Raw genomic sequence first — 206737 nt, 5'->3', positions numbered from 1 at the left:
ACCATGTATACGCTGTGCAGCTCGGAAGATCCTTGTTTAATTTGCAAATTGCATTTGTCTTGTTTTGTGTGCATAACGTTAATGCATCTAGATGTCGGTGTGCCGTATGTACCAGCCATATTTTATCCAAATGCACTGGGGAATATGAAAACAAAATGATGAAATAATCGTTGTTTGGTTGCCCTGATGGATTAGCATTCATTACCACACGGTGAATTCAACACGGACAATTACAACACTTATTAGCCTACGTGCATGGTTATTTATATCCAAAAATATATATATTATTTTGCTCCCGGTTGACAAGCAGTAGCAACTTCAATTCCTTTTTAAAATTGTGTCACTTCATCTAGCCTTGGCAACGTAAACAAAAAACAAGCCCCTTCCACTTCAGACACTTGTTCACTTTATTTGACCACTTTCTATGAGGCTTACTGAAAACAACTTGTATTCGTGAAACGGTCCACAACAATCACCCGCTCCCAGGTAGCATGGGAACTTCACAACTTTTTTTTACAGGCGTACATGCTACATGACTCTTCGAATACCATAAACAAGAGTTGATTCACAAACACCACCTGGGGGGTTTCCTACTACCTGCTTCCCTTTGTGTACAAATATTTTGTACACAATTACAAACTCGCTGCGTGTCACTGCTGACATTACTCAATTTGTATTGTTGGCCCTAGTCATCTTCTTTAAAAAGAAAAAAAGAAAGAAAAAAAAGTCCAAGTCTATTGGTATTATTGTTTGGCATTTGAAGCCAGTCGCCATAGTTGATGTAGAGCATCAATGACGCGGGTGGATATGTATAGGCCAAGTTTACCAACCCTACATGTGATTGAAGTTGTCCCTGCAACCGTCTGGCATATGCATCGTGTGAGGAAACACGTCACGCAAGCTTTGACACAATTATTCCTATAAATACGAGGAGAGGCAGTTTTTCAGTGTTGCTTCAATGAACTGAAATTTTACATTGCCTTCTTTCTGACGCCTACCCTGACGGAATCAAACTCCGCAAATTCCATCAATTATAATGCCAACATCTTATTCGATCATCTTTGGCAACTTCTGGGGGGTGTTATGTGTTGAACACGTGACAACATACTGACCATTTATTTTAAGCAGATCCGAAGGCATCGGATTGTAACTGCTGGATTTATATCAAATTAGACTCGGAGCCAGGGATCACGTTGGGGGAAATTTCTGGTTTATACATCATCACCAGGCCTCCCAATCACCTCTCTGTCAATCCCTCATTCCCTCGCGTCACAAAGACGTCTTTTGCTTTTCCAAATTTAAAAAAGTCGTGATTTCCCTGAAGGCCATACCAGAAGCCATGCATTACAATCTACTAAATGCGCGCAAGTCAATCCACGGGTCAGGTGTGTAGTTGACAGACTCCAAATGATCCTGGAGTATCTCTTCATCATCGAATTGCCTCTAGTTGTGTACTTTTGCTTGAAGTATGTTCCAAGACGACAATGGTTCAGTCTTATATGCCTTCGTTGAACAATATTATGAAAAAAATGAACATTATTTAGAGTCAGCAAACCATTATAATAAATTATCTTTCTTGTAAAAAAATACTTTTGGGCTTCGTGTCTCAACTCATCTTCTGTAGTCAATGTTGTATCAGATCATTGAATCAAGGGTGAATTCTTGTGTGATTTGACATGGCAGACATTTGCCAAATGAAGCCTGGAATTCTGCTAAGGCAATTATAATATTAGTTTTATTTTTTGTCACCAAAGGTTTTCTATTTCCAATAAAAGAAAAGTGTGAAACGTTATTGCCATAAAATGCAACCTATTTTTTTTACATGCAATTGATTGTGGTACTTCTTTAGTATGGATCAAGTTCTCACAAGGCGGTCAAATATGCCGTCTTTGCACTGTAGTTTTTGATGACAATGATATTGATACAGCATTTCCGATCTTTGTATTATAATGTCCATATATACACTGAACTGGACGTTACATGATGATCTAAACGGGTATGCGTCTCTGCGCATCAATTGTTAAGCGTAGTTAATTCTGAATATTTGTCCTCGGTCCACTTGTACATGTATTTGTGGCCATTTTGAACGGACACGTTATTTGCTGCTTCTCTTATTTTGTTTTGCCTGACTTAACATGTTTATCTAGATTGTTATTACCTGGACTTGAAGTAGTTGGGCGCGACGAAAGCGCGAGTCTGTCATGCAGAAATGTCTATGCATGACGTACTGTTGTTTTACCCATATGATTGAACAAAAAAGGTAAAATAATATAGTAAACAAGGAAGACATTGTTATCAGTTGAAGCAGAGGGTGAATAAAGCATTGTATAGCAAAATTGTGTAATTTTTGGATGTTTTTGTCATTTGGAAATCGTTGTGTGGTTTGATGACTATTTTGACCCTGGAGTTACCCTGGAGTCAACAGTTCTTGCTCAACTTCCTTCTGTGGCAATGATCTCTTCCTCTGCGGAGGTTTTGATTTCAATCTTATCAGAGCTGCTTTTATTCCAACTCTGGATAAACTAATCCTATTCTGGTCTTTATTTCAGTTTATAAATGAAACCAAATTTATTGTTTAACAGGACAAGATTTGATCCGTCAAACGAAGGCATTATAATTTAATAATAAAATAAAGGAATTCCCCTCTGCTCTTTCCAGAAACAAACATGCAAAAACAAATTATTATTAGTATTGTTTTCTAGCGTATATGCTCAACTTCACTTGATGTGGTCACATACTCCTCGCAGACAGGTTTTGTCTAACGAACAGTAGTTGAACCGACATGCATGTTGAAACCAGTTGTTGTGTTTTGATGCGTCCACAAACTGACTAGCATGTGTTCCAGTTGCATTAGAGATCGGTCTTCGATCGAATTCCGTCATTTTGATTTTTTGGGGCAGGCACAGTGTTTCATATTATTCCGTTTCCGATATTCATATTGAGTTGGTCGTTGATTATTCGAGCGCTATAATGGACACCCATTGTTGTGCTACACTGGACGTTGCAAATACTTTTTATTAAGAAAATCCACGGGGGAGGGTGCAACAGTCCTCGCTACTTGTTTGTATACTTTCAACGCAAATACGCAATACCATTTGTGATAAGCGGGTTCTTGATTAATCAGTCCAGTTATGATCTAGGTAACAAGGAGTGGCGGTCAGTTGCTGTTGTCCTTCACCAAAGAAAATATTTATCATGACGACATGTATAATTGAACCGAACGCGGCAATAGTAACACAATTCGCTTTATTTATCTGCGTCAGGTTGCCGCCCAAAATGGTCATGATTGAAATGGAAAGTAATAACGAGTGTGGGTGGGATTTTGTGAGTTTTGTCTAAACTATTGTTGAATGTTTATTTATTTATTGACTTTTTTTTTATTTATCAACCACATCCTGCAGCGGAAGATTCGCCAGTTATATCTGTAGTATACATCTGCATGTCAGATAATGTTTCACACACTGTCATCTTCCAACCTGTGCTGTAATTCCATACTAAATTATTTTGTGTTTAGTTTATTGAATACGTATTTGAATTGCTGTTTGTACTGTACATTACCCATGTCGGGTCGTGTTCTGCCCATTATTCGCCATAATGTAATAGTAAACAACTGATTGTGGCCAACTTGTTTGCCTTTGAAGCGGGAATGTTTTGATAAGGAAATTGCGTGGAAATACACAGGTACTTCCAACCAGTGTGTAAACTATCGGCATGATGCATCGGTCGCGTAGATTTCCAGAAAATTACTATTGAATTTGAAGTTTTCTCTGCGCCACCAAAAAAACGCAGACATGTTACTCGTGCAAATGCATGGCTGATTCCTTGCTCTATGGCTGATTCAACCGGACATGTGAGCAACACAATGCTCATGTGTTCCGACACCCCTATGTTCCGACTGCACATATTCCTATTCCTAACCCTAACCCTAACCGGGAGTAACACAATCGTATGTGCGGGTTGTTGGAACATAGGGGTGTCGGAACAAGAGCAGTAACCATCAGGAAATACGTGTAAATACATATATACATAGAACACTCGGAGGGTCCATGGTTATTCCGATGCAGCTCCCGTGTATAATGGCTGCAAAGATATTGGCATATAGCAATCACGATATGACATGTGCCCTTGGGCAAGTGTTCTGTGCAGCATGCATGGACATGACTTGATTTGCATGTCTTACGGCGTAAGTTACGATTGCCTCCTTTGCTTTGCGCGGCCTTGCTACTCGCGTTCTCATGTTTATGCGAAATTCTGCTTGCCCCGTCCTGTTTCCCAAACACAGCTATAGTGAATCCCTGTTGTCTTCCGTGATCATCGTGGCATATGTCAACTTCAAACGTACCGAATATTCCTACTACGCTGATATAGATTGGTTGCTAGGTTACCGTGGTCAGAGGTGCGTTTGTTGCGGATACAAAGCAAACACGGATAATGTTCTTTTCTCAAGTAGATTTTTGAGGTGAATAATATTGTATTTCTTTTTCTTCGGATGTATGTCCATAAGTTGTTTCTGCGATGTGCTAACTTTTCAAACGCTGCTTCTGCATAATTGAATAACATGCGTTACCGTCAACGCAAGAACCTATGCTAAACTCATTATTCCGGTTCACCGACTGTACTGCACTCTATATTCGACTCTTATTTCTAGCAAATCGACCGCGTTTTCCGTTCTGGCCCACCTGGGATTACTCCTAGAAAATGAACTTGTATTTGAACTCGTGCATTGTACGTCAGTGAGACCTGGGTGCTGTCCGATTTGATAAACGATGAATCTCTGTTGACAATTATTCGAGTTCGCAAATCGAAAACATGGACAAGTAAGAGTTTGTATGTTCTGTGGTGCCTAGAATGCCTTACACTGAATGTATATTTCATGGACAAGACAATAATTCAACACAATTTCATCCCATTGGGCATCCTCCATGTTTTAAAGCATCAAATATCACATCACGTAATTAAGTTCCTATAGCGACAATACATTCACGGTTTTATTGATTCTATTCATAGAATGAGTTGAATATTGTCTCAAGCCAAGAGTGGAGGATGACATATTACTCGTTAACTTCTGCAAAAAAATGTGTTTTGATTAATGAAGAGGCGAGGCATGGTTGAAAAGACATATACTTCTCTTGTAATGAGAACAGATTTCAAGTCCTCGAATAATATTTACAATGGACACAATTATAATGTATAGAGTGCATTTTATTGCCTTTTAATAATAACTGACTTGAATTACGTCTAGTGTCTGGTCGTCGCGTCTCCATCTTGAATACGAAGTAGCCGTCGTTATTTTGTTAGGCAAATTCCTTTCAAAGCCCAAAATCCCTGCGGTTTATACGGTGAATATTTTGCGGTAATTTAAATAGGCCTATAACTGTCCTCGGAATCGAAGCATTTCTTAGTGAAATGATGAAAAGCGTTTCACTTGATGGCTGATGAACAATTTCAATTATCTGGCATTAAGGGTTTAGTCGGCATGTGAAGTAATCATTTACGGCAGAGCTACGTATTTACGGTTTATTTAGACAAGGCTCATCCATACTTATCATAACAAAAATAGATAGACTGGAATGTGTATGTTAAGTTATGAAACTTGTGTTATTGATAGAACAGTCAAGCCAGGACGATACCCTTGTTTACACTCTGTGGATTCGGCGGTCATCTTTGTGGTGATGTTGTTACTTTAATTCAGTAATAATGGATGTACAAACATTCAACTCGGTGCGTATCCCTATGGAACAGAAGCACGAACCTCACTGTATACATGTACATGTACCTTCGATAGACTTTCGCAGCTTTCACAAATAAAACGACGCTTGCTATAAAGCCATAAACCTACCTTAGTCTATGCCATGCGTTATAGTGAGAGCAAAATGACAATGCTAACGGATTTGCATGTAGAATTGATGTTCGCCATTTACAGCTAGACACGCATTATAATAATACCAAGAACGGAGCCATGCGTATTCTGAACACAATTGGACGAGTGCATTCATAGCCAATCATGCGAACGCGGAATCGTTTCGTATAGCTCACGGACCCTAAAGTGGGCCTATCGATTGTGGAATTGTGTTCCACTTGTAAATTGTGTAATTGTGTGGTGGTGGAAGAGATATCCAAATTAATTGCTTGTTATGGAGACCAGTTATGTTTTCAGGATTATTCGGTGTTGCAAAGAAATTCACTAGGCTGGATCAATTTTCGTAACGGCATTTGAATGAAACTGATCCGCAAATTGTAACGTGCAGCGATATAGTTTATAAAATGTTTGAAACTTTCTGTTATTGTCAAGTTGCCACAGCTTGTTCCGTGTGATATACTGGTTTATGTGCCTGCATGCAAACAGGCTGTGTACGTAATGGTGTTCGGATATCTCACTTTAAACTAATTACATTGCAAGAACTAGTCCATATCACAGACTGAAACTCTGTCATGATGTTCTACCATTGACCCATACTACATCAATGATGAGTGACCCCATGTGAAAAACATATACAGGTTTGGGCTTGTAAGCAAAACACAACGATCAAATCAACGATCTTACAGATGGTACTTCTGACAGAAAATGCAAAAATCAGATTTGACATGCATGTAATACGAGAAGATGGATTTAAATGATTTATTACAGTCATCCTGCTTTGACATTATCACCCCTTAATCTCTTCCAGAAAGTACAGCTTGAATGAATATACAGGCTTTATAACTAATGTCGAAAGGTGTAATATAGTTGACCGATGAGCTCCATTGGTTTTTGCCAAAAAAAGAAGATATTTTGCAAGGTTGCTTGTATTTTGTGGGAATAAGTTGTTTTTTTACATATCAAATATGAACAAACGTATAGGGATATACGGAATATGGGTATACGGAAGAAATTAAAGAAATTCGCCAGTCAAATCAAGATACATGTGCGTGCTTAAAGTCAACACTTTCCAATCGGTGTTCGCGCTTTGGTTTCAATTTCCTGTCATCGCCTCTATATTAAAAGGAGTGTTATGATGGAAGGAGTTGTACACAAACACACGTATAGGCCTATACGTGATATCCGGTGAGCGGTATCTTTGGTTGTATTGCGCTACAATCAAAGACCGGGCCAGGATGTTGATGAGTGTCGCAGATGATAATGCTCTGGTCAGTTTCGACCTTGTATATTTAAACTTCGCGGTTCAGAGATTCCTGTTACATCATGCAATACCTTGCATTGGTAGGAAAGACATTAGATTTCTTTAACAAATGAAACGACAGTATTTTTTGTTAGACCATTGTCCAGTGCATCGTAGCATAACCTCGTCGAAATATCAAGCTTTGGAAAAAAGCTGCGTGTTTAGTTAATCGGGCAAAATAGAGGTACAAGCCGTGGTGACGCGTCTCTGGTGGTCAGGAAATGCGGTCCATCAGTCCTATCATGTTTGCAAATATCGTAATGTATGATGTTATATCAAATCTTGTGCTGTGTAGACGTGTGTCTTGAAGACTCAGACATATCTACAGAACCTTTTTTTCTGTCATATTGAACGACATGGCTCCATTTGTCAGTGCACTTCAACGGCTTGTTGAGTTACTGAATACATTATCCACTTCGTCTTTGGTACTCTTCGCACGATGCAAATATTGATATTGTTTTGGGATGAGGAGGTTCCATCATACTGGTGGTTGCAACTCGTGCTCTAGGCGCTACTTCTCGGCGACGTGTAGGTCAAGGCACTCCATGCATATTATATCCAGTGCTCGCCCTCGCCTTCCCGTAAATCGTGCAATATCTTGCGAGGTACTTCAACCACACAGTTGATGCCTAGTGGTTAAAAGCCCATGGGCTCAAAGGACAGCTCTCTTGCTTCCTGTCGACTCGGCAAACTCGTGTAGAACAAGTAGAAATAGAGATTAAGTGAAGCAGTAGCTGCCACGTTCGCGCTGAGTAAATTGCTTTAGTGCCTTTCAGGTTCGGCTCCGTAAGGACATGTGATGTTTGCACTGCATGACAAAACATGTACTTCAGTCCATAACAATACGAAATTCTTGTGTTTGTCTGTATGTTCAAAGGCTTAACAGGAAGATCGTCCGTGCATTTTTATACAAACTCCAAATAATTTCCCAGGAAGAGTGGGGTTGACATGTCAATCACTTTTGCACAGTAATTCATTTAACCTGTCACATGTTCACCTTCAGAATAATATAATTTGAAGGCAAGTTGTTGTTTAACTTTTAATGATGCCCTTACTGAAAGTGAAAGTGACATAGAAATACAAATGTATTCATCTGAAAGCATATGGGGCAATGATACGTGCATCATCGCCATTCATTAACAACAACCTACTGACTTAAAAGTTGATGGGTCCTGTTGTTTTTTCTCCTTGTTGACGATTTGCTTTCCAATCTACTGTCCTTTGGGACTTACAGCGATATATGTTTTTAAAGAATGAACTTGATACTGGTTCAAAGACTACCCTGAGGAGAACAAGATGGCAATATTTGTGTCTGACGCCTGCGCTAATCACCAGCTGTACCAATGTGAAACTGAAACCGTGGTTCTTAATTCATAGTAGGGTTTAATCGATGTACCATCCAAGAATATCACTTTCCTCGCCGACGATTCTGTTATCTTTCTACGCACGTCGCGCTCAAACGTCTGCAGTGGTCGCCTGCAGTGGTTCCATAGTCCAGGCGAGAAGCTCGAGTAGAACTGAACTTTTCATCCTTTTTTTATCGTCCCCCCCAAATCCACGGTCATGTAGTCCGTTGTGACAGAAGTAAACACGATTTTAATCAGTGTCATTGAAGGCATGCACTTTAAACGACGGGGGAGGCGGGGACACATGTTAACAAATCCAGGAAAGGATGAGATGTTGTAGACATTAAGAAACGCGCTGACTACTTCATTTTAAAGTGTAAAAAGACTTTAGTTGTCCACTTGTTTTACTCGCTCTATGATCATGTCCTGCATATTGTGTTACTTTTTTGTCACATCAGAAAAGAACAAGGTTCATGTCAAGTTACAGTGATATATCTCATACGTGATAAGTGGAGTCATGCTAGTCCAAACTCCAAGACATAACATAGCAAATTAAAGTTGATTGATTGCAACTCTCCTCCAACACTAAATAAAGAATTTCTCCGCCTGTATCTCATAGCTTAGATTTCACACTCGCTAAAACATACTTGCCGTCTATTAAGCACGTTCTTTATGGCTCATTCGATGGCTATTATCACCCCAAATGTATCCATGCATGTGTATTATCTCTAATTTTGACGTGTTAATGGAGCACTGTAGCCGTCTAGCTTGCATTCATTCCTGGTGTAGCACCATGTGGGTACACTGTTGCTCGTTAAAAGACATATTAAATGCTTCTGCTTTTTACACCTGGTCACTAAACACTTGACAACAAAAAGTGATCCAACTAGTTTTATTTGAAGCATGTTCATAATCCAACTGATTTTCGTAGCCATGCAATAACACTGCGAATGAAATATTACTCGTAAGCATTATAGAGTTTAAAACGTCTCCCATAAATTGTCCAGTATTTTGTAGTTACATGACTGTTGGGAAGAATGCTGACAGCAATACGCTATCTATATAAGGAAATGTTACGTTGTATTATTCATTTTATTTGCAAATGGTATAGACCTAATGGTTTTAATACAGAAAATAAAGTTAATGGTCATTATGTGATAACGCGCGGTGGGTTTCATAAATACGAGACATCATCATGATGGATTTTTTTGTCCTTTGTTTACATTACTGATGGGAAAATGCTAATGAAGGGTTGTGTCCCTTGTTTACACTACTGATGGGCAAAATGCTAATTAAGACCGCAATTATAGTCTGACGCAAACTATCCATCGCGACAAGCTAAGCCAGATGTTTTCGCTTGAAAATTGGGTCGCTGCAGATTTCAGCTGAACTATCCCTACACGGTTGTACTCTATTCTCGTCACCAGGCATTATACCTGACAGAGCTCTTTCCATTACCGCACTTACACATGTCATTCCGAGGCTCCAGACCCATTTATTTTGTGTAGTTGTGATTTCAGACGTGGTGCCCAAGCGTCCGGCCCGCTAGTCGCAAGGAGTGAGTGAGCAACATTTGTTTACGACATAAGTGTCAGAAGAATATCATTTCTCACTTTGGCAAGTCGACTGCTCTCAAAAGCGTTGAACTGATAAAAAAAAAACCTCAAAATATTCTATGAGATTTGACTTGGATATCAGAATGTATCTGATTAATTGTGTCCTGATCGTAGTTCATGTTTTTCCGAGGAGAGAACATGTTTAGCTACTCTAAGTCTTTTTTCCCATTTTCAGTCATGATGTATGTATACGCTAGTTGAATGTAGTCAATTTTATAGTAAAACCGGATAAGTTGAATTTTTCGTGAATATCTTCTGGATTTTAATTTTAAACATCTGCAAGAAGTTGGAGCTAACCATCAAAAGAGTTTTGCCAAGTAGGATTTTTTCCTAAGTTTGAATGATTTTTGTTAGAAATAATTTGTTAACGTTCTCGTGTAATCTATGCAGCCACAAAACAGGCTATTTTGAATTAAGCCCCTTTACGGTTTTTGAAATCGATGAGTGGTATTCGTCTAGTGGATTCGAATACAGGTCGTCGAATTTCTGAATCTATTTCCTTGGGGGCTTGAATGAAAACTAATCCCCAGTGACAAGGGTGGCGTGGAACGAGTCGGATCCCATTAGGGCGGGCACTGAAATGTCATTGGCGCCTTTTTATATACATAAAAGGAAGCCTTTCTAAAGCGATTTTTTCCGGAAGGCAGACGCATTAGTTCGTTCGGGGATTCGCCAAAGAAAATTAAACGTTTTAATTTGAAGGGCGTTCGGAGGGGACGTGTGTGTCGAAAAGGGTGCTGCATTTGATTCGCTGACGATTTTATCTGTGTATGTAAAAACTTGCTCCTTGAATGACTTGCCCTATTTCTTGGCCATGTTGTGAATATTAAACACCACTTTAGACGCTGGTCTTTACATAATACATCAATCTGGACGGGTTATGTGTTTGTAATTACAATATGATCAAGCGATGGTTCATTATTTACAACACAAGAATGTCTTTACACTTTAGACAAGGAGAACTCATTTCAACTGAATTTGGAAACGTTATTAATTACCAAACCATATATGAGTATGCGTTGCACTGAAAATGGGCCAAATATCTAAGGTGTATATTTGAATTGTTGGAGGTTGGGCGAAAAAGAGGGCATTTTTAAATAAAATGATACTTTATACATAAGCGATATTTTCCTGGGCGACGTTAGGCTTATTTCTTCAATATGGTAATGCTATAACTTTGATATTCCACATTTCGTCCGTCATGTATAGTGAAGACGAGAGAGAGAGCTAATCTGTGTTGGCCCAAGGCGACATATTCAATTTGGTATGGGTGATAACGGAATTAGACAACATGGAAGCCGGACACCGTACCTGTAAGCTCTTAATTTGCTGAAAATTATAGCTGGTACATGAGTAGGACTGTATTGACCAATGAGCGTCAACTGGCATGTGCGTATTGGAGAATTGATGAGTAAGAATTCAACGCATAGTGCCTCCCAAAACCTGAGGTATTATCCCAGAAAAATAATTTTGGATTTCCGATCAGTGGAAGAATAACTTGTGTTCGTCCTTTTTGACAGAGACTTCAATGCCTTCTTCAGAACTGCATTACGTATTACTTTCGGAAGTTTTTTTTCCTCTAAAACTTGAAATTTGTTTATGCTTTTGGAAAGTTGTTAATGCGTCACGCGTTGGGTACAGACAGTAATGTTGGTATCTCGTGGGCAGTATAACATTTGGACTAAACAGGACGGAACGGAAGACACATCGAAAAGTATTTCGAGATGTTAGACACTTCATCAGTCATTTATTCTCAAGGCTTCTTTTTCATTATCAGCGGCTCACTAGGCAAAATCCATCAGGCCGTGATGTTTTCTCACCTACCGTAAGTAACCGTACGCCATTAGTTGCACTATGTCGCCTCCTTCCATTTTACATTTCACGAGCCGACGCGTTTTGAAGTAAAAGTTGAGGCTGCGACTTCCGCGCTCCTTAGCACTCCAACTTAGCATGCTGATTAAGCTGTCGTTCTCGGGTAACTGAAAACCTCATTGCTGCTGCATGGTCAAGCTTGAAGTCTGCACTCGACTGTTACATTAATTAAAGTTAAAAAGCAACTCCCTATAGACAAATGTGCGTTCTTGTTTGTCTAAAGACTGTAGCCTGCTGTGTTTTTTCGAAAGGAATGGGGTTATTACTCATCTATTATATAATAGTTGTCAGGTAGTTAATTAAGAGATATCACTTACAATGGTAATTGTGGATTTAATATGGTTGGAAGTTCTTAACATAAAAAGGGACTGAGTTAAATGAGTGAACTTTCCTAATTATCGTATGGATCGAGAAAAAACCTATATGATGGAGTCACCTAATACCAAAAACGTATAGGCCTAGCTAAGTTACAATACGACTTGTGACTTTTTTTACCAAATTTATGTTTGAAAATTGGTGCGCCGAAAAAGTCACAAGTCACAAATACTCTCTTGAAAATTCTGTGAAGCGAAAAGGTCAGTTTGGCATGATTGAAGACCTGGTGGCCAGTCAAGCTTGCGATGGCTTGGATGAACATAGTCCATTGTGCAATTACAAGGTTAATTTGTCATGCCGTACTTCAGTGCTTGTTCTATGTATTCTGTTGAAACACTGCAGTCTATAGTTTCAGTAGATTTTGTGTAGGTAACCGATATTCATGGCATAGCCCAACACAAGAGCAAAGAAAGAGTGCCAGACTATAAATTGGTATTTCATTCCTCTATGAAGAGTGCCCGATGTTTACCACAATACAATTTTTAGCTGCATAATGTGTTTAGCTGCGGACAGCAGCTCAAGAAATCGTCGTGTCTCTCCGTAAGTTAGTAACAAACGTTCAGTGACAGCCATGCATGGGTATAAATCAATTCGTCCCTCAGGCCCTGGCAATGGGTATATATCAGCTCCTGCCTCAGGCCTTGGTCCTCTTTTGTGTCACTTTCATGAGCCTCCAGTGAAGGAGGACAGAGTTGCATTATCAAAGTCACTAAGTTCACATTGGGGCGGGCACTGTACTACTACATACGAATTGGGTGTTCCACCAACCATGGAGGTATAACTATAAAAAGCTCCATGCACCAACTGACGTTCAACAAATGGGAAATCCTTTATTTCAAGTGACAGTCACAACCAAGTGATTAATTGTGCATTACAAGAACAGACTTTTACATTTACATGTAGAATACCTATACGCTATATATAGCAGGTCTACAGTTGGTCCGCAGCTTCCGAGATAATTTCGAGCTTGTTCCCTTTGAAACAAGATACGCAGAACGTGTTTGAAGGAATCCTAGGAGGACAAAATGCAAGAATGAACAGTTCCTGATGTGGGTGATTGTGCCTCCTATGCACTTTAAAGGAATATACTCATTTGCTTTGCTGTAATTTTCAGAAATGGATGGAATTGGGGGTTGGAAATATAAACAAATATAGTTACACTGACTTTTTGGAGGTTTTGGGTTCGAAAATGCTATAAAACCAGAAAACGATCATTTTCCTGTAGTCTGGTTCCCGACTCCATATAAAAGAAACAGAGCAGTTTACATACATTGGGATTATAAGGTCAGGGAACCAGTCTAGCTGGCTCGTACCCTTCATAGGTTGTAATCGATTGCAAACAAGTGCAAGGTCAATTGGGGCTAGTATTTGGAAAAAAAGCCAGTTGTTTCCAACGCTGATCGGCCGATCAGCGTTGGAAATTGATACAAAAATCCACTTTTCTTGAAAATGACAGTATACCAGGTGCCATAATTTTACAGGATGCTTTAGACTGTCATTTACCAACATCCTGTTAAGGATTTCGCAAAACTTGGTAGTTTTATTTTTCGATGTTTGCAAATGTTGTATATCCCTTTAAACATGATCCTAGTTTAGGTCCACGCCTAGAAAACACAAATTCTACTTTCGGATGTTCTAGCCCTGTTCCATTGAGTGGGCGTAAGCACGCCTGGGGGTTTTGGTTACCCGAACGCCCCGGTAGCCACGCGCCTGTCTTTTACGGTTCAATTTAGATGTCACTTATTTTGGTTTTATTACCCGGTGATGTAGGGAAATACAGCGGAAGGAGGGGACACTGTCCCTCTTCATGACTGATAAAATCTTAAGCCTCCCTACGCTTGTTTGGTTTTTGTTCGCAGGGGGAGATGATGTCCATTTGACAGGACTCTCTTAAAATGCTCGTGAACCTGCGACGGAGCTTTGATAAATAGCCCCATGCCGTACCTGAGGGTTGTAGGGATGGTAATCAGGGTTACCGCAATACGTGCAGCAATGTATTGCTTGCTTGGGTGTCGTAATTGTAGGCTGCGATGTTACGACATGTCAAAACAAGCGGGGCAAATATGCATTTTTATCATTGGAGATATTTCCACAGGGTTTATTCATAAATGAATGGTTTAAGCGTACACAAAAGCTGCGGTCCTATAGGACCAACCGCCTTTTCTATCAATTCATTTTGGGTTGTGTTCCGTCTCGGTGTTGTTCACGGATACGTTCCCGGCAAGTGTGGGGTTAAATTATAGCTCCGTATCCAACCTTTGCTGAGGATTATTTCACTATTATGATTACCGTCTAGCAGTAGTTTACTGTCAATGCTATCGGCTTCAACGTCAAGAGTCACGCCTGAGCTAGTGATTGCGCCTCCCTGGCTCCAGTCTAAAAATTTCCTCATACAGACAAACAAATAAACCGTGGAGATACCCCCTTGTGTAAACGCCCCAGTGCCAGGCGCCGCCTCAAGTCTGCAGATCCGGCAAAGTTAATTTTTGTAATTGAAAAAATGCGACTTCTCGTGTGGGTTTAAGGCTCAGAGCGGATTAACTGTTGGGCTCGACCGCTGATGTAGTAATGTCCTTAACTGTTGCGACACAATTAGCAGTGGGGCTGACTTCATTCATAGCTACAAAGAATGTACTTGTCTCAGATATCATAGTACATCATAAGTAACATTTTTCCACCTTATTTTTCCCTGGTCTTGATTTCAGGCTAACTTTTTATTAGTCTTTGTGCTTTTAAAATCCTTTTGCGTGTTTTCGGTTCTAAATAAGATTGATCTGATATTGGTTTGAAGTCGTGTTTGTGTTTTGTTTCATGGTATGAGTTGTGATTGTAGATGATTGGAAGCAGTCAAACCATCGTTCAATATCCCGGTTGTCTCGTTTTATCTGTATCAATTTTCCGTATTTACCTACCTCGGGCTCGGTTGTTATTATACAAACTCGATATAAACTGCACGAGCCATCTATAACGAGGAAGTTTGTCAGAGTTCGTGCAGTCAATCCATCAGAACACGAAGAAAGATGAGATCGTTAGTGGGATGAGTTGTTTGCATATTGCGGGCGTGGTGTGTGTTGAGCAGTTTTATACAGCGAAACCTAAAACCGTTTTCCATTTGATACCTGATGCAACTGCCGATTGGCATCATACTAGTGTATTTTGGTGTTGAATCAACGAGGTTTCGATTGGTTTTAAAAGCTCTCGTAAAAACCGAGGTCTTTGATGTGAAGTTTCGGTATCGGTTCCTTAATGACATGTAAGGGCGGCAATACATGGTCAATTATTAAAAAAATAATTTAAAAAAATGAAAAATAGAATCGAATCTTTGTTTTGATGCGAAGTTTGCGTAAAAAAAGGAGAAAGTTCTGAAAACTGTCGTTTAATGACATAACTGAGTCTCTCTGAGTGGGAACCTCTTTGCAACACTCACTCGAACCGTTACAAGACTTAATCGATCACTAAAACGCCGTCACTTCGATTCCGACGGAAGCACTTTTGTTCAAATGTATGGGTGTACATGCAGAAAGATCCGACCAAACCTCCTAATGTCTGTCTGTGTCTGTGGTTCGACCGCAAAGCTGGGGCGCAGTGTCAAAGGGAAGACCTTTGCTCCAATCGCATTATTACTGCAATATGAAATCATAATCTGGTTTTAGAGTATTTAAGAAGCAGTTCGAGCTGACTTTACATCTGTAGTCATCTTCAGCAAGCGTGAGTGGGTGGATGGAGTACAAGGACCAAATCCTTCGATAGTGATTTGTCTTCTTGAGAAAGATCGTTATCACCTTATTTGGACACTGTGTCGATCTCCCTATCTCGCTCCTCTATCCCCTGCGCTGATAGACTATTTCGATGACAGGAGTCTCCCGGCATTAAGGCGCTGTCATGACTCAATCCCCCCCCCCCTTCCCTCCATTATATTGCTTCCATGACGGCGAGATTGTCACACAGTGCAATTCCATCTGATTGCATTGCCAAGGCGAACGCGGACCTTATTTAGATTGCCAGTTCCTCTGTGTTATCTTGATAGGTTGTGCCTTCAGGGTTATCTGTCGTTATTACATGTACTAAAAACAAACTTACATCTCCCTTTTCATGATTTACTACGTAAATGAGCCCCCAAGTCGTGTGTTTAGCTTGAGAAGATTTAATCCAATATATACATTTTAATTTGTATTTAATTTGAATACTAATGCATACGATTTTTCTGGTTCTGTTTGAGATTGTTAAGCGAAATGGTTGTAGACACCTTGAATGCATATCACTCAAACCTCCAACTTAGCGATAAGGAATATTGACCACACACTCTTACGGCTGTCATTTATGTCAATAACACAAATGGGACCCCTGCAAATAGAAAGAATGGGGTCAGGCAGGAAAAGACTACTCTTGACGGAGCCCACGAGGACAGTACATGAAAAGAGTCGGTCAAACTACGCATCCCTTGGCACCTGTTTGCTTGCTATCTACCTACGATAGCAGACTAGTATTACCCGGATATGCCTATGATAAATCACATAAGAGTTGTATAGGTCCATAGAAAGCACAGTGCAATATCCTGTCGACGATTGGCGTAACCCGAGCACATAAGGTTCAGAATACCCAGACTGCTCCGTGGACGCAATTGTATCCAGAAATCGTTTTAATTACTAAGACGTGAGTTGCACAATGTCAACTGTGTCAACACATGCCGGCAAGAAATGTGTTTGCTTATGCGTATCAGCATAGATTTTGGTCCTCCACTCGAGTTGTTGGCTGGGTAATTTTGGTTTGGCATTTTTTTATTCCCTCTTGATAACCTTCTCCATCCCGGTGTTGGCATCCCATCGTGGAGAGAGCCAAGCACTTCCAACTTACAGGTCTGACAAAGATTTGCGCAAATACAACTTGATTAAAGATCGACGAACGGCTCAGTATTCGGGTTTAGCTGAACTTTTACGGCTCGAGATTGTGAATTTCGCACTTGATTGGAGATAGTTCGCTCACACTGGAGTACTTTACTGGATTTATTGGCCGTGTAAAAATAGCTCGAAATAATCCACTCTACACATTGATTTTGCGAGAAGATTGTTCCAGTTGTGTCAGTGGTCCATCATCAAATGATCGAGAGCTTTAGTTTCGCTGCAGAAAAAAATCTCTGAAATCGACAGTATAATTACGAAATTGTAATAGTATCCAATCTAATTATTCTTCTCTATATTCCGATATGCGCGAAATGTAGATAACGTTCGTTTCATTTTAAGAAGTTAAGCTTGCAGTTGAGCCTTGATGTATTTTTTTTAATTTCAAATTTCTTAAGGCAGTAACATAAATAATAACTTGTGATTTTCGAAGTACTTTATGCATTTGCAACTAAGTCATACCAAACCGGACTGCGTGTGTTCAAACGAACCCCTATTTGTAGATAGGAGACTTACCAGTATGGTGCGCCTGTACAAATCACTGGCACCCCGTCGTAAATAATACCTTCAGTAGGTATACCGTCACCATGAGAATCTTCTGACTGATTCACCCCAATTAGGCTAATCACACGGGCTGAGAAAACCACATTATAGATCACTCCACTAACGGGCTTTTCGTGCCGACCTGATATTGCAACCGGCTTATAACTATAATCTTGAGACTGGCCAAATTAACCCAGGTCTAATCTCAACTTGTATGAGATAAAGCAACTTGAAGAGTATACACCTGTCAAGAAGTCCAGTCGCAAACAAGAGTACTCTTTCGACTGAGGCTGCAAATTGCGCAGTGATTTATGAGTATCGCTGGGTGCGCGGGATGTTTTCCCACTGGAGATGATTAGTGCATTCCTGGCCAAATACAGAGGCAACAAAATGCGTTAAATTTCGGGTTGAAAAGAGGCAAAGGTCGGCCATTTGTAACCGAGACAGCTATTGCACGTGCTCGATAGAGCAAATACTAGTAGCTCTCATTCATGTGTATGCACAGATCCTACCATCACTAAGGAAACACATTTGAAATTAACAGCTACATTTTATCCGGCAAAAGAGTCTGATTTCCACTATCGTGTATTACCAAAGAGAAAATAAAGGGACGTGTCACGTGGTGTTTGTCTTAACACACATTAATATAATAGTGCCAGTCAGTCGTGGTATATGTCCTTGACTCTATACTGTTGCAATATTTGGCACAAAACAAAAAAGAGACTGTAAACTTATTAGACAAAGTCGGTTTATACAGAACATATCGAAAACAAACTTGTAAAAAGTGAAGCTCAATAGACAGCTATGAGGAAGGATGCCTCCATGTAGACACCAATCGATCTTCGTTCATCGGGAAGCCAGAGATCTACCTGTTGTACTTAAGTGTTGTTTTGACAGGACTGTTTTCTTTTCCTTTCTTTCCGTTCTGCAGTTGTGGTCATGTGTGCATCGGGAGACTCCATCCGCAAAATCATGCTAGCTGCCCACGAGCTGGGCATGACCAACGGGGAGTACGCCTTCTTCAACATCTTCCTCTTCGACAGCAAGTACTTCGGGGACGTCAGCTGGGAGCGTGGTGACAAGAATGACGCTGCTGCCAAGGAGGCTTACCGATCCCTGATGACCTTCACCTTGCGTAAGCCAGAGACGCCTCAGTTTAAAGCCTTCGCCACCCAGGTCAAGGAGCGGGCTTTGAAGCAGTACAACTTCAGCTTTGATGCACTTGGAGAAGAGGTAAAGATAATTCCCTTGAGAAAGCAATACCTTTCTGCCATTCCACACATACTCATCTCAAGCTTTCGATTCATAAATGGCCAAATTTCATGGATCTGGCTAAGCGAAGAATCTCCCAATTACTGCAGAAAGTGCTGCGCTTAACGGTCAGCGTGTGTGCATTCCCCGCGAGGTTCACGCAGACTTAAAAGCGTTAAGCACAAACATAATCATATTTTGGTAAGCTGTACCATGAACCTAGCGTTAGCCGAGCCTTTAATAAAGAATTTGAAAGGCATGGTTCTACATCATTAGTGGGTAGTATTCCAGCAACGCCTAAAGCGCAAGGAATAAGTGTTAAACCTGCGTCAAAAAGAGTAAAAATATATATCCAGTTTCCGCTGCCGAAACAAAATCCATCTTGAATCATATATGTGTTTATCAGCCGAGATGAAAAAATAGGTTTTTTTCCCCTGATTTAAGTGGGTTGTCACTGTACCTGGCAATTCAGTTACTGTTGTGTTATCTGTTTCAGTGGGTGGTTGTTTGCGGAAAAAAGTCAAAAATATGTTCCATTCTTTCATTACATGAACAACGAGAGACCGCTTTTCATTATGATCTTGTAAAAGCTGTAAATTAAAAGAAATAAATTTTTTTTTAACATACTCGGTGTTGCTTTAACAATAGTACGATATACAAAGAATACATTGTGTTGTTGGTATTTCTTGCACGGGGATAGCTACTGAAGTGTCCTTCCTTCGAACAAAATTTAATCGCCTGTGAAGAGCAACATGTTGCTGGTAGATTAGCTGTTCATTTTTCACCAAAAGCAAATTTCAACTTGCACAGGCAGTCACTCGAGCAGAAAGGCCTTGTAACGAACAGAACTAGTGGTATGAAAGTACATTCCAAGTTAATGACATTTCTAAAAACAAACTCTGAAATTGAATGCTTTACCATAATTGGTCACACGTCTGTAGTTTGCTGCAGGAAGACCTGATGGTTTTTCATTCAATAAGCGGGGATTACTTTCTCTCCTATTGAGTTCGTATATTTTTGCTATTCTACAGTCTACACCCATGTCGCTGATAATTTATTAGCTTTTATTCATCAGCCACTTTTGTTGTGCTAATCCATGCCATTATTTTGTTTGGTGTATTTCCAGTAAAAATAAATATTAATACCAATATGCACTTGCTTCTACGAGAACAGGAATACCTTTTCAAGGTTTAACTTATAAATTGTAACTGTTTTTATGTATTTTTAGTTATGGTTATGCATAATACAATTTTTATACTTTCACTTGATTTTAAAAGGTTAGCTTACCCTGGTTTTTTCTTTATTAGTATTTCGTGTCTATTAAAAAGTAACTTATTTAACAGCATGGTTTGGGGCATACTCTAGTGCGAAGCAGAGCAGCTTATGTCCTTGGGCATTATGGGTAATACGCTTCAAACAAACGTGGATGAAGCAGATCACCCATTGGCTAAGTATGGGGTTTTTTTATGATGGAACGCACATAATTAATGCATTGCCATATTAAAATTTTAGCCGACAAGCGGCTTAACCGAGGGACAAGACAAGCCCGTGACAGGCGTCGGATTCCTCGCAAAGCTAAAGAAGAACGAGGATTTCGATTCCCATTGACGCTTAAGGCCGAAAGAATCTTCTTTGGTATGGTGAATGGCTTAAGGTGAAACTGGGTCGCATGTGGCATCGACAAGCTGATGTTGACCTACCCGTTGCTCAGCAGCTTCTTCAGTTATGTAAAGCGGCATGCCTTATTAGAGGCCCTGAATCTCCGTGACAAACCAAGAAGATGCCTTGCCCCAAGGGTGGGTAAATCTAGAAGGGATGTAGTGAAAGGTGGTACAGGTGGTGCGGCGCAACCGATTCCCAATCTGGATGTAGGGCCCACTTTCAGTCAGCGGTATTTGGGCTGGATTGGGACGGACAATGGTCCTGGCCTGGACGTGGATTCGATTTCCTCTTTCATATCGGCTCAAATATTCAGTTACAGGTCAAATAGTTTGGCATTTTTGAACCATCATATCAATCATGATGCAAAAGAACGATCGAAGCTGTCTCATGTAGGTCGACATTCTGTTGATCAAAAAAAAACTGAGAGCCGGGAACAGGTCATTCGGTTTCACTTAGACATCCGGGGCTTTATTTATATAGATATTCCACGGCCTGACGTTGGTCTAAATATCTTCATGTTCCTTCTAATTTGATTCTGTATACCCAGGCTTTTATTGCCATGCTGATATTTAATAATCTTTTCAAAACTCTGTGGAATAATTTGTTTCTATAAATTTTAATATATGTGAGCGCAGCAATGAATGTTTCATTCTTAAGAAGTCAAAACTCCATCATAGCTCAGGTTTAAATGACAGGTGCAATGTAATATTTTCAAAGCAGTTCTCGAAAATGCACCTTTGTGTCCCATTCAACCTTATATCAGTTTTTGTTTTGCCATTTTTGAAGGGTATTTTGGTGCCTTTTTGTTTATTTGCTGCTGCAAATTTACATATTCAACAGCAAATCGTGATGTCATTCCGGGCAGAATGTTACAGCTTTTTCAGCACAGAAAGTTGCTAGAATGTTGGGTACTTGCTGTCATAAATTTTCTTTTCTTTGGTGATTCGTTGATGTGTAAGTACATGGCAGTTAGCCAATGAGCAACCCTTTCTCACAAATGTTTTCAATTAGCAAATGTTGGGTTAACAATGAGAACAGAAAAACCCCTCAACCGAACAGTGTCTTCCTGAAATGACATCACAGCAACAGCGACATCAGTTGTCCGAAAAAGCATTGACATTTTGAAATGTTTGAAGAAGTGCATTTCTCAATGAAATTAACCAAAAAGGGATGTCAGATAGTTTCCAAACTAGATAATTCCACAAAATGTGATCCTAAGAAAATAGGCACCATATGGGCCATTTAGTTACAAAGATACTGTAATTTGTGGTTTAGACTTGGTTGGGTTAGGGAAATGACTGTGTACTTATAATTTGTTTCAAATTCCTACATTTAATAAGTATCAAAATAATGTCAAAATAATGATGAATCAAACATTGAATTCCTTTTTATATATTGATTGCATCAAACACGCCAGTTCCTAAATTTGCTCTTATATTTCTGAGATATTTATACGTGTATATGAAATGTATAACAATGATGTTTATGTCACAGATTGAGAGGTTTCTTAATGTAATTACCTCAAAATCAATGCAAAGTGACTCTTCAAAATTGATACTACTCCTTGGTACTACTCTTACAGTGGTCGTATTTAAATGAAGTTAAATGGAAGCGCACGACAAATATAGCAGCTCATTGAAGGAGGGACACTAAATTAAACGCATAATTGGGTTGAATTTATTTAAAGGGCTCATGCGATGTAATTGTTTTAATGATATCCTTGAAATGCACCTTTGTGTCCCATTTAACCTAATTTTCAATTTCTGTTTTGCCGCTTTGAAGGGTATTTTGGTGCCTTTTTGGTTTTTATGCTAATGCCAATTTCCATATTCATCACCAAACTGTGATGTCATTCCAGGCCAAACCTCAATGTAACTGCTATTTCAGCACACAAAAAAGTTGCTAGAATGTTGGATATTTTGCTGTCGTATTTTTTTCTTAGGTGATTCGTTGTTGTGTAAGTACATGGCAGTAAGCCAATGAACAACCCTTTCTCACAAATGTTTTCAATGAGCAAATTTTTGGTTCACAGAAAACCCCTAAACTGAACAGTGTCTTTCTGAAATGACATTGTACGAACAGCGTCCTCAATTGTCCGGAAAAGCATGGACAATTTTAAATGTTCGAAGAAGACTTTTCAATGAAATTAACCAAAAAGAGAAGTCAAAAAGTTTTCATACATTTAAGAGAAGTAGAAAGTTGCACAAAATGTGTTCCTAAGAACAATATCGCGTGCACCCTTTATTGGTAAAAAAAAAAAAAAAAAAAGTTGAAGAGATGAAACACACCTGAAGTTGTATGCATTTAATATTTTTCCCTGTAAAAAGTTAAAGTACATTAGACATTTAAATGCCAAGAAACCCATCCATGGTGTGTTTATGATCACAGACAGTCTATGGCTTCATCATGAGAATCAGACATTGCAAAATTTGCAGAATGCGTTCCCCCGAGCACACGTACATAGTTCGATTAGCTTTTACTGCCTCCGAGTTGCGGAAGTCTCGATGTTGATGTCAAAATCAATCGGTTTTAAAGCTGTGGCCTTTTTCAGTAAATTTACAAAGTTAACCATTGCCAAAATACGTGTCGACTTTTGCTGTCCTTTTGCTTAACATTCCGTATATAATGCCTCTTATTTAATCTCTAAAGTGTTTCGTCATTTCTGCACATGGAATGATTTCAGATGCCCATTTATTATCAAAGGTTGCGTTGTTTTGCCAGATTATTCTCCAGCCGTGTCCTTGCAAAACATCCAAAGCTGGTCATATATAGGACGTGACCTAATGGTTTATGCAGTGTTCAGTTGAGGGAGAAGTTGACAAGCTTCTTCCCAATGTTAGGACTTCACATTTCCAGGACACAAACTTCCGAGGAAAGGCGATGACGGCTCCAGCTGCTGGCTTATCAGTTCCAAGTGGCCAGTTGACCATGGCAAACTCGGAGATCGAATGGTAAGACGTCTGGACTGGAAAGCGGAAGGTCGTTGGTTCGAGACCCATCCGAATTAGCGATGGTCTTTATTTATGTCCACTTTTTAATAACATTTGTTTTGTCGCTTCATTAAAGAAACGATCGAGCGGGCTCTTTTATAACACCTATTAAGCAAGCGATATTTGTTTTGCATGCGCGGCTTCGTTTTTGTTTCAAACAGTGGACGTTTTAACATTATGCCTAATGGCGCCATTGGTACAATGAACACTGATGTTGTTTGCGCTCAACACAGTCTTGCCTCCAGTAAGGATTCTTCATGGTTGGTTGCCATGGTGACGGTAACCAGGCGCTTTCATGATTTCCCGCCGTTTGCCTTGTCGGCGCTCTCAGCTGGGGATACGTCTCTTCTCCCCTTGGCTATTTCTTTCTTGTCTGCTTGCCCGCACGCCAAGCATGCGGCATAGATGCATGCAGCATTACGGAACCTCCTTGGGGATAGTTGAGATGGTTAATTAATTCTGAACGTCGGGTTGATCTTCCAGAGATAATGCGATTCAGCCGAGTGGAAGATGTTACTGTTGGCAATATTGAAGATGGAGTTTTCTCTATCACACACAACTTTTGGTGGGTTTTTCAATGATGGTCGCTCAACACAGTGGAATGCCCTGGCTGAACTTTCAGCAGTCTCGATGTCAGAAGTGGGCCTATACAGTTGATTTATCATAGCTACAGAGCGACCTCGAACCAATAATAAAGAAAACTCATGAACCTATGAAGGCATTATAGTTGCAATTCATCATTATCGATAGTAGCTTTAACTTTGGTCCGAGGATGCGGTCACTGATGGACTGCAATGGCCTCATTTTGTTAAGGGTTTCAAAACAACAGAAAACGTATTTTTGCCTTTCCAAAATTCTGAACGATGGGAAGCAGGCCGTGGTTGGGGGCGTGCCCCCTCCCCCTGTCCGTTTTCCTTCACTGAAATGTTGAGATACACCAGCTGCTCCAACGATAATTCCTCTGATAATTAGGTTTTTACTACAAAACAAATTTCTTCTAATACGTTTAACAAAAGGGATACAATCCATTGTGTGTGACTTACTTTTTATATACATTTGTAAATCAATTTTTATCGATTTTTAACGACGGTTTTAGTTATTCCCTTTTCATTTGACAATTTTACATCTATTGTGTAGATAATACGCTCTTTTAACGCTCATTTATATAAAAGAAACTTTTATCGGCTCATTCTTGTTCACAAGTGTTTGATGAAAGGAAAACCTGCAGCAGTTAACAGTTGTAATGCACTTCAAACACGCAAATCAATTTTGACAAATGGTCAGTAAACAAATGAATCGGTGAGAGGACGGCAACAGCTGGACAAACAAAATGAAGGGTTTTGCATTATTCATCAAAGGTATCTCTGCACCGAGTTTGACATATTATAATGCAGTCAATATTAGGTCTGGTTTGATATAATTATGGAAGTACTGCGCGTTCTGATGTTGAAAGTGGGTAGGCCTTCATGGACCCGGATAATACGTCGTCCGGAAACCGGAATGTGTAGGTCCTATCTAGTTAATAATTCGGTACCTTTGGGAACGAATCATGCGTAAAAAGAGCGTGAAAGTGTACCAGTCAAGTTGAAGGTGGGTTTTATTCTCCCGCGAGATTCGCTTCGCATTCACGTGAAATGTTAACTGGTTTACAGCTGGTATAGCATAATAGTTCTGTGTACCTGCGTCTGACGTGCGATAAGAGTGATTGACGATTTCCTCTAACGTTATCATCGTCCATTGTCCGCTTTTCCTGATATCGTCAAGCTGCAGAGTCCCCTTTTGTGGGCGGTGTTGTTATGCAAATGACGTTATATTTCTGTTGTGGCGGTTTGAACAGAAGTCGGTTTGATTAAAAAAAAAAGGGGAGATTATCGGAAAACATTCATTTTATGAAAAGCGGGTGTTTTTTTTAATCTTAGGCCTACATGTAGCGGAGCAAACGGTAATGCCCAGTGCTGTAATGCATACGTTTCGTTGTAAAGATCGTTTTTGGAGAAAAAAAAATGCTTTGAAAAAATATTTTAAAATGGTTTAAACAAGTTGTGTTATCTGGCATGCTCTGGGGTTAATGATTATGAATATACGTAAGTTACATTGGGGCTTGCTGGAATTAAAGATGTACTGTGCATCCAATTGCCAGCAACAACTAATGAACTAAACAGGCTAAAAAAACGTAAATTTCAACCTTGTGTTCATGTATATATAATATTTCTACTTTTTACCTTCTTTCAACTATTTTCATTTCGTGGTAAACGCTTGTTAAAGCCCAAAACCGACGCATAATGCAAAAAATTGTCACTTTCGACCAAAGAAATTGGCCCATGTTAAGTTGAATTATTACTTTACAATTTCGAATTATTGGCTGCAAGACAATGATACCCGTTCTCGCGGGGTACGCTGGTTCCCGCCTCACAATTAGTATGTATAATATACGGACCGGGAGCCAGTCTGCTCGCAAAGCGGATCTGTTTGTGCCCAAAACAAACAAACGAAACGGTGGGTGGCCGCAAAAAATTTACACTTTTTTCAGACGCAGATTTCTCAAAATTGGGGAGACATAGCCTATTGTAATTTGTTGAACATATTCCTAATCTACAAGATTACTGTGTCATATGGTGAAAATGGCATTGAAAGTAAAGCCTAAATTAAGAAATGACGGCCATTTACAGAGAAACGGTCAAAAACCATTTTGTCCGATCCACAATTACTCCACATGCAAGTCTATGAAACTTGGTCAAAACAATAGCACTCAGTGCACAAAGAACTGCCATAACGATGACCACACATGTATCTCATACACGCTTGTGGACAAACTGGTTTTTGACCATCTTTATGTAAATGGCCGTCATTTCTTAATTAAGGCTTTATTTTCAATGCCATTTTCACATATGCCACCATATGTGCCACCTTGTGGTTTAGGAATATCTTAAAGCAATTTCAATGTGTCTCCCAATTTTGAGAAATCTGCTTCTGAAAAAGTGAAGACTTTTTGGGGCCACTCTGTAGTGGGAGATTGGACGTACTGCTCGGGTCATTTGTCATGATTTGTGGCCAATTAATCGTAATACGGTGGCGTCAGCTGTGCCGGTTATAATAGATGATTAGCCCGCAGTTTGCAGGTATTTTTCATATCTGGAAATCCTGCCATGCATAGCGGTTGCGGTGTCTGATAGCAGTCATGTCCATCGTATGTACGTGTTTTGGACTTTTGTTTCAGATTAGAGCTTCCATCAAGACAGTCTATACTTCCTTGTTTCCGAACGATTTGTTGATCAGAATTCAGAAGTAAATTAATTTGTCATTTAGAGAATCAAAATTAGACTTAAAATAACATTCTGTCCCTTTGCGTTGTAATATGACAGAGAAATCTGGTTAAATTGTAATTGTTATACGGTGTGTTTAAAAATGATAGAGTACTCCAGTTTGCCAACCTGTTGAATTCTGTTATGTGTTGTGTTATAATCATCATGGTATTCATATGCAAGCATGTTTACACTGTACAGCGTTTATATATGCACCATTTTTGTTCTTCGGTAAAGTAGACCAGCCATAACGTGTTTAATGAAGTGACGAGCGATCTTGAAGCAATAAGCATTCATGATTGAATAACCAAATTTTATTTGGCACGCGCAGATGGTTGATCAGCGCCTGGCCTTGTTTCCATATGTTCACGCACATACACTTGCACTTTATTTCTTACACGGCGTTTAAAAAGTGATCATCTTAATTGAAACATCGAACTAAATAGTCTACAAGACTGTCTTCTACTTTAATGACGTCCACTTCGTCCATTAGGATGTTGCAAACCTTATTGTACTTGCACCAGCTGTAGCGTTCGTTGCGCTTGATAAGCATCCGTCTGTCTGCTGTATTTTTATTTTTCAAGTTATTGATGAATATCTTATGGCGCACTTGGATTTTATACGCCCGAATTAGTAACACGTGTCTCAGCGTACGTCTTATCATAGAAAGCGTTCAGCATTCATGAGTCCTCACAGATTAGAATGTTTCATGTAAGGAGGATCGATACATTTTGACATGTCCGAATGATATGGTTTGGTCGTAGTCGTATCTGTCCTCGCGGTGTTGACAAATTAAGAAATTGCTTCGCCCAACCGAAACTAACCCTTATCTTATGACGCCAGTACAGCCGTATCCACTTTGTCGAGATTTGCTTTCCTTCCTTGATAACAGATGTCCCAGATATGGTCCAGGAATAAATTCTAATAATAAAATAGAAGAACCCTTGCAATTCGCAGCGGAAGCTTCTAATATAGACTTCATTTGAGTGACGAATAACACGAGAACAACATGCACATGTGGCACCTGCTTCTTAATGTCAGTAGATCGTATTGGCGAGGACGCCATTTTAGATTGTGCTCCCAGAATCTCTCTTATAAATTGTAAACTGTTGATTGGGATGGTGCCAGACTGTTTTATGATTGGAGTGCTTACCAAGCCTTGCTGTCTTTTTTTTTTAATGTGGCTTAAAACATTAGGGTATGTTTAATCACAAACTTTAAATTATTCATCAGAGCAGACTGGTATTAATTTCTTAACGAAAATGTATTTCATTGCTTTCATTTCTACTCCCAAGTTCCAAAAAAATAAGAGTTTACCTCACTTTCAATTTAATATGGCCGACTCGTGAATATAGTCTATTGGTTTGAGCTGCCGATAGGGTTACTTGCTGTAAGTCATATACCAAAGCACATCATAGAAATATACACCAAATTATCTGATTTGCTTAGAATTTATAGAAGTAAAGCTTTTTATTCGTTAAAAAAAAATTTCTTTTTGGGGAGGGACCTCTGTAGGCCGGATGTAATTTAAAACTAGGGCTATTAAAATTTAACAGCAGGAAAATATACATCCAACAGACGTGCATATAGTTTTGTCATAGCAAGGTATTTCAAGGGAACTCGTTTGAGAAAAATTGTTCTTTTGGGGAGGGACCTCTGTAGGCCGGATGTAATTTAAAACTAGGGCTATTAAAATTTAACAGCAGGAAAACATTACATCCAACAGACGTGCATATAGTTTTGTCATAGCAAGGTATTTCAAGGGAACTCGTTTGAGAAAAATCCCTGAACACAGCAACACCTGAGTGTCGTATTATATACACTGCTTAGAATGTATTTTTCTCAATTTCTGGTGTAAGTTTGGGGTTGCAATTCTTGAACTGTTTGGCTGTGCGGACTTGGCCTATTTGTGTGGGGTTTTTTTTCTTTCTATTACTTTCTTGATTTATGAGCTTCTTTGAGTATTCTGTTTACCCAGACTCTAATGCCTAACTAATCCGGTTTATCATTTGAAAAAGAAGCATGTTGTGTCAGGAAGCGCCAGCCGCAACTTAAACCAGATCCTCAAGGGAAGAAGCGTGAATAGACGTTATCTGGGGCAACGTGTTTTGAAAGTGATTATGCATTGTGCATCATTTTCGTGGCTAACATCATAGTAGACTGTTTCCCGCCCCCTTAAAATATGGGGACTGGTAATTGGATCACCTCTGCGCGCGCATCATAATTGTTTATTTTTGTTAAAATCATTGTTTAGCTATGTGCATGGACGGTGATTGAACACACGATTATCAAAAAACTCACTCTTACCGCAAAAAGTACGCAAATCATCATTGTCTCCATGAAGTTATCTTTCAAGCATTTCAATTGCTAAAGTTTTAAATACTGATTAGTAATTTCTCTCTCTTTATTGATGCTTGTCGGAGACACTTTCGAATTCAGCAAATCGAAGCTCATCACCTCCGAAATTGTACGTCATGTGATGTGCACGTCATGCATACATTTGCATACATTAGGAGGGATGCCTCCTGATGTATGGAAGATTCACCGCTAGCTACTGTCCAATTTTTGAAGTCTGCGTCAGGAAGACTTACATCAAGGTGACAGGGAAACGGAAAAGATTGGAGGGCAAGCATTGGGGGATGGAAAAAATTACATATTGTCCCATCGGGATCTACCCGATGTTCCCCCAATACCTATGTGTCCCAATACCTATGTTTCCCAAATCCGTAGGGTTTATAGGGTTAGGGTAGGATTGGGGTGAGGGTTAGGGTTAGGGCCTAGATGGTTAGGGTTAAGGTTAGGGTTGGGGAACATAGGTATTGGGGAACATATAGGTATGCACCCGTGCCACGTGTAAGGCTTTCAGATACATGTTTCAGATTGAGACGTATACAACACTTCCCCCTTATTTTTCTGCATGCTCTGCAATAAATTAACAACGATTTTCTAAAGGGCTTATCGAATCGAAACTTCATTTCACGAATGAACGCCGACTGGTTGTTAAATTAGAATATAGATTAGATTATGGCATGACAGTGCTTTAATTGGAGAGCTTCTTTTGTGATATGCGTGACTGTGATTGTAGCCTATTCATAATGTATAACGACCAATTTCAAAGTACCGAAGCTATCACTATTCACTAAATGCCCGGGTGACGTCGCACTGTCTGCCATTAACCTAATATACATATGTTCTTCTAACTTCAAAATCCCGCAATTTTAAAACCATTATTTAATGAACAACGGAAATATTTATTAATTTGTAACATTTATGAAAATAATCCATATATTTACCAAACGCTAATATAGGGACGATATTAAACTGTTCTGAGCAATTACTAAGGCCATCAGCCTGGGGGTTTGGTCAGTATCAAATCAGGGCATAAATGATTATAGTGCGGATGCACTATGCTTGAGTGGTAACAAGCATTTTGATGGACATTTTGAAAGAATAGGTGATAACACCCAAAAAGCTGCCACCGCTGCAATGCTGTCACCTATTTTCCAACTCTGGAGGTGTATACCTTCCCAAAAATGGCTGTGACGATTATTCAACTCATTTGATACCGGTGGCCAAGCTTTTGGACCGAGGCTGATGGCCTTACTGCCGTCTGGCGTGGTAACTTGGATATTGTTTCGATTTATTTTTTTAAGTGACTCCGGTGAATATGATACACTCGTCCTATCTAATATTTGTTTTGAATTTTAACTTTAAACAGTCAAAGCATCATGTTTCCAGTCGATATTTCTGTAAACCAATTTGAAAATAACTATACTTTTCTTGCTTCGGGGACATATCCCCTCCCCAATCCCCCCCCCCCCCCCCCGGATCGCTGACCTTGGTAACAAAGAATGCGGGAATAACCTGTCGATATTCGCAGTGCTTCGTGGATATGGATGATGAGCAAGCAATGCAGTTTCTATATAATTGTTTTCCAAAATTAAATGAGGCATCAATTCACGTATTATTGCACAACATATAAGAAATGTAATGCGCCTTTCAAATGTCCCCCCCCCCCCCCACTGCCAGGTCCGATGCCGGGATTTGGTCACGTTCTTCATGCCCAAGGGTCTGGATTTTGGTCACTCAAATTACATTGGTAACATTGTCGTACTACATGGAAAGGCAATCACTAGTGCGCCCCACGTATGTATGTCGGGGCATGGTCGGGGACTGTCACTTAGATTTTGCCCGAGGGTGGGGATTTTGTCACCTCAATAGTGACAATCCCCACGTATTAGTTGGGGCAGCCCGGGGGAGGGGTGGGGGAAACAATTGATAGGCGCATAATAGTTGTAAATAAAATTCAAATTTTAACTTTAGAAGGAAAAAAGACATTAGCTTGATATTTCTTTAAAGGTATCAGTCATCAAGCACAAGGGAACGATTGTGATTGGTCAGTGTTGGAGGCGTGAGCTTGAAATCTAGATTCTGATTGGCCAGTATTGGCAGGGACATAGTCTAGGATTCATAAAACTTATATCCAAAAAGGGATTCCTCAAAACGTTTTTTTTTTCAATCTGATAAGCTTTAAAATTGTTTAAAGTAATTATATTTTAAAACCAGTGCAACAGTGTGTGAAAAGAGGATCAACAAACCAATACCAATCAAAGCAACCATTACCAGCGGCCAAGCAATTTGTCCCTTCCGAACAGGCACATATTAACGGGCACTGCACAAGTGTACTTAACTCCCTCGGTTGCAATATTGCTTAGTTCTCAATGACATTTTATATCTCCCTTAGGCCTAGTCTTTTTTAGTGACTAATATAAACATTTGTATAAATGGTATTAAACTGATTATGACGCTGTACATTGAAGTACTTGCCCAAACGAATGCGAAATCGGCTTAATGCCCTAATCCCTCAAAAGGTTAAATCAGTTTAAGGAGAACATGAACATTGAAAGTATCCAAATGTCAGTGAACTGAGACGCTGGAAATAGCTGAAATTCAAAGTGATACACCGTTGGGATTACCGATGATGGTAATGATACAGTTTGGGGTTCGGCCTGCTGTTCTGGGGCGATCGAAGGCCGAACATGTTCATGGATGCAAATCTTATCAGTCTTAGCAAGGACATGCATGGGACTTTTTACTTAATCTAGATTGAGAGCTAAAGTGATTTTAAGGATAAATGTATCCGCTGGAGTTCTATGTCGTCTGTGTAAAAAAGTATCCCTACGATAATTCCTATTTTAAAAAAAGTAATTGTGGTCTCTGTCTAAGCCGGAAAGTTTTCATGACTCAGATGACCGTTAGCCTTTCCGATGTCTAATATACAGAAGAGAGTCAGAGTACGACCGTCGATGTTTGTCTTCAGGCTTGTTTACTTGCTGGAGAGTTGAGTGTCCTTCTGTGTGGCTTACATAAGCTGCTCATTGAAAGATATTCGGGATTGTAGTTTGATTGGGGACCTCACTGTTTTGCATGCTTCGTCATTTCCTTCGATGTTCTGAGAAAAACATTCGAACTAAGGAACTACTGAAATCGGCATTCGAAACCCGAGTAAAGCTTTCTCAGTTGATCCGCTGGTGAAACGTCTGAGCCTCCGCTGTGCGCCTCCTACAGAGGGAGAAAGTCCCTTTGATTGCAAAGTGGAGAAGCGTTTGTTGCTAACAACTGTCTCTAAGGCACTTTCATATTGTAAGGACTGTTTTTAATCTTTACTGGAATTGTGTAGGATTTGAATTGACAGGTCATAGAAACCTGCCCCCATTTTTTCTCTTATGTGCCATGCTCCACTTTTTATGCCATGTCACTCTCGGAATGACCTCTATAATTTGTGAACTTCTGAATAATTATGTTACATAGATCTCCCGGCTATTTTAAAACTTTTCCATTCCAATTCACCACTTCCAATATTCAAATTCGTCCGAGAACATTTTTACATGCTTTTAGTCAAATCAATTTAGTCATTTATCATTCAATTTCAAAGTTTGGTCAACTTATTTAAGTGTTTGGTCAAGAGAATTCGTCGATTCAGATTGAATTCGTCTCAGCATTTCAGAAATCGAATTCGTCTGGTATCAATCAATTTAAAACGTATGCTCAGTAAATTAGTCTGCATTAGTCTTTGTAAATTAGTCATTGCTAAAGCATTTCCCTTGTCCTCGAGCAAAATTAATTCAGCACATTCGTCCGTATGATGTTTTCAGAACAAGTAGGTGTGCTTAACCCTAAAAGGGCCGGGGGCGGATTGCGCCCCCTCCCCGCACTTTTTTTCGCAATATTTTCGCCAATTGCGCGTTTCTCGCTGTGAGCTTTCATAACTTTCTAGCTTCAAGTTTGGCGCACGTTTTGATACCAACTGTATGAAAAAAAAGTCACCGAGCTAGTGCGCGACATTATTTGAGGCTGCGCGCCACCGAAATTGCACTTTCTCATATACGATACTTTATAGATAGTACAGCTTGCTGAACGAATGAAACAAGTGTTAAATTAAAATGAAAGAAGGAAACGTCAAAAACTACGATGACCATTAGCTCCCAGTCTAACATTTGTGTGTGCCCAAAACTGAGTCTAACGTATTTTTAAAACGATAATCAAAAGAAACAAACAACAAAGTTATGAAAAAATAAGGAGCTAAAAAAAAGTGGATAAATACTGTTATCAGCGGCCTGTATGTCTCCTACTGAAGATGTCATATAGTGAAGTATGACGAAATTGAAAAAAATTGTTATAAAATTGTGTGGCATATTAAGACGAATTTGTTTTCTGAATGACACGGTTCGGCGTAGAAGAGACGAAATCGAATACTCCTGGACGAATGTCTGTGCTCATTGAGCAGTTTTAATTTTCTTGAACTAAAATTGAAACTGTATCAAAAAGGACAAAATTAAACATTGAAAGTGCACTTTCGATTTTGCTGGACGAATTTGAATAGGCCTATTAGAATTGGACAGAAAATAGCCGGGAAAACCTAAATAGTACAATTCGAGACAGTATAGGTTGTGACTTAACGTTTGTCGGCTGATTGACTGCCAAGTAAGTACAAGCGAAATTAAACAATAAAAAAAAACAGATAGAAGTGGCCTCAGAAAACGTTTTGGCAACTTCCGTAATCAAATAGTCGTGACAATAAAGTTTCTGTAAAGATTGTATCCCTTTTAGACCATGCACATTGGAATTTAAAAATATGTAGTTTTAAGGGGAAATTTCACTAATGAGTGATGTTTAAAGACATTATATTCACCATCCGTGTAAATACCAGTAACTCTGATTGCTGTCTGGAATTGAGCACAATATCGTTGCAAAATTTACGGGTAGGCAACCGGACACCAGAAGAGACGAGTCCATATAACGGTGACGATCTTTGCATTAAGGGAGCGTAAGACACCAGACTAAGATCTTAAGTACAGGCGCTACAAGGTTGAGTCTGATTCTGAGGTCAATGACTTCTTGTGTATTATGCTCGTGCAAAACTGCCGTCGTGCGCGCTACAGTTATTCACAATGTTTGTTTCCCTGGTCACGTCCGTTGCTAATAACGCTTGCTGCGTAGAGGTGACAATTCTTGCACCGAGACCTTTCCCCCTAATTTGTTTTCCAAATATACATGTGAAAGAACCCTTTCAGAGCCATAGGTGTTATTGTGGTGAAATACGAGGACTTCAATCGCTATAAGAGATTACTCGCTTCCTGCATTTTGATATGGATTCCGTGCGGACGATACTGTGATTTTGTTTCGTAATTCGTTTCTAAATCGGGAAGTAAAAAAAAAAATGCTTCTAAAAAATAATGTTTTAACCGTTTGGGATATTTATTTCGTTTGGTAAACCACAATGTTTTTTGGCGATAATCAAAATGGCCTAATGTAAAAGGTAGAAAAAACAACAGAGCAGTAACTGATATTATCGTCAGTTGCGACTTGCAGGCAAGCGCAAGCCCCCATCGGTACTATTTTCGTCCTCAGTTTTGTCACTGCGAATGGAAAAAAAGTCTTCCGATATATTATTGAGAACACTGTCGTATTGGGCTTCATAACAATGCATGACGCGATTGCTGCCTTCCAGTCGCATTGTTCCAAGGCTATCGCCCAACGAAACAATCAAAAAATAAATCAGGATCCTCGAGCCTCTTGTATGATAAAAAGCAGAGTAAGACGTATAATAGAACAACCATAAAGGGAAGATAACAGGGTTTTTTTCTCCTCCATGGAAAAACCTTAATCATCAAATTTAGTTATAAATATATAAAATGTACCAAAGTATGTGTACTACAAGAGGAATAGCTGGGTGCCGCCTTTTTGTTAAGATAACCAGGTTTTGGAAAGGTTATCCTAAAAAATGATTGGAAAATCACTTTTTCTGGGATGAAAATGCCTGCTATATATACACGTCATGTGGAAATCAGAATACTGTACATAAGACCAAAGAAATATGGCCCGAAAACCCATCCAAGAACCCCGCCGATGACTGGTTTATCTTTGTTTTTTATCCCCAGGTCAACACCTTTGTTGGGGCCTTTCACGATGCCGTCATCCTATACGCCTTGGCACTGAACGAGACCCTGGAAGCTGGTGAGAACCCTCGCGACGGACAGGCGCTTACTCACCGGATGTGGAACAGGACTTTCGAAGGTAAAAACTGCTCCCTTGTAAACCTGCCCCGCCCTGTGTCATACATTATTTTACCCTGGAAACCAGGGAAAACATTGAAAACGAGTTACCAATTTTTTTTTCGATAGGGAAAAGTCAGAGAAATTGGAAAAAACACCAACAATTCAGGGAATTTGAAAGTGACCCAGAAGGGAAAGGTTTTTGCCGGTTTGGCGTTTGTGCCATGTGTCCAAGCTTTGGCCTTTGACTGGCTTTGTAGTGTTTATGCAGTGTGAATATTAAACGACTCTCCAGACAATAACAAGTGGCTATGTACCTCGTGACTATACCTAGCAACCTCGTTGAAGTACATATAATTCTCATGGAATTTTGGGAGTTTCTCAGGGAAATATAAGGGGAAACTCTGGAAATGGACTCATAATGTGCTGGGAACCCTGCTTAGACCCAAGCACATAATTTATATTGAAGCCCTTTTTCTTTTTAACAATTGTTGACTGGTGTGATGTGGGATAAGACGTTTTGAACACCCGAGGGGCGCATAGCACTCGAGGCGATGGGCCCCGAGGGTGTTCAAAACGTCATATCCCACATCACAGCATTGTTTTGTTATACCTCTGTTTTGGATTATTTGGATTTTGACGTGAAAATCACGATAACAAAACGGCAGTAAGCACAACAATCATGACAATCTAACGGCAACTCACATGCATGTCGCGTGCTCGAAACAGCAGATCGTCTGGTAGTTCGCTGCTCCCACTCATGTGTGAAAACATGGTGAAAATAGTGTGGGTACCAACGATACAAGCGTTTGACACCGTACGTGCCGTATACGTATACAAAGTCATAGCACACAGCCTGTGGGATATCACGTACTTGATATCCCACAGGGAGTCCGCCATGACTTTTTATAAACTTAACACGTGATCGTTCTAGGCCAATGAAAATACAGTATTCAAGACAGAGGTATAACAATATTCATTATTCACTGAAAAGTTACGTGTTTTTTTTCGTCTTAAACAATGGCATACAAATGTTAAATCGCCGTGCTGTTTTTCAGGAAATGGGGGTGTGTGATATGAAAGGGGTTGAGTGAAGACACGAAGGCGTGCCTTCGGGGGCCCTGAAAGCTACGATGCTTTCTCCTGCATTCATAGCATTTATTTAGGAACTTTAGCATTTCATTTATTAATTTTGCTAGATCAGCGGTTGAAGTATTTCCAAAGTCCTTGACATCTCGTTTCAAGTCATCTGAAGTATCATTTTGAAGTATCTTTTGTTGACTTCGGTAAAGGATTACCATATTCGTCCCACGAACGTGCGATTTCTTACAATAACAAGAACTGTAGAGAGTGACAAAATGTATTTTTTTACAACAGAAAACACGTGTAGAAAAAATATATGTTGGCAATGATGTGGAAAACGATGCATTTTGGTATTAAAACTAGTTTTGTTCCCGTTTTGAATACGCAGTAACTGCCCAAACTGTTTTATTTATGTTCACACGAAGAATGAGTTGCTAGCGAACCTGTCTTCTACTTCCGGGGGTGTTTGGGGTTATTTTCCCCATTTTTGTAAGTTTCAGTTTTGAATGAGTTAGGTTTTCCAACGCTTATGAACTTTTTCCCATCACTTCCTGTGTTTTTGTTTTCACGAAATGCATTCCATATTTTTATTTTATTATAACATAGCACGTATCTCCAAAACAGTCGTGCAATTGGCAAAAACTTTCCAAGTTGGTTTAATGTTAGTAATAAAGTTTATGGGGTGGTAAACGACTGTTTTCGAGAAGGCCATGGATATAAAATTGATGGTAAAACTTTACCTTGACCGTCGTATCGTATTTTATTGTTAGAACTTCGAATTACTGGTATATACATGTAAATCCTGTACCGTATTTTTTTTGTAATTAAGAGAAAAAGATCACTACACGAGAAGTACAGTGTGATCGCAGTGAATATCCTACATGGGATCTATTTTACGCTTTGTTTTCTTTGATATTTGTTAATTTATCTTTTTCTGGCTTCATCTATGTTCTTGCATTAGGGTATTATAGTGTTCGCAGCGTGTGCAAGAAACCTTGCAGTACAGTAAACCAAATAACGGACCATAGCTTGGGCTTTTTTGAATTTGGGAATAGGTCCAACTTTCCCTTGCAGGTTTTCAGTGGGATTAATATGTGCAATAAATGTTTATGATATACCTGCATCTACGAATTTTATCGTCCACATGGTGCCATGCGATACTCGAAACGACGAACCAATAATATTAAAGGGCCCACGCAAAGTATTTTTTAATGGAATCCTTGAAAATGCACGTTTGTGTCCCATTTAACTCTCTTTCCAATTTTCGTTTTGCCATTTCAAGGGTATTTTGGTGCTCAAGTTTTCGGTTTTTATGTTAATGCCAATTTCCATATTTATGAGCAAACGTCTGATGCTATTTTAAGCAGAAACCTCAATGTTACAGGTATTTCAGCACCAACAGTTGCCAGAAGTTTGGACATTATAGGCTGTCATAAATTTTCTTTTCTCTGGTAATCAGTTGTTGTGTCAGAACATGGCAGTAAGCCAAGGAGCAAACATTTCTCACAAATGTTTTCAATGGAAAAAGTTTGGTTTCACGATTTGAACAGCCTCCTAAACTGAACAGTGTCTTCCTGAAATGACATCACAAAAACAGCGCCCTCAGTTGTACAGAAAAGCATGGACAATTTTAAATATGAAAAAAATGCACTTTTCAAATTAACCCAAAAGGGATGTCAAATAGTTTTCATACATTTAAGATAAGTAGAAAGTTGCACAAATATATACCAAAGAAAGATTCACTTCATGTACCCTTTAAAATAGCAGCGTGCGAAGGCTATTGGCGACGTTGAAATGCAAACCGAATAGTTTTGTTGCAATGGGGGTCTAAAATACGTCTGCTACACTGCCAAAACTGTGTTTAGCAATTAAACACTTTTCTAAACATTTTCTTGCTATCAGTTTGTAAACATGTTTAAATACTAAACATGTTTAGGGTCAGGATGGCTAGTGTTTAGCCATTGAACATTGATGTTTAGGAATTGGACACGTGATGTTTAGTCCTAAACATGTTTACAAAGTGATAGCAAGACTGTGTTTAATTGCTAAACACAGTTTTTAGAGTGTAGACGTGAGATAAACCCTCGTTTTTTATGCACTTTTGGGACTCCGAAACTGCGTGTCCTTATGGGAGCATGGTCCGAACACAGACTCAAAATGGCGGCGCGGATTATTGTGGACAGCCATTTAAGGTCTGATACCGGCCAGCATGAAATCAATGTCAGACTGACCTACGAACTTTCAGTTTGACCACAATTCGTCAAAGTGCATAGCAACCATTAAGATATCAGAAGCACAAGGCCGTTGCCTGTCCTCATATACACGTGTGTTATGAGGTATGGTATAATGCAAGAACAGTAATCTTCAAGACCACATTTTAACCATTGATTCACAACTACAAATTGCAAACAATTGCAAACAAAGAAGTTTTAAAACACGATATAAGTGTTATCACAATGTACAATGATATAAGTGTTATCACAATGTACGGACATACCTAAAACAAGAAGATGATTCCGGTATCTTGAATACTAAGGGCGAATGTGTGCCATTTGTCAAATATGTCAGTTGCCAACCATGCACGGTTAAATGTCCCTTTTGGCCGCGCATTCAAAATAGCGCAAAATGTTTCTAAACATAAGAATGGTCAATGCCAAACGTGCTTTGTCTCCTTCAAAAGAAGCTGAAGTAGGCCAGAAGCTTGAGGAACTAGGCTGTACTTCCCACTTACTACTGTATTTTGTGAAGAAAGGGACTTGTTTTTTAAGTTTGTCATTTGTAAGCAAAGAAACAGTCAAACTATCTTCTTTTTCCAGGCCTCTTATGATTCTTACATTTTTGGGGTTATTGTTTCTTTTGTCTTTCTTTTTAGGAATCATGGGCAATGTTACAATTGACGCCAATGGGGATAGAGAAGCCGATTACTCACTCCTTGAAATGACCGACATCGAAAACGGCGTATTCACGGTAAGACACGAATCTGGTCACGTGATCACTGAACACTAACTTGACATTTATGTTAGCGTATCTTCAAGAAATGTCGCCAATTGTTTCATCGTAAACAAACTAACGTTTCCCCTGCCGGTTGTACTCGAGCATTGTACTGAAGCAAGAGAACATATTCGTGTATACAGACCTGCAAAAATGGCGCGCTGTGGTTGAGATGCACAGCGCCACCATGTGTCTGCCCAACACCTCAAAATAATTCTCTTGCTTTACAACACTGGAGTTGTTTGTTTGTGTGTGTAGGTTGGATCGAGTGACAGTGCTCGTCAGATTTAGATGCACTGCATTGTACGATCGAAATCCTGTCGGATTTCTTTCCGCAGGACTTTTCCTCGTTATGTTTTGGGAACGGAATATGTTACCCGATCGATCTTGGTATTGTCTACATGTTGGTATTGGATTAAATCGTATTATGTATTCCATAACTGATATTTCAATTAATCACGTTCTACTTTTACTGACACACGTTGCTTTTGCGTACAGAAGTACGTGTTCTTTTGCAAATTTGCACCGAGAATGGTTAGTCCTGAAGTAGCTTTTATGCCGTGGTGGACTTTGTGCGATGTAATCAGTTCCTTCTCCATTGGGGATTATAACCAATTTCGTGCTCCTGTATTTTTATAGTGCTTTGTTGTTTTAGGTGACTTCCTATAAATTAGATCACGAGCCGATGGTCGGTTGGATGTCACGTTTCAAATTAACTTTACTTGTATTTTGTCTACTTGCAATGTAACGCATTACGATATCCGTGTACCATTGCTAATTGTTGGATGACGTTTGTTGAAAGAGTATCTCGTTTTTAAAACTGTCATTGTGGAGTCGAAAACTGTTTGGAAATCTTCAGTTTTCTTCACTCCACGCTTCCATCCGCGCCTCGGCGAGTGCGTCAAAGGGTAAATGGACGCACTCTTGTCTTTTAATATTCCAACCGCATTCTATATAACGTGTTCCGGTGCAAGATGTGCTCTTGCGCGCACATTGGCAAATTGGAGTGACCTTTCTGTAGTGTGGTGTGGCCTTTTTGTTCAGGCTGACCAAAAATAAGTGCATCCATCGATCCATGGAGGTAGGAATAGACTGCAAGGGCCCGCGCCATTGTTGGTTGATGCACATGACGTAGGTTCCCATGGGATCCCTGTTCCATTCAAAATGACCGGGGTATCGACTATACAATTAGACGAACTTAGTTGCCATGGTTACGCGTTATTTTCTATAATTCTTTGTCTTTGCCGCGAAAGGCCTTTATTATATTTTAAACAAATCTCAGTGGGTTTCATACCAAAATGAAGCATTTAACGGTTAATCTATATTGCGTTAATTTTCCGAATGCAATGCTGGTTTACCACAGTCAATTCGATATAAAATGGGAAAAGAAATAAACAAATTTGCAACAGTCAGACTGAACCTGTTTGTAACTTTTTATGTGATAATCTTATCAAGACAATTTAATCCAATATGAATATAATCCGATATGAATAAAAGCAAGACGTATTATTGTTGGATTTCCAACTTCGGGCAGATCAGTCGATTACAAAGTTGTATAATCATTGTTTTTGTGACTGACCAAATCAAGTCGTCAAGAACAAGTCAGCTCAGAAGCGTTGGACTGTAACCCCTCTGTGTTTGTGTTTGATTATTGAAATCAGGGCATTGCTGATTGACCTTCCCTATGGGAACCCTGACGCGTGTCTCTAGCGCAGTTTGCTATCAGCAGCTGAAGGCGCTTCAAAGCAAACACGAGGGGGGGGGGGGGACTGGGTGAGCCAGCACAGGCGGAATTTGCTTAGGCGGTTGAAGCACGCCGCCTGTAATGACCTCAGGTGGTCGCTTGTGCATTGTCAGGATGTCGTGTATGGCTGAAATTCGATTGGTAATGGCGCTACCACGCAAACATAGAATCGTTCTCGGTCCCACCTGGGAATAATCCGCTGTGTTATCTCGTTTTTAGGGAGATTTCCTGTTACTCAAACCCGATGGAACGCCGGCTTAGGTTTCCTTCTGCCGAGAAAATGATCTCCGCTAGGAAATGCGGTGTCGTGTATCGCAACAAGTCAAGTAGAAGACAAACACTGCTCCGCAGTTTCTCAAACCCCTTTCCCCCCGTACGGAAGTTGAAGATTATCGCCGTTGTCCGAGTAATTGTGTTGGGAAACTTGTTTACGGCAACAATTTTCCAATTACTTGTCCCTACTGCATATCCACTCATTACTACCAACCCAAAGCAATGTAATAAGGCGGAAGGCACTATCGGGTAAATAACTCCCTCCTGTTACCCGATAGCAAAAGTTATCTCGGACCACTGCGGCATCCAAGTCTGAAGTTAATAATATATCCATCGCAGATTTCCCCATAGAGTGGCTTCTTAACCGGATCACACTCTTCCTTGTCTGTCGAAGAAATTGCATTGCAGTATGCAATGAGCGAAAGGTGTGAATCGGCACCTTGAACTGTGGACAGTTGCTGGTATTAGAGCGCCATAAGTTACCGTACGTCACTCATCGAATTGCTGGCACTGGCCGAACTTGAAAGCACTGTGTATTTTCTTTTAACATCCATAGTAGAGATCAAAATTCCAAGGCTCACACAGCATGCAATTTAGTCCTCTTTTTCTTGATTTCTCAAGAATGCAAAGGAAAATTTACCGTTCTCAACGTCTTTGGCATGGGGCGGGTATGTTTCTGACATTATCATCCACATGATGAATATTACGTGGTTATTATCAAATATGCATTTGGTACTGTTTGGTTACCTAGCATCGAACTAGTTCATCGTTGATGCTGAGTTTCATTGAATTGCTTGTTCCAACCATAATGAATATGTAGGCCCCGTGCATGGTTCGTTGGAAACAATCGCATGTCATTATGATTGGTTCCACTCTTTAATGTCGCCATTTACTTTTCATTACATCGTATAAGTACAAACAGTAATCTAGAATCTCGCGTAAATAGACCTCATGTATTTTTTTCTTGATATAATTTATCAGGTACATATAATTGGCTTGTGTGGATGAACGAACTAATCCATTTTTAAGCCCTTGAAGGTGTTAGACATGGCACCTCAGATGCCCTGAAGCGCGTTTTGTTTAGAAAGAGTAGATTGGCCCGAAATGTATGAAGTGACATTGCAAGGTGTTGGCCTACCAGTTAAATTCACAGCTACGAGCAAGTTATACGTGCGACACAGTTTGTATTCGTGTTTTATGAACATGGTTACGGCGCTGTCGTGGATTTTTAATAGTCAGTGATCTGGAACCGGGAATTACATTAAAAGATTCGAACAATAAGTTTGAAAGTATTAACGGTTCCAACGTTTCAGAACCATCATGCACACCGGATGACGAATTTTCATTTTTTTTAGGGGGACGAATCATCAACCAGAAAGCTTTGGAATTTACAGTAAATTCAAGTAGGGCATATAATTTGCTGAAAACGATTTACAAAAGAATGATATCCATGGGAGGAAAATGCATTTTCTTCCAACATAGTACGTAGAATTAAAGCTTTGAACTAAATCTCTGTTAATAGAGCCTCCCTAATGATATTACAATTCGGCTTTCCATGATGTTTTCCCTAAGACCAGTCACAAAACGGTTATTGCAGGAATAGCAACTAATTATGTTCTTCGAATTCTTTGTCGATTTATAGAAATTTACGGAATGTAAAAAGCCCCGTACAAAAAATATGTCGTTCGTTATATTTCTCTTCTTGGGCAGGTGCACATTGGTTCGAATCGCACCTGGTCACTTATTCGGGTTGATTTCCTCTGCGTTCATGCAACATCGATTAAGCACTCGAGCCTTACCGGTATACCGCAAGATCTATCTTGGATTTTTATACCCGTACACCATTCAGGCGTTAATTTCGTCCTCCAGGGTCGTCGTGAAGTGGCCAGACCCATTGTTCTCAAATGGCCTCTTACCATTTTTCGCTCACGACCTTCTTCAAGATGCGGCTTGATGGAGAGCTGGAGCTATCCAAACAATTCAAAAGCGGAGCGGTAATGGGTATTGTGAGATGGCGGGGATGTCGACGCTAGCCGGTGGCCTTGATGATCCTGCAGATAAAGCAGTCTGCTTCGTGCCTTCCAAGATAGTAGTTTCTTTAAACAAAAAACCGTATACTCAAAAGCAAGCTATGTTTTTCATCCATCCCCTGTCAAAGAAACAAGGTCTTTTACCATCATCGACTCAACCGCCATGAAGTCAGTTTTAAAGCGACCATGAAATAAATTTTACCTTGAAAATATTTTTAGTACAATTGTTTCCACTTACTGTCCATCCTGTTTTCTGACGTCAGGGGACACTATTAACTGTATACACAACTCAACATCATAGGTATCCTATCCGTATGGGGGAAATGAAAAAATTGCCAACAAAAGAGGGCGCGTTTTTCCACTTGTGAGAGCCCCGTGGACGGGGCACACAGCATGTGTGTAGGCCTACTGTATTGGTTCGCGCGCGAATTACGCACGACTTTCTGAATGTGCCAAAGCTATTAGCCACAGCGTCTTCACGTGAGCGTCAGGCGTCGTCGCGCGCGAATACGTTCGAATTTAACTTGCGAATGGTTTCCCAGACTAATCCCCGCCCCCAATAACTTTTGATCATTCGAAATATGTAATGGATGGACTGGAAACCAGTCTAGGTCTCCCCTAACTCTCCTTTTCTGGCCGTTGAAGGGGTATTTATGCACGGGGTCTACCCGATGTTCCCCGAAATCCTAGGGTTAAGGTTAGGGTTACAGTTAGGGTTAGGGTATAGGATTTCGGGGAACATCGGTATTGGTGAACATATGTATTGGCGCACGGAGCCCGTAGACCGTATTGTTATAATTTAGATTGAACAACATGGGCGTCGACCGGGGGGTGCAAGGGAGGGGGAAATGCCCCACTCCACCCCACCGTTTCTGGTGAGTTTTTGCCCTGTCGAGAAAAAAATCCAGACGATTCCCAGCTCGTTCGTAGACATCAACTATCGATCAAACCAATTCATGTGTCAGGTTTTCGTGTGATATATTAGGCACATTCCGAAGTAACAATCTGTCGATTCCTCACACCGTACGGTATAGAGTTCAACATGGAGGGAAAGTACGCTATATCTTTTGCGAACTTGTTCCAATGGTGCGGGAAAAGTACAATGGCCCACGCCCTCCTCCCATATAACTCATATTTACCTTCCACCTTGTGTCAACTTGTCAAAAAATGAAAGCGATGACAGCTTACTGTTTGTGTTTGCGTAATCACCGCGTGCTGTTACCTGATTTTGTTTGCTGAACTGCGTCATTTACGCACACATCGACTTTGTTTATCTAACGTTGGCACCATGTATACATGATACGGAGTGGGCCAGTTGCTATCAATTACCAGTTTTACTCCGTGGGCCCCTAGACTGAAGAAAAATATCCAAAGACCTGGGTTGAGCGATGAAAGGTTTTGCTGGAATAGATTCCTGAAGGTGGAATTCGCGGTGGTCTATCTGCTGATTAGTGCGTGATATGTGTTTGATTTTAAAGCGGGAGGTTGTTTTGCACGCCGGGAATGAAATGGTTGCTATTCTCATAGGTTACATTTCTCTTTCAAAACATTTGAAACACTAACGTGTGAAGAAACACTAATGTGTAAAGATCCCCTTTTGAAAAGTACATAGAAATTCCAACAGATAATCGAAAGATTAAAGTGAATTGTTCTCTGGTGACAAATATCTGCAAATACTTCTGAAAACCTGAATTCAGTTAAAGGGGCATTACGGCCTGAAATCACCGAAAATTTCATGTTTTGGATTGTTAACTAATCCTATTCCAAAGGTCTGGTTGAAAGGAAACTAAGCTAACGTCTTACCGTTCCCGAGAAAAGATGAAACACCCCGCGGTTGTTTACATCGGACACAGTGGTAAACGTTGTGTGTGTGTGTGTGTGTGTGTCACATAATACACGCCACCAATACATACATGCTGTTTCTTTCACGTCCGCAGTATGCGAAGCACTAGTGCGACAGGATTCACAACTAGCGTTCATGCTGCTCGATTTTTCTGCGACAAAATAATATTGTGACCCCTGAACTTCGTTCTCGCATGAATAACACCAAAACTCCCAGTTTTTAAAGGATGGTTGTGTGGACGTTTATATTCTACTTTTAAATGCTCTTTCCAATTAATATAATTTCGTTCCAAACGCGTTTTATAGCCCAAATGGGCGCATTCCAGGCCGTAATGTCCCTTTGAAGATCCAAACTGCGTGGGACATGCACAAACACCACTTGGGGGCGCAATTGCGTCAAGTTCCACAGGGTCTAAGATGCCCATTTTAACAACGTGCACCTCGCAGCTCGGGCCTGATCGCCGATAATAGCCCTCGCCTTCGGCAACCAGACCCCTAATTTCTCCATAACACTAATATCCGAATATTCCATAAAAAATCGCATATTTTCATTCAGAATTTGGGGTTAAAGTTAACACACAATTATAGAAACAATTTGATCTGTCATTGACTGGCATTTGGTGTGTATTAAAAGACAAAAACAACATTTTTCGTTTAGAATTCCAAGTTTCAGAACAACATATGGTATAGTAAAAGTAGCCCTGCATCTGATGTGTCATGCACTGACCTGTTGTTCGTATTCGTTCTATCCCTACAGGTCGCTGGCTATTACGATGGGGTAGCTAAAAAGTACACACCTGTCCCGGGCGTGGTTATCGATTGGCCCGGGCCGACCCCGCCCAAAGATGTACCAGACTGTGGCTTCAAGGGAGAATTCTGCATCGAAGAGGAGGACAATAACCGTAAGTTACCGTTTCATTATATGCTCCTTAGAACTTGTGTTTGAGGAGAAATGCATTAAGAAAGAAGTATGAACATGCTTTCAACTGACAGTAATTCCCAGAAATAATTTTTTTTAAATACTTTGAATTCTATTTTCCGTTTCGAAGGAGAAAAAAAGTCGTGTTTTCTTTTTCTACCCATAGAGGGTATTTTTTTAATGCTGTGGACATTTTAGCTTTCATAAACAAATATTTTATTCAAATTTATGTCGTTAGAAACTCTTATAAACAGAAGCGATTTTATATTTGGGATCGAGTGTCTTTTTATGATAGTTGCCCATTACACAGCCCTACTTAAGGGCCGCTCTAGGTAAGGGCTACACAAAGAAGGGATAGAAAAGGAAAACTTTCCACAAAAATGACGTCAAGTAGACACATGAGTATTTTGCAAACTCGCATATTAAATACCCATATACTCACTTTGTATTGTTTTATTGAACAGCTACAGTCATGATCATGATGATAACAATGGCAGTAGTAGTCGTCTTGGCTGTGATAATCATTATCTATGTTGTCAGGTGAGTTGCAGTGTTATTATTTTTTTTCACTAACATAACTATAGCTGTAAAGCAGCAGAAGTAGCCATATTATCGGTTATAGTGAATGGAATGGGGAGTTTTGGCACAGAGGTGGAAGAAGCGCCCTCATGTGGGAATAGAATCGTTGAAAATAATACGCATCGCGGATTAATCTACATCATCATACGGCCCTTTGATCTTTTTTAGTGGACCGAATACAGTTGTTATATATATATTATTATAGACCTATGAGAAACCCCCAGCCACAAACAGTGTTGGTGCATTCCTGTTTGACACGACCTACCTATTGATGGAAAAAATATATCTGAAATGTTTTACTTTTAATAACGCAGCCATGTTCGAAAATTGCCTCGTTTTCAATTTAAAAGAACCTGATTTTCGTAAAACATTGTTAGGATCCGAATTCAGTTTTCACACCATCTCTAGAGGGCGCCATATAGGGATGTTTTTGTTATTATCTTGTCCAGAGTGTAATAGGCATGAACGCTTTATATGAGGAGATCAGTAGTAAGTGCAGAGCGCTGATCAGCCTACAAACCTAACCCAGAGGTGACCGTTAGGTAGGACGTGGGTGGCGTGAGTCGATTGCAAAGTGGCATGTGAGGTTAGCCTCGTGGCTTATTCGTTCTTGAAAGCGTGCCAGAAAATGCGAGTGGTTCCCGGGTTGCCAAGTTTGCTTCTACAGCCAAGTATAGTCACTTACCGTATTACATCCCTTGACTGAAATAATTTCCACGTGATTTAAAATGACTTGTTCGGTTTTCTCAAAAAAAATGTATATTTTTTTCTTTCTTTTATCCAGTTTTTTTATCGAGTCCTTCTTTTTAATGAAATAATTTTCACCTATATCTTATCCGATTCTTGGTTCTGAAGGGTTTTTTTCAAGGGAAGTCAAGTCTGAGAACCATTCTGTTAACAACTTGCGCAAGCGTATTACGGTTTGTGACTATACCTGGTTGCAGAAAAAAAAGTAATTGCACACGGGTCGGTCTCTGCTGCCCGGTAAGGTCTGGTGATAGAACTTGCTGTCACGGTTTTCTCACGGCTTCAATTGCAAATAAATGTCCCTGGTCATGTTTGCTATGTTTGACGGTCGTGCCATATTGGTTATCCTACCAAGCCCATACTGACTGTCCATTAGGTCCGATGGCAAACATGGGTTCACCAGAGCTAAGAGGTGCTAATTTCCTCCCTGTGTGGAGTGGTCCACTCTTGATGTTTGCCCGCAAGAAGGAACAAAATCACGGTCTTGTCATTTTCATGCCCTCTCACGAATTGGGGATTTATGCTATGTCGTGACTTGCCTTTTTGATTGATTTACTTGTCCTTTTATCACATTCTCACATTCGCCATCTGAGAAATGAGTTTCTTAGAGAACCCGTTTTCTCTCATTTGGAATCTTCGACTGGATTTTAAGTCTTCTGACATTCCTATCCTAGGTTATCATGCATGCATTATACGGAGAGGCCAGCAGAGACCAAACTTCTTGCAACTTTTTGTTTATTTTTCTACGTGACCATCTTCCCGCCTTGCTTAATCCTCACCGTGATGGGGAAACTCAGTTTTCGTGTCATTATGCATCACTAACACATGCATACTTCTTGACGCTTGCTCCGCTGCAATGATGAAGGTATCACTATTACAAATTTCCATTACACAATCAATCAGCGTGGTGTTACAACTGCACCTGTGTAGACCTGCAAACGAGATAGAAATGTTGTAGCACGTGAAAATATGCACAGGTGTGCAGTTGTTGTGACCAGTTAAAGGTGGTATAGGCGAGCTCTGAGGGAGGGGTATTTACCATAAGGCGAAATTGACAGTGTTGTACACTTGTACTCGTACTCGCACTCAAGTAAATTATTTCGTACTTGTACTCGTACTTGCAGTAGCGTAAATCCGTGTCGGCGAGTGGAGGGAGGGGTGTTACCAAAAATCAAAATATTGACCGGCCGTGGAAATTCGAACACCGGAGGGGGTTGCGGGATGTTGGAAACCACATGACACTAGGTGGCGCTGTTCAAGATTCAAATGTACTTCTTATGCAAAGTTGTGTGCTTACCCTTAACCTTATATCAAAACGGTGCATTAAGGCCCAAAGCTTCTGTAATATAGGCCTATGTTCTCCGTTTTTCATAACTATTTAATACATTTGGACTGTTGGAAAGTTAAAATAAAACCCCAAAACCGACATTTCGTGGTTTATCGGGGGAGGGGGGATGATCCAATGGCCAATAGAATCCCCCTATCAAAAAATATGGGAAACATCCTCCTCATCAACCCCCCCCCCCCCCCCCCCCGGATTTACGCCCTTGCGTACTTTTGCTTATAAGACCACACGTACTCGTACTCGCTTACTCGCGTACTCGTACTCATGGTAGAGTACTCGTACTCATGGTAGAGTACTCGTACTCATGGTAATAGTTAAGCTACTCGTATTCGTACACAGGGAAAGTACCCGTAGTATACATGTTGACATAGTCGTACTCTTACTTAGTGTTAAAATTGCCATGTACTCGTACTCGTATATACATGTACTTGCACTCATAAAAACGTACTCGACTAATTAACGGGTCTTGCTAATCGCTTCTCAAGGTTTGAATTAGGAAACCATTTACAAACGATTCTATGGTGGCTGAACACTATGCTTAGATGCAAGGACCGGGAAACATCTTCGTCATTGTATTGTTTTGTGTGAGGGAAAACATGAAAAGCTATTCTGTTTGCCCAAAATATATTTTTAAGTTTTGAGCGATGCTTTTTCCATGTGTCGTCTTGGCCCGCTTGTTTCATTGGTCTAAAAGGGGGGGCAGAAAATAAATGACATAATGGGAGGGGTTATAGTTCAGCTCTTTTGGCTTGAGTGTTCACTGCTTCGTGTAATCGCTTGTTGAATGTTTCCAAATTTAATCCGAAGGAACCGACAATTGATAGTTTCATTTTTGCGGGCGCCGAACGAGAAAGTTTTCTAGATCATTGTTATTTACATATTTTGTAAGCGCACATTGCAAAACTGGGATTGCATCATATATTAGCCTATTTCTTTAAGCTATATATTTCATAGAAATATCATTCGGCAATTAACAACCCCTTTTTAAAACAACACAAACATTTTGTCCGTGAAAACTCCCTCCACAAATGATTAAAGAGTACCTGTGTTGCAGTGAATTTTGTTTTTAATTCCAAACATGCATGAAATGGTCCACAAAAAAGCGCTCTCTCGTGACGGAGACCGGCAACATTGACACCTATCTCCCTGTGGAATGAAAAAGGTCCCAAAGACTCGTGAAGTAGAGATTAAGGGTGTCATGTTAGTGTGACTTTCTCTATTATTTTTATATACGCCGTAAAAGACACGACCAGTAATTTTTTTGTCAACAAAGTGGTTGAACTAATGATCTTTGGTTCATACCACGACGCCTCCAAAATCCGTACAAACAACGCCGGACTTTGTCTGGATCTCACTGCCGAGTCTCAAGTCAATTACAACCAAATTGAGTGGATATCCGGTCTATGAAACACGCAGCTTGGTAGATTAATTCAAAAAGTAAAGGCAAATCAAAGTAAAATCTAATTTTGAAGTTTACAAAAATCAAACATCTTATCCATCAGAATTATCTTTCACTGGTAAAAAAAATTATGGCATATTGTAGCAAATCGGTAAAAGAAATTTACTTGCATCTTTACTGAATTATTCATGAAAAGCTGAAATGATACTGCGTATCTAATAGTTTTAGTGAAGTACTTGCACTTCTCTGTATTTAGAGAACGCCTCGCGATCCATGGGCGAATCGGAAGTAAAGGAGAGGCCGATAAACGCATAACACTTGACGGAGACCAGACTCGCACTCGAGCCGGTAACCGTGTAGCTATCGAAAACACTCATTCGACACATGGTTGCGTTGATTTGTTTTTCTAATTGATAAGCACAGCCTCGATTAAACCCTAGAGTGGCGAGTTGTCAAACGGAGATGAAGCCAATATGAATATCAAAATTGAATTTCTGCACAATTTTAGAGAGACATGTTTGACATTTGCGCAGAATATTAAACGGAGTATAAATTCAAGACCATTGAAACAATTTGCTTGGCATATGGCGCTCCTATTAGTATTCCCACCGCTCTTGGTATCACTCTTGGTATCACTGAAAGAAAAGAAATAGGATCCGCTCGCAGTAAAAAGGATATGGCACACATATTTAACTAATGTATATAATTTTTGGCTCCGGTTCGAAATATGTTTACGAATTTTGTAGCTTTTTGAGTTGATTTCAGATAATGACAAATGATGAAATTTAATAATTGATGTTTTAGCAAGTGGCGGTGGCAGTTGAATTCTCACAGTTGACGGACTTCTATATTCATTCGACCAAAAGATTTATTAGACTACTCCAGTTTTCTTTATTTATGTGTTGTGTTTCCAATGTTGTCAACATTGATAGTGGACAGTATTTTTTTCAGAAAAATCTAAACCAGATCATAGTTGCATGTGAAGCGTAAAATGTTACGCTCAGCGTCATAGTTGTGATGAGCTAGCGATATTTAATAACCTACACGTATTTCATCAGCTTGATATCAAGTCGAGATACCTACTTTAAACGTGCCGCGATCCATTAAAAAAGAAGGATTATGTTGCACTTGGTCGGCATGTGGGGAAATAACCGGGATAACCAATGTTCTGAGTACTGAGACCCCTCACTGAAATAGCTCGTTTGATGTAAAAGCCCTCGTCGGTGTAACACTATCATGAATATTATAAACCTGTTTTATTACATACATCTCCAATGAATTATTGCCTGATGCACGACTATGTATATCTGCAGATCTTCTCAGGTTCTACTCCATATCAGCCTCGTTCTTATAGAGAGAGCATCGTGGTGTAGCGCAATGGCTGACGCCATGGGGACGAGGTTGCAATAGACTATTTCGGGGATACCGCCATCTTAGCTTTATCTCAATGGGTACGTTCGAATAGCTTACGCGTGTAAGTAAAACTTACACGAGAGCGTTCGGTTAGCATCACGTGATAGGCCTACTCATGGCTGCCCCGATGTCAACCACCAGTGCCCCAGCTCGCAAGCGGGTCTTCTGTGGATGCCTGTGTGTATTGGCGTAGCTGGACGAGTTCGTGCACGAACTCGTCGTGGCTAGATTGAAAATGGCGGGAACTTGAATTTATTACGAAGAAAATACAAATGTAAAGAGATTTGTGACTCAAACGTGATACAACTTACGTTCACGTGATGGACAGATATATGGACGTTTTTTTAATAATTCAGAGCATACCTTCCGATTCTAGCAATTTTTGATCTGGTTGCAATGATAAAACTAATTGCGTTTTACCAGCGGAGCAGACGACAATATGCGGGGCGTGTTAACATTTTAAAGTCCCGCAACCTAGTAACCTTTGACCTTAATTTTCCCAGAATCCCAGGCGAATACACTGCAACGTTCGATTAGCCTCATTTCGTGGCTTCCCCGAGTGCAAACCCCGTGTATACAAGTGGTGTATTATCTACTCGAATGCACCCATTGTGTTTTGTTGTCACGTGGTGTCTCACGTGGTATCTCTTTGGGCGCAAGCATTGATCATTGCTGTGGCGTGTCAGCTACGTTGAAAGCACGAGTTAACAAAATACTTGCCCCTGAAAGCTTGGATCACCTGCAACATAATCCAAGATGGCAGTAGGCTAGGCTATATCCATGAAACGGTCTATGTACTTTAATAAGTCTATTTTACTAGTAAACAGTTACATACCGCTTACTTAACTAGTTTATTTACAGACCTTTTCACACTTGAAAAAATATACATCTGGTGGGTGACTCCAGGGCGACACAGGGATGAAAATAAGCCACAATTCTTATTTGAAATTCTCACTCCCGTGCCACCCCGAGCCGCCCCCGAGATTGCTCTTTCCCCAGTGCGAGTTCACCCCTGCTCGAGACCAGGTTCGAAAAGTTTATCCGGTGACACACTTTCCCTGGGGCGAGAAATGTAGTGTGAAATGAGTAGGGGTGAGTTCGCCCAGGGGCAAGCATCTGAGGGTTAAAATAGACTCTGAAGTTTAATGTAATTGCAACAATTCATCTGAAAATAAGCATACATTGTGTACAATGAACGCTTTATTTGCGACTTTTTTACTGACGCAAATCCAACCAACAGCTCGTAATACTGGACGGCAAGGTGTAACAAATCAAATAAAAACGTCGGTTAAATTTGACTTAATTGTTTTGACATGAAAACGTACACAGGGTTTTACTCCTTTCGCTTCTAATTTGGATAAGTAATATTGAAATGTATTCAGCCTCATTCCCATTTTCTCTGCATCGGAGACCACAAACATCTCGCGAGATTCATGTTTACGATAAACAAAAAATGCACGCGTAGTGATATGCTTCCCGGTACTGGAACTAGGTAGTTTATGCTTAAATGGTGAGGAAATGTATCAGTTTAAACGATACAATTCAATAAAATAAAACATTTTAAAAGCGAAATGTCTCAAATTTAAATTGCTAAAATAAAATTTGGATATTTTTAAAAAAGACTACGTGCTTATTCGATATATTATCGGTTTTATGACGTCATTTTAACGGTCCGTAGCACGCACGATGAAGCACGTGTGGAAATAGGCTCAACGTGCATGTGAGTCCACCATTTAAACATTTGAGGATTTGATGAGGCAATTTTTGTGGATTTTTTTTTTGTGTGTGTTTTCAAAAATATCGGAATTTGGCAATGAAGAGCGTAGCATTTGTCATGTACGTTTCGGTATAGGCTGCCCCGGGTTGAAGACTTCGAGTGTGAATCCTTCTTGCAAATCCCCGGGGCGAACTCGCCTCAGGGCGAGACAAAAAACACGGTTTGCGCAAAACAAGTCTGAAACAAGGCGGGGTTGAAACCGAGGATGAAAAATCGAGAGTCACCCGGGGTAGTACCGGGGCGGCCCTTGGGCGAGTTCGCCCCGGGCGCCCCGGGCATGGATGCTCTAGTGTGAAGAGGCCTTGTACAAATTCAACACGCATCGCTCCGCTCATGCTAGAATTGATCTTCCCCTGCGGTGATCGTTGGCTTTATATGTGTTCTACACTCTCTCATTTCCTTCAGACACTTATATTCAAGCCTTCCTCTCCTCTGCAGGATGTACGAGGTTAAATTTCTTCCAAATTGTTTTATGTGCCGCCCATCGAAATGTGCCATACCGTCATAAAACCTGATACTGAACCTCTGCCGGCGTTTGGTAATAACCCAAACTAAAATCATGACTGCGCGCCATAGTAAATCAAAGGGAACCTTGAAGCTTGTAGAGATACCAAAAGTCGCTAGAATTACTCAATTCCCTCCGGGGATTCAACTTGCAGAAGCCATAACATGCAATCTAGTACCTTGACTTCTGCTATAAATGAAGTTATTGGGGACACATGCGGGATGACAACTCAAGAGCCTTTTTTTCGCCGTAAAGGCGTCTCTTGGGAAATCAGTTCTGCACTCTTCATCCCGAGTGGTTTATCGAATAAATTCAGGACAATTTAGTGTCCGTTCCATGGACAAGCAGACTAAATTGTGTACGCCCCTCTGGAAAATCAACCTTCACAAACATGCTTAGTGATCCCAGAAAACGACTTTCATATTTCGGTCCGCAGGCTTGAAAAAAATCCTGTGGTATACCTCTACCTAAGAGTTCCCAACCTAAAAAAATTGTCATCTTCCTCCATCCCAGTACTGATTCACTAACTTTATATTTAAAAAAAAAATAGTGCATTATCCACTACATGCTATTCCGTATCACGCATATTATACTTGGCGTGCTTTAAAAAAGACTTTTGTATCAAAATTTGAAATTGATTTTGCCCAACATCGTAATGAAGGTTTGGGTATAATAAAGATAAATCACCACAAATCTTTTCTTTTTCTCTCTCTCGTTTCCAGAAAGTACAGACTAGAAATGGAGTTGGCCAACATGGTTTGGAAGATCAAGTGGGAAGACATCACCTTTAACAACAAGATGGACAAACAGCGGAAACTTACGGGCAGCCGGCTGAGCCTTGGTTCGGTAGGTTACCAGGGAAATGGTTGTGTGAAATCGATAACAGCAGCCTAGGTCAGTTGGCTGGTAGTACTGTCAAATTATTCAAAAATACCCAGGCAAAGGTTTTAAATCACATCTGTCAACTGTCTACCAAAAAGAGGCATTTTATCATTCGGGGCCAAGGTAATACGGAAACTAACCATTTCTATTTTAATATTCAGCTATTTCCCATTTACATTGGCCTGTAATCAATTACATACTTTTCTGTTAATCAGTTATGCTTTTCATTTAAGTTTCTGTCGGTCGTAAATCAAGCATAAATTAATTTTCCTGGTACCCATCGGCATCTAAGGGCGCTGGTAACCGTTGATCCATTCACAATATTGTGTAAAGGAAACACATGCGATACAAAGCATTGTGGGTACCCACAACCATTGGCGTCGGCTCGACATGAAATATGTCCCCTTGGGTAATGATTTAAAAAATCATTCACTGAAGGTCAAATAATTCAGAGATATTTAGCACCCATGTTTAGGATATATAGTTCGAGGTAAACGAAGTTAAACGCGCAAACGTGTGAGTTGACCAATTAGAGCATCGAACGAGGCGTCCCTGTACTATAATTCCGAGATCCGTGTGAACTCGTAGTTCCACGGCTAATACAATTCTCACTTAACACGTATATCAACTGCAGAGGGCGCTTTTAATTTCTCACAGCCAGCGCGGGCGAGACCGAACGTTAGACATTAACTCAGTGATATTGGATTGCTCGGGCTAAACAGCTTCTCCATCAATGTCATTGGAAACAACTACCTGCTCTGCGATATTGGTCGTTAGAGAATTGGAGTCATCAATCGAGAATGTTGCCAGGTCCATTAATTTTCACAAATTGGGATTCTTGTAAGTGGGCCTACTCATCTTCTTGTCTGGAAGCCAACGTTTTTTTGGGGTGATATTGATAAATTCAATTGAGGTCTACTTTACGCATTAATTGCATAGTGAAATACACACTTGAAACCATGCATCCGTGAAGAACAAGCGTAAGTTAAGTTATATCACAAAATATCACGTTGTAATAGTGTATATATAATTGGAATATACAAACGACCGTAGATCATAACATCAGGACACTTAATATAAACAAAACACATTCGCACAAAACAGACACAAGATTTATGTCACTTTATGTTCTCATCGCATCGATAATAGTCACAGTGATCGTTAATAACATCAAGACAAGACAAGGCGACTATGTCTCTCCTTGAACCGTGATTTTCAATTAGGCGAGCTGTAATATCATCCACTAGCCCGCAACTGCCGTGCCTCGCATAATATCCTAAATCTTACCGCTATACGCGGATGGCAAGAATTTTGCGTATGAAGGTCGCGTTCCGTTCATTGCTAATTCCTACCGGCCGTGGTCGCACATTGTTCACCTGAAATAACACTCGTGATTCCGGGCGGTCGCGAGCTGTTAACTGAATTTGTGAGCCCTTTGCTGTTATTATATACGGAGCATGTTAAAGAATGCACTTAATACATACGTCGGTAAACTGTGTCTCTCTACCTTTAGGCGAAGTTGTTCTCATTAATTCATGACTGAAGGTATAGCAGTACTTGATCTCACAGGACCATCAAAATGTACGATTTGTTTCTTGATAGAAAATCATGGTAGGCCTATAGGGTTTCTCCCTTTTGACGTCACCGACAGCCATCTTGGGTTGCAAGGTTCTATGAAAATGCATGACAAAGCTTTGAATTCTTCTATGCAAGTGGGCCAAGTCATCATACCAAATAGGTTGAAAGAAAAGTCCCAACAAATTAGCTTCTACGGAGAAATCTCTCCATTGCTAAATATCTGTCCTCTCATTGAACGCGGTTAACGGCGGTTTTAACCGAAACAAGGAACAGAGAAAAGGCTCATTAGGAACGAAGCAAACGATGTATATTTAACTGTGTTTTGTGAGTGCTAACTTGAAACTGTGAAATTGAAACTCTTAGTGGTCCATTTCTCCGGTGATACTTCCTTACATAGTTGAGTTTAATTTCATTTGACGGTGATATTTTTTAGAATAGTTTCGGTTCGAAAATAGCAATATGAATAAGCAAACAACGGTTCCAAATATGGACTTGATGACGTAGCATTCAAAACTAAACGGGAAGCTCTGACGAAAATAGATAACTGCCATTATGGAAATGGCAAAAACGGTTTGTTTGATTTTTTGATGTTTTCGTTAATGCAATGGATTTTTGGGTTGCCACAATTTCAAGTAAACACCACTTTTTGAAATTGGCGTCACTGATCAAGGTATGAATAACAAAGGCGTGCAGGGAGTAGAGGCATGTGCTAGATTCTCCAATTACCACTAATCATTGTATATTTAAACCCTTTTCTCTACACTTGTCTCGAAGATTCCTGAGTTCGTGAGCATGGTATTACGCAGAGAGATAAAAGTTAGCAACGGTTCTGTAATCGAGCCATTAAGCTTTCACGCCATTGCTTGTCCATACCACCATCTTTGGTGTGATTCATAACTCCAATGTCGGCCCGCAGCTGTCTGTCTGTCTGTAATTTCAGACCCACCTAAAAAAAAAAAATGCCCGATCAGTGGTAAATCAATATCCGTACATGAAACAGCCGTTGGGGAGGCAGCGCTGAAACACCGCTGCATCCAGGGCTACTTCTGTTGATGATACTGAATGATGGTGAGCTACAGCACATTGGGAGACATGTTCTGTGGCCACCAGGCGGAAATGAGCACTGACATGCGGTAACAAGCAGCGCTACATCTCGTATTTGTTAAGGATAATGCATTTCCCGTATAGCCTTTCTAATATCTCTTTACGTTTACCCCTGAAATCGTCAATTTTAAAGAGACTTGTACCCAGGGGGGGAGTAAAACATGTGTAGATGCCCTCTGAAGAAAGACCTTCATGCTCGTTCTCGTTGTGAAAACTCATATTTTTTGTTTGGTTATGTGGTGATCCATGACTATCTCAATTGAAGTGATGCCTATTCCTAAATATAGGTTCTCAACTCTGGCTTTTTGCTCATTAAGATTACAAGTACATTGAATATGCCGCAGCCTTTTGTATATGAGTTCAATGCGCAGTACAATGCCGCAGTGACTAGTTTAAAATAAAACACTGCAGCACACTGTAGAGTTGCCTTCGAGTTTTACCTTTGTCTTAGAATCGAAAGACCAGGTCCTTCCGGTAAATGCTTGGCTTTTATGCATCCAGGAGAATCTTCAAAGGAAAGACATGCACAATCACTGCCTACCCTTAGTTGCCTGAAACAAGATATTTTATCACGAAGCGAATTCGTGAATTAAACAATTATTCTTATTTAAGATTATAATGTATTATGCTGACGAAAATATCCGCGAAATGAATATTATTTATGCATTCACCTCTAAAAGCCCGCAGGGAATGTAACCATCTTGCCCTGTGTCTTGGCGGGAATTTATCCCGTGCACATTAGTGGGACAAGAATGGTTCCCATGCAAAATTCAAAGCCTTGGGATTTCGTTGAGTTCGGTCGTCGATCGATACGCACGTGTAAGGCATTTGATACGGCGTTTTACCTTAAAGGGCACCGGTATCGCTGTATCGTGAAATTGCCGCCCATTCAGGATTTGTGTAACATCATCCCAGCCTCAACAGAGTTGTGCTTTTGTTCACAACACTTCGATAGCAGCTGTTTGTGACATATAATGACGGTTTTGCAGCCCTGAAATGAATCTGGCCTTATTGTAAAGTAGGCTAAATAGCGTAACGGCTGAGTTGTGTAAATTAACATCATTTAAATCACATTTTTTTGCACTAAACACGTATTTCTTATCATTTTATAGTGAATCTGACAAGGTAATAGAAAGTTCGGATTAAAAGTAACTGATCTTTTTTTAATGTCCTTTTTCAGGGTGAGTCTGGACAAAGCGTATGGGGAGGAAATCAACAAATCTTTACAGTTACTGGTTACTACAAGGTGAGCTCGAGGTTGTAGTTAGCTGTACATCTTGAAATCGTACATCGAATCGCAATATTGAACATTGCCCCTACACTAATTCAATTTTTTAGTATCTCTCAGTTGCACGTACTTGTTTGCATTTCAACGTGATCTGATGGCGTCGCACAAAGTGCGAATGGGCTACAGTACTGATAAGGTTATCTAACTGGACAAATCAGTGAACTCAATTTAAACTCCACAAAAGCAGCGGTCATGCACATCTACACTCTACGCCAATATATATTTTTTTCAGAAAATGGAATATCACAACATTATTGTGATGGCAGTCGTGTATGTTGCCAACCTCTGGGATTACAGTATATCAGAATGTTAGGCCTATACTTTTTTGAGGTCGCAAGACACCGACGCCATTTTGGACATCCGTGTGCAATTGTGCGTGTCCCATTCACTTAACCGTGGCTTCTCAATGGTTGCCACTACCTAATGGTGATCCCATAGGAGACACAGTACTTATCTATTGGGGAGTAAAACCGTGAAGTGTTTCGTGCGTCATAGTTAAGTAAAGCAGCAGAGCTCCCGACCCGATTCTGTCTGATTTAATATTTAACCGCACGACCTGATTTTCGCACCATTGTGACAGAATACTTGGCTTTTCCCAAAGTTAAAAAAACTGGGTCTTGCTAATTGAATTCTCAAGGCAATTAAAGAGCAAAATTAAAAAGTGGAGTACCATAAATTATACCGTAATTGTTACCGCAGCGTGTAATGGCCCTTAGCCTATGAATTAATAACACCTAACCCCAAGGGTTGACCTGGAATGAGGGGAGAAAACTCACTGTCCTAAATAAAACCAGAATTATTTGCATTGCCGCGTTTTGTTGTTGGTTTAATCGATTCAGTAGTAAGTGGTCGCCTTTCGTTCTCTATCTGAACTCATTTGGGAACAGGCTGTCAATGTTACCAAAACCGCAGAAACGACTGGGAATTTGTCCTCTTCCTTTGAATAAGGAACGCATATTGGAAAATAGTGTCCTCACTATACGACGCAAAACTTTAAATGAATTTTTCTTCGAACAACTTTCAGGAAACTGTCGTCAGTATAATATAGTTATATAAAATGGTCTATAAAAAGAATGGGATTAAATCGCCCAAGATTAGGTATCGGATATGAGATCGCGTCCACAAATGCATTACCAGACGTGGAACCTTCGTCGCAATATATAGAGGGCAAAGGGTCCTTTTACATAATCCCAAATGTCAGAGATAATATCTCTGCGAAGATATGCATTAAATCATTCTCCATCTTCCTTTTGTGCTTCTGTAAAATTACAAGGGGGAATTTAGGCTCTTGCAAATCGAGGGAGTGGGTATGGGGAAACGGGAAGTCGAACAACTTCTATCTCTTGACCCAGTTTTTGCGTCCTACCCGCAGGGAAACATCATAGCAATCAAGAAGGTCAACAGAATCCGAGTGGAGCTGACACGAAACGTTCTGATTGACTTCAAGCATGTAAGTCGGCCCCAACAGTCAAGGGGGGGGGAGGTCCTCTGAAAACTCGCCTAAGGAGATGTCCTGATGAGGGGCAATTCGCTTCTTGTAAGGAGCTGAGAAGGGCTCCGTATGCAAACAGTGACTGAATCCCCGGGTCAAGATATTCGGGATTTACATGGACAGACATTCTGGCTTTGGTTACTGAATCAATGTTGGGGGGGGGGGGAGTTCATATTATCTGTGTTTCGTTAATGGCTCTCAGTAGGTCAGCGCCATCGTGGTGTGCTTCCTCACCCCATCCTGATGTTGGGTACACAAATTCACGTATTCTCACTGGTAATCATAATGTTATTCTTCACAATACAATTGAGACCGCATATATATGCTATTTTGGGAAAGAATTGGAGAGGGGTCCTATGTGTTTACAACGAAGCAGTGGATGTTTCCCTCATGATCTGAAGCTTAGAACAAACAGCAAGATAATTTATTAAAGGGGTGTATGAAAGAAGTAGGAACCATACTGTACGCGAGCAGCTTTAATAAACCATAATTGTTTGTAGTATTTCATTTTTTAAAGTAGTATATTTCCGAGACTGTATCATTTTTTACCATTAATAACAATTAATTGTTTTTGATTTTTTCCTCTCTTCTTTGCCATTATTTGCAATTGTCATTTCAATCCCATTATCAACCAATTGGTTTCAGATGCGGGACATTTCTCACGATCACGTGACGAAGTTTATCGGTGCCTGCATCGACCCACCAAACATCAGCGTGATGACTGAGTACTGCCCCAAGGGCAGTTTGCAGGTGAGTCTGGCCCCCGTCTTCACATACGTGACCAGACTGATTTATGTGGCGTTGTTTTTAACAATTAAAGTAGACTCAGCAAGAAAATCTGGTCATAGGTCATTGTAAAAACTTATCCCAGCTCGGCCTCCGTATGATACCACGTCCATCGCCTGAAGGCGCAAAATTCAAACCTATCATTCTGAAATTAAAAAATAAATAGCAATTAAACCAAATACAACCAATACTGTTTGTTAAAAAATACACATTTTGTTTGTTTATAATTTTTTTTAAATAAGTGCACTCAGTAAAAAAAAAAAAAAACTTCGGTGTGTATTGTTATGGAAATGTAGCACGGGGGTGCAGACTTTAACTTATACAGTCAATAAGCTATCCATGAAGCCCTTTCATATTAACAGAAAACAAATGCCTTGATGCTTTGTGTGATTTTACTTCCAAACATTAGCGCCAACTGCCCCACAATTAAATTAGTAACCTCAACGTATAGGAGGCCAGTGGGGGGCTGGATGTTAGAGTGGGGGGACGCCTAATTTCTGTTAAACCCGTTGGCTACTTATAGACTAACAAATTTCCAGTGGCGCCCCTCTCCACCCCCACCTTCCTTCCCCCCTCCCCACCCTCTGCCCCAGCTACGCTGCTTACTTCATGACCATCTGTAAAGTTGTCTGGTCATGGAAAATAGACCTAAGACCTAATGACGTGTGGCTTTGTTTACATATGCACTTTCCTATGGGAGCGAAGTTGGGACGCCAGACGAGGTAGGGACTGTCTACTACATAGAAAAGCGATCATGTAAACAAAGCGTGACGTCATTAGGTTTCAGGCCTTTTGAGGGTGAAAACAAAGTGAACGATGAATACGTGAAACCATGCATGCAAGTATTAAAATGCAAGGTCTGTTATTTCTGAGTAAAATGGGGCGGTACTGGATGCCGCTTAATACGCGCTGCAAAAGTTTTGGACCTTAAAAGCGGAACATCCATTGAGCTCTGGACAGTGGTGTACATGTACATTGTCAAGGACTAAAGGATGTTATTGCCTTATATACCAGAACTATGATTTATACTCCATGTTGAGATTGAATCAGTATCATAACTCTTTTTGGTGTGAACTCGTACCACATTATATATCATCCAACAAGGAATTCAAACGTTGTTCAGTGCGCCACCTAGAGGTCGCCAAGGACAGTCATTTTCGCAGTGCATTGTGGGCGACGGTCGACAAATTTGCTGCGCGGGACACTTAAAATTGTTAGTTTGTCCCGTCAGTAGGTTCGTAGGCGTATGATTCAAGTATCTACTCTCCTTTTCTTTTCTGTTTATCAAGATATGGTGTTTTGTGAGGCGGTAGAATGCTTTGTCTCGATCTATCAAACATTTTCAAGTTGTCTACTGAGTTTCGTTCAAATCGCAGCAAGTCGGCCATTTTTTTGTCGACCGAAAACTTGAAAAATGGACTCTCTGTTGAAATTCTTGGTGGCGCACTGTATTGGGAATCGCCCGTATTTAAACCTCTGGTTCCCTCATTTTTCCAATCCAAGACGTATCAGTAATCTTCCCTCTTCATCATTATGTTTAGTTTTTAATTTCCTGATTTTTTTCTATGCACTTCCCTTTCTTTCGGAATTGTCATTGTTAATTTTAAAAAAAAATTACCTTGTGTTCTTGGAATGCAAAGAAGACACGTCCAAATACTGGGGCAATTAAAATCGAATCTCACATGACGTGTCCATTTGCCTTTGGGTTTGATTTCATGCACTGTTTGTCAGCAGAGTGGGATTTGAATATTTATATCGACGGGGAGCGAATTCCAACACGTCTTTGTTGCAGTCTCGATGCAAATCTCAATGGACAGGTGGTCTTTGATAAGCCGCCATTGATGTTGCAGCCGGCTTGACATTCGTATCAGACAAACATTTTTCGATCAATAGATATGCAATTTTTCAGCAGGCGTTGCACCGGCATTGTACTAGCATAAGCTCAACTAAAACTTCGACCAGTGTCTTTTTCTTCCCCTTTTTACTTTGATATTGAATGATTTACTCTCTGATCAGGGGAATCCAATTGGAATGTGTCGGCATAAATAAAAGTGAAATATATCAAGCATATTGGAAGAAGGAAGGCCTCGGAGTTAGAGTTTTCCTCGGAGTCAATGCAAAATAATTCACTGAAGTATTAAAATAATTCAACCTTTTACTTGAAAAACAAAATCAGCATCTTTCACGTTGGCCGTTTCTCAAATCCCGGCTTTCTTCCCGTCTCTGGCTTGCACTTGAGGCAATACACAGGTTGGAAATGGAGCTGGAGCCGCAGACAGAAACGAAGTCGGAGTTTGAAAAAAAATTGAGTTTGCATCTGACAGTCTGGGTACCAGACTAGAGCTAATGTGTGCTTGAATGTATCCCAATAGCATTATGTCCATGTAAACATGTATACGTGCAATCAAAAGAACACTATACGTATGTCATGAGCGTTGGAACTTACGTGTTGGGCAACCCATGTCTTATTCTCGGTGGGCGATAGTCTGGTTAATTCCTTGACATTTTTTTCTTCATCATGTAGAAATGAAAAAATACAAAGGTTTATGGGGAATCTAAACTGAACCGAAACTGACTGATTCCTGTTGAGGATTGAAGATTGTTTCTTTGTGGTAATTTAATATATTAGAAATATATTTGGTTGCACATATTGTGAAAGTTATAATGTAAGACATTCGTAGACATTGGGTTGTATGTTTTAAATGAATTTCTGACAATTCAAAGCATGTGACAGTCCATTTCCTATTGTCCATTTTTCCTTGCCTCCTTTGTTTGTGCTACATGCTCGCTATTCCATAAGATAATTACATTCCCTACGCGCGTGAACACGAACGACGGATACTGAGCTCAATATTAAATGGGCGCTGGATGCAGGCCTTTGGGGAAACGCTTTACCCTTGGCCTGGAAAGAAATCTTGAAAGGATCTGCCGGGCATTCCAATTAATTTGTCTGAATTGAAGACTTGCAATCGGTGGAGATCAAGGCATGATTATGTTTATGCTTTTACGCTTATGTTTTATAGCTTTTATCGACAATACTGCCCCTTCAGTGGTGTTTCGTGCAATACCTAAATGACCTTGCAAGGGTTTTTTTTCCTCTGTGGATGGGGGAAGTTATATTTGATTAAGGGCCGGTGGAAATGGTTTCTAGTACCGATTAATGATTTTTTTTTGGTTTGTTGGGAGAGTCATTTCTGCCCGTTTGGGCACGGTGACGGAAAGCCTCCCGAACAACATGACATTTAAGGCGGTTTTTAACGACTGGTTAATCAAGTTACGGAGTCTTGATTTACGCAGAGTGATTCTAGGCACGCGGTAGTTCTACTCATGGCTAGCTTACATGTCGAGATTCCTACTGCAAGTTTTCATGTGCCAAATCGACTTCCTGTGGCTGTACACGAGGCAAACATTCATAATGTCTAGACGGAATGCTTCACAAAATCGTTTTACTTAAAAGGATTAACAATGTAAATTGGAAGTCCTTATTCACAGGCAAATGCCGTTCACAAAGATAGCACTCAGTGACACCAAAAGCCAATGTCATCTGTACTGAGGCTGGTTCATATTTAATGTCACGAAATATTCGCTGCGTAAACTTTCATAAATTCACTAACGTCACAAATTCGCGTCCGCGTTCGCTTTCGCGCTTAGAATGAACCATCCTTAACGTCATGCCGACTTGCAACTACCTAAGCATCTTTCTCATGTTATTCTGCCTACAGTGGAAGGCAAACACCAGCGCTTTTAAACCATCCATATTTCAAAATGTGTAGTACTTGGAAGGGTAGCATAGAGATAGCCGAAAGTTCACATCACGTGACCACAACACAAATATCGTGGTCGGATGTGATATCATATGGTCATATATTATACTACCGATTGGAGAAAAGACACTTTGATTGAATTCCTTGGAGAAGCCGCTGATGTTATCACTGTATCTGATAGGGCGTATGAATGTTATTTGCTTTAATGCAAACAACTTGATCATGGTTGACTCCGACTGCTAAGTGAGATATCAGCAGAAACACCAACACTCGTTTTAGAAATACCGTTACCATATTCATCTTTTTACCAAAATGTTCTGCTCGATCATAGTTTCATAAAACACTGTTTTGCTTAACTATATTGTTTACATTGCCACCTTCGGGCACCGTTACGATGGTTTGGTTCTGTATCAATGAAAATCGATTTACTTGAAATGTTTGGGGTGATTTGAGATGTTTGTTAAAAAAAAAAAAACACCAACGTTTTTGTGCGAATTCCATTTATAAGGAAAAGAAAGGATTGCCACAAATGGTAGCAGACAAACACATGCCCTGTATATAATGTATGCAGGATTTGATTAAAACGTTAATGTATGAGATATGAGACCGTGTATAGGTCATATACATGTAATATAAAGGTTTAGTTTACTTTACTATAAGTCATGTAAGTAGTTGAGTTCCTAAAGCAGCTGTGTATACTACATGTACAGACATAAACGTCATCTGAATGGAATCTATGAAATACGCCCTCTCGGGACCGGATTGTCACTAAACGGCTTTTAATAATTCAACACGCGCTCTCCTATCGATTGAACACACGTTCGAAGTGGTCTTGACCATTATCAATATTTACTCATTTCGGATCAATACTTTTGGGAACTCAAATCATTAATAAATCAAAAAGCAAGGTCACTTATTCGATCTATGGCCAAACCGGCAGATGAAATTTGAGGTTTTAACCTTTTAATAATTTAATATCACTGACGTCTTTATGTGATCTGATAGAAAACCAAATTATGGATCGTTTTACGAACACCGTTTCAGACTTGTAATACCGTATGTTACATTCAACAGATCCTTCTGTTTATATTTCTAACTATATTACTACAGTATTACCTTTAAAACTAACTAGTTTATAAAGAGTTCGCGTTTTTGTTCTAGTTTTGCTTCAGTTAAAATTGATTTCGAAGTTGTTGCTAATTGTTGCGTTATTTTCTTTCCTTTTTCCTTCCAGGATATTTTGGAAAATGACTCCATCGAGTTGGATGACATGTTCAAGTATTCCCTATTGTATGACATAGTCAAGGTGAGGAAACAACAACTTGTGTTGAATGGACTCTGTACTTTAAATCCTGCCCTTAACCTTTGAATATTTCTTGTTAATCCCTTCTTGCCGAAATGACCAAATGTTTCGAAATTCTGTCTTAAGAAGAGCAAGCACTCAAGGGTTCGAAAAAAATCTAGCTGCTTCCAAAACGGACAACAACTTGATTAAAATTTACTCGCGCCTCCAGGTCATTTCGACTCTTGTAATTTTTTTACGACACAAAAATAGAACAAGTAAATTTAAGGCCGGCAGCAAAAGGAAACTTGAGAAATATGAATAATTCATTGTATGGCCGATTTGATCACCTAACTAAGCATTGGAGTGGCTCTAGGCATCAGTAGGGTACTTTGAATGTCTCCAGCGAGACAAGCTGTTAGGGTGGAGGTGTTACCAGAGTACGGAAGTTAACAGATCGAGTATTTAATCAAGTCACTGTACATAACGCGGCTTTCTCAGGTGCAGCGGTTTCCATTCCGCTCTGTTTATTGCCGTTGAGGGCGCCATTAAGTAAAACTAATAATCGCCGGAGGAGATTCCCATGCTGTATTAGCGTGTGCTGATTACTGCATCCAGTGCATTGCTTCGAATCATGTAGTTAATGCAGCCACGAAGATTATATTTTCATATGAGAAGAATTACAGTTTCCCGAATCGTTTTCGAAACATGTGTTTTTACTTTTCTCCCCAATTGGTTTTTGTCAATCAGGTAGACTTATTGTGCTATTATCCTTTGTGCACCCCCTCTTGTAAAATCACTACGTCACGTACTCCTGGAGTACGTGACGTAGTGATCCTGACGAACTGGAGATTTAACTATTTAATTTCCTTGAAAAAAATTGAGCCGTTGGAGGGGTTTGCAGAGACATGCCAATCCCAGTTCTGTAATTGTTACTTAGCCTTTTTTTAGCTGCGGGATAGCAGCTCAACAAATCATCCTGTGTCTCTCTGTTTGTCCGTTAGTTAGTTAGGGTTATTTTTACTGAGAACACTACTACTTACATGGCACAATCACGTGACTCATGCATGAACACGAATTCGTTGGCCCGCAGCTTCCGAGCTTTTTTTAGGGGGGGGGGGGTCATCCGCGGGTGAATAGCTGAATGCCTAGGGTAATTTTTCCTCTGCAACCAGTTATCGTCATAAACCATGATGCGCTTGCCTGAATCATTATCATGTGATTGAAATCTGTGTCACGTGAATTGGGATGACTTTATAGGGTTTAGATTTTGAGCGGAGATCGAAGCAATATCGTGGCCTAGTGGGTTGGGCTTTATTTTGATCATACTGGATGCTGTGGGTACGAGAAATTAGAAACCTAATTTCTGTTTTCTATTTAATCGTGTTTTAATTATAATTCAAGCCCTATTTTCGTCAGTGAAATAAACTTCACCTTTAGTTTCCGATGTATGGCTCTGGGGGCTTTCTTTAAAGGAAGTATAAGTCCGAGACCACATTCCACCAACAACTGACGCATTCGCATTCAGGTCAATGACTTTTATTGGTTGCAGGAAAAAAAACATAATTGCTACTGGGGTACAAATCGAGCCACGTTGGTCGGGCACTTTTGAGTACCCGGCCCATGACTTGATAAAAAAAAGTGTTGGATGCGCATGAAGTCGTGTTTTTCTTTCATATTAATCTTGAGTGCATGGGTAAACCTGTCACATCGCCTCGGCATGCATAGCTCAGGTGAGCCTCAACTTATGCATTTCATCAACACGGGCGATGATTTCTCTGGTCGGGCCTTTTTTTCGACCACTGAAACATTTCGGCTCGGGTCGGTAGTCTTTACTGATCCACATGATACAAGGTGCATGTACTTTTGCAGGTACATGTACTTCCAAAACGCGTTTATTTAGAATTCTTTGGAAGTACACTGTACAATTTTTGTGAAATAGTGAAGTTGATCGTCTTCGTCAGTTGTTATGCATGCGAACCAAATCTTGTTTGTTCGTGTGCCACATATCTATATTCCACTCAAGGAACAATAAACTGAATTTTGCACTAAGTCTTTTTGGGAGGAGAAGTTCATGCCTGTGCATTCCATACATGTATACATGTATACATAATTTGTATATAATATGGCGCATTTTTCCTTCTTATTAATGTGTACTGTATTCCATTATTGTACCTGCTGCCAACATTACATCCAAGGGCCCAAACCTAGGTGTAGAGTGGACCCCCCAAAAAACACAGAAATAAGCGATCTCAGCAAAACAGTTTAGTGCAACAGTTTAAAATCAAAACCCTTTAGTACTGAAACACTGATGGACTGAGGCTTCTGTTTAATGTGAATCACTGATTGCTTAAGATTGTGAAAATGCCATTTTTATGTTTATGGTGAAACATTGAAGGTCAATCGCATACCCAAGTTAATTTAAAGAATCCAGTCCAAGAGAATTCCATCTCGCATACCTTTAAGCTTTAAACGTAAAACTACTTTTAGTAAACCTTCAGCAAGGAGTTAAGTACTTGCATGCATTTTCACTGTCTTGTTTTATTTGGATGTGGTCGGGTCACAAATTTACGAGACATTTCTCTTCGCCCTGGGAAAGCACATGCCTCTTTCGATTTCAGTGTAAAAACGTCAACACTCCAGTAAATTCTGTAGGTTGGTGGAAGAAATGTCTTATTGCCTAAAATATGTGTGATATATCGCACAATGTCCGCTGTTAGGACAGATCCGATCCTAGAGAAATATTTCAGATGATTAAGTGTAAGAGTGTTTGTTAAAGAAATGAACACACGGTGTAAATTGTGAGTGATGTTGGAATAAAGGCCAAATTAATCGCAGCCATGAATAAGCCAAATAATTGTCAATAACAGTCATTTCTTGTTCAAACTTCCTGCTTTTGCCCCTATGTAGTATTCATTTGTCTTACCTTCCCCGCATTATTGTTCCCGTTCTGTAGTAAGTCATAATTAATTTGGGGAACTGAAGATTATATACATTTTTATGCCATTCCAGGGCGCACATCTCCCGTGAAGGCACCAATTGCACCTAACGAAGGTTTCACCGAAATATTTTGGGTTTTTTTCTTTTAGGGCATGTATTATCTCCACAACAGCGTGATACAAACACATGGGAACCTCAAGTCCTCGAATTGTGTGGTCGACAATCGCTTTGTGGTCAAGATCACCGATTTTGGGCTGCACTCCTTCCGTGAACCGGACCACCCGTTTGAGCCTGACGAGGACGATTCTTTCCAGTATTATCAGAGTGAGTACAAAAATCAAACATTCTTGTTGTAAATAATGAAAAGTATCGAATCTTGTCAGTCTAAAACAGACACCGCCCATGATGTGTATCCAATATGTTACAGTCAGGTTGTTTGGGTCGTGTTAGCGACTTGCTCAGCTGATCTGTTGATTTGTAGCAGAAAAGGGATACAAATGTACTTAAGTTTCGAATTTATCCAGGTGTAAGAAGTACCCTGAAGCGCCCTCCAGAGTCGATAATGACTTTTACTTTCTAAGCGTACGACAGTGGTTCACTGTATACGTTCTGAATTATGTATTCCACATCGGATGCACATTCGGGGGTTTATATTACCAGTATCGGTATAACATATCTATCAAGAGCAATTTTCGTTGATATGGATCAGATTAGCTACGGTACCTTTAATATATCAATATATATAGGTCCCAACATGAGTCATTGTAATTTTTTGACGATATAGATCTTGTCAAATCTAACTGTTTGTCCGACTCTGCGCAATTTGGACCCACAGTCACGTACCCCATTTTGCAACATGATGGATAACATGATTATGTCTGACAAGAACCTTGGAAACTGCACCATACCGCCTATTTAGTCCCTAGAGATTTTCTTTATATTAATAAAAGCGAACTGCCTCAGGTTTTTACACGATTCTGCGGTGTCCGTGGGTGGAAAGTTCCAGATATCTTGGGACAAACAACATGAGTTGATTTGGGCCAATTCAATCATCTCTTCTCATGAATAATAGTGTTGTGCACGAGTGTTACTTCACTGCAGATGCTAGGAGGGGGATAAATTTCTTTATAAATAGGTGATCCAGACTTTTTTTGTCAAGGTGCCAAGAAAAAGTAAACACTGGGATAATGCATGTATCTTCACCTCCGTCCCTGCTTATAAATTAACAGCTTATAAAATGTAAGCTTACGCCCGCGAGGGGCTCTGAATACAAACATAACAAGGCTAAATCATAACACAAGGTGGTCAATTTGGGTGTCCTTAATTATTCATATGGGAGTCAGATGTGCCCAGGAGACCTCCCGAGTAACACCCGGGTAACTCCGAATGCGGCATTAATAGGTCATTGGAGAGTTGTTATCCAATATGGCCGTGGTTATTGCAGCTGATGCCAAAGGATACAAGGTGATGCATGGACTTTTGACGCGTTAATGAAAGTCGGTTGGCGCGCTTTTTCCCCCTCAATCCCAGTGGCCTTCTCCGGTGAAAGCTAATACTCTGGAATGCAATTAAAACAGGAATGCTTCACTGTACCGGAGCTCATGAGATGATCAGGTGATGGAATCATCACATGCACACAGCTAGGCCATGAACCTCATTATACGCTGTGGGGCGGTAATTATTGAAAAATTGAAAGAGAAAAAGTTTGTTACTGTTTGATGTTCTAGAAAGCAGTTGGAACTATGTACGTGCGTGTTGAAACATGTTACAAATTTTCTCGAGCAGATACGGCGTACCTGTATTCATTTGTTGCGTCTTAATTTCTCACCATGGCTTCTCAACATGAGAATCTGTATAAGGCCCCTGTTGCGACTTTAATATTTCAATAGCGCCACCATGCGGACTAATGCAGCAAACCGACATAGCAACCGCGGGAATCGGAGGGCATTGGGCTGGTTACGGATGGTGAGCAAGATTATTTCCAGATTAAACCCCGTTTCATGTTTATTGTTAACTGTAAAGCCTGTGATTTTCCCAGTTATTGATCCCTAGTTATTGATTGCACTGTTTGAATCCACATATGTAAAGATTTTAATTGTTTGGGATGGGCGAAAATAGGCCACGCCACACGAGGTGTCGGAAATAGGCTCCTATTCTTCCAGTTTATTACCATGACGATTTTGATGTTGAATAGTTTGCCCTCAATTTATGATTACCCTTATTGTATCTTCCAGAACGATCTCCACCATGATCAGTCTCTCCACCGGCCTAATTTTCCCCACTTGTCTTCCACTGAGGATGATGGGACATTTGAATTTGAAATAAAACAGGATTAATCCCGCCTGCCCAGCCAGTGCTCACAGAACACACAATCTAAGGACTCCCCTTGTGTCCTTATTTTTCCTTTACAAATGGTGACCCTGACGTGATAGGAATCAAGCTTGAGCACAAAAGGGCATACAAATAAAAACCAGTAACAAAATGGACGGCAACGTAGAAAAACGAGTCCTCAGACCTAGAGGAACAGCTCCAAAACCACCCACTGAGGGTCCTTCAGAATCAACGGACAAACTACCCGCAATAGCTGAGTCTACAATACTTCAGTCAGAGCACTCTACATGCAGCTCAATTGCATCAGAGCGAAGCCGCAGTAGTAGCCACTCGTCTGTTCGCATGCGTGCTGTGGAAAAGCAGCAGGAGTATGAAGCCGCCAAGCGACGACTCGAGCTGGAAAGAGCCACGATGGCCCAGAGCAAAGAGTTGGACGAGCGACTACTGGCAGCACAGCGAACAAGAGAGGAGCTGGCACTGCGTGAAAGACAAATGGAGTTGGCCCAGGCACGGCTGGTCGCCGAACATGAAGAAAGCCGCATCCTGAAGGAAAAGGAACAGTTTGCTCGACAGATTGAGCTCGAGAGACAATTACAAACTGCTGAACTCAATTTTAATCTGGCTAGGGTAGAATCCGAATTTGTACAAACTAGCATGAGTGACACACCTTTGTATTCACAATCACATGATTTGCCAAATATTACTAGTGTTGTAAGCCATTCTGTAATTTCACCCTCCACCAGTGTTCCGAGCTTGCCGGTAGCGGAAAACCCGGCGGCGCTCCAGGCCATAAATCCAATAGGCCTACCTGCTGCACACTCATCAGCTGCGAGTCTGGTACAGTTAAGCCCAAAATGCGTGCACCAAGCCGCGAACTACTCGCAACCTGTTGCGAACTTCGCGCAACCAGACGCGAGCTTCGCGCAACCAGTCGAAAGTCTCCCCCCACCAGCCGCGAGCTTCGCGCAACCAGTCGCGAGTCTCGCGCAACAAGCCGCGAGCTACGCGCAACCCGTCGCGAGCTTCGCGCAAATCACGCAACAAGCCGCGAGCTACGCGCAACCCGTCGCGAGCTTCGCGCAAATCACGCAACCAGCCACGAGCTTCGCGCAACCAGGCACAAGTCTCGTGCAACCCGTCGCGAGCTTCGCGCAACCAGTCGCAAGTCTCGTGCAACCCGTTGCGAGCTTCGCGCAACCAGTCGCAAGTCTCGTGCAACCCGTCGCGACCTTCGCTCAATCCGTCACGAGCTTCGCGCAACCAACCGCAAGCTTCGCGCAATTCGCGCAACCGGCCGCGAGTTTCGCGCATCCCGTCGCGAGGCAAACGCACCTTTCCGCGAGCCATGCACGCCCTCTCGCGAGCCCCCTCGCGAAAGCAGGTCACACGCAAACTGCCGCGAGTTCCGCGCTCGCGTGGTCTGAGCCCTCTGCTCAGTGCCGCATGATTCCAGGCAGCTTGGTACCTGATCACAACTTCACTGCCTTTCAGCCAAGTATGGCACCGTACCACGCTGGTATTCCTAATCTTTACCATGAAACTTCTCCCACTTTGGGGACAAACCCCACTCCTACTCAGGTTTCTGCCTCTACTGCTAGGGTTTCTGATTTTCCCGAACCGCCTACTTTCAATTCCTCAAGCCAAATGATGTTAAGCTCCATGCTGGCAGCCTCAGCCGGAGGTATAAACATGGAGGTTCCCAACTTCGGGGGAGGCGACCCAGCAGAGTTTCGTTGTTTTGAGGCAATGATAGATGGCTGCATCAAGCCCTTAGTCCACCTCAGCGAGCTACAAAAATACTTCATCGTCAGGTCGAAGTTAAGTGGTCAACCCAAGAAGGATGTCCTCGGGCTTGAGCATGATGGTAGCCCCTTCACTAAGGCCATGTCCACCCTCAAGAAGCTTTATGGTGATATTGGTGTCCTAATACGTGCCAAGATTGACCAGATTACGTCATGGCCGAGACTGACAGCCAGTGACTCTAAGGGGATGGTAGAGTTTGCAGCAGCGGTGTCAGCGTTGGTCACGCAACTCAAGAGTGCACCGGAAGGCCAGGCGGAACTGAATGCCAACTCTACAGCTTGCATCCTGTACAGTCGCCTGTCACATACCCATCAGACGGCCTTTTTGAAGGCTATGAAGGCCAGAAATGTCAACAACTTTTCTCTGCTTGACATCAACATGTGGCTGCAAGACACGGCGGCCATAGCCAGAAAGAAGGTGCAGCTCAGCGAGAGTATTAAGGTTGAACTCCCCCCAACCAACCGGGACCGCCGCAGAAAAGGTGCAGCTGCCTACCACATGGAACTGGCTGGAAAGACTACCAGCAATCCGCCAAAGGGCGCATCTGCCTATAAGGCTACCCGAAGTGATGGCAAGAAACCCTTCCGGAAGAGTTGTCCCCACTGCCGGGAAGAACACTGGCTCTCTCGATGCGACAAATTCAGCGATCTCACGATGGAACAGCGCATGAAGTGGATTAAGGCTGACAAACGCTGCTGGCAGTGTGCACGCCTGCACAAAAACGGAAAGGAGTGCGACCTACGCAAGCCTTGTCGCCGATGCGACAAGATGCACCTGACCGTTCTCCATGATCTGATGGAGCAACCAGGGTATGGAGTGTACTATTCCTCCTTCGACCCAAACCTGTCTGTCTTTTACGGGGATGGAAACCCTTGGCTACCTGACGTCAGCATGAAGATTTTGCCAGTCATGCTCTATGCCAACGGTCGACAGCTGGAGACGTACTGCTTGTTGGACGATGCTGCCAACTTCTCCTTGATGCTTAGCGAAGCTACCGAGGCACTTGGCCTCAAGGGTGAGAGCACCAAGATGCCAATTGCAACCGCCAGGGAGGAATGTACCCCCTGCAAGGGCGTGATAGTCTCGGTCGATCTTGCACCAATCCACGACCAAGATTCACGCATCACCATTTCCAATGTCTTTTCGTCTTCCATGTTGAGGCTTTCAGAGCACGCTGTTCCTGCACGAGATTTGCAAAGGAGGTGGCCGCATCTGCGGGGTCTTCCACTGCAGGAAGTCAAGGAGGCACGGCCATTATTGCTGATCGGCAGTGATCGCCCAGATCTGATTGTTCCCATTGAGAGTCATTTTGGTCCCGAAGGTGCACCAGTGGCTGTGCGCACCAAACTTGGGTGGGCTGTCCAGGGCCCCATTCTGAAGTCCAGGCGCAAGAATGAAGTAAACTTCTTGTCTGTACTACCACCCATGGAAGCCGACAGAGTTCTCCACGAGAATGTTTGTAAGATGTGGCAGCACGACGCGCAGATGTATCTTGATCGAAAACAAGCCACTCGATCCAAGCAGGACCAGCGAGCGGTTGATCTCCTTGAGGCAAAATCTACCTATGTAAATGTAGATGGAATTGACCGTGTCGCAACCCCCCTCCTGTGGAGACGTGACAACGAGGTACTTACCTGTCCGGCAAGTGCAGTGTCACCTGCTCTGAAACGGAATGAGCAACGTCTCCAGAGAGATCCAGCACTCGCTGTTGAGCACTCCAAGAAAATCCGGGAACTGAAGGAGGCAGGACTCGTCCGCATGCTCACTGCTGAGGAGAAAGAGAGAAACCACGAGCGGCATTGGTATATACCCCACCATGTTGTTCGGCAGAATGGGAAGACAAGACTGGTGTTCAACTGTGCGTTCCCGTACCGGGGAGAGTCTCTAAACGACCACTTGCTTCCTGGGCCTACCCTGGGTTCACCGCTGGTTGGAGTGCTAGTACGATTCAGACAGCATCAAGTAGCTGTGTCCGGTGACATCAAAGCGATGTTTCACTGTGTGCGCACTTTAGAGTGTGACCGATGCATGCTTCGGTTCCTGTGGAGGGATTTGGACCCTGATGCCGAAATGGAGGAACTGGAGTGGAACGTACTCCCCTTTGGCACCACATGCAGTCCATGCTGTGCCACTTTCGCCCTGCAGAAGCATGTGCAGGACCGGTTTCCAGATCCAGACATTGTCAGAAGTGTTATGAATTCATTCTACGTTGACAACTGCCTAGATGGCAAGTCCAGTGTCCTAGAAGCGAAAGACCTAGTTGGAAAACTATGTCAAGCGCTCGGCGCTGGAGGATTTCCCATTGTGAAATGGGCCAGCAACTTTGCAGAAGTGGTCAAAGACCTTCCACAGGAAGCCCGCTCCTGCAGTACTGAGAGATGGCTGAGTTCAAGTTGTGATTCACCTGAGGAAGCAGCCTTAGGACCCCACTGGAATTTCCAGCACGACACACTCCGATACAAACTCGAACTTCGTGAGTGGCCGGTCCTCACTCGAAGAGCTGTTCTAAGTGATGTGATGAGATGTGCCGGGAAGGACCCCCTTGGTTACCTCATGCCATATATGGTGAGGGGAAAGATGCTCGTTCAGGAGCTTTGGAAGAGACCATGGGGCTGGGATGAGGAGATTCCCGACGAGGGCAAGGATGGCTTACGTGCCCAACACATGAGATGGCGCAAAGAAATCAAAGATCTCCCTCTTGTATACCTGCCTCGGTGCTACCTTCCCCCACACTTTGATCCAGCAAATGTGTCCTATCAACTGCACGTGTTCACCGACGCTTCCGAAAGGGCCTATGGGTCCGTTGCTTATCTTCGAGCCATTGCTAAGTCAGGAGAGGTGTGTGTCAGGTTTGTCATGGCACGTTCCCGTTTGGCACCAAAGCGTGTGCAAACTATTCCCCGATTGGAACTTCAGGCTGCTCTTTCTGGTGCTGAACTGACCGAGCTTCTCGAGGATGAGTTGAGGTTGAGCCTTTCCGTCACTTGTTGGAGTGACAGCACGACAGTTTTGAGCTGGATTACCTCAGAATCTTGTCGGTACAACCGTTTTGTCGGTGCCCGCATCGCTGAGATTCAAAGACTCACAGACCACACTATCTGGCGGTATGTAGACACCGCCAAGAACCCTGCAGATGACCTGACCCGTGGATTGATGCTCAGCGAGTTGACCACCGAGAGTCGGTGGTCTGCTCCACCCTTCCTCTCTGGTCCTGAAGAGGATTGGCCAAGCTTGCCATCGCACATGCAGCAGGATGATGGCGAAGTTGAGCTGAAGGGCAGTCTTTTTACTGCTTTTACCCTCGGCAATCGAGGAGAGGTTCCAGAGATTGAAGCGTCTCAGTTTGCTTCCTGGGATGACCTGGTTGAGGCATATGGACGCATTCTGTGCGAGGCTGAGGATGAAACTAAGCCAGATTTCCTCAGCGCTGACCAACGGATGGAGACTGAACAAGCCCTCTACGGAAAGGTACAAGCTGAAAGCTTTCCAGATGATCTTGCAGCTCTTACAGCTGGCAAGCCTGTTCCAAGAAATAGTCGCCTGGCAAAACTTGCTCCTGAAATCGACAAGGATACCCAGTTGATCCGGGTTGGAGGGAGACTCCGTCGAGCGGAGTTGGACATTGATGTGAAACACCCTGTCGTCCTTGACTGCAAGCACCCGATAGTACAACTGCTGATCAAAAATGCTGACGAACGTCTTGGGCATCCTGGAACTGGTACTGTGCTTGCAGATATGCGTCGACGCTTCTGGTTGTTGCGAGGACGCCAGTCCATCAGAGGTCTACAAAGCAGATGCACCGGATGCCTTAGACAGCGTGGTCAACCTTCAGTGCCCAAGATGGCGGATATGCCACATGCTCGTCTGCGAATTGGCAAGCCAGCATTCTACTCCACGGGGGTAGACTGCTTTGGCCCCTACACCGTTACCATGGGGAGACGAAGTGAACGGAGATGGGGTATAATATGGAAGTGCATGACCACAAGAGCCGTCTACTTAGATTTGCTTGAGTCTCTTGATGCCGACGCCTTTCTTTTGGCGTTCAATCGGTTCCGTTCACGACGTGGCGCACCTCATGAATTGTTGTGCGACAATGGGACTAACTTCAAAGGAGGTCTGTCTGAACTGAGGAAGGCATTCAGCGATATGGCACCTGACCTTCAGGAGAGACTTGCCAAATACAAAGTCAATTTCAGGTTCAATCCTCCCTCTGCACCACACTTCGGTGGGACCTGGGAGAGAGAGATTCGGTCAGTGAAAACTGCCTTGTACGCCACCCTGGGTGATCGGTCAGTTAGCGCTCCCGTTCTCTATACTTGCCTGGTTGAGGTAGAAGCCTTGCTGAATTCTAAGCCATTGACTTATGTGTCATCAGACATTGCTGATCCAGATCCCATCACGCCTTTCATGCTTCTCATGGGGCGGCGGGACCATGCCCCGCCACAGGTTGTCTACCCGGAGCGCGACGTGCTTAGTCGGCGACGCTGGCGCCAGTGCCAAGCCCTGATTCAGAAATTTTGGAAGGAGTTTGTTCAGTCCTATCTGTCGGCCATGCAAGCCCGCCAGAAGTGGCGCAGTGAGACCGACAACCTGTCCGTCGGTGATGTAGTTCTGATGGCTGATCCGCAGCAACGACGTGCCTCTTGGCCTCTGGCTAAGGTCACTGAGGTACTACCTGGTACTGATAATCGGGTTCGCACCGTAAGGGTGCAGGTCGGAGATCGCATCTACACCCGGCCAGTGGCACGCCTGATCCGGCTTCCTTCTGAAACAGCCCTTGGCGGCAATCCTGAAGCTGCCACTCTGCCTGAGCCTGATGAAACCTAGTCCTTGTTACCGCAGAGTACACCCCCTGTGACCATTCATGGGGCGGCCTCTTGGTCAAGCCTGTTGTTACTTGTTACTATTTCTTACTAACCAGTTACTGATTCTTAACTTTACCTGTTAACTCCCACCATCTGTGCACCCATGCTAAAGCCAGCGATATGTAAACTATTGCGCACAGTTTAGGGGCGGCTATGTTGCGACTTTAATATTTCAATAGCGCCACCATGCGGACTAATGCAGCAAACCGACATAGCAACCGCGGGAATCGGAGGGCATTGGGCTGGTTACGGATGGTGAGCAAGATTATTTCCAGATTAAACCCCGTTTCATGTTTATTGTTAACTGTAAAGCCTGTGATTTTCCCAGTTATTGATCCCTAGTTATTGATTGCACTGTTTGAATCCACATATGTAAAGATTTTAATTGTTTGGGATGGGCGAAAATAGGCCACGCCACACGAGGTGTCGGAAATAGGCTCCTATTCTTCCAGTTTATTACCATGACGATTTTGATGTTGAATAGTTTGCCCTCAATTTATGATTACCCTTATTGTATTTTCCAGAACGATCTCCACCATGATCAGTCTCTCCACCGGCCTAATTTTCCCCACTTGTCTTCCACTGAGGATGATGGGACATTTGAATTTGAAATAAAACAGGATTAATCCCGCCTGCCCAGCCAGTGCTCACAGAACACACAATCTAAGGACTCCCCTTGTGTCCTTATTTTTCCTTTAGCCCCGATTTGACAAGTCAGCCACACCAACAGAGGTCGCAGAGTCATAGTAAGGAAGAGTCCTAGTTTTATTATATGTCTATGGGAAGAGAAGTCTCACATACCATGGAGGTAGAATTCTACTTCCATGCTCATACCAACCGTGCGCGCTGGGAGATCGAGCGACTCGGGCGTGAAGCAAACTGGGATGGGAATGTGGCATGGCGAGGCTACGTTTCTCTCATGATGCATCAACATTTATGACATGCTTCCACACCTTGCAAGCGTGGAACGGATTAACTGCGAAGCTGTTGCTTGTTGTTATGTACCAACCATGAGTAACATTTATTCAACTTGGTCTCAAATGAATAGAGCCCAAAATGACAGAGGCCCTGTAAATTATAGTGTAATTTCAACGGGAAATTTTGTTAACTATCTTATAAACTTAGAAAACAATATTTCGTTGAATGATAATGCTGTACCATGTTATTTAAAAGACCAGTACAGTGTAGGGAAACAAATATTTCTTCATTTCAACTTTCACATCCTCTTGATCATCCTCTTTTTTTTGTCAACCACTTTGATATACATGTATTCATACTCATAAACAAATTCTAGTCTCAGTCATTTCCTGAAACTTGGAAAACAACTATACACGTGAGTAGGCACAATAAATATGAATGCCAGTTCCAGTGTTCAGTTCCCCACCCCGGGGGATATACACAGGTTACTTGTACTCTTGTAACTGCACGTCTTTTTTGTCAGCTGTTTCGGTTCGAGTTCACCTGTGCCTGTTGTTCAAATAGACACAGTCGTCCGAGAGAATTTCCAATGGAAAGTCAGCGCTGTCAAACCGATATCCCCGCCTCGCACAGTCGCGACCCAACGCGTTATTTTCGAGCCAGCTTTGTTATTACTTTTCGCAGAAGTGTTTTGGTACGTTCTGTAAATGGAGTCGGTAGAAGTTGAAACTTCACAGTGCGAGATCTATTTGTTGATTTGGCCTATTTCCCTCTGGATTGGTGGAGATATCGCGATACTGATACACGCTTAATTCTCTCCATCCAGGGCGCTGCATGTAGTTGCGATATCGGCATTCCAGCCCGCGGTAGTCTATTATGAAGGTTTTCATTACATGCGAGAGACATACAAAACATAACTTTAACAACTTATTTAAAGTCAGCGACATCTCGCACTTTAATTGTCGGTCGACCGATGATATCTGACAGGCGTTGATCGAGGCCGTGCATGTTAGGCGCGGGAGGGCTGTGAAAAAAGACAGATGTCACGCTGCATCACTTGATATCCGTGTGCGGAAAGAGTGTGACGAGCACGGGTGATCTGACTGGTTGTGCGCTCGCTGTCATCATTGCTCTTGGTAAACACTGGAAGAGTCTTAACCACCCCCCACCCGAAAAAGGGTTTAATTCATTTTATCCACCCTCAACGAACGAAAGAAATCCGCCCACTTTTACTTATGGACTAATAACGCAACAAGTTTCGAATTTGCTGCCGCTAAATATTGATTCTGGAGGATCATTTTGTGCGTGAGGGGCCTTCAAAGCAACCCCAAAAAAGTACATGTAGAAAGAAAATTTAAAATGTTTAATCAAGGCTCCCAAAATAGAAAAAACAATTTTGTTTTTCGTTAAAATAAAACACAAAAATTGAAGGGTTTTTGGGGAGTTCCAATGTTTTTACTTATTTGCAATTGTGATACATTCGTTGTAGGCCTACATCAACAATCTAGTACCAGCAAACTTCAAAGAAACCATTTGAAAGCGTGCATGCAGAAAAAGCCTTCCCTTGGAGGGCGCCCTCTGTTACATACAATCACATCTTTTTCTTTGAGGTTCTCAGTGATTAATTAGCGTGTACCACTTTACTTTCAAGTATAAGATTGACTTTAACCGTTATATCATTTCAATTCCAAGGAGCCACACATATCGCCGGTACATAATTAAAAGGCAGAGAATGGGTGTTGTTTACCCAACAGTAAATCAGTTCACACGTGTTGACAACAGTACAGCGACCCAGTCCCAGTGAGGCAGAATGTCTCCATAGTCGGCATTACAAGTATTTTCATAACGGCGATCGATTGCGTTGTTTGAACACGAGAAGTCTGCACGTGCTGGTGTTGGTTTCCAGTCAATACACATCTCACCCGCGCGATTTCACTAGTTGTGGGTATTGTGGATACGATGGGCGGCGCCCTTTAGGCCTATTGGTGTGAGCTAAGTGAAGCCACTTCGGACTGTCCAGGGCGATGTTGTATCGTTTAATTTAATCTCTTGTGATAAATGTCGTTGAAAACAGGGCTCGGCAGCGGCAATTCCATATCAACATTGGAGGCTGGGGACAAGCAGCTTGGAAAATGGGGAAGGGGCTGTACGCCATTATGACTGCAGGGGGTGCTGTTGGTATTTGCGCATTGACGCACTTACACGTACACGTTTTACGCCAATCCCTCACAGTAATTCTGTTGGATTGACGTATGCAGTCTGTGATGAGAAAAAAAATGGTTTTCAACATTTCAGCTGGAAATTTTGAATGCCTCATACTGGACTTGCCCTCAATGGACACCTTTTCCGATGACAGAAATCGATGGCACATGTCACTTAAATGTATGCGGGGGAAAATGCACAATAACAAATTCGACTGCAGGGGATACATGCAGGCTGTGTTTTATACATTGCAAGTTCTGGGACAAAACCAGCGAAAGTGACTGTGGTAAGCGTGCGTTGCATTACACAGAAAGTGTTATTACTGCAGATTATTTTGTACGTATAATTTTCCACCTTTGGCAGTGTTTGCCCGTAGCTCTTCTGCACAATTTGCAATCTAGCATTGGGAATCACGTAGAGACGTAGCGTATAGTACACCAGACTGGCAAAGGATTATAATAAAATTGACTAAACAGTATACCCGATAGCATGTTTTTTTCTCTCCAGAAGTAGCTCTGCGCCGCGTACTGCGTCATGCAAGGGGAAAAGGGTATAGGACAGGAACAGCAGGCACCTGTCCGTCTTGATGACAATCAATCACAATTACAAATATTCTAAAGATGATAAATTATTCTGCTGCTCATTTGCCAATGATTATTGGTTCTTTGCCCGGCGGCCATGCCGTGTCCCGGCATGAGCATAAGCACCGCGCGTGCCTTTTTTCCCCACCGTCGTTGTGCACTCACAATTCGCTCATTAATTACATGGATTAAAGCTGTTGAAAGGTTTTTTTAAACGACCGTTGACAGATTCTGTTGTAATGAACCGTCTGGACGTTTGGGACATTTTTCGAGTTTCAGTCGTCGGGCTGAATTAATTAATTGGACAATATGAAACGGTAGAGAAAAGGTTCATGGCCGATACATAAATGAAATAAAACAGTGGCTGTTTTGACGCAGCGCTGCGGTGAATGCATTTGATTGCTGATTTAATTTAACCAACCCAGTACGTAAAGAGTGATGGGTAATCTGCGTGGCGGGAATTGGAGGGGAAACATCAATTTATTTGGCTTTTCGAGAAAAGCGACAACTGCGAAGCGTTGATTTTGGTGGGACTTGTCCGGTGCATTTTGGTCATCCACTTTCGTTTACTGCCTGTGTCAGTGACCTCAGCGCGAAAGCCCATGGGATTTCGGGTTTTGAGTTCGCTTTGGACGCCAAAGTTTATACAATCTTGCCTCGTAGTGGTGCAGAAACTACCGTATAGAAGCATCGACGTGAGCCGGAGGGCAATTGCACAAATCTGCACAAGGTCCACTGTAATATCGAAAGGCATAAATGATAAGCCTGTCGTAGGTAATCCCCAGGACGAAAGGGGAAATCGCGAGCAGGCGCAAAAAATGGCGTTTCCCTATACAAATTTTGAAATGGTGCGCGCACACGATAAGTATGCGGCTCCAGGCTATAAAACTTGCGGATTACTTCACCATTTTGTGTGATAATTTCACCTGGCTAGCATATCTAAATCTGAACATCGTGATGTGAGATGAGCATTGTCTTTAGTTGCTCATTGAAATACCGAATGATATATCATTTCTAATGGTCCCAAATTCTCTGAAAACACTCTAGCTAAATTTGACTGGAAAGCAATCAAATCTGTACCCAGCGTGCACGTTTGACTGTTTCCTACTCAAATCTTGAAGGTGTTTTTACAGTGATAACTAAAATATCAAAATACAACATAACTGGGGGATAATGTTGAACCTTTCAAAACTGCTTTTTGAAAGAGCACCATTAAACTTTTCCAATATACATGTAATGTTTTTAATTAAAGTCTATCATTTAACTGAAAGACGAATGTTTTCAAACAAAACAACATTACCTGCTTTGTGATATAACGCGCAAAGCACTGTGCTTGGTACATTGTGTTTGCCCTTTTGGAAGGGCGGTTGCCGATTAATTTGTGACTCGCAGGAGATTTGTCTGCGTGACCTCCGTTGTGACCCCTCTCACGCTCGCGTTGGCGCATTATCTGGGAGCGCACAGTGCGACCTGTCTTGGAAGAAGTAATTGCCATCAAAGATGGCACAGGTCACGTTGATGACGTCACATGCAAACTCTCTTGTCTTTTCTTGCCATTATTGATTCCAACAAGTCATGAAGGAAGTTTAGTTGCTAATATTTTGCGTGTGGTGTATATGTCCATGCCTTTATTTGTACCAAACAGGAAGCAACTTTTTTTTAATATAGATTTCCTCACTCTGCTGACTAATGTTGTGCAAAAACCCAAAATGCACCGGGAAAAACCGAAACAGTTCTATCACGCACAGTCTTTTAAGTGTAGGCCTAGGCCCATCGGTAGGTCATGTTAACATAACAGTGTTCACCGTACTGCATTGTATGATTCAGTACTGAGAGACGACGATTTTCAAAACAAATCACGCGACGTCTGTAGGTTCAGGTACAAAAAGCGGACATAGAGTTCGTGAAATATAGGAGGATTTGCCCAAACCATATACTCGGGTTTTTTTCGGGTGGGGTCAATTCGGGTCGGTTTTCCCCTGATTTTTTTTGTCGGGTTGGGTCGGGTCGGGTCAGATTTAGCGAGATCAGATCGATTTCGGTTGGGATTCGGTTTATATCAATAATGTTTCGGGTCGGTTTGGCCTGGTCAACCCGACCCGATGCACAACATTATTGCTGATTCCTAACAATTTTTACTTTTACCGTCTAAATAAACCAGCGCACTCGATCCTCTCGGCAATCTGATAAAAGAAAAACAAGACGCGTATTACTTGCGGCGCGTTATTTGTTAGTGCATGGTGCCATAAGATGTCTGCCGTGGTTTCCTGGGGACACGTGCCTATACTGGTTACCATTCAATATTGGGTTTTGCCCTTCACCGGGAAAACCAGATATTGAAATTACATCACTCCGACGCATATTCCATCTTATGAATACCGGTTACCAATCTTACTTTCCTGACCTGCGTACATGCAATCACACAACCGACCATCAAGTGACGCGTAAAAGTATAGCCACGGTATTTTCACCACTTTTGAAGTTGGTGGTACCTGTTTGCCATTTTGTGCGTTTCAAAAGCAGGGACATGGCACGAATATAACAGACCACAAAGAAAAGAAGGGTAGAACAACAGAAGCAAATAACTGTGGGTGCGTGTACGCATTCATTCTGGCGAAATTATGATCCTTTATAATGCTTTCTTGATATAGGCTAGACTTACCGTTCAAAGCAGATTCGCATATTCACCTGGTTTTATTTTATACCTAGATAATGTGACCCGTTCGTTTTAGCTGTCTGTATTCTAATGGAAAATGTCTCAAAAAAGCTAGCATGAATTTCTTCACAGCGATGTGTCCTTTCCATAAATTTGCAGGGGAAAATAGGTTTTGAAACAACCAAAGAGCTATCGACTTTTTTTCGCATTATAGACTTTTCTGCAACTAGCCTTTGGTATGTTCGTCTCTAGCCCCGTCGCATGCCCAATCGGTTGACCGATCAAGCCATAGGCCTAATCATTTCCAGAATTCATCGCCGGAAAAGTCCCCGAGCTGTAACTTCCCAATTGATTTTTTCCTCCCCTCGCGGGATTTAGGGGGCTTATTTCCTTTGAGCTTCACTTCAAATTATCGATGGAGAAACAATGTGCATGACTGAACATTGATGAGCCAAGACATACATGAGAAATGCCAAGGCAAGATGTGAGGTGCCGTTCAGGGAGTTAGCGCGCCCAAGTTTGTGTTCATGAATACCGAACCAAAAAGGGATTTTGTTTTTCTGCAAAAGGTGAACGTAGGGCTGAACATTAACGCTGTTGTGTGAAAACTGTTTTGTTTTTTTATGATATAGTTGGATGTACATTCTACCGGCGTGAACACAATGATGCTTACTTCGCTTACACCCGAATGGGCAGCTTAACCTGTATTGCAAAATTGAGTGAAGGAAACGCAAAGCATTGTGGGTAGTTCGGCATCTTGATCAATGCACGTAAATTCGTTGCTGTCGCGAAAACTTTAACCCATGGGTCACCCTTTAAAATTTATCCAATGATATGACGTGTGCGCGCACAACTTTGCCCATGCGTAATTATGCATAAACCCGTGACGTCCACGCGCGGAGGAGCGGCGCAGATGGCGCTTGTGTCCTTCAATAACAATAATGATTTCATTTTACTTTCAAACACGGGAGTCTCTGAGCTGTCTTCTCCCATGCCGGCTTGTTCGTGTCATATATGTGTTCATAGGGTTCTGCGATATTGAATTGATTTCTATCTCTCTTTACCTTGGAAATTCAATCTTCAAGGATAGGTGATGAGATTGGCGATTCGTATGTCATTTCCATTGGACCGTGACATGTCCATCAGCCACCCGTCTTTTTCGCCAGACGGCACATGCCGTTCTTCGGTCGTAAACCGTAAACCGAGCTGCATGTGTTCACGCCGCTGTTTTATGACCACTTACAACATGTCACTTCAATGTCAGAAGATAAATAGAATGCATTGAATAACTCGAAGTGGGCATTCAATATTTTTAACAGTTTGCGCTACATTCCAGGGATGAAATGTATTTTCAAGATGTGGTCAAACGGAGTAAAGGCCTAGTAGATTAGAGTGGCATACTGCTTTTTTTCAATAAGAGTTGTGTAGGAATAAAATGTTTTAGGCCTATATAGGCAAACTACGCCAGAACAGCGAATGCTGTAAACCTATCAAGTTTACACGGACTTTTTTTATTCTGCAAATCGTAATTACGGGTACAGAGGCAAGGAAAGGGTCAAGGCCGATTTAATTTAACTCTTTTTTGCTGATACAAACTTGGTGTTGTGCGTCCTTCTTGGTACCGACCGAGATGTTAGTAGCGTGATAGTAGCATATAGAGAGTTAGAGAAAATGATTTGAATAACTGCCAAAACGTATGCCCAAGGTGAAATAGGATTTCAATATTAGAGTGTCTCGTGCATTGTTGAAACATATGTACAACTGCACCAGACAGGAAATGTACGTTTCGCATCTTGACTTCACACGATTGTACGAATGAAATTTTATATATAGATTAAAAAATGATATTATTTATTGCCGTCACTTGTCTCATTTTTGACATAACTAGATCCCAAACCACTCATTCCAGAATTACAACCCTTTGGTGTTCTCGTACCGAGGGCACCATTTGGGCGGCAATACTTCTCCAATGGTCTTTGGTATGTAGGTTAATATTTTTAGGTTGAGGTCCGACACACACTCTCAGGAGCTCGTAAACTGGCGCCATTAAAAGTTAGTAGCGTAACACACCATACCGAGTGAGAGTGACGACGCGCAAGGCCACATGGGAAATCAAGCTATTTCCCATCCTCGATCCAAGATAAAGATGTCATACAACTCATAAACCAACCTCGGTATTTTTCTCTCACTCTCTTTGCGCGCCGAGGGATTTATGTACGCGGTTTCTGTGTTTCATGGTTTTACAAACATTATTACCTGAAATACTACTAGGCAGTAAAATTGTTCAAATAACACGCCATTTTACGGCGGTGTTTCCAAAGGATATTGTTGAAGAGTGCGACATTGTATCACACCATTGATTGAATCATAGCTATTGAAAATCTAGCTGTTTATATGAATTTTCAAACTAATGCAGCGCCACCCAGTAATTTGGCAATGTTGTGATGGTCTGATTAGCCTATGTATGCTTTTTGTCAACTGAAGGTTTGAAAACTGGGTTGTCTTAAACACTCTTTCCCAAAAGAATTTCGTCTCATTCGGTATAAATTGTTGAAAACTATACTTTTATATATTTTATGTGAGATGTCCACATTCCGTCAGCATATTATGGTTATGTTCGTAAATTCCTGCATAAAAATAGCAATGATTCGTCGAGTCATTTTACACAGAATGTGTAATATATATATGCATAGGGCCGGTTATGTTTGTTCGGGAATATTGAGGGAATTTTTGCAACCTTTCAATTCATCTTTTATGCACGGTTCTGTGGTAATGTGTTGAAGTCAACAGTCCTGCGGGGTCATTAGCCCCACGTGCAAACGCATGAGGACGCCATGGGCGTAATCTTGGTGCGTGAGCAGCTGTATTCGACCCAGTGGTGCACATAACCTTAACTTTGCTTTGTTGTTTCAAGACGTACCATAACTCTGCGACAGTTGGTTCCATTTAGCACATACCAGAGAAAGATGAAATAAACATTTCATAAGCCATTACTTACTGAAAAGGCGGCCTAAAAAGGCGTGAAATTTTGAAATATCCAGCAATTTTTTAACACATGTACGTATTTTTGTGGTATTAACTTGTGTTTTGTATGATTACGCTTATTTATTGTCATCGCGCTTGTGTACATTCAGCTGTTTTCAATCAGCTGTTTCTTCATATACGATCATAGATACGCAACCATCAATATCTAACCTGCAATTGTCTTATCTCTTGTAGTGAATGCACTTTATGAATGCTTGTTATTTTGCAGGCCTACCATTGACACAATTACAGTGTTTAAACAAACCTTAACATCCGACTTTTCGAATGGGCTCTTCCAAGACGAGATGGCTTTTTTTTTGGTCGTTTCACAAATCCATTTATACACAAATACTCAATCAGACTGTCTTTACACGTGCGCCATATTTCCGGTTTCTGTCAGAGAGCCATATTATAACTGTCAAAAGCACAAAATAGGTTTCGTACATAAAGAATTATTAATCTCAGCACAAACGTGATTGCATGTATTTTTACTACATTATGCATAACTTTGTAAAGTATACTTGCATACAGTCGCAGCCTTGCTTTCGTATCTGTCGCGACTAAGGTCAATAAAGAAATATTATACCTGTAGTATAGACCCATCTTGGCATCTTTCGTAAAAGTCATATTGTCAGCGTGAGTATATATGTCTCACTAACGACAACTTGTTTCTCTTCCTTGCAGAGAGGTTATGGGGGGCACCGGAGCTGCTACGTCTGCCCGAGATGCCCCTAGGGGGTACCCAAAAAGCTGATGTCTACAGCTTCGGTGTCATCGTGCAAGAGGTCATATACAGAGAGAGCGTCTTCTATGTGGCCAATGTGGATCTGTCGCCCAAAGGTACACCTTCAAATAATGGCACTCTCGGGTGTTCTATGTAATTGTGTTCATCGTTTGTTTTATCCGGATGTATTTACTTTACCTTTTCACATAAACGGTAATAGCCCCAGGCTGTATTGATTTGCAGGCTAACTTTGACCGCGTAGGCTTTGCCTTTGGCGTCTATCCACTTGTGAAGAAGACATCGAACAAAAATAATCTGCTTATGTTTAGTTGCGGAATATTTACTTTACAAAATTAGAACGCTCGACAATAATTCAGGGATCTCTTTTGTGCGTTGAGGGGGTATATGGGTAGTCTATGTAATAAACCCTGGCCCTGGAGAAGCCGACCGTAGTCTATTATATGTTAACAGATTCGGCGATTAATTATGCAACTAGACTGCGTATGACCTCGAGAAACTGACCAATCAGCAGGTGCTTTCTATACGCGCGTAATTCGAGCTCCCCACGTGCGTAAACATCACGCCCACGATGAGTAGCATTTTTGTACAGGTTGTTGTATTCCAAAAACCTGTCATCGAAATTGACCAATCACAATCTTAGTACTGATTTCGGAATGAAATGACGTCACGCATGCTTAGATATATCAGACGTTATACAGGAGATTTCGCTCCGTGGATAACGGGTGATACTCAGACTACTATATGGGTGCAAAAGCGTATTTTTAGAGGCTTGAAAAAATAGCTTTTTCCGTTGAAACTACATACAAGTTTAAAACAATTTAGGAGAAAAAAATGGAATATGCTTAAGCGCATGGATGGAGCAACTTAAAGCTTTATTCAACATGTTTTAAGGGAGATTTGACCTTTGGTTTAAGCCATTATATTTTGTGACATTTAATGGCTTTATTTTAAAGATGGGGAAATTTACTTTTAATTTTGTTTAAAGCTTATTATTCAATGCATTAAATCCTTAGAATATAATTTAATTAAATCGGAGTGATTGTATTTCGGTTTAGATTCCCGGAGCATTTAGTGGGGTTAAATAGTATGGGTTAGATTTCCATTGCGGAGGGTTTCCATAAACAATCTTGAGAGTACTTCTCCGGTGTCTCGTTCAGTGAACCCTGTGATGGCACAGCAACATCCCTGGCTAAGTCGAGCGGACGGTATAATCGATTCGTGGGCACGGAGCACCTGATGCCCTCGGGTTGCGGAGTCTCCAATGTATCGATCAGGCCAGGTGCATGATCGTGATCAGTGCACCACATGCGTTTACCGGGCAAAATTCGATTATCGAGCGGATTGCATTTATGGGGAGAATCCACCGTGGTGGCTGTTCTCCCTGCCAATTACAGCTCTGTTTGCCTCCTTGTAGTAGCCCCAGTGCTTCGCCAAGGAAGATGTAATACATTTACCCGCAGGGACGTTGGATCTGTTTTCGGGCATCCTCGCCCCTTTTTTTATGCGGTAGCATCCCCGCCTGAGGCTTTTATTAGATAGCAATGCTATTTTTCAAGAGCGCCAGGGGTTGCAGGTAAATTCACACCTCTGTACTTTACCGTGTGCAAAATAAAACTTGCCAGGGTTTGGCTAGCTGGTGCGAGTCATGCGCGCCCCAACCACAACTTGTATAGTCCCAGTGGGGGTTGGGGTGTATGCACGGAAACGATCCGGTCCAGCTGACCGGGTGAATACGCTAATGTCACCGGTAACTCGATCGCTCCGGCACGCTGCTCCTAATGAAAAGACGGCAAGGTGTGAATAATTATTGTCAAGCAGTCGAATGTCTAGGGAATGGTATCGAATTGGCTTTCGAGGGCTGTTCGCGCGAGAGGGGTAAGCCATACCCCTGTTCTGCTGCTGGAACATTCATGTCTGATGCATCAAATGGATCTGGGGGAAATGTATCAAGTGGGCTAGGTTTTCTCTTTCCGCGGGCTAGATAAACCATTTAGGTAGCACCCCTTCGAAAATTGCTAAAGATTTACAACTTGCCGATGGGATTCACTTTAAAGATGCAAACCGTGACCATTTGTACTTGTTTTAGTTCATAATTAAGAAATCTCCAATATTTATTTTTCTCTTATGAGCTCACAGTGAAATGCGATCTGTAGGTCTGAGAGTTCAGTGTCACTTTCAACTGCCTCGGGATACGTGAAATTTTAATTGTACTGTGTAGCCATCTTTGAAACAATGAATGAACCCATCTTGTCTGATTGAAATTCAGATATCATGAATAAATAGAAATGAGAGAAAGGTTAGACCTATTACATTGAGGAGATCGAGATCCACTGGATGGCATGCCTTTAACCACTTTTTAGACCTGTTCATTCAGAGCACGAAAGTAAAGGGAACACCAACGCGACTTTTTAGTGAAAAGTACTCACGAAACGAATTTCGAGGGGGAAAAAAATTGAAAGTTGAAACACGTCAAGCCCAGCGAATTTCTTGACGTAAAATTCGCCTCGCTTTCGCTTTCGCTTTCGCTTTCGCTTTCGCTTTCGCTTTCGCTTTCGCTTTCGCTTTCGCTTTCGCTTTCGCTTTCGCTTTCGCTTTCGCTTTCGCTTTCGCTTTCGCTTTCGCTTTCGCTTTCGCATTCGCTTTCGCTTTCGCTTTCGCATGAAGTTCGAAGCGGCCTCAACTGCATGGTTCCCGGTTTTATCGCTCCCAAGGCTGACCTACTTTTTACACCGACACTGAATAAGACATCTATCTCCGAGATATGGGCCAACCGCAGTTAACACAGATTCTTGTCCTAATAGTGGACATCAAAACCCGCTTGTACACTTATAATTGACATAATTTATCGCTTTTCGGCTATGCTCAGGCGGCCCGTCCGTATTATGTCATGGAATGATGTGCGTGACGTATAGTCCGTATATAGATTGATAGCGGTGATCGAAGATTTTGTATTATTACACAGAGATAGATGACTGTGTAGAAATTCCATAATAACCCGTGTTCGTCAAATTAATTCAGCAGTCAAAGCGGTCGACAAAGGTTCAGGTGAAGTTGTAACTATGCGGCACAAATAACATTCTGCTTGTTACAAACAAAAGCAGTAACTGATGTGAGAGAAACATTGCAACAAGAGAGGATATTACCTTGGTTGTGTGTTTAAGGAGGGTTAACGAGTAACGAATAAACATGTAACGGCAGCTCAAAATAGCAACCCAGTTTCCGAGAGACCCCTTTAAGCGAGTGAAATTCTTCCATTTGCCATCATTGTACCTGATTTTCAAACCGTTTCAGACATGCAACTCGGTTTTTGTGAAGATAATTTTCCCTTGAAGGTTTTGTTCTTTACCTATATCTGCTGGTTGAAATCCTATTTCTTTATCAAGGTTGTGAAATCTTTTCGTGGCCGAGGTAACACGATGTAGTATAATGTTGGTGTAGTTGGACTTAATTCAACAAAATAATGTGACAGTTTCTTTCTTCTTTCTTTTTCCTCCATCTCCACCTGATAGAAATCATACACAAGGTGAAGCAGGGCAACAAGCCACCGTTCAGACCTACCCTGGACCGGTCCACCTGTCCGGACGAGATATGCAATTTATGCAACCGCTGCTGGGCAGAGGAGCCCACCGAGAGACCGGACTTCAGCCAGCTCAGAATCATCATGAGGAAGCTCAACAAGTACGTATCAGGGGCTATAAACATGGAGAATTGAGCGCCCTCTATTGACTTTACTATTATAATTTTTGGCGCCCTCTGTTGACTTAAACCCAACATGTAAGCTGTACCACTTTGTCGGTTTATTTTTCAAAATACTACATGCTTGTCACATCTATATCTGACTTTTAAGAGGCTGTTTCGTAGTTAAAATGAAGCCTATGTGCGACGGCTGCAAATATTCCTGCTGTATTTTTTGAACAGTTTTACGAATGTCATCTTAGGGAAATGTTGGTCCCCAAAATATTGGAGGAATTGAATGCTTTTAGAAGTTTATTTCACCCTTTCGTATCATTTATGGTTATACCCGGATGCGCTCTTATAAAAGTCAAGGGAAATCTCTGAGAATAAGAAAAGGAATATCAAATCTTCCTTCACATATCCTTTGCTATAGAACTGCAGAGAAACTTATTACAAGACTTATTTTGGAAAACTGGTCGGTCTCCATGCAATTTGCGAAATCTCATGAACCCAGTGGCGAACCCAGTGGCGTATCCATTGCGCAAAACATGTTCACGGTAATATTTAGGAAAAGTAAAATATCTTGTGAATCAACTGATCATAGGATTATAAATTATTTATACGCCGATCAGACATAGAAAGTGCTTGTGGAGAACATCTGTAGGTGCATGTTATTGTCAACGGTAAAGTAAATCATAGGATTTTTTTTCAGATGAGGGCGCTACTTAACTCGTACGGTCGTATTATAGGCCTATAAGGCTCTCGCTTAATTGTTATTATAACCTGGTTCATCATAAAAAATATCATCATGTCACATAATGCGGATAGTCTTAATCATGCCAAAAACGTGAAGGTAAGGGCATTATCTATTCAAAAATGTCTTAGAAGATCATGTCACCATTCGCGATGTTTCTGCCAGTATGTGGAGCAGATATTTTAACAATATTAAGTAAAAGACAAAGTCAAAATTGTCTACCAAGGTTGCCGTTTGTAAACTGTTCAATGCCAGAAACCGTGCAAGAAATTCTAAACGGGCCTTCCTGTATTAACTATTTGATCAGAGTGTAGTTTATTTTCATATGTTTCTCGCTTACCAATCAATCCAATGCTGTCTGAAGGGTTATGCATCTACATTGCTGTACATGAGAATGTCGTTCATGGTGCTAGACACCTTTTTGTGTTTCATGTGCTGCAAAAAGTGTAAATATTTTACCAGTTTGACATCTTAAAACCCTGCCAATGTTGACCTAATTCCCTCGGCAAAGTAGCCATTCATGCAGGCCGCCTCCGTGCATGTTATCTGTAAGCCCGATTCGCTCTAACGAACGGACAGCGCAAATGTTCCGCCTGCGGTTACCAATCTCAGGAAGTGCCCCGCGCTCTGAACGGACGAAGGAATCACCGCGACAGGGATTTAGGGTTTGCTGCCCGTAGTTAACCCGGTTAATACCCCGTGAAACACGGTCATCCTCGCTCGGCTCGGAAAGGCTCCAGCGTTGGGTATAATAGCGGTTAGTTACGGAGCTCCCCCTTGGTTGGAGAACTGGCTAAATCCGTGGCCTGCGGGGACTCCGTACAGAAGTAAGAACCGGATCTGCAAAGTAGTGTTGAATGTAAAACATGGGAATCACTGTTGCTTGTCGTTTGGGGAATCGATGCAGATAGTATCCCCTCCCTTGATAGTGGAGGATAATAATTAAGTGCATTTGACTGTGTTCACTTAAATGCAACCTGCATTATACCAGCCGGGGACAACACTATTGGCAGCGACCTTCAGAATATAAAGATGTTCGCCTGCAAACGGGATCAGCAGGCATTTGGAATATTCGTCAGACATGCTTGATTACATGGTCGGTTGATTATGCGGATTACCAACCAGCCTGGACCTGTTTGCGCTTGGCTTAGGCTACTTTGCAAGGGGAAAGCACTTTCTCTTTCCTGTTATCCACTATGATGGTCTTGATTCACTGGGATGGAGCGAGATACAGCCGTTTATCAAAAACATGTGTCGCCTGGAAAGACCATACATTTCTTGATAAAGACTCCATTTTTCGTAAGCAATATCAAAGCACAGACTCAAGTTGTACCAACGTTTCTAGCGCTTGTTATTTACTCAACTCATGTGTAGGCCTCGGTAGGCTAAATATAATTGAATTGCAACATCGGACACATACTTTCGTTACATTTTCTTCTTTTTTCGTTCACTATTCAACATCCTCATTCATAAACGTATAGGTAGTCTCGGAGTTCTCTTTTTTTTTCAATGAAAGTTTCTCTCTCAAAAACATCAATTTGGTCTTCCAACAAAAACACCCTTATAGATTTGAAACAAAACGATCATGCGCAGTTCTGGTTTTAGGGGTTTTCTTCATACGGCCAGGGGAAGATTCATGCAGAACAAAAAGGATGCCTCTCAAAACTACATGTACATGTATATACCAAAATAATGTAGCCAATCTGAAACGCAGAATTGTTGGCGTGTTTTCACACTAGCGTTTTGTGGTTCCGTGTTTTTTTCTTCAATGACGTCAAGTTCTCCGCGCCGTTAAATTCACGGTGCACTTGTTCGGTTCATGAGCGTTTGGCAACTTCAGTGGCGCATCACGTGAATTCTGATTAGCGGTCGAAGTGATACTTTTGCCATGGTGAGTCCTCGAGATTAAAACGGCAGCCTCCTCGTTAAACTGTCAGGCCTGGCGTGATTCACGGCTCTCCAAATTAACCGAATATGCAATTTTATAGATTTTGGCCAGATGGCGTTGTAATAAAAGTCGATTAGTATGGCACAACAACGACTGACGAGCCCGGGCCGCACATGACAGCTAAAATGTCGCCAGATTTATGATGCTCGTAAATCCTGCCCCTGCTTCACTCGGTTGAGCAATTCGAGGGAGAAGAGATTTTTAATTGAAAAATATCAAAGGTGGGCTGGACTTGGCAAATCATGGAGGATATTCAAATATTGTAAACTGTTATGGAAACGCAGGTGCAAAGTCGAGTAAACTGAGCGTAAATTAACGGTACTTCCCGCCGGTTAAACGAGCGAAAATGCCCGTGATTTATCTGGCGCCGCGCGCTGAATGGCCCAACAAATGCTGTCCGCCGGACATAACTCAAAGGCACGGCAACTCCTACTGCCGCAGATTCCATGGTCGCCAGAGATTAGCTGTCATCTGCCGTCCAGTGATTGAACTGAAAACAATTCTTTGAGGCTAAAATTGGAATTGACCTGGTCAATGGTTGCCCGGGAGTTCAATTTTGGCCGTCTTCAAAAATGCTAACAAACTGTTGTTTACCGCATTCCGCAATTATGCCAATTAGGCTACCCGTTGTATACAGACCATACCGGGATTCCAATAAATTACTTTTAACTATCACGTGTCTCCATATCTGTGCATCACGTTAGTCAGGTATTAAAATTAGACAGGGCAATAAATTTCAAGTTGATGTGAAAAATTACATAGGTGAAGTACGAAGTGCAAAAGTCATTTGTATAACTATGAAACTTTCATGCTGGGGGCTTGATCACAGTTTTTCAACTTTACCGACAGTCTGTTATCGAGGGATAAAGTTTGAAGAACATGTCAAAGAATTTTGAAATTATGTTGTCGTTAAAGCATTGTTTATAGATAAAAATGTCTTTCCATAGTCATTTATCTCCCGTCGTTGCATTGTACATGCCTTCAAGGTTTTCACAATCTCTGGCTGCTAAAGACAAAAAAATTGATATCCACAAAAGATTCCCTAAAAAAAATGGTTAGGCCTACCAGGCTAAATAACTATAATTTCGTGTATTTCTTGAACACATGGTTACTGTTAAATTGTGCTTAGCAAGTTATTATGCTCAAACGTCATATATTATGTATGTGGTTTAAATGGAGAACATTCATGTATTTCTACTTTTTATTTGAAAAGATCAATGGTGTCGTTTATCACATGTTTAGCCTATCTCCTTCAAAGGTGTCTTTCCTTCACCGTGCAGGTGATGATATTGAATGGGGAAAACAGTATAAATAGAAACGGTGTAGATCAAGTGCGGATCCAGAACACATTTTTTGGGGGAGGGGGGGGGGAAATAAAATGTGGTCCCCCAAGAAGTCATTGCAAACAATTATGGCGTGTGGCTCGTGGCCCGCTTAAGGGCCTCGAATTGTTTTGATTTAGAGATGCTCTGTGGTGCGATCTGAGGCAATTTCTGACCACTTTGACCAATTTGTTTTGAGGAAAAGATGGTGGTGTACGCAGTGTCTGCCTTTATTGCGACGTCACTTAGAAAAAAGTTTGGCTCGTTTGGGGGGGGGCATAGCCCCCTTTTGCCCCCCCCCCCCTGGATCCGCCCTTGGTGTAGATTGAATACCTCATCAGTCTGTAACTTTAATTGGATCTTGCCATATTGTTGTTTCTTGCCATCAGACAAAATGAAGGCCGTAGCCTGGTGGACAATCTCTTGTCTCGCATGGAGCAGTACGCTACCAATCTGGAGGCGCTCGTGCAAGAGCGAACTGAGGCGTTCTACGAGGAGAAACGGAAAGCGGAGGAGCTCTTGTATCAAATCCTGCCCAGGTAATGCATCCTCGTCATATTTCACCCAATCTGCAAGCCTCGGGCTTTCCCCCAATTCCCCAGATGCTCATATCTCTCCGGTTTCATCCGGTAGCATCATTTCATGTTTGCCATGGCATCATAGAGCATAGAGAGCCCAATGATTAGACGTCCATTTTTTTTCCAGCGAACCCGTATGCCGTTTAACAAAAAAGGAGCATAGAATTTCGCCGCACTTGATCCGCATGTTATTGGCAGTCTTCGGTCCAAGTCTTTTGCACTTTGCCGAAAAAGAAATTTAATTAAGAAAAAATCATTGATTTTAACCCGAGAAGTTGTTTTGTCTACCTGGAAGCCATGCAGCACATCCTGAGGTGATATGGCCCTGTGAAAAGGCTCGAACTTTACTCCAGAAGTCCTGATTTGTCCGTATTTTTGGAAGTATTACTATTACACCAGTGATTGGGCCGACCCGGGTCTGCGGTCGCATATCCACAATACAAACGAAGACTCCACTGTTCGGCCTTTTGTCTCGCCGAACACAGGCAATTTTTGGCTGCGCTGAAATTTAATAGTTCTCGCCAAGGAAGGCGATTTCAAATGAAGAATTGGAAGGCACTGTCAGTAGACAATTCCCACGTATCTCATCATTGATGTTTATCCTCGTATTCCGTAGCCGCTGGGAGATTCTTTACATCATAATCTTTAACCAAAATGCACCGCAGAACAGTGCAGCGTGGCTTTCTCGATTTTGTCCCCGGGGCGGGGAAGGGATATGACAGACAGAAAGATGCGCCAAACGAAGGCCACGATATGAGTCCAGAGTTGCCACAGGCTAAACGGTCGAGACCTGGGTTGCTTACATCATGGAGGAATAAAAATTCCTCCATGCTTACATTGAAATTAAAGATTTCAATCTAAGGCCTTTCATAAAAACAAGTAAGCATGCATTGCACGAGTATAACCATAGAGAAAGGACACACCGTCCACAGTGTGAAGATCTCGCTTCGAATACACTTTGTCCATATTTCAAGAGTGTGTTGACAGTGTTTCATCCCTAAGGACACCGAGATCTCGATAAGACAATTCTCGGGAGAACTACAAGAGCCTGGCACTTTTTTTCTCTCTCTCTCCCGTAGTCTGTTTGTGACACAAAGTGAATGGAACGTTTCTTCCCCGTGTTATAAAAGATATTCCCTCCAGCCATTTCGGATTCAACAATCGGTTACAGCTGGCCTGATTTACCATCAAAACAGTCGCACTCATGGGAGCGATTCATTTTGCTTACACAGGGGTTTCCGTGTCTAGAGATGGAATCATTGAAATGCAGTCCTTTTGTTTGTGTGTTGATATAACACTCACATAGGTAAACCTATAGTTTTCCACTCGGTATTTATACAGATCTAAAATATTATGACAAACCTTCACAACAGAGGGTGTTATTTATATAAAGCACTTTTTTCTAACCCCGAAGCGAAAGTTTCATTAATAGATATGTTTGGTCAGGTCTGAGGTATATAATCACATTACGAGAATTGAGAGTCAGGTTTCGATGTGGTCGAAGTTTTGCAACAACAGCCAAGTTTCCTTGTATTTCTTTCCAACTTAAGCCGGGTGTTTTTTGGTTCTCTTTAGGGCGGTGGCTGAAGAGCTCAAGAAGGGCAAACCGGTGACTGCTGAGACTTTCGAGTGTGTCACTATTTACTTTAGTGACATTGTGGGCTTCACAAGTCTCTCATCAGAAAGCACCCCACTCCAGGTAAAGAAACATCAACGTGGCCTGTTAAGTCAATGATTTACTGTTCTTAGACCTACGTGTATTACAATATGGGCGATTCACAATAGTGCGCCTCCAAGAGTTTGCAACGCGTTGGCCAATCACAAGGCGCGAAATCAGTCGACCTTTTCCAAACGCGCATTGGGTCGACCGATTTTGTGCATTGTAATTGGCCAACGCGTTGCAAACTCTTGGAGGCGCACTATTGTGAAACGACCGTATTGTATATGGGATTTCCACATACGGACCTTCCGCACCCACACCACCACTGCCACCAATATAAGCCTTGCGTATGGGGCTTGTATTGTAAGGCCAGTGCCTAGACTGCCCAGTTTGATGTTCTGCTCTAAACCCGTTATCGAGACCTCGGAAACATGTCAAGGTTTTTGCCAGTGCTCGTCTGGTGTCCTGGGTACAAGAAATTGGCACGATACAGATTTGTGTTTCTCATAATCTGGATATTTATTGACCTTTCTTTTGTTTATAAACACTGAATCCCGTTTTGTATGTACGGCCGCATGAATTAACCGTAGTTTGCAAAAGTTTTGGACCAAAACTGCACATTTTACTCCCCGGCTATGTTTAAAGAGATGGGATCTCAATGCCTCAATTTGGCAGCGTCTTTTAACTTGTACAGTGTATTAATAATTATACACACGGTATGTTATCTCATTCAGTGATTTTGTTTTGTCATGGTAGTCCCCCAAAATTTGCCAAAATGTTGTCTGTGCGGCTGTGACGTACACAAGAAAGGTCTATATGGAAAAGACCAAATACGACTTCCAAATAAGAAAGATTATTTAAAAAATGATGTCTGTCATGCCAAAGCCTTTTGACAGTTTAAACACATCAAGTGGGACTCTGCGTTTAAATCAGTCTTGCAAGTTTAGGTATTTCATCAACTGTACAGGATGAGTTAATAAAACGAAACCCAAATGTCGGGACCATTGTTTTAGTGAAGTTCTGCATATAGGATATGAAAGCCAAATTCATAAGCTTTCTTTTAGTACAAGGATCATTCAAATTACTTTTCAAGTTACGGAGTTTTAAACACAACTACCGTTTTAACGTTCTGTCCACGGATCACAAAAAAAGGTGTGCGTTCTTTCAGCAAAACGAAAACCATTCACACATATCCTTGTGTGATTTGTTTTCGTTTTGCTGAAAGAACACTGAAATTTTTGTGATCCGTGGACAGAACCTTAAAACGGCGGTTGTGTTTAAAACTCCGTAACTTAAAAAGTACATGAGTGATTTTTTATACTAAAAGAAAGCTTATGAATTGGGCTTTTATATCCTTGATTTTGAAATCTTTACATGCAGAACTTCACTAAAAAAAATGGTCCTGACATTTGGGTTTCGGGTTTTTTTACTCACCCTGTATGTGTTAGCGTGCTCTCACCCTACTCTCACCATCTTACCCCAAATTTCTTTTAGGTTGTAGATTTACTGAACGACCTCTACACGTGCTTCGATTCCATCGTCAACAACTATGACGTATACAAGGTGAGCCTTTTGTATACATTGGTCAGTTATCCGGTCAAGCAAGACGTAAAATTCCAAGACGGTAAATTTAAAAATCAAGGAAATGGTTGGGTGTCATTTAATGAGCAAATCGCATCCCATGAATCTTCGAAAACGATGAAAAGATTTAACTCAAAATATGGAAGAGTTCATCTGCACCAAAGGAAGTTTGTCAAGCTTTAACACTAAATCCTGGGTCATCAAAATGGAATTTGATTCTATTCTAATATAATTTTAATTCAAAAACGCTAGGTTCATGCCATGCCTACAGCACCATCCTGGTTAGTTCTTTGGGAACTTCCCAACGACTGTTTCATTCGTTGGATTCATTTTGGTGAAAGGCAGGTTTTATCATGGATGCACAGTGAGGGGCCTTGAAATTCGGCCCTTTTGAGCCTTCAACTGTCTGCAGGGGGCACAGGTGTGGAATGGGGGACATCTGTATAAATCGATTCAGCAAAGCAACACCTTGCGATACACTGTGTCCAAGTGTCCAAGTGTCCCTCTTCGTATTGGATTGCTTGATTGCTTCCGCATTGCAGGATGAGAAAATAGAGGAGTATAAGGGCAAGAAATTGTAGATTAAGTTACTCCCTTAGCAAGTAACAGTCCTCGGGTCTTGCCAACGGGTGAAGGCCAAGGCAGGCGATTCACGGCAATTCGTAATCGAGAGATTCACGGTGACTTCCCTTTCCATGCACGTGGGAATCACAAGCGGCCGGCCAGACGCGTAGAAAATGATAGAAAATCCTGGCAAGAAATCCCCTCCTTTTTTGAGTCATTCTCGATGTTGGGGGTATTATTGAACTAACACCTGGGCCCCGATTCATTGAGTGTCTCGTATCGCAGCGCGTCGATCCCAGTGGAGTCGATACTGATCCCGATCTCGCACGCACGAAGTAATTGATTTAGGTGGCCCCCGGCGAAGTGCAATGGAGATGCTCCATTGAGACCAGTCGTGGGAGATAGGGTTGCCAGACCAAGGCTCGATACGAAGAGTGATTCCGACTGTAGACTTCAAGATTCGAAAAGAGAACTTTCAGTGGGGATACTTTGCCACATTCTTGCATTCCCTAAATCATGGCTTCACATCATAGCTGCTAATCGCCCTTAATTCTGTTCCATTCTAGGATTTACGGTTGAAAATATGACGTCTAAGTAATCAAATTATTTTCACATTTGGGTCTTTGTAGTTATCAATAAATTTGCTATGTTCATTCCATTTGTTGAATTCACTTTTAATACTCGTTACTCCTCACTCCTTCTCATCAGTGTAGAACTGATACGTAGTTATCTTAAAATAATGATTATGCAACCGAAAGACTCGGAGCCATTCCGACTCCGGCAATATACCGGCTGAAAAGTTGAAATGAAAAGTTCGGCTGCGATACATAAGATAATATTTTCCGACTTTTTCTTTCTTCCATTCTATCTACTCTAATGTCAACCGAGGGGTTCGTATCACCTTACATGGAGGATTTCTGAATAGCAATAGATGCTAAATGCAGTACCCTCTAGGGACGAAGTTTGGCCTCCCTTGAGTCAATACGCTTTAGACACATTTGCCTTGCACAAAATGTCTTCTTGGAGCTCCGAAGAACACACCGGATAAAAGTTGGACTGGACTTGCTCTTTGTCAATGAGAGAACAAACACTCGGGGGTTCAACCACCTGTCAAAAATTGTGTTGATTCAAGAGAATTTGAAACTGATTTCTGTTTTTAATTCTATCATGTCTGCTCGACGTGTTTATGTGCAATATCACCTTTTCGGTACTTTGAAAGGTTACCCGCACTTGCTGCACGATAATCTGTAACTCTTGTTTGACAGCACGGCTGCAACCCATTGGAATTCTGTCGGTTCACCAAGAGTTCATGTTAGATTTCTAGATGAAATTCATGGGCGACGATCCGGGGGTGATGAAGGAACCCCCCCCCCCATATTGTTTGGTCAGGGACGCCAATGGCGATGTCCCCCAATAATTTATCCAAGTGTATATATATTTTTACCAACGCTACTTCTAAAAAACATCTCCACTGAGTAGTAGGTACCCCCCCCCCCTCGCTTTACGAATTTTCCAATCTGATGGGTTCTTCCCCCAATAATGACAGGATTTTGTCGCCGTTGGTGAAATTGACAACAAGTGGAAGCTCCAAATACTCAGGTTTTTTTTAATTCTTTGATTCCCTCTCCTCCTGTTATTCTGAATCTAACAAACTCCTATAAAGGAAGAGTGAGCTACAAAAGAGTACGAATTCATCTCGTGTCTATACCAACTAGACCCAACGAAAAAGGTCTTGGTCGATTCGATGAGGTTAGTCTGTGACTTAAAAACTGTTATCGTACAATTCAGACAAGTAAACCAAAGTTCTTCTTCTGTTTCCCTGTCTGTATCGCCAGGTTGAGACAATAGGCGACGCTTACATGGTAGCATCAGGCCTACCCGTCCGGAACGGAGACTTCCACGCCCGTGAGGTAGCTAGGATGTCACTAGCCTTACTGGGCGCCATCAAAACCTTCAAGATTAGGCATAAGCCAGACAGGACACTCAAGCTCCGTATCGGCTTACATTCAGGTGAGTCTTTGGGTCTCTCCTTATTTCTCCTTTGGTCTCTCCTTATTTCATATGTTCCTTTGAAGTCAGTCCTACAGATCCCTACTATAACCACGGTGTTCTGCGGTTTGGTGCAAATTCTGTGTCTACAATGCTAGCACAGAAAGGGATGTACGCGTGGGAACAAGCCAGATTCCTTGCCAGCCTGGTAAACGCTAACCGTTACCACAGAATAGTCCGCTGGGTGTTCAGTATTTAAAAAAAAAAACACATTAAGGTCTTGAAGTATTTGATGCCCGTTATAATCGCTATGTTACTGTTCTGTGAATCACAAGTCCTAGGCGACTTTTAGAGCAATTTCGAATTGTAAGCTGAATAAATCGTTGCTCATGTCCCATCAAGCAACCGACTGTCAAATGACATGCGAATTACTACGTCTTTTTAAGCTTAACTCGAGTTAGCCATAGACGAACAACTGCAACATGGTAGTCTTTCTTGGTGTGCATATTTGTAGTCCATAATTATTTGTTCGTGGGAGGGCTCTAATTTATCTTGATCGCCGTAGGGGTCATCCATAATTATCAACATTTTCAAAAGCGCACAAAACGTGCGCTCGGGGGCCGGGGGTATTCATGGGTGCAGCCATATTTTGTCATTCAGCTTCATGCTATCTCCAAGGCGCTAATATTCCATAACTATTCGCGGCGCTATGAATGAACTGTTCGTTCCAGGATATCTTTGAAAATCAAAATTTTTGAAAGTACCCTTCCAGAGAGGGGGGGGTGGTTGGTCTGGCAAAAAAAGTACGTTTTGTTCGCTTTTGGAAATGTTGGTAATTAGGGATTACCCCTTACCTATGGTGGCTTTTGAATATCTCTACAGGGTGAGTAAAACAAAACGCATCCCAAATGGTAGAACCAATTTTTGAATGAAGTTTTGCCTGTAGCACTTTTACAATCTAGGATATGAAAGCTCAGTCATTTAGCTTTCTTCTAGTACAAGAATCATTCAAATCACTCACGTACTTTTCAAGTTACGGAATTTTGAACACAAACACCGTTTTAAAGTTCTGTCCACGGATCACAAAAACAGTAAGTGTTCTTACAGCAAAACGAAAACAATTCTCACAGGAATGCATGTGAATTGTTTTTTGTTTTGCTAAAAGAACACGTCGGGGTTTGTTTACTCACCGTGTATATTGTTTTCAAGTCGTGTTGTTGTTTTTTCTTAAGTATCATAAAAGTAACTTTGTTGGTTGTGTTGTTTTTCGCCACTCTAGGCCCAGTAGTAGCAGGTGTCGTGGGATTGAAGATGCCTCGCTACTGCCTCTTTGGTGACACAGTCAACACAGCATCCAGAATGGAGTCCAATGGCGAAGGTAATAAGCCTCACTATAGATCTTGTCTATACTTGCCTTCCTCGCTGATTATTCATGAAAACACTTTGACTAGAAATTACATCAAGATAGGTAACTTACAAAAGTGCCGTGGAAATCTAAGGAGATAGGTGACCCAAGAAGTGTATTAAAATTATCTTTGAATCTGTTGGTAGTTTTGTTTACTCGGCTTCGAAAACGGTGGTTACCTTTTACAAAGTAATTGAAGCAAAGTGCGTTTTAATTGTTTGTATAGCAATAGAACCGCATTATTTGCGTGTGATGAAACATGTTTCCGTTGTCCTGTGTTTGTTATACTTCTGTCAACAAACCTTTGCAACATTTTCCGGGAATGGTGGACTGAAATGTTGGGATCCTACGACCACCTTTATGCAGTCCATCCTATTTTGGTCACGATCATGAAGTTATCTCATGCATTGATGTAACCTAGTTTTTGATCCTCATGCAAACAGCGTTCACTCCTCCACGCTGGCCTACCTTTTAAATTCGCTCTTCAACCCTGTAAAATATACAACCGAAACTGTTATGAGAGCAGATGCAATAAATACTGCTTCCCCATTCAGCGATTCTCTGCAAATCATTATTACTCGATCCGTCATTTTCTGTGCGGTGTTCAGGTTTTGTGCATCCATCAATTGCTAGTTTTTTCTCTCTTTTTGTCATTCCCTCCTTGTTATCTCAGCTCTCCTTTGCAACATGTCCCCACTCCTGCAGGTGTTCCCAGTCCACACATTCATGTTTGCTCTGCGTGCCCAACAGATCTTTTGTGTCACATCCAAATTTGCAATTCCTATTCGAACTATAACCAGTCAGTCATCCAATTTCCTGGACCCCCTAAAAATGTAACTTTCACAGCAAAACTTAATTAAGGTTTTCATCCAATAACTGAAATGTCAGAAACCTGCAAGCCCATACGTGACTTTTGAGACGAGATCTTAGAATTGGTAAACAGTGTGGAAACCAACGCCTAGGGGGAGTTGTGTAAAGCGTGGGTGCCGCGAGTAAAATGGTCATATGTCACGCCCTTTAGGGTAAGGCCGGCTGGCTCGAGTTGACAGCCAAGCCTCTGCCGACCACTTGCCAATTTGGCCCGGCAGGATGTAGTGACGGATGCGTGCTCAAATTGGGTTATTTGGCGGTCATTGTCAGGCAATCCAAGGCCGTGGTGCGGTGTGCAGCCCGCGGCTTTAGTCTGGTCCCGCTACCACCTGTTCTCGGTTTCCGGCAGGTTGTAAGTGCGAGCTTTACAACTTAATTATTATATACGTCTGTCTCTCACTAGCGTACGCAGACTAGCCCGTGGTCTGTCAACAGAGGGAGTCCTATCAAGTATGCGGTGGTTACATTGCATGGAACTTGCTGTTGTTCCGATTCATTGGAAAGAGTAAAAATGAGGGAGTTGTTGAAAAAATATCAAGGACTGCTTTTGGAATCAAAAATGATTTCGAGTGTTTTTTTTTCTCGATTGCAGCTATGAAGATCCATATCAGTAATTCAATCAAGAAGATTTTGGACCTATTTGGCACATTCGTGGTCGAGCTCAGAGGGGAAGTTGAAATGAAGGTAAGAGAATACTCCAACCTCGTCCCTTCCTTTAAACCACACACTCTGACATCATCACTGTTAGTGTTTTCAAACTCAATATTGAAGCCTTCTCACCCCAAGGTAATGTCATCATCACACGTTCTGCCTCGTTAAAGGTGTAAGCTGATTTTTCTAAATCGATCAAATTATTGTTATGTACTTTGGTACTCCGTGAAAGCACCACATTTAGTCTTTTAAGGTCGGGGGCATGCAGATTAAAGGCCCTCCACATAACTTGTACATGTACTACAATAACTAATGAAATGTGACGGCAAGATTTCATTCCGGGGACCAGGATAATTCTATATGAAAATGATAAGAAACATTTGAAGCCGGGCCCCCTAGTCAATGCATACGTCATTACGGACCGGTTCTTGTAACTGGTTTAAGGGCACGCGTTTGTTGTAATTTTGGCGGTACATTAATGTTCGGTTCCCTTGATTTATGTGATTGATTTTAGTGAAAGAGCTTAGTTTCCATGCATTTCGTCAATGTCGTGGTTTTCGTCAACAGACTTTGTTTACAGCATTTTTGTATGTCTAGCGATGCCGTGAAAATCAATGCTAACATAATCTTTATGTTGGAGTCATGACTACGTCTTTGCCGTTCCGTTTCCAGGGGAAGGGCAAGCAGACAACGCACTGGCTAATGGGAGAGCTAAAGGACAAGAACGGACTGTGCGATTTCAAGTACCAGGAGATCTCTGTGTAGAGTTGTAGAATTGAGTTCGCGTTTTGTATGAAGCCCAGCGGTGTACACGCGAGAATAACAAATGCATAATATGCCTTCCCTTGTGTTTTTTTGTTCACAAATGCTGTCACCAATAACCAGGACAGACTAACTGACGGACGGGTACGACTGACGTACGGTACTGACGCGATGGTGGAAAGGATCGTCTCTCTCGCTGATTTAAATTCGTGATGTGATAGAGGACAAAGACTGATAACGAACAATCCAATGAACAATTCACCTCGACTGGACAGATCGACTTCAAATTCTAACCATATCATACAAGACAACTACTCAAGCATTCACGACTTGGGTCGACGCAACATGGACTCAAAATGACGTGATTAACTAAAACGGGCGAACAAGGAAAACACTAAGTAAGGTGAACGTGACGACAGACAAACGAACGGACCACGAAACTGAATATGATTGGACAAAGACGCAAAACCACATTCAGGGCTTCCTATTAGTCAGATGACGTCGTCATGGTACAAAATGTGACCTTCAAAAACAAAGACACTTGACGGACAAACAGAAATAACGACAGACACAACGATATGCAGACAGACTACGCACCTGGGACAGATATTGTTCGACTATCATATTCGACAGTCTTTTTTTGTGGATGGAAATACAGCCAGAGTGTATAGATATTGTGACGTCACATAATCTTCCTGAAGAAAACATATACAAGATACCAAATCTGCGATATGAAACAGATAAGTGACTGACGAAAGTGACCAACAAACGGACGTCAAACGGCAAGTGAACAAACGAACGTGGGACAGTGACAGACCTGGGATACGAACCCGATGGTTGACAAATATTACTATCAGAATGAGAATCGATTTCAATTTGGTATCGTTTCGCAATTCCGTCAAAAGGCGATCAATACGCAAAAAAGGGGATAAGAATCGATATTTTCTGACTTTTGCTTCAATTCTGAATTTATGATATAAATGCTCAAAATATATTTATTGTTGTTTTTTTCTCAAGTCGATTATATAATGTCAGAATGCTGCATCTTAAAAAAGCAATGGGAGGGGAAGAAATCAGTTACGAATGGAACGCAGATCTGTTCTTCCCACAGTGTCAGCTTGGACTATTATGAGAAGCGATGCAGCATATGCCATTGTTCATTCAACTTATTTTCTTAGTGTTGATTGAAAGCAACGTATACTTCAGTCTGTTTCCAGATATCGGTGTATACCATTAGGGCTGGGTCATAGACAATTGTCTAAATTTCTTCTTGCGAACAGGATGACCGTAGATGGCTGTACATAAAAACTTGCTGTATGACTATGGCTGGACTTCAAGTACATTTTTGAATTCTTTCAAAGTCACTAAAATAATTACCGGTAACGACCCGACCGGACCGGTCGGAGTTTTTTAAACTAGATAATATGCTGTTATTGTGTATTTATTTGTATTTTGTAATATTTGAACCTACTGACAGTTGACGGTAAAATAGTATTTCTAGAAAATGGGAAAAAGACGTCAGTTGAATTGTACCCTGAATCTTCCAAAGGTTGTTTCGTTTAAGAAAAAAAAATGCTCGACAAAATTCTGTGATCTATCCTGTGTAAGTGTTTATCCTGGTTACCAGTTAAAGCTGTGGGACCAATTTGTGGGAAGTACCAGTAAAGAGGTTATTTTAAGCCACTTTCACTTTCCAATTTGTCATTTTAAATGTGTTAAAAAAAATGGTACCATCTTATTAAAATTCCCTGTCAATAATTTTAAAAAAAAATTCAATCTGGTTATCTAATTACACACTACGGCATGCAGCTTCATTCTTTCAATACCTGTACGACTATGAAAGAAACAAAAAATGTAAAGCAAAAGTATTTTTCCCCACAATTTTGTGTCTTTGTTTCAATAGAGGTTGTTTTTCTTGTTTTTAAAACATAGGTAGCACTGTAGTTTGCGATCACATTAACTTCTCTCATCCAAATGCAGATAATGTAAATTTAGAACATCTAAATCTCTGTATGGTTTGGTAGAGACTATTGTTTATTTTTAAGTGGTTATGATAATTCGGCGTTAAGTCTGTAATATAGTAATTAACAATAATGTAAATACAGAGGTGGCGTTTTAAGTGAGATCACAAATTGCTGATGTTATATGACGTTTGGGTGCAAGATAGATATACACTAGTGACCAGACTGTGTTTGAAGTATTCTGGTATTGGGGAAGTGGCAATGTTAATTGTGATTAATATGATTGTATTATAATATGGGTCTTTTCTTCTTCTTTTTCTTTGTAATTCTGATATCGGCGAATTAGAATGAATAAGACTACGTCATAGTTCCAATCTTAGGGCAAGTTCGTAATTGTCTTCTGTTTTCTTTTAAAATTCCTAGTAGATCGAAAGGTCCATTTGTTTAACCTAAAACAAAACAATGGATTTTGTTGTGTTTTTATTTGAAGAGCAAATTTCGTAGTCTTTGTTTCCAGTTGTTTATCCCTACACCAATTAAAAGTAGACTTGTGCACCTGAGCAGTTTGTTTCCAGCTTCTTTATTATTTTTTTTAACTCGTTAAGATATCAATTTCAGGGGTTTCTCAATTTACGTGTTTTACTTTTTATACCTTTGTAAAAAAAAATGGATTAATATAATTATGTAATATTTACTCTTCTGTAATTCAGTTATTCGTTATTGTTGTCATTTTGGGTTTTTATTTTAAATCTGGTCCCTAAAATACTACTGTAAGATATGAACTGCATTTCTTTTTTAATTTACCCAGTATCTTTCGCGTTGAATATGTTTGATTCGGTGTTGATTTATTATTTTGGTATTAATCTGGTCCAGACTTGACATAATGCGTGACGTCTGACACTTGAGGGTAGTCTATAAACAAAGTAAAGGATCTCTCACAACAGGTCCCGACACCAGGCTTTTCGTTTAATTATTTCAGCCGTAAGATCATTTGTAGATTTACGTAATAATGCGTTTAACTGAAGTGTTTTTATAGAAAGGTGATTAAAAAAAATACTTCGGAGATTGCAATATTCTGACAATGTAGATAAGTGGTGGGCTGAATTCAGTTTATCAACTTGGTATTGAGTGATTTTTCGTGTACAAAATATTGAAAGTACTTCATTAAGAAAATGTAGCATGCGTGGCGGATGGCGTATGTGCATTGGGATAATCTTTGTGAATTGTATATATGTCTAATGGTACAGTCAACTTGAAAACGTAAATGTTTAAGTCATATTGATTAATTCTGTATAATCATTGTCGACATTTTCATTTTGAAAAGGGATCAACTAAACGTCAACAGATTCCTCCATTTCTTCACGGGGGTGTGAAGACACCCCCCTTTTTCTGACTCGCCACTGCTTTTGTCCGATTCCATTGTTAAAGAGACTCTAGAATAGGAATAATGATTAGTGACTCACGGCTTGTTTAGCCTTGGTGGATTTAGATTCGTTCATTGTGGTGCTAAAACATTGTGAATACTGCTTGTGTTTTTTCTTCGGTTTTGACCAACGCAGTGTTAAAAGCAAACCGATCTATGGCGAGGTTGACGTGTCCAAAGTGGCTCCAGTTGGTTTGAACTGGTTTGAACCGCCTTTAGCCAGACACGGCCGGATACGGCCCCCTTTTTGTAACTGGACGTACTAGACCTAAGTGTACAAATACAAAAACCTACCGTTGTGTATAGTTTGCTATAATAGACAAAAAAACGTGTGTAGATTGAACAAGTCCGACTGACACTGTACATAGTATAATACCTTTATCATATTATTCAAGCTAGCTTCGCTTTAATAGTCGCTATCCTGGTGACGTTATTGTTAAAGCGAGGTATTAACATGTCGGTTTTTTTGTAAGAAAACAAAAAAAAGAAAAAAAGCAGAATGTAGTTTGGATCGTTTACACTTCCGGGTCATGTAAACTGTGTAGAAAACTTTTAAAGAATTTCATTGATCTTTACATACTCTAGAAGTAATTGGTTTGAAGTATGTAGATTAGGATGAGGACTTTCAAACACAAATATTCACCTGTTAAAATGAACAAAGGTAGCATTGCGATTCAAGAGTTAGTTAGGTCATGGAGAACATGTTGAGAATAATCATACGCGAGTATACTTCATTAGGTATTGTGGAGTGAAAACCAGATTTTCAAAGAAAAGTTGAACCTTTGTTAACCCACTCTTTTTATGAGTCCCTAAAACTTAACTGTGTTTGTAAACATCAAACACCTGACCACTTTCTCACGTTGAGAGTCTGAATGACTGCTCTAGTCATTTGTGTACTGGGCTGCAATGAATTAATTCTTGGTAGTGGAGTTGGTGTAGTGGTTTTCCCCTACCTTCCACCTCGGATGACCCAAATCTGTTCCTTCATGAGACAGTTTCTTCATCTGTGTTTGTCCAGTTCCCTACTTAAACTGCGTGCTTGGGTTTTACCCTGACCATGTTCTATGGCGATTCTCCTCCGCTGCGTATGTTTAAACTGAAATTTCATATCTCAGTATACATCTATATACTTTATGTGATTGATTGAATGCTCGCGCTGCAGAATAAAGTATGAATGGAACCTATGGTTTTTCTTCTTTAAAAGGGCAGTATTATGAATGTTAGGTGTGTATTTCATATAATTTTCTGAATGACCTAAAATGCTTGGGATGATTTTAAAACTGTCTTATAACTAATTAGATAATTACTAATGTGTATTCATAAAATCATGTGTTATGTTGGTAATAAATACAACGGTCCAGGTAAAGTCGGAAAACAAGTCAGTGGTAACGCGTCGTTACTTTTTATTTCGTCTGTCACAAGAAGCCCCCCCCCCCCGGCCACTTCCTCCTTTTTCGGTTTTTTTCCTCCGTTTCCCATTGTATCACCTTCGTGTAGCTAAAATCACAAGACGAGGTTGACAAAAATATTAGACAAGATCATCTGCGGATCGTACGTGTCGCCATTTTTTCGCGGTCGTTCCCTATATGTTTTGTGTTCTGAAAAAAGGCAGAATTTCTGCATTTTTAAACGACCACCCAATTGACCCATGGATGACCTTTGACCTCCAATTTCGGAAGAGTTGTGATGAACCCCCACCCAGCATTACTCCATCCAAGTTACATTAAAAACCATTAAGACTAAGAAACATTTGAAGCATATTTGAACAATGACCTCTAATGACCCCTTCATGACCATTGGCCTCAGTAATTCGATGAAGAATTGTGTTTTTCCACCCAAGGGTTACCGCATCTAAGTGTAATCCAAATCCATAGCAGCATATGTCAAGAGATATGCAATACAGTTGAGGAGAGAACCGTTCGCTGACAGTTTGTATCACTTGACCACAACATCCAATTATCATACAATATCAAAATGGTCTATAAACGCAAGTTTCGTTATGGGCCAAAGTCCGCCATCTTTGTTCTCGACGTTCTTCATCTACTCCTCAATAAGTGGTGAGTGAGAAGCTTGTTCGCAAACACCGTTCGCGTTTTGGTTCCCATCATTCGGAACCCTGTTTCTCGTGTTCATTCAACACGAGAACGGGGTTTAGAATACGCCCCTTTTTTACATTAGTCACTAGTCAAATCCATTAGTGGTCAAATCTAGTAATTAGTCTGCCCCTCGACCAACGCTTAAGCATCGTTGGTATGCAATTATGTAATACCTTTGGTCTCCCCGCTTGCCACCCCCGCGTGCGGGAGATCCGAATTCAGTTGCGTCCAGGCTCCGTGACCGACTCACTTCGTCCTCATTCCTTTTCTGTAGCCAACTGCATGTATTTGTAAGTAGTTTCACTTTGATTTTTCATTCTGAATATTTAATTCACCTCAAGCATTTATCTTTAGTTAGTAGTGTTTGGCTTGAATCAGGGATAATTTAGTTTACGCCGAAATACTGAACATTCCTTAGAGCCACCGCCCTTATTCTATAGGCTTTCACCCCAGTACATGTAAAATAGAAAGTATCGATTCTTATTTGGGTACTACAGTTATAGTACTATTATTATATAGGGTTATTTTATATCGCCGACCTATGTATCATTGTTTTATCTGTGTTAATTTAAAAACTTTACCCAAATCAAACAGCGCCCTCCTATTGTGTCTGCCAGTCGAAAAGGCTAAAGCCCAAGTCACACATTCACGGTTTGGAGCTACGGATCTCCGCGGTTTAAAATTCGTGATAAACCGTGGGAGTACCGTATTCATCCTTAAGACGTCCGTGGTTATCCGTCATCTCCCTTGGGTATTCGTGGAGGGGCTACGGAAGTTTTAAACTGTTCATAACTTCCGTGGTGAACCGTCATGAAAATTTATCCGTAGTCCAATCGTGGGACATCCGTAGGACAACCGTACTTATTCGTAGTGTTATTCGTGGCTATTCGTGCATATTCTTTGAGATTCGTAGTTCATTCGTGGTAGAAATCTCTACGTGGTAGAAATCTCTACGGATATGCCCGGATGTGCTAGTTCTGCTAAGGTTGTACTACGAATATGCATGTTTCATTCGTAGGAGAACCTTGGTCATCCGTGGCCCAATCGCAGACAACCGTGACGTTAACGTCTTTATTCTATAGTAATACCGTCGATATTCTTCAACAATCCGTCTATATTCTTGACCAACCGTGGTGTATTCGTAAAGAAACCTTAGGACAGTCGTGGCTATCTGTCCTGAAACCATATTGCATTCTTAACAAATTCGATTTCTCTTCACTGATTTCGGTTCATTCATTGATTTCGGTTCATTCATTGATTCTTGGCAAACCGTGGGTATTCGTAGCTCCAACCGTGATGTGTGGCTTGGGCTTATGGTGTGTGTCCTATGTGCTCATAGACTGCACGCTGCGTTACTCGCACGCGTACACACAGTGGCATTTTTTTCTTCTCAGATGTGGTGAAGAATCCTTTAAAAAACCTGCATCCAACCCCCAAATCCGGATCACTTCCAAAATCTAATCGATTTGCACTTGTACCAAGGACCAACCATAAAGATATTTGCAAAGTTAAACCACAACGTTTGAAAGTTGAAGTACGACGTTTGAAAAGTTGAACCACGACGTTTGAAATTGAACCACGATGTTTGTAAACTGAAGTACGACATTTGAAAGTTGAACCGCGACGTTTGAAAAGTTTAAAAACCGTGAGGTTTGCCTGTCCGTTTTAAAACACCATACATGCACATTACAAGCGATGACTCGGTATTTTTTTGACTTCTATTTCACAACACATCGGACGATCAATAAGCAAACACACCACGATTAACGAGGGCAAAGAAATAGTGAGGTACAGTCACGATTGAGAAGTTATGTACATGTAATGAAAAGAATTCGCAAAAAGGTAACTTTATACATGATTGACGTCAGTGTGCGTCACGCTGTTTCATTTTGCAAATGATCACTTGATTTGTTGCCTTGGAGATTATCAAACAAATCTCAACGATGTAAACAATTAAAGGGACAATGCGTCCTAAAACAGCCCAATTGCGCTACAAAACGCGCTTTGAAAGAAACTATGTAAATCGGAAAGAACATGTAAAAGTAAGATTTAAACATCCACAAAACTATCCTTTAAAACCTGGGCGTGTTTGTGTTATTCCTGTATTGTGCGTGCGAGAACGACTTTCGGGGTCCACTTTTGCGACCCCAAAAAGTCGAGCTGTTTGGGTGCTAGTTGTGATTTCATCTGTAAAGCGTTCTCCTTTTGCGGACGTGTAAGAAACAACATTTAGTGCATTTGGTGATTGGTCAACGCTGTTCGCGAGTACGGTGCTGTATAGACACACACAACGTGTATATCGTACATTGACCAAAACGACAGGGAAAACGTATTCGTACTCCGTCGTGTCCGATGTAAACAAATGAGATTTTTTTCGTCTTTTCTCCGTGGACGGTAAGACATTACGTTGGTTTCCTTTGAAGCAGATGTTTGAAATAGGATAAGTAAACGATCCAAAACATGAGATTTTTGGGGATTTCAGGACCTAGTGCCCGGGTTAAAAGGAGATTTATTGTCAGTGGTGCTGCAACAGATACAGTTTCCTGTCCATGTTTTCCGATTCATCCATTATGGTTCGAATGGCTTCTCTCATGAAAGAGTCCAAATCGTTTATTATTTCAATAATGTCTGTTGTTAGGCAATAAGACAGCTACTTTATTGAACTATAAACAGATTGTTATAGTCATGTTTTTTTCTGCATAAATACCAGTCAAATAAACCAATATATCGTAAGGCCTAACGCGTAATTTCTTTTTTCTTTTCTTTTATAGGGGGGGGGTTGAACTACGCCGCTAAATAGCCATAACTTTTCATTCTTTTATTTAGTGAACTAAAATTCGACTGATGATTCAGATCGACGATTTCTAAAAGTTTGAGACCGCCAAATAGAGGCTCAGGTGACTTCCACCTGACCAATCATGTCAGCAAGAAATGCTCCGATTCTAACTAAACTATAATGCTGTATTCAGCCTCAAGAAATCTGAAGACAATTTAATGTTGACCTCGTATTACATACTGATTAAGCGTTCTTAAATGTAAAATTCTACAAGGGTTGTATAAGGCATTGTTATGTATCCTTTTCAAAGGGCTATATCTGTGGCTATTGTTTTACATTAAGCAAATGGATTAGATAATTACTTTATTGTGTTGCATTTCTGTTGCCGTGTCAGGGAAAAAATGTATTACATGTATATTCAACATGGATTATATTCATTTCACTTTACTTATCTTATGCTCTGTGTACTCATGAGCAACATGTGATGAAATCCCAGGCGGAAAGTGCAGTAATTTATTTAAATTAAGCATTTGTTTCTATTGTTTCTATTCAAAACAATAGAAAGTCGAAGACAGATGAGTATTAATGTGAGTGTTACTACATAATACACAAGAAATAAATGTCTACAACTATGAACACATTCAACCACCAAATTAAAAGGCATAGCTGTTAAACTAGTTGAAGAAACGTACAGCATAATGTTTAGCGTTATCGATAATCAGTTCAATCGTTGTGCATTCATCCCATGCACACGGAAGTGTTAAACCCCGATCCCTTGTTTAAAATTAATGATATATCTCTAAATTGAACACACTCAAAACACATTAAGTCAACAAGCGGAATATTCCCATTCGTATACGACAGGCTTTCTTATAATCATTTATGGCACCTTCATCAAACTCTAAGACTTTGACGCAGATAGGCGCTGGCTGTACATGTTCTGGTAGTATGGCATGGAAGCGTCTACAAAAGGAAGGAGATCAGGAGAAAGAGAAGAGCGATCTGGAAGCGGCTTGGGCTTAAGAAAGCAGGTACTGTCCAGAGCGTTCTTGTAGAAACCTACCAACTGGTCCACTTGCACGTACAGACGAGGGATGATCCATTGTTCAATGACCGCATCCCCTGCCTCCCAGTTTAGAATCTTCTCATCAAAGGGCAAGCCGATGTCATTGAAAACTGCTGACAGGATACCTTTAGGATCTTTGAGAAGGTCATCGGCGTCGATGATGATTGCTTCAGGGTCGAGCTCCTTCTTCACGTGCTCAAACAACTCATAGACTTCCTTGTAGCCAAAACCTTTTGGGAAACAGGTCAGGTCATCCAAACGATAGTCATCTGCTAGAGACAGATACGGCACAAATGGCAGGAGCGACCTCTTCCAAGACGGGAAGACTTTAAGAGGATGACGAATGAGGAACAGGTGCCGGAAACCCTTCGGGATGGACTCCAGCCGGTCCATGACAGCATAGGCAAAGTCTTTGGAGAAGATGAACTTCTTCCCAGTATGGGCTTCCTCGAGTTGCTCTTTGACACCTTGGAAGGTGCATTGAGATGCATCAACCCCTGCTGATATCCCATGGGCTTTTTCCCTCAAAGCCAACAAAAACTTCTGTTCTTCTTCAGACATGTTAGCCATTTCATCCTCTGTCTTCACCCCCGGTGCAATGAAGATGCTTTCATACATTTCGAAGAAAACCTTTGTGTTTTCGACGAAGCTCAGACATTTGGAAAGAACTGTTGAAAGAGAGCGAGGAACAGTCCATATCAAGAGTCGGACCTGGTTTTCGGACGAGGGAGCCTTCTCAGAGGTTGCCATCTTCCTAAAAGACGAACGAAGAAAAAAAGACCTTCGAACAGGTATGTGGGAGAGGTACGGGACCGAAACATCTTTGGACATAAAATAATAGAAACAAATTTTGAGGACATGACCTTTGGCACTCAGGTTGATTCGGAGGAAGGTTTGGAAATTGATTTTGAAAAGTTAAAGGATTTTTCTGAAAATTTCGCTCTCCTTTTAACATCTCTGAGGGCAATTAACCGACGGCTTTTAGAGGAGGCGTGGCCTCCAGACCCAGAGCCGTATACATGTACATAGAGAGAGTTGCGCCAACTTCAGACTGTTGAACCATAATGGCCGTCCGTTATGTGTACAGAGCAGCGTGCGACTATTGTTTGGAATTATGTATGCAAAATCAGCCATTTTGGTACCAAACGGTGCGACCCTGATGTCACAACTCTCTCTGTATATATACGGCTCTGTCCAGACCCCGCTGCCAAAACTCTGAACACTTTTTTGCTGAAATGACAATGTACGCGTGTGGCGTTGGTTTGACTGCGTCGGGCATTAAAAAGATTTCCACAGCGATTGACTGTCACATCGGAAGTACTGGCATACTTTGAATGACAAAGTTTTACCTAGTCAATCATAAACAGATCATACCTTGTTCTCCAAGTCTTTAAAACGAGCTTCCTTGACAACAAACTGATTTCAAACTACAGCAATTAAAGCGAATGAGATACCTCGGGAGCGACTGTCTGATACACCCAGGCTTTATGCATGTCTAAAGTTAACGACAAGTTCAACGATTAATTCGTTTTTATCGTGTGAACTTTGGATAGTTGACTTTTCGCAAAGTCATCACCTGATTAAACCTTTGACCTTTTGTCGACTTTTACCTCCCTATTCGTATGACTAACTGACAACAAAACGTATTGAATGCAAGTGCTGGATCATTCTGTGACAAGCACACTTTCTTCTTCATTTCGGTAGTATGGCGCGCATTAGTGACATTCAGGTTAAAACAGAAGCTTTTGTTATTTCAAGATACATGTACATGTATCGTTAATCATTGCAAGATACCTCTTAATTTTCGAAAATTTGAGATAAGGCCATGTATGTCGAAATATGGATTTCAAGATGTCTCTAAATTTACTTCCAGATAGCTCGAAATTCATTTTAAAATGCACCTTCGCGGGGACGATGAGCAGTGTTATGTGCACCATGAGTCTGGAAGGGAGGTCAGCCAAATGATTAGTTGAAGGACGCTGGGGCAGTGTTTTCAAACCCAAAAACTGAATGGAGGCAAGAGCAAAAAGTTTCACTTCTCAAACTGATATTTTTTTTTTTACAAACTGAATAACTGATCATGCAGTTTTATCAAAATAACAAAAATGACAATACGTCACCAGTATCGGGTACTACGAATAACATATTACAGAGTATGTCACAATTGTATAAGTTGACCTTTATTTATGTCTGGATTCACAAACCACATGTACATGTACACGAACAAGCAGGTATCTGTATATCAGTCATAATGCACAAAATGTTTTACGTCGAACGTTCGCGCGTTCTGGTAAATTCCTATCATGTTACTTCACATGATTGTTATTGAACGTCGTCATAATCTTATAAACAGGATGAGTTAAAAAAAAAAACATATGTCGGGACTATTGTTTTAGTGAAGTTCTGCATGTAGCACTTTCAAAGTCTAGGATATGAAAGCCCAATTCATATTTCTTTTTTTAGTACAAGAATCATTCAAACCACTATGTACTTTTCAAGTTACGGAATGTTAAACACAACCACCGTTTTAAAGTTCGGTGTACGGATCACAAAAAGGTGTGCGTTCTTTTCAGCAAAACGAAAAAAAATCACATACATCCCTATGTCATTTGTTTGCGTTTTGCTGAAAGAACACTTCCCTTTTTTGTGATCCGTGGACAGAACTTTAAAAACGGTGGCTGTGTTTAAAATTCCGTAACATGATTGATTTGAACGATTCTTGAACTAAAAGAAAGCTCATATCCTAGATTTTGAAAGTGCTAGGCTCACATGCAGAACTTCACTAAAACAATGGTCCCAATATTTGGGTTTCGTGGTTTTTTTTCCCTCGGCCTGTATAAATTTTAGACGAATTAGTCCATCTCAAATAAAAATGGGACTTAAGACGAAGTAAAAAAAAAAACATGTTTCTCGTCCCCACCCGCTTCCTTTTTGGAGGCCGCCTGGATTTTTTTATTATTTTTTATTTTTGAAAAATGCAGTAAAAGACACACCGAAAAAGTCCACAAATTCATCGGAAAATAAATTGTAGACCAATACAAGTCTAAATGACATTGTAAATATGTTCAGTTCTCTTGTCCAACTTATCTTTCATTTTAAAAGTGTCTTTGAACAGTGGAAACACCAACAATTGCAGGAATTTTTTTAATGGCGGCCATCTTGAAACAAATAAAAAAAAAAGCCCCGCTTCCTCCTTTTTTTCGAAAATCCGGACTAGAAACATGATGGTTTTTTTTATTCGGCCTAACTTCAGATTGATTCTAAACATATAAAAGGGCTCTTGCCTCTCAGGGATTAGCCTAAAAATGGAAAGACCAATTGTGTTATGATGAATTATGCATAAATACTCAACAGGGGGCGCTATACATAACCGGAAATACATCGCGAAAACCGTGTTTATCAGTTTTGTAGAATAAATCGTTTTAGTTTGTCAAGGTTTGTAGGACCCTGGATCTAAAACCAGCGGTAGGAGATTCCTCAGTTTTTCTAGATGCAATTTGATGCATTGAAATTGACATTGTTAGTGCCGTAGATTTTGAAGGTAAATTTGGAAAGTGAAATAGGCGGCCGTTCACCACGGGGTGGGTTTTATTGCCGGTTATGGGACTACATGTACATGTAGTATAGTATACAAATATTGAGTGGCTCAGCGTGGAATTGGAGGAATATTATCGCAAGGTAAAATCTGGACTCTTCCATTTCACGAGGCGAAGCTGAGTGAACTGGAAAAGTCCAGATTTTACCGAGCGATAATATTCCTCCCATTTCATAATTTAAAGCCACTCAATATTTGTTTTATATAACTGACATATAGATCCTTGTCATTTGATATATTTGAACATTTTTTTTCAATACAAAACTGGAAGAAAATGTATTTCTCTCTTCCAAACCACCCTTTCACGAAAATGTTTGAACCCAACGCTGTAGCGCTGGCTCTTTGGAACAATACGCGCAACGCTGAACGCACACCAGCATGCATTTGCACACAAATACCGCGTCATAATCCTAATTATAACACCTCACCCACAGATTCTGTGTCTTGATTGGTCGAGAGCGACTCACATGATACTTTCTATTTTTGCTATCTTTCCGTGCACGGCCAAAAGTACTATACCCGTAGCAACCAAAGTACTGTGGGTTTGATTGTTATGTGGCAAAGTCGACTCACCTCTGATAATGTCTGCGCCCGTCTGTAGAACCTGGGCCTGCTGCGTGGTGTAGTCCGATGGTGGTGCACCGCGACTATGTCGGAACCGTGCGTTCCGTCGAACAACAGTTCGGCTTTATTTCCAGTGAATATGGCAATAATAACGTTCACAAAGACTAACAGTTATGTACATCTGACGAAGACGAAATAGACGATGATTTTTACGAATGACGATGACGAAAATGTACACAGAGGAAAACGATGAAAGCGGATGAAAACTTGATGAACGCAACGTAGTAACTTGACTGAACAGTGATAAAACCAAGATGGCGATATTTACATGTGCGTTTGTTTGTTGGAGTTTTTATGTCTCCATGGTGCAACGCACTTTGACCTTTGGCCACAGCAAAGGTATGGGCGGCCAAACGGACAAAATTAGAAAGTGTTTTACGTGTCGCTACAGTAGCTCCCCCGTAGATCGTGAGCAAAACAAAACGATCGATGAAAAGGCTGTGTCTCTCCAAGTAGCACAAACTTCAACCACGATCATATTGCAGTAATTTGGTTGGCCAATGTACATGGCGTCCTGATCGCGTTGTTCGTTGCTGTGATTGAGATCCGTCACTAGGCAATTTGGGCGACGCTAATGATGTGCCTGGCACGGGAGGTCGAGTTGGCTTGGCAATAGGCTTGTCAATCACAATAGGCCGATTGTGATCCGGTGCTGTTACCATGTCTTTGTCGGAGTATGCTACTTTGAGGCGGTCGATACCTACGGTGTCCCTTCTGCCATTGAGTTCCAGAACAAAGTACTTGTCTGCTCTTTTGAGGACTCGGAAAGGGCCATCGTAAGGGGGTTGCAGTGGTTTTCTGACGGCATCGTGCCTGACGAAAACGTGGGTGCAAGTTGCGAGCTCGGGGTGAATTTGAGATTTTCTCAGTCGAGTTCTTGTAGGCGACGGTCGCATGTCTTGCATGAGACGTTTCAGGCGGTGGACGTAGTTGCTTGGGTCAAGATCCCTGTCTGGTTTTGCAGTCTCCACGAACTGACCTGGCAATCTGATGGTTGTACCAAGGACCAATTCTACTGCTGAACACCCGAGATCTGCTTTTACTGCTGTGCGTATGCCTAGCAGGACGAGGGGAAGTGTCTCCGTCCACTGCTGGTTGGAATGTGCTTTCAACGATGCCTTTGGCTGTCTGTGTAACCGCTCGACCAGTCCGTTAGCAGATGGATGATACGCTGTGGTTCGTATTCGTGTGGTGCCAAGCATGTCGGTGAGTGCCTTGAAGAGGGCAGACTCGAATTGGCGACCTCTGTCGGTAGTTATGGTTGACGGGGCTCCGAATCTTGACACCCAGTGGTTGACGAATGCGCGAGCTACAGTCTCTGCTGTGATGTCCGGAATTGGCACTGCCTCAGGCCATCGTGTGAATCTGTCCACGGCGGTCAACAGGTAGGATTGACCATTCGATGGAGGAAGTGGGCCTACCAGATCGATGTGTACGTGATCAAACCTGGCGTCCGGTGTGGAGAACGTCTGGAAAGATGTCTTGGTGTGCCGGTGAACTTTACAGCGCTGACACTGGTGACAAGTTTTGGCCCATGCGCGTACATCCTTGTTTATGCCCGGCCACACAAACCGTGCAGTTAACAACTGCTGTGTTGCTCGGATCCCTGGATGAGACAAACCATGCAGACCGTCGAAAACTGTCCGACGAAAGTGGGTTGGGATGTAGGGTCGTGGAGTTCCTGTGGACATGTCACATGTGATCGTGCCAGTCGACGTGGGTAGGGGTACCTCTGTCAGCTTGAGTGAAGTATCAGACAAATGAAGCAGTTCGTTGTCTGTCTTCTGAGCTTCAGCAATGGCGGGAAAGTCGATGACTGCCGAAACCTCCAAGGCTCCAACTGCTAAGCGAGAAAGTGCGTCAGCCGCCGCGTTGTTATTCCCACTGATGTGTCTCAAATCAGATGTGAACTGCGAGACATAATCAAGCTGGCGTATCTCCCTTGGTGAGTGGCGATCAGGCTTGGAGCGCAGGGCGTAGGTCAGTGGTTTATGATCGGTGTAGACGCAGAATGTGCGACCCTCAAGCATGTGCATGAAGTGCTTGATGGAAAGGTAGATCGCCAAGAGTTCTCTCCCGAAGGTGCTATACCGACTTTCAGCTGGTTGCAACCGTTTGGAGTAGAAGGAGAGTGGTTGCCATACCCCTCGCACTTGCTGTTGTAGCACACTACCTATGCCTACATCAGATGCATCAGTAATGAGGCAGACTGGTGCGTCGAGGCTGGGGTGGACTAGCAGTGTGGCGTCAGCTAACTGGCGTTTCACTTTGCTGAAAGCAGTACGCTGAGTGTCATCGAAGGCGATTGTCGCATTCTTCCTGGCCTTGGTCTGCAGCATATCCGTGAGTGGTTGTAACACATCGGCGCAGTTAGGCAGAAAACGCCTGTAGAAGTTAACGAATCCCAAGAATTCACGTAACTTGCGGAGTGACGTAGGCTCAGGGAAATCGTTGACGATCTGTATCTTCTCTGGTAAGGGGCATATGCCATGTTCGTCGACAGAATGACCTAAGAAGGTAAGTGACGAAACTCCGAACTGGCACTTGCTTACATTGATGACGATACCGTATTCAGTCAGGCGATCGAAAAGGGTCCGGAGATGTATTTCGTGCTCAGCAGCTGACGAACTTGCAACGAGTAGATCGTCAATGTATGCGTAGACGAACGGCAAACCTCTGATGACCTCATCAATAAGGCGTTGAAAAGTTTGTGCCGCGTTCCTCAGGCCAAATGGCATGCGGACAAACTCGTATAGGCCGAATGGTGTTGTGATCGCCGTCTTGTGGATGTCACTGGGTTCTACCGGGATCTGATGATACGCGCGGATGAGATCTATTTTGGAGAAGATACTTTTCCCGTGTAGTGCGCTTGCGAAATCTTGTAGATGAGGTATCGGGTAGCGGTCGGGTATGGTGTTTCGATTGAGTGCACGGTAGTCACCGCATGGGCGCCAGTCTCCAGGGGATTTCTTCGGCACCATGTGAAGTGGTGAAGACTAGCTGCTGCTTGACTGCCGGACGATACCCAACTCGCGCATGTGGTCGAATTCTGACTTTGCGATGGGTAATCGGTCTGGGGCGAGGCGACGTGGTTGCGCTGCTACTGGTGGACCGACTGTATCAATGTGATGAGTTACCTTATGTTTTACATCAGTGTTCTGATACGTAGGACGACACAAGGTAGGATAATCAGTCAACAGTGTTTCAAATTGTGAGGGCAATGGCTTCACTAACACCGGGCTGAGACTTGGCTGCTTCGAAAGAACTCCATTGACTACCAGGCTGGTTATGGAGTCTACGAGTCTGTGGTTCTTGACGTCCACCAAGAGACCAAAATGTTGCAGAAAATCGGCACCAAGAATGGCTACTGGCAAATCTGCCACTACAAATACCCATCGAAAAACACGGCGTAATCCAATGTCTAAGGTGAGAGAACGCTCCCCGTAGGTTGAAATTGGTGACATATTTACCGCTTGAAGCTTGGTAGATGAAGTTGAGTGATGTGTATTCGTATCCCGACCGGGAAAAACACTCACTTCGGCACCAGTATCGACAAGGAAACGTGTCCCTGAACACTTGTCCTTTACGAAGAAAAGGCGACTGGTTGTGGGTGCGCCAGCAGGACTTGTCGCCCCTAGTTGCCGGCCTCCGCGTTTCCCTGGGGGTTGGGGTTGGTCTTGAAGGAACACGGTTGAACACACTTCCGTGCCCTTGATCCATAGCGCCAATGGTACCAGCAGTCGGTTGGGTCACGAGAAGGGCTGCGACTGCGAGACTGACGGTTGTGACTGGAGGTATCTCGGCTACGTGACCGTTGTCGTGTTTGATGGCTTAGTTGGCCAGTGAGAGCTTGGACTTGCTCAGTAAGCTGGTTGATCCTTGTCTCGAGGGTCTGGAAGTTCGCGACCGTATGGGCAGGTTCAGGGCTGGAAACTGCAGCGGCATGAGTGTTCACTGTAGACACTGTTGGTACCGATACCTCGACGATTTTGTCGGCGATATCGGCCAGCTGTTCGATGTTCACCGCGGTTGATGTGGAGGCAAGAATCCCTTGGAAACTGCAAAAACAGTTGCTTGAGAATGTTGTCCTCCAGGGTGTTCTCGCCTAGAAGTTGTCGCATACGTCGCAACAGCTGAGACGGTTTTCTGTCCCCCAACTCTTCCGCTATTAGCAACTGGTGTAGGCGTTTTTGCTCCGAGGCGGATGTCCGCTTGATTAATTCCTTTTTGAGGGTGTTGTAGCGCTCGTGGGCGGGTGGGGAAACCAGTAAATCGCGCACTTCTTGAGCGATGTCCGGCTGGAGCGAACTGACTACGTAGGCAAATTTTGTGTCCTGCACTGTGATGTGGCGAGTGAGAAACTGTGCCTCGACCTGGGCAAACCAAAGTGTGGGGTCATTCGGCAAAAATGGCGGCAGTTTCAGACTCACTGCTGCCACGGGCACGGCGGGCGCTAATTCAACAGGAACGGGCTTGGGTTCCGCGGGAGGGTCTGACTCGGCCATCACGTCAGGGTCACCAATTTGTGGGTTTGATTGTTATGTGGCAAAGTCGACTCACCTCTGGTGACTAATGTCTGCGCCCGTCTGTAGAACCTGGGCCTGCTGCGTGGTGTAGTCCGATGGTGGTGCACCGCGACTATGTCGGAACCGTGCGTTCCGTCGAACAACAGTTCGGCTTTATTTCCAGTGAATATGGCAATAATAACGTTCACAAAGACTAACAGTTATGTACATCTGACGAAGACGAAATAGACGATGATATTTACGAATGACGATGACGAAAATGTACACAGAGGAAAACGATGAAAGCGGATGAAAACTTGATGAACGCAACGTAGTAACTTGACTGAACAGTGATAAAACCAAGATGGCGATATTTACATGTGCGTTTGTTTGTTGGAGTTTTTATGTCTCCATAGTGCAACGCACTTTGACCTTTGGCCACAGCAAAGGTATGGGCGGCCAAACGGACAAAATTAGAAAGTGTTTTACGTGTCGCTACAGTACTATACCATTAGCAACCAAAGTACTATAGACCGCTTGCAGACGCGTTCGATAATTCCACGGCGCGGTATTTGTGTGCAAAATGCATGCTGGTGTGCGCCTTGCGCGTTGCGCGCAGCGCGTTTTGTTCCAAAGAGAGCGCGCCACAGAGTTGGGTTCAAACATTTCGCGAAGGGGTAGTTTGGAAGAGAGAAATACATTTTCCACCAATTTTGTATTGAAATTGAAGTTTATTTTAAATGTGTTAAGATTTAAATAATTTAAAATATTATAACCAAGCAGAATCTGTGGGTGAAGTGTTATAAAACAAATATTGAATGCTTTATCTCGTGGTGAAGTAGAACTAGCCTCCCTCGGTGATCCATGGACCATATTCTATTTTCCCTCGGCTTCGCCTCGGGAAAATAGAATGGTCCATGGGTCACCTCGGGAGGCTAGTTTTACTACACCACTCGAAGCATTCAATATTTGTATACTGTTGAATAGTATTTCTCATTCCCCATGGGCGGATAGTACTTTTTGAGCCGCGGCATGAATGGGAGCAAGAACGAATGCCACGTGATGTGAGTTCCACCAATCAAATGACAAGGATCTGTATGTCGGTCGCTTTTATTTATACATGTTTTTACAATGTATATACATATCAAATGTACGGAGTCACCTTTAGTTTATTAATACATGTATTCTTTCAAATATCTGTCACATATTTACATAACAATTTGTCTAATTAATAATTGTCTGTACATTGTATTCTGACCGCCTGCACAATCTTTAACAGACTTGGGCAGGTCTAGGTCATTGTACCAGATAACAGCAATAAAGCCAGCCCCGGTTGGAGATCGAGAGAGATCCCAGCAAGAGCCTGCAGTGCCTACGTCAACCAGTGTTTATGATCTCCCCCGCGGCTCGGTTGCCCCCGTACAATGGGATGGATTAAGATGACAAGGATGTCCATGCCAAAAACATCCTTGAAATTGGTGGACGGTGTTGTTTCCTTTGCAGTATCCGGCCCCGGGTTTTCTGAATCGGCCTATACTTGGTGCTCCTTGACGTTGAACTTATGCTGAATGTGAATACATGTACTTAGAGACTAGGCGACCCAGTCCATGCACTCGGCCGCCATGGTGCCCCATTTTGACTCTGAACCGGCGTGGGGTTCTGTTCGGCTTTTTTTCTGATGAATGTGTCGACGGGCATGTCCTGCATCATGGACCACAGGCATCCAAACCAACTACATGTACATGTACATGTACGTTCCGACAGAGTTTTGGCCTGCCACGGATGAGCGTCTCGCCTTTCTCGTGGCACCGATGGAGTACTATAGTCTACACCGACTGGCTCCTACGATGTTTTCTCATTGGTGTAGTATGATACCATACACTTTGACAATACTCGGCCACTGCAATGTCAGTGCCCTTTATTCGGCTATAGAAGTCCTCGTAGGGAGGAAATGCCGGATGGTCCAGTTATGAAGTCATCCACCCACTCGTATGGGGAAAAAAGTCTTTGGTTTGGGGACAGTCGTACGCCTTCAAAAAATTGATGCAACTATACCCCGGAGCTAAATAGTTTGTGACGTCAAGAAACTTGAGACCCATAATACGAACCCGTCCTTTTAATCACCAACTTCAGCTGGGCAGTCTCCTCCAATGCGGGGTAGAGATACGACGTTGATGTCGTACCGCCCTGAAAACCAAACACCAACATCTTTTGTAGGCACTCCTCCAGCCTCTCCTTTGCATTTTCAGTTGGTGTTTCCTGTCCTTTCCCGGTGCTTGCTCGTTGTTAGTGTTTTCGATGATTTCATCTATCTGCTCGAAGACAGACTCAACCATTTCCATGAGATCGGTGTGTGCGGCATCACTAATTGAGAGTAAATGCTGCACCATGTCCTTGACTATAGTCCCGAATTACCGTCGTTTACAAAACATCGTGGCTACTCGTAACCTGGCACGTTAATGTCGACACTGACGCTCAGGAGCTCGTGGTGTTAGTCAGACGGTCAGTGAAGCTTGATGTACATGCTGGTAGGTGCATGGAAAGCAACACTCAAAGTCGTAAGTGGCCCAATATGGGAAAAAAATGCAAGTTTCTTTCCACATCTACCCCTCCGTCGCTAAGGTCATTGAAGATGGAAGTTGGGAGATGGAAACTACCTCCTGGAAAGTGGTGCTTGAAATCACACGTTGGTACGTGTCTCCTGTACAGTAGCTGAATGTTGTTATTGTCGGCTTGGACTCTGTAGCCCTCTGGAAAGTGGAGTAGATCATCTTTCATTGGAGCGGATTGGAGTGGTGATGGGCCGAGCTGAGGTTGACGAGATGGGGAGGCTTGAATCTGTCATGACAAATAATCATAAGTCACAAATCAGTCTCACAATTGTTCAACAATTCAACAAGATTTAACAAGAAGCCAATAAATCTGCTATGAACAATACAATTTGTATGTATCAATTAACTATTCTGGCTGTAAGGTTGACACGGTTCGGCACTTTTGACAAATGTTTTGAACACCTTCATACATCTGATCCGTGCGTGCAAATATATACAGTTGTCTCGCTCAAACCACAACAAAAATTAATGACAACACAATGGATTTATTCGATACATGAATCAACTAGTCCGTAAAACAAGAACATACGACCATCTCGAAGTGAAAGCAGAGTTCGTATTTTAAAAAGAAACGGTACCTACTTGCTCGTTGGCTTTGTTTTCCATGCGTATGATCTCATGTAACTGATTTTTGTCAGGATCAGGGGAACTCTGGGAAGAGCAGCCGGGTTGATCGTCAAAGTACTCATCGGCCGTACGATGCAGAGACGTACTCCAGGTCCCAGAATGAGGTCCCCCCAAGATTAGACCATTCATTGCACAGGATAAAGGTGTACGGATAAATGCTCTCCTGTGGTATAACGATGCACAGTCTAGTACGGGTCGTAATCGAAATTTATCGATTTTCTTCTGGAGGGTCGGTGCGGTGGTCAGCTCAGACGGCTGTAGAGGTTCTCAACAAAAGACGAAAGTTTGTTTGCTTGCTTGTCGACTTAAAGACGATCATCTTGCTTGTTTGGTTGTCTCAGAAACAAAATAAATATTGCTGCGCTATGGCTACAAACTTTGCGATGTTTTGACAACTATTAGGGAATTTTGAACCTTTCTTAATCACTTTACACATTGAAAAAAGCCAACTATAGGGTTTGCGTCGCCGACAGTGGAAGAATTTCAACTTCGTTTTCTTGAAATGTATCGTATTTTCAGTTTCAAGGTCATAAACAAAATATAAATCAAGAAAATCTAGTGTCCTTTTTCCATCTCCTGTTCTCCGCCTCACTTCACCACCACCTCCACCCAATCTCATTCATCCCCCACCTCATCCCAGCTCTCAACTCCGCCCAAATGCCACTTTAACTGGGTCAAACAACTTCACCACTGGTATACTTTCACTTTCTGTGCATTTTTTTAGGGAGTTCTAGGGGTTTTTTGGTGATTTTTCCGTCCAAAGATGATACCCCTAGTAATATAGGTTTTCCCGGCTTTTTTAAAACATTTTTCGTTCAAATTCACCGATTCTTATATTCAATTTCGTCCAGCAACATCGATTTACTGCACTTTCAATGTTTAAGTTCGTCTTTTGTCAGACAATTTCAAATTTAGTCCAAACAAATTCAAACAATGAGCACACGTTTTCGACCCGGTGTATTCGATTTCGTCTCGTCTCCGCCGAATCGTGTTATTCAAAAATCAAATTCGTTTAATTGATTTATATAAGACGAAGTTGATCTCCGAATGCTGCCATTCGGCAACAGCTTAGACGGATTTGATCTGTAATGACGAATATTCTCGACCCGATGACTAAAAATGGCGACCAAACTGAAAAATTGTATGGCAATTGACTAAATTGGTTTTGTTAAAAGCATTTGAAATTAATCTCGGACGAAATTGAATGTTAGAGTTGGTGAATCTGAATGGAAAATGTTTTAAATAGCCGGGAAAACACACTCTAAAAAGTCCCGGGTCAGATTTGACCCGGAAAAGGGTCATGTGGGGCCTTTTCCGGGTCAAAAATGACACTTTCACGGCTCAGAAATGACACTTTTACGAGTAAAAATTACCCGGAAAATGAGTCACCGTAAAGTGTAATTTTGACCCAGAAAAAAAGTGTCATTTTTGACCCGGAAAAGGGCCAGGCCCCACATGACCCGGAAAAGGGCCAGGCCCCACATGACCCTCATTCCGGGTCAAGTCTGACCCGGGACTTTTTAGAGTGTATAGTACATGTATTCCTCAACCCCTCTCTTGGATCTATGGTCCGCATCCCTAGAAGCTTACTTGGCCGGCGGATTTGGGGCCTACATTTGCTTACTGAATGGCAGTCATGTACGTACAATAACAAGAAACACATGCCCATTCGCGGCCATCCTGGGGAGACACATGCTCCGACATGTTTTCCTATGTTTGAGGATGTCAATGGCAGTGTGACCTCCCTCCAATAATATATTCCAACTCGCATAGATTTTATTTTACCAAAGTTACCACAGTTTTCGCAATATTGTTCTCGATTTCATAAGCCATACAGATATGCGTATTTCACCCAATGATTACTCATTCCGGATCCGCCCTAATCGACCGTAAACACAGATACACTTGCTCGAACAGCGCCCTCTTTCCGAATTTCTCAAGCCGGTGGTCGGTGGTCATGCTCACACATCATGTCAGAGAATTTAGAACCATTTGCCATGATCTTTTGTGCTCAAGCAGCTTCTGGTGAACATGCCATCACTCTTTTACTCACGAATACTCAAATTAGCATCAGTTTAAGCAAGCCATATCTAACATTTTCTGGGGGGAAACCGAGGATTTGAAATACCGGTAAATGAAATTACAAGAAGTAAATGTAAAAGTACCATTGATATCATTAGTTGAGTCTCGTTATCCTTGCGAGTGACGACGATAATAACCTGCGTCGGTCTTCTTGCCACCTCTGGACTTCTTGCCATCCGCCAATCTCATTAGCTTGCCTTTTATTTAATTACTCAACAAGGCTATCACGACTTTGGAATTTCAAAAAGAGTGGAGAAGCCGTGAGGCGAATTGAACTGCCCAGACCGAGTGTACTCGGCCTGTGTAGTTTTGCCAGTCGCCTCGCGGCTTGGCCACTAGTCACTTGGAGCAAGACCTTCTTCAGGGAATCCTGTTCGCCAACACCGTTCGCGTGTAGGTTCCCATCATTCGGAACCCTGTTTCTCGTGTTCATTCAACACGAGAACGGGGTTTAGAATACGCCCCTTATTTACATTAGTCACTAGTCAAATCCATTAGTGGTCAAATCTAGTAATTAGTCTGCCCCTCGACCAACGCTTAAGCATCGTTGGTATGCAATTACGTAATACCTTTGGTCTCCCCGCTTGCCACCCCCGCGTGCGGGAGATCCGAATTCAGTTGCGTCCAGGCTCCGTGACCGACTCACTTCGTCCTCATTCCTTTTCTGTAGCCAACTGCATGTATTTGTAAGTAGTTTCACTTTGATTTTTCATTCTGAATATTTAATTCACCTCAAGCATTTATCTTTAGTCAGAAGTGTTTGGCTTGAATCAGGGATAATTTAGTTTACGCCGAAATACTGAACATTCCTTAGGCCAAAAAATAAAAAAGTCTCCGGTTTCTGGTATGCGCGCACGTCGCCGTAGCCATGCGCGTCGGCAAAATGAAAAAGTTTTTTTCAATACAAGATGATGTCTCAAAACCGCCAAACTCACTGGTTCGACTGGAATTCTGCTGCTGCACAATTTTAACGTGTTTTTAGATGGGGTTATGATCGAGAATAAGCATTATGTGGCCTCTTTGGACTCCCATATATTTGCACTAAGTTTAGTCGGGCACCATTTGCAGTCATCAGTCGACATTTGAAGCCAAAAAAAAAAAAACCGGTAAAAAAAAAAAAAAAGCCGCGTCGCCGCACCACTTTTGGGGCAAGCTCCATACCAGAAACCGGAGACTTTTTTTTTTGGCCTTAGAGCCACCGCCCTTATTCTATAGGCTTTCACCCCGGTACATGTAAAATAGAAAGTATCGATTCTTATTTGGGTACTTATACGGTTATAGTATTATTAATAAATAGGGTTGTTTTATATCGCCGACCTATGTATCATTGTTGTATGTGTGTTAATTTAAAAACTTTACCCAAATCAAACAGCGCCCTCCTATTATGTCTGCCAGTCGAAAAGGCTAAAGCCCAAGTCACACATTCACGGTTTGGAGCTACGGATCTCCGCGGTTTATAATTCGTGATACACCGTGGGAGTACCGTATATATTCATCCTTAATACCTCCGTGGTTATCCGTCATCTCCCTTGGGTATTCGTGGAGGGGCTACGGAAGTTTTAAACTGTTCATAACTTCCGCGGTGAACCGTCATGAAAAATTATCAGTAGTCCAATTGTGGGACATCCGTAGGACAACCGTACTTATTCGTAGTGTTATTCGTGGCTATTCGTGCATATTCTTGGAGATTCGTAGCTCATTCGTGGTAGAAATAGCGAGGTTTCGATTACGCACGGTTAGCGGAACGACGACTTTTAGTGGCTCTGACGTCATCACTTTTTGTGCGTGCATGCGCAGTATGACTTTTACACAATCGGTACAGTCTGTAAATCGTCGTCAACACGAATAACAGCTCTGCTAAACGTAAGTGAAAACGGATAGTAAAAAGTCAGTAATTTTGTCTAAATTTCAAGCGAAAAGCACAAGTAATGAATCAGTCATATAGTTTAGAATGTCAGCATTTATGTTTGATTGGGTATGATGTGTTATCTGTATTTTGGTTGTGTATTTTTGTCTTGCAATGGAGGGATAAATTCTTCATGTAACGTTACGTTCAGCCTTGTTTAGCATTAAGTTAGTGCACGTAGCCCAGGCCTATGCGCTTGGCTACAGCTACAGTATAGTAGGGACTACACGTTTTTTTACTTAACTTAAGAAGGCCCAGCCATTTTTGTTCATGGTGTTACATTTTTTTACCTAGTGAAGCTGAGCTGACATTGACAAAATGCAAGAAGTTGCACGCTAAGGCCGAATGAAAAAAAATGTTTCTCGTCCGGGTTTTTGAAAAAAAAGGAAGAGGGGCTTTTTATTTTAATTTTTTTTCAAGATGGCCACCATTTTAAAATTTCTTGCAACCGTTGGTGTTTTCACAAAGACACTTTTTGAAATGCAAGACAAGTTGGACAAGAGAAGTGAACATAAGTTTACAGTGTCATTTAGTTATTTTGGTAGGCCCCTATTGGGATTTATTTTCCGATGAATTTGTGGACTTGTTCGGTGTTTTTTATTGCATTTTCCAAAAAAAAAAATAAGAAGAAAATCCAGGCGGCCTCCAAAAAGGAAGCGGGTGGGGACGAGAAACGTGGTTTTTTTTTTACTTCGCCTAATAAATCTTAAAAATTTGATTGAAAAAGAAAGAGTGAGAACTATGCCTCAGCTAGTGCTGCTGCTAGTGCTAGGCCTAGGGTAGTCCTAGTCTATGGCCCACACTGAGTAGACTCTACATGCTGGGTTGCCAATTTTTTTTTTTTAAGAGAAAAATTTCACCAGAAGAAAGCACGGGAAAGTCCTAATTTTGGGGGAATATTGAGAGGTACGGGTAAGTGAACCCACCCTTCAAGTATTAGTTGGAATGATTGCAATAAAATTGTCAGTTCTTTTTTATTTTCAAATCCTCAACTTTGGGAAACAATATCTGTATGGCCCAGCATGTAGAGTCTACTCAGTGCGGGCCATTGACTAGGGCTAGGCCTAGGGTAGGCAGGGCTACCTAATGTTAGGCCTATGTTTTGTAATCCAGAAATTTGTAAAACTTTTCCCAAAAACAAAACTTTCTTTTTAATTTTGTTTATTTGTTTTAATTCTTTCAGAATTGCAATGAAGACTGCTCGATTTTATCCCGGCCTGGACATTGTTCTCCTGAGGGAGGCGTTGGCACTTTCAAGTGAAGACGGCCAAGGACTTTCAAAGGAAGCATGGGAAGTAATCCACAAGAACATCAATGATGCCATCAAGGCCAAACATATTTATGTTACACTAAGGGCGTGCAGAGACAGATACCGACATCTTCAGGATTGTCATAGAAGAGCAGAAATGAGCTCTCTTAGGGCGTAAGTAGCTTTTTCATTTTTTTGAATCCAACTTTTTTTTTTTTTTAAATGTTTACAAAATTTATAACAATAGACCTTCATATCCATCATTTTCCCTGTACAAAGTGTTCAAATTTAGGGGCACTCTATAGATTTGAGTGCTCAATCTTGAGAATGACCCTGATGGTGTTCTTTGCAATGTGCGGAATTCGCACAATCTAGGATTTCCCTATTGAATACGAGCTGAGTGTCTGGTAATGTTCTAATCTTAAAACAATTACCATTCCAGCTCTGGTACAGATGAGGAATACGATGAAAGAATACAACTCCTAACAGAACTTGCCGACTTTGATGAGGAAAGGAAGTTGGCACAGATAAAAAGAAAGTCTGAAGAAGCTGAAAAAGAGAGGCAGGGTGTAATCATACGAGAAGTAGCGATGAAATCCCTATCTGCAACGAAGACCAGGAATGATGACATAACAGGTAATTTCCCGTGACCTTAAATATAATTTGAACATTATGTTGGATGGCATGGGTGGTGTAGTGCATAAAGCGTTCACCTCTCACCACTATTGGCCCATTTTCGATTCCCGGCTAGGCCATAATGTGAGTAGAGTTTTGCGTTGGTTCTCTCCTGTGCCACGAGGGTTGGCTCCGGGCCCTCCGATTCCTCCCCCCCTCCCCCCCCCCCCCCCCCCCCACCAGAAAAAAAAAACTTTCAATCTCTGGCGGAGCTCAGTGGTCATATAGAGGCCATGCCACACTAGGCAATTTATAGGCAACCACTCCTGGCGATCTCCAGGAAAAAAACATATTAACATTTAATTTTTACATAATTTACTTGGGGATAGCAAGATATATTTTTAGAAAAATGTACATGTATTTTGTACTATCGAGGTGTTCCCTTTTCTTGCAGTGCAGTTGGTTGCCTCAAGGCTGCCTGTAAATATTATCCCGAGTGACAAGGCCTTATGGGTCAATGTGGCTGACTGCCAAAAGTGCCCTCGCATGCCTGCAGCTCGACCACTTTGTAGCCGTGTCCTTCCCAATTCAGCTTCTCAGATGCCATTAAAAGATTAGCCTCCCAAATTGTTATTATCATATTTCCAGTCAAAAGGTTTTTTTAACTTTCTTGTTTTCCTATTAAATTACTGGTTTTAAACAAAGAATGAATATGTTTTATAAGGTTGTCAATTTGTTTTGTTATTTTATTTTTCTTCAGACCCGGAGCTGACCCCACCACAAAGGAAACGCCGAACTACAGCGTCGGACTCATATGTCAAGTACCTTGAAGACAAACTGGAATTTGAGCGAGAAAAGTTTGAGTTAGAAAAAAAGGAAAGAGAAGCCAGGCTGGAAAAAGACAACGAAATGATGAAACTGATGATGACTTTAATAAAGAAGTAAGGTTCCACAGATTTCAGGACACAACTGCTTTGAAATCAGGTTCTTAAACTAGTGTGTCAGTGATAGCAGCATTCCAGAATGTTATGCCTACACCGGATTGAATAGGCTACTCTGTTTTAATGTTCAAATTTTGAGGTTTTATCTTGCACGTTGCTGTTGTGTTGGAAGTCAGGTATTCCAGCTTGTACATTAATGGTTTTGCCCCCCAAAAATGCATTTGAGCCAGAGAGTGCCAAAGAAGATTCTGCCATAAATATGAAGAAAATAATCGTTTTATTATCCCATAAAAAGGACTCTGCACATTTTTAAAAGACCTTCTACGATAGCTGCAAACAAAACTTTGAAGAGAGGCTCTAAGGTCAAGTTCAGTTTTGTGATGCACTCTTTTTCCAATAGATAAGAGTCCTTATTAGTGAAAAAATTACAAGTCTCCAACCTTACTTTTAAGTGGTGTAAAATGTCATTTAATCCCATACCCTTTCAGAGCATAATTTGAAACGTGACTGTAACATTCCATACAAGATTTTTTCATTCTTCAAAAATTCAATTTAAACACAGACTTGACTGAATATTATGGGGATTCAGGGATGAAGTACATATTTCCCGAGCAAAAATATACAGACCTGTATATTTGAAATGTGACGTCACTGTTGTCTTTGGATGTTAAGCATTTTGCACTGGAAGAGTATAAAATAAAATGACATTTTACACCACTTTAACGTGCCTGTGATCTTTTTTACACTTTTTAATAAGGACTCTATTGGAAAATGAGTGCATCACAAAACTTAATTTGACAATGAGCCCCTCTTTAAAAAATGGCTGTAAGTTCAAGTTAAGTTTTGCCCTGGAATCATTTTTGATTGGGTCAATATGATGAAATGGTTTAAAGTGACAATTTTTTTTATTAACCTTCCAAGATCCAGTTTAAAATTTGTTAAAATTCAAAGACATGTTCACATTTGAAAATTATTCAAGCTGCCAGTAACATATGCTGTATGAACATGTACATGTACATGTTGGTTGATTTATGTACATTCTTAATTTTTGTTTATACATTGTATGATGCAAGTTCAGTATAAATGGTGTACATCTAAACCATTAGGCAAAGGTTGTAGGGGTAAGGTATTATTTGCAGACACTTTAATAATTGAAAGTGTTCATAAAACCCCAAAACGTATACTTTTTTTGCCTTCTCATTTGTAATTGGAACGAAAAACTTTTGCACCCCCCCCCCCCAACCACACACATTGTTGAATTCTGAAAACAAACAGAGCATACCCCCTAAAGATATTTCGAGAAGCCTGGTGAGACAACCCTTTACTTTGTACCCCCCCCCCCCCCCCCCCCCCCCCATCCAGGTGCGAGTTTTGGCGACCAGAAACATGTTTGTGCATTGGTCAATGGTTAAGCATTTTCGCGAGATTGGTTGAGTTGTGACTGTGAGGACGTAATTGTTCCCACCAAACTGTAACCAAGATATAGGCTTGGTTATGCCTGGTTTCAAAATGGGGGGGGGGGGAGCGTTAAAAGTTACGCTGGAATTTGTTGAGAAATCACTCAACAAATTGAATAATTGAACAATCTAATATTCACTTTAAAAAAATACATTTGCACAGTATACTATGAGAATGTTGTTGTTATAGATGATTGCATACGTCACGAATTGTTTCTGGTTACGGACTCGTTTTCGCGGACTAAAAACTTGTTTGTGATCACGAATGTTTACATCAGAAACATGTTTCTGTTCAGGGTTGCGAAAATACACCCCTGTTAAAATATTTAATTCACAAAGAAGGTTTGATATTTTTTGGGTTTCCAAAATTTTCTTGATTAATAAATCCCTGTTATGTGATTTTTGTCTTTCCTTCCACTAACATTTTGGTGTTATTAATAAACCATAATAATAATAATAATAATGTTTTTCTTTTCGCTTTGTATCTTGTGTGTCATAACACTACAAATATTGGATGCACATGAGTGCAACGTCGCAGATTCTAATCAGGAGTTGAAAGCTGGACTATTCCATTTCACGAATCACGAGGCGCAGCGAGTGAAATAGAAAAGCCAGATTTCACCAAGCGATAATATTCTGCTACATTGCACGAACAAAATACATTCAATATTTGTTTTATATAACTCACACATTTGATATTTTTTCACAATATTGACACAAACTAGACACGGAAACCCACACTCTGAAAATTCTACAAACACCCTCTAAACAACTTGAACGACTCCACACTGGACACCAACCTTGTCACTTGCAGCACGACCTTGTCTTATTTGGACAAATGGGCTGGGAACAAATATTTTGGAGACGACGCTGAAAACACGGGTTCAATGACCGCAAGCGTCCAATACTTATTTTAATATTGGACAGGCCTGTCCAATGTTGTTTTCGAACGATGCTACGCGCCGTGACGTGTCATGGTTATAAATACATAGTAAAGTAATGAATGACACGTGACATGTGTTCCACCAATCAAATGACAAGGATCTGTGTGTATGGTGTATAATATTAGTTATCACACAAGCAAGAGTGGAATAGGGGAAAATATACCTTAGTACTTTTACATCCCATATCCAACTCTGCCTTCAGCCTCCTTGGATATGAAATGACATGTAGATAGCACTATTTTTCCATATTCCACGAGCACACGTGATAATGAATTTATCTTCAAGCAAACTTGACAGGCAGATGGAGTGGAGTTAGAACAGCGCAATTAATATGCAGAGTGTGATAAGCCATCCAATTCTATATAAATATCATACTGTTGTTGCCATGGATTTATCAATCAGAATCAAGGATTCAAGTTTGCTTGAAGATAATTATATAGTAGGCTAACTAGAATGCCCAATGTTATAAAAATCACTAAATTCTTGCATATTCAGGACTCATAGAAAAGACGGTTATGTAAATGATAAAATCATGTTAAATAGTTCTCCAAGGAGGGTGGGTCCAACTGGAAGTAATTACTTGTCTGATTTCCATAGGCACAAGTATGGCAGTTAGTGAGAAGCCCGCCGACCAGGTAGTACTTTGCAACTGGGGATAATAGTACTTTCAAGTTCTTTCGAAAGTCAAGGAAGGCGAATAGTTTGATCATCTTTCCAAATTCCCACTCAACACATTCTCGGACTGATGACATTCTCGAGTTGAATTCTTGCTCCTCGGCTGTTACATTTGCCCCTTTGAATGGAGCTTGTAGATAACGTCTGAGTGGATACGCAGGATCCCCGTAAAGTGCAAATGGCAATCCATTTCTATCGGTCAGATTTCTTCTCTCAAATTCGTGTAGAAGTCCACTCATGCGAAGGAGAGCACTGTCATGTCTTCGCCCCTCTACTGGGCCGTACAGATGTACAATCAACCCACAAGGTAATACCACTGACTGGAACTTTAGGGCATGTATCCTTTTGTGCCCATTATAGCACACTCGCTGATGATGAGTTGGCCTACAAATTGGGCGAACTGTCCCATCTATAAATCCAAAGCAATTCTGCAAAGGTGCCCCTTTGTCATGAATAACATCCGCATAAATTTGTAGCTGTGCACGATCTAGCCATGGATTATCAAGGGATAGAAATCGATGGTGATGCAAATCATACAAAAGTTCAACGGTCTCATTGATAACCAGAGAAAGTGTGGATTTTGGCCTCCCGAACAACTCCTCCAAGTCAGATAGGCGATTTGGGTAAGCAAATCTTCTGAGTACCATGCAAAGAGCATCAAGACCACTGCAAGTGGACCCGTTCTTTAAAATTAGTTTCTCAGGAAGTCCAAGTAAATCTCGTAGCCGGTAAATGTCATCCTTCAAAAATCTGAACTTATCCAAGCACTGATTATTTGTAAGTGTCACTATATCAAACCTGGGCCACTCTGGATTGAATGTGACTCTCGTTGGTATCGGTGCATTGGCCAAGAGGAGGTACATCAAATCGTTATCTTCATTTTCAAGTGCAAAATCGAGTAGTCTCATGGGCGCTGCCATCTTGAAGAGTGCGCCCTCAACAGTTATCCTAAATGTAACCGTGAGGTCATAATCGAAACCCTTCTGCTTGTCGCGTCGGAACGACTGCGTACACGTTCGTGACGTGTAGCTAATTGTAGTCGTGCACACTAACCGTTCGCAATCGAAACCTACCTATTCTCTACGAATTCGCTACGAATGTCCTACGGATATGCCCGGATGTGCTAGGCCCAATCACAGACAACCGTGACGTTAACGTCTTTATTCTTAGTAATACCGTCGATATTCTTCAACAATCCGTCTATATTCTTGACCAACCGTGGTGTATTCGTAGAGAAACCTTAGGACAGTCGTGGCTGTCTGTCCTGAAACCATAGTGCATTCTTAAGAAAGTCGATTTCTCCACGAATCTCGACGGTTCATCGTTATTTCGGTTCATTCATTGATTTCGGTTCATTCATTGATTCTTGGCAAACCGTGGGTATTCGTAGCTCCAACCGTGATGTGTGGCTTGGGTTTAATGGTGTGTGCCCTATGTGCTCATAGACTGCACGCTGCGTTACCCACACACGTACACCCAGTGGCATTTTTTTTCTTCTCGAAATGTGGTGAAGAATCCTTAAAAAAAAATCCTGCATCCAATCCCCAAATCCGGATCACTTCCAAAATCTAATCGATTTGCACTTGTACCAAGGACCAACCCTAAAGATGTTTGCAAAGTTAAACCACAACGTTTGAAAGTTGAAGTAGGCCTACGACGTTTGAAAAGCTGACCCACGACGTTTGAAATTGAACCACGATGTTTGTAAACTGAAGTGCGACGTTTGAAAGTTGAACCACGACGTTTCAAAAGTTGAACCGCGACGTTTCAAAAGTTGAAAAACCGCGAAGTTCGCCTGTCCGTTTAAGAACACCATACATGCGCAATACAAGCGATGATTCGGTATTTTTTAACTTTTATTTCACAACACATCGGACGATTAATAAGCAAACACACCGCGATTAACGAGGGCAAAGAAATAGTGAGCTACAGTCACGATTGAGAGTTATGTACAATGTACATGTAATGAAAAGAATTCACATTGCATGTTGACAGAACACTGTCATTCGCAAAAAGGTGAACTTTATACATGATTGACGTCAGTGTGCGTCACGCTGTTTAATTTTGAAAATGATCACTTGATTTGTTGCCTTGGGGATTATCAAACAAATCTCAACGATGTGCGTCCTAAAACAGTCCAATTGCGCTACAAAACGCGCTTTGAACGAAATGATGTTAATCGGAAAGAACATGTAAAAGTAGGATATAAACATCCCGGCACAAAACTATCCTTTAAAACCTGGGCGTGTTTGTGTTATTCCTGTATTATGCGTGCGAGAACGACTTTCGGGGTCCACTTTTGCGACCCCAAAAAGTCGAGCTGTTTGGGTGCTAGCTGTGATTTCATCCGTAAAGTGTTCTCCTTTTGCGGACGTGTAAGAAACCACATTTAGTGCATTGGTGATTGGTCAACGCTGTTCGCGAGCACGGTGCTGTATAGACACACACAACGTGTATATCGTACATTGACCAAAACGACAGGGAAAACGTATTCGTACTCCGTCGTGTCCGATGAAAACAAACAAGATTTTCTCGTCTTTTCTCCGGGGACGGTAAGACATTACGTTGGTTTCCTTTCAACCAGATGTTTGAAATAGGATAAGTAAACGATCCAAAACATGACATTTTTGGGGATTTCAGGACCTAGTGCCCGGCTTTAAAGCAGATTTATTGTCAGTGGTGCTGCAACATATACAGCTTCCTGTCCATGTTTTCCGATTCATCCATTATGGTTCAAATGGCTTCTCTCATGAAAGTGTCCAAATCGTGTATTATTTCAATAAAGTCTGATGTTAGGCAATAAGACATCTACTTTATTGAGCTATAAACATAACCTTTAATATACATTTAGTCATCTTTTTCCGCATAAATACCAGTCAAATAAACCAACATATCGTAAGGCCTAACGCGTAATTTCTTCTTTGGGGGGGGGGGCGGGTTCAACTACGCCGCTAAAGAGCCATAACTTTTCCAGTTTGATGATTTAGATCGACGATTTCTAAAAGTTTGAGACCGCTAAATGGGGCTCAGGTGACTTCCACCTGACCAATCATGTGAGCATGAAATGCTCCGATTCTAACTAAACTAATGCTGTATTCAGCCTCAAGAAATCTGAAGACAATTTAATGTTGACCTCGCATTACATACTGATTAAGCGTTCTTAAATGTAAAATTCTCAGGGTTGAATAAGGCATTGTTATGTTTCCTTTTCAAAGAGCTACACTATATTTGTGGCTATTGTTTTACATTAAAGCAAATGGATTAGATAATTACTTTATTGTGTTGCATTTCTGTTGCCATGTCAGGGAAAAATGTATTACATGTATAATTAACATGGATTATATTCATATTTCACTTTACTTATCTTATACTCTGTGTATTCACGAGCAACACGTGATGAAATCCCAGGCGGAAAGTGTAGAAATCCATTTAAATTAAGCATTTGTTTCTATTCAAAACAATAGAAAGTCGAAGACAGATGAGTATTAATGTGAGTGTTACTACATAATACACAATAAATAAATGTCTACAACTATGAACACATTCAACCACCGAATTAAAAGGCAGAGCTTGTTAAACTAGTTAAAGAAACGTACAGCATAATGTTTAGCGTTATCGATAATCAGTTCAATCGTTGTGCATTCGTCCCATGCACACGGAAGTGTTAAACCCCGATCCCTTGTTTAAAATTAATGATATATCTCCAAATTGAACACACTCAAAATACATTAAGTCAACAAGCGGAATTTTTCCATGCGTTCACGACAGGCTTTCTTATAATCATTTGTGACACCTTCATCTACGACTTTGACGCAGATAGGCGCTGGCTGTACATTTTCTGGTAGTATGGCATGGAAGCGTCAACAAAAGGAAGGAGATCAGGAGAAAGAGAAGAGCGATCTGGAAGCGGCTTGGGCTTAAGAAAGCAGGTACTGTCCAGAGCGTTCTTGTAGAAACCTACCAACTGGTCCACTTGTACGTACAGACGAGGGATGATCCATTGTTCAATGACCGCATCCCCTGCCTCCCAGTTTAGAATCTTCTCATCAAAGGGCAAGCCGATGTCATTGAAGACTGCTGACAGGATACCTTTAGGATCTTTGAGAAGGTCATCGGCGTCGATGATGATTGCTTCAGGGTCGAGCTCCTTCTTCACGTGCTCAAACAACTCATAGACTTCCTTGTAGCCAAAACCTTTTGGGAAATATTTTTGAGGCAGGTCGTCCAAACGATAGTCATCTGCTAGAGACATATACGGCACTAATGGCAGGAACGACCTCTTCCAAGACGGGAAGACTTTAAGAGGATGACGAATGAGGAACAGGTGCCGGAAACCCTTCGGGATGGACTCCAGCCGGTCCATGACAGCATAGGCCATGTCTTTGGAGAAGATGAACTTCTTCCCAGTATGGGCTTCCTCGAGTTGCTCTTTGACACCTTGGAAGGTGCATTGAGATGCATCAACCCCTGCTGATATCCCATGGGCTTTTTCCCTCACAGCCAACAAAAACTTCTGTTCTTCTTCAGACATGTTAGCCATTTCATCCTCTGTCTTCACCCCCGGTGCAATGAAGATGCTTTCATACATTTCAAAGAAAACCTTTGTGTTTTCGACGAAGCTCAGACATTTGGAAAGAACTGTTGAAAGAGAGCGAGGAACAGTCCATATCAAGAGTCGGACCTGGTTTTCGGACGAGGGAGCCTTCTCAGAGGTTGCCATCTTCCTAAAAGACGAACGAAGAAAAAAAGACATTCGAACAGGTATGTGGGAGAGGTACGGGACCGAAACATCTTCGGACATAAAACAATAGAAACAAATTTTGAGGACATAACCTTTGGCACTCAGGTTGATTCGGAGGAAGGTTTGGAAATTGATTTTGAAAAGTTAAAGGATATTTCTGAAAATCTTGCTCTCCTTTTAACATCTCTGAGGGCAATTAACCGACGGCTTTTAGAGGAGGCGTGGCCTCCAGACCCAGAGCCGTATACATGTACATAGAGAGAGTTGCGCCAACTTCAGACTGTTGAACCATAATGGCCGTCCGTTATGTGTACAGAGCAGCGTGCGACTATTGTTTGGAATTATGTATGCAAAATCAGCCATTTTGGTACCAAACGGTGCGACCCTGATGTCACAACTCTCTCTGTATATATACGGCTCTGTCCAGACCCCGCCGCCAAAACTCTGAACACTTTTTTGCTGAAATGACAATGTACGCGTGTGGCGTTGGTTTGACTGCGTCGGGCATTAAAAAGATTTCCACAACGATTGACTGTCACAACGGAAGTACTGGCATACTTTGAATGACAAAGTTTTACCTAGTCAATCATAAACAGATCATACCTTGTTCTCCAAGTCTTTAAAACGAGCTTCCTTGACAACAAACTGATTTCAAACTACAGCAATTAAAGCGAATGAGATACCTCGGGAGCGACTGTCTGATACACCCAGGCTTTATGCATGTCTAAAGTTCACGACAAGTTCAACGATTAATTCGTTTTTATCGTGTGAACTTTGGATAGTTGACTTTTCGCAAAGTCATCACCTGATTAAACCTTTGACCTTTTGTCGACTTTTACCTCCCTATTCGTATGACTAACTGACAACAAAACGTATTGAATGCAAGTGCTGGATCATTCTGTGACAAGCACACTTTCTTCTTCATTTCGGTAGTATGGCGCGCATTAGTGACATTCAGGTTAAAACAGAAGCTTTTGTTATTTCAAGATACATGTACATGTATCGTTAATCATTGCAAGATACCTCTTAATTTTCGAAAATTTGAGATAAGGCCATGTATGTCGAAATATGGATTTCAAGATGTCTCTAAATTTACTTCCAGATAGCTCGAAATTCATTTTAAAATGCACCTTCGCGGGGACGATGAGCAGTGTTATGTGCACCATGAGTCTGGAAGGGAGGTCAGCCAAATGATTAGTTGAAGGACGCTGGGGCAGTGTTTTCAAACCCAAAAACTGAATGGAGGCAAGAGCAAAAAGTTTCACTTCTCAAACTGATATTTTTTTTTTTACAAACTGAATAACTGATCATGCAGTTTTATCAAAATAACAAAAATGACAATACGTCACCAGTATCGGGTACTACGAATAACATATTACAGAGTATGTCACAATTGTATAAGTTGACCTTTATTTATGTCTGGAATTCACAAACCACATGTACATGTACACGAACAAGCAGGTATCTGTATATCAGTCATAATGCACAAAATGTTTTACGTCGCACGTTCGCGCGTTCTGGTAAATTCCTATCATGTTACTTCACATGATTGTTATTGAACGTCGTCATAATCTTATAAACAGGATGAGTTAAAAAAAAAAAACATATGTCGGGACTATTGTTTTAGTGAAGTTCTGCATGTAGCACTTTCAAAGTCTAGGATATGAAAGCCCAATTCATATTTCTTTTTTTAGTACAAGAATCATTCAAACCACTGTGTACTTTTCAAGTTACGGAATGTTAAACACAACCACCGTTTTAAAGTTCGGTGTACGGATCACAAAAAGGTGTGCGTTCTTTTCAGCAAAACGAAAAAAAATCACATACATCCCTATGTCATTTGTTTGCGTTTTGCTGAAAGAACACTTCCCTTTTTTGTGATCCGTGGACAGAACTTTAAAAACGGTGGCTGTGTTTAAAATTCCGTAACATGATTGATTTGAACGATTCTTGAACTAAAAGAAAGCTTATGAATAGGGCTTTCATATCCTAGATTTTGAAAGTGCTAGGCTCACATGCAGAACTTCACTAAAACAATGGTCCCAACATTTGGGTTTCGTGGTTTTTTTTTCCTCGGCCTGTATAAATTTTAGACGAATTAGTCCATCTCAAATAAAAATGGGACTTAAGACGAAGTAAAAAAAAAAACATGTTTCTCGTCCCCACCCGCTTCCTTTTTGGAGGCCGCCTGGATTTTTTTATTATTTTTTATTTTTGAAAAATGCAGTAAAAGACACACCGAAAGAGTCCACAAATTCATCGGAAAATAAATTGTAGACCAATACAAGTCTAAATGACATTGTAAATATGTTTAGTTCTCTTGTCCAACTTATCTTTCATTTTAAAAGTGTCTTTGAACAGTGGAAACACCAACAATTGCAGGAAATTTTTTAATGGCGGCCATCTTGAAACAAATTTAAAAAAAAAGCCCCGCTTCCTCCTTTTTTTCGAAAAACCGGACGAGAAACATGATGGTTTTTTTTATTCGGCCCAACTTCAGATTGATTCTAAACATATAAAAGGGCTCTTGCCTCTCAGGGATTAGCTTAAAAATGGAAAGACCAATTGTGTTATGATGAATTATGCATAAATACTCAACAGGGGGCGCTATACATAACCGGAAATACATCGCGAAAACCGTGTTTATCAGTTTTGTAGAATAAATCGTTTTAGTTTGTCAAGGTTTGTAGGACCCTGGATCTGAAACCAGCGGTAGGAGATTCCTCAGTTTTTCTAGATGCAATTTGGTGCATTGAAATTGACATTGTTAGTGCCGTAGATTTTGAAGGTAAATTTGGAAAGTGAAATAGGCGGCCGTTCGCCACGGGGTGGGTTTTATTGCCGGTTATGGGACTACATGTACATGTAGTATAGTATACGAATATTATCGCAAGGTAAAATCTGGACTCTTCCATTTCACGAGGCGAAGCCGAGTGAACTGGAAAAGTCCAGATTTTACCGAGCGATAATATTCCTCCCATTTCATAATTTAAAGCCACTCAATATTTGTTTTATATAACTGACATATAGATCCTTGTCATTTGATATATTTGAACATTTTTTTCAATACAAAACTGGAAGAAAATGTATTTCTCTCTTCCAAACCACCCTTTCACGAAAATGTTTGAACCCAACGCTGTAGCGCTGGCTCTTTAGAACAATACGCGCTACGCGCAACGCTGAACGCGCACACCAGCATGCATTTGCACACAAATACCGCGTCATAATCCTAATTATAACACCTCACCCACAGATTCTGTGTCTTGATTGGTCGAGAGCGAGTCACATGATACTTTCTATTTTTGCTATCTTTCCGTGCACGGCCAAAAGTACTATACCCGTAGCAACCAAAGTACTGTGGGTTTGATTGTTATGTGGCAAAGTCGACTCACCTCTGGTGACTAATGTCTGCGCCCGTCTGTAGAACCTGGGCCTGCTGCGTGGTGTAGTCCGATGGTGGTGCACCGCGACTATGTCGGAACCGTGCGTTCCGTCGAACAACAGTTCGGCTTTATTTCCAGTGAATATGGCAATAATAACGTTCACAAAGACTAACAGTTATGTACATCTGACGAATGTACACAGAGGAAAACGATGAAAGCGGATGAAAACTTGATGAACGCAACGTAGTAACTTGACTGAACAGTGATAAAACCAAGATGGCGATATTTACATGTGCGTTTGTTTGTTGGAGTTTTTATGTCTCCATAGTGCAACGCACTTTGACCTTTGGCCACAGCAAAGGTATGGGCGGCCAAACGGACAAAATTAGAAAGTGTTTTACGTGTCGCTACAGTACTATACCATTAGCAACCAAAGTACTATTTCCACGGCGCGGTATTTGTGTGCGAAATGCATGCTGGTGTGCGCCTTGCGCGTTGCGCGCAGCGCGTTTTGTTTCAAAGAGAGCGCGCCACAGAGTTGGGTTCAAACATTTCGCGAAGGGGTAGTTTGGAAGAGAGAAATACATTTTCCACCAATTTTGTATTGAAATTGAAGTTTATTTTAAATGTGTTAAGATTTAAATAATTTAAAATATTATAACCAAGCAGAATCTGTGGGTGAAGTGTTATAAAACAAATATTGAATGCTTTATCTCGTGGTGAAGTAGAACTAGCCTCCCTCGGTGATCCATGGACCATATTCTATTTTCCCTCGGCTTCGCCTCGGGAAAATAGAATGGTCCATGGATCACCTCGGGAGGCTAGTTTTACTACACCACTCGAAGCATTCAATATTTGTATACTGTTGAATAGTATTTCTCATTCCCCATGGGCGGATAGTACTTTTTGAGCCGCGGCATGAATGGGAGCAATAACGAATGCCACGTGATGTGAGTTCCACCAATCAAATGACAAGGATCTGTATGTCGGTCGCTTGTATTTATACATGTATTTACAATGTATATGCATATCAAATGTAAGGAGTCACCTTTAGTTTATTAATACATGTATTCTTTCAAATATCTGTCACATATTTACATAACAATTTGTCTAATTAATAATTGTCTGTTCATGATTGTATTCTGACCGCCTGCACAATCTTTAACAGACTTGGGCAGGTCTAGGTCATTTTACCAGATAACAGCAATAAAGCCAGCCCCGGTTGGAGATCGAGAGAGATCCCAGCAAGAGCCTGCAGTGCCTACGTCAACCAGTGTTTATGATCTCCCCCGCGGCTCGGTTGCCCCCGTACAATGGGATGGATTAAGATGACAAGGATGTCCATGCCAAAAACATCCTTGAAATTGGTGGACGGTGTTGTTTCCTTTGCAGTATCCGGCCCCGGGTTTTCTGAATCGGCCTATATACTTGGTGCTCCTTGACGTTGAACTTATGCTGAATGTGAATACATGTACTTAGAGACTAGGCGACCCAGTCCATGCACTCAGCCGCCATGGTGCCCCATTTTGACTCTGAACCGGCGTGGAGTTCTGTTCGGCTTTTTTTCTGATGAATGTGTCGACGGGCATGTCCTGCATCATGGACCACAGGCATCCAAACCAACTACATGTACATGTACATGTACGTTCCGACAGAGTTTTGGCCTGCCACGGATGAGCGTCTCGCCTTTCTCGTGGCACCGATGGAATACTATAGCCTACACCGACTGGCTCCTACGATGTTTTCTCATTGGTGTAGTACATGATACCATACACTTTGACAATATTCGGCCACTGCAATGTCAGTGCCCTTTATTCGGCTATAGAAGTCCTCGTAGGGAGGAAATGCCGGATGGTCCAGTTATGAAGTCATCCACCCACTCGTATGGGGAAAAAAGTATTTGGTTTGGGGACAGTCGTACGCCTTCAAAAAATTGATGGACTATACCCGGAGCTAAACAGTTTGTGACGTCGAGAAACTTGAGACCCATAATACGAACCCGTCCTTTTAATCACCAACTTCAGCTGGGCAGTCTCCTCCAACGCGGGGTAGAGATACGACGTTGATGTCGTACCGCCCTGAAAACCAAACACCAACATCTTTTGTAGGCACTCCTCCAGCCTCTCCTTTGCATTTTCAGTTGGTGTTTCCTGTCCTTTCCCGGTGCTTGCTCGTTGTTAGTGTTTTCGATGATTTCATCTATCTGCTCGAAGACAGACTCAACCATTTCCATGAGATCGGTGTGTGCGGCATCACTAATTGAGAGTAAATGCTGCACCATGTCCTTGACTATAGTCCCGAATTACCGTCGTTTACAAAACAACGTGGCTACTCGTAACCTGGCACGTTAATGTCGATGTCACGCCCCAACTATCGCATCGGTCCCAACTATAGTTGGGACTGTCCCAACTATAGTGCGGCAGTTGGGTCGGCCCAACTATAGTTAGGACTGGAGTTGCGCCGGATGCTTCATGCTTGATAGATCTTGTTGGATTAAATGTTCCGCGGCGCTGGCACCGTGTATTCGTCGTGCATGCATGCCGCAAGGCTGGCCGGTCACGTGGTACTGCCTAGTTGGATGAGTTGTCCAGCTGCTGCTGGGTTTTATTGTCCAGCAACATTTTGCAAAATTCAAAGATTGCCATGGCCGGCCAACTATAGATGGGCCCCACCCATAGCTAATGTCAAAGGTCCCAAGTAAAGTCGGACAGTATGTAACAGAGCTGTAGGGAATGTTTTATAGTCGTACATCAATGTAAACTATAGTTGGGACCGCCAAATAAAAATATTGCGGTGGCCCAACTACAGATGGTCCCCACCCATAGATAATTTCATTGGTCCCAAGTAAAGTCAGATGTGTATTAGAGTTGTAGGGAATGTTTTATAATCGTACAACAATGTACACTATAGTTGGGACCGCAAAATAAAAAGATTGGAGTGGCCCAACTATAGATTCGCCCCATCAATAACTAATTTCAGTGGTCCCCAGTAAAGTCAGACGTGTATCAGAGCTGTAGGGAACGTTTTACAGTTGTACATCAATGTCAACTATAGTTGGGACACCGCAAAATAAAAAGATCGGAGTGGCCCAACTATAGATGGGCCAGCCCAACAGTGGAACTTACAGATGGGACCGTCCCAACTATAGTTGGGACAGGCCCAACTATAGTTGGGCCAGCCCAACTGTGGAACTACAGTTGGGACAGGCCCAACTATAGTTGGGACAGGCCCAACTATAGTTGGGACCGATGCGATAGTTGGGGCGTGACATCGACACTGACGCTCAGGAGCTCGTGGTGTTAGTCAGTGTAAGATCTTGGACACGGCATTAAGATCTCAGTGTTGGTTTATTGAGTGCTCATAACCAAGTGAAGAATACATACAGGAGACAGCACAGAATATTGGGTGTTGTCTTAAAGGAGTCGTATTACAATGGGTTCTCATTGGACAGTGGGAGGTGGTCTGATGTGGTCTGATGTCTGACCATACTTCTGGCCTGACCTACAAGTATATATGTATGTCAAGGGTCACACATGTGTACTTACATGTTACAGTCAGACGGTCAGTGAAGCTTGATGTACATGCTGGTAGGTGCATGGAAAGCAACACTCAAAGTCGTAATTTTCTTTCCACATCTACCCCTCCGTCGCTAATGTCATTGAAGATGGAAGTAGGGAGATGGAAACTACCTCCTGGAAAGTGGTGCTTGAAATCACACGTTGGTACGTGTCTCCTGTACAGTAGCTGAATGTTGTTATTGTCGGCTTGGACTCTGTAGCCCTCTGGAAAATGGAGTAGATCATCTTTCATTGGAGCGGATTGGAGTGGTGATGGGCCGAGCTGAGGTTGACGAGATGGGGAGGCTTGAATCTGTCATGACAAATAATCATAAGTCACAAATCAGTCTCACAATTGTTCAACAATTCAACAAGATTTAACAAGAAGCCAATAAATCTGCTATGAACAATACAATTTGTATGTATCAATTAACTATTCTGGCTGTAAGGTTGACACGGTTCGGCACTTTTGACAAATGTTTTGAACACCTTCATACATCTGATCCGTGCGTGCAAATATATACAGTTGTCTCGCTCAAACCACAACAAAAATTAATGACAACACAATGGATTTATTCGATACATGAATCAACTAGTCCGTAAAACAAGGACATACGACCATCTCGAAGTGAAAGCAGAGTTCGTATTTTAAAAAGAAACGGTACCTACTTGCTCGTTGGCTTTGTTTTCCATGCGTATGATCTCATGTAACTGATTTTTGTCAGGATCAGGGGAACTCTGGGAAGAGCAGCCGGGTTGATCGTCAAAGTACTCATCGGCCGTGCGATGCAGGGACGTACTCCAGGTCCCAGAATGAGGTCCCCCCAAGATTAGACCATTCATTGCACAGGATAAAGGTGTACGGATAAATGCTCTCCTGTGGTATAACGATGCACAGTCTAGTACGGGTCGTAATCGAAATTTATCGATTTTCTTCTGGAGGGTCGGTGCGGTGGTCAGCTCAGACGGCTGTAAAAGTTCTCAACAAAAGACGAAAGTTTGTTTGCTTGCTTGTCGACTTAAAGACGATCATCTTGCTTGTTTGGTTGTCTCAGAAACAAAATAAATATTGCTGCGCTATGGCTACAAACTTTGCGATGTTTTGACAACTATTAGGGAATTTTGAACCTTTCTTAATCACTTTACACATTGAAAAAAGCCAACTATAGGGTTTGCGTCGCCGACAGCGGAAGAATTTCAACTTCGTTTTCTTGAAATGTATCGTATTTTCAGTTTCAAGGTCATAAACAAAATATAAATCAACAAAATCTAGTGTCCTTTTTCCATCTCCTGTTCTCCGCCTCACTTCACCACCACCTCCACCCTATTTCATTCATCCCCCACCTCATCCCAGCTCTCAACTCCGCCCAAATGCCACTTTAACTGGGTCAAACAACTTCACCACTGGTATACTTTCACTTTCTATGCATTTTTTTAGAGAATTCTAGGGGTTTTTTGGTGATTTTTCCGTCCAAAGATGATACCCCTAGTAATATCGGTTTTCCCGGCTTTTTTAAAACATTTTTCGTTCAAATTCACCGATTCTTATATTCAATTTCGTCCAGCAACATCGATTTACTGCACTTTCAATGTTTAAGTTCGTCTTTTGTCAGACAATTTCAAATTTAGTCCAAACAAATTCAAACAATGAGCACACGTTTTCGACCCGGTGTATTCGATTTCGTCTCGTCTCCGCCGAATCGTGTTATTCAGAAATCAAATTCGTTTAATTGATTTATATAAGACGAAGTTGATCTCCGAATGCTGCCATTCGGCAACAGCTTAGACGGATTTGATCTGTAATGACAAATATTCTCGACCCGGTGACTAAAAATGGCGACCAAACTGAAAAATTGTATGGCAATTGACTAAATTGGTTTTGTTAAAAGCATTTGAAATTAATCTCGGACGAAATTGAATGTTAGAATGGTGAATCTGAATGGAAAATGTTTTAAATAGCCGGGAAAACACACTCTAAAAAGTCCCGGGTCAGATTTGACCCGGAAAAGGGTCATGTGGGGCCTTTTCCGGGTCAAAAATGACACTTTCACGGCTCAGAAATGACACTTTTACGAGTAAAAATTACCCGGAAAATGAGTCACCGTAAAGTGTAATTTTGACCCAGAAAAAAGTGTCATTTTTGACCCGGAAAAGGGCCAGGCCCCACATGACCCTCATTCCGGGTCAAGTCTGACCCGGGACTTTTTAGAGTGTATAGTACATGTATTCCTCAACCCCTCTCTTGGATCTATGGTCCGCATCCCTAGAAGCTTACTTGACCGGAGGATTTGGGGCCTACATTTGCTTACTGAATGGCAGTCATGTACGTACAATAACAAGAAACACATGCCCATTCGCGGCCATCCTGGGGAGACACATGCTCCGACATGTTTTCCTATGTTTGAGGATGTCAATGGCAGTGTGACCTCCCTCCAATAATATATTCCAACTCGCATAGATTTTATTTTACCAAAGTTACCACAGTTTTCGCAATATTGTTCTCGATTTCATAAGCCATACAGATATTGCGTATTTCACCCAATGATTACCCATTCCGGATCCGCCCTAATCGACCGTAAACACAGATACACTTGCTCGAACAGCGCCCTCTTTCCGAATTTCTCAAGCCGGTGGTCGGTGGTCATGCTCACACATCATGTCAGAGAATTTAGAACAATTTGCCATGATCTTTTGTGCTCGAGCAGCTTCTGCTGAACATGCCATCACTCTTTTACTCACGAATACTCAAATTAGCATCAGTTTAAGCAGGCCCAATCTAACATTTTCTGGGGGGAAACCGAGGATTTGAAATACCGGTAAATGAAATTACAAGAAGTAAATGTAAAAGTACCATTGATATCATTAGTTGAGTCTCGCAATCCTTGCGAGTGACGACGATAATAACCTGCGTCGGTCTTCTTGCCACCTCTGGACTTCTTGCCATCCGCCAATCTCATTAGCTAGCCTTTTATTTAATTACTCAACAAGGCTATCACGACTTTGGAATTTCAAAAAGAGTGGAGAAGCCGTGAGGCGAATTGAACTGCCCAGACCGAGTGTATTCGGCCTGTGTAGTTTTGCCAGTCGCCTCGCGGCTTGGCCACTAGTCACTTGGAGCAAGACCTTCTTCAGCGGGGTTATTCACGAGAGACGCTACAGGGTACTAGGTACGGGCATGGCCTTTGTACCACGCGCGCAGCACCTTGCATCATGCACGTCACATAAATTGTCCCGATAGAGGGCATTCTGTTCCCATCCGCGAACCTGACCGTCCATTCTCGGTCCCATGGTGTCGAGCAGTGCTGCTTCGCCGCTCGATTGCCTTGTCAAAAGGCTGTCTCTTTCAGCACCCTTCGTCATTTCTGGAAACGGACAGTTTCCATGGCAATTTTTCCCTTATCACATTAACCCGCCTCTTTCCTGACGATTTTCATTATACTGCGCTTATTTATGACTCTTTTATCTTGACTGGGCGCTGTTCGTGTTTGCTTTAGGTGGCAGTACCTTTGATCTAATGTTTATGTTGTCATCAATGACAAACCAAGAAAGACACAAAACGTTATTTGTTGCTTGACTGAGCCCAACTACCATGCGGTTCATAAAATTGCTTGATTGTTCTTTTATTTCACTTAGCTTTGTTGTTAAATATATTATGCCCTTGAGGGATATAGTTGTAATTATTGACTTAATTATACCTGCACCAAGGAGCTCATTACGGTTTGACCGTATGGCAGCCATGACATACCGATACAGGTACACTATAGACACCTGATATGATGAGAGACAACGTCCTCTCATCCTCTCAACCAGGGATTTTACTTGTTTCTACACACCGTACTATTTGCGAAAAAAATATGGTATTTATTATATGGTAATTTTTTTCTCCCCGTTTCCCATTTTATCACCTTCATGTAGCTAAAATCACAAGACGAGGTTGACAAAAATATCAGACAAGATGATCCGCGGATCGCACGTGTTGCCTTTTTTCGCGGTCGATCCCTGGCTATATGCTTTGTGTTCTGAAAAAAAGTAAGATTTTCTGCATTTTTAAACGACCACCTCAAATGACCCCTAGATGACCTTTGACCTCCAATTTCGGAAGAGTTGTGATGAAACCCCACCTAGCATTACTCAATCCAAGTTACATTAAAATTCAAAGAAACATTTGAAGCAGATTTGAACAATGACCTCTAATGACCCCTACATGACCTTTGGTACTCAGTAATTCGATGAAGAATTGTGTTTTCCCACCCAAGGGTTACCGTATCTAAGTCTCATCCAAATCCATAAAAGCATCTAGAAGTTGTACACTGTTTTCACGCAACTCGAGCGTTTATCCAATGGGCGCTAGTTATCAGTGGTGCGCACGCGTGTATGACGTTTTTACTAAGGAACCGGATACGGTCAAACATGATACGGTTATACAAAAATTGAGGACTAGTAGGCCTAACTGTCACCCAAAACGTCGTTTAAGCAACACACAAATCAAAGCTGTTGGAAGGTTGCTAACCAACTTGGTAAAAAGTTACTGGTCCAAATGAAATAGAGTGTCAACATTCTGTAACCGTATTTATGTCAAAACATGTGCAATACAGTTCAGAAGAGAACCGCTCGCTGAAAGTTTGTATCACTTGACCACAACATCCAATTATCATACATGTAATACCAAATGGTCTATAAACGCAAGTTCCGGTAGGGGCCTAGGTCCGCCATCTTTGTTCTCGACGTTCTTCATCTACTCCCCAATAAGTGGGGAGTGAGAATCCTGTTCGCCAACACCGTTCGCGTGTTGGTTCCCATCATTCGGAACCCTGTTTCTCGTGTTCATTCAACACGGGAACGGGGTTTAGAATACGCCCCTTATTTACATTAGTCACTAGTCAAATGATCATTAGTGGTCAAATCTAGTAATTAGTCTGCCCCTCGACCAACGCTTAAGCATCGTTGGTATGCAATTACGTAATACCTTTGGTCTCCCCGCTTGCCACCCCCGCGTGCGGGAGATCCGAATTCAGTTGCGTCCACGCTCCCGACCGACTCACTTCGTCCTCATTCCTTTTCTGTAGCCAACTGCATGTATTTGTAAGTAGTTTCACTTCGATTTTTCATTCTGAATATTTAATATACCTCAAGCATTTATCTTTAGTCAGTAGTGTTTGGCTTGAATCAGGGATAATTTAGTTTACGCCGAAATACTGAACATTCCTTAGAGCCACCGCCCTTATTCTATAGGCTTTCACCCCGGTACATGTAAAATAGAAAGTATCGATTCTTATTTGGGTACTACAGTTATAGTACTATTATTATATAGGGTTATTTTATATCGCCAACCTATGTATCATTGTTTTATCTGTGTTAATTTAAAAACTTTACCCAAATCAAACAGCGCCCTCCTATTGTGTCTGCCAGTCGAAAAGGCTAAAGCCCAAGTCACACATTCACGGTTTGGAGCTACGGATCTCCGCGGTTTAAAATTCGTGATAAACCGTGGGGGTACCGTATTCATCCTTAAGACGTCCGTGGTTATCCGTCATCTCCCTTGGGTATTCGTGGAGGGGCTACGGAAGTTTTAAACTGTTCATAACTTCCGTGGTGAACCGTCATTAAAATTTATCCGTAGTCCAATCGTGGGACATCCGTAGGACAACCGTACTTATTCGTAGTGTTATTCGTGGCTATTCGTGCATATTCTTTGAGATTCGTAGTTCATTCGTGGTAGAAATCTCTACGTGGTAGAAATCTCTACGGATATGCCCGGATGTGCTAGTTCTGCTAAGGTTGTACTACGAATATGCATGTTTCATTCGTAGGAGAACCTTGGTCATCCGTGGCCCAATCGCAGACAACCGTGACGTTAACGTCTTTATTCTATAGTAATACCGTCGATATTCTTCAACAATCCGTCTATATTCTTGACCAACCGTGGTGTATTCGTAGAGAAACCAAGGGCGGATCCAGGGGGGGCCAAAGGGGGCCCATGGCCCCCCCCCAAAAAAAAAAAAACGAAACCAATTTTTTTTTTTTTATGTGACATCGCAATAAAGGCAGGCAATGAGTACACCACCATCTTTTCCTCAAAAAAACATTGGTTAAAGTGGTCAGAAATTGCCTCAGATCGCACCACAGAGCATCTAGAATCCAATTTTTTTCGGGGCCCTAAAGCGGGCCCCGAACCCCACGCCGTAATTTTTTTGACCCACTCTTTGGGGGGACCAAAATTTTTGTTGGCCCCCCCCCAAAAAAAAATTGTGTTCTGGATCCGCCCTTGAGAGAAACCTTAGGACAGTCGTGGCTATCTGTCCTGAAACCATATTGCATTCTTAAGAAATTCGATTTCTCTTCACTGATTTCGGTTCATTCATTGATTTCGGTTCATTCATTGATTCTTGGCAAACCGTGGGTATTCGTAGCTCCAACCGTGATGTGTGGCTTGGGCTTATGGTGTGTGTCCTATGTGCTCATAGACTGCACGCTGCGTTACTTGCACGCGTACACACAGTGGCATTTTTCTCTTCTCAGATGTGGTGAAGAATCCATTAAAAAATCCTGCATCCAACCCCCAAATCTGGATCACTTCCAAAATCTAATCGATTTGCACCTGTACCAAGGACCAACCATAAAGATATTTGCAAAGTTAAACCACAACGTTTGAAAGTTGAAGTACGACGTTTGAAAAGTTGAACCACGGCGTTTGAAATTGAACCACGATGTTTGTAAACTGAAGTACGACGTTTGAAAGTTGAACCGCGACGTTTGAAAGTTGAAAAACCGCGAGGTTTGCCTGTCCGTTTTAAAACACCATACATGCACATTACAAGCGATGACTCGGTATTTTTTTGACTTCTATTTCACAACACATCGGACGATCAATAAGCAAACACACCACGATTAACGAGGGCAAAGAAATAGTGAGGTACAGTCACGATTGAGAAGTTATGTACATGTAATGAAAAGAATTCGCAAAAAGGTGAACTTTATACATGATTGACGTCAGTGTGCGTCACGCTGTTTCATTTTGCAAATGATCACTTGATTTGTTGCCTTGGAGATTATCAAACAAATCTCAACGATGTAAACAATTAAAGGGACCATGCGTCCTAAAACAGCCCAATTGGGCTACAAAACGCGCTTTGAACGATATTATGTTAATCGGAAAGAACATGTAAAAGTAGGATATAAACATCCACAAAACTATCCTTTAAAACCTGGGCGTGTTTGTGTTATTCCTGTATTATGTGTGCGAGAACGACTTTCGGGGTCCACTTTTGCGACCCCAAAAAGTTGAGCTGTTTGGGTGCTAGTTGTGATTTCATCTGTAAAGTGTTCTCCTTTTGCGGACGTGTAAGAAACAACATTTAGTGCATTTGGTGATGGGTCAACGCTGTTCGCGAGTACGGTGCTGTATAGACACACACAACGTGTATATCGTACATTGACCAAAACGACAGGGAAAACGTATTCGTACTCCGTCGTGTCCGATGTAAAAAAACGAGATTTTTTTCGTCTTTTCTCCGGGGACGGTAAGACATTACGTTGGTTTCCTTTGAACCAGATGTTTGAAATAGGATAAGTAAACGATCCAAAACATGAGATTTTGGGGGATTTCAGGACCTAGTGCCCGGCTTAAAAGCAGATTTATTGTCAGTGGTGCTGCAACAGATACAGTTTCCTGTCCATGTTTTCCGATTCATCCATTATGGTTCGAATGGCTTCTCTCATGAAAGAGTCCAAATCGTTTATTATTTCAATAAAGTCTGTTGTTAGGCAATAAGACATCTACTTTATTGTACTATAAACAGAATGTTATAGTCATGTTTTTTCTGCATAAATACCAGTCAAATAAACCAATATATCGTAAGGCCTAACGCGTAATTTCTTTTTTCTTTTCTTTTTTAGGGGGGGGGCGGTTGAACTACGCCGCTAAATAGCCATAACTTTTCATTCTTTTATTTAGTGAACTAAAATTCGACTGATGATTCAGATCGACGATTTCTAAAAGTTTGAGACCGCCAAATAGAGGCTCAGGTGACTTCCACCTGACCAATCATGTCAGCATGAAATGCTCCGATTCTAACTAAACTATAATGCTGTATTCAGCCTCAAGAAATCTGAAGACAATTTAATGTTGACCTCGTATTACATACTGATCAAGCGTAAAATTCTACAAGGGTTGTATAAGGCATTGTTATGTTTCCTTTTCAAAGGGCTATATCTGTGGCTATTGTTTTACATTAAGCAAATGGATTAGATAATTACTTTATTGTGTTGCATTTCTGTTGCCGTGTCAGGGAAAAAATGTATTACATGTATATTCAACATGGATTATATTCATATTTCACTTTACTTATCTTATACTCTGTGTACTCATGAGCAACATGTGATGAAATCCCAGGCGGAAAGTGCAGTAATTTATTATAAGATGGAATTTTGCGTCGGGGTGATATAAATCAAATTAGGTTTTGCCCTTCACCGACGTTTTTAAACAATGTATACTCAGTGTGTTACCTCCCGAGTGAAAGTTGGAAAAATCACTCGGGTGGGACTCGAACCCACGACCTCCTGCTTTCTAGTGCAGATGTCTTACCACTCGACCACCGAGCTATCGGGATCGGTTGGCCGGTTCGAATCTGATGTACATAGCAGCGGGTATCGCATAAACTATTATAAGATGGAATTTTGCGTCGGGGTGATATAAATCAAATTAGGTTTTTGCCCTTCACCGACGCGTTGCAGTAATTTATTTAAATTAAGCATTTGTTTCTATTCAAAACAATAGAAAGTCGAAGACAGATGAGTATTAATGTGAGTGTTACTACATAATACACAAGAAATAAATGTCTACAACTATGAACACATTCAACCACCGAATTAAAAGGCATAGCTGTTAAACTAATTGAAGAAACGTACAGCATAATGTTTAGCGTTATCGATAATCAGTTCAATCGTTGTGCATTCGTCCCATGCACACGGAAGTGTTAAACCCCGATCCCTTGTTTAAAATTAATGATATATCTCCAAATTGAACACACTCAAAACACATTAAGTCAACAAGCGGAATTTTTCCATTCGTATACAACAGGCTTTCTTATAATCATTTGTGACACCTTCATCAAATTCTACGACTTTGACGCAGATAGGCGCTGGCTGTACATTTTCTGGTAGTATGGCATGGAAGCGTCAACAAAAGGAAGGAGATCAGGAGAAAGAGAAGAGCGATCTGGAAGCGGCTTGGGCTTAAGAAAGCAGGTACTGTCCAGAGCGTTCTTGTAGAAACCTACCAACTGGTCCACTTGCACGTACAGACGAGGGATGATCCATTGTTCAATGACCGCATCCCCTGCCTCCCAGTTTAGAATCTTCTCATCAAAGGGCAAGCCGATGTCATTGAAGACTGCTGACAGGATACCTTTAGGATCTTTGAGAAGGTCATCGGCGTCGATGATGATTGCTTCAGGGTCGAGCTCCTTCTTCACGTGCTCAAACAACTCATAGACTTCCTTGTAGCCAAAACCTTTTGGGAAATATTTTTGAGGCAGGTCATCCAAACGATAGTCATCTGCTAGAGACATATACGGCACTAATGGCAGGAACGACCTCTTCCAAGACGGGAAGACTTTAAGAGGATGACGAATGAGGAACAGGTGCCGGAAACCCTTCGGGATGGACTCCAGCCGGTCCATGACAGCATAGGCCATGTCTTTGGAGAAGATGAACTTCTTCCCAGTATGGGCTTCCTCGAGTTGTTCTTTGACACCTTGGAAGGTGCATTGAGATGCATCAACCCCTGCTGATATCCCATGGGCTTTTTCCCTCACAGCCAACAAAAACTTCTGTTCTTCTTCAGACATGTTAGCCATTTCATCCTCTGTCTTTACCCCCGGTGCAATGAAGATGCTTTCATACATTTCGAAGAAAACCTTTGTGTTTTCGACGAAGCTCAGACATTTGGAAAGAACTGTTGAAAGAGAGCGAGGAACAGTCCATATCAAGAGTCGGACCTGGTTTTCGGACGAGGGAGCCTTCTCAGAGGTTGCCATCTTCCTAAAAGACGAACGAAGAAAAAAAGACCTTCGAACAGGTATGTGGGAGAGGTACGGGACATAAAATAATAGAAACAAATTTTGAGGACATAACCTTTGGCACTCAGGTTGATTCGGAGGAAGGTTTGGAAATTGATTTTGAAAAGTTAAAGGATTTTCCTGAAATTTTCGCTCTCCTTTTAACATCTCTGAGGGCAATTAACCGACGGCTTTTAGAGAAGGCGTGGCCTCCAGACCCAGAGCCGTATACATGTACATAGAGAGAGTTGCGCCAACTCAACAGACTGTTGAACCATAATGGTCGTCCGTTATGTGTACAGAGTAGCGTGCGACTATTGTTTGGAATTATGTATGAGCACTAATGCAAAATCAGCCATTTTGGTACCAAACGGTGCGACCCTCATGTCACAACTCTCTCTGTATACGGCTCTGTCCAGACCCCGCTGCCAAAACTCTGAACACTTTTTGCTAAAATGACCATGTACGTGCATGGCGTTGGTTTGACTGCATTGTCGTCGGGCATTAAAAAGATTTCCACAACGATTGACTGTCACAACGGAAGTACTGGCATACTTTGAATGACAAAGTTAGATCTAGTCAATAATCATGAACATATCATACCTTGTTCTCAAAGTCTTTCAAACGAGCTTCCTTGACAACAAACTGATTTCAAACTACAGCAAAGCGAATGAGATACCTCGGGGAGCGACTGTCTGATGCACCCAGGCTTTATGCATGTCTAAAGTTAACGACAAGTTCAACGATTAATTCGTTTTTATCGTGTGAACTTTGGATAGTTGACTTTTCGCAAAGTCATCACCTGATTAAACCTTTGACCTTTTGTCGACTTTTACCTCCCTATTCGTATGACTAACTGACAACAAAACGTATTGAATGCAAGTGCTGGATCATTCTGTGACAGTGCACAATTTCTTCTTCTTTTTGGTAGTGTGGCGCGCATTAGTGACATTCAGGTTAAAACAGAAGCTTTTGTTATTTCAAGATATCGTTAATCATTGCAAGATACCTCTTAATTTTCGAAAATTTGAGATAAGGCAATGTATGTCGAAATATGGATTTCAATATGGATTTCAAGATGTCTCTAAATTCACTTCCAGATAGCTCGAAATTCATTTCAAAATGCACCTTCGCGGGTGACGATGAGCAGTGTTATGTGCACCATGAGTCTGGAAGGGAGGTCCGCCAAATGATTAGTTGAAGGACGCTGGGGCAGTGTTTTCAAACCCAAAAACTGAATGGAGGCAAGAGCAAAAAGTTTCACTTCTCAAACTGATTTTTTTTTTTTACAAACTGAATAACTGATCATGCAGTTTTATCAAAATAACAAGAATGACAATACCTCCCCAGTATCGGGTACTACGAATAACATATTACAGAGTATGTCACAATTGTATAAGTTGACCTATATTTATGTCTGAATTCACAAACCACATGTACATGTACACGAACAAGCAGGTATCTGTGTATCAGTCATAATGCACAAAATGTTTTACGTCGCACGTTCACGCGTTCTGGTAAATGCTGATCATGTTATTTCACATGATTGTTATTGAACGTCGTCATAATCTTATAAACAGGATGATTAAAAAAAAACATATGTCGGGACTATTGTTTTAGTGAAGTTCTGCATGTAGCACTTTCAAAGTCTAGGATATGAAAGCCCAATTCATATTTCTTTTTTTAGTACAAGAATCATTCAAACCACTATGTACATGTACTTTTCAAGTTACGGAATGTTAAACACAACCACCGTTTTAAAGTTCGGTGTGCGGATCACAAAAAGGTGTGCGTTCTTTCAGCAAAACGAAAACAATTCACATACATGTACATTCCAAGAACACTTACCTTTTTTGTGATCCGTGGACAGAACTTTAAAAACGGTGGCTGTGTTTAAAATTCCGTAACATGATTGATTTGAACGATTCTTGAACTAAAAGAAAGCTGATGAATAGGGCTTTCATATCCTAGATTTTGAAAGTGCTAGGCTTACATGCAGAACTTCACTAAAACAATGGTCCCAACATTTGGGTTTCGTGGGTTTTTTTTCCTCGGCCTGTATCAATTTTAGACGAATTAGTCCATCTCAAATAAAAATGGGACTTAAGGCGAAGTAAAAAAAGAACATGTTTCTCGTCCCCGCCCGCTTCCTTTTTGGAGGCCGCCTGGATTGTTTTATTATTTTTTATTTTTGAAAAATGCAGTAAAAAAAACAAATGTCCACAAATTCATCGGAAAATAAATTGTAGACCAATACAAGTCTAAATGACACTGTAAATATGTTCAGTTCTCTTGTCCAACTTATCTTTCATTTTAAAAATGTCTTTGAACAGTGGACACACAAACAATTGCAGGAAATTTTTAAATGGCGGCCATCTTGAAACAAATAAAAAATAAAAAATAAAAAGCCCCGCTTCCTCCTTTTTTTCGAAAACCCGGACGAGAAACATGAGGTGTTTTTTTTAATTCGGCCTAACTTCAGATTGATTCTAAACATATTCATGTAAAAGGGCTCTTGCCTCTCAGGGATTAGCTTAAAAATGGGAAGACCGATTGTTTTATGATGAATTATGCATAAATACTCAACAGGGGGCGCTATACATAACCGGAAATGCATCGCGAAAACCGTGTTTATCAGTTTTGTAGAATAAATCGTTTAGTTTGTCAAGGTTTGTAGGACCCTGGATCCGAAACCAGCGGTAGGAGATTCCTTAGTTTTTCTAGATGCACTGTAATGCGTTGAAATTGACATTGTTAGTGCCGTAGATTTTGCAGGTAAATTTGGAAAGTGAAATAGGCGGCCGTTCGCCACGGGATGGGTTTTATTGTCGGTTATGGGACTACATGAAGTAGAACAATTTACATGTGTACATGTACTTTTTCGGACACTTTAGTTAGACTCTGGCATAAATTCTGCCTACATCGGGCCCAACTCTCTTGCACAGTCATCATCAGAACTGAAATTGATAGATTAAAGTTATTGAAAGCAAGCTTATCGCAAAAAGAGACTAGTTGAGGCAAATAAGGCACAATTAGAATTGAAACGGCTTTTCCCATGGTCGCTTTTATTTATACATGTATTTACAATGTATATGCATATCAAATGTACGGAGTCACCTTCAGTTTATTAATACATGTATTCTTTCAAATATCAGTCACATATTTACATAACAATTTGTCTAATTAATAATTGTCTGTACATTGTATTCTGACCGCCTGCACAATCTTTAACAGACTTGGGCAGGTCTAGGTCATTGTACCAGATAACAGCAATAAAGCCAGCCCCGGTTGGAGATCGAGAGAGATCCCAGCAAGAGCCTGCAGTGCCTACGTCAACCAGTGTTTATGATCTCCCCCGCGGCTTGGTTGCCCCCGTACAATGGGATGGATTAAGATGACAAGGATGTCCATGCCAAAAACATCCTTGAAATTGATGGACGGTGTTGTTTCCTTTGCAGTATCCGTGCTCCTTGACGCTGAACTTATGCTGAATGTGAATACATGTACTTAGAGACTAGGCGACCCAGTCCATGCACTCGGCCGCCATTGACTCTGAACCGGCGTGGGGTTCTGTTCGGCTTTTCTTCTGATGAATGTGTCGACGGGCATGTCCTGCATTATGGACCACAGGTACAGCGCGTTGGCATCGAAACCAACTACATGTACATGTACATGTACATGTACGTTCCGACAGAGTTTTGGCCTGCCACGGATGAGCGTCTCGCCTTTCTCGTGGCACCGATGGAATACTATAGCCTACACCGACTGGCTCCTACGATGTTTTCTCATTGGTGTAGTTACATGTATACCATACACTTTGACAATACTCGGCCACTGCAATGTCGGTGCCCTTTATTCGACAATAGAAGTCCTCGTAGTCATCCACCCACTCGTATGGGAAAAAAACCTTTGGTTTGAGGACAGTCGTACGCCTTCAAAAATTGACGCAACTGTACCCCGGAGCTAAATGGTTTGTGACGTCAAGAAACTTGAGACCCATAATACGAACCCGTCCTACCAACTTCAGCTGGGCCGTCTCCTCCAATGCGGGGTAGAGATACGACGTTGATGTCATACCGCCCTGAAAACCAAACACCAGCATCTCTTGTAGGCACTCCTCCGCCTCTCCTTTGCGTTTTCAGTTGGTGTTTCCTGTCCTTTCCCGGTGCTGGCTCGTTGTTAGTGTTTTCGATGATTTCATCTATCTGTTCGAAGACAGACTCAACAGTTTCCATGAGATCGGTGTGTGCGGCATCACTAATTGAGAGTAAATGCTGCACCATGTCCTTGACTATAGTCCCGAATTACCGTCGTTTACAAAACATCGTGGCTACTCGTAACCTGGCACGTTAATGTCGACACTGACGCTCAGGAGCTCGTGGTGTTAGTCAGACGGTCAGTGAAGCTTGATGTACATGCTGGTAGGTGCATGGAAAGCAACACTCAAAGTCGTAAGTGGCCCAATATGGGAAAAAAATGCAAGTTTCTTTCCACATCTACCCCTCCGTCGCTAAGGTCATTGAAGATGGAAGTTGGGAGATGGAAACTACCTCCTGGAAAGTGGTGCTTGAAATCACACGTTGGTACGTGTCTCACTAGATAAGGGCATTTGCGAAATGCTCTCCGACTCTTGGAACATGTATACGTACTACTACCTATCCATGTTTTCGATGAAAGAAAAGAGTCTCTCGTACAAGTTGATGTTCATGGTTTCTTTATAACGGCGCTGACGGAGCGCCTTGTTAACTTTGCACACACTTGGGTCTGGTTTTCCTCCCCTCGGTTTCCTCCGTTTCATCATTTTCATCAGTTTTGTCTTAAATTTGGATGAGCGCTGTTCCGGTGTCCAGCCCTCTATCGCGACGCCAATGCAGAATTACTTGAGAGGCCGACCGTACCCTGGTTGGTGGCGACCGTCATGCTTGTCACGGAAATGTCCGCTTTGTGTCCGGTCTCATGCAAACAACCAAATTCATAATTATTCAAGGGATGGGGCTTCATCGAACATCAGAGTTGTAAATATCTTGCACGAACGGCGAAGATGACTTAGTGTTCTGATGTTCCCCAACCTACTCCTGTACAGTAGCTGACTGTTGTTATCGTCGGCTTGGACTCTATAGCCCACTGGAAAATGGAGTAGATCTTCTTTCACGGGAGCGGATTGGAGTGGTAATGGGCCGAGCTGAGGTTGACGAGATGGGGCGGCTTAAATCTGTCATGACATAATCATAAGTTAACAATTCAACAAGATTCAACAAGAAGCCAATAAATCTGCTGGGAACAATACATTTGTTTCTGTATCAGTGGACTATTCTTGCGGTATTAAGGTTGACACGTACGGTTTAGCACTTTTTTAACCAATCGTGCAATGAATACATACATACATAATCTGATCCCGGGCATACGAATACACGAAACCATTACAATGACATGTATTGTCTCACTCAACTAACATAACGTTTATGTCATTACAAATACTCATCAATCATAAATCAGTTTCGAAAACATACTTTGGCAAGATCGAAACAGTAATGCCAATGTGTGATGTATATTATTAGTTTGGCAATAGGGTCGACACAGTTTGACACTTTTGACAAATGTTTGGAACACCTTCATACATCTGATCCGTTCCGTACGTGCAAATATATAAAGCTGTCTCGCTCAAACCACAACAAAATAATGACAACACAATGAATTTATTCGATACATGAATCAACTACTCCGTAGACAACGACATACGATTATCTCGAAGTGAAAGTAGAGTACGTATTTTAAAAAGAAACAGTACCTACTTGCTCGTTGGCTTCGTTTTCATGCATTCAATCTCAGGATCAGGGGAAGTCCGGGTAGAGCAGCCGGTTGATCGTCAAAATACTCATCGGCCGTACGATGCAGAGACTCCGGGTCCCAAAATGAGGGCTGGACAAGATTAGACCATTCATTGCACGGGATAAAGGTGTACGGATGAATGCTCTTGCAGGGTATAACGATGCACTAGTGATGACGGGTCGTAATCGAAATTTATCGATTTTCTTCTTGAGTACGGTGGTCAGCTCAAACGGCTGTAAAGGTTCGCAACAAAAGAAGAAAGTTTGTTTGTTTGCTTGTCGACCTGGAGACGATCATCTTGTTTGCTTGGTTGTCCCAGGAACAAAATAAATATTGCTGCGCTACGGCTACACACTTTGCGATGTTGTGACAACTATTAGAAATTTTTAACCTTTCTTAATCATTTTACACATTGAAAAAAGCCAACTAGGGTGTGCATCACAGACAGCGGAAGAATTTCAACTTCGGGTTTTTTTGTAAATGTATCGTATTTTCAGTTTCAAGGTCATAAAAAAATATATCAACAAAATCTAGTGTCCTTTTTCCATCTCCTGTTCTCCGCCTCACTTCACCACCACCTCCACCCTATCTCATTCATCCCCCACCTCATCCCAGCTCTCAACGCCCCCGAAATGCCACTTTAACTGGGTCAAACAACTTCACCACTGGTATACTTTCACTTTCTGTGCAGTTTTTGAGAGAATTCTAGGGTTTTTCGGTTATTTTCCGTCCAAAGATGATACCCCTAGCTCTTGCAGGGTATAACGATGCACTAGTGATGACGGGGTCAAAAATGACACTTTCACTTTCTGTGCAGTTTTTGAGAGAATTCTAGGGTTTTTCGGTTATTTTCCGTCCAAAGATGATACCCCTAGCTAAAATTGGTTTTCCTGGCTATTTTAAAACATTTGTTTGTTCGAATTCACCGATTCTTATATTCAATTTCGTCCAGCAACATCGACTTACTGCACTTTCAATGTTTAATTTCGTCTTTTGTCAGACAATTTCAAATTAAGTCCAAACAAATTCAAACAATGAGCCCACGTTTTCGACCCGGTGTATTCGATTTCGTCTCGTCTACGCCGAATCGTGTTATTCAGAAATCAAATTCGTCTAATTGATTTATATAAGACGAATTTGATCTCAGAACGTTGCCATTCGGCAACAGCTTTAGACGGATTTGATCTGTAATGACGAATATTCTCGACCCGATGACTAAAAATGGTGACCAAACTTTGAAATTGAATGGTAATTAACTAAATTGGTTTTGTTAAAAGCATTTGAAATTTTTCTCGGACGAAATTGAATATTAGAGTTGGTGAATCTGAATGGAAAATGTTTTAAATTTGACCCGGAAAAGGGTCATGTGGGGCCTGACCCTTTTCCGGGTCAAAAATGACACTTTCACGGGTCAGAAATGACACTTTTACGAGTCAAATTTACCCGAAAAAATGAGTCACAAAGTGTAATTTTGACCCAGAAAAAGTGTCATTTTTGACCCGGAAAAGGGTCAGGCCCACATGACCCTCACTCCGGGTCAAGTCTGACCCGGGACTTTTTAGAGTGTATAGTATTCCTCAACCCCTCTCCTCGATCAATGGTCTGCATCCCTAGAAGCTCACTTGACCGGAGGATTTGGGGCCTAAATTTGCTTACTGAATGGCAGTCATGTACGTACAATAACAAGAAACACATGCCCATTGGCGGCCATCCTGGGGAGACACATGCTCCAACATGTTTTCCTCTATTTGAGGATGTCAATGGCAGTGCGACCTCCCTCCAATAATAATATATTCCAACTCGAATAGATTTTATTTTACCAAACTTACCCCAGTTTTCACAATATTGTTCTCAATTTCATAAGCCATACAGATATTGCGTATTTCACCCAATGATATTACCCATTCCGGATCCGCCCCAATCGACCGTTAACATAGATACACTTGCTCGAACAGCGCCCTCCTTCCGAATTTCTCAAGCCGGTGGTCGGCGGTTATGCTCACACATCATGTCAGAGAATTTAGAACCATTTGCCATGATCTTTTGTGCTCAAGCAGCTGCTGCTGAACATGCCATCACTTTTTTTACTTCACGAATACTGAAATTAGCATCAGCTTAATAGGCCCAATCTGACATTTTCTGTGGGGAAACCGAGGATTTGAAATACCGGTAAATGAAATTACAAGAAGTAAATGTAAAAGTGAGTCTCGTTATCCTAGGTCCTTGCGAGTGACGACGATAATAACCTGCGTCGGGCTTCTTGCCACCTCTGGACTTCTTGCCATCCGCGAATCTCATCAGCTAGCCTTTTATTTAATTACTCAACAAGGCTATCACGACTTTGGAATTTAAAACAGAGTGAAGAAGCCGTGAGGCGCATTGAACTGCCCAGGCCGAGTGTCACTCGGCCTGTGTAGTTTTGCCAGTCGCCTCGCGGCTTGGCCACTAGTCACTTGGAGCGGACCTTCTTCAGCGGGGTTATTCACGAGAGACGCTACGGGTACTGGGTACGGGTATGGCCTTTGTGGGTGCAACAGTGGAAAAAAATTCCCATAGTCACTAGTGCTAAATGCCCATACTTCAAAATTCTTTTTAAAATACTCAGAACTCTCACAGGTATTTAAGCTGCACAGAAAAATGATGATCGATATGTCATCTTTCAATTTCTTTTCATTTTTTGGTGGGTTGACCATTGACTTTCGTGAAATTCTCGCCCAAAGAAGACGACCCCTATTTTCCCCAAAGCGGAACGGTAGCCATCTTGAAAAACGATCCCTCCACAACATGGCAAAATAGCGCCACTTTCGAGCTCAATTGTATCCAAAATGCTCAGAAATGGAAGCCCCGAGTCCGGGCCAGAGGTTCATTGCCATATCTCTTCAATTCCCCAATGTTATGGCTCTCAGAACTCTATAATATAGAATATTTTGATGGTATTACTTTTATTCATGAGCTCGGCGGATGGGTTTAGGCCTATTTACAGGTGTGCACCCTTGTACCACGCGCGCAGCACCTTGCATCATGCACGTCTTATAAATTGTCCCGATAGAGGGCGTTCTGTTCCCATCTACGAACCTGACTTGGTCCATTCTTGGTCCCATGGTGTCGAGCAGTACCGCTTCGCCGCTCGATGGCCTTGTCAAAAGGCTGTCTCTTTCAGCACCCTTTCGTCATTTCTGGAAACGGACAGTTTCCATGGCAATTTTCCCCTTATCACATTAACCCGCCTCTTTCCTGACGATTTTCATTATACTGCGCTTATTTATGACTCTTTTATCTTGACTGGGCGCTGTTCGTGTTTGCTTTAGGTGGCAGTCACTTTGATCTAATGATTATGTTGTCAGAATTGAGAAACCAAGAAAGAACAAAACGTTATTTGTTGCTTGACTGAGCCCAACCACCATGCGGTTCATAAAATTGCTTGAACGTTCTTTTGTTTCACTTAGTTTTGTTGTGAAATATATTATGCCCTTGGGGGATATAGTTGTAATTATTGACTTAATTATATCTGCACCAAGGAGCTCATTACGGTTTAACCGTATGGTAGGCATACCATACCGATACAGGTACACTATAGACACCTGATATGATGAGAGACAACGTCCTCTCATCCTCTCAACCAGGGATTTTACTTGTTTCTACACACCGTACTATTTGCGAAAAAAATATGGTATTTATTATATGGTAATTTTTTTCTCCCCGTTTCCCATTTTATCACCTTCATGTAGCTAAAATCACAAGACGAGGTTGACAAAAATATCAGACAAGATGATCCGCGGATCGCACGTGTCGCCTTTTTTCGCGGTCGATCCCTATATGCTTTGTGTTCTGAAAAAAAGTAAGATTTTCTGCATTTTTAAACGACCACCTCAAATGACCCCTAGATGACCTTTGACCTCCAATTTCGGAAGAGTTGTGATGAACCCCCACCTAGCATTACTCAATCTAAGTTACATTAAAATTCAAAGAAACAATTGAAGCATATTTGAACAATGACCTCTAATGACCCCTACATGACCTTTGGTACTCAGTAATTCGATGAAGAATTGTGTTTTCCCACCCAAGGGTTACCGTATCTAAGTTTCATCCAAATCCATAAAAGCATCTAGAAGTTGTACACTGTTTTCACGCAACTCGAGCGTTTATCCAATGGGCGCTAGTTATCAGTGGTGCGCAGGCCTAAGTGTCACCCAAAGCGTCGTTTAAGCAACACACAAATCAAAGCTGTTGGAAGGTTGCTAACCAACTTGGTAAAAAGTTACTGGTCCAAATGAAATAGAGTGTCAACATTCTGTAACCGTATTTATGTCAAAACATGTGCAATACAGTTCAGAAGAGAACTGCTCGCTGAAAGTTTGTATCGCTTGACCACAACATCCAATTATCATACATGTAATATCAAATGGTCTATAAACGCAAGTTCCGGTAGGGGCCTAAGTCCGACATCTTTGTTCTCGACGTTCTTCATCTACTCCCCAATAAGTGGGGAGTGAGAATCCTGTTCGCCAACACCGTTCGCGTGTTGGTTCCCATCATTCGGAACCCTGTTTCTCGTGTTCATTCAACACGAGAACGGGGTTTAGAATACGCCCCTTATTTACATTAGTCACTAGTCAAATCATTAGTGGTCAAATCTAGTAATTAGTCTGCCCCTCGACCAACGCTTAAGCATCGTTGGTATGCAATTACGTAATACCTTTGGTCTCCCCGCTTGCCACCCCCGCGTGCGGGAGATCCGAATTCAGTTGCGTCCACGCTCCCGACCGACTCACTTCGTCCTCATTCCTTTTCTGTAGCCAACTGCATGTATTTGTAAGTAGTTTCACTTTGATTTTTCATTCTGAATATTTAATTCACCTCAAGCATTTATCTTTAGTCAGTAGTGTTTGGCTTGAATCAGGGATAATTTAGTTTACGCCGAAATACTGAACATTCCTTAGAGCCACCGCCCTTATTCTATAGGCTTTCACCCCGGTACATGTAAAATAGAAAGTATCGATTCTTATTTGGGTACTACAGTAAAAGTACTATTATTATATAGGGTTATTTTATATCGCCGACCTATGTATCATTGTTTTATCTGTGTTAATTTAACAACTTTACCCAAATCAAACAGCGCCCTCCTATTGTGTCTGCCAGTCGAAAAGGCTAAAGCCCAAGTCACACATGCACGGTTTGGAGCTACGGATCTCCGCGGTTTAAAATTCGTGATAAACCGTGGGAGTACCGTATTCATCCTTAAGACGTCCGTGGTTATCCGCCATCTTCCTTGGGTATTCGTGGAGGGGCTACGGAAGTTTTAAACTGTTCATAACTTCCGTGGTGAACCGTCATGAAAATTTATCCGTAGTCCAATCGTGGGACATCCGTAGGACAACCGTACTTATTCGTAGTGTTATTCGTGGCTATTCGTGCATATTTTTTGAGATACGTAGTTCATTCGTGGTAGAAATCTCTACGTGGTAGAAATCTCTACGGATATGCCCGGATGTGCTAGTTCTGCTAAGGTTGTACTACGAATATGCATGTTTCATTCGTAGGAGAACCTTGGTCATCCGTGGCCCAATCGCAGACAACCGTGACGTTAACGTCTTTATTCTATAGTAATACCGTCGATATTCTTCAACAATCCGTCTATATTCTTGACCAACCGTGGTGTATTCGTAGAGAAACCAAGGGCGGATCCAGGGGGGGGGCAAAGGGGGCCATGCCCCCCCCCCCAAAAAAAAAAAACGAAACCAATTTTTTTTTTTTTATGTGACATCGCAATAAAGGCAGGCAATGAGTACACCACCATCTTTTCCTCAAAAAAACATTGGTTAAAGTGGTCAGAAATTGCCTCAGATCGCACCACAGAGCATCTAGAATCCAAATTTTTTTCGGGGGCCCTTAAGCGGGCCCCGAACCCCACGCCGTAATTTTTTTGACCCACTTTTTTGGGGGACCAACATTTTTTTTGGCCCCCCAAAAAAAATTGTGTTCTGGATCCGCCCTTGAGAGAAACCTTAGGACAGTCGTGGCTATCTGTCCTGAAACCATATTGCATTCTTAAGAAATTCGATTTCTCTTCACTGATTTCGGTTCATTCATTGATTCTTGGCAAACCGTGGGTATTCGTAGCTCCAACCGTGATGTGTGGCTTGGGCTTATGGTGTGTGTCCTATGTGCTCATAGACTGCACCCTGCGTTACTCGCACGCGTACACACAGTGGCATTTTTCTCTTCTCAGATGTGGTGAAGAATCCATTAAAAAATCCTGCATCCAACCCCCAAATCCGGATCACTTCCAAAATCTAATCGATTTGCACCTGTACCAAGGACCAACCATAAAGATATTTGCACAGTTAAACCACAACGTTTGAAAGTTGAAGTACGACGTTTGAAATTGAACCACGATGTTTGTAAACTGAAGAACGACGTTTGAAAGTTGAACCGCGACGTTTGAAAGTTGAAAAACCGCGAGGTTTGCCTGTCCGTTTTAAAACACCATACATGCACATTACAAGCGATGACTCGGTATTTTATTGACTTCTATTTCACAACACATCGGACGATCAATAAGCAAACACACCACGATTAACGAGGGCAAAGAAATAGTGAGGTACAGTCACGATTGAGAAGTTATGTACATGTAATGAAAAGAATTCGCAAAAAGGTGAACTTTATACATGATTGACGTCAGTGTGCGTCACGCTGTTTCATTTTGCAAATGATCACTTGAATTGTTGCCTTGGAGATTATCAAACAAATCTCAACGATGTAAACAATTAAAGGGACCATGCGTCCTAAAACAGCCCAATTGGGCTACAAAACGCGCTTTGAACGAAATGATGTTAATCGGAAAGAACATGTAAAAGTAGGATATAAACATCCACAAAACTATCCTTTAAAACCTGGGCGTGTTTGTGTTATTCCTGTATTATGCGTGCGAGAACGACTTTCGGGGTCCACTTTTGCGACCCCAAAAAGTCGAGCTGTTTGGGTGCTAGTTGTGATTTCATCTGTAAAGTGTTCTCCTTTTGCGGACGTGTAAGAAACAACATTTAGTGCATTTGGTGATGGGTCAACGCTGTTCGCGAGTACGGTGCTGTATAGACACACACAACGTGTATATCGTACATTGACCAAAACGACAGGGAAATCGTATTCGTACTCCGTCGTGTCCGATGTAAAGAAACGAGATTTTTTCGTCTTTTCTCCGGGGACGGTAAGACATTACGTTGGTTTCCTTTGAACCAGATGTTTGAAATAGGATAAGTAAACGATCCAAAACATGAGATTTCGGGGGATTTCAGGACCAAGTGCCCGGTTTAAAAGCAGATTTATTGTCAGTGGTGCTGCAACAGATACAGTTTCCTGTCCATGTTTTCCGATTCATCCATTATGGTTCGAATGGCTTCTCTCATGAAAGAGTCCAAATCGTTTATTATTTCAATAATGTCTGTTGCTAGGCAATAAGACATCTAATTTATTGAACTATAAACAGAATGTTATAGTCATGTTTTTTCTGCATAAATACCAGTCAAATAAACCAATATATAGTAAGGCCTAACGCGTAATTTCTTTTTTCTTTCCTTTTTTAGGGGGGGGGGGGCGGTTGAAATACGCCGCTAAATAGCCATAACTTTTCATTCTTTTATTTAGTGAACTAAAATTCGACTGATGATTCAGATCGACGATTTCTAAAAGTTTGAGACCGCCAAATAGAGGCTCAGGTGACTTCCACCTGACCAATCATGTCAGCATGAAATGCTCCGATTCTAACTAAACTATAATGCTGTATTCAGCCTCAAGAAATCTGAAGACAATTTAATGTTGACCTCGTATTACATACTGATCAAGCGTTCTTAAATGTAAAATTCTACAAGGGTTGTATAAGGCATTGTTATGTTTCCTTTTCAAAGGGCTATATCTGTGGCTATTGTTTTACATTAAGCAAATGGATAATTACTTTATTGTGTTGCATTTCTGTTGCCGTGTCAGGGAAAAAATGTATTACATTCATATTTCACTTTACTTATCTTATACTCTGTGTACTCATGAGCAACATGTGATGAAATCCCAGGCGGAAAGTGCAGTAATTTATTATAAGATGGAATTTTGCGTCGGGGTGATATAAATCAAATTAGGTTTTGCCCTTCACCGACGTTTTTAACCAATGTATACTCAGTGTGTTACCTCCCGAGTGAAAGTTGGAAAAAATCACTCGGGTGGGACTCGAACCCACGACCTCCTGCTTTCTAGTGCAGATGTCTTACCACTCGACCACCGAGCTATCGGGATCGGTTGGCCGGTTCGAATCTGATGTACATAGCAGCGGGTACCGCATAAACTATTATAAGATGGAATTTTGCGTCGGGGTGATATTAATCAAATTAGGTTTTTGCCCTTCACCGACGCGTTGCAGTAATTTATTTAAATTAAGCATTTGTTTCTATTCAAAACAATAGAAAGTCGAAGACAGATGAGTATTAATGTGAGTGTTACTACATAATACACAAGAAATAAATGTCTACAACTATGAACACATTCAACCACCGAATTAAAAGGCATAGCTGTTAAACTAATTGAAGAAACGTACAGCATAATGTTTAGCGTTATCGATAATCAGTTCAATCGTTGTGCATTCGTCCCATGCACACGGAAGTGTTAAACCCCGATCCCTTGTTTAAAATTAATGATATATCTCCAAATTGAACACACTCAAAACACATTAAGTCAACAAGCGGAATTTTTCCATTCGTATACAACAGGCTTTCTTATAATCATTTGTGACACCTTCATCAAATTCTACGACTTTGACGCAGATAGGCGCTGGCTGTACATTTTCTGGTAGTATGGCATGGAAGCGTCAACAAAAGGAAGGAGATCAGGAGAAATAGAAGAGCGATCTGGAAGGGGCTTGGGCTTAAGAAAGCACGTACTGTCCAGAGCGTTCTTGTAGAAACCTACCAACTGGTCCACTTGCACGTACAGACGAGGGATGATCCATTGTTCAATGACCGCATCCCCTGCCTCCCAGTTTAGAATCTTCTCATCAAAGGGCAAGCCGATGTCATTGAAGACTGCTGACAGGATACCTTTAGGATCTTTGAGAAGGTCATCGGCGTCGATGATGATTGCTTCAGGGTCGAGCTCCTTCTTCACGTGCTCAAACAACTCATAGACTTCCTTGTAGCCAAAACCTTTTGGGAAATATTTTTGAGGCAGGTCATCCAAACGATAGTCATCTGCTAGAGACATATACGGCACTAATGGCAGGAACGACCTCTTCCAAGACGGGAAGACTTTAAGAGGATGACGAATGAGGAACAGGTGCCGGAAACCCTTCGGGATGGACTCCAGCCGGTCCATGACAGCATAGGCCATGTCTTTGGAGAAGATGAACTTCTTCCCAGTATGGGCTTCCTCGAGTTGCTCTTTGACACCTTGGAAGGTGCATTGAGATGCATCAACCCCTGCTGATATCCCATGGGCTTTTTCCCTCACAGCCAACAAAAACTTCTGTTCTTCTTCAGACATGTTAGCCATTTCATCCTCTGTCTTCACCCCCGGTGCAATGAAGATGCTTTCATACATTTCGAAGAAAACCTTTGTGTTTTCGACGAAGCTCAGACATTTGGAAAGAACTGTTGAAAGAGAGCGAGGAACAGTCCATATCAAGAGTCGGACCTGGTTTTCGGACGAGGGAGCCTTCTCAGAGGTTGCCATCTTCCTAAAAGACGAACGAAGAAAAAAAGACCTTCGAACAGGTATGTGGGAGAGGTACGGGACATAAAATAATAGAAGCAAATTGTGAGGACATAACCTTTGGCACTCAGGTTGATTCGGAGGAAGGTTTGGAAATTGATTTTGAAAAGTTAAAGGATTTTCCTGAAAATTTCGCTCTCCTTTTAACATCTCTGAGGGCAATTAACCGACGGCTTTTAGAGGAGGCGTGGCCTCCAGACCCAGAGCCGTATACATGTACATAGAGAGAGTTGCGCCAACTCAACAGACTGTTGAACCGTAATGAGCACTAATGCAAAATCAGCCATTTTGGTACCAAACGGTGCGACCCTCATGTCACAACTCTCTCTGTATACGGCTCTGTCCAGACCCCGCTGTCAAAACTCTGAACACTTTTTGCTAAAATGACCATGTACGTGCATGGCGTTGGTTTGACTGCATTGTCGTCGGGCATTAAAAAGATTTCCACAACGATTGACTGTCGGAAGTACTGGCATACTTTGAATGACAAAGTTAGATCTAGTCAATAATCATGAACATATCATACCTTGTTCTCAAAGTCTTTCAAACGAGCTTCCTTGACAACAAACTGATTTCAAACTACAGCAAAGCGAATGAGATACCTCGGGGAGCGACTGTCTGATGCACCCAGGCTTTATGCATGTCTAAAGTTAACGACAAGTTCAACGATTAATTCGTTTTTATCGTGTGAACTTTGGATAGTTGACTTTTCGCAAAGTCATCACCTGAATAAACCTTTGACCTTTTGTCGACTTTTACCTCCCTATTCGTATGACTAACTGACAACAAAACGTATTGAATGCAAGTGCTGGATCATTTTGTGACATGCACAATTTCTTCTTCTTTTTGGTAGTGTGGCGCGCATTAGTGACATTCAGGTTAAAACAGAAGCTTTTGTTATTTCAAGATATCGTTTATCATTGCAAGATACCTCTTAATTTTCGAAAATTTGAGATAAGGCAATGTATGTCGAAATATGGATTTCAATATGGATTTCAAGATGTCTCTAAATTCACTTCCAGATAGCTCGAAATTCATTTCAAAATGCACCTTCGCGGGTGACGATGAGCAGTGTTATGTGCACCATGAGTCTGGAAGGGAGGTCCGCCAAATGATTAGTTGAAGGACGCTGGGGCAGTGTTTTCAAACCCAAAAACTGAATGGAGGCAAGAGCAAAAAGTTTCACTTCTCAAACTGATTTTTTTTTTTTTACAAACTGAATAACTGATCATGCAGTTTTATCAAAATAACAAGAATGACAATACCTCCCCAGTATCGGGTACTACGAATAACATATTACAGAGTATGTCACAATTGTATAAGTTGACCTATATTTATGTCTGAATTCACAAACCACATGTACATGTACACGAACAAGCAGGTATCTGTATATCAGTCATAATGCACAAAATGTTTTACGTCGCACGTTCACGCGTTCTGGTAAATGCTGATCATGTTATTTCACATGATTGTTATTGAACGTCGTCATAATCTTATAAACAGGATGATTAAAAAAAACCATATGTCGGGACTATTGTTTTAGTGAAGTTCTGCATGTAGCACTTTCAAAGTCTAGGATATGAAAGCCCAATTCATATTTCTTTTTTTAGTACAAGAATCATTCAAACCACTATGTACATGTACTTTTCAAGTTACGGAATGTTAAACACAACCACCGTTTTAAAGTTCGGTGTGCGGATCACAAAAAGGTGTGCGTTCTTTCAGCAAAACGAAAACAATTCACATACATGTACATCCCTATGTCATTTGTTTGCGTTTTGCTGAAAGAACACTTACCTTTTTTGTGATCCGTGGACAGAACTTTAAAAACGGTGGCTGTGTTTAAAATTCCGTAACATGATTGATTTGAACGATTCTTGAACTAAAAGAAAGCTGATGAATAGGGCTTTCATATCCTAGATTTTGAAAGTGCTAGGCTTACATGCAGAACTTCACTAAAACAATGGTCCCAACATTTGGGTTTCGTGGGGTTTTTTTCCTCGGCCTGTATCAATTTTAGACGAATTAGTCCATCTCAAATAAAAATGGGACTTAAGGCGAAGTAAAAAAAGAACATGTTTCTCGTCCCCGCCCGCTTCCTTTTTGGAGGCCGCCTGGATTGTTTTATTATTTTTTATTTTTGAAAAATGCAGTAAAAAAAACAAATGTCCACAAATTCATCGGAAAATAAATTGTAGACCAATACAAGTCTAAATGACACTGTAAATATGTTCAGTTCTCTTGTCCAACTTATCTTTCATTTTAAAAATGTCTTTGAACAGTGGAAACACAAACAATTGCAGGAAATTTTTAAATGGCGGCCATCTTGAAACAAATAAAAAATAAAAAATAAAAAGCCCCGCTTCCTCCTTTTTTTCGAAAACCCGGACGAGAAACATGAGGTGTTTTTTTTAATTCGGCCTAACTTCAGATTGATTCTAAACATATTCATGTAAAAGGGCTCTTGCCTCTCAGGGATTAGCTTAAAAATGGAAAGACCGATTGTTTTATGATGAATTATGCATAAATACTCAACAGGGGGCGCTATACATAACCGGAAATGCATCGCGAAAACCGTGTTTATCAGTTTTGTAGAATAAATCGTTTAGTTTGTCAAGGTTTGTAGGACCCTGGATCCGAAACCAGCGGTAGGAGATTCCTTAGTTTTTCTAGATGCACTGTAATGCGTTGAAATTGACATTGTTAGTGCCGTAGATTTTGAAGGTAAATTTGGAAAGTGAAATAGGCGGCCGTTCGCCACGGGATGGGTTTTATTGTCGGTTATGGGACTACATGAAGTAGAACAATTTACATGTGTACATGTAGGGCCTACTTTTTGTAATTGATAGTACTTTGTAATTGATAGATTAAAGTTATTGAAAGCAAGCTTATCGCAAAAAGAGACTACATGTAGTTGAGACAAATAAGGCACAATTAGAATTGAAACGGCTTTTCCCATGGTCGCTTATATTTATACATGTATTTACAATGTATATGCATATCAAATGTACGGAGTCACCTTTAGTTTATTAATACATGTATTCTTTCAAATACCAGTCACATATTTACATAACAATTTGTCTAATTAATAATTGTCTGTACATTGTATTCTGACCGCCTGCACAATCTTTAACAGACTTGGGCAGGTCTAGGTCATTGTACCAGATAACAGCAATAAAGCCAGCCCCGGTTGGAGATCGAGAGAGATCCCAGCAAGAGCCTGCAGTGCCTACGTCAACCAGTGTTTATGATCTCCCCCGCGGCTCGGTTGCCCCCGTACAATGGGATGGATTAAGATGACAAGGATGTCCATGCCAAAAACATCCTTGAAATTGATGGACGGTGTTGTTTCCTTTGCAGTATCCGGCCCCGGGTTTTCTGAATCGGCCTATATACTTGGTGCTCCTTGGCATTGAACTTATGCTGAATGTGAATACCTTGAGACTAGGCGACCCAGTCCATGCACTCGGCCGCCATTGACTCTGAACCGGCGTGGGGTTCTGTTCGGCTTTTCTTCTGATGAATGTGTCGACGGGCATGTCCTGCATCATGGACCACAGGTACAGCGCGTTGGCATCGAAACCAACTACATGTACATGTACATGTACGTTCCGACAGAGTTTTGGCCTGCCACGGATGAGCGTCTCGCCTTTCTCGTGGCACCGATGGAATACTATAGCCTACACCGACTGGCTCCTACGATGTTTTCTCATTGGTGTAGTTACATGTATACCATACACTTTGACAATACTCGGCCACTGCAATGTCGGTGCCCTTTATTCGACAATAGAAGTCCTCGTAGGGAGGAAATGCTAGATGGTCCAGTTTTGAAGTCATCCACCCACTCGTATGGGAAAAAAACCTTTGGTTTGAGGACAGTCGTACGCCTTCAAAAATTGACGCAACTGTACCCCGGAGCTAAATGGTTTGTGACGTCAAGAAACTTGAGACCCATAATACGAACCCGTCCTACCAACTTCAGCTGGGCCGTCTCCTCCAATGCGGGGTAGAGATACGACGTTGATGTCATACCGCCCTGAAAACCAAACACCAGCATCTCTTGTAGGCACTCCTCCAGCCTCTCCTTTGCGTTTTCAGTTGGTGTTTCCTGTCCTTTCCCGGTGCTGGCTCGTTGTTAGTGTTTTCGATGATTTCATCTATCTGTTCGAAGACAGACTCAACAGTTTCCATGAGATCGGTGTGTGCGGCATCACTAATTGAGAGTAAATGCTGCACCATGTCCTTGACTATAGTCCCGAGTTTACAAAACATCGTGGCTACTCGTAACCTGGCACGTTAATGTCGACACTGCCGCTCAGGAGCTCGTGGTGTTAGTCAGACGGTCAGTGAAGCTTGATGTACATGCTGGTAGGTGCATGGAAAGCAACACTCAAAGTCGTAAGTGGCCCAATATGGGAAAAAAATGCAAGTTTCTTTCCACATCTACCCCTCCGTCGCTAAGGTCATTGAAGATGGAAGTAGGGAGATGGATACTACCTCCTGGAAAGTGGTGCTTGAAATCACACGTTGGTACGTGTCTCACTAGATAAGGGCATTTGCGAAATGCTCTCCGACTCTTGGAACATGTATACGTACTAATACCTATCCATGTTTTCGATGAAAGAAAAGAGTCTCTCGTACAAGTTGATGTTCATGGTTTCTTTATAACGGCGCTGACGGAGCGCCTTGTTAACTTTGCACACACTTGGGTCTGGTTTCATCAGTTTTGTCTTAATCTTGGATGAGCGCTGTTCCGGTGTCCAGCCCTCTATCGCGACGCCAATGCAGAATTACTTGAGAGGCCGACCGTACCCTGGTTGGTGGCGACCGTCATGCTTGTCACGGAAATGTCCGCTTTGTGTCCGGTCTCATGCAAACAACCAAATTCATAATTATTCAAGAGATGGGGCTTCATCGAACATCAGAGTTGTAAATATCGAACGGCGAAGATGACTTAGTGTTCTGATGTTCCCCAACCTACTCCTGTACAGTAGCTGACTGTTGTTATCGTCGGCTTGGACTCTATAGCCCACTGGAAAATGGAGTAGATCTGCTTTCACGGGAGCGGATTGGGCCAAGCTGAGGTTGACGAGACGGGGCGGCTTAAATCTGTCATGACATAATCATAAGTTAACAATTCAACAAGATTCAACAAGAAGCCAATAAATCTGCTGGGAACAATACATTTGTTTCTGTATCAGTGGACTATTCTTGCGGTATTAAGGTTGACACGTACGGTTTAGCACTTTTTTAACCAATCGTGCAATGAATACATACATACATAATCTGATCCCGGGCATACGAATACACGAAACCATTACAATGACATGTATTGTCTCACTCAACTAGCATAACGTTTATGTCATTACAAATACTCATCAATCATAAATCAGTTTCGAAAACATACTTTGGCAAGATCGAAACAGTAATGCCAATGTGTGATGTATATTATTAGTTTGGCAATAGGGTCGACACAGTTTGACACTTTTGACAAATCTAAAAATTAATGTGGCCTGACGTTGCGAACTTAGCAAGTTCTTCTTCAGAGGCTAAAACAGCAATGACAGAGGTACATACATTAACATGGGGGTGCACACAAACATGCAGGGATGAAAGAAGAAACACAAAAGGAGGATTAGGTGGGAAAGGTGTGGAAAGATGCAGGGGATGGTGGATGAGAGAACAAAGAAACAAAGGGAGATGGCAAACCACAAGGGGTCTGGCATGAACAGGGGAGGGACCAGAAAGGGGAAGGATCAAAGGTCACAGGGAGTGGGAACGGACAAAAGAGTGTTCATTAGAACAAATTCTTCTGAGTCTGAGTGCCTGGCTAAACGCTATGCCAGTTTTGCAGTGCCTGGGGTGACAGCTGGAGGAGTGGAGGTACTGGTGGGTGTCTGTGGGTTTGGAATACAGGTCAGTGGTTAGTGAGTTGCCTTGCTTGCGGACGGTGACATCCAGAAAGTGGGTTTGGTGAGCCGAGAACTCCGATGTGAATTTGATGGTTCTGTTGTATATCTCGACAGAAAGTGCCTGTGGGGTCAGAGTCAAGGCGGGTATAGTTAGTGCGATTATCCAACTGACGGTGGGCCTCATCAATGTACTGCTGACGATCCATGATGACCACAGCTGAACCTTTATCTGCTGGCTTGATGATGATGTCGGTGCGAGAGCGCAAGGAGTTGAGAGCCAGGCGCTCCTCTCTGGGGAGATTATCATGAGTCCTGTGGGGGAAGTTGTCCGGGTTAGTGACTTGGGAATTTATAACTTGAACGTATGTCTCTATGGCTGGCACACGATTCTTGGGGGGTACCCATGAACTCTTGACTCGAAAAGGCTCTGGCTCACACGGTTCACTGTCCAGGAAAAACTCACGCAGACGGATTCTACGGTAGTATTCCGTGAGATCTTGGCTGAGCTGAACCTGGTTCACAGAACGGGGCGGGACAAAAATTGAGACCCTTGGAGAGAAGTTTGTGCTCTGCGTCAGATATTGATGAGGAAGAAAGATTAACTACAGTGTTGACCGGGGGTTCTGGCGGTGGCGTGGTAGATGGGGACCTAGGACGTCTGAAACGTCTGTGTCTGCGTTGTTGTTGCTTGGCAAGCAAGCCACCAATCTTCTTGTTTCTCCTGTTGAGTAGGACAGAGTCAAGGTTAAACAAACCCCTTTCAATCTCATCATGGAAATTCCTGTACGTGGAATCAGAACAACTGGATTTGAGTTGGGAGTCAAAGTGGGAAATGTTCTGATGGAGGTCCTCACGTGTAAATTGACACTGCTGAGAGAGAATATTGATGAGTTTAATAGAGGCACCATGCATAACTTGACTCCATCTCCTTTGAAGGTGTGGTGGGAGGTTTCCTAAGCAGGGAGTGTGAGACAGTTGCAAACCTTTGGGGATAAATCGAGAGAGGGAGTAAAAACTGTAGTTATCCTGATGGTAGGAGAAGCGTAAGGCCGTTTCCTTTGCCTTTCTGAGCTGTTGGAAAGTGCAAATGGTGTCACTCATATCTGTAGAAAGGGAGAGAATAAATGGTTTAATACAATAAATCAGTGGAGGAACACGAAGACAAAAAGTACAAGTCAAATGGGGTTGCTCATGCCTTTTGAAGGGACAGAGCAAAACAAAATTGTGGGTACCTGTAGAGTGGAGAGAACAGTTTGATTAGTACATGGTATAAAACGATCAAAAGAAGGAACAAAACAAAACACAATGAAACTTACATATCAGCAAGGAGGATCACCACGAAGGGATACTGCAACAGAGAAGTTGAAACATGAAAAAAAAGTAAGACTGCTGCAAACTGCTTACTGACTGGGTGGACCTGAAATATATAAATCTAAAAATTAATGTGGCCTGACGTTGCGAACTAGCAACGTTTTGACAAATGTTTGGAACACCTTCATACATCTGATCCGTTCCGTACGTGCAAATATATAAAGCTGTCTCGCTCAAACCACAACAAAATAATGACAACACAATGAATTTATTCGATACATGAATCAACTACTCCGTAAACAACGACATACGATTATCTCGAAGTGAAAGTAGAGTACGTATTTTAAAAAGAAACGGTACCTACTTGCTCGTTGGCTTTTCAGTTTGACAAATGTTTGGAACACCTTCATACATCTGATCCGTTCCGTACGTGCAAATATATAAAGCTGTCTCGCTCAAACCACAACAAAATAATGACAACACAATGAATTTATTCGATACATGAATCAACTACTCCGTAGACAACGACATACGATTATCTCGAAGTGAAAGTAGAGTACGTATTTTAAAAAGAAACGGTACCTACTTGCTCGTTGGCTTCGTTTTCATGCATTCAATCTCAGGATCAGGGGAAGTCCGGGTAGAGCAGCCGGTTGATCGTCAAAATACTCATCGGCCGTACGATGCAGAGACTCCGGGTCCCAAAATGAGGGCCGGACAAGATTAGACCATTCATTGCACGGGATAAAGGTGTACGGATGAATGCTCTTGCAGGGTATAACGATGCACTAGTGATGACGGGTCGTAATCGAAATTTATCGATTTTCTTCTTGAGTACGGTGGTCAGCTCAAACGGCTGTAAAGGTTCGCAACAAAAGAAGAAAGTTTGTTTGTTTGCTTGTCGACCTGGAGACGATCATCTTGTTTGCTTGGTTGTCCCAGGAACAAAATAAATATTGCTGCGCTACGGCTACACACTTTGCGATGTTGTGACAACTATTAGAAATTTTTAACCTTTCTTAATCATTTTACACATTGAAAAAAGCCAACTAGGGTGTGCATCACAGACAGCGGAAGAATTTCAACTTCGGGTTTTTTTTTAAATGTATCGTATTTTCAGTTTCAAGGTCATAAAAAAAATATATATCAACAAAATCTAGTGTCCTTTTTCCATCTCCTGTTCTCCGCCTCACTTCACCACCACCTCCACCCTATCTCATTCATCCCCCACCTCATCCCAGCTCTCAACGCCCCCGAAATGCCACTTTAACTGGGTCAAACAACTTCACCACTGGTATACTTTCACTTTCTGTTCAGTTTTTGAGAGAATTCTAGGGTTTTTCGGTTATTTTCCGTCCAAAGATGATACCCCTAGCTCTTGCAGGGTATAACGATGCACTAGTGATGACGGGGTCAAAAATGACACTTTCACTTTCTGTGCAGTTTTTGAGAGAATTCTAGGGTTTTTCGGTTATTTTCCGTCCAAAGATGATACCCCTAGCTCTTGCAGGGTATAACGATGCACTAGTGATGACGGGGTCAAAAATGACACTTTCACTTTCTGTGCAGTTTTTGAGAGAATTCTAGGGTTTTTCGGTTATTTTCCGTCCGAAGCTGATACCCCTAGCTAAAATTGGTTTTCCTGGCTATTTTAAAACATTTTTTTGTTCGAATTCACCGATTCTTATATTCAATTTCGTCCAGCAACATCGACTTACTGCACTTTCAATGTTTAATTTCGTCTTTTGTCAGACAATATTAAATTAAGTCCAAACAAATTCAAACAATGAGCACACGTTTTCGACCCGGTGTATTCGATTTCGTCTCGTCTACGCCGAATCGTGTTATTCAGAAATCAAATTCGTCTAATTGATTTATATAAGACGAATTTGATCTCAGAACGTTGCCATTCGGCAACAGCTTTAGACGGATTTGATCTGTAATGACGAATATTCTCGACCCGATGACTAAAAATGGTGACCAAACTTTGAAATTGAATGGTAGGCTAATTGACTAAATTGGTTTTGTTAAAAGCATTTGAAATTTTTCTCGAACGAAATTGAATGTTAGAGTTGGTGAATCTGAATGGAAAATGTTTTAAATTTGACCCGGAAAAGGGTCATGTGGGGCCTGACCCTTTTCCGGGTCAAAAATGACACTTTCACGGGTCAGAAATGACACTTTTACGAGTCAAATTTACCCGAAAAAATGAGTCACAAAGTGTAATTTTGACCCAGAAAAAGTGTCATTTTTGACCCGGAAAAGGGTCAGGCCCACATGACCCTCACTCCGGGTCAAGTCTGACCCAGGACTTTTTAGAGTGTATAGTATTCCTCAACCCCTCTCCTCGATCAATGGTCTGCATCCCTAGAAGCTCACTTGACCGGAGGATTTGGGGCCTAAATTTGCTTACTGAATGGCAGTCATGTACGTACAATAACAAGAAACACATGCCCATTGGCGGCCATCCTGGGGAGACACATGCTCCAACATGTTTTCCTCTATTTGAGGATGTCAATGGCAGTGCGACCTCCCTCCAATAATAATATATTCCAACTCGAATAGATTTTATTTTACCAAACTTACCCCAGTTTTCACAATATTGTTCTCAATTTCATAAGCCATACAGATATTGCGTATTTCACCCAATGATATTACCCATTCCGGATCCGCCCCAATCGACCGTTAACATAGATACACTTGCTCGAACAGCGCCCTCTTTCCGAATTTCTCAAGCCGGTGGTCAGTGGTTATGCTCACACATCATGTCAGAGAATTTAGAACCATTTGCCATGATCTTTTGTGCTCAAGCAGCTGCTGCTGAACATGCCATCACTTTTTTTACTTCACGAATACTGAAATTAGCATCAGCTTAATAGGCCAAATCTGACATTTTCTGTGGGGAAACCGAGGATTTGAAATACCGGTAAATGAAATTACAAGAAGTAAATGTAAAAGTGAGTCTCGTTATCCTAGGTCCTTGCGAGTGACGACGATAATAACCTGCGTCGGGCTTCTTGCCACCTCTGGACTTCTTGCCATCCGCGAATCTCATCAGCTAGCCTTTTATTTAATTACTCAACAAGGCTATCACGACTTTGGAATTTAAAACAGAGTGAAGAAGCCGTGAGGCGAATTGAACTGCCCAGACCGAGTGTACTCGGCCTGTGTAGTTTTGCCAGTCGCCTCGCGGCTTGGCCACTAGTCACTTGGAGCGGACCTTCTTCAGCGGGGTTATTCACGAGAGACGCTACGGATACTGGGTACGGGTATGGCCTTTGTGGGTGCAACAGTGGAAAAAAATTCCCATAGTCACTAGTGCTAAATGCCCATACTTCAAAATTCTTTTTAAAATACTCAGAACTCTCACAGGTATTTAAGCTGCACAGAAAAATGATGATCGACATGTCATCTTTCAATTTCTTTTCATTTTTTGGTGGGTTGACCAATGACTTTTCGAGAAATTCTCTCCCAAAGAAGACGACCCCTATTTTCCCCAAAGCGGAACGGTAGCCATCTTGAAAAACGATCCCTCCACAACATGGCAAAAATAATAGCGCCACTTTCGAGCCCAATTGTATCCAAAATGCTCAGAAATGGAAGCCCCGAGTCCGGGCCAGAGGTTCATTGCCATATCTCTTCAATTCCCCAATGTTATGGCTCTCAGAAATCTATTATATAGAATATTTTGATGGTATTACTTTTATTCATGAGCTCGGCGGATGGGTTTAGGCCTATTTACAGGTGTGCACCCTTGTACCACGTCACATAAATTGTCCCGATAGAGGGCGTTCTGTTCCCATCTGCGAACCTGACTTGGTCCATTCTCGGTCCCATGGTGTCTAGCAGTACCGCTTCGTCACTCGACGGCCTTGTCAAAAGGCTGTCTCTTTCAGCACCCTTTCGTCATTTCTGGAAACGGACAGTTTCCATGGCAATTTTCCCCTTATCACATTAACCCGCCTCTTTCCTGACGATTTTCATTATACTGCGCTTATTTATGACTCTTTTATCTTGACTGGGCGCTGTTCGTGTTTGCTTTAGGTGGCAGTACCTTTGATCTAATGTTTATGTTGTCATCAATGACAAACCAAGAAAGACACAAAACGTTATTTGTTGCTTGACTGAGCCCAACCACCATGCGGTTCATAACATTGCTTGAACGTACTTTTGTTTCACTTTAGTTTTGTGAAATATATTATGCCCTTGAGGGATATAGTTGTAATTACTGACTTACATTGTATCTGCACCAAGGAGCTCATTACGGTTTGACTGTATGGCATGCATGACATACCGATACAGGTACACTATAGACAACATTCTCTAATCCTCTCAATCAGGGATTTTACTTGTTTCTATACACCGTACTATTCGCGTACAATTATGGTATTCATTTTCAATAGCTTTTCAAATAACACAGAGCCTGGTTGCCTGAAATTTACATTCATTACTTTTTTTTCATTTGTAAATTTTTTTTAATGGGGTTCCAGACAGGGCCAGGGTCGGCGGTAATAAAAAAAAAAAGGTGTTTGTTTTTCATGAGTCGGGAGCCCAAAATAGGTCGGTCAGAAATCAGAAATAAAAGGGGGTGCCTTTATCCATGCACGGTGCTATGCTAATGAGTACCGCGGAGCATGCATGACTGTGATGATATGGCTTGCAGTTTAACCGAACCAGTTCCAAAAAGGCCATAATTTTCTTGTTTTTTAATTCCAATTTTAATTTTACATCAGATGAATTAGTAAAGCTAAAAAAAAAATACACACAATTTCTATCTCATTATTTACAGAGAATATCTGAGCTGACAAAATTGTTGTTTTTTACTTGTGATTTCTGCGTGACTGAACAATAATATTGTGGTACTTGGAACGGCTAGTAAGTAAGCAGTGTGGTGTTGAAAGCGTTCCTGACAGTTTCCAATTCCAATCTTTATATCTTTCTTTCAATGATGTTTTACTTTCAATATTTAGGAACAGTTACCATTTTTTTCAAAATGTCCACTTAAATAAGCTGGCATATTGAGAGTTTTAAACGCTAACATAACTCGGTTGGACTTCATTATGAGGAGAGAGTATGCACCAAGTTGACAAAAATCACAAAACAGTGTCAATTTACGGTCAGATAATTTAGAAATAATGCCGTGAATTATTAAGTTGATACTCAAATTATTGGTGAAATTACAATTGTTAAAACATGTTTTCTAGTACCGAAGGCGTCTGAATATATCAGTGCTTTACTACTGTAACTCCTGAACTGCGAGAGTCGATTTGTTTGATTGACGTGGTCCAAGGGCGGATCCCGAACCCTTTTTGGAGGGGAGCCAACCGGCCAGCAAATTCGAAAAGCGCGGGGCAGAGAAAGGAGAAGCTAGCCCTCATTGGATGCTTAGGACTCTCTTTTTTACTCATTTTTGTTTCTCTTTTTTATTTCCCAAATCCGTATAGCGGGAAAGGGGATGAGTATGGCATCGATTTAAAAGCAGTCATCTTCACTCTTCTTCTGGTTTTACTACTTCTAAAACAACTGATTCTTGGTTGTTTTTTTTTGAGGGGGGGATGGGGGAGGGATTCACCCATTCCCTCCCCACCCCCACCCCACCCCACCCCTATCCATCCTTGACACTGTCTCGTTTTTCAAACACTATCTCACTGCATAACCTTCATTTTATGTCCAAGAAAACATAGTACCTAATGAGATGATAATTAGGTACTTCATCAATGATAGACCTTCATAAAAAAAAATTTGCATAACCTTCATTTTATGTCCAAGAAAACATAGTACCTAATGAGATGATAATTAGGTAATTCATCAATGATAGGCCTTCATAAAAAAAACGCATAACCTTCATTTTATGTCCAAGAAAACATAGTACCTAATGAGTTGATAATTAGGTAATTCATCAATGATAAGCCTTCATAAAAAAAAAATGTCGGATAACATAATTACCAATCTTAAAACAACCGATCACTACCTTTTGTATGAATAATTTTTACCAATTTAAAACACAACCCTCAAACAGCACTGAAACTATATCACTAATTTCACACAAAGAAAACTAATATCTTAACCATTTCATTAAAATATCTTTCCCCTACAATACGGGACTTAATATATTATAAATCTATGATTTGCCTTAATTACAGAATATTGAATTTTGATTCACTTCGTCGATTCAATGTCAAATTTCCGTCCGATTTCGCAAATTGTTCATTCAATCAAAAAGGATATTGATTCCATTTCGTGAAGTTTCAGATAGTCGGTTGAGGGTACGAACACGTTTTCTATGTCTCAGTTATACATTCAATTTCGGTTCAATGTGTGTTCAAAAAAGCGTGTGGTCCACTTTTCGTACAATGAAATGCTAGTTCGTTTCAACGAAAGTGCAATAGAATTAGGAGCCAACTAATTTCGCTAAACGTCAATAGTATAGGCGATAAGAAAATCAGTTTCATTTAAAGAAATTTATATGATTTTCATTTATATACATTACATTTCCACAAACTGATCACACCACTTTAACACAGGGCTTTTTTACGCTGTATTTTTTCGGCAAGTGTTCAGCAGATATTGCCTTATATCACTTTGACACTTATTTTTTCTTCAGTTCTGTTACGATTTTTTTACTTTTCTTTCTGAGGCATAGCATATCATATTTTCCTTTGAGAAAAAAAATGCTTTATATTTCTTTATAACACTTTCTCCAAAGTCATGCCATTTTAGGCATTGCTTTAATATAGGTTTTCCCGGACAATTTCGGAAAATGTGCGTTTGAATTTGTAAAACTTAAATTCAATTTGGCGCCGAGTTTGAGAACGACGTACATCCTGGTTTCATTTTCGTAATAACTAGCATTCAATTTCATTTTGCATCAATCAAATGAATGAATGTGCATAGCGTTTCATTTAAGGGATTACAAATACGTGATTAGGTTTTCGGTTTGACGTATGAGTTGCCGATTATTACGAATGTGCAATCCAATTCGCAGAAAATCGATTGTCTATTGTGACATGGGCTGAATTGAACATTCTTTTTCATTTGTTACAATTTAAATTCGCATTTTCTGCATTCAATTTAAATAAATTTTACAGGCCTATACAAATGATGATACAACTTTGATTCATTAATTAATCAATGTGTGCCCTATTGATCATTAATGTGTTTGTTCTTATATACACAAAGGCCTATGTGAAATGTAGGCAAATGAAATGTGAAAATGATATAAATATGACCAATATGAAATCAATAAAAATAATCATGTAGCCATATTATTGAAACGGTAAAGGGACACATCACGTGCCATGTTACATAGGATCTGCATGGGGACTTTTTGTTGGTTCATTGTCTTAGTTGTATTTTAATTTCTTTATGTATTTCTTAAGGTTCTCTCTCGTCTTATCAGTTCGATTGTCTATCCTTCAATGACCTGTCCACCAAGACATCGAGGGAGATATGTCTGAGAATGGTTGTACCATGCGGTGCATTTCGCAGGTGTCACCTCTCCAATGTTGAGTGCAGCCACCTCCTGGAGACGGAGGGATCTCCAGACTTGCAGGTTCACACCAGCTTGGACTCTTGCGTCTTGGTCTCCAAATCTGTCCTGCCATTCAGGAAGCCCCAGCGTGCGCTTCACTCCCGCCTTGAAAGCTGAGTGCGCCATTTCCGTAAGATTTAAGAATGGCGAGTATGGGGGCAGCAACTTGATGGTGAAATTGCCGGCATCAGGGGGTAGTTGGGCTCGGATATGAGGACGAGCGTTGTCATATATCAGATATATGCGTTCGCCTGCCGGGAATAACATACCGCATTCTTGTACAGTCGTCGCTAAGAAATCCTCAAAAGTCGCTCTCGTCACAGTCTCTGATGATATTCTGTCCAACCTCACCAGAAATGGCAAACGTGATGTTGACTTGCTTGCCTCTCTGGCCATGGACGACACGCCTTGCTGGCTCTCCACGAGGAGCGCGACCATAAGACCGACGGGTCCATAAGTTATACCCAGTCTCGTCAATGTACACAGTGTGGCCAAGGACACCAACCTGAAGAAACCAATTTCCAAATATGACTCGTGCATCTAATATGCGTGGCTCATAGGCTGTTCTGGAACATCTTCCGCTAATTTAAGAGTTAAAAGCATACCATCTAGAGTTCTAGCGATGGTACTAGTGGTAACGAAGGGCTTATCGGGAAGATCAGCTCGCAGTTGAGTATTGAGTTCACGCAAAGTTAGAAGGGGGTTGTCATCTAGATATCCTTGAAGGGCATCTCTCATGTCGTCGTCAACCTTTTGGTTTATGGGTCCTCCTTTCGGCAGCTTGTTACGACGACCATCCCGAAGATATACGCCAACGATTGATCTGGCCGTTGAGTGCTTGATGCCCAGCGTATCTGCTACCTGCAGATAGTCAGCGTCGTCAGCCTCAAAGGCATCGATGAGGCGATTTCGGTCAACGTCCGAGATTCGTCGGTATCTCCCTCTTGCAGCCATTATTGGATATTTAAGGACTATGTGAACTGAGACTCTTGGCTATATGATGCGATTGTGGCAAATGCTGAGCAGAAAAAGATTTTCTTAAGGTTAGGTTTTTATATAGGATTTATTACAATAGTTGGTATGTTTCAAAAGACTACACCTCTTGGTTTTAGCTCAATCATCATGAATATTCAAAAATTCAATCATTCAATCAAGCTTTCCTCAAATGTTACTTTAACACATAAATGAATTCCAATGCTTGACCAGGCATACGTTAAATAACACTGCGAGGGAAATCGGCTGCACATTTCGCGAAAAAGATTGATGACAAATTAAAAGGAAAATAGGATTGCGGATGTGCCTTCGATTTCGCGCTAAAATGAAATGTCAATACACTAAATGCAGTGCATATGAAGCCCGGGAAGGGACAGGGTGGAAATTGTTTTGGGCATTTGCTAATTTGTTCGCACGAATTACTAATTCGTTCGCACGAATTACTATTTCGTTCGCACGAATTGCTAATTCGTTCGCACGAATTGCTAATTCGTTCGCACGAATTACTAATTCGTTCCCACGAAATCCTAATTCGTTCGCACGAATTACTAATTCGTTCCCACGAATTACTAATTCGTTCCCACGAAATCCTAATTCGTTCCCACGAAATCCTAATTCGTTCCCACGAATTAATAATTCGTTCCCACGAAATCCTAATTCGTTCCCACGAATTACTAATTCGTTCCCACGAAATCCTAATTCGTTCCCACGAAATCCTAATTCGTTCGCACGAATTACTAATTCGTTCGCACGAATTACTAATTCGTTCGCACGAAATCCTAATTCGTTCGCACGAAATCCTAATTCGTTCGCACGAATTACTAATTCGTTCGCACGAAATCCTTATTCGTTCGCACGAATTACTAATTCGTTCCCACGAAATCCTAATTCGTTCCCACGAAATCCTAATTCGTTCGCACGAATTACTAATTCGTTCGCACGAATTACTAATTCGTTCGCACGAAATCCTAATTCGTTCGCACGAATTACTAATTCGTTCCCACGAAATCCTAATTCGTTCGCACGAATTACTAATTCGTTCCCACGAAATCCTAATTCGTTCCCACGAAATCCTAATTCGTTCGCACGAATTACTAATTCGTTCGCACGAATTACTAATTCGTTCGCACGAAATCCTTATTCGTTCGCACGAATTACTAATTCGTTCCCACGAAATCCTAATTCGTTCCCACGAAATCCTAATTCGTTCGCACGAATTACTAATTCGTTCGCACGAATTACTAATTCGTTCGCACGAAATCCTAATTCGTTCGCACGAATTACTAATTCGTTCCCACGAAATCCTAATTCGTTCGCACGAATTACTAATTCGTTCGAACGAATTACCAACTTGTTCCCACGAATTACTGGCACGGCACGTTCCCGGATCCATGAGATATATAGATGTATGGGGGACCCCCATGCACCCCCAGAACTAACTTTCACCAATTTTTGGGGTGCCTTTCAGCGTCCTAAAACACATTTTGGATGTTAATAGTAAAACAAATCTGATGAGAAGGGGATATTCACGGTGGCGGCCAATATGGCCGCCAAAGTTGGTAAAAACTGGGGGGGGGAAGACATATATCAGCCAAATAATGTGATAAAAGCATAAATAAAATGGTTAATTATATGTTTTAGACTCTCAAAGACTCATTTCTGGTATTTTTCCCCCTACAATGCTTCAAATTAAAGATGGCGGCCAATTTGGTAGCTAATAAGGCCGCCATATTGGTAAAAATGAAAAAAAATCAGCCTAATAACATGATAAAATCACAAGTGAAATTGTTAGTTATATTTTTTTTACCCTCCCAAATTCATTTCTGGTATCGTGTTTTTGATATCATGCTTCAATGCATGATAGCGGCCAATATGGCCGCCAAAATGGGAAAATAAATTGAAAAAAAAATCATATATAGGTTTCCCCTAGTTTCATTATCAGCCATTCAATTTCGCGTGAGTTTTGCACATTATAATCAAATTTCTTTTTAATTTGGGGGGCATTAGCAGCCAAGATTTTTGACTGAATGTCAACCTTTTGACGGTTGACGCATTCAAATTAGCAAACGTCGGTGCGCTTATAACGTATTACATGTACCATGTTTTTCGTTTCTCATTCGTTTATGGGCAATCACTTTCATTATGAGGTCATTCAAATTAACAAGATTTTTTTAAGTGATATATTTTCCCATTTTCCTCCGAGGTTGAGTTTCCCCAAAACATCTTAGCGACTGTAAAATTTACAATATGGCAATGGTTGTACGATGAGGAACCCTTCTCTTGGGTAATTTCTTAAATGTTTTCTTGCGTATGTCTGACCGAACACTTAATTAAAGCGCCCATGCAAAGAAATTGTTCAATGCAAACCTGGAAAACACATCTTTGTGTCACATTTTAACCTTATTCTCAATGTGTTTTTTTCCATTTTGAAGGGTGTTTTTGTGTGCTTTCTCCTTTTTTATGATGATGCAAAGTTCCATATTCACGCATCAACAAGATTTTGATGTCATTTTGTGAAGATTAATGTTACTGGGCTATTTCAGCACACAAAAAAGTTGCTACGATTTCTTTTCTTTGGTGATTCTTTGTTGTGTCAGTACTTGGCAGTAAGCCAATGAGCAATCCTTTCTCAAAAGTGTTTTCTTAGCAAATTTTGGGTGAATAATTTGAAAGAAACCCCCTAAACTGAACAGTGTCTTCCTGAAATCACATCACAGCACTGAAAAGCATGGAACTTTTAAATGTTAATGACGTGCACTTGCAATAAGACTAACCAAAAAAAGGATGTCAAAATATCTTTCATACATTTTAGAGTAGTAGTAAGTTGCACAAAATGTATTCATGAGGAAAAAAATCATTCACGGACCCTTTAATTAAGAAAGAGAGGTGTCCATTTACGGATTGACGACATCAGATATGATTTACGCCGAGATAATTCAGAATTTTACATGCAGGAAGTCTTAAAACATCTTGACAAAAAGTGAAATAAGTTTGCCCATTAATGAAAAGGAATGCCCGATCAACCACTTACTACTGGTTCAGACCAAACTGATTGAACAACGCAATACTTTTAATGCAGCTTTTACAGGGATGAGTGAAGCTGAAAGGCGATAGATTGCTTGGATAGTGAAATCGAATGATTCTTTTTGATTGTCGAATGACGATCTGCGTGATTTTTCAATTTCAAATCAAACTGAACGAGCCAGGCGTTAAATTGAATGAAAAATTGGTGAAGTTGGCCGGGAAAACCTACATAAGCCAAATAGTGTGATAAAAGCATCAATAAAATTGTTAATTTATTATGTTTTTGACTCTCACAGATTTTATTTCGGGTATCCTGTTTTTTTTTGCTTTCACGCTTCGAATTCGAGATGGCGGCCAGGATGGGCGCAAATATGGTCTAAAAGGCACCCCCCCAAATCTTGGCTGCTAATGCCCCCCAAATTAAAAAGAAATTTGATCATAATGTGCAAAACTCATGCGAAATTGAATGATAATGAAACTAGGGAAAACCTATATATGATTTTTTTTTTCAATTGTTTTTTCTATTTTGGCGGCCATATTGGCCGCTATCATGCATTTGAAGCATGATATCAAAAACACGATACCAGAAATGAATTTGGGAGGGTACAAAACATATAACTAACAATTTCACTTGTGATTTTATCATATTATTAGGCTGATTTTTGTTTCATTTTTACCAATATGGCGGCCTTATTAGCTACCAAATTGGCCGCCATCTCTAATTTGAAGCATTATAGGAAAACACTACCAGAAATCAGTTTTTGAGAGTCTAAAACATATAATTAACCATTTTATTTATACTTTTATCACATGATTTGGCTGATATATATCTTTTTTTTCTCCCCAGTTTTTACCAACTTTGGCGGCCATATTGGCCGCCATCTTGGATATCTCCTTCTCATCGGATTTGTTTTACTGTTAACATCCAAAATGTGTTTTAGGACCCTAAAAGGCACCCCAAATATTGGTGAAAGTTAAGTTCTTGGGGTGCACGGGGGTCCCCCATACATCTATATATCTCATGGATCCGGGAACGTGCCGTGCCAGTAATTCGTGGGAACAAGTTGGTAATTCGTGGGAACGAATTAGTAATTCGTGCGAACGAATTAGTAATTCGTGCGAACGAATTAGGATTTCGTGCGAACGAATTAGGATTTCGTGGGAACGAATTAGGATTTCGTGCGAACGAATTAGGATTTCGTGCGAACGAATTAGCAATTCGTGCGAACGAATTAGGATTTCGTGGGAACGAATTAGGATTTCGTGCGAACGAATTAGGATTTCGTGGGAACGAATTAGTAATTCGTGGGAACGAATTAGTAATTCGTGGGAACGAATTAGTAATTCGTGGGAACGAATTAGTAATTCGTGGGAACGAATTAGGATTTCGTGCGAACGAATTAGGATTTCGTGCGAACGAATTAGGATTTCGTGCGAACGAATTAGTAATTCGTGCGAACGAATTAGTAATTCGTGCGAACGAATTAGTAATTCGTGCGAACGAATTAGTAATTCGTGCGAACGAATTAGGATTTCGTGCGAACGAATTAGGATTTCGTGGGAACGAATTAGGATTTCGTGCGAACGAATTAGTAATTCGTGCGAACGAATTAGCAAACGCCAAAAAAAATTTCCACCCTGTCCCTTCCCGGGCTTCATAAGTGCACATTCGGGAAATCGTACGCTGATTTTTTACGACTGAATGCACCTTCACGGAAAAAGAATTATCATTTGTTAAATAGAAACAGAGATTTGGAAGGTTCATTCTATTTCGCACGAAAACGAATGCTTCTTTTACAAATTCGTGTACACATTTTCCGAAATTGTCCGGGAAAACCTATACTATACCACAACACAAGTCAAGTAGGATATTTTATGATATTTTTACTGTTCCATTTTTGAATGTTGGCAAATGGTGTCCATGCATTACATTATCTTGCTAATCCAAATGTCCCAATTTCATTGAACATGACTGTGTTAGTGTTGTAAACGTATTCGCCAAATTGAATACTAAATACCTGAGCTGCACAGGGCCAAAGCTCATAAAGCTCATGCGCAATCTATGCCTACTTTTTAAGCGTGAACGAAGATGATCTGCTACACAGTACCCTGTGGAGACATGTGTATAATAGGGAACAAAACATTGTATACGTCTCCACAGGGCAATTTCTGTAGGTGAATACGTCTCCACAAGGTTATCACGAAATAGATATGTGGATTTTACTCAAAAACTAGGAATTTTCCAAGGTGTGTTGATTCGTTGCAAATTGAAGTATTTTATGTAAAGGATATCAAGTCCGAATTTCAGCCAAGGAAATCAATTCTGGTATAAAATAGGAGCATTTCGAAACTAGATTTTCAAACCCAAAATTTTAGTACACGAGAACAAAGAAATGACTCCAAAATGATACAAATTCCAGTATGTGTACCCTGAAATATTTTTGAACTTTCACCAAATTGGACATGGGTGTGAAAACGTTTGCTCGTTTTTTTTATGCGAATGTGAATGAAAGTTTTGCGAGACCGAAAGAACCAGGTATGAAATTGGGTATCGGAAACCTATTTTTAAAGATTGATTATTAAAAAAAAAAAAAAATCTGAAGTGTTCATGCCAAAAATCACAATAATTACCACAAATTTGCTCTTCCATTAAATGTGCCTCTGCGATACGAAATGTGTGTTGCAATAAAGATCCAGAAACGTGTGGATATACAATAACCACAGATAAGTGCAGTCATTTGTATGTACATGTACAGTGTATTGTGATCATTTTTAAGCTTTATTTTTTTTTAACCAGTCATACGAAACCCTGAAATTATAACTGCACGTTACACAGAGAAACTGTTCGAATGTCCCCACCTGCCTCACTGGAACCCGTAGCCAGGGTTGGGAGGGAAGGGGGTTGAAACACCCACCCCCAATTTAACATGGGCCCACATTTTAGCCGTCTCAATAAAACTAAATAAAAAAAATTCCAAGTGCATTAACAGGCTTTATTTACAAGTCAGCCATATTCAAATGAAAGCGAGGTAATATTTTCATTTTTGGAACTTGCGAATAGAAATGAAAGCAATGAAATAAAGTTACAAATTAATATCAGGCTGCTCTGATGAAAAGTTTCAAAATTGTGGTTATACATACCCGAATGTTTTAGGCCACATTTTAAAAAAATATTGAAAGTGTGGCTTGGAACGCATAAATAGTCTGGCACCATCGCATTCAACAGTTTACAACTTATAAAATACATCCAGGGAACACGATCACAAATGGCTTCCTCGCGAAAAAAAAAAAAGTCTATATAGGACAATAATGATCGTACCCTTTTTATTAAAACAATGGCACACTTTTATTAGGAAAGTTCAAATGGTTTTTCAAAAAATCGCACCCTCACACCAGGATTTCACCTGCATGTCAATAACTATGTAGAGTTTCTGCAGTGCACAAACCCACCGGGACTTGGGCCGGATTTTTTTTGGGGGGGAGGCTGATCGGCGAAGCTGCATTGTGCACATGACTATATCACTTTTTTAATGCTGTGTAGTCTCATCTCATTTGGCCTGTCGGCTTCGAAACTCAGTTAAAATGTGCAAGTCACAGTCGCCTTGTTACAAAACCATCCATTTATTGTTATTTATTCATTATGGTGCATGCATTGTTCACACATCGAAGACAAAGGTCCAAGGCCAGGGTTTTTGTTTATTTATCGGTTTGCTTTATTGTTTAATTCATTGGGTAATTTTTTTTATTAATTCATCGGGTTAATTGCGCTAATTTTGACTGGTATAGCAACCGATCACCTCAAACCTCATGCTGCAATGCGTGCTCCATTCCAGGGGATGAATGCGCAGGATTCGGGTATGCAAGGCCGACGAGAAACGAGCGGTCACCAGCGTGTTTCTGTCCGAGTTACCGGCGAACTGTAAAAAGAATATTATAGATTTAAATTATACAATATTTAACCGACAACTTGTCCATCCCATTGTCTAGTTCATAAACTCACTAGTTAAGATTATTTAAGGGAAGATACAGTCCCGAAACCTAAGGATGTCATAACATTTCAGTCCGAAGATTTCATTCGTAGCTTGGATGCAATAAGCATGCGCTTATGTCGGGATGGGGAGGATATATATCCTCCCGTCACTTTTCGAACGGGGGGGGGGGAGGGTCATAGGATCAAACCCCCCCCCCCCCCCCCGACTTCCGTAGTGAGAAAACGAAAAGGGCCGATTTGACGTAAGGTAACTTTCCAGCGGTCAAAAGTTTTTGAAATATAGCTTTGAAAAACAGAGAATAAACAGTACAAAAACGTAAGCGTGCAAGTCTGTATCAAGTACATCTGATGTGAACCAGGTTCGAGATGTGGAATGGTTCTTGTGAGAATTTCAACATATTGGTAAACCCTTCATGATGTGTTGTATCTTTTTACTCTACCTATATCAAGATTTACGATTAGCTGATGCACGATTTTCGGCCTACCTTGACTGACGCCCCGTCGGCATCAGTCATGTGATTCCAGGACTGGCCGTCATCACTGTACGTCACTTGGTACTCTGTCACCCACTGAGTATCTACTTGATCACCTCGTCCTTGGGTGATCAGGCCAGTGATGGTAACCATGGAAACAAAATCCACCTGAATCCATGGATTGGGATCACTGTTTCCTGCACTGACCCAGGCTGCGGCATGTCCTGTTTAAATTTTAATGATGGTTATTTTCATCATTTTCCATTGATTTTTTTTTGTCATTTTGCCGACGCGCATAGCTACGGCGACGCGCGCATACCAGAAACCGGAGACTTGGGGGGGGGGGTCTTTGCTATATTATTATTGAGTTCTAATTTGAAGCACGGGCATGTTCAATTATTTTTTTTTTTTTTTTTTTTTTTTTGGTGAGTCCCAGAAGCGCCAGTCTATAGTCCTCTTTGCACCTAAACTGACTGACTGACTGACTTACTCCCCGTCGCTTGTGAATTAGACTGGTTACCTATCTCACTGACTGATTTAAATTTTGAATTACGCTGGTCACCTATCTCACTCACTGACTCACTGTCACTTGTGAATTAAACTGGTTACCTGTCTCACTGACTGAATGTCACTTAAGCAATTACACTTGCTTAAGTCTCTCTCTATGAGTCAAGTCTCCATGCGTGCGGCGGAAGTGGATTATTCATTTCCGTCTAGTAACAACAGTAACAGTATATGCTGTATAATGGATGCTTTGGTAAACAAAATTGCCAAACCCTCTGAAGTAAACAAACTTACCTTGAGTGTTAAGTCTGGCCCTGGGTGGGGCATGATTGGTGAAGTTTCCCCAGACAGACGAAGCTGTGATGCTTTCATTCCGGATGCGACCATCTTCCATCCCGAGAGGCCCTCCCACAGAGCACGGAGGACCATCTGAGAAATAGAACGAATGAAGTAATCAGGAGGCGATTTCGAAATGAAAAAAGAAAAGCAAATCAAAACATGTGTCACAGAGCCCACAAAATTGCATTCAACTGAATGAAAATGGCTATTCACTCGGTCTACATCCCGGGTCTGCACAATGGTTCAGGATTTAGCCCATTCATTACCGTTACGGGGTAATTCTAATTCTAATTAAGAGAAGGGGGAAAAAACAATTAAATTTGTAAATTTTCTGTAACAATCAAATTTGAATGTCAATTTTAGTTGTCAAATGAACATAATAATCACTTCGAGATACATTTACAGATGTATAATAATAGTTTATTTCGCTGATTTCAGACCAAAAACATATTGAAATCACTCTCTTCCTATCACTTTTGGAATTTTAGTTTTACGCCTAAAAACAATGACATACCAGCTAAAATTTCAATGAACAACAATGAGCTTATAAGTTTGTTTATATGATGTACGTCTTTAAGAAAATATCAAAATTTGGGTTAGATTGTTGGTTTTTGTTCAAATGCAAGATGTGCCCCCTTTTTATGAAAAAAAGTGACACGCCCAAAATGGGAACAAAAAGTTTCTGATTTGACATGTGTGTATATTCTGTCTGCCTCCGTTAACTATAATAGATGGTGGGGAAAAAACACCATGATTGCCCGTTACAGCTAGATTTTCTGTTAAAAACATTTGCCCCCCACTTTTGTAAAATGTGGCCCACACCCAAAATGAGGCAAAATTTTGGAATCATTTTTTATTCTCGTGATGTAGCACTTGGATGTATGGAGCCCCTTCGGGGACATTCAATATATTTTGTTTCATCTCGTGTGCAAGAGATAATCTCTCCCCCGCACGACATAATCTCGTGCGCACGAGATCATTTTTTATTCTCGTGATGTAGCACTTGGATGTATGGAGCCCCTTCAGGGACATTCAATATATTTTTTTTCATCTCGTGCGCACGAGATATTAGGGAGGTTTCGCAAGCGAACGGATACGCTTACACTTACGCTTAGCTATCCGTATCCGTTTTTTTACCTACGTGTAGCGAGCGAGATATGCGTGTCGTCTGCACGTTTAGCGGATAGTGAGTGGCGTATGACGTCATACGTACAGACGACACGCATATCTCGCTCGCTACACGTAAGTAAAAAACGGATACGGATAGCTAAACGTAAGTGTAAGCGTATCCGTTCGCTTGCGAAACCTCCCTAATATCTTCCCCGCACGAAATATATCTCGTGCGTACGAGATAATCATTTACGCTTTTTGCAAATTTGACGGAATTGGACAGATCTTTCTCAGGCAGTCTGAGAAATATAATCAAAAATCCCCATCCTATTTGACTTAACATTTAACGTAGTGGCTGCATTTATGATTACGCCCCCTCCCCAATAAACACGCTGCTTTCGCCACAAACGAAAAGTCGTCCGATTTTGTGCACGCCACGCGCAGCCGGCTATAGCTCCTTATTTGTAATTATCTCGTGCGCACGACATAATTATGTCGTGCGCACGAGATATTAGCACGAGATAAAAAAAAATAATAGTATTGAATGTCCCTTTAGGGGCTCCATATGGGTGAGCTGTCCAAATGCGAAAAACAAAGTGAAATTATCTGAATCGGTTTTGTTTTTGCGCGCAGAGCATTCCACTTTTTAGTGTCATGGCACCAAATGGCACCAAGTGGTTTTGAAGTTGATCGTGAGAGTTTCAAAGATTGTACCCCAACATTCATATGGGCCCCACAAGCCCACTGACTATGATTTGAAGTCATGACCACTTCAAACCAGTCAATGAATCTGCTGCCTTGCGTAGGTGATTTATATACCTTTATTCCTTATTATTTAAATAATAATCAAAAATAATGGATACTGTGAATGTGGATGCCGTAGAGGGTGCGCTCTTTTTTTATCCATCTGGAACCGTTTGGGGAAAGAATCGCCGCCCGGCACAACAAGTACCTTCTCACGCTGCTTGAACCTCCTGCATAGACGTCGAAATGTGTCTAGGGCAAAACATTTCATTTTGGCATAGCGTTGTTCGTTTGGAAAGGTAAAAATGGAAAAACGTCGAAGTTGGCTTCGTTGGTGCTTTTAATGAGATCGACGGGGAAAGGACCTCCCTCCCACGACACCCCTCCCCCAACCACCCCTCCCCCTTCTGCACTTTCATTATTTTCCGAGGAGACCACTAGATTTGGATCAAGATTGGCCTGTGTATTGCTAACCTTTTACGTTTAATTTAAAATGGTTGCTCCGAGAAGAGTAATAGCTTTTACCCAAACTTTAACGCAAAGAAGGTCTGCAAAACAGAAGATGGACTCTTCTGAGGTACGGTGGTGGCTTCTGAATTACTGTCAAGCAAGCAGTTACTCACCTGTGCAGTTCAGCCATTGCTGTATCTGCTTAGGATCGCTGCTGATCAGAAAGGTGTCATAGTACGTCACCTCGTAGGGTCTGTACGGTACGAAGGTGCTGAAGCCACCCATTCCGATCTCTGCACACTGACACGGGTCGTGGGCTTGAATCAGCCAGCGGTACCGGCCCGTCTCTGGGTCGGGTTCCTGCTCGATGATGCAACGCATCGCTTGGGGAGGGAGGGACATATGAAAGAAAAATCCATCACCGTGTTTCAAATTTTGAAAATGACTATCCTTTAATAAAAAGGAGGTGATATATTGAAAATGGAGCTTCATCCATCAATTTTGAACCTCTTTTTTACTGTGAGAATTTGAAGGCTTATTCCACCAGAAAAGACGCATTTGCTCGACCCCATCCCCTGACACGCATGACTATTTTAAAATGCTTTGAACAAAAATCTGTTTATTTTTACACAAAACTTAACTTAAGACCGAACTAAGTCGTATTGGCAGCTCAAAATGCGCCCCAGCACTTTCTGTTGAAAGCTCAGCAGGCACGAGTCTTCGTCATCATGAGGAGAGCGGCGCAGTGTAACTTCCGAGGTCCTCCAAAGCAGCCTTGAAGACCGCCTTGGAGGGGAGGTTAACAAAGTCAACCAGACGGTCAACAAAATCTATATAAAGAACTCGATCCCTCAAACAAGTTTAATGAGTCCGCGTATACAAGATTCAGAAGTGAAAGCCAACCCAATTTTGTCACCGAATGAACTGTCGACATGCTGTATTTGTTTTTAGGTTGAAAGTTAAATTACCAAGTAATTTTGTCTTAAAATTGAGGAATTTTGGTGTTCAAGTGATTTATCTGTGGTCTAAAAGAAGTGAATTTTAGGTAAATAATCTGTCAACATCTCTCTGTGAATATAGGTATTGCTTGTTGGACACTTCCCGGAGGACATTTTTGGTTACTGCATCTCTAGAGGGAGAATGCGGAGATTCATAGGTTATGATACACTGATATGTTAACTGTACGCTTCTGTTGCTATAGGACTTTTTTTACATGCCTGTCTAATTAAAGTAACTTTATTATTGAATTTTGAATCTATCGTCATACTTGTAGTATTTATAATTTATGCCTATATACTTTGCTGGTGTAGATTCGTAAGTAAGTTAATCAGGTTCCGAAGGGTTATTGCTGAGATGCGGTTGCTAGGCAACAGACATCTAAAATAGCACGATCATATGGTCCCGGAGGTGATGTATCATATTCATATGACTAGGAGATCTTCTCTTTATTTGTTCATCTGTTGATATGAACTACAGTTTGAAAGGAAATCATTCTTAAACACGATCCGTATTCTTCTCGATGCTACCCCTAGGTAACCATACGACTAACCAATATGAATACCCCATGGTGTAACCTGTCCAGAAATACCCACCAAACTCTTGATCTTATTTAAGACTTGTTTCAAGTAGGTCAATCAGGTTCTGAAGGGCGGTTGCTAAGGATGATGTGGTTCCTAGGCAACAAACCTCTAAATTAAATTGATCATTATGATCCTTGAGGTCAATTATCCCATTCCAATTATTAAGACATCTCTTCTTATCTATTGTAAGACTAGCCAATTCGATTACCCCAAGGTGTAGCCTTTCCAGAAATACCCACTAAACACTTGGTCATTTCTGTTGTAGAATCGTTTAATGTAAGTTACGATAAGGATGATGTGGTTGCTAGGCAACAAACACCTACAATTAACATGATCCAGTGGTCCTTAACGTCGAATATTCTATTCAAATTACTCAGACTTCTCTTGTAAATGTTCATTTATTGATATGAACTCATTAAAAAAAGGAAATAAAACTTAAACATGGCCCGTATTCTTCTCAGTACTGCGCATCGGCCGTATTTTTTATCTCCTTGTGTGACATCGCGTATGTGCTCCTGGTATCCAAGTCCACCACCAGGTAGCCATTAGACAAGCCAACTTGAGTAACGCAAGGTGTAACCTTTCCCAAAATACCCACCAAATATTTGGTCATTTCCAAAAAAATAAGTGACCCTGGCTCCTGGACTATTTTGTTGACGAGAATTTCCAGAAAATATTGCAAAGCTTTTTATTAATAGACCTACATAATTATGTTACATGCGGTTAAAAGCCCTCGATCTCCCGACCCTCGCCCCTCCCTCATCACGAATGCTCGCAGGATTGTAACTTTGTTTCTCTGTAAATTCCAGATATTTGACACAAAATAAATGTTGTACAATACTGCATGTTAATGTAAAAACAAAAGTGTCTGCATTCAACTGTTTTCACTGTCAAAATGTTTATGTCTTAGAGGCCATTAATAATATTCAGTGTTTTTAAATTTCGATTGTTTTTCGAAGTTGTTTTGACCCACCCATCCACCCCAAATTTCGTTTTTTAAATGTTGAAATTGCTATTCAATATATCATATGCACTGAAGAACAAAGTAATGCTTCAAATGAGCCAGATATTTTAAGTCAATGCTCTCCCAGCTCGGGAGTTTCAATGGCTGTTCCAGGCTTCCAGCATGCAACTTTGAAGTTGAAACAAGAGGAAATCACACAGAACTTTGTAGTGTTTTTCAGTTTTCTTTTACACTATATTAAGAAAAGGAACACAAGCATGAAAAAAGAATTTCCTTATCAGCTGGAATGTTGCATGCCTTTATTATTATTTTTTTTTGTACTGTTTTACTTTTAATTTATAGTTACACAAAATTGCGGACAGGGTATGCAAATATAACTTGACACATTGTGAACATGTTTACAGGTCCATAGATAGACAGTTTATTTTGTACATCAATTTTCTGTTGTACTTTAATATTGAATTACCCACCGTTTTTTTATTTCAAAAGTCACTGAGTTTAACATTTTGCACTGACAAGCTGAATAAAAATAAAGTTCACCAATCCCCCAAGAAATATTTTTGTCTGAGATACTGCCAACATCTAGAATAAAACATTTAAAGAACCCTCTCCTCAATATCTGTTGCTGAGTTCCCATGAGTTGCTTGAAAAACTGACATGATTTTTTACACTGAAATTCTTGTGATTATGAGACAGAAATGTCTCGTTCAGTGACGGCGTGTGGAAGCCACAGGTCTCCCCTTTTGCACACTTGCCCAGATGTTTTCTTGTGCTTGTTCAGCTTGAGTGGAGAATGATAGTTTACACTCTTCAAATGTGCAGATGTATCCATCATCTTGTATCTTTCTTGAGTTGGTTATCATGTGACAAATCAGGGAGTGCCTTTCACGGGCAGTCGCAGGAAGGAACCTCAAAAGATCTAGCTGGGGTTTTTTTTTTGAGGGGGGGGGGTTTCTTTGCTATTTTCTATGAAAAGTGCACTTCGATTTTTAATTATTTAGCCTACCTTGACCCACCCACCCACAATTTCGAAAAAAAAATTCGAAATTTAAAAACACTGAAAATTAATAATGGCCCCTTACCTCCGATTTCTTTTGCCAGCAGGGTCCAGGAAACGCACGCCACAATAATCCCAAATAAACGCATTATCCTTCCAAGTTCATCCATTGCTGCCGCCGTCAAGAATGACTGAGGAGCAATTAACTATTTTTTTTTGGCGCTGAGACTGTTATTAAAAACAAAACACCATTGATTTGCTTATTAAACTGGCACTTCAGTGCCCTGCTGCCGTTTCGGTGGAAAACGCGGTTTCCATGGTAATGCCATCCTCATTACAATCAACCCCTCACATGGTTCTGAGGCGACGGCATTTTCACATGTAACGGAGGAGAGCGCAGCTCGTATATTAAATTTCAAAATCATTGTTGAGTGCACGTCGACCAAAACGAAAATACGATATTCATTCAAAGCCAACCACGCAGCTAAAATTATATGAAGCGTATTTCTTACTATTCTGCTAGAATTGGTTGTTAATTAATTATTGTCCTTGAGGGTTTTTGAAGTAATTGTATGAACGTTACAGAAGAAAATGTCTACAAAGAATATACGCCTACACAAGCCACCGCAATGCCATGACTATTACGCGGATCGGCTGTATATCTCTAAAAGAAATATATATGCAATAAATTAACATGCTCATGCATTACTTTTTGATAATCTCCATATTTTAAATTTGTTTTTCCCAGACATACACCTGTCGTTTGCAAGCTAATTTCACAATAATCCCCTTCGTCCGCTTCTAATTCTCCATGAAGTGAGCAGTGGCGTAGCCACGGGGGGGGGGGGGGGGGGGGGGGGGGGGTGGGGGCGACAGCCCCCCCCCCATGAAACCTTGTCGCCCCCCCCCCCCCAGTTGCCCCCCCCCCCCTACTGAGATTTTGAGTTTTCTCAAAAAAATATCATTGATCTACATGACGCCCCCCATGAAATGTTCCAGCCTTACCTTGTCAAAAAGGATAGCTAGTGATGGACTACATTATACCTTACGGGGATGCAGACCACGTAATTCTGCAACTTTTCAAACTGCATCGTTTTTCATAAACCGTTGTCAATCTTGGACGATTTCTTGGTATATAGCCAACGGGGTATCAAAATGGAGCTTACAAATAACTCGGTAAAAAAGGGGGCGACTTGACACAATCATCTGCAGACAGACATTTTCTTCATCGTTTTCGTCCAATAAATCCCACTGAATATCAGCTCCAGAAAGCCACTGACAACCGGAAGTGGGAAATTCCCAAATTTTGAGCAAAACAATTCAAGGAAAATGACGGACATATAATCGTGTTTACGTTGGTTTTACGTTACCTTGCAAAATGATCAGTGCGCTCTCAACAGACGTATTTTTGAGAGGGATTTCATTCATAAGTCGAGTTTCGAAATGCATATTTTATGTCGTGCGAATTCGTACGATCGACGGTGAAAGCATTTTAATCCGGCTCCGGGATAGTATTTTGTGCGTTCGGAACCACAAGGTGGGAGTCTGTGACACGTTGTTTGTCTTTTCACGACAAGCGTATTGTATTTGCAAAGTGACGTGAACATATTTTGCACCGAAAGTCATTGCAAATGTTTTTCGCAAAGTTTTGCTTTTATTTTTTGGACTCGAGTCTTATTAGCCTTCGCTCGAGTCGAGTCGAGCCTTCTGGTGAGGGACCCGAGTCGAGTCGAGTCATTTGCTTGCAGTGACTCGAGTCGAGTCGAGTCATTTACCCATAGTCGAGTCGATTCACCAAAAATCGTGACTCGCGTTGGACTCGAGTCGAGTTATGGACTCGAGTCATTACAACTCCGGTGAGTGTGGACTTTTTGGGGGGCTGTGTTTATGTAATCATGCATGCATGTCATACATTTTTCATTGAATAAAACATAGAATGACAGATAGTAAAGCTGAATTTACTTCTTGACGAATCCTTACAAAACGAAAATGTAGTGTTAGGGCGTTTGGGGCGCTTTGTTGCAACAGCGGTGTAGCTACACTAGAAATGTGGCTTTTAACAGTCCTGTAAGTTACCATGATAAGCAGGTTGAACATGAAGTACCGGTACTTTACAGTTTCTGTT

At 41.4% G+C, this 206737-nt stretch overlaps 9 protein-coding genes across 20 annotated transcripts; 2 read left to right on the top strand and 7 right to left on the bottom strand.

Moving 5' to 3' along the window:
• Positions 1-18722: 18722 nt before the first annotated feature.
• On the top strand, positions 18723-110979 carry LOC119721030 (atrial natriuretic peptide receptor 1-like). Its single transcript, XM_038190898.1, has 20 exons — positions 18723-19043; positions 35457-35592; positions 39526-39620; positions 46291-46435; positions 46917-46992; positions 54940-55063; positions 58962-59027; positions 60442-60519; positions 61207-61311; positions 66346-66417; positions 69483-69657; positions 88398-88553; positions 91968-92136; positions 96547-96696; positions 98311-98434; positions 99890-99958; positions 102376-102550; positions 103809-103907; positions 105397-105488; positions 106128-110979. The coding sequence occupies exons 1-20, from the start codon at positions 18750-18752 to the stop codon at positions 106218-106220; spliced, it is 2493 nt and encodes an 830-aa protein (XP_038046826.1). The 5' UTR covers positions 18723-18749; the 3' UTR covers positions 106221-110979.
• A 3286-nt stretch (positions 110980-114265) lies between these two features.
• On the bottom strand, positions 114266-124779 carry LOC119720743 (branched-chain-amino-acid aminotransferase-like protein 1). Of its 3 annotated transcripts, none has more exons than XM_038190570.1 (2): positions 124319-124779; positions 114266-116293 (listed from the first exon to the last, which is right to left on the bottom strand). In XM_038190570.1, the coding sequence occupies exon 2, from the start codon at positions 116287-116289 to the stop codon at positions 115375-115377; it is 915 nt and encodes a 304-aa protein (XP_038046498.1). In that variant the 5' UTR covers positions 116290-116293; positions 124319-124779; the 3' UTR covers positions 114266-115374. The 3 variants fall into 3 exon arrangements, with proteins under 3 accessions (XP_038046498.1, XP_038046499.1, XP_038046500.1); XM_038190571.1 differs by lacking the exon at positions 124319-124779 and adding an exon at positions 119708-120060; XM_038190572.1 differs by lacking the exon at positions 124319-124779 and adding an exon at positions 116914-117799.
• Positions 123679-124263, bottom strand: LOC119720950. The gene has a single exon (XM_038190817.1). It carries the CDS (start codon positions 124261-124263, stop codon positions 123679-123681), a length of 585 nt encoding a protein of 194 aa, XP_038046745.1.
• A 6518-nt stretch (positions 124780-131297) lies between the features above and the next one.
• LOC119720106 lies at positions 131298-135077 on the top strand. Its single transcript, XM_038189645.1, has 4 exons — positions 131298-131447; positions 132674-132913; positions 133182-133375; positions 134115-135077. Exons 2-4 carry the CDS (start codon positions 132681-132683, stop codon positions 134297-134299), a joined length of 612 nt encoding a protein of 203 aa, XP_038045573.1. The 5' UTR covers positions 131298-131447; positions 132674-132680; the 3' UTR covers positions 134300-135077.
• Positions 135078-139995: 4918 nt separating this feature from the next.
• On the bottom strand, positions 139996-150008 carry LOC119720105 (branched-chain-amino-acid aminotransferase-like protein 1). Of its 4 annotated transcripts, none has more exons than XM_038189641.1 (3): positions 149718-150008; positions 149041-149365; positions 139996-142095 (listed from the first exon to the last, which is right to left on the bottom strand). In XM_038189641.1, coding segments are annotated over exons 2-3 (927 nt in total). In that variant the 5' UTR covers positions 149043-149365; positions 149718-150008; the 3' UTR covers positions 139996-141170. The 4 variants fall into 4 exon arrangements, with proteins under 4 accessions (XP_038045569.1, XP_038045568.1, XP_038045570.1 ...); XM_038189640.1 differs by having other exon boundaries at positions 149722-150008; XM_038189642.1 differs by lacking the exons at positions 149041-149365; positions 149718-150008 and adding an exon at positions 145505-145933.
• A 7727-nt stretch (positions 150009-157735) lies between these two features.
• Positions 157736-165154, bottom strand: LOC119720103 (branched-chain-amino-acid aminotransferase-like protein 1). 4 transcript variants are annotated; one of them, XM_038189638.1, is made up of 2 exons: positions 164903-165154; positions 157736-159093 (listed from the first exon to the last, which is right to left on the bottom strand). In XM_038189638.1, exons 1-2 carry the CDS (start codon positions 164923-164925, stop codon positions 158169-158171), a joined length of 948 nt encoding a protein of 315 aa, XP_038045566.1. In that variant the 5' UTR covers positions 164926-165154; the 3' UTR covers positions 157736-158168. The 4 variants fall into 4 exon arrangements, 2 of the variants coding, with proteins under 2 accessions (XP_038045566.1, XP_038045567.1); XM_038189639.1 differs by lacking the exon at positions 164903-165154 and adding an exon at positions 159714-160012; XR_005270062.1 differs by lacking the exon at positions 157736-159093 and adding an exon at positions 163319-164322 and having other exon boundaries at positions 164903-164967.
• Positions 165155-173331: 8177 nt separating this feature from the next.
• On the bottom strand, positions 173332-182774 carry LOC119720102 (branched-chain-amino-acid aminotransferase-like protein 1). Of its 4 annotated transcripts, none has more exons than XM_038189636.1 (2): positions 182499-182749; positions 173332-174654 (listed from the first exon to the last, which is right to left on the bottom strand). In XM_038189636.1, exons 1-2 carry the CDS (start codon positions 182519-182521, stop codon positions 173730-173732), a joined length of 948 nt encoding a protein of 315 aa, XP_038045564.1. In that variant the 5' UTR covers positions 182522-182749; the 3' UTR covers positions 173332-173729. The 4 variants fall into 4 exon arrangements, 2 of the variants coding, with proteins under 2 accessions (XP_038045564.1, XP_038045565.1); XM_038189637.1 differs by lacking the exon at positions 182499-182749 and adding an exon at positions 175216-175363; XR_005270061.1 differs by lacking the exon at positions 173332-174654 and adding an exon at positions 178854-179798 and having other exon boundaries at positions 182495-182774.
• A 7194-nt stretch (positions 182775-189968) lies between these two features.
• Positions 189969-190408, bottom strand: LOC119720034. The gene has a single exon (XM_038189540.1). It carries the CDS (start codon positions 190395-190397, stop codon positions 189984-189986), a length of 414 nt encoding a protein of 137 aa, XP_038045468.1. The 5' UTR covers positions 190398-190408; the 3' UTR covers positions 189969-189983.
• Positions 190409-197217: 6809 nt separating this feature from the next.
• Positions 197218-201452, bottom strand: LOC119720949 (lactadherin-like). The gene is made up of 4 exons (XM_038190816.1): positions 201245-201452; positions 198723-198884; positions 197937-198148; positions 197218-197377 (listed from the first exon to the last, which is right to left on the bottom strand). The coding sequence occupies exons 1-4, from the start codon at positions 201450-201452 to the stop codon at positions 197228-197230; spliced, it is 732 nt and encodes a 243-aa protein (XP_038046744.1). The 3' UTR covers positions 197218-197227.
• Between the last annotated feature and the right edge of the window lie 5285 nt (positions 201453-206737).

This window comes from Patiria miniata, unplaced genomic scaffold, assembly GCF_015706575.1.
Source record: "Patiria miniata isolate m_02_andy unplaced genomic scaffold, ASM1570657v1 HiC_scaffold_9, whole genome shotgun sequence".
Classification (NCBI taxonomy): domain Eukaryota; kingdom Metazoa; phylum Echinodermata; class Asteroidea; order Valvatida; family Asterinidae; genus Patiria; species Patiria miniata.
Note: the sequence above shows the minus strand (reverse complement) of the source record. Positions and strands in the feature narration are given on the sequence as shown.

Excerpts from the sequence above, each read along its gene's own strand:
- LOC119720102 (XM_038189636.1), bottom strand. The coding sequence starts at position 182,521 with ATGAAAACGAAGCCAACGAGCAA. Across the intron at positions 174,655-182,498 it reads AAAACGAAGCCAACGAGCAA|GAAGATGGCAACCTCTGAGA; the intron begins GTAGGTACCGTT and ends TTCGTCTTTTAG.
- LOC119720949 (XM_038190816.1), bottom strand. The coding sequence starts at position 201,452 with ATGCGTTGCATCATCGAGCAGGAACCCGACCCAGAGACGGGCCGGTAC. Across the intron at positions 198,885-201,244 it reads GCAATGGCTGAACTGCACAG|GATTACTTCATTCGTTCTAT; the intron begins GTGAGTAACTGC and ends AAATCGCCTCCT. Across the intron at positions 197,378-197,936 it reads CCGACGGGGCGTCAGTCAAG|TTCGCCGGTAACTCGGACAG; the intron begins GTAGGCCGAAAA and ends TTCTTTTTACAG.
- LOC119720950 (XM_038190817.1), bottom strand. The coding sequence starts at position 124,263 with ATGGCCGAGTCAGACCCTCCCGCGGAACCCAAGCCCGTTCCTGTTGAA.
- LOC119720034 (XM_038189540.1), bottom strand. The coding sequence starts at position 190,397 with ATGGCTGCAAGAGGGAGATACCGACGAATCTCGGACGTTGACCGAAAT.
- LOC119720106 (XM_038189645.1), top strand. The coding sequence starts at position 132,681 with ATGAAGACTGCTCGATTTTATCCCGGCCTGGACATTGTTCTCCTGAGG. Across the intron at positions 132,914-133,181 it reads GAAATGAGCTCTCTTAGGGC|CTCTGGTACAGATGAGGAAT; the intron begins GTAAGTAGCTTT and ends TTACCATTCCAG. Across the intron at positions 133,376-134,114 it reads CAGGAATGATGACATAACAG|ACCCGGAGCTGACCCCACCA; the intron begins GTAATTTCCCGT and ends ATTTTTCTTCAG.
- LOC119720743 (XM_038190570.1), bottom strand. The coding sequence starts at position 116,289 with ATGGCAACCTCTGAGAAGGCTCCCTCGTCCGAAAACCAGGTCCGACTC.
- LOC119720103 (XM_038189638.1), bottom strand. The coding sequence starts at position 164,925 with ATGAAAACGAAGCCAACGAGCAA. Across the intron at positions 159,094-164,902 it reads AAAACGAAGCCAACGAGCAA|GAAGATGGCAACCTCTGAGA; the intron begins GTAGGTACTGTT and ends TTCGTCTTTTAG.
- LOC119721030 (XM_038190898.1), top strand. The coding sequence starts at position 18,750 with ATGTGTGCATCGGGAGACTCCATCCGCAAAATCATGCTAGCTGCCCAC. Across the intron at positions 60,520-61,206 it reads TTCTGATTGACTTCAAGCAT|ATGCGGGACATTTCTCACGA; the intron begins GTAAGTCGGCCC and ends AATTGGTTTCAG. Across the intron at positions 103,908-105,396 it reads AATGGAGTCCAATGGCGAAG|CTATGAAGATCCATATCAGT; the intron begins GTAATAAGCCTC and ends TCTCGATTGCAG.